This window comes from Rhinopithecus roxellana, chromosome 2, assembly GCF_007565055.1.
Source record: "Rhinopithecus roxellana isolate Shanxi Qingling chromosome 2, ASM756505v1, whole genome shotgun sequence".
NCBI lineage: Eukaryota > Metazoa > Chordata > Mammalia > Primates > Cercopithecidae > Rhinopithecus > Rhinopithecus roxellana.
The window spans coordinates 130770129-131051968 of NC_044550.1; the positions used below are offsets into that span (position 1 = coordinate 130770129).

At 53.4% G+C, this 281840-nt stretch overlaps 4 protein-coding genes and 1 pseudogene across 14 annotated transcripts; 4 read left to right on the plus strand and 1 right to left on the minus strand.

Annotated features, from left to right (window-relative positions):
• The first annotated feature begins 1396 nt into the window (after positions 1-1396).
• On the plus strand, positions 1397-149924 carry RGS12 (regulator of G protein signaling 12). 4 transcript variants are annotated; one of them, XM_030920117.1, is made up of 18 exons: positions 1397-1485; positions 23242-25223; positions 50480-50596; positions 93015-93036; positions 121809-121978; positions 122479-122571; positions 126482-126625; positions 127374-127553; positions 127851-128004; positions 131164-131240; positions 132934-133128; positions 133457-133530; positions 134036-134162; positions 136184-136280; positions 138419-138498; positions 138877-139030; positions 140700-141248; positions 149490-149924. In XM_030920117.1, exons 2-18 carry the CDS (start codon positions 23343-23345, stop codon positions 149717-149719), a joined length of 4344 nt encoding a protein of 1447 aa, XP_030775977.1. In that variant the 5' UTR covers positions 1397-1485; positions 23242-23342; the 3' UTR covers positions 149720-149924. The 4 variants fall into 4 exon arrangements, with proteins under 4 accessions (XP_030775977.1, XP_030775987.1, XP_010382704.2 ...); XM_030920127.1 differs by lacking the exon at positions 23242-25223 and having other exon boundaries at positions 1427-1485; XM_010384402.2 differs by lacking the exons at positions 1397-1485; positions 23242-25223 and adding an exon at positions 39548-39731.
• Positions 18329-21252, plus strand: LOC115893991 (annotated as a pseudogene).
• A 1943-nt stretch (positions 149925-151867) lies between the features above and the next one.
• On the plus strand, positions 151868-159385 carry HGFAC (HGF activator). The gene is made up of 14 exons (XM_010384403.2): positions 151868-152040; positions 152681-152852; positions 152990-153086; positions 153282-153361; positions 153979-154101; positions 154224-154355; positions 154523-154633; positions 154722-154896; positions 155167-155252; positions 155986-156238; positions 157408-157547; positions 157808-157948; positions 158040-158188; positions 159132-159385. The coding sequence occupies exons 1-14, from the start codon at positions 151930-151932 to the stop codon at positions 159312-159314; spliced, it is 1953 nt and encodes a 650-aa protein (XP_010382705.1). The 5' UTR covers positions 151868-151929; the 3' UTR covers positions 159315-159385.
• Positions 159386-173257: 13872 nt separating this feature from the next.
• Positions 173258-209978, plus strand: DOK7 (docking protein 7). Of its 8 annotated transcripts, none has more exons than XM_030920138.1 (10): positions 173262-173462; positions 173534-173579; positions 183434-183664; positions 186539-186739; positions 195380-195499; positions 199417-199536; positions 201207-201931; positions 205240-205282; positions 208742-208894; positions 209186-209978. In XM_030920138.1, the coding sequence occupies exons 1-10, from the start codon at positions 173409-173411 to the stop codon at positions 209317-209319; spliced, it is 1827 nt and encodes a 608-aa protein (XP_030775998.1). In that variant the 5' UTR covers positions 173262-173408; the 3' UTR covers positions 209320-209978. The 8 variants fall into 8 exon arrangements, with proteins under 8 accessions (XP_030776029.1, XP_030776022.1, XP_030776002.1 ...); XM_030920135.1 differs by having other exon boundaries at positions 173264-173462; positions 201180-201931; positions 209186-209971; XM_030920142.1 differs by lacking the exon at positions 195380-195499 and having other exon boundaries at positions 173261-173462; positions 201180-201931; positions 209186-209971.
• A 7714-nt stretch (positions 209979-217692) lies between these two features.
• On the minus strand, positions 217693-236969 carry LRPAP1 (LDL receptor related protein associated protein 1). The gene is made up of 8 exons (XM_010384408.1): positions 236624-236969; positions 229446-229590; positions 224846-224967; positions 223606-223726; positions 222779-222937; positions 221135-221217; positions 219840-220016; positions 217693-218160 (listed from the first exon to the last, which is right to left on the minus strand). Exons 1-8 carry the CDS (start codon positions 236828-236830, stop codon positions 218098-218100), a joined length of 1077 nt encoding a protein of 358 aa, XP_010382710.1. The 5' UTR covers positions 236831-236969; the 3' UTR covers positions 217693-218097.
• Positions 236970-281840: the final 44871 nt, after the last annotated feature.

Consider the following 281840-nt stretch of genomic DNA (forward strand, 5'->3'; position numbering starts at 1 on the left):
TCAAAGTGATGGGATTACTGGCGTGAGCCACTGCGCCTGGCCTCTTCCCTGGCTCTCTCTGCTGGGTCATCAAGGGCTGGCTGTGTCCCTTGGCCACAGGTCGCAGCTCCTGTTAAGTGGCTCTCTCTCCCTGTCTGGCTTCCTGTAACCGTTCTGGCCGAGTTCCTTTAGTCCTGCAGGTGACACCATCCCTCCTGTCACCTGTCCCAATTCAGCACCTCCCTGTGGCTTCCCCGCTCCCGGGCCGCGCCTCTGCCAGCGGGAGCCTTGCTGGATTCCAGTTGTCCCACTGAGAATGCCATTGATTTCCTCCGGATCCAAACTAGTCACACAAGAACAGATGATGAAGAGCTCCCAAGAAAGCCTGGGGCGGGGGCGGGGGCGGAGAGGAAGCGTTTTGAGCCCATCAAGGCAGGTGACAGGAGAGAAGCAAACCCGAGAGGGGCCGAATCCCTGGGAGGGCAGTAGGGCGAGAGCGTGAACAGCAGCGAGGGGTGCGTCTCGAGGGAAAAAGGCGGCGGGAGAGAATGAGGGGAGGGCAGGAAGGAAGGGGCAGGGAGACCCAGCGCCGCGGAAGGAAGACACGAAGAGGGTGAGGAAGGAACCCCGGCCTAAGGGGTGAAGGCGGCGGCTGGGACGGGGCCAGAGGCGCAGGCCGGGGCCGGGCAGCTCCCCCTCTCGGGCCGGCGGTGCCTCCAGTCCCGCCCCCGCTGCTGCCCGCGCTCCGGGAGGGGCAGACCCGATGGACGCCGCAGTCACCGCGCCGCCTTCGCGAGCGTCCCGGGGCCCGGAGGGAACGGCCTTTCATAGCTGTCCCCGTGGCTTCGCTGCGGGAACTCACGCCGCCCGCGAGGCTGCCGCCAGCTCCGGGCATCTGCCCGGCCGAAAACCCAGGGCGCCGGGGCATGACTCCTCACACCCAGGATTTCCGGGCACCGCGACCCAACTGGAGCGGGACTTCCTTGGACACTGACGGCGAAGGACGGAGACAGCTCAGGCAGGGTCGGCTCCTCCCGGCCACACCGATCTGCCCTTCGCAGGGTGTCCCGGGCCGGCGGAGGCAGGGAAAACCAGCTTGCGGGAATGCAGTCTCTCCCAGCTCCAGGGCCAGGCCAGTGCGAAGCCACACCAGGCGTACCAGGGCCGCCGCGCCCGCAACGGAAGTCCCGCCCCCAGCCGTGGAGCCCCGCCCCTCACTTCTTCCCATCCCCTTCCCTGGCAGTCCCATTCCCACGCTGTACCCACGCGCAGACCCTCGCCCCGCCCCATACCCCGCCCCCGACTCACCCCTCCCCAATCCCCCCCCTTGGCCCCGCCTCGCTTTCAGTTCGCCCCGCCCCTCCCGGCCCCGCCCCTCCTCTGGCCCCGGCTCCGGCCCCGCCCCCGCCTCGACCCCGGGGGGCGGTGGCTGCTGAGGCGACCGTTACGCGCGCGGGCGGTTGCTCGGGCCGGAGCGCCCGGAGCGGGAGCGAGCGGCGCGGCCCGGTAGGTGTGCGGGGCCGGGGCGGGGGCCGGGCGCGCCGCCTCCGCTCTTTCTTTCGCCTCCGGGGCGCGCACCCGCGCCCTCGGCCTCCCGGTCGACCCCGGCCAGCCCTGCTCGGCGCCCGTCCCCTCGGGGTCGCCGCCCGCCCGCCCTGCCTTTTGTTCGCCGGCCCGGCTCAGGCTCCAGGTCCCGGGCCCGGCGCGGCGCGGGGCGGGGCGGGGGCAGGGGCGCGGGGCGCGGGCCTGTGGGGCCTCCTGGCCGGGCGGGTGCGCAGCCTCCTGGGGCCCCGCGCGGTGAGACCCGCCCGGGTCCTTGGCGGGACCCGCGGGGGCGGCGCCGGGCAGAGGGTCCCGCGGGCGAGGAGCGCCTGGGAGCGCCGGGAACGCGGCCCTGATGGCGCTGAGGGGTCCAGGTTCCCTCGTCGGACTCCACGAGCGGCCGCTTTGTTAGGGCAGAGGCTGCCTCCAGAGACCCGAACTCCAGACCCACTGTAGCGACCTGGGCTCGGCTCCACCGCGGTGCCGCGATTGTGCAGTGTAGACAGAGGGTTCCCAAAGCTAGGAAGTGTAGGCAGAGAGGGGACCCAGAGCTGTGCATTGGGGACAGAGAAGGGGCCCAGAGTTGTGGAGTGTAGACAGAAAGGGGCCCAGAGCCATGGAGTATAAACAGTGGAGTGAAGACAGATAGAGGGTCCAGAGCTGTGGAGTGTAGACAGAGAGGGGGCCCAGAGCCGTGGAGTGTAGACAGAGAGCGGGCCCAGAGCCATCGAGTGTAGACAGAGAGGGGACCCATAGCTGTGGAGTGTAGACAGAGTGTCATAGCGGTGCAGACAGAGAAGGGGCCCAGAGCCATGGAATGTGGACTGTGGAGTGTAGACAGATAGGGGGTCCAGAGCCGTAGAGTGTAGACAGTGGAGTGTGGGCAGAGAAGGAGCCCATCGCCGTGGAGTGTGGACTGTGGAGTGTAGACAGAGCCATGGAGTGTGGACAGAGAGGGGGCCCAGAGCCGTGGAGTGTGGATAGAGAGGACCACCTGGCCTCTCACCTGCCTGGTCACTTGTTGGGAATGTGTCCCTGGGCAGGTGACCACCTTCTCTGTGCTTGAGTTTCGTCATTGGACCTGTCTTTGGGGCTGCCGCAAGGGCTAAGAGTGGCTTTGTCTGAAGCCTTCAGTGTGGTCCATGCTGTCCTGTCCAGGGCCCTTCTGAGGCCACAGGGACCTGCAGGATGGCGGGCAAGGCCTGCACAGAAGGATCCCTGGAGGCCTTCCCAGGCAAGGAAGCACCTCACCGTTCGCATAAGGAGACTACCAGGGAGGGCAGAGAGGCAGCTTCGGGCAGCGAGGGCCGCCGGGGTGCAGTCCCACGGGCCTTCCAAGGGGCTGAGGCCTGCCCCCAGAGAAGGTGATGTGGGGAGGGCAGAGTGATTATGAGTAATGGGGAACCAGTTTATGTTTCAGTTTAGAAAGTAATTGTCACCGTGTGAAGTTTCTTCCCCTGAAAAAGCAGTATAAAAAGGTCCATCGTGGCTACTGCTTTTGGGGACTTGAGATGATGGATATCGGGTGCCCGGGCCCTGCCTGGTACCACAGCTCCGCCGATGGGGAAGGCCATGTTGGCTGAGGGCAGGGGTTCAGCCAAGGGCAGTGGGGTGGCTGAGCCTGCAGGTGGGTGATGGGGCCACCTGCAGGGCCTTGGGCTGCACGAGTTGGTGCACACCTGTTTGGGTCTTTTTCTTAAAACTGCAAGTCCACCCTTGTCTCCGAGACCTCTTGAGGCTGGAATCTGCCCTCAGACAGGCTTACATTTCTAGCTCTGGAACTGCAGTGATGCAGATGCCTCTGTGACTGGCAGAACAGAGGGAGGAGCGACAGGGCAGTGGTGACCGGAGGTCTCAGGGAGGTTGACAAAGATAGGGTGGAGGAAAGGCCCCTGGATGTGGGTTGAAGGTGCAGTACTGACCTGTGGAGTGTTCAGGAGAGGGCAGGGGCAGTGTGACCTGAGGGCATGTCATGGGGAGGGTCAGGAGGTGGGAGGGAGGCACTGGATCTGGACTGCAAAGAGGAGGGAATCCAAGGTCAAGGGCTGGCTCCCTTTCTGCCCTGTTTAGGATGAGGGTCTCGGGGAAGAAGGGGTGGCCAGGCCGAGGAGACTTGTGGCACTGGGAGCTGGGACTCAGTGAGGTCCTGGAGGTGGTGAGGGCCCAGAGGTGACAGCTGGGGCCCCAGCCAGCCTGGCTGCTGCTGTGGGAAGGTCTGGGGGTAAAGGAGAGGGAGGATAGGCTGAGGCTGCCGGAAGTCAGCGCTCCAGGCTGATGGAAGGGGGCCGAGTGGGCTCTGCGGGCCTGGTTGGCAGTGTGCGGATCACATTGTCTTTGGACCTTTATTTTTGTCTGAGATGGGCCAAGCAAAACAATCAGGCTGGGCTGGGTGCGGTGACTTAACGCCTGTAATACCAGCACTTTGGGAGGCCGAGGCGGGTGGATCACCTGAGTTCAGGAGTGTGAGACCAGCCTGGCCAACATGGTGTAACCCCGTCTCTACTAAAAATACAAAATTATCGGGGTATGGTGGCACGTGCCTGTAATCCCAGCTACTCGGGAGGCTGAGACAGGAGAATCACTTGAACCTGGGAGGTGGAGGTTGCAGTGAGCCGAGATTACACCATTGCACTCCAGCCTGGATGACAAGAGCAAAACTCCGTCTCAAAAACAGAAAAACTCCATCTCAAAAACACAGACAAACCAACAACAATAACAAACAGGCTGAGGGAATAAACAACTCATTAGTTACGACTTAACACATGCAGGGCTTCAAGCACACAAAATCCTAAAGCCCAGAGCATTTTACATTTTATTTGAATTTGATGGAATTCCTGGAAACATTTTGCTTCCCAGCTGTATAAGTTTCCTATTGCTGTGTAACAAAGCACCACTCAGTGGCTGAAAAGGCAAAAGTTTATTCCCCCTGGTTGGGCTGAAACTGTGGTGTCATCGTCGGTTGACCAAGCTCCCTCCTGAGGCACTGGAGGAGAACGTTTGCCCCCCTGGTCAACTTCTGGGGGCTGGAGGAGAACCATTTGCCCCCACCCCGGTCAGCTTCTGGAGTCTGGAGGAGAACTGTTCGCCCCCCGGTCAGTGTCTGGGGATTGGAGGAGAACTGTTTGCCCCCTTGGTCAGCTTCTGGGAGCTGGAGGAGAACCGTTTGCCCCCCCGATCAGTTGCTGGGGGCTGACCTCATTCCTTGGCTCCCGGCTCCTGCCCTGCTTCCACTGTCCTCCTCTTTATTCTCTCTTTTTAGAGACAGGGTCTCACTTTGTTGCCCAGGTGGAGTGAGGTGGCACAATCATAGCTCACTACAGCCTCGAACTCCTGGATGAAGCCATCCTCCTGCCTCAGCCTCTTGAGTGCCTGGGACTCCAGGCATGTGCCACCATGTCCAGCTAATTTGTCTGTTTTTTTTTTTTTTTTTTTTGGTAGAGATGAGGGTCTCACTATGTTGCCCAGGCTGATCTTGAACTCTTAGCCTCAAGTGATCCTCCTGCCTTAGCTTCTCAAAGGGTTGGGATTGCAGGCCTGAGCCACCGCGCCTAGCCTCTGTCTTCCTCTGCTGTCTTCAAATGTCCAGGATAATCTCCTCCTCCTGGGAGCCTTAGTTTACTCACATCTGCAGATCCATATTGCTGTATAACTTTCACAGTCCCAGGGATTAGGGCCTGGATATCTTTGGGGATGGCTATTCGGCCTACAGCAGGCTCCTCACTTGTCTTAGAAATGACTTCACTTTTCCTGTTGTGTGAGAGGAGCAGCCATCTCGTGCATCCTCCCTGGGATGGGCAGGGTTTGTCTGAGGGAAGGTCCCTGTGGTTTCACATCCCTGTCCTTGGGGAGAGGCGGGAGCCGTCCTGGAAACAGGTGTCCTGGGAAGGAAGATAAGCCTTGCTCAGGATGCAACCCGTCATGAGAGGTTGTGGGAGGTCACTCGTGCTGTGCCTTTTTTAGGAGGTGGAGTCATTACCAGTTCCAAACTGGATACTCCACACAGTGCTCATGCAGTTTCACCTGTGGTTTTTGGGGGCCACCGTTGCAGAAGTTGCCTAGATTCTTCCATGAAGGAGCCTCTTGCCTCGGGCTCTAGACAAGGAACTCTTGGGTTAGAAGTTTCCTTCCCCCATTTTTTTAAGGTCTGGACTTCAGTGAAGGAGAAAAGAAACATCTGGTTTGTTCTTTCTGTTTTTCTTTTCTTTCTGCTTTTCTGTGGACTTGCTGTCCCCAACTCTGTAACCATGGTGATACCTGATATGCGCACACACACTCCACTCACATATCGTTTCCTGCATCTTTGTGTCCCTTAGCAGTGATCTCAGCTGTCCTTCCAGCATGCCTGAAGAAGGGCTGAGTCTGTGGATTGAAGCATCCAGTTGTAGGCGTTCTCCTGCCCTGCCTGGCCCCAGCCCCCGGAGGCAGGATCCTAAATGGCCTGTTTTCTCAGGCATTTCCTGCTGTTGAAGCTGCTCCTTTCGAGTTTGTTGTAGACATTATTTTTTTATTTCTCCTAAAGGCCGAGGGGAGGTTTAGCTCTCCTCTGTCCCATCAGCCTCCCTGTCCCTCTATGTGCCATCATCGTCACATCACCGCTTTTGGTGAGATCTGTAGTCCTCGCTCTTGTGTGACTGTAAGCATTGCTCCTTATTGAGCCAAGGAGTGCCCTGAGCACAGGTCCTCTCACACAGCCCTGTGGATTCACATCTTCTAATCACCCACCTATCAGGATGGTTTGTTTTTCATTGCATCCAGGACACTAGCCCCATCCCCACCCCTTTGTGGTTGGGAGCCTTCTCCTTGCTCCCGCTTGCCCTAGTCTCCAGGAGACCTGCTGCGCCACCGTCACCCACATTTTCCCGTGCTGTCCTCCATCTGTGGGGCTCCCAGTGCACTGGGTCCTGCTCTTCTCTGTCTGCTTGGCTCACTCCTCGTTTTGCTGAAGTCCTACTCTTGATACCTAAGAAACATCACATAGGTTTTTTCTTTTCTTTTTGTCCTTAATTTAGAAAACATCTTTATTTTACTCTTTGGTTACCTTTTAACTTAGCTGGGTATAAAATTTTAGACTGACAATGATTTTTTCAGAATTTTGAAAATGGTGCTTCGTTGCATTTGGTTTCTGTGCTGTTGAGAAGTCTGATGCCATTCTGATTTCAGTTCTTGTGTGTGTGATCTCTCCTGCCCCAAGCTCATAGAAGTGGCTCTTTTCCTTCAGTGTTCTAAGAAACCTGATGATGGCATCTGCTTCCATTTATTGTGCTGGGCACTCCGTGGGCCCCTTCAGGCTGAAGATAGAAGTTTTAAAATTTCAAATATAATTTTCTTTCAGTTTTGCTGTTTTCTCTTTCTGGAACTTTTATTTGGAGGTTGGACCTCCTAGGTTGATCCTCTAATTCTCTTTTTTCTCATCAATGTTGATCTCTTTAATGTTTGTTCAATTTTTTTTTTTTAATTGAGATGGAGTGTCACTCTTTTGCCCAGGCTGGAATGCAGTGGTGCAATCATAGCTCACTGCAGTCTCAAACTCCTGGGCTCAAGCAATCCCCCTGCCTCAACCTCCTGAGTAGCTGGGATTACAAGCATGTACCCCCACACCTGGCAATTTTTACTTTTCATTTTGTTTTTTCATAGTCTCCTCACGTTGCCCCTTTGCTGCTTCTAAGAAGTCAGTCATTTTGGTAGCTGTGTTCCTCCTTTGTGTTATATGGTGATGTGCTTTCAAGCTCCTCTCGGGAATTTTGGCTTCCAGCGGTTTGATTGTGATGTTCTTAGGAGGGTTTGCTTTGCATTTGTCCTGCCCAGGGTTTGTTGAACTTCTTGGATATGTAATTTTTCACCATCTTCAAACTGCTATTAGGTTTGTTTAGTGAATTTTAAAATTTCAGTTACAGTAGTTTTTATTTCTAGAATTTTCACTTATTTTCTAGTTTCCATTTCTCTGCTCTGTCATTTGTTTATTGTGATCATGTTGTCATTAAATCTTTGAACACATACCAGCTGCTTTAACGTTCTTCTCTGCTAATTTCAGCACCTGCTGAAATTATCTCAGGATCATTTCTGTTGGCTTCTTCTGACTGTGGGTCACATCTTCCCGTTTCTTTGAACATCTAGTCATGTTTGATGGTGTACTGGACATTGTAGATGATGACTGTAGTGACTTCTTTTTTCTGAAGAGTGTTGATTTTTGTTCTGGAAGTTAATTTGTCTGGACTCAAATGAAAATATCTGCTGCAGTCTCTGCTTGGTGCTGTTGACCTTCTGGCTGCCTCCTTCTGCTGGACTCTGGGGTCTCTGTGTGTGTGGATGACTCACCACTGGCCAGGACCTAGGCAGAATTTATTAACAGATTTTAGACTGCCTCTTCCCCAGTGACCTCCTTTCTGAGATATGCCCCTCACTGTTCAGCCACCGTGTCCTCCCCAAGCCCTATCTTGGACTCTTCAAGTTGGGAGGATCACAGCTTCTACTGCGCTCTAGCCATTTTTAGAAACACGTTTTGGCCGGGCACGGTGGCTCAAGCCTGTAATCCCAGCACTGTGGGAGGCCGAGACGGGCGAATCACGAGGTCAGGAGATCGAGACCATCCTGGCTAACACGGTGAAACCCCGTCTCTACTAAAAAAAATACAAAAAACTAGCCGGGCGAGGTGGCGGGCGCCTATAGTCCCAGCTACTCGGGAGGCTGAGGCAGGAGAATGGCGGGAACCCGGGAGGCGGAGCTTGCCGTGAGCTGAGATCCGGCCACTGCACTCCAGCCTGGGCGACAGAGCAAGACTCCGTCTCAAAAAAAAAAAAAAAAAAAGGAACACATGTTTTACTTGGTGCAGCTCTCTCCTTTCAGGGGACAACTCCCCTCCACTTTCTGCCTGCTTTTCATAGCTCTCCAGGACCTCCCAGAGTTGGTTTTTATATTTTGTGTCCGGTTGGAACTTGATTTAGCAGCATGGGAGAATGTAGGAGACTGTCAGTTTACGGATAGAGCTGCTGGCATGTTGATTAGTAGCCAGGCATCGGTCTTTGGCAGTTTGCTTGTTTTTCACTTAGAGAGTTCAGGTGATCTCACTTAGAGAGTTCAGGTGATCTCACTTAGAGAGTTCAGGTGATCTCACTTAGAGAGTTCAGGTGATCTCACTTAGAGAGTTCAGGTGATCTCACTTAGAGAGTTCAGGTGATCAGGGAGTGAGTACTCCAGCTAAAAGAAAGTTCCTCCCCTAACAACACCTGACTTCCGTATCTTAAGTGTTAACCTAGAACAGATGCATGCATTTCCTAGATAGGCCAACTAACCTGACTAACCTGGTGGCAGAGAGACTGTGCGTCCTTTATTGCTTTCCTCTGATGCGAGCACCGTAAGGATAGGGCCTACGGGCTCTTCTTTGACTTTCCAGAGGCCCGTGACCCCTGGACCCCTGGACCTGGTGCAGGTATGCTAGGCTGGGGCTCCTCCAAGCTCACTGAGGGTTGGGGGAAAAACGCAGCCTGGCCTGTGTCTGCTGTTCCGCGGTCTTCACCTCACCCCCACAGTCTTTTCTCTGTGCTGCAGTTTGTCTGCAAAATAGGATTAATCATAAGATTGTTGTGAGGTTTAAATAGCGTGATGTGTGGAAAATGGTTAGGAGCAGTGGCTGACACCTGGGAGTCCTGGTCAGCATTAGCGATGGTGCTGTTGGCATTGCTGCAGGCTTGCGTTCTGGCTGCTGGGAACACCTTGGAAGCGCCCAGGCCTTCACTGAGTGCATCTGGGTCTGGCCCCCACTGTGTGCTAGGTTGTGGGAGACGGCAGTGCCGTGGACTCTGCTGAGCTGGAGTGCAGTGAAGGCACTTTGGGCAGGGTGAGGGGCTGGCTTGCCCTGCCTGCCAGAGCCCTCTGCACCCCAGGGTCCTGGAGTCCAGCCTGGGAGTTAGTAGAGCATTGTGTGGAAGAGGGATAGCTCTGTGGATTCCAGCATTTAGCAGCCAGGTTCCTCCCTGTGAGGCTGGGGCAGTTGGCCCTGGGAGTAGGAGGACTGCCTGGGCCCACCCCTCCTAGGAGTTCCTGTGCCTGCTAGCACAAATTATCACCAGCAAGGGGCTAGCCCAGCAGCAGTTGGTCCTGTCACAGTTCTGGAGACCAGAAGCCTAAAGTCAAGGTGTGGCAGAGCTGTGACCCCTCCGAAGGCTCTAGGGGAAGACCCTTCCTGCCTCTCCCAGCTGCTAGGGCTCCCAGCCTTGCTTGGCTTGTGTTTGCATCACTCCAGTCCCTGCCTCTGTCACCATGTGGCATTCTCTCATGTGGCCTTCTCTGGGTCTGTGTCTCCCTTCTGCCTCCCTCTTTTGCGGACACCTGTGATTGCATTTAGGACCCACCTGAGAAATTGGGGATCACTGCCTCGTCTCAGAATCCTTAACATAATCCTTTTCCAAATAGGGTCACAATCACAACTTCTGGGGATTGGGCCCTCGTATCTTTGGGGCTGCCGTTTGCCCCACTGCACCCGCCTAGACCTGGGGGTGGTGAGGAGCCACATGAGGAGGTCACAAGGGTACCACGCTTCAGGCCCCAGGAGCCTCCCCAGCTGCCCTCCTGTTACGTGGGGTCTGTCCCGGCTGCCCTCCTCTGTTACACAGGGTCTGTCCCCGGCTGCCCTGTGGGCAGGACAGGTGCACAGCTTGTCCTTAACATGCTTGGTGCTGGAGAGGCTCACAGTACTGTGAATGTTGGCATCGATTTTATTGTTGTCTTTCTGAGAGCGGGTAAGATACTAAAAGCAAAAGGACCCCTTCAGGCCTAGTGAACACACAAAACAAACAGTGGTGGAACCCTCTGTGTCTTTTTCCCTTGAATCCTGTAGGGGAGTGACCAGGTGTCGGTGAATAGGAGAATCACATGTAGGAGGCTGGAAAAAAGACCCATTTGTTGATGAGAAAAATTGATTTCAGTCTTTCTGGGGTGTTTTGGGCTAAGGAGAGGCCCGCCAGGGACAGGGATGGAGAGTGAGGCTGGGGTCCGAGGCCCAGGGATGGACAGTGAGACTGGAATCTGGGGCTGTGCCTGTCCTTTCCTGTCCTTTACCTGCCACTGTGGGCTTTGTCCAAGGAAGCAGGTATGAGGGAATGAAGGGGTGGGGGGCACAGAGGTGACATGTCCAGGCGGGGTGATGGGGGACCTCCGAGGCGCCAGCAAGGCGGAGGAGGAGACCAACGTGGGCGTTGGAATGAGCCAGGTTAAAACGCAGCCTCTCCAGGGCTAGGCATGCCAGGTACAGTGTTGCCATGCAGCATTTGGGGCGCACTCATACTGAGAAGTTGTCATGTATCTAAGATTCACGTTTAACTGGGTATCCTGTGTTTTTTTATTTTTTTGTTAAATCTGGCAACTCCATTTATAGTCTCACTCCGTGCAGATTTAAAAACCACAAACAGAAGTAAATATCAAGTAGAGATAAAAAGGGAAAGTCAAATACAAATGGAAAGGAAGAATTGAGGAGGTTTGACCTTCAGTGTTCCAAAGATACTGAACTAGTGTTTGTTTCTGGAATCAGAAAATTTCATCAGCTGTGGGGCACCGGGATATTCTGGAGGGCTGTGGCCTTCGTGTGTCCTGTTCACTTTTCCCAAAGCCAGGTCATCACCAGGCCGGTGCCCAGAGTGAGCTAGCAGTGCAGGCTCTGCTGGACTGACCGCAGGGTCGAGTTGGCGCCTGTGACGTGGCTTGGGCCCTGTGGGCTTGGGCCCTGGCTGTTGTGGTCTGGGGTGGGTGGGGTTGGGGGCTTGGCTTCTGCTCTTGTCTGAGTGTCTTTGTGGTGTGGTGCTTCTGCAGGATTGGAGTTTCTGGAGTTCACGTTGTGTGGCCTTCAAAACCACAGAGACACAGGCAGGTGGGGCCCGTTGTGCTCAGCCCCTTCCAGTCTCTTGTGACTGGTGGGCTCTGCTCCCCCTGCTTACAAAAGTGGGTCCTCCTGCCCCTTGCAGGGGGCCTGTGTGTGCACCCACAGCACCACATCAGAAAGCCCCAGAAGGCTGTGGGGCGACGTCTCTGTACATGAGAAGGGAGGCGACCCAGGAGTGGACAGGCACAGCCGGCGTGTGGGGCCCCTGCTCTGTGGGTAGGTTCTCAGAGCCCGGGGGCTGGGGGTGTTGGAGGGGTCAGTGGGGGCTTCAGGTAGGAGGTGGGCTGTGAGCTGAACCTCAGAGTTGTGGACAGAGGAGAGAGGACCCGTTTCAGGAGAGAGTGATTTTTGCAAATGGTGTCCTACTGCATGGCCTGGCCCTGCTGTGCACTGTGGCATTGGGCTGTCTAACAGTCTGTGACCCCGCGGCAGCTGGCCCTGGGAGTTCGGGACCATCACCGGTTGCCTGTTCGTAGTTGCCCACCTGGAGCTGCTGCAGAAGGCGCGAGACAGTTCTTGAATGAATCAATGAATGAATGAGGGAGCAGGAAAATCATGGGGCCGTGAGGAAGTGGGTCTGACTGAGGAAGTGGGTCTGACTGAGGAAGTGGGTCTGACTGAGGAGGACGTTGAGGTTTGGGGGGGCACCTAGTGAGGGAGCCTCAAGAGGCTGGACCCAGTGGGACAGGTGCTTGGGCAGGGATTAGGAAGTGGGGAAGGACAAAGCACTGGCAGCTGTGGGCAGGAGGAGGGTGAGGACAGGGTGGGCCGGCAAGTGGGGTGCAGCAGGGAGTCCAGCAGGAGGTGTGGCCGCTATGCAAGGTGAGCCTTGGTATGGCGACCTAGGCAGGGAGGATGTGGGAGGGCCTCCGACTGGATGGGGACATGGGTGACAGCTGCAGAGCGCCTGCAGGCTCCCCCAGCCTCACCTCTGTGGCCGTTGCCGGAGGATACTGGAACCAGCAGTGCTATATTTCAGCATCTGTGCAGATACCCTGTCCCTGGAGGCTCTTTTGCGTCGTGGACTCTGGGTCCTTGGAGGATCCTGCAGAGTTTCCCTTCCTTGGGAGAAGCCCCCTCCTCTTCCTCAGCAGCTTGAGCTTGCCCTGGTAGTGGGGGGAACAAGAGGCAGGAGGAACAAAGGCAACTTGTCTCCCTGGTTGCCTGACTTCCTCCCGCCCCACAGACCTGCCCCTGCTGTGTTCTCTAGAAGTAAAACAGAGCTAAGAAGCTAAAGCCAGTGTTCACACTTTATGTTATTAGTATTAGTGTGATGTTAGCACAACTATTTCTTCAACTTTATATGACTTTCTGAATGCTACTTCCTTTTACTGTTGCTGGACTGTAATAGTGTATACCTTTTTCTCAAGTGTTCAAAGAAACAAAGCATTCTGAAAGTTGCCAGTCTTTAATTTCTTCTTTACCTCTCATTTCTTTCCCCTAATCATTCATATTTGCAGTACTTCCAAATTTTGAAAACTGCATTGTTTTTTGAGTGAATTCTTTTCTAAGCACCGAATCACTGTGTTGCTGCCTAGCAATGTGCGGGATCTTTCTGAGATTGACTCTGGAAGAGAAAGAAAGTGCATTTGCTCCACGAGCCCGGAATGGAGGCATTTAATGTGTGTGTCCCTGATGCTCAGCCTCTTGGTTTCTTTGGATTTGAAATGTTAAAACCTCAAGAACTGACATTTATAAAAGACCCACGCAAAACTATGCATGATGACAAAATGCTGACCTGGGACATTTTATGTATTGTACTCTTCAGTTCAGCCGAATATATTATTCAAAAACTATGCATATTTCTTCAAAAACTACTCATAATGTTGGTGGCTACTGACCTGCTGCCTAAACGTAGATGATTAATATTCAGATTCAGGAGACTAAAGCTACCCAGGAACTGAGACAGACTCTGTGAGAACCAGATACATAGTTTTTGTTAGCGGAAATGTGTGCTTCCAGGGAGGCTGCTTTCTCCCAGGCATGTGCTGGTGGAGAGGGAGGCAGCCGGGGCCACACTGTGGAGCCCGGACTGCAGTCAGCCAGCCTGGCTTTGAATCCTAACTGCCTCCAGTCGTGGTGCCGGAGCCTCGGTTTCCTCATTTATAAAATGGGATAATTAGACTTCGCTTGTGAGATTATGATCAGTTCGGCTTCTTTTTAGCCACTTTTCCCCATTCTGTAGTGTTTGTCTCTGGTGTATCTGGCGTAATTTCCTTAATCACCTCCTCACAGAGGAGATTTCAGGGACCATTTTTGAAACCACCTGCTGTACATTGCCACCTAGAAGTAAGTACAGCGGCATTTTGTGCTGATAGCAGGAACGGCAGCAAGTCGAACGACCCTGGAGGTATTTTGCATCATGTGGCACGTTGGTTTGCTGCTGCTGTGCAGCACGCTGTGTCTGTAGCTGCAAGGCTTCTGGGGTCAGGCGTCCTGGTGACGCTCACGCAGGGCTGTGATCAAGGCGTCGGCCAGGGCGATGAGGATTCGCTTCCATGCACTCTCGTGTGGCTGCCGGCAGCCTCAGAAAATCCGCTTCCAGGGTTGGTAATATCGCTGTTGGAAGACTTCACGTCCTCGCTGGCCGTTGGCCAGAGACACCCATTCCTTGTCATGTGGGTGGCTTCTTTGGGCAGCTCACAGCTGGGCAGTGAGTTCCCTGAGAGCGAGTGAGGGAGAGCATGAGCGAGACGAAAGCCATGGTTTTTTGGTAACCTCATCTTGGAAGTGACACCCATCTCTTTTGCACATTCTGTTTGTTAGAAGCGAGTTGCTAGGTCCAGCCCACACCCCAGGGGAGGGACTGCAGGGGCAGGATGACCAGGAGGTGGTGTCATGGGGGCCATCTCAGAGGCTACCTGTCACCTTGCACCTGCTGCTCCCAGAGATTCATGTCCCTCCTACACACAAGATACACTCCCCACAAGATCCTTTTGTGACAGCATCTGCTCAGAGCCCCGCATCATCCTCGAAACTGGCTCTAGGTGGGCTGAGGTGCAGCTCCTGGGGTGCACGGTGCCCCGGTCTGTTGACCTGAACTAGAGAGACACGCTGTCAGCTCATCCACCCACAGCCACGGTGCCATCATGGCAAGTACCGCAGGCCAGACCTGCCTGTTCAAAATGAGGGAAAATGGAGGCAGAAAGGAGCCTCAGGCGTGCCTCACTTCGGAGACTCAGCCTGGCAGATGGTGGCAGTTCCTTGTTCAGGTGTCACGATTTGGGATTGTTAACTGTCCCTCTGCCCTCAGAGGCTTTGAGTCCTCTCTCTGACTCATGCTTCCCTTTGTCTGAAACACAGCACCTGATTGCAGTTGAGTTGTTCCCTCAGCCTGCTTCCTGCCAGTAGGATTTTGGGGTTCAGCACCCACTTTTTATTTTGTACTAACTCTGACGCTTGTAGTTCAAGCTGGCAGTGATAGTTCTAAGTTTATGGGCCCCCTGGGAGTCTCACTGGTGTCCATTCCATCAGGCACGAGCCATACCTGGTATCCCTCCGAGATGAGCCCTGCTCTGCCTCGGGGTCCTGAAGGGTGAGGAGTCATGCCCATAAGCTTCTTGGGGCCTAGTTGTTCCATGAGAGTCTGGAAGGCCCACCCTTCATCTCTTTACAGGGGCTCCAGCCATCTTGCTGTACCTCAGCACACAGCACCTTTCCCTTGATATCACGTGCACAGCAGGCTTGCCTTGGACAGAAGCGGAAGGAGGAACTGGCTGGCTGGAGCATTGGGGGCCATGGGGCAGTGGGCTGCTCAGAGGAGAGTCAGTGGCAGGAGGTGCAATGACGATGACATGAGTTTAGGGGAGGGTGTGGAGACGAGGAGACGGATGCAGGTGTCACTCCACCATAGTGTGGGGACAAAGGCTGACTTGGGAAGTCCCACTCGCTAAGCGGCATGGCCTTTCCACCCCGTGTCATGTAGATTTCTTTAGCATAACTGGAGTTGAATGTTTGGGCTCCTGTCCTGCCTTGCTGTAGACACATGGCACCCTCTGTTCCTCAGTCAGGCACTGGACTTGATGACGTTTCCTTCCTTAAACACAAATAGCTGTCGGTCTGCTCCAGCACTGAAGCCTCCGGGTCACTGCACGGGTGCCTAGCGAGGCAGTAACTGGTGCAGGGGACTGAGCAGGCAGCAGGGAGTGGTCCCGGGCGTCTGAGCCCACCCTCTGTGGCACTCTGCTTCTGTTTGGGTGGGGAATGTCCTGGGGGACGCTGGTGGGTGGGAACAACACAGCTCTTGCCTTATGAACCCGGCAAGTAGCAACAGCCCTCGCTGGAGGAGCTGGGTTGGGCTGGGTAGGGGGTGATGGGGTGATGGGGTTTGGGGTCAGGGAGTGACGGTGGATTCCAGGTGCTTTTTTGGAGGCTTCTTTCTAGCCCCTCACTGTAGGCAACTAAGTGTGCCGGGATGAGTTTTCATCAGTTTCCGATGTTTGGTTTCTCTCATCACGTCACTCTCTTTTCTGAGTTGGTGCTGACCAAGCTCTTGTTGACGGATGTGGGGTTTGGGGTGAGCCCATCATTCACACCTCTTAACTGCCTCTCCCCACCAGCTTAGGAGCTTTATGGAACAGCACGCGCTGCTGCTTTTCTGTCCTGGGTATGGCCTTTGCCGATGCGTCTTGCTCTTAGGCAGACTGTCTTGGACGTGGGCCTGTGCACCGCTGGGGATAGGCCACACTGCGGAGCGTGTGCACACGGCGTGAGGTCCGTCTCCACCGAGCCAGCCTGGGGTGGGATTGCCGTGGGTCTGAAGAGAGAAGGCCAGGTGGATTTTTGTAAAACTAGCAATTAGGTATTTTATTCATGATTACAATGGCCTTCATGTAAAACCTCATCAACCCTCTTACTTTTACTTTTTTAGTACAAAAGTAATATTTGTTATTTTTAGAAAATGTAGAAAACATGCATAGAAATAATTACATTCAGATACTTAGAGAAAGTTAAGAATGTTTCAGCCAAATAGGTTCTTGGCACCCTTCCCTCCTTCCCTCACTCGGCAGGCGTGGATCGCGCACCTGCCCCAGGCCATGGGTGTGCCAACCCCAAGGCCTCGCGGCCCCTGCTTGTGCCTAGAACTGTGCCTAGCATGGAGAGGGCGCTCCCCACTGGGAAATGTGTGGACAGACGGCAGTCTGTTTCCTTATGTTCGCAGAACTCTTTTAAGTGCCCTGGTATTTGGGCAGGAGATGTGAAATTCTACACTCAGAAGGTCCTGCCTGACACACAGTCCTTTTAAAAAGGGTCCTTCCTTCTTCCCAAAGTTCCAAAAAGTCTTTTAGAGACAGCAGGGGGTATTTTCCTTACCTGGTGTATTTGGGCTCCAGCCAGACTCACCAGGATGTCTGGGGGCGCCCGGGCAGAGGAAACGTGCAGAGGCTTAGGAAGCATGGTTGGTGTTTGTGGGATTCTTGGGGTGATGCCTTGGTGAACTGCCCCAGGACCATGTGGTCAGGTGTGCAGGCAGCCCTGGGCCCAGGGGCTGTGTGCACGGAGCACCTGTCCATCTGGTGCTGCTAGGGCGCTGGCCCTGAGCTGGTTGCGGAATTGCAGGTCTGCATCTGCTGTGTTCCTCCCAATGCCTGCAGCACCCCAATTTTTGGCCAGACAGGGCCGGTGCACTTCTGGAGGTGAGCAGAAAGAAACACACGTGACAATCTCAACAGCTGGCATTAGTAAGAGGCTGTGTCCTCGATGAGAGAGATTCTGTTCCCTGTCACAGGACTTGGGGCAGATTCAGATGTGAAGCATGTTAGGTCAGCACTCCCCTTGCTGCAGGCGGGCCATGGCACTGTAATGGCGAGGCACCCTCCCCGTTTGCAGATTGTAAGTCTTGGAGCGAGGCTAGCGATTCGTACTTATTTCCACGGGCGGCCGGGGTGCAAGGTGCATGGGGAGAACAGCTGGTCCGTGGCGCTGTGTGCTCTGGGTGGCCTGTGCAGCCCTGTGATGGTCTCCCCAGGCCACCACCTGGCTGCCTAAGGCCCACGCACCTGCAGGCTCTGTGTTCTCAGGTGTCTGGCGGTAGATTCTCATGCCTTTGTGGGAGACTTGTCTTTTTCTTCTGAAAGTTCTGTGGGACTTTTTTCATCTCCTTGCTCAGGGCTTGGTGGGCCCTTTGCATTCGAAGATTCTTGTCTGCCTTTAGCTCTGGGAAGCGGCTGGCACTGTTCAGGGCTGGGAGCCACTCTCTCAGGATTGTGCTGTCATCTGTTGTGTCCTGGGTTACCTGTCCCCTCCCAGGCCCTTTGTTGAAGGCCGAGAGGTCTTCCTGGAAGGGACTATTTTCCTTATGTTACAGCCTGAGCCTGCGCAGAGTCTCGCACGTAGTCGGCACTCGCAACACTGCTGAATGGCAGGTGTCTGTTGAGGGGAACCGTGTGGGGCAGGATCTGGGACCTGGGAATGGCTGGTGTCCTCTGAGGGGGACCAAGTGGGAGAGGAGCTGGGGCCTGGGAGGCTAAGGCAAGGGCTGTCTCCAGTCCACGCTGCACCCCGAGAAGAGAAGTGTGGAAAGGTATTGACTGGTGGCTCAGTAAAATGGCCTGGAAGTGGCCTTCATGATTCCAGAATCTGCTCACTCCCTTTGGCACCGTGTCCTGCCGTGTCCAGGGTGGGCAGGTCCAGTCTGGTCTGGGTCCAGGGAAGGTCTGGGAAGAGTGACCACTCACCTCTTGGAGGGCCCCTCAGGTGAGTGGTGGAGGTGGATGGATGCAGGGATGGCCAGTGCGGGTCTGCATGGGTGTGTCTTGGAGGGCAGGCATCAGATCGTCTGGTGTGTGTGTCCCTGATGTGGTGGGAGAGGGGGTGCCGGGTGGGTGTTTGGCACCTGTGGGCACTGTGAGGTGGTGATGGGGGGAGGCTGCTGGGACATGATGACTGTGGAAGGGTGGGAGGTGGGCAGGCGCCTGTGGGGGCAGGTCCCAGCTGGAGAAGGTGGTGTGGTGTCTTGCTGTCTCAGGCCCTTCCTCTGTGAATCCATGTAAGTGTGGGTAAGCCAAGAATAGCCCGAGTTCAAATGCACCTTTGCTGTTAATTGGCTGTGTGCTGGTAGACAAGTTACGTAGCTTCTCTGTGCCCCCACTCCCTCATCTGCATGCGAGAATTGTAACAGAGCCTTCCTCAGAGCAGTGGTGTTTAGGATGACATGCGCTGCACGGCAAGTCCTGGTAGTGGGGGCTGCCATAGCAGCCTGTGGGGTCACCCGGGAGGCTGTGATAGTCAATGTAGTGCTGTTCTTGCCCCTCGCTGTCCTCTTCTCCTCAGTGCGCCCAGACTCTCTGCCCTCGGAGGACAGCTTCTCTCTCGCCTCGCACTGTGTACTTGGTCATTACGGCTAGGTACTGGCTTGGTCTTTCCGGCCCTGCCTCGCTTGGGGCCTGCTGCATCGTGGCTCAGGGCTAGGACCCCTCTCTGTACTTGCAGGTCTGGGGTGCTGCCCAGCATGAGTGGAGGAGTTGATCAGAACAGGACCTTTCATAGGAGGTTTAACTCTGGAAGGGAATAGAAAAGTGTCATGGCAACAATATTTATTTCTAGATCACCCTGAGTTTGTTTCCTTTGTTTTGTTTTATTGTCCTCTTTACACCCTGAGTTTTAAATGATGAGTGAGTGAAGGAGTGACAGTGCGGGTTGAGCATCTCTTTCCAGATGCTCCAGAATCGGAAACCTTTGACACGGATGTGACGCCCCAGGCATCGCTGAGCTGGTGACACCTTTGCTTTCTAATGGCTTGATGGACACCAGCCTTGTTTCATGGACAACATTATCAAAAATACTGCACAAAATTACCCTCAGGCTGTGTGTATAAGGTGTATATGAAACATACATGAATTTCCTGTTCAGATCTGGGTCCTATCGCAACATATCTCATTACGTATATATAGATATTCCAGAATCAGAAAAAATCCACAGCACTTCAGGTCCCAAAAATCTCTTCTAAGGGACACTCAGCCTGTGTGGTGTGGTCGGTGACTGCTGATGGGAGGTGGCAGTGTTGTGCGGCCAGTGGGGACCTTCGTATCACATCCCATCTTTGCCTCGGGGCTTGGCTGAATTGCTTCTGGCTGGACCTTGTTCCCTTTTCCACACAACGAAGAGGCTGGGTTAGATGATCTCCAGTCAGGGTGTTTCAGAGTTAGCTGGAAGGTGTGTGTGTGTGTGTGTGTGTGTGTGTGTGTGTGTGTGTGTGTGTGGAGTAGTTGGAGCTTCCTGGCCTTGCCCCAGACTTACTAAGTCAGAGTCTCTAGGAGGTGCAGGGACCTGGGAGTGGGCGTTCTTACTGGTAGCCCCGATGCTGTAATGCAAGTTCAGCTGGAATCCAGTGCCCTGTGGTCTTCTGAATTTCACTGTCTGTTCTGCTAGCTTTACTATTAATTGATACAGTTTAAGGAAAAATTAAACTATAAGCTGAACATATGTGATTATTTTGGGAGGCCAAAGTGGGAGGATTGCTTGAGGTCAGAAGTTTGAGACTACTCTGGGCAACAGAGTGAGACCTCGTCTACAGAAAAATTAAAACGTTAGCCAACGTTCACTGGGTGTCTTTCCCTCGGCCCCTTCACCCACGTGGTGAACACTGTGGACCTGCGAGGGTGTGAGGGTTGCGTTCCTGCGTTCTGGACTCTTTCCCCATTACTGAGAAGCAGCTGTGTGAAATATGAGTTGGCAAGGAAGATCAGCATGTAGGCTTAGACCCAGACGGTATCTGCAGCCTCCTGAGCTACCTGGGCCTGGGCTTGAGCCCAGCGGTGAATAGCCTCAGTAAGAGGGACCACCACCTGAAGGTCGGGGTCCTGCACCTGGCCAGGAGAGAGGAAGATCACGGTGCCACTGAAATTCTTGTGCTGGACCAGGAAGCTGATCTCCAGGAGCTGTCTCAAAGACTGGGATGAATGTGGAGATGGTCCTGATGTCCAGGGGAAGTTTCTGCCAAAATCAGAGCAATTTAAATTGCCAGAAGGAGGTGAAGGGCAACCACAGGTTTCAACAAAGACAAGCTGAAGCAATGCAAACTGGTTTTATATTAGATACATGACTTAAAATATCTCAATACAGTTTTACAGTTTTCTCCAAAAAAAAAAAAATTAGCTGAGTATGGGGGTGTGCTCGCTATGGCTAGAGCCCAGGAGTGGGTTTGAGGCTGCCCTGAGCAATGACTGTGCCACTGCTCTCCAGCCTGGGCAATGGAGTGAGACCCTGTCTCTAAAAAATAAAAACAAACGTGATTATAGATAATAAGATATTACTTATATGAATTACACACCATTTCTTTTTAATAAGCAGAGGCACATGACAGTAAGAGTCTAGTAGAAAAATTGAGTGGACTCCATAGAAGACTGTTATCCATCATTATGTCACACAGTGTGAGGCAGATGGTGTAAATAAACTGGGAAGTCATGTCTTTCATTGAGGCAGTATCTATTCTTGTTTGAAGAGAAAGCCAAGAGGTGCTCTGTTCCTGGAGGAAGCCATCAAGGCTTCATGACCTGCTGTCCTGGGGCCGTTCACAGTGATAGCTGGCATTTGCTGTAACGGGAACAACAGCACCTTTGTTGTGTGACATCTACCGTGAGCCAGATACTTTTCTGAGTGTGCTTTAGTGAGACTTTCACGCATGTCCTGCTTTCCCTCTCACCTCACCTGTGATAAAGTGATTCCCCCTTGTATTTGTTTCCTGGGGTTGCTGAAAGAAATTACCACAAACTGGGGGGCTTAAGACAACACGCATTAATTCTCCTGCGTTTTCAGGGGCCTCATGTCTGCAGTCACTGTGACCTGGCTGATGGCAGATGTGGCAGAGCTGGGTTCCTCTGGCGGCTTTAAGTCTGCTTCCTTCACCTTTGCAGCTTCTGGAGGCGATCGCCTGCCCGTCTGCCTGGGCTTGAGACCCGTCCTTGAATCCCTGTGATCTCTGCATCCTTCCCACATGGCCATCCCCTCTGGCTCTGACCCCAGGCTCACACGGGCGCACCTGACACTCTCCCCATCTCCAGAGCCTTCACGAGGTCACGTGGATGGGAGGAGCCATCCAGAAGCTTGGGAGTGAAGACGTGGGTGTATCGGGGCCAGCAGCCAGCCTGTCACACCTCTGAAGGAGATCCAATGAGAAGATCCCCAGGGATGTTTCTTGGCCAACTTTTACATTTACTTATTTATTTTTTAATGATGAACATTAAATAGTTAAATGCCCAGTCCTAATATTTAAATTATTAATATAGTACTACTTAGATATTGAGTAATGTAATTTATATTCATTTTTGACTCTTCTCTATCAAAACATAATTTTACTAAGTGCGCATGTTGTATGTCCGTGTTTGTCATCACAGAAGCCACTCTTGGAGTCACCCAGTGATAGCCTTTCCACTTTATCTAGTTCTGTAGCTTTTGTGTGTGTAAATTACTTCAAATCTGTTTATGATCCTGTTGCTGGAAACTGTATCCCAAGACACAAAAATCTCTTCTAATACCTTTAAAACAATTATTTCTTTAAAAAACATACCCTCTGTTCTATTTTGCGTCTTCACAACATCATCACTTACTGTATTGCTTTTTCAAGTGATCTTTAAAGAGTCTTGCAGGAGAGACTACACAGCAGGCCTGAGACCATCCGGAGAGGCTTGTGTGCCAGGCTGGCCCCTGAGTGGTGTCAGGACGGTGCCCACCGTCCTCACTGAGGAGGGGCTCCCTGTGCTCAGCTGCTTGTGTGGGCAACAGGGTTTGTGCTGAGAACCTGCCTTCCCTCTGGGAGTCCAGAGTCTGGGTGCGAGGCAGGCAGAGAGTGCCCTTGTGCCCAGCCCAAAGTCAGAACTCTGGCACTGAGTCTCCGGTGGTCTTCCCTGGTGACGACACTGCACACACTGTTACGGCTCACTCTGGGGGGAGCTCAGTGCGTCCTGCGCGACCCCACCGGGAGAGGATTCTGGAAGCTCGGGCCAAGTTTCCTCAGAACATCGCCCCATGGGCCTCTGCCCCTGCTGATTTTGTGTGGAATCCTTTCGCTCTGATGAATCTCAGCTGTGAGTGCACCTTTGTACTAAGTCCTGGGAATCACTGGCCTGGGGGTGGTCTGGGAACCCCTGACAAGTTTGTTCTTAATGACAGCCAATACTTTTAAAGTCATACCCCCTGGAAGAATTGAGTTAATGTGATGTTTCTTTGCTTTTCTTGGTGGTGGTTTTTATCTAGCCTGTGGGTGGCCTCTGCAGTATTGATTGAGGTTGTTTCAGGCTAATGCACTTTCCCCCACACAGTATATTCAAAATAAATTAATGTGGAAGGGTCATGGAATATTAGGTGACCCCTCTCCTGAGGGGAAACTCTATGTGAGGGAATTTGTAATCAACTAAGGAGTTAGACTCTGTTCTGCAGGTGTCTTTGAACCTGAAGCCTGTAGAAGGCCTTGCTTCTCACGCTTGGACGCTGCTGTCCTATGAAACGTGGGTTTGGGTGTGTTTGTTCTGAGTGGAGCCCGAGAGTCTGCCTTTCAGACAGGCTGCCAGTCCACGGACGACACTTTGAGTAGCAAGGGGCTCTTTCCATCCATCAGAGGGTGTGGAAGCAGCACGGGGAAGCAGTCTTGCATCCTCACGCCCACGGTGGGTCGGTGGGTCTGCCGGGCAGGAACAGGAACTCGTGCAGTAACAAGGTAGCAGTTGTGGGAGACATTTTCTACTCCGAAAGGAAGTTTCTTTGCCTGACTTGAAGATTTATTATCTATAGACACTTAGAGGTGCTTTCTGTGGTGGTTTTTATTATGAATTATGTTTTTGTGTTTAGGTAATACCAGTGAGCAGTGGAGAAAGATGGGCTTTAATAGTGAGCTGTTCATTTTTCTTTCTTAGGGCACTGTTTGAAGAAGCAAACATGGTAGCATCAAGCATTCCCTCAAATATGGCTCCACGGGAACAATGAGACGTGCTCTTTGTCTTGGAAGCTCATCAGAATGTTTAGAGTTGGGGAGGCGTCCAAGCGCCCATTGCCTGGGCCGGCGCCCCCAAGGGTGCGGAGTGTGGAGGTTGCCCGGGGGAGGGCCGGCTATGGATTCACACTTTCGGGACAGGCGCCCTGTGTGCTCAGCTGCGTCATGAGAGGGAGCCCTGCGGATTTCGTGGGCCTCCGAGCTGGAGACCAGATATTTGCTGTCAATGAAATCAACGTGAAAAAAGCATCTCATGAAGATGTAGTGAAATTAATTGGGAAGTGCTCTGGTGTCCTGCACATGGTGATCGCTGAAGGCATCGGCCGCCTGGAATCCTGTTCCAGTGACGAAGACGGGGGACTCTATGAAGGAAAAGGCTGGCCGAAACCCAAGCTGGATTCTAAAGCACTCGGTATAAACAGAGCAGAGCGAGTCGTGGAGGAAATGCAGTCTGGTGGAATTTTCAATATGATTTTTGAAAACCCGAGCCTTTGTGCGAGCAGTTCAGAGCCCTTGAAATTGAAACAAAGATCGCTTTCGGAGTCGGCCGCAGCTCGATTTGATGTTGGACATGAAAGTATAAATAATCCAAATCCCAGCATGCTTTCTAAGGAGGAAATATCAAAAGTTATTCATGATGATTCGGTTTTCAGCATTGGACTAGAAAGTCATGACGATTTCACATTGGATGCAAGTATTTTAAACGTGGCGATGATTGTGGGCTACTTAGGCTCCATTGAGCTTCCTTCCACGAGTTCCAACCTGGAGTCCGACAGCTTACAAGCCATCCGCGGCTGCATGCGGCGCCTGCGGGCAGAGCAGAAAATCCACTCGCTGGTGACCATGAAGATCATGCACGACTGTGTGCAGCTGAGCACTGACAAGGCTGGGGTCGTGGCCGAGTACCCGGCCGAGAAGCTGGCCTTCAGCGCCGTGTGCCCGGATGACCGGCGATTTTTTGGGTTGGTGACCATGCAGACGAATGATGACGGGAGCCTGGCCCAGGAGGAGGAGGGCGCCCTGCGGACTTCCTGCCACGTATTCATGGTGGACCCAGACTTGTTTAATCACAAGATCCACCAAGGCATTGCTCGGCGGTTTGGGTTTGAGTGCACGGCTGACCCGGACACCAATGGCTGTCTGGAATTCCCGGCGTCCTCCCTCCCTGTCCTACAGTTCATCTCTGTCCTGTACCGAGACATGGGTGAGCTGATTGAGGGCATGCGGGCCCGCGCCTTTCTGGATGGGGACGCCGATGCCCACCAGAACAACAGCACCAGCAGCAACAGTGACAGCGGCATCGGGAACTTCCACCAGGAGGAGAAGAGCAACCGAGTCCTTGTGGTGGACCTGGGTGGGAGCTCAAGCAGGCACGGCCCCGGAAGCAGCGTGTGGGACGGTGTGGGTGGGAGGGGTACCCAGCCCTGGGGTGCTCCCTGGACTGGGCCCTTCTGTCCGGACTCCGAAGGGAGCCCCCCATTTGAGGCCGCTCATCAGACTGACAGGTTCCGGGACCTAAATAAGCACCTAGGACCGGCCTCTCCTGTGGACGTGCCTTCAGCTTCTTTGAGGAGCTCAGTCCCCCCTTCCAAGAGGGGCACCGTGGGCGCCAGCTGTGGTTTCAACCAGCGCTGGCTCCCGGTTCACGTGCTCCGGGAGTGGCAGTGCGGACATGCCAGCGACCAGGAGTCTTACACAGATTCCACTGACGGCTGGTCCAGCGTCAACTGCGGCACACTGCCCCCTCCTATGAGCAAGATCCCCGCAGACCGCTACAGGGTGGAGGGCAGCTTCGCGCAGCCCCCACTGAGCGCTCCGAAGAGGGAGTGGTCCAGGAAGGCCTTTGGAATGCAAAACATTTTTGGTCCCCATCGAAGTGTTCGAAAGACTAAGGAAGATAAAAAGGTAAGCCTGCCAGAAGCCACTCAGCACAGAGGCCCAACCTCCTCACTTAGCAGCCATGGGGAGGCGACTCCCAGTCACCAGGTCGAACAGTCCTGGCTTCCTCTGGCTGGCCCTGTGGCCTCTGTGGCCATCACAGGGTGTCTGCATTGCCTCTGGGCTGCGGACTGTGTCTTGCTGGGACTCCTCGCCCCCTGCCCTGTTGGAGTCCCTGGTTCTGGTTCTGACTCTGATGGCTGGGTCTGGGCAGGACATCTGGGCAGGAGAGGTGGTGGCGAGAGGGAAGTTGTCATCTTAGAGCTCAGGGTAAGGCCCTTCCTCCCCTTCCTGCTCCTCCCTTGCTCTGTCCCTGTGGCCCCTTGAAGCCCATTTTAGGTCTGACCCCAGAATCTTCATCCCAGTGTCCCACATCCCTCTTGAGACAAGAATATTCTTGAAGTACCGGGAGCCTCCATGGGGGATATCCTGCTGTGGAAAACGCCGGCTGGACTCTGCAGTGGGCCCTGGGAGCCGCATGCTGCCTGCTCACCAAGGGGTACCTCATGGTGTGTAGTGCTGCCTCGAAGACCTGGACCCATCAGCATCCCTTTGGGGGCCCTGCCTTCCTTTAGGAGCTAAGTTTGGAGCAGGAAAGAGAGTAAATGAGTAAAGCTGGGAACCCTCTGGAAGGGACTTTGTCCAGCAGGAGGCAGTGCTGCCATGCGGGACTGTGCGGGGCTGTGCCTGTGCGGTTGGGTGCAGGGAACCCTCTGGAAGGACTTCCTCCAGCAGGAGGTGGTGCTGCTGTGTGGGGCTGTGCGGTGGGTGCTCTGTTTGGAGCCAGGGCCGTTCTGACAGGTGATGGGGGTGGGCACTTAGCTTCCTTTGTTTCAAAGAAACTACTCTGGCCTTTTACAATGTAAAGACACCTTGTTAGTGTTTGTTCACATCCTGAGACTATCCAAAGAACACCCTCTAAGGCTGCTGACTGGGTGGGCAGGGCCAGGGAGTAGGAAAGGCCGTGTTTGACGATTATTTCTACTTGATTCCCCCACCCAGGGCTAGTGTTTTCCATGATGAAATGTGGCACCTGAGAGAGCATTTAAAGGCAAGGAAGAAGCTGTGGCATATGCCTGTGACTCAGTGCTTTGCAGGCTGAGGCAGGAGGTTCGCTTGAGCCCAGGAGTTCAAGGCTGCCGTGAACTATGTTGCAGCCACTACACTCTAGCCTGGGTGACAGAGCGAGACTCTGACTCTAAAATAAAATAAAATTTAAAAAATGGAGGAAGAGATTTCTCGTTTTATCGCCTCAAAATGATCACTGATAATATTTTGATGTATGTAAGCCTATAATTGTGTTTTTTAAAAACACTTGTAATCATATGGATTTTTAGCTTCCTCTTTATTTTTGGGGACAGGGTCTGGCTCTGTTGTCCAGGCTTAATTGCAGTGGCTCGATCGTAGTTCACTGCAGCCCCTGCTCCCGAGCTCGAGTGATCCTCCCACCTCAGCCTCCTGAGTAGCTGGGACTACAGGCACTGGCTACCATGCCTGGCTAATTTTTATATTTTTTGTAAAGATGGGATTTTGCCATGTTGCCCAGGCTAGTCTTGAATTCCTGAGCTCAAGTGATCCTCCTGCCTCAGCCTCCCAGAGTGCTGGGATTACAGGCATGAGCCACACCACACCTGGCCTCAGACTCCTTTTTAGAGGAGTCATTCTGCAGCTGCACGTGCTGCTGCTGTCTTTTCCTGTCTCTTGATCTGAGCCCTGGGCTGGATTCTTAAGGAGGTGCCCTCCTGCCTGCCCTGGGCCTCCCCTCACTTCCCCATGGAGCCCGTAGGTGGTGGTGCAGGGCCACTGCCAGGGAGCCGGCCTCAGTGTGCGCTGCCTGTATTGGCCAGGGATGGGGAGGTGAAGAGCCCTGGAAAGTGGTGAAAATGTTCTTTGGCATCAGGAGATTCCTCATCTCTTTGAATACATATTTAAAACTATGTTTTCTCCACTGCTGTAGTGTAGTGAAGGTTGACACTGGTGTTTATGTGGTTCTTTGTGGATTACAGGGCACCTTCACCTGCTTTCTCCTGAAATTCAAAGTGACCTGGACAGTGGGGAGTATGATGCTATTTTAGTTGATTGACAGTGATGCTTATGGTCCTTAGGGGACCTGAGAGACAGATACCGCTGTCATCCCCATCCCAGCAGTGAATGGACTGCTCCTTGGGGCGGGCGACATGGGTGTGTAGGTGGGATTGCGATGCCAGTCTTGGGCTTCTTTGCAGTGAAGATGAGGGTCCTGGCTCTTGCCATCCACACTGGAGCAGAGCAGAAGGGGAGCCGGCATGTCCTCAGGGTTGGAAATAACGGTGCGGTTGTCACTGCTTTGCAGAGTGCATCCTTACCTTGATAGGAATCCTGAGGCCATCAGGCCAGGAGATTGAGGTTTGGCTGTCAGGTGACTTGCCTGCAGTCACAGGGCATGTAAGTGCTGGGACCAAGACAGCCCTGGCACTCCGTGTTGCTTCCCACAGAGACACTCCTGTGTGTGATTTGGAATGGCCTTCATAATGTGGCGTGATACTGTCTAAAATAAATAGTTAGTAACATGTTGTGTTTTATGGGTTCCTGCTATAATCTCTTGAAGTTTATCTATTGCTGTTTACTTTGCCAAGTGGGCCTTCCTGAGTAGTGAGGTCAGTCTGATCCCATAGCCTCCCCCGTTAGAGCAGCAGAAGCTTCCAGGGGTCATGATGTGGCCACAAGATGGGTCCGGACGTCCCTCTGGGCAGGTCTGCAGAGCTTTGAAGGTGGCCGTGACCATCCACAATAATCAGGGTCCAACCTGGACGGTGGCTTGTGCTGAGAGAAGGGGCCAGCAGGGATGCAGGAAGGGCCTGGAAATTAGAGGAAGAAGAAGAGTTGGCACAGGGAGGGAGAGAGCAGAGGAGGCCCCTGGAGGGTGCAGCGGTGTCAGGTAGCGAGCTTCACGTGACTCCGGGTTGTTAGTGGTGACGGGGACTTCAGGGCTTTACTTTGTACAAACTCAGGTGGAATCAGTCAGGATCCAGCCAGGAGATAGGAAACACAGCAGTCTTTGAACAGGAAAAATTCAGTATACAGAATTGTTAACAAGGAAAAGATGGTTAGCTGCTGAAAGACAGAAAAGACAAGGCTTAGGTCATCAGTGTGGAAAGGGGCTGAGTCTGGAAAAGTGGGTGTGGGAGGCTTAGATGCCCAGAGTAGGGGCCTTATCTGACAGGACCGTGAGTCCATCACAGCTGTGAGAGAGTGAAGCAGCTCCCGGGTGAGGATTGGTAGCTGTCCCCAGTCCCCAGGAAAAATGATGTGGGACCCTCACACGCCAGCCCATCCCACATCACCTGGGAAGCAGTGCCCGTGCCCAGTGCTGAACATCGAGCCCCTGGTCAGGATAGCCATGTGGTCTTCAAGGCCCAGTGCCAGGATCAGAAGCCGGGCATGGCAGGGTGGGCTTGGTGCTCAGAGGAAATGCCTTGATTCCTGGCACAGTGCCTTGTTTGGCTATCCAGCGTCTGTATGCACCCTTCTTCAATACCCCCCAAGGGCATCTAACCCCCAACTTCTTCTTTTGAACCCACTTTGGCTTGCCTGCACCCCAGTGCGGGGTTTTCTGTGGCTGTGGAGCAGCTCTGGCCTGGACAGACCCGTCAGCTCCTCTCTGCAGTGCGCTGCAGGCGCGTGGTGTCCAGCATGCTCTGAGGTCCAGGCCTGGGGAGGGGCCCCTGCCGATGGTGTCCTTGGCTTAGGCACTCACTCTTAGCCCTAGAAGAATCCTCAGCATTCTGTCTACACAGTTATTACTGGTTCTGTGAACGTTAAACGTTCCCTTTTAAATTACTGGCACCAGCCCTTCTTAATCTGTATGCAAAAAAAGCTGACTATTAGAAGAAATATAATGCTGCATCTAGTCACAAGTTTGTGTCTAAGGCCAACAGTTCTGTGTCCTAACTGCCACTAGATTCTCCATTGCTGTCCTTTCCCAAGGCTTTTGTCACTGCCACCTCCATCCTGCCGTCCGCAGGCTCAGCCCAGGTTTCCGCCCTCAGTGGCCACTTGCTCCTGTGGAGGCCTGGAAACCAGCGAGCCAGACTCTTTGTTGCTCAGCATTTCGACCTCTTCTTGGTGAGATGGAAAGCTTTAACCCCCTGCACACTGACCCAGGTGATGACCTTGTGCCAGCTCATCCTTGTCAGCTTCTCCCTCTGGGGAGGAGCAAGGAATGGGAGCTGAGTTACTTGTAGACTTGCTGAGGGTCTGAAATTCTTGAAGCGGATGATTTGATGTTTGGAAGTGGACTGCTTTCCCTTTTGTGTAGTTTGCTCCTTGTCTCTGCCTAATGTCTGTAGCCAGCACAAACTGGTTCTCATGGAGATAAACACTCAGGCCTGTGACTATAAAAGGGGTTGACGTGAAAGAGAACCCAGGATCTCGAAATGCTTCTGTCATCAAAAATGATGGCCTTGTGTTTCATTTAAGGCAAGTGTGTTTAATTCTGTGTCTTTGCAAACTGACTCAAAGTTATATTAATTTAATTATAGTAATTAAAATACCTGGTTAAGTAGCAGCACCCACGTTCTTAAAATTTCCATACAATGGATTTTGGAAATTTTAAAAATGAAAATATGTTATTTATGATATGTAAAGGATTGATTGGTGTAATTTTGAAATGAATGAATAAATACTTTTACATTCCTCAGTTTAATTTCTGGTATGAGAAACGTCAGTAGCTGAAACCCACAAAGATAAAGGCTCGCTGAGGTGCTCAGTAGTTTGTAGGTCCTCCCGGGAGTCCTGAGACCACAGCACTTGAGGACTGCTGCCCGCATAAGGGTGGATTTGTAGTGCCTTCCTTCCTTCTCAGCTGTTTCTTACTGAGATAAGACCATTAACAGGAGAATGGAGAAATACCTCATGGGTGTACTGGAATACCAAAGAGCTACATCTGAGCGTGATGGTGGTACCTGCATCACCTGAAGTACATCTGAAAACAGCGCTCATAAAAAAGGCAAAGTACAGAAGCCTTAAGCCCGTGAGCAGTGCAGTCTGCTGTCCAGGGTGGTGCCTGCCCCTAGGTGGGAGGACAAGCCAGGGGCGAGCGGGAGGGCGAGGAAGTGCGAGGCCAGGGGGGCCTCTCCTGGAGGGGTGCCGCGGCGCCTTGCTCGTGCTGGTGCAGTTTTATGTCTCGCGGTGCAGTGTGTTGGTGGGTGGGTGCTCATCATCTCATTCTCCACCATGTATTCATAATAACATACCCAAGCACTGTAAGAGTCGGAGCCTTAGATGCTGCTGCTGCCTCTGTCCCGCTCCACATGGAGAGCTGCAGTTCAGAGTCCGCTTCCTTTCGTGTACTTACTCTGTCTGCACAACCTCTTGGATATTCTTCTCCTTTTCCTTCCCTTTATTGAAAATACATGTGACATACTGCTGTGAGTTACTTTTTTCTAAAACACGTTTCTCATGTACTTAGTTGTATATCAATTTTAAAAACTCTTCTTCATTGTAGTGGCCACATGGTATTCCATCGTATGCCTGTGCCATTTTTTATTGAATCAGTTCCCAGTTGATGGCAACCTTAGACTGTTTCTAGATTTCATTATAAACTGGATTGCAGTAAAAATTCTTAGGGTTCTATCTTTGTATATATGTGAGTTTTCTTTTGGGTAGGTTCCTAGATGTGGAATTGCTATTTTTAAAAGTGTATGTGCATTTTAAAGTTTGCCAAATTGCCCACCAAAGAGGTCTTCCAGTTTATATTTTTGTCAGTAGTGTGTGTGTGTGTGTGTGTGTATGCCCCCTTTTTTATTGAAGGAGAATTTGTGTTATTTTGATGTACAGAAAACTCAACAGTGTTCATTTCAGCCAGTTTAGTGACAGGTTTTGTGGCCTTTGCCCTTTCCAGCTTGGCAACGTGAGCCACAGATTTTGGTCCCAGAGCGTAGCCTTCCCAGTGATGGCAGATCTTGTCATATCTGTTGTCGTGGGTCTTGATAGCTTCTGCCAGCTTAGAGCTCCCTTGTCTTCCAAGTTAACCTGTGTGAAGGTGACAGTGGAGCAGACTCGTCGGTCCTGCAGGCTTGACGCCCTCGTCAGGACTTCTCCTTGACAGTGCGGTAGGGAACCCACATCTCAGGACACAGGCAGGCAGGAAGACAACCAGCTCAGTGGGAGCCACGTCACGTGCAGTTACCACTAGCTGAGCCTTCTTGTTTTCCACGAATGTTGTGACAGCATCAACTCCTGTTGGAAGGACACATGGTCCGTCTCTTACTGGGGATGTCCCCTGGGCCAGTGCTGTCTTTCAGCACAGGCCAGCAGTCTCGGCTTCTTCTCTTGCTTGTCTCTGGTTAGTGCTGGGGGTCAGCATATGTGGTTGGCTAGCTGCCTGTGGTCTGAGCCCTGGGTGAACCAGTCAATCACAGGAGGTGCTTTCAGCCACTCAAGGAGGATGGCCCTTTGCCGCTGCAGCCTGATACAGCAGGCCCTTTGACAAAGTGGGCGAGGTCCCTGTAATGGCTGGACATCCTGTCCAGTGCAGAAATTCTTAGGCCTTTCCTCAGACGTCCATCTTCTTGGCCTCCTGCTGCTGCATGGTGGCAGGGGCCAGGGCCACCTCCTTCCGTTTGGCCTTCTTCCCTTTCAGCATCTTAGGTAGCTGGAGAAGAGGCCCTTTTCCTCCTACCCGTGTAGCTCTAGAGTTTTATCAGTCTTTTATTTATTTGCCAATCTGAGAGGAAAGAAATGGTATTATTTAATTTCTTAAATTGAGCAATTTTGTATGTTAATTGACCATAAATATTTCTTTTATTGTCTACTCCTGATTCATGTACCTTGGCCATTTTTCTACCTGATTGTAGGCCTTTTTCTTATTGATTAGTAAGAGCTCTTTGTATATAAAAGAAATTAGTGCCTTGGTCAAAATATTTTAAACTAGTTATAAAAAATCTGCCAAAGGGGAAAAATTGAAAATGAATGAATTTTTGGTAGCTGCAGTTCAGATAGAGAGTGGGAAGTTTCTTGAGAGGAGTTTTCTGAAAGGTGGTTTACGCATGCTTGGAGGGTAAAGGATAGGATTCGTTGGTTCAGAAATGCAGCTTAAGTTTCATTTTGATTTATTTGATATGAACCTTGTCATAAAATAAATGAGTAAATTTGATTATTTTTATAATTTTTTATATAGATTAAAAGCTCCGTAATAGGGATGTGCTATGGTCTGAATGTTTGTCCTCTCTGAAACTCATGATGAAACGTCATCCCCAATGTGACAGTATTAAGAAGTGAGGCCTTTAAGAGGTGATTGGGTCATGAGGACTCTGCCCTCATGAATGGCAGAATCCATAATCCATTCATCCTTGATAGGTTGTCACAGGAGTGGATTAGTTATCAAGAGGGTGGGTCTGAATAATGAGCAGTGAGATTGAATCAGTAACAAAACATCTCCTAACAGAGAAAAGCCCAGGGCCAAGTAGATTCACAGCCGAATTCTACCAAACCTACAAAGAACTAGTACTAACCCTCCTGAAACGGTTCCAGAAAATGGAGGGTGAGGGAGTTCTTCCTGACTCATTCTATGAGGCCAGTATCACCCCAGTACCCAAACCAGACAAGGACACAACACCAAAAGTACAGACCAATATTTCTGTTGAACATAGATGTACAAATTTCAACAAAATACTAGCAAACTGACTCCAGCAGCACACCAAAAAGATAATATGCTATGATGTGTTATGTGCCAGGGATGCAAGGATGGTTCAACATATGCAAATCAGTAAATGTGATACATCCCATTTAGGGATGTATAAACAGAATTAGGAACAAAACCATATGACCATCTTAGAAAAAGCAGTTGGTAAAATTCAGCATGATAAAAACCCTCAACAAACAAGGCGTAGAAGCTCAAAATGATAAAGGCCGTCTATGACAAACCCACAGCCAACATCATACTGAAAGGGGAAAAGTTTGAAAGCATTCCCTCTGAGAACTGGAACAAGACAAGGATGCCCACTCTCATCACTCCTATTCAACATAGTACTGGAAGTCCTAGCCAGAGCAGTCAGGCAAGAGGAATAAATAAAAGGCATACCAGTTAGAAAAGAGGAAGTCAAGTTATCCTGGTTTGCTGATGACATAATCTTTTTTTTTTGAGACAAAGTCTCGCTCTGTCACCCAGACTGGAGTGCAGTGCTGCTATTCGAGGTCACTGTAACCTCAAACTCCTGGACTCAAGGGTTCCTCCTGCCTCAGCCCCCCAAGTAGCTAGGACTACAGGTGCATACTACCATGCCTGACTAATTTTTAAATTTTTTTGTAGAGGTGGAGTGTTACAGTGTAGCCTAGGCTGGTCTCAAACCTCTGGTTCAAGCAATCTGCCTGCCTTGGCTATCCAAAGTGCTGGGAGGTATGAGCCACCGCCCCTGGCTAGATGTGACCTTATATCTAGAAAAACCTAAAGACTTGACTGAAAAACTCTTAGATTGGATAAATAAATTCAGCAGAGTTGCAGGATACAAAATCAATGTACAAAAATCAGTAGTGTTTCTTTACACCAATAATGATCTAGCTGAGAAAGAAATCAAGGAAGCAGTCCCATTTACAATAACTACAAAAATAAAATACCTAGGTATCAACTGAACCAAGGAAGTGAAAGATTTCCACAAGGAAAGCTACAAAATACTGATGAGATAAATTGTAGATGACACAAACCAATGGAAAAACATCCATGTTCATGGACTGGAATAATTAATATCATTAAAGTGACCACACTGTCTGAAGCAATCTACAAATTCAATGTAATCCCTACCAAAATACCAACGTAATTTTTCACAGAAGTAGAAAATGCAGTCCTAAAATTTATATGGAACCAAAAAAGAGCCTGAATAGCCAGAGCAATTCTAAGCAAACAGAACAAAGCTGGAGATATTGCATTACCTGACTTCAAATTATACAAGGCTGTAGTAACCAAAACAGCATGTTACTGGTATAAAGCTAGACAACAAAATAGAGAACCCAGAAATAAAGCCACATATTTACAGCTAAGTGATCTTTGACAAGGTTAACGAGAACAGACAATGGGGAAAAGACATCCTTTTCAATAAATGGTACTGGGAAAATTGGATTGCCCTGTGTAGAAGAATGAAACTGGACTCGTATCTCTCACCATACACAAAATCAACTCAAGCTGGATTAAAGACTTAAACCTGAAACTATAAAAATACTAGAAGAAAACCTAGGGAAACTCTTTTGGAGATTGGTCTCGGCAAATAATTTATTGTTGAATTCTCAGAAGTACAGGCAACAGAAACAAAATTGGACAAGTGGGAGTTAAAGAACTTCTGCACAGCAAAAGAAATAATCAACAGAGTGAACAGATAGCCTGCAGGATGGAAGAAAATATTTCCAAAATATGCACCTGACAAGGTTCTAATATCCAGAATATATGAGCACTTATACAACTCACAGCAACAAAATAACGCCATTAAAAAGTGGGCAAAGGATATGAATAGACATTTTTCAAAAGAAGATATACAGATATTCAACAGGCATATGAGAAAATGCCCAGTATCAGTTATCATCAGAGAAGTGCAAATTAAAACCACAGTGAGATATCATCTTACCTCACTCAGAACGACTGTTAATAAAAAGTCAAACAATAGCAGACGTTGTCAAGGGAACTCTTATACACTGTTGGTGGGAATGTAAATTAGTACAGCCTCTGTGGAAAACAGTATGTAGATTTTTCAAAGTCCTAAAAATAGAGCTACCATTTGAACCAGCAATCCTACTACTGGATATCCAGCTACCCATAGGAAAAGAAATCATTATATCAAAAAGATACCTGTACTCTTGTGTTTATTGCAGCACTATCCATAGTAGCAAAGATATGGAATCAACCTAAGTGTCTGTCGGTGGGTGAGTGGATAAAGGAAACGTGGCATCTATACCCAATGGAATACTCTGCAGCGTGGCATCTATACCCAATGGAATACTCTGCAGCGTGGCATCTATACCCAATGGAATACTCTTCAGCGTGGCATCTATACCCAATGGAATACTCTGCAGCGTGGCATCTATACCCAATGGAATACTCTTCAGCCATCAAAAGAATGGAATCTTGTGTTTTGCAGCCACATGGACGGAATTGGAGGCTACTATCCTGAGTGAAACAAGTCAGATACAGAAAGACAAATCCCACACATTCACACTTATAAGTGTGAGGTAAATAATATATACACGTGGATGTAGAGAGTGGAATGGTAGAGAATGGAGACTTGGAAAGGTGAGGGGGTGGGAGGAGTGTGGGTGATGAGAAATTTCTGAATGGGTGCAATGTATGTCATTTGGGTGATGGATACCCTCAAAGCCCAGACTTCAGCACTGTGCAGTCTGTGCATGTATAATGACAAAATTGTACTTGTACTCCATGCATTTAAACAAATACATTTGAATCATATCTAAGAAAAATAGACAGTGGGTTTGTTAAGAGCCAGTTTAGCTCCCTCAACATGTGATGCCCTGTGCTACCTCAGGACTCTGTACAGAGTCCCCACCAGCAAGCAGGCCCTCACCAGATGCAGTCCCTTGACCTCCAGGATGGTAATGAATACATTTCTTTTTTTAAAAAAATAAATTACCTAGTCTCAGGTATTCAGTTATAGCAACAGAAAATGGACTGTGACAATATATATACACACAGTAGGGACAGAGAGATACAGGTCTAGACATAGTAGTTTTGCAGTTAGGTGGTAATGCAGATGGTAGTGAGATTTCTCTTACTCTAGGATCTTACGCAAAGTCAGCAGGAGCTGTACTGGGAGTGTTTGTTTATAGTTTTCTCCTGTAAACTTAGAAAACTTTTGACCTGGCTGCCCCGGTTCTTCAAACTACATGTGACTGTGTCCTAAAGAAAGCAAGGTCATGGAGTGTGTGGTCAGCTCTGTGAGCAGAGTGGCCGTCTGAGATCTGTTACGTGGCCTGACTTTTCCTCCCCCTTGTCTACTAACCATGTCCAGTCTGGATGGGAGGTCACGGGGTCACCATTAACCCCAAAGGGAAGTTGTCAGGACAGGAGGCTCAGCTGTTGGATTCCAGGTTGAAGAGCTGAGGGTTCAGATGAAAGGCAGAAAGACCAAGCTGCACACCGCAAACATCAGTGCGTCCTTCCCCACCCTCCCTGTGAGAAACACCTGAGCTGTGGGGCGAGAAGAGGAGAATTGGAGAGCACCAGGGCGTCAGGTGGCTGGGAGGAGCCTTCACATTCCACTTTGAGTTCCATGGTGACCCCGATGGAAGCTGCCCTCATGTTTGGGACCCAGGAGTGCAAGACGTGTGTTTAGAACTTGGAGGGGGACTGCCCCATAGAAGGTGGGAGCAGGATCAGGGCAAGGGATGACTCTGAGTGGCACAAGAAGTTCCTCTGGGCTCCCAGGGGGTCACAGAGCTTGAGAGAGTGTGTTGCACACGACTGTGAATGTGCTCATGGGCCTGTACCCAGGCCAGCCATGGGGCTAGGGGCCTGCTGTGGCGGGTGCAGTGTGGACAGTCTTAGGCTGCTCACCTGCCATTATAAAGTTCCACTGACTGGCCAGCTGGAACACAGACATTGATTCTCTCATAGTCCAGGAAGGTGAAGTCTGAGATGAAGAGGTCAGCAGCATGTCTGAGGTCAGTTGTCAAGGGTTCATTTATTTTGAGGCCCATCTTCTTGGCTGGCCAGTGGCCATCTTCTCCCTGTGTCTTCACATCGTCTTCCCTCTGTGCATCTCTCTGTCTTAATCTCTTTTTCTTATAAGGACACCAGTCGTAATAGACTAAAGTCTACTTTACACCTCATTTTACCTTAATTATCCCTGTAAAGGCCCTGTCTCCAAATACAGTCACATTCCACGGTATTGGGGGTCAGGATCTCAACACAACTGGATTGTGGGAACACATTTCAGCCTATAACAGTATCTCCTTGGGATTGGTTGAGGCCATGTCTGTCCCTGAAGGAGCCAGTGCCAAAGTCATGAATAAGAGCTCAACATGTGTCCAGTGACAGACACATAAGTGGCAGCGGGAGAATGAGGTGAGCACAGGACCAAACCAAGTGACACCTGAGAGACTGGGGGCCTCACCCTGTGTTGTTGAAGCAACAGTTACACAAACGTCCCCTCATCCACTGAAACCGCAGGGTGGGGACCAGTGTGGCGCACCCGAGAGGGCTTGAATGTGATGCGACTGAAGCACGAAAGAGCAGAATTGACAGAAAAGTTAATTTGACTGTTTACTTAGAAATGACTGAATTAAATCTGCATCACGTGTAATTTTGGCTTAGAGTTAGAAAATCAGATTGAGTTATATAAAATAAAAGTATATTTTAAAGTGAAATTTCTTACAAACCCGAGTCCATGAAAGCAAAATTTCAGTCTCTTACGTTTAACTGAGGAAGGAGTAAGAGAAGGAATTCTTTTGCCTTTTTAAAACAAATTTTTCCTTTAAGAAAACACAATGATAAAACTGTTAGATTAAACTTTTGGGAGTCACTGATCTTATTACATATCAAGCTTCCTAATAATTTCTAGGACACATGTAATTGTGAGGCTTTATAGAAGCAGAGAGAAGTTGTCTGCCAATTACACTGCCTGGTTCTTTCCTCCTGTGTGAGGACGTGCTCTGTCCCACATTTCACATGGGAGGTCTCTAAGCAAATGCACCTGCTCACATCACTTACATGGGGGAAGCTGTTGACCATGAAGTATGTCCATTTTGTACTGTGAGAGCTGCATAGTTTATGTGACATTTTTCAGGGATCCATACTCCGTAACACCTAGGATTCCAAGTTTATTTACTATGAGCAATCCTAGACACACCAGGTACATCCTGCTGAAAACATTCCACAGATAAAGATTCTCCTGCTAGCAAATATCCTTGGGTTTGCCAGGAGGTCTTTCATTAGCAAGTTTACAAGGAGATTTGATTAGGTCACCTTTCTTTTCTGGGGTAACCCCAGTGAAAGTGAGATAATGGACTGCAGGCTCCTCCTCCTTGCCGTCTCCTTTCAATCAGGGAGAGAAGATACCTGTACTAGAAAGGCATGAAGAATTGTGCTCCAGGATCTTTATTGCAGCCTGGTTTGCAACAATAGCACTAGAACAGTGCCTGGCAGTTAGAAGGCACTTAATTTTTTTTGATTGAATGAAATTGTCTGTTGACAATGGAGTAAAAAAAATGTAGTATTTCCATACTATGGGATTCATACACTTATTTAAAAGTAATATGAGTTTCTATGCTGTAACAGCACAAAATAAAATAATAGTGGTTTAGATATAAGAAGTGTAGTTTGCGTAAATCCTCCAGAGCTGGTGTGGAGGCTCCACCTTCATCAGGAACCCAGGGTGCCTTCTGTTGTGTCGTTGCTGCTCTTCACATGTAGCTTTTGCCCTGAACTTTGAGATAGCTCCTTTAGCTTCACTTCCCCATTTCCGTCAGCAGTGAGAAAGAGGGAGGTGGAGGCACAGGCTGGACGTTACAGACATCTCATTGGACAGACTTAGTCATGTGGCTTTGCCTAGTGCAAAGGAGGCTGGGAAATGTAGTCCTTAGCTGGACAGCCGTGTGTCTAGCTAAGATTTCTATTCCTGTGAAAGAAGGAGAGACTGGTTATTTGCAGGAATGGCAAGCAGCCTCTGTCATGCAAAGCGGATCAATACATTACTGATAGGGAAGCTCCCGAGGGCATATTGAGTGGAAAAAGCAAGTCACAAAAACACATATATTTAATATCCTATTTTTGTGTAAAAAATTCCAACACCCCTCAAAGAAACCTATACATTTTAAAGTGCACATATGTTTATATGTAAATATATGGAAAAAATACAGAGGAAACACTCCAAATGGGTAATAGTAGTTATCTCAGAGGTAGTAAATGAAAACTGGGAAGAATCCAGGGAATTTTTATCTTGTGTTGTTTCAACTTCTTATGATGGAAATATGAACATATTTACTAAAAAAAAAACTTCGTTTGAAGGAAAAGTACAAATTATTTAAAAAATTATTTTAATAAGAACAAAGTCAATGAGAGATGGCCTTGGAAACAAATTGTACTTACATGGTGTAACCAATGACAGGCTCCATGGATTGCAAGCCAGGAGAGTTTCAGTTTCAGCACATAGATTTTACGCTGTTTTTCCAGTACAATGAGAGGAAGTTTCAAAATAGATTGTAAAAAAAAAAAAAAAAAAAAAAAGCCTGGATGGTACTTCTAAAAGGGTCACAGCTAAGGCCCCATGATGCAAGTATCTCTGGGAAGGGTGGTGTTGGCCATCACGCTGTGTAAACAGGGATCCCAGGGGCCAGCATCGCACTGCTCTCCGTCCCCAGCGGAAAGAGGGGAGGCAGACACTGGCCAGCGGCACTCTGAGTCCACCCGGTCCTGAGAAGGAACGGCGGCTCCAGGGAGAGGAGCCTCACGGGCTGCGGCAGAGCTGGGGGCCTAGGGCTTTGTGCAGCCCACGCCAGGTGACCTTTCCTAGTCCCGGCAGCGTTTGCCCATGGAGTTCGTCCTGACCACGGTCCCCAAGTGTGCTCTCTGGGGAATGGTGTCGCAGTGAGGACAGCTTCAGGCCTGTGGAGGGGCTGGGAAGCAGTGGGAAGAAGCCCCCGCCATCCTGGAATAGGGCAGGGGCCCCCTGAGAAGCTGGGATCAGTAGGACAGATGGCTCGGGGGCCATGGAGGTAGAGGATCCGTGAGCAAAGGGACAGATACCAGTGTGGCCCCCTCACTGTTGGCTTATGCTCTGTGGGGTTTCTAGGAAAGTAAGACTGTTCAGAGCAAGGTGGCCGCCATGTCCCGGCAGAACCAGAAGTGTCTGAAGAGTTGGAATCGGTGGCGGTGTATCGATTAGTTTTGCTGCTGCTTCAGTTTTATAGAAATGGCTTAATAACACAGTTGTCTGCAACTTGTTTTTAATCACTTCATGTTATTTCAATGGTTTATCCATGATATTATTGGTAGTCGCAGTCTGTTCATTTTAACTCTGTATAATCCATTGCGTGAATCTACTGCTACACATGCAGAACCACTAAAAAATTACTAATAATGCACTAGTGAACGTTCTCGTACCTGTCTCCAGGTATGCTTGCCAGACTTTTAAATTTTTTGCCAATCTGGGAGTTGTAAAGTGGTATCTCATCTGGCTTTGATTTGCATTCCTTTGGTTATAAGGCTCTGCGTTTCCTCTCTGTTGAGGCACCTACTCACACCTTTTCGTCCCTCTTTCCTCTCGGGCTGTCTTTTCCTCATGGACTGCGGGAATGATAGATGCCAGCTGCTAGTCCCTGGCTGATTGTGCGTGTCGCACGTGTCCCTGCCCTGGGCATGACTCCTGTTTTCACTCTGTAGCCAGATGTATAATCTTTTCTCCTATAGTTTACCCTTTGTGTCTTATATATATATTTTTGAGATGGAGTCTCACTTTGTCGCCCAGGCTGGAGTGCAGTGGTGTGATCTCATCTCACTGCAACCTCCACCTCCCCGGGTTCAAGCGATTCTCCTGCCTCAGCCTCCCAAGTAGCTGGGATTACAGACAGACCACCACACCTGGCTAATTTTTATATTTTTAGTAGAGACAGGGTTTCACCATGTTGGCCAGGCTGGTCTCAAACTCCTGACCTCAAGTGATCCACCCGTCTTGGCCTCCCAAAGTGCTGGGATTACAGGCATGAGCCACTGCACCTGGTCTGTGTCTTATTTAATACATTTATTACTACCTGAGGTCAAAAACGATTTTCTCCCTTTTTTCCCTTAAAGTTCCTTGGAGTTAATGTTTATGAAAAGAATCAGGTAAAACAAAAGTTAGTTTTTTTTCTCTGTGGGTAACCAGTGGTTCTAGCACTAATCTCATCCTTCCACGTGGATCAGTAATGCCCCCTCTGTCATGGATCATGTGTTCAAGTATGTGTGGGTCTGTTTCTCAGTTCTCTATTCCTTCCTAGTCAGTATCCCCAACTATACTTTCAAAAATTACTGTAGCTTTATAATAAGTCTTTAGGTCTTACAGGGCAGGTTTTCTTGTCTGTGCTTGGGCCTTGCTCTTTTATGTAGATTCTACAACCAGTTTACAAATTCCCCAAAATGCTATTGACATTTTGTGTTTTAATCTGTAGAAGAGCTTGAAGGAATTCGTATCTTTAGGGTATCAAGCCTTCCTATCCATGCAAATAGTATGTTTCTTCTCTCTCATTTTGGTTTATTTCAGTAAAACTTTGTAATTTCCTTCATAAACATCTTTAATTAGATTTATTCTCTAGCTAGATTATTTCTTGGTACCTTATGATTTTATTTGCCGTTATAAATGGTACCTTTTAAAAATTGTAAAGGCTTCAACCTGAGGAAGCTGATTGGAAAAGGAATAAAAATAGAATAAATTATACATGTTAGCTCGTGTGATATATCAGAGTGTAATTGACTAGTTGCTTTTTATATCTAGCTACCCTATTAAGTTTAAGAAAGTTCCCTTCATTCCTATTTGTTAATACTTGTTTTCATGCATGGGTGTTAAATTTTAGCTGTTTTCTTTGTTATTTTGCATTCATTGAGATCATGTTTCTGCCTTTTGATGCTAACATGGAAAATTACAATGATTGATTTTCAGATGATAGACCATACTTGCATTCCTGAGATAAACCTAACTTATGATCGTCTTTTTATACACTGATGTATTTGGTTTACTACTATTTTTGTATAATTTTAAAATCTGTGTTTGAGTGAGACTATCTCATACTTTCCCTTCTCGCTATCTTTGTTGAGTTTTGGTATCAAGATTACTGTAGTCTCACAAAACATAAAAAATTAATGGTAGAACTTTTCTGTCCCTCTTCCTTCTCTTCTCCCTCCCTTTCTTCTCCTTTTCCTTGCATATTGAATCTTTTATTTTTTCCTCCCTCCAGAGGATTTCAATGATTTTTTATTTAAAAAATTTAAAATTAGGGATAAAGCCTGTTTTGTCTATTATTAATCTAGTGAAACCAGCTTTTTCTGAGTCAACACTTCGCCTTTTTATTTAAGCTTCTCCATTTCTGTTTTCGAATTATTACTGTAAGTGGCAGATTGTTCTGACAACTCAAGAAGAAGATCAGGCTGAATTGGCAGATGTGGGTCACTGATGTGTTGGGTGACTGGCACATTGAGTCTTGGCTCTGGGATATTACTGCATTCTTCCTGTAAATCCACTTTTCCTAGGTTCTCCCTCCCTGCTTTCTTGCCTTATTTTTTGTCTTGTTTTGATTTCAAGCCTGTTTGGCTTATTTCCTTAGTCCACACCCACCTCCTTTACTGGTGAAGCAATTATGTGCTTTGTTTCTGTCTTTAAAGTTCTAGTCTTCGCCAATTGCTTGGGACATCATAGGCCCTAAGATATTTTGGAATAATTTAAATTAATATCTCTACCTAAATGTCTTTTCATGTATAATATTCATCTTTTTCTTTCTTGAGTAGGACACCCAGTCTTTGTGCACATTTTTCTCCTTCCTTTCACAAAAGGTGCTTTGCTATGACCTGGAAACCTTTCTTTGGTTCCTTACACGTTGCTCCGTAATCATTGCTGTAAGTTTGTCTAGTTTTATGTTTGAAATGGAATTTTGTTGATTCTAAAATAGTTTTGCTTTTGGGCTTAGAATTCTTTCTGCCGCATAGAGTTTTGTTGTAACAGATTTAACCAGGTGTGCTGGTTACTTAACTTACCACCCTCAGCCCTAAGCCCACCCTCTATGATACCGATAGGGTCTCAGCACCACCTTTCTGCTCACAGCTGCATCCTTGTCAGGCTCTGTCCCCAGGGGTGCTTCCTGGAGCTGGCAAGGCAGGAGTGTCACCATAGCAACGTTTCACCCCCACAGGGGCAGTTCCTTCCCCTCTCAGTTTGCAGTTTGCCCAGCTCACTGAGCCAACCTCCGGGCCCCTCAGAAACAATGGATGGGCTGGGCGCCATGGCTCACACCTGTAATCCGAGCACTTTGGGAGGCCAGGAATTGCCCTCCCCTGTGATCGTACCCCTGTGCTCCGGCCTGGGAGATAGGGTGAGACTCCCAACTCCAAAAATCCCAAAAAACTGGGCTGGGCATGGTGGCTCATGCCTGTAATCCCAGCGCTTTGGGAGGCCAAGGTGGGCGGATCATTTGAGGTCAGGAGTTCAAGACCAGCCTGGCCAACATAGTGAAACCCTATCTCTACAAAAAATACAAAAAAAAAAAAAATAGCTGGGCGTGGTGGTGTGTGCCTGTAGTTCCAGCTACTTGGGAGGCTGAGGCAGGAGAATTGCTTGAATCTGGGAGGTGGGAGGTTGCAGTGAGCCCAGATTGCACCACTGGAGTCCAGCCTGGGTGACAGAGTGAAACTCTTGTCTCAACAAACAAACAAAACCTGAGGGCTCGAGCCCAATGCCCCTCCGTGGTCTGGGCCCCAGCTCCACTGGCTCTTTTCCTCTGAGCTGCCGAGTTGGAGTAATTCCCTCTGCTTCCCCGCGTTTCCCCAGCCCTGGGGTGGCAGCTGCTTCCCAAGGTTGCTACTCCATGGCATCTCAGAGTCCCTCTGCCTTTCCATCCCTCAATACCAAGCTACCCCTTCTCTACACGGGACTCTCTGCTAGAACCACGGGTGGTTTCTGTCTACTGAGTGAACCCTGAAGAATATAGCAGGAGATGTGAAGGTGTGAGCTAGAAATCTGACTCCTCGTAAATCTCTATATTGCCTCTTTTTGGAAATACCTTCGGATTATCTGGTCTCTCTTTTAAGCTATATACTCTCTTGCCTACAGTCTATTTGTTCAGTAAGTATTCACTGAGTACTTAGTATGCACCAAGCACTGTGGGAGGGGTGAGGCTGTAGTCGTGACCAGGACACGGTCCTTGCCCCATTGGGGCTTATGGACTAGTGTTCATTTAGACTGAATTGGTTAGGAATTTTTAGTTCTAGCAGTGTGGGTAAAGAAAGAAAAAAATACATAAATTGCATTACATCAAAATGTAAAAACTGGCCGGGCGCGGTGGCTCAAGCCTATAATCCCAGCACTTTGGGAGGCCGAGACGGGCGGATCATGAGGTCAGGGGATCGAGACCATCCTGGCTAACACGGTGAAACCCCGTCTCTACTAAAAAATAAATTAAAAAAAAAAAAAAAAAAAAAAAAAAACTAGTCAGGTGAGGTGGCGGGCACCTGTAATCCTGGCTACTCGGGAGGCTGAGGCAGGAGAATGGCGTGAACCTGGGAGGCGGAGCTTGCAGTGAGCTGAGATCCGGCCACTGCACTCCAGCCTGGGCGACAGAGCGAGACTCCATCTCAAAAAAAAAAAAAAAAAAAAAGTGAAAACTCTATGCATTAAAAAACACAACCCACAGAATGGGAGAAAACATTTGTAAGCCATGTGTCTGATATGGAGCTAATATGCAGAGTATATGGAGAACTCCTATAACTCAGCAACAAGAACAAATAACCCAGTTAAAAAATGGGCAAAAGTCCAGTGTGAATTCTGTGAAGTAGAAAAGAAAATAAAGAGAAATTAAAATTAAAACAGGCAAAGGTCCAGTGTGAAACTGTGAAGTAGAAAAAAAATGAAGAAAAAGAAAAATTAAAAGATGAGCAAAGGACTTCAATAGACGTTTCTCTAAAGAAGATACACAAATAGTTAATGAGCATGTGAAAAGATGCCCAACATCATCAATTATTAGGCCAGTGCCAACTAAACACACAGTGAGGTAGCACCTCACACTCCTTGGGATGGCTACTATAAAACAACTGCCACCACCATCACAAGAGAGAACATGACCTGTATTGGGTAGGATGTGGAGGAGCCCTGGCACACTGCTGGAAATGCCAAGTGCTGCAGCCACCGTGGGAAACAGTGTGGTGGCTCCTCAAAGAACGAACAGTACAATGACCACATGGCCCACAATCCTGCTTCTACATATATACCCAAAGAATTGAAATCAAGGTCTTGAGGAGATGCTCTTTATACACACGTTCATAGCAGCATTATTTGCAATCGCTGAAAGGCGGAAGCCACCCAGATGTCCATCATCAGGTGATGGATAAACACAGTGTGGTCCATCCATACCGCGGAATATTATTCAGCCTTGAAGAGGAAGGACATTCTGACACAGACTGCAACACGGACAGCCCTTGAGGACATCAGCGAGATTAGCCAGTCACAGAAGGACAAATACTATCCGATTCCACTTATATGGGATTCCTAGAGCAGTCAAAATTATAAAGACAGAAAGCGAGAGAGGGGGTTTGGGGGAGGGGAATGGAGAGTGTGTGTTAAATGGGGGGCAGAGCTCCGTTCTGGGAAGATGAAAAGTTCTGGAGGACGGTGGTGATGCTTGCATCACAGCACGAACACACCTAATGCTACTGAGCCAGCTAATGTGGTCAATTTTATGTTATCTGGATTTTAAAATCAAATTGAATAACTATTTTGAAAGTGCGGTAGCACAGCCGGAGCTGGGTATCGTCCCAGGTCAGCCACCAGCTATGTGACCTTGAGCGGGTTTGCTTCCCTGACTCCCCAGTTCTCATCCGTGGATTGAGGCATTGGAACCGTTCTTGTGCCAAAATTCTTCTTCGCTCTGAACTGATGGTTGCATGGGTGATTTTTTGTTGTTTTTTCCTTTTTCTTTCTTTTGAGACAGAGTTTTGCTCTATTGCCCAGGCTGGAGCGCAGTGGTGCGATCTCAGCTCACTGCAACCTCTGCCTCCCGGGTTCAAGCAATTCTCCTGCCTCAGCCTCCCGAGTAGCTGGGATGACAGGTGTGCGCCACCATGCCTGGCTAATTTTGTATTTTTAGTAGAGACGGAGTTTCTCCATGTTGGTCAGGCTGGTCTTGAACTCCTGACCTCAGGTGGTCCACCCGCCTTGGCCTCCCAAAGTGCTGGGATTACAGGCGTGAGCCACTGTGCCCAGCAATTCACTGCTGGCACCAAGAGGGGCTGCGAAATTTGGTACCTGAGCAGGGGGTGAGGTTCTACTGTCCCCCTCCCCTCACTTCTAGCGGTTTTATTTTGGAGGGAACCTGACGCTTTTCTGGGCCTGTGATAGTAATGCCGGTTGACCGGCCGTCCCTTGGGACCCTGTAGCCAGGTAGGTTGATTGGCCTGAGGTCCTTGGCTCTCCCTGAAGCCAGCTGGTTCATGCCGGCTTACTGCATCCTGGATGCCTGGGAGCCAGGCTGACCGGGCTCTGTGGGCAGCAGGCAGTGTCTGCTCCACTCATTGTCCTTGAGTGCTAGGTGCGGTGGCCAAAGGCTGCACAGTGCAGATGGTCCTCTGGGGACCACCTGTCTTCTCAGACAGTTGTGAGGAGTCTTCTCAACTTAAAAGCTGGAGTTTGAAACAAGTGGCCTTTTAGGCGATTTTTATTATTGTCTTCCCTGTTTAGTACTCTTTGGGGAAGAGTCGAGATTATGTCCACCGGGGGCGGGGGGGGTGCTAAATCAGTGGTGATTATCTGAATTTATTAATTTACAAAACTTTGTCTATTTGAGAAACACGAATAAACGCTGGTCTCTCCCTGCTGTGGAAGTGTGACATCTGTTACTGGCCCTCGTTCTGAGAGTTGATTTAGTTTTTTGCAAGAATTGTTTTCTGTCTGCTTGTTAGACTTTTCCTTTCTCCTTTACATCTCCAAAGCACACAGCGCATCCACGTGTGGTCAGGCATCACAGGTCCTTTCTTTTGCCTGTGCTGGGAGCAAGTTTCAAGGCTCACTGTGGAAGAGCCGCTCACCCGGCGCGTGGTCAGGGCTGCCAGGTGTGGTGGCTTACACCTGTAATCTCAGCACTTTGGGATGCTGAGGTGAGCGAATTGCTTGAGCCCAGGAGTTTGAGATCAGCCTGGGCAACACAGCAAGACCCACTGTCTACAAAAAACACAAACATTAGCCGGGCGTGATGGCACATGCCTGTGGTCCCAGCTACTCAGGAGGCTGAGGTGGGAGGATCGCTTGAGCCTGGGAGGTCGCGGCTGTTGTGAGCCATGATCATACCTCTCCCTCCAGCCTGGGTGACAGAGTGAGATCCTGTCTCAAAAAAAAAAAAAAAAATTAAACTCTCTTATCACTGTCCACCTAAATAACAGTGAGAGGCTCTCTGAAAGGAATGATGTTTATCTGGGAGCAGGGCATTGGAGTGGGCAGATACTTGCCATGGTCTACAGTGCATAGCTGGGGAGGCCAAAGAAGACAAAGGCTTTTAAAGGAAAAAATGAGGATCACATGATTGTTTTGAGATAATTATCCTTGCGACAAGGATCAGCACCAAGGGTGGTATCAGGCAGAAGGTGGGCGGGTGGTTGCTGGGCAGATGTCCTCACAGTGTGTTCTGAGTGAGGCTGTGATGTCCTGTGTGCACGGCTGTGGTTTGTGCAGTCTTTGTGATGGATTTGTTATTCCCAGGCATACTAATGTGCGAGCTCTCCCTTCATGGCCCTCCCCAGCTCTGTTTGTTAGGGTTTTTAACACAAGTGACTCATTTTGATTCTGACAACCTTAAAGCCATGGGTTCATTCCCCACCCTTCCCGAGAGCAGAAAATACAGAATAGCAAATCTGTAATGAGAACAAAGTCACTCATTGCTTTAGCAGCGGACTGAACGTTTCCCGTTACTGCTGTTGCCGTAACACACGTCTGCATGCCATACTGGTGCCCTGCGCTCCCTGTTGTTGGGCAGTCAGTCCCCCGTGTTGTGGCCTCCGTGTCGTGTGTCTCACGAGCACTGCTGAGCACCTTCTCAGGCCTCCCCTCTGCTGGGGCCGCACACCTGCTAGGAGCCCGGCGCTGTGCTGGGCAGCAAGTTTTCAGACAGCATCAAACGAAGCGAAGGGCTTTGCTGCTGTCGTCCCATGGCAGTCCCCTAGGGGAGATGCCTCATGGTTGACAGCAGTGTCATTGGTGGGAGGGAAAAGACCAAAGGCTTGGAGAGAGGACGCTGGGGAGTCTAACTTAGATGGGGGCTTAAAGGTCTCTTACAAGAGGGGTTGTTTGGGTTGAGGGTCAGGGGAGGGAAGAACATGCACAAAGACCACGAGGTGGGTGCCCAGGGGAGCCCCCGCCAGCAGCACAGGGTGCCACATGGGAGCCTCTGAGGGCACCAAGCCTGGCTAGCATGGGGCGGGCATGGGAACAGGACTACCAGCGGGGAGGCCAGATGTGTACCAGGCTGGGTCGTGGGTCTGCAAGGGGATTGCTGGGTTCCAGGTACATGTTACAGCTTGGGTCAGCTGTGGGTACATTTTTTGAAAAAGAAATTTCTTAGCCAAATTTTTCTCAAGAATCTGTCAGATTCATTAACTTGCTAGTAAGGAATCCAAAAGGTGACCAAAGAAGTGCATGCTTCAGAGAGAATGTGAGCCGGAGGGGTGAGAGGAGGGTGTGAACCCAGAGCATGGACACGGATGCCGGCCTAAGCAGGAGAGAGCGGGGGTGGCAATTTATCAGTCACCACAGAAGAGCCCTCTGTGGCAGGACGCCCAAGGTGCCTGCCATTGGGAGCAGAGACACCAGGAAGCCACATCTGTGTCCGAATGGGACCACAGGTTCCCTCCAAGGAGTGTCTTACAGGCTGAGTTACAGAAGGCAGGAGCCTGCGGGAGCCTGAGCTGAGCCCCGTGGGAGCAGCAGGCAGGCAGGTGCAGGCCAGTGCAGTGCATTCTCCAGCCTCGGAGGTGCAGCGTGCATGGGGGCCTGCTCCTTAGTTTGAGAACAAGCAGTTGTGCCACTAGTGCCTTGGAGTGAGCTGGCAACTGTGGTAACTCAACTTGGTGTGTGCTTGATACCTGTGCTGACCGGTCCATCTGGCGCCTGGCCGCTGTGCTTCTAGGCCTATGCCTGCTGGCTGCCCTCTGCTGGGCATTGCCACTTTCAGGACGACAGCCTTAGAGCCTCCTCCCGGCCTGGCGGGGGCCCAGTGGTGGTGTCCGTCCTGAGCGTCCTCGCGTGTTCCCGGCAGCCACGGCCCCTGGGTGCTGCACCTCTCACCTGCCAAGAGGATAGTGCCGCCCCTCTGCCTGTCCTTAGGGGTGAGGGTGGAGGGGAGGGTGGAGAGATGGTGGTGTGGGCAGGGACAAGGGTGGAGAGATGGGGGTGTGGGCAGAGGGGAGGGTGGAGAGATGGGAGTGTGGACGGAAGGAAGGGTGGAGGATGGAGGTGTGGGGCTGGGCCATGACAGTGGGTAGGGAAGGAAGGACTTTTCAGTTGAGGAGGAGCGGCCCAGGGCAGGGAGACCCAGGCGGGAATGGGTCTGAGGACATGATGGGCTGTGTGGGGTGTGTCAGCGCGGTGGGCAGGGAGAGAGGGGAGAGCAGCGGGAGGGAGGCTTGCTCCATCTGCTTCCAGGCAGGTGCAGGCATGCTGCAGGTTTCCCCAGGGTCTTACAAGGAATTGCTGCAAGGTTTTCTACAAGACTCTTATGCAGGTGGAGAGCCAAAAGTGGCTGCAGAGCCTCGAAATCTTGACATAAACAGGTTCCCTTCCTTCAAGCGTGAAATTGGTCACTTAGGATTCCAACTCCTCAGGAAAGCAGAGCTCCCAGCTGTGATGCTTTTTGTTTTTAGGAGGTGGTGGTGACTGATTTGCTGGAGCCAGTTTCTCATTTGGGGAAGTGTCTAGCATAATGATAGGCACAACATAGATGTTTGTCGAATTGAATTAATTCTGGTCATTTCCTGGAGGAAGACAGACAGGATGTTTTAATAGCCGGTTATTTCCTGAGCCGGAGTTGGTTGGGTCTTTAGACACCAGCTGAATGCTTAGGGATTCTTTCATTTCCTAAAGTGCTTATAAAATTATGAAAAAGCACGAATTTGCTGAAAACCTGCCTTCATACTAATCATCTTTACTCTTAAAGTACTGTGTCCACTTTCTAAGCACCCTTGCACGTGATTTCATTTGATCTGGGTAACAGCCTTGTGGGGTGGGCTGCTGCCATCCTGTTCTGTGTTTACAGAGGTGGAGGCTTTGTCAGAGGCACACAGTTGGCAGAGCGAATACTTGATGATCCTGTGATGCCTCTTTTTTTTTTTTTTTTTCAATTTTGCATGTTTTTCTTATATAAAATATACCTAACATAAGATTTACCCTGGGATGACTTTTAAATCTCTCTTTTTTAAAAGTCTTTGTTCCACAGTATTCCTTGATTTTCTGCTGTGCCATGTGTTGGACAAGACTAAACATCTCTTTCCAAAAGAATAACCTGATGCCTTTTTTCTTTGTGTTTAGGGCTCAAAATTTGGGCGGGGAATTGGACTCACTCAGCCTTCTCAACGCACGTCTGCTCGGAGATCGTTTGGGAGATCCAAGAGATTCAGTATCACTCGCTCCCTTGATGATCTTGAGGTAATTTAATTTTCATTTTTCTTCTTTTCTCCTTCAAGTTTTAAAAAATGCAAATCCACCTTGCAGATACGTCTGGCTCTTTTTTGAGTCCCTGTGGTCTCCTCCCCTCCCCGTCTGTAGTGGTAACCCCTGTTTTCCGAGGGACAGCATCCCATGCATGTTTGGGGACCTTTCTACCCTGTGATGTGTCTGAGCTGTCACCGGGCTTTCTGGGGTGCTCTTCTGTGTGCCAGACTCCAGTGAACACTTCTAGAAATGAACTGGTTTAATCCCCACAAAAACTCTACCAGGTAGGGCCTGTCATTGCCCCCTTAAAGATGGGGCGTGATCCACAGACATGGGTAAGTGTCATTTTGTGTGGCTCTTCTCTCTGTGCTTCTTTTGTAAAGAACAATGAAAAGATTTTATTTTTTATAGCAGTTTTAGGTTTACAGAAAGTACAGAGAATTCTGTGCCCCCACCCACTTGTTAAAAATGTGCCGTCAGGATCATTATGTCCTGCATTGGTGTGGGTGTTTGTTACAGTTGACAGGCCAGGGTGGACATATGATTATTAGCTCAGGTCCATAGCTCACACGAGGGTTCCCGCCTGTGCTGTCCTCTCTGTGGCTTTGGGCAAATGTCCCATGCCGTGCACCCACCATTGTGTGTCACCGAAAAAGCCACCACCCTGGAGATCCTCTGTGCCTCACCTGTTTACCCTGCACCCTCCCCTTGAACACTGACAACCACTGATCCTTTGACTGTCTCATTTGACGTGTTTTAAAATGTCCTACAGGTGCATCTGTATTCTATGTCTTCTTATTAATGTCTTATTCTAGAACATTGTATCATATTTTCAAGATTTACTCTTGGAGTTTCAGTCCAGTCCTTTTACTTGCTGTATGGCATTCTGCTATGAGTATACGACGATGATTGATGCCTTCCACTATCAATAGACACTCAGTGGGAGTGGGAGAGAATCTACCCTTACGGCCTTCTTGTACATGTCTCCTTCAGCGCGTGTGGGATGGGCAAGAGTGTTCTTAGCTGGGAAGGATCTGCATGAGCAGTGTGGCCAGGCTCCATCCACACTGACTGCTCCAGCTCCTGCTCTTCCAGGAGAATAGGTGGCTTCAGGGATGGCAGGGGTCCTGAGGATTGGCACGTTGTGGCTGCAAATAGGAATCTGCCCTTGGATGGTCTGTTTAGCCTTGGTCTCTCTGGGGAACTCGAAGGGCAGGTCAGGGCTAGCATGGTGTATCTGGGCGGGCAGCAATCAGAATCAGCTGCAATGGGGTGCCCTTGCTGCTGATGAAGACACAAAAGGTGTGTGTACTACCTAAGGCAGGGCCTAGCTTGAGGCTGAGGACCCCAGGACCATTTTTGGCTCATACTGCCATGCTGAGCTGACCATCTGTGCACGAGTCCTGTTCATTTTCCTCCTTTTCTGTTGGTCATGAGGAACTCACAATGTGGCCCTAGATGTGGGCTGACAGAGCTGTGCTGGTACCCTGGTGAATGATATGTGGGTCTGGGCCACGTGCTCTGCGCAACCTGCCCCTTGCCTGCTGGATTCAAACTTCTATTTCATGGTGGATTGCTGTCGGGCGTGCCCCATGCCAGGGTCAGTGCCACGCTCCTGGTAGACAGCTCCACTGTCTAATCACTGGGTGTCCCCAGTGGATGTTCCCTTTCCACCAGGGCCCTGCTGCTTTCCACATGGCGTGTGGTCCCTGCTGTCTTTGCCCCACACCTTAAACTTCCTGGCTGTAACTCTCTTACTGGGGCCAAGGAGGACGGCCCAGGTGGCAGGGCTGCCTGCACATTTCTGTGTGGGCCCTGCTCGCTGCTGGCCACCTTCCATGACTCCTGGGAGAGGGATCTGAGCAGCCTTCCCAAGTGAGGGGTGGTCTGCCTCTTGAGCCCATCGTCCTGAATAACACGGAGGAAGGCTCTCCGTAAGAAAACGATATTTATTAATATTTGGGAGTAGGCATTGCAATGAGAATATGCATGTAGTAGTAAACTATGAATATTCAGGGAGGTCAAGGAAGGCAGCAGTTTCTAAAGGAAAAATGAGGAGGGTCACAGGATTGTTTTGAGATAGTTGCCTTACAAGGGTGGTACCAGTCCAAGGTTGGACAGGCAGTTGCGGGACAGATGTCTTCAGAGGAGTATTTTTGTATGTGAGGCTGAGATGGGCTGTGTGCAAGGTTGTGGTTTAGCAGTCTTTTGTGATGGATTTGTTATCAGGTCTATGAGCATGAGAACCCTCCCTTCGTGGCCTTCTCTGGCTCTATAACACTTTGTTAGGGTTTTTAATACAAGTGACTCCATTTTCATTCTGATAACTTTTGCATTTCCCCCTTTTAATTGAGATCTTCTCCAAAAGCGTAGCTGACCTGCAGTCAGGCTTTGATTGCCCCTTGGTGCTGGGATGGAGCTGTCCCAGTTTGGTGTGGTCTGGTTCCACATCAGCAGGAAGTGACTGGTGACCAGGAGTCAGTGTCAGAGTTCAGTTATCCACATTTGAGCAACCAGGGAGGTGTGGAGGGAGTGGCCCTCAGGTGCAGTCTACCTGAGTCCACTGTTAAGTACGGTTTTGTCTGTTCCATGGATGTTGGCATCATCTCAATACGCTGGGCCAACATTATTCTATTAGGAGTTGTACTTCTGCAGAGACTTAAGCAACAGATAAATAATTTAAGAAGGGAAGATGCAGAGTGAAATTAATAATAATATGACAATCCCAGGTTGCATAATATTTTGAGTCATGAACATAGGCTTAAAGACAACCAGTTGAATAAATCAAATGACCATGGAAAATTGGGTGAGACTTTATATAATATATGGCCTGTTTCCTTTTTTGGTGTGTATGTATTTTTTCCTTTTTGTGGAGAATGGGGTTTCTCATGTTGCCCAGGCAGATCTTGAACTCCTGGGCTCAAGCTATCTTCCCACCTCTGCTGAGATTACAGGCATGAGCCTTAATTTTCCCAGAAGAATTTATCCAGGTTTAGCATCTAATATCAGCAATAGCACAGACGTTTCCTTCATTACGCAACGGACAATGTAGACCAACTTTGTCATCTAGTGTCCCATGACTGAGTTGGATTAAAGTGCAGTGAGCACCAGTTGTATTAGAGATGTTGCCAAAGTCACCCACTAGGTGGACTCAAGGATCTCTTAGGGTTCTATCTAGTTCCCAGCAGAAGCTACTGATTGTGAAATTTTGATTAAACCATTATTGTGCTGAGTCAAAAAGGTAGGCATTAAGAGGGGTAAATGTCTCATTATAAAATGGAGTCTTATTCCAGTGCCTTGGGAGAAGCTGCCCACAGCATGAAGCTGTCAGCTTCTAGTCCTGTCTTGTGGTCTAAGTGTCTCTGGTTGTGGCATCAGTGGTTTGGTGAACTCTTGGTGTGTCCCATGCATCAGGAATGAGATTTGTCCCTTAAAATTCATTTAGTTTCAGCTTACAGGGCTTCAGGAATAGAGTAGTTCTCTGCTTTTAATAATTCTACGGAAGAAAGTTGGATGGGAGGAAGCTGGAAGAATTGGGGAGCTTGGAAACAGTGCACAGGGCTCCCATCTGATAACAGGAGTATTGCAGCTTTTCTTCAGAAACATGGCTTCTTCTCTCTACTTTGATCACACAAGAAAAAAATCACTCCGATTTTAACAACCTCCTGAGGCTGGGAAGACAAACCAAAGCAGACTATAGATTTTTCCTACAGTCTTAAGGTTTCTGACCTGACAGGAAGTGACAGTTTTTACTCACCCGCTGTAAGGCTGGAACCCTTGAAGCAGGGTGTTCTATGCACATTCTCAAATTTGAGATTCCAGACAAGGCGCTGGGAACAAAACCAGTGGTTTCTGTTGTATCTTGCTATAAAGAGGGAACAGATTTTTTGTTGTTGCCGTTGTTGTTGTTGTTGTAAATAACCATGTTGCCATAAGAATACTTGTGAACAGTTTCCAGATTTTGGAGGGATTGAGTAGGGAGAAAAAGCAAATGTTTCTAGTTTTCACAGAAGTATACTTTACCAGATTGCTGTAAGTTATAGACAGTTTAAGAAAGAAAACATCCTGGACGGGCGCGGTGGCTCACGCCTATAATCCCAGCACTTTGGGAGGCCAAGGCAGGCGGATCACGAGGTCCGGAGATCGAGACCATCCTGGCTAACACGGTGAAACCCCGTCTCTACTAAAAATACAAAAAATTAGCCGGGCATGGTGGCGGGCACTTGTAGTCCCAGCTACCTGGGAGGCTGAGGCAGGAGAATGGTGTGAACCCGGGAGGCAGAGCTTGTAGTGAGCTGAGATCGCACCACTGCACTCCAGCCTGGGTGACACAGCGAGACTCTATCTCCAACAAAAAAAGAGAAAACATCCTTAGATCTGGAAAACAAACATTTAAGTAAAGAACCAACAATGTTTCAAATAGAAGTCATAAAATCATCTCATCAGTTATTTAATCTCATGTAATTAATTTTTGTTCTGCTTGCTCTTGATAAGTAGTTTCACAAATTCGTCTGTTTCCTGATTAGAGTTCTGAAGAATTTTCATTTAGTCTGTCGATCTTAAAGTTATTAGAAACCTGTATTTAAGAGTACTTCTTAGAGTCTTTTCCATGAAATCTGATTGCAAATACTTTTAGAGAGAAAAATCAAAGCAATAACAATGGATAAGAAAAACAGAATAGCCATGGTTTAAAGTCTGGTATAAGTTCATTATAATTGGCAATTGACAAGGAAATCTGGCTGTTTCTGTAGCATACAACATGATAACCAGAGTTATGGCGTATTAGATTTCTAAGAGTTTTATACAATTTTGGAACATTCCTATAAAAACACACCCATAAATGTGACTGAAGGAAGGTCTAGCGTCACGTATCATTTTAGTGTTTTTTATACAATTTACCAGATAAGCCTAACAATTTACTGGCTTTATAAGATTAGAGATACGTCCTTTGAGGCTCTCCAGGGGCTTGACTGGAAAATACTAAAGCTAATTATGGGTCAAAAAGATTTAATTTAGAATTTGTATCTTGGGGAAGCCCATCAAAGATACCAAAAGATTTAAAACACGTGATCAAAACAGGAGCACAGGTCACTATTAGATAATAGTCATTCATTTAACCTGAATAAGAAGGACTTCAAAAGCAACACAGGGAGTTCCATGAATGTAAACAAACAACCCACTCAAAGCTCAGTTTTCCTAAAAAATAAAAAAACTTAGTAAAGACAGCACAGGAAATTATCTTGATAAAACATAAAATCTTTGTTTTGTAGGCCAGTTACAAAAAGGTAAAGGAAAACCTCCTGGGGTGTGATTGCCTCTCCTCATGGGAAGCCCATTTGGTTTGCCTGGAAGTAGAACCTGATGAAAAGTACTTGAATTTAATGAGACATAGAAAGAGTGTGTCCAAGGTTATGAGCACGCACCATATTATGGAGGAGTATAAATGTGACAGTTAGTACCTTGAGCAGGGCAGTACATGGCTCTAAGTCACAGCATGGGAAGTTTTCTGCTTCCATGGCACAGTTCATACACATCCAGAAAAGCCGAATGTACAGAATCGAGTTATACAGGTGGAAAACAGTACGTCAGACCATAGTAACAGAGTTAAAACTGGAGAAAAAAGTTACAGGAGCTGACAAAAAAGTTGAAGGAAAGAGTCCTTGCCCAGCCAAGCAAGCAGCTGCAGCTTCTCAAGGGGAGAGAGCGGAAGGCAGTGATATGTGGCCTGCAAGTCACGCGCAGCAAGGCCAAAGTCAAAGCTGAGCTTCTCAGATTCACATCGAGAGGAAGACTCTACCTGGAGAAATGAAATCGCCATTCTAAATGAAGACAGCATTTCTAACCTGAAACGAGGGAAATTAGATGGAGACTGAACTAGAAAAAAGCTGCAGTTCAGAAGCTTGTTTTATAAACATATTTCAGAATTGAAAATCAAAATGTCCTGCAGTTTTACTAATAGCTGATCAATACTTCAAGAAAATCCTGTTGTTCTAACATAAGCAAATATGTTTTTTGCTTTGTATTAGTGTATTTTTAATATTAAAACTTGGGCTTTAGAAAGAATTATAATTTTCTTCTAATTATAACCAACTTAATCATATAAAATTTATTTCATAAATTCACCCTTCACAGACCTTTTATGACCTGTATAGGCCTTCGATGACGTCCTTAAGCCTTTCTGCTTTGTTCTGTACTTCCTCTTTCTTAAAAAAAACAGACATTTTACTTTAGGACAAAAATTTACCACACAGGAGTCTTTCTCATACAAAATTATTCACTTTTGTTTTTAACCTTCCTTACTAAAATACATCTACATACCTATAACTTTCTTCACATCTCTCTTTCCTACTTAGTGATTTCTTTCTCTTTTCTTTCTAAACCCATATTTTGAAACATATTTTAAATAATCTCCAAACTAGACAAAATTACTCTTTTTTCTCAATAAAGAATACATTTTTATTCCTCTCTTATACTTTTTCTCTTCAGAAACGTATGTTACTTTTGGTATACTTTGTATACTGATATATATATACACACACACACATATTAGAATATACATATTAGAATGTATTATATATGCATATATATACACACACATATTAGAATATACATATTAGAATGTATTATATATACATATATATACACACACACACACACATATTAGAATTTTAACTCTTAGTAACTGTAATTTTTAGTGAAAACCTTGGAAGCAAGAAACTTTTAAACTGCTGGTCACATATCAGTATTTTATAGATGAGAACCATTTTATAATTTTTGGAAACATGTTTTCCCATAACATAATTACTTTGTGTATTAACAGGCAAAAATATTTAGTCCTTCTCTAAAATTTAATAAGCCAAGAACAAACATACATTTGTGTTCAGCAATTTATGTTTTAGTACTTTATCTTATATGGAAATGACTTAGACATTTTATGAGTATCTATCATTTAATTTAACAAAGCATAACTTTAAGATTTCAGATTACCTGGCAGTTTTTTTATAAGCACTTTCCCATCTACATTTACCTAATTTATTTATTTTTAATAATTATACCTAGGTTACTTATGAAAACTGAGATATTAGAAAAAACTAGTCTTCATTTCAAGTTATTTCCCTTTTCACCATTTGTATAGCCTATGAATATCAGGTTTTTACCCAAGAAACGTAAATAGAGGGGTATTTTGCTGGTAATACAGAAGATACAGCAATTTTTATTAAACTAACAATGTTAGTCTTAGTCATTAAAAAGTTATACAAATAAAGATAATTGTGTCTTTAGGCTGGATTCATACTTTTATAACCTTAAGACGTCTAGCAGAGATAAATATAATCCTGTCTGACCAGTAAAACCAGGCAAAAATGTATGCTGACAGTTTTGAAGACATTTCTATTTTTATTTTATCAACAAATTTAAAACCAACTTATTTATCCAAGATTTACTTAAATCAGCTGGGTGCAGTGGCACATGCCTATAATCCCAGCATTTTGGGAGGCTGAAGCAAGAGGATTGCTTGAGCCCAGGAGTTGGAGACCAGCCTGGGCAACATGGCAAGATCCCATCTGTACAAAAAATTAAAAAATTAGGCAGGTATAATGGTGCACGCCTGTAGTCCCAGCTAATCACGAGCCTGAGGTGGAAGGATCACTTGAGCCCAGGAGGTTGAAGCCACAGTGATCGATGTTTGTACCACTGCATGCACCCCAGCCTGGGTGAGAGAGAAAGAACCTATCTCATAAAAACAAAAAAGATTTATTTAAGTCACATGAACTAAAAAGCATTTGGGTTAATTACTATATATTTTATATGAGTTCTTGTTTAAGCCAATCCGAATAGAATTTCTTAAGGGATTTCTGGCTATGCCAGATTTTACCATGTAGATACAACATATAATATGTGTAAACATACATAAAAGCGTATACACACAAATGAAGATCTTATGGCTTTCATTTTAGAATTTTGGTCATGAAACAGCAAAAGATAGTAATACAAATTCACTGGTTTATAAAAGATAGTTGGATCAAATTATATTTTTGACAAAATGGGACTTTCATCCGTGGCTAAGTTCTGTTTACTCTGATAAGTAATTCATGAAGGCTATGGACCAGAATTTTAGATAAAGCAGTTTTCATAGCAGTTTGACTTTTAAAAACCTTTTAATCCTTTTTTCAGATTCAAATGAATTTAGGGTTGAATATTCAGATGTTTACATTTTAGGTAGGCCTGGCTAAATTGTATTAAAAAAAAACCCAGAATTTTCAAGTTGCCTTGAATTTGTAACAAATCTTTTTGTTTGTTTGCCTTTTCTGGCTCTAAAGTGTCAGACAAAATAATTTTTATGTCAGACAGAGATACCTTATAGTATTGCTCAGAGCTTAAGATTTTAACCTGTTTGATCTGACAGCCTAGCTTATATAAACATTTATAAAGTTTTTTTCCAGAATATCAATTTTTCTTTTTTCTTTTTTTTTTTTTTTTTTTTTTGAGACGGAGTCTCGCTCTGTCGCCCAGGCTGGAGTGCAGTGGCCGGATCTCAGCTCACTGCAAGCTCCGCCTCCCGGGTTCACGCCATTCTCCTGCCTCAGCCTCCCAAGTAGCTGGGACTACAGGCGCCCGCCACCTCGCCCGGCTAGTTTTTTTGTATTTTTTAGTAGAGACGGGGTTTCACCGTGTTAGCCAGGATGGTCTCGATCTCCTGACCTCGTGATCCGCCCGTCTCGGCCTCCCAAAGTGTTGGGATTACAGGCTTGAGCCACCGCGCCCGGCCATATCAATTTTTCAATTAACTTTTTCACCACCCTAAGCAATTGTTAGACAAACCTAAATTTACATTTCCAAAAGGTGTCTGCATTGTTGGTTGCCATTGCCATAGATTTGAAATAATTTATAAAGCCATTAGTTTGAAAGCCCTTTAACACTTAAAAGAAAATCTTAGTTTCCATAAGCAATGAGTTTATCTTAATGCTGGCAGAAAACTCATCAGATTCAAAGTTGGCAGAAAAAAGAGATGGAGAGTTAACCCTGTAGTTAGTTACAGTTTTTAACAAGCTTAGACAGTTAGAAAAATGGCCGTCCAGTGCTGCATGTTTCCTCATGTAGTTTGCCCATCACCACATAGGAATGGACCACCGTATAGCTGGCCAGAGTCCCAGAAGACCTGGTGTACCTCAATGTTTAAAAATCCCATTTCATTTCTTATTAATCTCTTGAGCAAAAAAAAAATCCTATAATTCCTGTCAGGGAGTTTGGACTGGTGCCTTATATGGTGCTGACTGCCCTTGTTAATTGGCCATCCCATACCCATTATTTAGAATCTTTAGTTTTGCTCTCAGATCATGGCCAGAAACAAGCAAGAGAAAAAAGAGCCAAATCATATACAGATGTGTGTAAGCAAATCAAAATGAAACAAAAAATAAGTGTGTTCACAGAAATTTTAAGCCAGGCATGCAGTCCGAACAGAACATTAAACCGGGTGTGCAGAACCAGACAGAATATAAATTCTGTAGTAACCAGAGGGACATGGTCCTTACACCAGAAGGGACTTGCCAGAAGAGACAAAAAGTCTTTTATCATCCCAGACAGATGCAAGGTCCTTTATTAAGGTCCTTTATTAACTCAGATCCCAAATAAAGTGAAAAAGAGCTTCTTACAAAAAATGGGAGGCTTGGTTTGAAAGAAGACTTTTAAAGGCAGAAGAGGTGAGCCATGGAAGCAGAAAGCTCAAAGGGCTTAATTGAGTACTGCATACCAGTTCTAAGGATTAATGATTCTTTCCACAGGTGATCCTTCTCTACGTCGCACTTCTGACACCGGTTATGTCATCCTAAATAACAAATAGGGAGGGAGACTCTCCAAAAGAAAATGGTATTTATTCAGGAATAGGCATTGCAATGGGATAAATGTTATGGTAAACTATGTGCATATTCAGGGAAGTAATGGAAGATAAAGGTTTCTTAAGGAAAAATGAATATGATTACAAAATTATTTTGAGATAATTTTTCTTAGCTACAAGGATCAATAACAAGGGTGGCATGATTCTAAGGCTGGACAGGCAGTTGCTAGGCAGATGTCCTCACAGAAGTAATTTGTGTGTGTGTATAAGGTTGTTTGGCCTTTGTGCAAGGTTATAGTTTTCCAGTCTGTTGTGATAAGTCTTGTTATCAGGCATTTGTCTGTGAGAACCCTCCCTTCCTAACCTTCCCTAGCTCTGTTTATCAGAGTTTTTAATATAGTGACTCCGTTTTGAATCTGACAACTTTCACAGACCCAAAGAGGCCTACCAGACATTAGCTTCTGTCTGAGAGACAAGAGTTGTGAGTTAAAGTAATTTGTCCCTTTCTTTGGAAGGGATGTTTGACTCCTAAAGCTTTGCCAATGGGGCAGGCCACTGAGTCTCTGTAGGTTCTGCCTCGCACCCTCCAGAGTGCATGTGGCATGCTAAGGCTTCCCGCATACTTGCCGCTTCTTGCTCATCTGTTCCAGTTAGCCTGATGTTAAAGGTATAATGAGCCACTGTGATGTTCTGAGTTGAACCAGATCATACAGGTCCTCTGGGACTACCTTGCTGGAGGGTGGGAGGGTTAATGAGGCCTGGGGTAGGACTACAAGCATACATTGCTGCCTATCCTATGTGAGAGTGAACTGAGTTTCATCTTTCTGATAGGAGTGGAAAAGAAAGCATTCCTAGATCAGTGTGTGCATGCTGCATCCTGGGGGGATGTTACTGTACTCTAGCAAAGGTAACACAACTGGCACAGCAGCTGTGATTGGCGCTTCTTCTTAGTTAAGTTTGTAGTAGCTCACTGTCATCACTGTGATCCATCTGAACTTTGTAGGACCAGACTGGTATGAGTTAACTTGGGTGTGACAGGGACTACCACTTTCACCGTTTTTGAAGTCTTTGAGGATGGTACCAGTCTGGGCTGTTCCTTCCCTGATGTGGCATTGTTTTTCACAACCGTCTTGGTTTGGGTTGGGGAAGGAGACTGTGCCACGGGCTTCTCCTGGACTTTTCCAGCTGAGTAGCTCTTACCTAGTGAGTGAAGGAACCAATGTGAGGGTTCTGCCGGTCATTTCATGTATACATTTGGGAACTAGGGAAATGACTGTGGGTGGGTCTGTGGATCTGTTGTGAGCTAGACTGGGGCCAGGACTCCCTTCATAACCTGGCTTCCATACGCCCCCTCTTTATAGGGAGAACATGGTAGTGCTTTGGGTCCCTAGATAGTGTCGATTCCTACCCTAAGTTCGACGAAACCAGAAAGCTCTGGGCATTCCCCTTTCCCTAACGCACCACTTCCCAAGCAAGTGGCCAACAGCCCCATGGAGAAAGATTGGGGAAATGACTATTGATGACACCTGCCTTGGTGTTACAAGGACCTGCCTAATTCTGTTCTGCGTTCCTTTAATCAGTGGCTTCCAGGTTTGAGAAATGGCTCACATTTTTCAAATTGGACAAAGGATCATGACTTTATTGGGGTTGCTGCCCTTGGCCTTGATTCTTTAAAACTGTGTAAATTAAGCAATACTCTTGCTGGCTGCCCAGCCAGCTTGCCCCAGGAACACCTGATTTTCCTCCTGCAACATGGGAAGCCTGGTGGAGCTGAGAATTCCACTTCTTGGAGGCTCTGCTCACCTTTACAAGTCCTGAATGGGGCTCTGCCATGTCTGCCTTCTGGTTGTAGGGGATTAGGGCTTTATTAGATTCTGCCAGGGACACCTGCTGTTCACATTTTGCCCTTAGTTGGTACTTAATGATACCGGGTTTGTTGATGACTCTCTCTCACAAATGGACTTTCATGTAATGCCACGCTCAGTAAGTGCATTCTTTCTAAGCCCTTGGAACATTACAAAAGCTGATGAGCCTGGGCATTACATGTGCTGGACGGTAAAACAAATCTCAAAAATATTCAAGCCTGTCCTGCAGAAACTGTTTCCTGCCACAGTGCAGGTACACTGTAAGCCAATAGCAAAATGTGTTTGCTAAGTAAGCAGTCCATTACGAAATAATCCAGAGTTCACAGACGCAATCACAATGGAAGCTAGAAAGCATTTTGAAACAAACATCAATGAGAATACTACATATCTAAACTTGGGGGATGTAGCTGAAACTGTGTGTAAAGGAGAGTTCACAGCTTTCAACGCATATACTAGAGATGAAGGAAAATAGAACGTCATCTCAAGAAGTTAGACAAAAAGTTGTAGAACAGAATTACAGGACGTCAAAGCTAGGCAATAATAGAAGGTAAAAGCATCAGCTAATGAAACAGAAAACCAACAAACTAACAAAAAATAAAGAAAGATTATTTCCCAGCTCATTTTATGAGGCTACCATAACCTTGGTATCAAAAATCTGACAAAGACATAAGAAAGGGAAATCATAGGCCAAGCTTGCCAATAAACATGTGTGAGAATCCTAAACAAAACATTAGCAATGTGATTCCAGCAATTTATAAAAAGGGTAACATACACATTTGTTTCAAGGACACAGTATTTTTTAACATTTGAAAATCAATCAATTTAACTTACTATATTAATAGAATAAATAAAAAAAAGTATTAACAGAAGCAGGAAAGGCATTTGGTAAAATTCAGTATCCATTTATGATAAAACAAAGTTAAAAGAATTAAAAGGAATTTCCTTAATCTGATAAGGATATCAAAAAACTCTATGGCATCATAATTAATTTTGGAATCATAATTAAGCTTTCCCTGTGCAATCAGGAGCAAGAGAAAGATTTCAATTTAAATTGTTACCGGAAGTCCTGGTTAGTGTACTAAGAAAGTAAAAACAACAAAAGTTTAAAAAGCTTGCAAAGAAGAAGTGAAAATGTTATTGTTCTCAGATGATGTGATTGTAACAGAAGATCCAAAAGTCCAGTAGTGGCTCACACCTGTAATCCGAGCACTTTGGGAGGCTGAAGCAAGCAGATCATTTGAGTTCAGGAGTTTGAGACCAGCCTGGGCAACGTGGCTAAGACCTGTCTCTACAAAAAATACAAAAGTTATCTGGGTGTGGTGGTATGTGCCCGTAGTCCCAGCTGCTTGTGGGGCTGAGGTGGGAGGATTGCCTGAGCCTGGGAGGTCGAGGCTGCAGTAAGCTGTGTTTGTGCCACTGCATTCTAGCCTGGGGGACAAAGTGAGACCTTGTCTCCAAGAAAAGGAAAAAGAAAAGAAAAGAAAATCCCAAAGTATCTATAGACCAGTTATTAAAATGAATTAATTCAACAAGGTTGCTAGATACATGGTCAATATACAAAAATCAATTGTATATACATTTAGAAAATGACCTATATATTCAGTGCAGTTTTAATCAAAATGCCAAGAGGTTTTTGATTAAAGAAGATGATTCTAAAATCTTCATGGGAATACAAAGGGCCAAGAGTAGCCAGGATTATCTTTTACAATTTTTTTATTATTATTATTTTTTAAGATAGCTTCTTGTTCTGTCACCCATACTGGAGTGCAGTGGTGCAATCTTGGCTCACTGCAACCTCTGCCTCCTGGGCTGAAGTGATCCTTTGGCTTCGGCCCCCCATGTAGCTGGGAGTACAGGAGTGAGCCATCATGCCCGGATAATTTTTGTATTTTTTGTAGAGACAGAGTTTCACCATGTTGTCCAGGATGGTCTCAAACTCCTGAGCTCAGGTGATCCACCTGCCTTGGCCTTCCAAAATGCTAGGATTACAGGCATGAGCCACCACGCCTGGCTTTTCAATTTATTTTAATTGTGGTAAAATACATACAACAAAATTTATTATTTTAACCATTTTTAAGTATGCAGTTCAGTGTTATTAAACTCACTCATAATGTGCAACCATCACCACCATCCATCTCTAGAAGTTTTTTTTGTCTTATTAGACTCTGTACCCATTAAACACTAATTCCCCATTCCCCCCACCCCCAGGCCTTGGCAGCCACCATTCTACTTTCTATCTCTATGATTTGGACTATTCTAGGTATCACTAGAATAGTGTTCACTATTCTAAGTGAAATCATACAGTATTTGTCTTTTTGTAAGTGGCTTATTTCACTTGGCATAATGTTCTCAGGGGTCATCCATGTTGTAGCATGTGTCAGAATGTCCTTCCTTTTCAAGGCTGAATAATATTCTACTGTGTGGATATACTCACATTTTGCTTATCTGTTCATCTGTTGATAGACACTTGTGTTGCTTCTATGTTTTAGCTATTGTGAATAATACTGCTATGAATATGGTTGTATAAATACCTGTTGAGTTCCTGCTTCCTATTCTTTTGGGCATATCCCAAAAGTGGAATTTCTGTATCATTTGGTAGTCCTATTTTTAATTTTTGAGAAACCACCATACTGTTTTCCATAGTGGCTGTACCACGGATATTCCTAATGACAGTGCACAAGGTTTCTAGCTTCTCCTTGACAACAACGCTTTCTGTTTTTTTGATAGTAGTCATGCTAATGAGTATGAAGTGGTATCTCATTTTTTTGATTTGTGTTTCCCTAATGTTTAGTGATGCTGAGCATCTTTTCATGTGCTTTTTGGCTATTTGCATATTTTCTTTGGAGAAATGTCTACTCAAGTCCTTTACCCATTTTTTAATCGGGTTGTTTGTTTTTGTTGTTGAGTTTTAGGAGTTCTATCTGTATTCCAGATATTAACCCCGTATCAGATACATGATTTGCAAATGTTTTCTCACTCTGTGGGTTGCCTTTTTACTCTGTTGATACTATCTTTGGTGTACAAAATTCTTAAATTTTCATGAAGTCCAATTTATCTGTTTTTTCATTTGTTGTGTGTGCCTTTGATATCCAAGAAATCATTGCCAAATCCAGTGTCTTGAAGCTTTTACCCTGTTTTCTTCTAAGTTTTATTGTTTCAGGTGTTATTTAGGTCTTTGACCCATTTTGAAGTAACTTTTGTATATGGTGTCAGGTAAAGGTCCGTTTTTATTCTTTTGCATGTGGATATCCTTTTCCCAGCACCATTTATTGAAGAGATTACCCTTTCTTTTCCCATTGAATGGTTTTGGTACCCTTGTCAAAAATGATTTGACTATTTATGTAAGGGTTTATTTCTGGGCTTTCTTTTCTATTCCATTGGTCTTATGTGTATGTCTTTATGCCAGTGCCACACTGTTTTGATTACTGTAGCTTTGAAATCAGGAAGTTCAAGTCCTCTAGCTTTGTTCTTCTTTTTCAAGATTGTTTGGGCTATTTAGGGTCTCTTGAAATCCCAAGTGAATTTTAGGATGGCTTTTTCTATTTCTGTAAAAAGTCATTGGGATTTCAGTAGGGATTACATTGAATCTGCAGATTGCTTTGGGGAGTATTGACATCTTAACTATATCAAGTCTGTCCATCCATCAACATGGGATATGTTATATTTACTTAAGTCTTTATTCCTTTCAGCAATGTTTTCTGGTTTTCATTGTACAAGTCTTTCACCTCTTTGGTTCAGTTAATTCCTCAGTATTCTTTTTATACTATTGTTAATGTAATTGTTTTTATAATTTACTTTTCAGATTTTTCACTGTCAGTGTAGAAATGCAACGGATTTTTGTGTGTTGACTTCGTGTCCTCCTGTTTGCAGAATTCATTTGTTAGCTCTAATAGGGGTTTTTTTTTTTTGGTGGAATCTTCTACATAAAATATCTTACCATCTGTGAACAGAGATAATTTTACTTGTTTGTTTCCAGTTTGGGGGTCTTTCATTTCTTTTTTTTTTGCCTAATTGCTCTGGCTAGAACTTACAGTACTACGTTGAAAGGAATTGTCAAAGTGGGTATTCATGCCTTGTTCATGATCTTAGATGAAAAGCTTTCAGTCATTCTCCAGTAGATATGATGTTTGTTGTTAATTTTTCACTAATGCCTTTTGTATGTTGAGGTAGTTTCCTTCTGTTTCTAGTTTATTGAGTGTTTTTTTTAAAGTCATGAAAGGGTATTGAATTTTGTGAAATTTTTTTGCATCAGTTAATTATGTGATTTTCCCTCTTAATTTTGTGAATGTGGTGTATTACAATGATTGAGTTTTCATATGTTGAATTACCCTTGTATTCTAGGAATAAATTCCACTTGGTGATGGTATATAATCCTTTTAATATGCTACTGAATTCAGTTTGCTAGTATTTGGTTGAGGATTTTTACATCAGTATTCATCATGAATATTGGTCTCTAGTTTTCTTGTATTGTCTTTGTCTGGCTTGATGTCAGGGTAATGCTGTCATAGAACAGGAAGTATTCCTCCTCCCCCTCCTCCTTGTCCCCCTCCTCCTCCACTTCCTCCTCCCCCTCCTCCTCCCCTTCCTCCTCCCCCCCTCCTCCCCTTCCTCCTCCCCCTCCTCCTCCCCCCTCCTCCCCTTCCTCCTCCCCCTCCTCCTCCGCTTCCTCCTCCCCCTCCTGCCCTCCCCTTCCCCCTCCCCTTCCCTCCCCCCCCTCCTCCTTCCACTTCTCCCCCTCCCCCTCCCCTCCCCCTCCTCCTTCCCCTTCTCCTCCTCCTCTTCCCTCCCCCTCCCCTCCTCTCCCTCCCCTCCTTCCCTCCCCCTCCCTCCCTCTCCCCCTCCCCTTCCCTCCCTCTCCCCTCCCCCTCCTCCTCCCCCTCCCCTTCCCTCCCTCTCCCCTCCCCCTCCTCCTCCCCCTCCTCCTCCCCTTCTCCTCCCCCTTCTCCTCCCCCTCCTCCTCCCCCTCGTCCCCCTCCTCCTCCCCTTCTTCTTTTAGAAAGAGTTTGAGAAGGATTGGTATTAGTTCTTTAAATGTTTGGTAGAATTAAGCCATCAGGTCCAGGGCTTTCCTTTGTCAGGAGATTTTTCTTTGTTACTGATTAATTTGCTTACTAGTTATAGGTCTATTCAGATTTTCTAGTTCTTTTTTTTTTTTTTTTTTCTTTTTTTTTTTTGAGGCAGTGTCTTACTCTTTTTCCCAGGCTGGAGTGCAGTGGCACAATCTCAGCTCACTGCAACCTCCAACTCCTGGGTTCAGGTGATCCTCCCACCTCAGTCCCCTGAGTAGCTGGGACCACAGGTATGTACCATCACACCCAGCTAGTTTTTATGTTTCGTTTTGTTTTGTTTGAGATGGAGTTTTGCTCTTGTTACCCAGGCTGGAGTGCAATGGTGCAGTCTCAGCTCACTGCAACCTCTGCCTCCTGGATTCAAGCGATTCTCCTGCCTCAGCCTCTAGAGTAGCTGGGATTACAGGCGTGTGCCACTATGCTTGGCCAATTTTTGTATTTTTAGTAGAGATAGGGTTTCGTCATGTTGACCAGGCTGGTCTCAAACTCCTGACCTCAGATGATCCGCCCACCTTGGCCTCCCAAAGTGCTGGGATTACAGTCAAGAGCCACCGCACCTAGTCTACTTTTTAAATTTTTTGTAGAGCTGGGGTTTCACCGTGTCGCCCATGCTGTCTTTAACTCCTAGGCTCAAGCAATCTGCCCGCCTTGGCCTCCCAAAGTGCTGGGATTACAGGCTTGAGCCCCTGCGCCTGGCGAGATTTTCTGTTTCTTTATGATTTGGTCTTGGTAGGTTTTGTGTTTCTAAGAATTTTTCCATTTCATCTAGTTTATCCAATGTATTGGTGTAGAGTTGTTCATAGTACTCCTCTATAATTCTTGTTATGTCTGTAGAATTGGTAGTAATGTCCCTTTTTTCATTTCTGATTTTAGTAATTTGAGTCTTCTCTTTTGTTCCTTAGTTCATTTAGCAAAAGATTTGTCCATTTTTTTGATCTTTTCAAAGAACCAACTAGGTTTCATTGTTTTTTTTTCTTGTTTTTCTCTTCTCTATTTCATTGATCTCTGCTCTAATCTTCATTATTTCCTTTCTTCTTCTAGCTTTGGGTTTAGTTTTTTTTTTTCCCCCTAGTTTCTTAAGTTGTAAAATTAAATTGTTGATTTGAGATCTTTTTTATTTTTTATGTAAGCATTTAAGGCTATAAATTTCCCCCTTAGTACTATTCTTGCTCTGTTCTATAAGCTTTGGTATGTTGTGTTTTCATTTTAATTTGTCTCAGATATTTTCTAATTTTCCTTATGAAGGGCAAAAGAAAGTTATAGATATATCTTTGTGAGGTAAAAGGTTTTAAAACAGGCACAAAAGGCACTCACTGTAAAGGCAAAGACTGGTGATTTTGATTAAATGAATATTAGGAACCTGCATTCATCAAAACATACCATTCCTAGAAGGAAGGGCAGGAGGACAGTGCGGCTAACCCACAAAGGCCCGCGGACCCTGAGAACGCAGCACGCCCGTGAAAATGACAATGGCTCAAATGCACAGTGGGCGAGGGGTTCGAGTAGACATTTTATTATGGGTGCTAGCCAAAGTCACCTATGAGAAAGTTTCCAGGCAAATTCCTAGAGTTCCATCGTGTGTACCGAGAGCATGTGCAAGAATTCAAAATAGCAGGATTCATAAGATGCCTACACGGAAGCAGCCTGACTGCCCACCAGCAGTGGAAAGGACAGATAGCCTGTGATTTATTCCTGCAGTGGAATGCTCGACGGCTGTAGAAGCTAATGGACTATGGCTGTCTTAATAACATGGATAAATATCACAGAAAGATGGCAGACGCAAGAGAATGCACCTGTGGGCCGGGCGCGGTGGCTCAAGCCTGTAATCCCAGCACTTTGGGAGGCCGAGACGGGCGGATCACGAGGTCAGGAGATCGAGACCATCCTGGCTAACACGATGAAACCCCGTCTCTACTAAAAAGACAAAAAAAAAAAAACTAGCCGGGCGAGGTGGCGGCGCCTGTAGTCCCAGCTACTCGGGAGGCTGAGGCAGGAGAATGGCGTGAACCCGGGAGGCGGAGCTTGCAGTGAGCTGAGATCTGGCCACTGCACTCCAGTCTGGGTGACAGAGCAAGACTCCGTCTCAAAAAAAAAAAAAAAAAAAAAAAAAAAAGAGAGAATGCACCTGTGTCATTCCAGTTATAGAAATCTGAACACAGACAAGACTGTTGAAAACCCTGGTTTTATGTTATGTGCTTCAGTGGTAGAACCATAAAGAAGAGCTAGAACATTGTTATGCTTTTCATTGTGAACTGGGTGGGGGCTATGTGGGCTTCACTTTATGATAAACCACCGAGCCATGCTTTTCTGTTTTGTACTCTTCTGAATTTGTGTTATAGTTGATAACAAAAATGGCAGCTTGATTATGTGCATTTTTTTCCAGCCCTTTTGGAAGGCTAGGGCATCAGCCCAGAGCAGGCAGGGTTAGTGTCTGGGATGAGGGTTTGCAAGTGGGCCTGAAAGCAAGATGGGGCCCGGGACCTGGGTGCATGAGCGGAAATGGCGAGGGGCAGGCTGGTCTCTGAGCCGGGTGGGATGGAAACTGAGGGCATGAACTGGCTCCAGGTAGCAGAAGCAAGGGAGGCAGAATCCAGGTGGTCACTGGATGGAGCCTCCTGTACCCAGGGTGGGAGCTGCACCTTTCCAGGGGAGCAGAAGGGGTGTCCCAGGCGACAGGAGGATGAGGTGATGGTGGTTTGCAGGTTCCCTGGGAGCTGTAGGAGCCAGGAGCCTGGGCTGGAGCCTGGGAGAGACCTGGACTCAGGGACTGGGCAGAGAGGGGGTGTTCAGGGCCAGGGATGGCAGACCGCGGTCCCTGGCCAGACCCGCTACCTGTTCTCATAAATAGAGTCTCCCTGGGCCGCAGGTGCCGTCTGCTGTTTTCATGCTACAGCGGCAGAGTGGGGTCGAGTGCGTGGTGTCACCTGCACAGCAGGCAGTGCCTATTCTTGGCCCTTTAGAGGGAGTCTGGAGGGAGGAAGGAGACAGGTGAGAAGAGGGAGGAAGGACAGGGCTTAAGGGAGGGAGGAGGGAGGATGGGGCTGGAGGGAGGAGGGAGACAGAGGAGGGAGGGAGGACAGAGCTTGAGGGAGGGAGGAGGAAGGAAGGATGGGGCTGGAGAGAGGAGGGAGACAGGTGAGAGGAGGGAGGGAGGATGGGGCTGGAGGGAGGAGGGAGACAGGTGGGAGGAGGGATGGAGGTGAGAGGAGGGGAGGGAGGACAGGGCTTGAGAGAGGAAGGAGGGAGGGAGGTGACAGGAGCTTTCGCATCTGTCGCCAGTGAGTTGCCTTGATCCCGTCTTGAGGCCTGTCCTGTGATCTTGCCCATCCAGAGCTGTAATTCCCAGCAAGAACCGACGGAGCCCCAAATCCGGCCTAAGCCTTCTTGGCTATTGGGTTGATAACGTTGGCTTCTTCCTGGCCTCTCACTCACCTCTGGGACAACGTGTCGCACGTCATATTATGTGGGAATGAGATCCTCACAGGCCTCTCAGAATAAGCTCCTTTTACCCTGTCTCTTAGGTTTGTGACTTTGCTATTTTCAGAATTTAACTTAGAAATTTTTGCTTATCTTGGTCTTTCACACACCAGTCTGCTTTTAAAACCCATTATAAGGGAAAATTTCTGAACTGTCCTTAAGATCCTGTGAACTCCGGGCATGTAATAGGATTCTTCATTGCTTCAGGGCCTTCTCATTGAGTGAATGTTTGTTGAACACCTACTATGTGCCCGACATTATTTTGGCTCTGGGGAGGCAGTGGGGAACATGCTCAGTGTTGACCCCTCCCTGCCTTGCTGAGCTGGTACTGGATGGGCTGCATGGGCCACCGTTGCATGGGGCGTGCTCGAGGTGGAAATGGCTGTGAGCAGCTGCAGGCCAGGTGGGGGTGGGACCTCCCCTGGGGGGTGCCTACCTGGGCAGCACCATGACGCATCCAAGAAGGGCGATGGGGAAGGAAGGGAGGCAGGCAGGACCGCCAGGCTGTGTGGTGGTTAGGCGCGGGCTGGGGCAGGTGCTGGGGCAGACTGTGAAGGGTCAGACTGGCGTATAGCAGCCAGCTGTCTAGTTGGTTACACAGGGTCGGGGTGGAGGGCAGGAGGATGGGAGAGCCCAGCTCGGGGAGATTTGAGGGCCCTGCCCGTAGAGGAGCCATACCCGGGCCTTTGGCTTGGCCCCCAGAGGCCTCTAGGGTTAAGAGCAGGGAGAGAATCCGGGCCTGTGATCACATCTGTGAGCTCTGCAGGTGTCTCCCAGGGACAGGCAGCAGAGGTGCTCCTCCAGTTCCTGCCTCCCACGCCCTCCTAGCTGAGAGTGAGGTGGTCCCGCCCCACGCAGGAGGCAGCAGGGCTTGCTGCCAGGGCCACCAGGGCCGTCCCGTTGCTTGGGTGTTCTGCACTCATCTCCTTTCTGCTGTCCAGAAACCTTCAGGAGAGAGTGCTTTTGTTCCCTCCAGGTCGAGCTGTGTCCCAGGAATGACTGGAAGGCTCAGGAGGCCCTGGTTAGGCTGGGGCATCACGGGATGTGTCCTTCAGCAGAGACTGGTGTGGGGTGGGGGCGGGAACTGGTGAGGGGCCTGGGGAAGCAGGTGAGCCTGCTAGGAGGCCCAGAGTTTAGGAGGAGCTCTTTGGCAGGTCCTGGAGACCCTGGGTCACCCACAGGCCCCTTTGCCTTCACTGGAACTTTCCAGCTAGCCAGGCATCTCCTGGCCCCAGGACATAGCCCACGTGGGTCCTCACCTCTGCCCAGCTCAGCTTCTCCCCACCCAGAATGCCCTCTGCCTCGCCACCCCCATCATCCCTACTGCCCTGGCTGGAACCAGAGCTCCTATCCGCGAACTCCTCCAACCTAGCCCTGCCCGCCTGCCCACCCTGGGTTTCCAGCTCAGGACAGACCCCTGGGGATGTGAGGGGCTCCCTCTGGGTACTCAGGAAGCACGTCCTGTTGTCCATCTGGGTAATGAGGTGCAGGCCTGAGTCCCCGCTGCACCACAGCTGCCTCCAGGCTCACATGCCCACTTGCCGAGCTCACCACACGGGGGCTTCACCTTCCCTGGGATCCGCGGCGGGCCTGCGTTGGAGGGCTGAGAACGAGAACGGCTCGCCCTTTCCCAGCTAGCACTCTGCCCACTTTCTCTTCACGCCGGCGCCTGTGCAGCACACGATCGGGTGCTCCCACCTTGCAGTGCTTTCTTCCTGTGCCCAGGCTGGCTGTGCATGTTTGTGAAGGGCTGTGCTGGGCTTCCCGGGCCCAGGGTCTGAACCCGACTCCCACCAGGCACTGAGTAAACACGTCCATCCAAACAAGGGAGGTGGAGCACAAAGCAGGGGAGCTGGGCTGGGGCCCGGAATCTTCTGGGGGCGTGGCTGTCAGCAGCTCTTGGACCTCTGACCATGTGGTGGGGGCTCATCCCTGTCTCCCCAGGGCACTTGCTGCTGGGGCCCTCAGGCAGTCACAGGGGGTCTCCCAGGCGTGTTCTGGCCCTGCCCCATCCCTTTCCTCACCCATTTGCAGAGAGGAGGCACTGGCTAGGCAGGGGAGGTCAGCAGCTGCAGAAAAGGACAGGCTCCCACAAAAGAGAAGATGGGGTAGCCTAGAGAGAGACAGGAGAATCCAGAGGACCCGTTGTTAGTGACTGGACAGCAGCACGCGGAACCCTAGCAGCCTGGGCTGCTTTGTGGGCTCTGTAGAATAAACCACGTAGACAACGTGAAATCGTGTTTCTTCCTTTCTGTCCTCGATGGAACACACTGGGATGAAGATGTTTCTGTCTGAAAGAATTGAGGTGAAATCAGTTTAGCACTTAGGTGATAACCTCTCAACAGAAGGCCCCACGCACGCCCAGGCTGCATCCAGTTCTCGGGCGCTGGTGGCTGCCCCCAGGGTCTGGGGGCCCTTGGGGGGCCAGGATGCTGTTGTCCTCTGCTCCCGCCTGGAGACCACTGTCTCCTCCAAAGCTCTGTAGTGCAGGCCCCTCAGAAGCCAATGAGGGTAATGAGCAGGTCAGCGTCAGGGGTTCACCCGGCCACCCCAGAACCCCTTGCTGTTGTTCCGGAAACTTCAGATTGCTTTCTCTGAAAGTGTGCCTGGGTGGGTATACATGGGTGGGTGCTCTGTGTGTGTGTGTATGTGCCTGTGTGTGGGGTGCCTATGGCTGTGTGTGGGGTGTGTGGAGTGCCTGTGTGTGTGGTGGGATACATGTGTGTGGGGTGAGTGTCTGTGTGTGGGGTGTGTGTGTGGGGCATGCGTGTGTTGGGGGGTGCCTGTGTGTGTGCGGGGGCTGCATGTGTGTGTGGGGGTGTGTGTGTGGGTGTGTGTGTGGGGGTGCGTGTGTGTGGGGGTGGTGGGGGGGTACGTGTGTGTGTGGGGTGCGTGTGTGTGGGGGGGTGCATGTGTGTGGGGTGTGTGTGGGGGGTATGTGTGTGGGTGTGTGTGTGGGTATGTGGGGTGGGTGTGGGGGTGCGTGTGTGGGGGTACGTGTGTGGGGTGCATGTGTGTGTGTGGGGTGCATGTGTGTGTGGGGTGTGTGTGGGGTGCATGTGTGGAGGGTGTGTGTGTGTGGGTTGTACATATATGTGGGGTGTGTGTATGTGTGTGGGGTGCATGTGTGTGGGGGGGTGCCTGTGTGTGTGTGGGGGGGGCTGGGTGTGGGTGTGTGGGGTGGGTGTGGGGGTGCGTGTGTGGGGGTACGTGTGTGTGGGGTGCATGTGTGTGTGTGGGGTGCATGTGTGTGTGGGGTGTGTGTGTGGGGTGCATGTGTGGAGGGTGTGTGTGTGTGGGTTGTACATATATGTGGGGTGTGTGTATGTGTGTGGGGTGCATGTGTGTGGGGGGGTGCCTGTGTGTGTGTGTGGGGGGCTGGGTGTGTGTGGGGTGCCTGTGTGTGTGTGGGGGGCGCTGGGTGCATGGTGCTGATGGGAGGGCAGGGGCGAGGATGCTGGTTTTGTCTGAGAGATGTGGCTTAGCCCAGGAATGGTGATGTGGTCTGGGGGCCTGGTCTATACGTGCTTCACCTTCTGTCACACTGCCTGCCATGCCTATTGTACCTAATGTAGACCCTCTGGCCCAGAGCCGGGGGAAGTGGGTGGGGCCATGGTAGGTAGAGGCGAGGCCCTGCCGTGGAACAAGGCTTATGAGTCCACTCCAGACCTACGGGGCTGACTGCGAGTCCCAGTAGCTTGGGTGGGAGCCCCTTCCTGGGCTGGTGACAGAAGCGGAGGTGGCGCCCCTTCCAGCGAGGAGCAGCTGTGCAGAGGGAGGTATGGCTGCCTTGGGGTGATTCCTCCACTTGCTGGGGGTGTGGCTGGGCGCCTGCCTGCCTGCTCCTGCAGACTCCCCCACACTTTTGTTACGTGCACAGCTCCTGAGAAAAGCCTTCTAAGGAAGCGTGAGCTGCCGTGCATTCTGCAAGCAGCCATTGTGCATTTGTGAAATGCAGCGTGTACCCAGTGCGGTGAGTTCTACTCACTGAACACTCTCGTGTTGGGAATGCTCATGTTCTTCCACAGAAAGGCAGAAGCAGAGCTGGCACAGCGCCTTCCCAGCTGGCAGCCTGACCCCAGACCCCAGAGCCATGGACCTAGCCTGGTGGCCCTGTGGGCACTGAGTTTGCAGTTTCTGGGCAAGAAGCTTCCCCAGCTCTAATGGTGAAGCGTCCCCTAATCTAATGGTTCAGGGTTAGGATTCCTAGAGCCTAGACCGAGACCCTAGATGGCCCATTCTGCATGATTTTGACAGCAGGGAAGCACTTTGGGGTGAGCGGTTTACCCTTAAATCTCTAGAAAATTAACAGATGATTTTGCAGTGATCTCTAGGCTTTATAAATAGTTTTCTTTTTCTTTCCTCCTTCCTTTTTAGAGCCAGGATCCATCATGGTTCCCTCGCTTTCTGGTTGTTTCATATATTTGGAGGGTGGGCAGAGCAGATCACGGAATACAGATAGCACTGAGAGGGCTTTAGGCATATGCCAGATCCCGCTGGCTGCCACCCAGTAAGCTGGTGCATGTGGAGGCTTAGAATAGAATCATTGGCAACTGTAATTAAGGTTGTGAACTGCACCACGATGCTAAAAAAAACAAATTCTCTGCAGCTGTTTTACTGACTGAGAAATTATCCCTGTCGGCCGAAGTTTTATTCTTCTGATTTGGTAGAGGAAATAGTTTAAAAATGATCTCACAGCGTGATTTATGTAAATGACGTTTCTTTCTTTGGATGAGACAATTGAGATCGAGTCTGAAACCCTGGCAAGCCACAGCTTCCTGCAGTGTCCTGTTGCCATGGGTTACGAAGGGAGCCAGAGGGAACTTCATCGGAAATGCCTCTAAACTTTTCTGACACGCACAAGCTGCGGTGTTGAATGGTGTGTCTTAGACCCGGGTGCCTAGTGTGGCTTGGTGCCTTACAATGAATTTGGGAAAAGAGTTGTCAAACGAAACGCACGTTTCCAATGACCAGCAGGTAAGATATTCCGGCTTTTTCTTTTCATTTAATCAGTGGTAAGAAAGCGTGGCACCCTGGTTATCCTGTTTTAGCGAGTGGCAGCCGTGGGACTTGCAAATGCTTGTAAGGATAAGCTTTGGAAATGCTTTTCATGTGTCTGCACCACAGCTCAAAGCGAGTGCTGCAGAGGCTCCGCCGAGGCCCTGGGACGGCAGCGTGTCCCGGGCCCCACACACCCGGCCACCAGCCTCAACCCTTCGGGAGCCCGAGCTGCCAGGTTTTAAGTTAGAACTTACGGAAGGCATCGGATGTTTTTCTTTCCTTTACCATAGTAATTCTCATAGATTTGGAAGATGTGAGTGAATTGATTTTGTTGAAATATTAATTTTAGGCTAGATAAATATATCAAAATCTTAGGCTCTTTAAATGATGGTAGCTTACATTTCTAAATGTAATGAGTTGATTTGGTTAATGTGCATATAGGTAGCTACTATAGATCATATTGGTGATTACTATATGAGCTTATGAAGTTGAAGTTACTCTAAAATGGCTTTTTAAAAGATTTGAGATGAAATAAAAATAATTTCTATTTTCCTCTTATGGCTGTGTTGATGTAAAGATAAAAATAAATTTAAATTATGTACAGAAGTCTTAGTAATTACTGGGCACTGATTTTGAATTCATTCTTTTCTGGGAATTGTATAATCTTAATGTTTTTCTAATATCTAATTAAAGTCTTCTGTAGAGAACCGAAGGAGAAACTACTCGTTTAGAGATGAGGGGCATGGAGGTTGGGAACAGGAAAATGAGCTGTGTCCTTCCTTTTAAGTGGGAAATAGACGTGGGTCTGCTGGGCAGGGCCAGCATGAGTCTGATGAAATCAACCAGCTTTCTGTGCATTTGGAAGGCCGCTTGGAAGGTGAAGCTGCGCGAGGCTGGAGGAGCAGCTTTGGTCTTCTTTGGGGTGTGCCTGCTGTGGGCCGCCTCTGGCTGTCTTGGTGCAGGAGGAATGTGTTCCTGTAACCTCTATTTCATATCCTGCATCGGAAAGTGAATTTTGGAGCTGTCATGGGTTTAATGGGCCAGTTAATCAGTTAGCCATTTGTACGTATGTGTAGGCAGCACTTTCATCTCAGTGTATATCCAGGCAAGTTGTAGAAAATTTTGTTTTTTATTCCGAGTAAAGTCATTAAAAACCTGCCTTTGTAAGTGCCCGTTTACATGATTTTGACTTCCTTTTGAAGCTCTTGCAAATGCTTATACTGGCAAATAAGTTGTTCACATGAGCGTATTGGAATCTGGCTGATGTGGTCGCCAGGCATCAGAAGTGAGCGACTCCCCCTCTCTCAGTCGGAGGCACAGCGGGTGGGTGGTCGTCTCTGCTGTAGCTCTGCGTGTCTGGGCTCTGGCCAGCAGATGAGGGGCTGGAAAGCCTCTGGGGTCGGCAGAATTGCTTCTCCCTCTGAGCGTCAGGTAGTTGTTCTAAAAAATGGGAGGGTCAGGGAATGCTGGGGTGCTGCCGTCTGTGTCTGCAGCAGCACTCTTTCGGAGGCCCGTGTGTCTCCAGGTCCCCTCATCCTGAGGGGAGGACGTCCCCGCCTTTCTAGGAGCTATTGCCCGACTCCATTCAAAGAGCACGCGGGGGAGCTGCCGGGATTTCCACTTGGAGAGAATGGAGGCTCTGGCTGGCCAGATCGATCGATGCCTAGCTCCCTGGCTTCAGCAGGCCAGGAAGATACCCGTGCCCGTCACCTAATCGGGGCATCTCATCCTGTTTCATAAACCACGTGGCATCAGGTGTTGCAGGCTCTGACACTAGTTAGATGCTGAGAGGAGGCACCGAGACCCCAGCCCCAAAGAAATAGGAATTGCCCGGAGGAAGAGAGCCCTTGCTGTCTGCCTGCACACCCCTCCCAGGGTGCCCTGCTGTGGGGTGGCTGCTCCGGGCTGGGCGGCTCCTGCAGCCCTGGGCAGCCCAGCGTGAGCCTCCCTGGCAGGCAGCAGCCGTTCAGTCAGCCTGTGGCTGTCACAGGGTCCTGGGTGGGACTTTCCGGGGCAGTTCCACCTCTCCTCTGAGTCGTGGGAACAAGTCCCCACTGCAAGTGAGTGCCCAGGTGCACGGCTGGACGAGCGTGACAGTTGTCGCCGAGCCGCCTGAGCGTTGGCTTCCCCGACGTTCCTCCTGTGTGTGAGCTAGGGGTTTGACTCCGGTCCTCAGCTGTCAGAGGCCGCCTTGGGCGCATCCACACTGGGTCCCCCAGGTGTGCCCTGTGTGACCGGCATGGAGGTGGCGGCAGCCGTCAGGGTGTGGTTTTGTGATGTCTCAGGGTTTCCTTTCCTTCCTTCACGGAAAGAAGTTCTGCAGTGTCGGCAACTTGGCAGAAACTTTGTTTCTCAAGGCAAAGACCTTTAGAGATTTGGGAGCACATGAGGTGCGGTGTAGATTTGTCTTCATTTCTCTCAGCACGGGCTTGTCTTCAGGCTGCCGGAGTGTGACAGAAAGAACTTTCCAGAGACCGCGGGGCTTCTTTCCCCTTCAGGCATTGATGTTCTGTTTAATATTTTAAAAATCTTAAAAAGGGTTGCACTGTTTAAAAACATGGAATGTTCTCTTGTAGGCAGTGTGGAGACCATGGTCACTGAGGAAGGGCAGGAGGGAGGAGGCATGGGAGCTGGTGCAGTCTGCGGCCCGGTGCGGCTGTGGTCATGCAGAGGATATGGTGAGACCTGACAGTGAGGCTTGAGGCAGACAGATGCTCACGCAGGGGAAGAGGGCAGGGCCTGTGTCGGAGCCTGGGGAAGTGAAAAGATAATGAGGAAGACGGAGTATGGTCAAGAGGAGGCGGTGGCCGCTGGCGACATGTGGCAGTGACTCTGGCTGCAGCCTTTGGGCCCCCATGCCATTTGACTGGAACCTTCACCCTTCCCTCACGAGTCTGCCATGGGCGGGCAGGCCGGGCCAGGTTCCAGGGTCCTCCAACAGAGAGTCCCAGCCCCCGTGGGACCAGGTTGTGTTAGGGGCTGAGGCTGGTGGCAGGGGGGCATGGCTGATGGCCGCTGCAGGACACAAGAGGGATTCGGGGGCATGCCTGGGCTGACGTGCCTGGGGCTGACATGTCTGCGGACACCTCTGCTGGGTGATTTGTGAGCCTCTGTAGGGTGGGCTTGGTGGGCCATCAAGGAAGGTTTTTGCATTTCACCGTGTCTCTTTTCTATTTTGGATTAACCTAGTCTCTCTCACCAGTGTCACTGACCATGTCTCCCAAATGGCCCACATGTGCCCACGCTCCTTCGGGACCCTGAAGTGCAGTGCTGACTGGCACTGGGATTGCAGGGCGCACCCTGTGTGCTGTGGCCGTGTGCCTGGCCTCTGCCTGCCTGTGTCCTACCGTATCGGTCAGCTTACCTTTTGCCCCAGACCTCTGTTGCCCTGAGCCTGGTGCAGGAGGGCCTGGAGTCTGTGCTGGCAAGCATCCATGCATCCCATTTCACATGCTGGTTGCAGATTCTTCCCTCATTTTATGATGCTCTGAGTCTTGTCATCTATATGAGGAAAGCTCCAAGTATATTTGAGAAAAACTATTTTAATAAATTTCTATTTTCACCTCTTTCCCCTTCTTTTCATTAAAAAATTGGACACCTTATGCTGTAAGCTGTCCGTCCATGTTATGTACTCAGAGGTGTATCCTTCTCAGGCAGAAACCCCCACCCCTTTCTCCTGGGTTCTGAGGAGAAAGGCGGCGAGCTCGTGTGGCGAGGCCCTTGAGCACTCAGCACCTTCTTCTATCGTGTCCCATGCAGCTCTGTGAACGCAGGCGTCCCGGTCTCTGTTGGGTGGATGTGGAGGCTGGTTGAGGTTCCTTGCAGCGCTTTTGCCATCCTGCACATGATGCAGAGACCCGGCCTCTCCAGACAGCGGGAGCTGCTGTGCTTCGAGTGCTGGACCAGCTTTCCTTGGGCTTCTGCAGCAGCGCCCTCCGGGTTCCCCTCTTCCCCTCTGACTCCACTGACTTCTCACCACTGTCAGGTCTTGAAGGGGAGGCCTGGGCTGGGCGGGGACTGGTCTCCTTCCTCCACCACCTTCCATGACAGGCTCGATTCATCCCTCACATGCTGCCCTCCCAACCTGCCCCTGCAGTGGGCACCTCCACCCTGGGCCCCAGCCTCAGTGACAGGTCCACATCTTCTCACCGTGTCTCCTCAGACATCCAGGAGGCCCCTCAGACTTAAGTCCCAAACGTGACTTGGATTCTCCCCTCGCCTCCAGTGTACCCCTCCCTCAGTCTCCTGCCTCTCAGGAAGGGCTGGCCCTGTCCCTTCTGCTTGAGCCCACACCCTCTAATACTCCACGTGAGCAAGCTCCTGGGCTCGGCCTTCAAAATCCCTGAGTTTACACTTTCTCACCCCCATTGCTGCAGCATGCCCTTGTCCCCATCTCTTGCCTGGAGCACCGTGGAGCCATGCACCTGTCAGAATGAGCAGTGCCATCCTAGCCGCCCCTGCTCTATGCCCCATGGCTTTCTGCCTTGGACTGGGCTCTGTGGGGCAGGGCTGCCAGTTCGGTTTGCATGCTTGTTTTGTCCATCCAGCATCTCAGGATGGCTCGCCGCGTCGTGGGAGCTCAGCAGATGCTTTGCCACGTGAGTGGGAGAGTTCTCAGCTTGCGTTTGCCATGCACCGCCTGTCCCTGTGGGCAGGGCAGTTCATAACCCTGTAACCAACCCTTGGGTATGCCAGGCACCGCCAAGGGGGCTGCCAGGAGGGGTCGGAGCTCAAGGGCCAGCCTGAGGGAGACAGGAGGCTCAGAGACCAGGGCTTAGCTGCACAGGAGGTCATTTTGAGACAGTTGCTGAGTCCTAGTTCATATGAAGAAACGTTTCCCTGGGTGTGGGCTCCAGCCTCATCTTCAGCCCTCATCTTCAACCCTTATCTCCAGCCTCATCTCCAGCTTCATCTCCGGCCCTCATCTCCAGCCTCATCTCCAGCTTCATCTCCAGCCTCATCTCCAGCCCTCATCTCCAGCCTCATCTCCAGCTTCATCTCCAGCCTCATCTCCAGCCCTCATCTCCAGCCTCATCTCCAGCCCTCATCTCCAGCCCTCATCTCCAGCCTTCATCTCCAGCCTCATCTCCAGCTTCATCTCCAGCCTCATCTCCACCCCTCATCTCCAGCCCTCATCTCCAGCCCTCATCTCCAGCCTCATCTCCAGCCTCATCTCCAGCCCTCATCTCCAGCCCTCATCTCCAGCCCTCATCTCCAGCCCTCATCTCCGGCCCTCATCTCCAGCCTCATCTCTAGCCTCATCTCCACCCCTCATCTCCAGCCCTCATCTTCAGCCTCATCTTCAGCCTAATCTCCAGCCTCATCTCCAACCCTCATCTCCAGCCTCATCTCCACCCCTCATCTCGTCTGATCTCCAGTCCTCATCTCCAGCCCTCCTCTCCACCCCTCATCTCCAGCCTCATCTCTACCCCTTATCTCTAGCCTCATCTCCAGCCTCATCTCCAACCCTCATCTCCAGCCTCATCTCCAGCCCTCCTCTCTACCCCTCATCTCCACCCCTCGCCTCCATCCCTCGTCTCCAGCCTTGTCTCCAGCCCTCATCTCCAGTCTGATCTCCAGTCCTCATCTCCACCCCTCCTCTCCACCCCTCATCTCCAGCCTCATCTCCAGCCCTTATCTCCAGCCTCATCTCCAACCTCATCTCCAACCTCATCTTCAGCCTCATCTCCACCCCTCATCTCCAGCCCTCGTCTCCATCCCTCATCTCCAGCCCTTATCTCCAGCCTCATCTCCAACCTCATCTTCAGCCTCATCTCCATCCCTCATCTCCAGTCTGATCTCCAGCCTCATCTCCAGCCCTCATCTCCAGCCTCATCTCCAACATGGGATGAGCTCCTGGTGGTCAGCTGTGTTAGTGCCAGTCCCTGCCCAGAGCCTCTCAGCACAGCTGACTTTTACACTCATCTTTCCTTGTGGGGAGTTGGCACTGCCACATGGGGAACCTAAATCACGAATGTCGGCCTGGATGCCTGGCAGCCTGTCACCTGTCTGCGTGTTGGAGGGCCCTTGGCTTCTGAGACTGGGTGAGCTGAGGAGGGCAAAGGCCTGTGTGGTGTTTGTTCCAACAGAGGGTTATGGTGTGACAAGGAGGAGCATCCCAAAGTCAGATGGCCCCTACTGCTGCCCCAGGAGGGCACTACTTTGGGGTCAGAAGTTGTCAGGATGTATTATCTTAGGCTCCACCAAGGATATGAAATGAATATTAGCTGCTGCTGCTTTGAAAGATGCTGTCATTGTGGTTTTTGCCCCGGTTCAGTTCCTTCTGATTTTATATATTCAAGGTTGAAAAGCTCCTTGGAACACACACACACACACACACACACACACACACACACACACACACACTTTAAAGGGAGAAGTGCAGGTCTGTGTCTCAGCACCAGGTGTACTGCCCTCCCTGCAGGCTGTGGCAGCCGCGCTGCCAGGCGAGGTTGCACGTGGGAGCTGGGCTGCAGTGAGGAGGGCACCATGCTGAGGAGTGGAGAGGCAGATGGAGCAGGAGGGGACTGGGTCCCTCTCTCCAGGGGTCATCGGAGTCCTTGTGCTGCCACCCTCAGGGGAGACACATGTCCCCCAGGATCCTGCACACAGGCATGCACTTGCACTGTGTCCACACACAGACTTGCAGCTCAGAAGTGGGGTCCACGGACAGCACGGGCCTGGAGACATGTCGCCTGCTTCCCTTCCATGTTGTTCTGTTTTATCCCATTTCATTTTTTAACATGCTGCTCACAGACTCTGAATTGATTTGCCGGCTCCTTGGAGGGTCATGGCTGGGTCTGAAGACCTCTGTGCTAGTGGAGCAGAGAGTGGCCCAGCATGTGGGAGTGCAGTGAGCCACCAAGCCAGGGCATCCTCTCCTGAATAGTCTCTCTGTGCTACACTCAGCCTCAGAGAACCTCCCAGACGCACCTTTCCAAGGCCTCAGCCTCTGGTGTGGATGCTATGCTCTTCTGCATTTAGTCCAGCAAGATATTGTCTTGAAATGTAAAGGATGAAATTTTAAAAGGTAAAGCATATATTAGGTGCAAATTGGATTGTTAAATTCTCTTTTTTTTTTGAGACCGGGTTTCACTCTCCCACCCAGGCTGGAGTGCAGTGGTGTGATCATGGCTCACTGCAGCTTTGACTTTCTTCCAGCTGGAAAGGACTGGGTCCCTCTGTGCAGGAGCCATCAGAGTCCCAGCCACTTAGGGGGCTCAAGCGATACTCCTGCCTCAGCCCCCCAGGTAGCTGGGGCTATAGGCACACACCACCACACCCAGCTAATTTTTGTATTTTTTGTAGAGGCAGTGTCTTGCCATGTTGCCCAGGCTGGTCTCGAACTCCTGAGCTCAAGTGATCCTCCTTTCTCGGCCTCCTAAAGTGCTGGGATTATAGGCATGAGTCACCATGCCCAGCTGATTATTAAATTCTTAATTCATTTATTTATATTTCTTCTCTTTGTACTGAAAACATTTAATGCATTTGAGCAACTTGCAGGCCTTTGTTGCCTTATTTTAGGAACATCATGTGGTGATTGAATAGTTTTTATGTTCAAGGTAGAAAATTTTATCAGTGGCTCAAAATGAAAAATTTATACTACAGTATATTACTGTAACTCAATAAAATTTGGAAATTATATGTTCTAATAATTCCTTTTGTCTAGTGTTACTGACAGAATAAACCTTAATAAAGGTTAGATTCCTCATGTGACACTATTCACATAAATATTTTAAAACTTTCAAAACATTAATTTCAAAATAAAATATCCATGATATCCATGGATGTGTGTGGCCCAGACAGACTTCCTGCAGAGGAGCAATTGAGTCCTTGTCAGCTGAGCTGACATATTCAAGAGACTTGCGGAGGAGCAGAGATTGTGCGGACTTAAGTTACATTTTAAAATACTTTGTCAGTTTCCTTAAAACAAATGTATTTACTTTAGTGTAAATTCCAATTCTGGAGGCGTGTTATAGAAATTTTTATAGCTGTTTAATTATGGTATATGTTTAAATTGTAAGCACCAAAAAATGCTGACTTACTGGGATCTTTTTCCATGGGTGACTTTGTTTTTGTGACTATACTTTTTTTGTAAGTATAATGTGTATATATGGAAATTTGGGAAGAATCCAAGAAGTGTAGGCCAATGGAAACAAGTTATTAATACAAATAGTACTGTGTATGAGAGTACACATTAAGAATGTTGTACTTTAATTCATAAACATGTTTACAGTGGTCCACATGTGCCAGGAGATGTGGGAATGGCTGCCCCTGAAGTCATGTAGAGAAATGGGGTCCTCATCACACACCATACACAAACATCAGCTCACAAATGGATTAAAGGCACTTAAGACCTGAAGCCAAAAAAAAACTCCTAGGAGAAAACACAGGGGAAAGCTCCATGACATCAGTCCTGGCAATGATTTTTTTTTTGGACATGACACTAAAAGAATAAGCAACAAACTAAAAGTAAACAATTGGGATTACATTGAAGTAAAAAGTTTCTGCACAACAAAGGAAACAACCCACAAAATGAAAAAGGAACCTGTGAATGGGAGAAAATATTTGCAAAATGCATATCCAGTAAGGGGTTAATATCCAAATACGTAAGGAACTCATACAACTCAGTGGCAAAAACCAAATAACCCAATTAAAAAATGGCAAAGGGCCATAGTAGACATTTTTCCAAATAAACTCTACAGATGGCCAGTAGGTATATGCAGAGGTCTCAGCATCACCCATCATCAGAGAAATGCAGTCACAACAGTGAGCTGTCACTGCATGCCTGTAGAATGGCTGTTATCAGAAAGGCAAAAGATAACAAGTGTGGGTAAGGATAGGAGAAGAGGGAACCCTTACACTATTGGTGGGAATGTAAATTGTACAGCCATTGTGGAAAACAGCGTGGAGGTTCCTTGAAAAATTAAATATGGAACTACCATATGATCCACTACTGGGTATATCTCCAGAGGAAATAAAATCAGTCTCTCATAGTTGTGCTCCCATGTTCATGGAAGCATTAATCACAATAGCTAAGATATGAAAACCTAAGGGATAAAGGAATGTGCAATATATGTGTGTGTGTGTGTGTGTGTGTGTGTGTGTGTGTGTGTGTGTGTAGAGAGAGAACAAGAATAGCATATTCTGCCTTAAAGGAACTCCTGCAACAACATGAATGAAGCCAAACGTGTGGCTTCACTTATATGTGGACTCTAAAAACATTGAATTTGGCTGGGAGTGGTGGCTCATGCCTGTAATCCCAATGCTTTAGGAGGCCGAGGCAGGTGGATCACGAGGTCAGGAGATCGAGACCATCCTGGCTAACACGGTGAAACCCCGTCTCTACTAAAAAATACAAAAAACTAGCCGGGCGAGGCGGCAGGCACCTGTAGTCCCAGCTACTTGGGAGGCTGAGGCAGGAGAATGATGTGAACCCGGGAGGTGGAGCTTGCAGTGAGCCGAGATCGCGCCACCACACTCCAGCCTGGGCGACAGAGTGAGACTCCATCTCAAAAAAAAAAAAAAAAAAAAAAAAAAAAAACCTTGAATTCATGGATACAGAGAGTAGATTGGTGCTTACCAATGCCTGGGGGTTGTGGTGGAGAGATGTTGGACACAGGGTACAAACTTCCATTTATAAGATGAATAAGTTCTAGAGATCTAATGTACAGCTTGGTGGTTGTAGTTAATAATGTTGCATTTATTGTATGCTTGAAATTTGCCACGAGAGTAAATCTTAATTTGCTGAGAGAATAGATTCTCACCACACACAAAAATGGTAACTAAGTGAGGTGATAGAGGTACATGTTAATTTGCTTGATTGTGATAATCGTATTACAGCGTATACATATATTAAAATACCACATTGCATACCTTAAATAAAAATTTAATATTACCTGTTAGTCTGTTCTCATGCTGCTATGAAGAAATACTTGAGACTGGGTAATTTTTAAAGGAAAGGGTTTAATTGACTCACAGTTTCACATGGCTGGGGAGGCCTCAGGGAACTTATAATCATGATGAAAGGGAAGCAAACATGTCCTTCTTCATATGGCAGTAGGAGAGAGAAGTGCCAAGCAAAAATGGGAAAGCCCCATATAAAACCATCAGCTCTCATGAGAACTCACTCACTATCACCAGGGGGTAACTGCCCCCATGATTCAATTACCTCCCGCTGAGTCCCTCCCATGACACATGGGGATTATGGGAACTCCGATTCAAGATGAGGTTTGGGTGGTGACATAGCCAAACCACATTGTTCCACCCCTGACCCCTCCAAAATCTCATATCCTCACATTTTGAAACACAATCATGCCCTTCCAACAGTCCCCCAACGTCTTAACTCATTCTAGCATTAACTCAAAAGTCCAAGTTCAAAGTCTCATCTGAGACAAGGCAAGTCCCTTCTGCCTATGAACCTGTAAAATCAAAAGCAAGTTAGTTACTTCCAAGATACAATGGGAGTACAGGCATTGGGTATATACCCCCACTCCAAGTGGGAGAAACTGGCCATAACAAAGTGGCTATAGGCCCTATGCAAGTCCAGAATCCAATAGGGCAGTCATTAAACCGAAATGATCTCCTTTGACTCTGTGTCCCACATCCAGGGCATGCTGATGCAAGAGGTGGGCTCCCACGGCCTTGGGCAGCTCTGCCTCTGTGGCTTTGCAGGATACACCTCCCCTCCCAGCTGCTTTCATGGGCTGGCATTGAGTGTCTGCAGCTTTTCCAGGTGCATGGTGCACGCTTTTGGTGGATCTACTATTCTGAGGTGTGGAGGAGGGTGGCCCTCTTCTCACAGCTCCACTAGGAAGTGTCCCAGTGGGGACTCTGTGTGGGGACTCTGACCCCACATTTCCCTTTCACACTGCCCTAGCAGAGGTTCTGCATGAGGGCCCCACCCCTGCAGCAAACTTCTGCATGGACATCCAGGCATTTCCATGCATCCTCTGAAATCTAGGCAGAGGTTCCCAAACCTCAATTCTTGACTTCTTTGCCCAGTACCACATGTAAGCTGCCAAGGCTTGAGGCTTTCACCCTCTGAAGCAATGGCCTGAGCTGTACATTAGCCTCTTTTATCCATGGCTGGAGCTGAAGCAGCTGGGATTCAGGGCACCATGTCCTGAGGCTGTTTAGAGCAGAGAGGACCTGGGTCCAACCCAGGAAACCATTTTTCCCTCCTAGGCCTCCAGGCCTGTGATGGGAGGTGCTGCCCCAAGGGTCTCTCATGTGCACTGGAGACATTTTCATCATTGTTTTGGTGATTAACATTTGGCTCCTTATTACTTAGGCAAATTTATGCAGCAGGCTTGAATTTCTCCCCAGAATTTTTTTTTCTTTTCTATCACATCATGAGGCTGCACATTTTTCAAACTTCTATGCTCTGCTTCCTCTTGAATGCTTTGCTACTTAGATATTTCTTCTGCCAGATACCCTGAATCATCTCTCTCAAGTTCAAAGTTCCACAGATCTCTAGGGCAGGGACAAAGTGCCATCAGTCTCTTTGCTAAAGCATAGCAAGAGTGACCATTACTCCAGTTCCCAACAAGTTCCTCATCTCTATCTGATACCACCTCAGCCTGGACTTCATTGTCCATATCACTGTCAGCATTTTGGTCAAAGCCATTCAACAGATCTCTAGGAAGTTCAAATTTTCACACATATTTCTGTCTTCTGAACCTTCCAAGTCTCTAGGAAGTTCCAAACTTTCCCACATTTTCCTATCTTCTTCTGAGCCCTCCAAACAGTTCCAACCTCTGCCTGTTACCCCGTTCCAAAGTCACTTGCACATTATCAGGCATCTTTATGGCAGCACCCTACTTCTGGTACAAATTTACTGTATTAGTCTGTTCTCATGCTCCTATGAAGAAACACCTGAGACTGGGTAATTCATAAAGGAAATGGGTTTAATTGACTCACAGCTCTGCATGGCTGGGGAGGCCTCAGGGAACTTACAATCATGGCAGAAGGGAAAGCAAACACGTCCTTCTTCACATGGTGGCAGGAGAGAGAAGTGCTGAGCAAAAGAGGGAATAACCCCTTATAAAACCATCCAATCTTGTGAGAACTCACTCTCACAAGAACAGCGTGAGGGTAACTGTTCCCATGATTCAGTTACCTCCCACCGGGTCCCTCCCACAACACGGGATTATGGGAACTACAAGATGAGATTTGGTTGGGGACACAGCCAAACCATATCACCTGGACATCAAACTGCTGTCCTCCTCCAAGTTTTCATACTTTCAGAGAAATTGATGACTTTCCCGACAAGATTACTTAATTTGCAAAGAGATCATTTATAATTACCATGAATCTTACTGCTTTTGTTTAATGAATATACCTGGGAGTGAGACAGCTGTACACTGTGTAAACTGATGTCCAGCCACCTGTATGTGAAGGCCAGAGGCTTCCCTGCCAGCACCTGGCGCCTTCACCCGTTGTACACCACAAAGTTTTATTTGCCAAAAAATAGTCATAACCTCACCATTCAAGGGCGACTGACTGCTGTTAGCTTTGGATATTGTTCCTGTGTGGCTAGTTATGTCTTTTCAGTATTTGAGAGTGTGTTTTCACAGATCTTACATTTTAAAGAAAATTTTACACATTTGTGATTATACTATGAAATCATTTTGCATTATTTTTTCCACTTGCATTGATGACATAAATTCTGAAAGTTCTTGTCAGATATATAATGTCCTTCTTTGAAATGAAGAAAGGAACTGCAAGGTGCCCTCTCCTTCCCTGCCCTTCCTCATGCTGAGACAAGCCCTCAGTCACTCTGCCTCCTCCTCAGCTCCGCTGCTGAGCACAGGCAAGCCCAGCTGTGGCCCAGAAGCGACACTGATGATTAGTAAATTAATTCTTTGCTGAGTGCCAACTGGATGCTGTGCTGAGCCACTGTGGTGGGTGTCTCAGCTCCTGTGACTACTTTGGGAGATGAACATCATGGGATTTGCTGAAAAGTCTTGCTGACTTGCATTAGTCCTGCTCACAGCACCACTTGTAGGTGATGGTCTTCGGGAGTTCTCTACAGTCATTTCTGAACCTCAGATCCTGAGGAGACTGCCTCAGTTCTCTGCTGCTCTCTCTCACTCCTCCTCATGTTCTCTGCCTATCCCTCTGTGCTGTGGTCAGTGTGGTTGTTTTCAGTTCCATCTTCCAGTTCCCAAATTCTCTCTTCAACTGCCTGCTCTCTGTTTAGCCTTCCTATTGAATCTTTAACTTCACCTATTGTGTTTTCACTGTCAGACATTCCTTCCATCTGGTTCTTTTTCCGATCTGCACTGTGCTCTTGTTCTACTGCAGCCTTTGTTTCTCTACAGCTTCACAGATAGTTATTCAACACTCTGCATTGGATTGTTCCAGTGTCTGAGGCTCTGCTCATTGTTGTCTCTGCTGACACCCACTCGTGTTGGGCCTGTCCTTGGGTTTTTCGTAGTGAACTCATATTCAAGTGGGCTCACTATTTGGAACTCCTGAGGGCCCCTGTTGGGCTGTTTTCTTTCTGGAAGGATTTGCATTAATGTATCTGGCTTCCAGGAGTGTTGCACCCAGGACAACACTGCTCCCCAAGGGCCATGGCCGAGCTGGATGGAGGGTGTCAGGTTGAGGGGACAGCCATGTTGTGGCCGAGGCTCATCATGGGGTACCCGGCCAGCCCTAGTGGCATTGGCATTTTCTAACTGCTTCCCCCTCTATTCCTTCCTTGTCTCATTTCAGGGATTTCCCTATTTCCCTTTACTCCTTTTGAAGTAGCAGTATATTAAAAAGCATGTTTGAGTGGGGCATGGAGGCTCACACCTGTAATCCTACCACTTGGGGAGGCCAAAGTAGGAGGATTGCTTGAGGCCAGGAATTCAAGACCAGCCTGGGCAACATAGTGAGGCCCCCGTCTCTACAAAAAATACACAAATTAGCTGAGCATGTTGGTGAACTCCTGGAGCCCAGCTACTTAGGAGGCTGACATGGGAGGATTGCTCAAACCCAGGAGGACTGAGGCTGCAGTGAGCCATGATTGTGCCACTGTACTCCATCCTGGGTGACAGAGCAAGACAGGCGGATCACGAGGTCAGGAGATTGAGACCATCCTGGCTAACATGGTGAAACCTCGTCTCTACTAAAAAAAATACAAAAAAACTAGCTGGGTGTGGTGGCGGGCACCTGTAGTCCCAGCTACTTGGGAGGCTGAGGCAGGAGAATGGCGTAAACCCGGGAGGCGGAGCTTGCAGTGAGCTGAGATCCGGCCACTGCACTCGAGCCTGGGCGACAGAGCGAGACTCCATCTCAAAAAAAAAAAAAAAAGTATGTTTATCTCTCTACTGTCTTTAAAATAAAATTTTCCATACATTTAAAACTGTTTGAAAAGGTAAAGTTTACTTTTAAAACAGCTATACGCTTTACCTTCATCCGTGGCACTGTCTTGGAGCCTCCCAGAGACTCTGGTCTAGCCCTACGGGCGCCCAGCCTGTGCCCATCACAGGAGCAGCGACAGCCCGTGCCCACCTTCCTTGGCCTCTCGGTGGGCATCACACGCTCCCTGGCCACCTTCTCCTTCAGTCTGTTTGGGCTCTGGGACACCCCTCTCTCCTGGTTCTCGAGTTTCAGCTAATTTGGGGGATGTGAATGCTGTGTGTAGAGAGATTTTCCAGAGCACTTTGTTCAGCCTGCCAGATTCTGAGAATTGAATTTTACTCATGAGCGTGACATGAAGTGAAATACCTCCTTCATATTTTTTTATGAAGTTTACATTTTATGATTTATCTTTCAGATATTATTGAGAGCATTTTTGATTTTGTGTATGGCCTTGTGGATTTTCTTCTCATAATCTCAAAGGTATAGTTTGCCTGTGATATTATTTATTCATTTTGAGACGAAGTCTCACTCTGACCCAGGCTGGAGTGCAGTGGCACGATCTCGGCTCACTGTAGCCTCCACCTCCCAGATTCAAGCGATTCTCCTTTCTCAGCCTCTCGAGTAGCTGGGATTATAGCCATCCACCACCACACCTGGCTAATTTTTGTATTTTAGTAGAGACGGGGTTTCATCATGTTGGCCAGGCTGGTGTCAAACTCCTGACCTCAGGTGATCCACTCACCTCAGCCTCCCAAAGTGCTAGAATTACAGGCGTGAGCCACTGTGCCCAGCCTGCTGTGATATTATTTAGATTGCAGCATGATCGTGGATGATTTATTGTGGGCATGGAAGGAAGGACAGCTTTCCAAAGTGTGTATGTCAGCACCTGTGATGTGGCTGCCCCACAGCCTCTGATAAAAACCAGTCCCTGTGGCTGAGGGCCGAGGGCCGCACGTTGGCTTGAGAGGTGTGTGCTCTTTCCTCTTCCTGGCCGACGAGAGGACAGTGAAGAGGTAGATGCAGACTGCCATTGTGTTTTCACTACTGGGAAGTGGGTCAGGGTGGCAGGACCCTCCGAAGCTGGCCCCAGGTGGTCTCACACAGTGCCTGTCGGGGTCTTACTTTGGGTGCCAGAGGACAGACTCTGAAGGGGAGAAAGATGCACATAGCTGGTGTAGGTTGCCGGGCCAGGGATGGCAGTGGGCCCCGGATGCCCAGGCTGCGTGGGGGCGTGGTTGCCCTTGCTGGCTGGCCGGGAGGCAGGGCTGGGGCCCTGCGCTAAGCATGGGGTTGTCAGACAGGAAGTGCAGAATTCCAGTGGGTACGCTGCTCATGTTAAAACTCTCACAGCGCGTGTGGAGGGCCACGGTAGGGGCAGCAGCTGGAAGCCCTGGCTCCGTTTCCCTGGTTCCCTCCCCCTTGGGAGGTTCCTCTGGGCCTCACTTGTTTGGATTTTGGCATGGGGGGTCTTGAAGCCCCAGTGTCCTCCACTTCCTGGGGGTGGCCAGGAGGTACCAGGTTGCCCATCACGGCGGCACCTTCTTGTTCGCTCCCCTGGCCCTGGCAGCCCTTACCTTGGCAGAGAGGAGGACAGAAGTGGGTCCTTGCCAGGCTGTCCGGGAGGTCCTCATGTGAGGGGGTTCCTGCCTAGATAGCAGCAGAGTGCCCGCCCAGGGATCGGATCAAACACGGGTTTGTTCAGCCTCTAGAGCTCCATTCTGCTCGGCCCCTCTCGCTTCCTGGCATCTGTGTCCCCTGGTGAGCCTGCCCCTTCTGATTCCTTTCCCTCCTGGGCTGAGTCCCGGGCTTGTCCCGCACCTGCCTGACGGCTCTGTGCCCTGGGCCCTTCCTGCCAGTGCAGCGCCAGGTTGTCCTGATCAGGGCTCCCATCGGGGCCGCTGTGGCTTCCTGTTCTTTGTGGCTTCCTCCTGGCTCAGCTGACTGCCTCAAGCTCTTGGCCTCTTCCTGGTCATGCTGGCCTTCCAGTACTGCCTGCCACCCCTTATGCATAACTTGACTTGTTTGTTCTTGTCCCTGGTGCCTTTAAGCCAACCACCCTGCTCTCCTCCAGTTCATTCCACTCTTCCAAGCCCCTTCCTCGGAAGCTTCTCCCCAACCCTCCTGCTGGTGGCCGCTCTTGCACTGCTTGGGTGGGCGGGCCCTGGGTCTGGGGCTCGACTCTGGGCTTGACTCCTCTCTTGCTGCCCCCAGTGGTCGTTGCACCTCTCTAGGCCCCGGTTCCACCCCTATGGGAGGGCAGTGATGCTGGAGAGCACCAGGGGCGGCGAACGTGGCCTTGGGTGGCATCATGGCACATGGGCACTGAGCGGGCTGTTGGTGGCCGTCCCTGAGTGTGGCCCTGGGTGGCATCACAGCACGTGGGCACTGAGTAGACTGTTGGTGGCTACCCCCGACTGTGGCCCTGGGTGGCGTCACGGCACATGGGCACTGAGCGGGCTGTTGGTGGCTGTCCCTGGTGCGTGTGTCACTTACAGGGCATGATACTACTGAAGTTTGTGAAGTTGGTTTCATTGACGCTGTTACTAAGACTGTAATGTCAGACATGCTGGGATCTGTTCTTTTCAAATGAAAAGGATGACTTCCTCTTGTTGGGTGTCACCCAGTCTGGGCGGGGTGGGAGCTGTGACTCTTGACTCATTGGGCCGTCTGGCTTTCCCGGGACACCTCCACCTGGAAAGTGCCTCTGAGAACCTCCCAGAGTCTGCCCGTTGTGTTCCTCAGATGGACATTGCATTTCCTGGAGTTTTGTCATGAGGCTTAATTAACTCATGTCTCTCTCTCTTTTCTTTCAGTCTGCAACTGTGTCTGATGGCGGTAAGTCACAATTTCTGATGTATATATTTTTTATTTTTCATAAAGTTTTCAAATTGTGAAAGTGTATTTGCCGTTTGATGCCCTCAGAAAAGATGAGTTGTTTTCCCTGTCTCCTTGTGGGAGGGTTCTAGGTGAGTTAATTTTGGGGGCGCTTTCTGTGGCACCCAGGTGGCCTCGGCGTGTATTGTGAAAGCTGTTTAAGAGAACTGCCGTGGCTCTGAACACCAGTGTGATAGAGTGCTGTGTGTCTGAGGAGCGCACCCACCCGCCTGCCTGTGTCTGACAAGTTAAAACGTGTTTTTGCTCTTCCCTTGTATAACCAGCTTTTAAACCAGAAAGTTAAGATTTCAAAGTGCTTTCTGGATTTGAGCAATTCAGGAAATTTGGGTGAGACCCAGAATTTTCTCAGGAAAAATATAATAGATGAATTGAGAGTGTGGGATGAAGAGGAATCAAAGACTTACTTTCTGTGTTTAAAGAATTTTGTGCACAGGGATTCTTTTCATGGACTGATTGAAAGGGAAGTAGGCAGGAATGTCTTATTTCACTGAAGATTTCTCTGATGTCATCCTTATCATTTTGGTTCAATGATTAAAAAAAAACCTCTCCCAAGTAAGGAGAGTTCCTCCCAAATATTCCTCTTTTTTTTTTTTTTTACAAGAAAGTAACACTCACGACAGTCCGCAGGCTCTCGAGTTTCATCGTCACCTCACGCTTTTGTCCCCACTTCTGTCCCTGAGAGCTGGATTAGGTGCGCCTGGCGTCGCTGTGGGCCAGGGATGGGCTGAGGCACAGGCTGTGCTGCACAAGCTGCCCAGGGGCCGGTGAGTTTGAGGTGCCACCGTATTTGTGCATTAAAGAGAAACCAAATGTTCTCTCAACTTTCTGTGGTCCTGCAGCTCCTGGCCCCAGTCCTCAGCCTCAGAAAGGGCTGCTGTCCCCAGGTAGGCAGACAGAGCTCAGAGCCCTCGCAGGCCCGCCGCTCTGTGGGAAGGCAAGGAGGACCCCAGGTGGGCGGACAGAGCTCAGAGCCCTCAAGGGCCAGCCACTCTGTGGGAGGAGGAGCATATCTTGGGTTACACACACACGGGCACCTGAAGCTGAGACCAGAGGGATCCCGACACTCGTGTGGTTGAGATGTATTTTGTAGAATAAAAGGAATTCTATTTCCTATTTTATGTGCAATGAAAATCATGTCATTTAATCAGTCTTAAGCTGGGGTGAGGATAAACTTCTTTAATGAAAAGAAACAGGACCCGGAACCAAATCCAGGATAAAGTGACCAATGTTTTGAATGTTCTGTTCACGCTTTCTCTTTCTGCTGTGTTCTCACTTCTCCTTTCTAGCAGAAGACATTCATTTCTGTAGGCAATTTATACATGAAAGATTTACCTGATATGTTTAGTTTCACCGTATATAATAAGTTTTATTTGCCTCCAAAAGATTGCTTCTGTCAGCAATAGATGCAGGAACCTCAGAGTTGTATTATGTGTCCGTTTTACAATTGTTTGAAAACCCGCACCTCCCAAGGGTGGGAAGTCACTGGCTTCTCGCCGTGCAGGCTCTGTGTGTCCCTCTGAGGAAGTATGTCCTGCCACTTGGAGATCCCCTGGCGCTAGGGCTTTCCATGCCTGCTCCTCCTTCTCTTCCCCATGTCAGACCCTGGGGCCACCGGGACAGGCCCATCTTTCCTTGGAAAGCCCCAGTCACAGAGGAGGAGATGGGAGGGAGGAGGAGACGGGAGGGAGGAGATAGTCATCAGCACACCCCGAATTTCAGGAACTGCAGTGGGCAGGCTGGATGTGTTTATTTGGTTCCTTTTTGTGTTTTTGTTATTTTTCCATCTTCAGTTTCTTTTCTGCTTATGAGAGTAAAGAGAACCAGTTATCTTGTTTAATGTGCACATGAACTCTAGGTTGGTGTCACATTCTGCTGTTGTTACATGTAGGGCACCGAGGCAGAGTGAGGAGATCCATCAGCTCACAGTAGACTGCAGGTGAGGTGGCCAGGCTCAGGCCCATGGGGGAAAGCCCCGGCCAAAAGGCCCCCTCCACCCTGGCTCCCACCCACCCCCCAGCCCTGGGCCTCCACACGTCCAGCCCCATGGTCCTGGAGAGTCCCTGCTCCAGCCTTGGACCCTCCAGCGCCTGCAGCCACTGCTGCCCCTTCTGGTGCCTCAGGCAGAAAGAGGCCCCGCAGCCCCCTACCCTCCACGGCAGTGACAGGAGCTGGGGGGTCCCAGGGAAACTCAGGTCATGGTCAGTGGGAGACTCAGTGCACTGAGGTGGGCCTGGGTTTCTATGGGAAAAATGCGCCCCGAGTTCCGAGGAGGGACTGAGGAGTTGGCTTGGGGAGAAACCTGCTCAGCTGGGCTCTCTCTGCCTCGTCGTCATGTCTGGTTTGGGTGATTAATAAATCACTCACTTAAAAATATTTTGTGTTCAATGAGCATGCCAGTTGGAGAGTTCGTGTCCGTGCCACGGTTTTATTCTGTGGCGTGTATCGTGCTTTTATAGCTTAGGCTCTCGCTGGAGAGTTTTAGTTTTGTGGCTTGGTTTTAAGGAAGTTGGATTATGCTGTTTTGGCAATCTTTGTCAAGTTGGAGCGTGGTTTTTTTACTTTTTCAGAAGAAAGGGGCCAGTAGTGGCCACCCATTCATAGCCAAAGAGTGCCCTCCGAGAAAAGGGTTAGGGCTGGTCTCTGTGCGGGGCATGGCTGGGCCGTGGTTGGGGGCAGGGAGCGGATTCCAGCTGGAGAGAAGGAACAACATTCTAGCGTTATAGAGAAACTTAGCAGGGGAATGGTCTGCCTTGTGGGAAGTTATTCAGACAGAAGTGTGAGGTCAAGCTGGAGGTATATGGGGCGTTATGAAGAAATGAGGAAAGGAAGATGCCTGGTTGCTCCTGGAAAAAGGAACCTCTCACCTCTCCTGGTCTGGCTCCGCACGGAGCCAGAACCACAGCCTCACAGAAGCCCATTCTTGTGCCTTCCTCCATCGGTCAAGCTCTGTGCCAAGAGGCTTGCCAGGATCTCCCCACTCACTGAGGCCTCCAGAGGCGGATGTTCCAGCCTCACCTTCTGAAGTCAGGCCTCCAGAGGCGGATGACCACCTCACCTTCTGAAGTCGGGGCGTGGAGACTATCGGGGAGCTTCCAGAGTGCCCGTCTCCTCCTGCACACAGCGTCTGTGCCAGCAGGAAAGCCAGGGAACCATGCAGCTCTGGCTTTGGGGGATGGTGGCAGGTCCACGTGACACCAGCACTCCAGTTGCTTCGCAAACATTCCGTTCTTGCCAGCCTCACCCTGGGGTCCCCCTACACATACCAGTCCCGGTCCTCCATCCCTGTGTCCTCCTCATGTCCCGTGCCTCAGCTCTGCCCTGACCCCACTCTGTCCACTTGGCTGCCACCTACTTGTCCTCCGTGCAGACCTCAGTCTTGGCCCTGTCTCTGCAGCCATCCTCCTGCTCCCTTCTCCTGAACGCTGGCGGTTGTCCCTACAGCAGCAGCAGCAGCAGCGATCTGCCCAGCCCCTGCACTGGACCCCTCCACCAGCTCAGAGCCCCTGTCCCCTCAACCATCCTGCGTCCCACCCTGGTCTGGAAGTCCAATGGCGCCTCAGGAACACATGGTTTTGGTCTTCCCATCTTGACCACCTGCCCCCATCCTGAGCGATGGCCACTGTCAATTTCCTGCCCGTGCTAGGAGCAGCTTCCATCATTTTAATTATTCATCTGTGTCGGTGCTTTTGTCCCCCCAGCTGGTGTGACCTCCACGTGGCAGGTCAAGGTTGTCCCGGTGCCCAGCACAGCGGCTGGCGTGAGAACTGTCTGTTGAGTGAATGATCCGGTGTTCAGCAGACATCAGCCAGAGCGTTGGGGCGAGGCTTGGGCGGGGACAGTGGCTTTCGGTGATTTTCCTTTTAGTCGTGAAACCTTCTCAAAAAGCACATACACAAACTGAGTAGAAACAGCACAGAAGCAGAAACTCCTGTGTGACTGGCGTGGGGGGTGGACCCACCGCCGCAGCCGCCTCCTGGGCTGCTCTGCGCGCCCGCCAGGCTCTTCCAGTGCCTTCATCCACCACGCGGGCCTTCGGAGCTCGGACCTGGCCATGGCCGAAGATTCCGGCTCCACCCGCAGCTTCACAGCCGAGAGGCCGACCTCTTGGGGCAAGTCACTTTCTGTCTCCTAGTCTTATGTCTTCATCTCGCCCGTCCTTGTTAGGGAACAGGCACTGAGGCCCGGGGAGCTGTCATAAACGGCTGCCTGATGGTGGAGGGTTATTGTAATTGCCAGATTAACTTGGGGGACTTTAAAGTGCATTCCTTTTTAAAATATAAAGTATAATTGTTGATATTTTTGGCAAATGCCAAAATTTGTATTCTATAAAATTTTGAAAGAGAAAGGGAAAAGCTTGAGAGTAGCACCATCAGTACTTATATAGAATTAGTTGATAAATTTACATTTTCCTCATCAGAAAAACAGTGCAACCTAATTGCACATTTTCCAAAAATGTTTGCTAAATAGCAGAAACAGAATGTTAATTTGTAATGCGCTATTGTGGGAGCGGTGGTTTTAACCAGAACCCTTTACTTGGTTTAATATGTCACATTCTTTTGGTTTGCTTTTGGACTTCAAAATGATGCTCAGAATAACACAGTGTATTTATAGGGTGTGGAATACTGTATTAGTATTTGTAAACAGGAGGCAGACTGGAGATTTTCAGTTTTGGAAGCGTGGAGACTTGATTTCTGCCAGGATGCCTTCCGATGTACTTGTTTCTTTCCAACTCTATGAGGTATTTGGAGAGAGTTTTTATTACTAATTTTTAATATTGTGAAATTGTTTTTTCAAGCAAACAAATTCAAAGGCAATAAAGCCACTAACCGCATGCCTGTCTTCCAGAGTTCATGTGTGCGAGCCTGGGGGCCTGTGCCTGAGAAGTGACTGGCTGGGGCGACCCCAGAAGCCCTTGGTGCCTCTGTGGCTGCATCACCTCCCCAGAGGCCGCACTTGGAAGCAGGCGCCACCCCTTCCCACTCCAAGGGAGTTTCTTAGTTAGATTCTTGGGGAAAAGACAAACCAAGAACTCCTCTCATGCAACCCTAGGCATGAGAAGCAGTGTCCGCACTGTTTGGTGGTCTGGAGGCCGCGTCAGAGAGGGCTGCCTGGGGTCACTGGGGGCCGCGTCAGAGAGGGCTGCCTGGGGTTGTTGGAGGCCGCGTCAGAGAGAGCTGCCTGGGGTCGCTGGGGGCCGTGTCAGAGAGGGCTGCCTGGGGTCGCTGGGGGCCGCGTCAGAGAGGGCTGCCTGGGGTCGCTGGGGGCCGCGTCAGAGAGGGCTACCTGGGGTCTTTGGGGGCCGCCTCAGAGAGGGCTGCCTGGGGTCGTTGGGGGCCGCGTCAGAGAGGGCTGCCTGGGTGCTCCAGGGGGCTGCTCCTACTCAGCTTCTCGGTCTTGGTCCACAAAACTCCACCAAGCCACTTGCTCACGATCTGTACAGTTTTCTGTATATCTTAATAGTTTACTAAAATGATTAATATTATTTTAAACTTCTGGAACTTTTAACCTAAGGACTTTCAAAATGGTCTGAAAATGTTAATAGATTTGCTCTCAGGAGAGTATGTATGAAGTTGCAGAAAGAAATTATTATGTAGATTGGGTTGAAAATCAGATTGGCCAAAATGATTTAAGGAAAAGGTCTAGAAGTAGATCCTGAGCGTGGGGAGGGCTCAAGGGCTTTTCTCAGGGACAGGACCTGTGCAGTTCTGTGCAGTTTAGGAAAAGCCTTCCCTACCCTCAGGCTGGATGAACTGCGGGAAACAATCCCCTCTGGGCACACACCCAACAGAAAGCTTTGAAGACTTTCTCCTTATTGTCAGTTTTCAGCAGTTTGACTACGATGAGTCTCAGGTTGGTTTTTCTGTGTCTGTTGTGTTTGGGATTTGTTTGTCAGGTATTTTTTCATTGCTTCCCGCTTTTGAGACTCTGTAATTATGCAAGCATGTTAGGCCACCTGGTTTTCCCTTCGAATCACAGAGGCCGTTTCGTGTTCAGGCTTCTGTGTCCCCTGCATGCTTGCCATTTCATTGTTTCTCTCCCTCTATCCTGCAGTTCACTCATCTGTCACTCTAGCATCAGATATGCAGCTCATTCCCTCCCATGATGGAACTCCTGCCAATGAGCCCGTCATCTCAGAGACTGTGTTTTCATCTTTAGCAGTTCCTTCTGTTTTTTTCATTTCTTTCTACTGATTCTCTTCACGCTTTCCTTTAAAACCCCAAAAATGTTGGCCGGGTGCAGTGACTCACACCTGTAATCCCAGCACTTGGGGAGGCTGAGGCGGACAGATCAGCTGAGGTCAGGAGTTCCAGACCACTCTGGTCAACATGGTGAAACCCCGTCTCTAATAAAAATACAAAAATTAGCTGGGCATGGTGGCAGGTGCCTGTTTTCCCAGCTACTTGGGAGGCTGAGGCAGGAGAATCACGTGAACTTAGGAGGCAGAGGTTGTAGTGAGCTGAGATCTTGCCATTGCACTCCAGCCTGGGGGACAGAGCGAGACTGTCTCAAAGCAAAACAAAACAAAACAAAAAAACCCCAAAAATGTTTGTATATTTATAAGACATGTAAAGCCCTTAGATGCCAATGTTGTCATCTCTGTCTTTCTGGGTCCCTTTACTGACTGATTTTTCTCCTGGTTATGGGTTTCATGTTTCTGAGTATTCATTTGTCTGGCAGTTCTTGATTGAGTGCTGAATTTTGTTGTCTTCCTTTAAAAAGTACAGAGGTTTGTTAAGCTACATGTTGGGACTCCTCTAACAGCTGGGGATTCACCCAGAACTGGCCAGAACTCGGCAACCCCCTGACCCTGTGTGAGTTCTGGCAGCTCTTCCGGCCATAGCCCCCAGCTGATCTTTGCCTGCCTCATGGGGTCTTGGCTGTGCATGTACAGCTTAGAACTCAGCCACAGCTGGAGGCTCCTGTGAGGTCCCTGGGCACTTTGCCTGCTCGCTGTCTCCTGCACCTGCAGTTCCAGCCACCCTGGCCTTCCCTGATTCTGGTCCCTGTCTTCTCAGCTCTGGACGGTGGTTCTACCTGGGCCCCTCCTTGTGCTGTGGTTCCTGGAGTGTCTCTGGGCAGACAGCTCTAGGTGGTCACAGGGCTCACCTCATTAATTTTTTCATCAGGAATTAGAGTCTTGTGACTGTGGTCCAATTTTTGGGAACGGTTGCTTCGCATATTTTTTCTTTACTTTTTATGGTCTTTTCCCGCATGTTCTGATGCTCTGCGTATTGTGTCTACTTTTCTAGTACTGTCTGGCAGGAGGGGAAGGCCAGTCCCAGGTGCTCTGCCATGGCAGGTAGAGCTTTGTGATATAATTTTTTCCACCTTACTTGTGGGATGTGGTCTATAAAGTTCAGAACAAAACTCAGGTCATGATGGCACCTTGCACAAAGAGCTTCAGTGATTTCCCAGAAGCTGCCTCACAACCCAGAAAAAGCAGGTTCTCCTCTCCCGAGGCCCGTCCCTGGAGCATCTGAGGCCAGCACCGTGCCGGGCACAGAAAGCAGCCAGTGAATGAACAAACACCTCAGCCTGGTTCCAGTACATATCGATCACCTCATTTCTGTAAGATTCTGGTGGACTTCATCAAGCCTTCAGCTCTAAAAAGTAAGAGCATCAGAATGAGGTCGTCAGATGAAATCATGGAGTGTTTCCCTGTATACAGCAGGCATCAATCTTCTGTGGCTGTCAAGGGTCACAGCCAAGCTCTGCCTTCTGGAGCTGGGGACGCTCAGTCTTGCCCCTCCTCAGTAGCACCACCCAGGAAACAAAGCAGGGCCCTGACAATGGCCCCTTGGTTGATGGGAGAAATTTTGGAGTAGCTTGCCTCCTTGAAAGGGACTCTTGGCTTATCCGGACCATGCAGGGGTATGACTGCATCTGATTCAGTGGCTGTCCCGGGACTGGTGGTGGCAGTGGCATTTCCTGAGCAGTGCGTGGCCAGGCACTCCACATCTTTAATTCATCTGATCCCTGCAGCAGCCCCGTCAGGCGGGTGCCATGCGGCTCCTGTCAACAGTGATAGCCAGGGTCCCAGGAGGGCAGGCCACCTGCAAGGCTTTGAGTTTGGTCCCTGAGCAGGGGCCAAGCTCTGACCCTTGTGGTGGGCACCAGCCATGCCCTTGCCCACCACATGGTGCAGGGGTGTTGCCACCGCTTTCTGCTCCTGGAAGCTCAGGGACCTGGACAGGGATGTGGCCAGGAGCGCAGGAGTTGGCTTGGGCCCATCTCACTGACATTGAGTGTGATTCAGGTTGGCCGCGTGTGCATGTTTGCTCCTTGTCTGCGGGGCTTGCCCCTCTGTGGCTTTGAGCAGCAAGGCTGGCCCTTACTCATTGTGTCAGGAAGGAATTGGGTCCTCAGGTGAATGAGTGTGCCATGAACAGAAATGACAGGGCTGCGCTCTGAGAGCTGGTCATAAGCCTCCTTGTAGTGTTCTTCCACTAACCGCGTATCTCTGGTCATTGTTTGTCACGGGTCTGTGATGATGAGAAGCGTTTATATAAATGTTTTAAAATGTCAAGAGTAGCCAGATCTGAGAGTCCTGACAAAATTTACTGTTTTCCCAGCTTTAAAATGACATCCATTTGAGTCACTTCATATTAATCAGGCTGAAGTCCCTGACGCCAGTGGTGATGTATCTTTAAGAATAAGGATGCACTGTGGGGAAATGGCTGGAATTTGGGGAGGCAGGTGCCCAGCCCAGGTTGGACTTGGCCTGGCCGCTCCCCATGTGAGGTACAGAGACCAAGCCTCTGCCCAGCCCGCAGAGCACCTAGGACGTACCCTTCCTGCCAGCATCGCTCTGAACGTGGTGCCCTTCCATGGCATTTCATCTGCCTGCTCCTTCACCATATCTTTTTTTTTTTTTTCCTTTTTTGAGACAGAGTCTCGCTCTGTCGCCCAGGCTGGAGTACAGTGGCACAACTTTGACTCACTGCAGCCTCTGCCTCTTGGGTTCAAGTGATTCTTATGCCTCAGTCTCTCAAGTAGCTGGGATTGCAGATGTGCACCACCACACCCAGCTAATTTTTGTATTTTTAGTAGAGATGGGATTTCACCATGTTGGCCACGCTGGTCTCGAACTCCTGATCTCAGGTGATAGACCCACCTTGGCCTCCCAAAGTGCTGGGATTATAGGCGTGAGCTACCATGCTCAGCTGAACATATGAAATGTAAATAACAAATCTGGAAAGGAATGTAGATAACAAATAGCTAATGAGAATACTCTGTGTCATTATAGAAAACTGCATTTTATATTCAACGATACTAATGTAGAAAGGTGGCTCTGTTCTGCTCACATTTCATGGCACTATTTAAACACTTCAGATGCATTTTTGTTGCAATTGTTTTTCAGGTAATGAAAACTTTTTATCGAAGAATAACTTACACACTGAAAAGTACATACACCATCAATGAGCAATTTGAGAGATTTTCACAGAATAACACACATCTGTGTTATCAGCACTCAGACCAAGAGACAGAACATTACCAGCAGCCCAGGCGCCCCTGCAGGCCCTCAGTCACCAACCCTGGAAGGGACCACTCACCTGACAGCTGTTGCCTGTTTTCAAACTTAAAAAAAAAAAAAGAAAGACTGAGCGCAGTGGTTCACATATGTAATCCCAGTACTTTGGGAGGCCGAGACAGGTGGATTCCCTGAGGCCAAGAGTTCAAGACCAGCCTGGCCAATATGACAAAACCCTGTCGCTACCAAAAATACAAAAAAAAAAAAAAAAAAAGCTGGATGTGGTGGCGCATGCCTATAATCCCAGCTACTAGGGTAGCTGAGGCAGAAGAATCTCTTGAACCCGGGAGATGAAGGTTATAGTAGGCGGAGGTTGCAGTGAGCAGAGTTTGTGCCACTGCGCTCCAGCCTGGGTAACAGAGTGAGAGTCCATCTCAGAAAAAAAAAAAAAAAAAAAAAAAAAAAAAAAAGACTCATGCAGTATATGCTGTTTAGTGTATAGCTTCCTTTATTTAACATAGGATGGGGCATTTTGCTCCTGTGTCTATCAGGAGCTGTTCACTCTCCTTGCTGTGGACTGTCCTGGTGCAAATATGGCGTAATTCCTCCATTATTCTCTTGATGACATCACATTGGTTCTGACTTTTGACCATTACAGATGGTGCCTTATAACATGCTTGTACAGGCCTTTTGGGTGGACATCTGCATACATTTCTGCTCTGATAGGCTGGGGGTTTGTATATATTCACCTGTAGTAAATACTGCCAATTTCCAAATGATTTTTACAGTGTCCACATTGACCAGCAGTATATGAGCATTCTAGGTGTTTGACATCCTCTCAACACTTTCCCTGTAGCCACATACACAGACTTTAATTGTGTTAATAGTTTTAGTTCTCAGTCCCCTGATGACTGTGAATTGATCACCTTTTCATATATTTTTGGCCATTTGAATATCTTATTTCGTGAAGTGCTTGTTCAAGACTTTTGCTTATTTTTCTGTTAGGTTATCTGCCTTTCCTTATTGATTTATAGAAAATTTTAAAAATATATTCTGGAAATGATTTTATGGTGGATTTATATATAGTTTTCCCTTAGTATCTGTAGGGAATCAGTTCTGAGACCCCTTGCGGATACCAAAATCTGCAGATGCTTGACTCCCTGATATAAAACAGTGTAGCGTTTGCATATAACCTACCCCCACCCTCCTGGATACTTTAAATCATTTCTAGATTACTGATAACAGCTAATACAATGTGAATGCTATGTAAACAGTTGTTATACTATATTGTTTTTATTTGTATTTTTTGTTGTATTGTTATTTTTTATTTTTTTCCATTAATTTTTTCCAAATATTTTCCCAAATATTTTCCATCCACAGTTAGTTGAATCTGTGGATGCAGAAATGCGGGTGCGGAGGGCTGGCTGTATTAGATATACCTTGTGTTTTGGATTTATGTGTTTATAGATTTATGTATGTAGTTAAGCCTTTCTATACCTTACCTGTTAATTCTCTTAGTGGTATCTTTTGAGGACTGAAAGTTCTTAATATAATCCAAAGTATCATTTTTCCCCTTAGGGTAATGCTTTTGTCCTTTTAGAGCAGAATTTGCCCTTCTCAAGACCATGAAAGTAAATCTATTTTGTTTTATCTTCAACATTTAAATCTCTGATTCATCTGGAATTGATGTTTTGTGTATGGTGTGAGGTAGGGGTAAGATTCATTTTTTCTATGTGGTATTCAGTTATCCCAGCTCCATGTAATGAAAAGACGATCCTTCCCACTAACTTGAAGCAAGACCTGTATCAGGTAATCATATATTTGTGGGTCTGTTTCTAGCCTTTGTATTCTGTTCCATTGATCTCTTTGTCTGTCATTGGATCAGGACTTCATGTCGTAATTCTTGTCACTGGCATTTGGATATCTAGTGCTATAGTCTTCATTTTGCTTGTCTTTAAGATTGCCTTGGTTATTCCTGGCCCTTGCATTTCCTTATATATTTTGGAGGCAATTTTCAAGTCACTGGCAGCTTTCCAGAGTCGTCTTCACTTTCGTCCAAGCCGTTTGAGACATAGCACTTCTGGAATCTGTGTTGATGCTTTTCCTGGAAATGTTATCACAAGCCACATGCAGCCATTGACATTTGGACAATTGGGTTTTTTTTTTAATTGCTGTAATTATACATATGTGATCTTCAATATGTAGTTACTCATTCTTGCTCTCAAAGTCTTGAGACCATTCCTCCCAAGAATAAATACTAAATCTGGCTTGGTTTGCCTTTTAAAAAACCATTTCTTCTGGATGAATGACCTCTATAAGTATCTAACACCAGCATCAATAGAGATTATTTCAGGCTAATGTGTCACCCTCAAATAGACTCCTGTTCAAAAGAAGGTGAGGGAGCAGCCTGGGACACACAAGACCTTGCAAGGACTTGAGAAAAAAGGGACTGGTTGCATCAGAGAAGCCAGTGGGAAGGCCCTGTGTGTCTCTGGGTACCCAGTTGGACTGCAGTGGGATGCCACACTGGCTGTGATGGAAGAAGGAGGAGCTGTGCAAGTGTGTGGCCGGCCAGAGCCCACCCTGTGGTCAGGATGGCCGAGCAGAGCTGAGACCTGAAAGATGGGTGAGGATTAACCCTCATCTGAGTTTGGGAAGATAGGAAGAACCAGGAAAAAGCTGAGATGGCAGCCAGGGGGTCGTGAGGAGCCCAAGAGAGAGTGGTCGTGTGTGCACATGCCCATGGGGGGAGCAGTGGAACGATGTGAGAGGGGTCCCAAGACTAACCTCAGGGTTTTGCCTCAGGCAGCCCGGAGGATGAGGGTGTTTGCAGAGATGGGGAAGACTAGGGTGGGAGGAGCAGATAGTGGGGCGATAACCAAGAATTCTGCTTTGGACATGGGATATTTGAGATGTTTATTCAAAATCAAATGGAGGTATTGTGTAGACAGTTGGATAAATGAGTACAGAATGCAGAAAAGTGGTTGGGCTTGAAAGTAGAAATTTGGGAGTCAGAAGCAATTCAATGAAACTCATTGCCTCGGTAAACTTGAGTAATTAGAGATCATGCAGAAAAGGCAAGTCTCAAACCTGTAAGACACATGGGAACCCAGAAGATGCTGGAGATGTGGTTTGAGAGGCAATAGGACATAGAACAAGTAAGAGTATGGTCTCTGGAGACAAATTATTTAGGTTTACATCCTAATTCTGCTACTTCCTAGCTGTGGGTCTCCTTTCTCTCATCTGTAAGATGGAATAATAGTAGGACCCATTAGTTAGAGAGTTCTTATGGGAAGTAAATGATTTTAATATATGCGAAGTACATAGGACAATACCTGGTACATAATAAGGAGTTATATAAATGATAGCTGCCATTATTTGTAGTATTACTAATGTTGTTTTAATTGCATTTTCAATATAATTTACTGAGTGAATAAAATTATTTAGAGGGACTGGGTAGAGAAAAGAACCCAGGAGGTCCTGAAGAAGGTTACAAGATCAACAGAAGAGAAAGAGCATCAGAGGAGAAAAACTCTCTACTTCGATTGTTAAAAACCCAATTTTAAAATAAGCAATGTTGAACCGAGCACGGTGGTGCACACCTATAATCCTAGCTGTGGATTATAGGGAATGCTCGGGAAGTTGAGGCAGGAGGCTCACTTGAGGCCAAAAGTTTGAGGCCAGCCTGGGCAATATAATTTGACCCCTTCTCAAAACAAACAAACAACAATAAATGACAAAAGTTTGAAAACAACTAAATGAGAAGATATAACAGGCAATATTAAGAAAAAAGAGAAGTGACATAACAATATTAATATCAGACAAAGTGAAAAAGCAATAAAAAGAACAAAGAAGACAGTATGCACCAAAAGTAGCATGAGATTTGCAGAGCAGAAGTAAACGGCATGGTATCAACATGGGTAAGTACTCCGAGGGGAGATTATAACACACCTTTTTCAGAAACAGAGAGATCAAGCTGATAAAAAAATAGTAAGATTACAAAGTATGTGAATGGAAAAACGAACAAATTAAATCTAACAGACACATAGAGAGCTTTGTACCCAGTAGAAAATACATTTTTTTTTTCTTCAAAAGTACATGGAACATTTACCAAAGTTGTGACATACAATATGCCACACATGCAGTTGCTACAAATTAAAAAAAATTATAGCATACAGAGAGTGGCTCCTGACAGCAGTGTAACTGAATAGAAGTCAATCATAAAATGATAATAAAAAAGAATTCATACATTTTAAAGTTTAAAACCATACTTCTAAATAATCCATGCTTCAAGGAAGAAATTAAAATGGAAACTCTCATGCAATTTAGAACCATTTATAATTCTATACTACACATCATCACCAGTAGAATATAGTCCAAGTGATTTTCAGTGAAAAAATTGTAGCATTAAATGTATATATTAGAAAAAATGTTTGAAAATATAGGAAATAAGTTTTCAACATAAGCAAGTAGGGAAAAAAAGAAATGCAAATTAAGATTAAGGAAATGAAGATAAAAGCAGAAATTATCAAAGTAGAAAAAACCCAAACAGTATATAACTAAAAGTATGATCAGAAATATAATCAAGAAAAAGAGGGAGGCCAGGCACAGTGGCTTATACCTATAATCTCAGCACTTTGGGAGACTGATGCAGGAGGATTGCTTGAGCCCAGGAATTTGAGACCAGCCTGGGCAAAACACCATCCATACAAAAAAAGAAAAAGAGGAAGAGGACAAAGACTAACATCAAGAATGAAAAACAGGTCCTAAGTACAGTTAGAGACTTAAGAAGTAATACTGTAGGACAATTCCATTAACAACATTATACTGTACATTTGGTTAACTGGACAATCTTTAGAAAATATAAATGATCACAGTTGACCTAAGAAGAAGTAGAAAGTGATTAGATAAATCAACATAGGCAAAAATGATTTGGAAGTCAAAGATCAAACTCCCCATAAGGCACCATGCCCAAACCAATATACAGATGAGTTTATCAGTGAGCTTAGGCTAAGTAACATTGCAATAACAAATAACACCAAAAATCCTGGTGGGTTTAGCAAAGCAGAAGTTCATTTCTTACACTACATTACATGCCTACTGCAGTTTGGCTTTGTTTTTCTTCGAAGTGTTTTCCTCCAGGAGCCAGGCTATTGGAGCAGTTCCTAAATGGGGCACTGCAGGCCTTGTGGCAGGGCAGAATCAGGTCATGGCTCCCAGCCGTACTGTTTCCCATTCATTGGCCAAAGTGTAACGCATGGTTCAGCCTGACATCAGTACACAGGGCTTGAATGATCTTCCACAAGGAGGGGCAACACACATGTCCAACTTAATAATATTGTCTTTACACAGGGCATGGAAGATGGGAAGCTTCTCACCTCAGTTTGCAAGACTGGCATATACCTGATACCAATACTGGAGAAAGATGGCACAGGAAAGTTGAATTATTCGCCAGGTTCACTTATGAGTAAATATAGAAGTTTCCAAATAAAATATTAGCAAATCGAATCCAGTAGCATTTTTTTAATGCATCCTTGAGAAGTTTGGTTTACACAAGAAATGCAAAGATAGTTCACCATTAGGGAATTTTCCATTCATCCCACCATTCATTCAACAGTTATTTTTGGGGGGCTCTCACTTTTCTTCAAAAAACTCTTCTAGGAACTAGGGATACATTGGTAAACAAAACAACGGATAGTGTTACATTAATAGATTAAAGGAGGAAGATCATATTATTACCACACTAGAGGCCAAAGGAGCGTCTAATAGAATTATTGATAAAAAGCACTCTTTCCTTTTTTAAAAAGTTATACTTAATAGAATACATAAATGTATTCTATTAATTATTATATATATTCTATTAGTAATAGTATTAGTATTAGTAATACTGAATACTCATTAGTATTACCAATTACTAATAGTATTAGTAATACTAATTACTAATTAGTATCAGTTATTAGTAATATATATAATAATGAATAGAAAAAGTACTCATTCCTTTTTTAAAAAGTTATACTTAATAGAATACATATAATAATAGTGTATACTATTAGTAATAGTATATATATTAGAAGAATTCCTGTTAGAGCCAGGAATAGGCAAGGATGTTCTCTATCTCAGCGACTGTTTAACATTGTATTGTAGATTCTGGCCAGCACTACATGGCAAGAAAAATAATATTAACCTTGGGAAGAAAAAAGATAGTCATTATTTGCAAATAATATTATTATCTAACTATTATACAAAACCAAAAGCATAGCCCATGGCCAGGCCCAACTTTTAAACCTGGCAGAGTTCAGTGAGATAAACCCTAGTGGCTTTCCTAAACAAAACACATGATTTCCATGGGAGCATATGTATGTTGGTAAAAATATTTTAAAAATTGAACGGACCAACACCAAATTAATAAGATGGATTATCTTTGGGGAGGGGGTATAGGACCAGAATTTTAGGTGATAAGCTCAATAAGGATTTTAGATTTATATTTACATTTTTTCAAGGAAGAAAATATTTTATGAATTGTGCATTATAATGTCAGTTGATATCCCGTTCAGCCTGTAGTCTCTCATTAGCTGTTATTTGGGACAGGCGGTCCACGTAGTCAGACAATGTTGTTGGATGCCTAGGATGTGCCTTGCACTGTTTGTCACAGTGTTCCTATCATGTCAGCATCTATTCATAGTTATTATCCCAGCTTTATAGGAAAGTTAGTAACTCGTAAGTTCCTTGGTAAGGAGGAGAGTTCTCACGCTATCCCTGTGAAGTCAGAGCACTGTTTTTAACTGCGGTTTTACAGAGGGGTGGAGTGTCTTGCCCAGCAAGGAAGGAGCAGAGCTCTGAGTCAGATCCAAACAGTGTAACTCTGGAACCACACTGTGAACCAGCACATTGTGTGCTAGGTAACACCAGGTTGGGGATCCATCTCCTAGAACACAGCTTGCCATAGAGCAGACATCCCGTCAGCACCTGTGAACTGTGAGTAGGAGGCAGTGGCCTCATTTACCGCATGCTCACCTTAAACTTGCCCACCTGGTTTTAGGAAGAGAATGGGCGGAATGGCTGGGTCCCCCATGGAGCAGAGCCCTGCCTCAGCCTAGTCTGCTGCTGTGTAAAAGTCCAGGGCTTTGCAGAGCCTCTCCACAGTCAGCAAGGAGGAACAGTCTCCAGAGGTGGCCCCCCTGAGCCCTAGCTCCACCCTTGGGAAGGGGCCAGAGCACAGGCAGCAGGCCCTGGAGCCTGTGAGCACCGCGCACCTCCCTGGACCAGTGGACATGGGACCAGCATGGTGACCAGATTTTTGGAACCCCGGTTGAGGACAAATGACTTTTTAAGTTTGTTTTATGTCAGAAGTCATATAAAAGGTACAAACATTGCATTATGCTTAGTTTTACATCTAACATATTACATTTATTATTAAAATTATGTGAAGTCATCACAGTCCCAGCAAATCCCATCTATATGGCCACCATGGCTGAAAGCATCCACCATCTGCCCCTGATGTGTAGAGTAGGCCTTTTTTCCTTATCTTGTGTTACCTCTTTTTGGCTTATGGGGGTGGCCTCTAAATGTCACAAATCCTTTAGGATTTTACACACTCAGACCCCTTCTCCTTCCCTGAAGCCTGGTCTTCTGGCCTCAGTCCTGCTGGGGAGGGTGCCCTTTTGTCATCTCCATCCCTGGACTCTTTAAGTTGAAGCACAGGGCCTCAGGACTGTGTCTTCAGTTTTCTGTGTGGGTGGCCCCACTTTGGCTTGAGGGAAGGGTTTGGGACCACTTTTGAGTCTTCCTCATGAGGTCAGCATTTGGGGCCCTTGGGCTTCTGCATTGGGTGGCGTCCTCTGGTGGGGCCAAGACACAGCCAGGATGTCTGAACTTCCTGTGTGGCCACTGGTACAAGAATGGAAGAAGAAAGTCTTTACAAAGTATAAATATTTTATTCATCAAAATGAAGTACATCAGTTTCACAAAAGAATTAACCACTAAATGAGTAATGTGAAGTTTTTTCAGCTCAAGTAAGCATAATAAATGAAGTCAGTTAGGACTGATTTTTGAAAAATGTTCTGTGTCTTTTCTTGGAGCGTCCTGAGGGCTCCCTGTGGTCAGATGTGACCTCTAGTCCACCAACTACTTATGGTCATAGTTGGTAGCTCTAAGCCTAGAATCCTAAAAATTCAGAGTGACAAGTGACAAAATTCACTTGTCTTTGCACATCGCCTAACACTTCCCACACTGACCTTCACAGGAGCCATTCTGCTCACTCGCATGGCCTCATGGGCTCTGGCAGCATTTCACCCCCGCCTGTTGGCATTTCACTCTCCAGAAGGACTTGGTGTCACTTCAGACGTAGAGATTTTGTTTGGCTGGGCTCTGCCAGAATAGTTATAAATCACAAGTTTCTAGTACTGACTCCAGGAAAGACCCAGAATTCAGATTTCTCCTGTTTGGGCGCACATTTCTTCTGGCCTTTGAGGTAATGGAAAGTACACCATACCTTGAGGGGTCCATGAGACCTGCCAGGCACGGCAGCTCCTCTGCAGGGCTGGCTGCAGACCTCTGAGGTCCGGCTGTGGGGGTCAGACTCCCTGTGAGCCCAGGAATTCCTGATGGGGACACTGGGACCTCACCATGGAGAATGTGGAGTCTGGGCCCAGCAGTCACTGATGTCAGCCCAGGCAGATCATAGAATGTTTTGGACCTCAGCAGCTTCATCTGTAAAATGGGCTGACTGACTGAGATTGATAGCATGTAAACTCTTTTCTGAGGAGGTGCTTTTCCAAATTCCTGTTTTCTAACTCTCAGCAGGCTCTGCAGTTGTGGCAGGCTTTTGCTGAGATGCAGAGCTGGGCTGGCCTCCACAGCCTGTGCTGCTTGAAGCAGAGAAGGGGCCTGAGCCTACCCTACCTGTTCTCACCCCAAATGTCCTCCTTCCTCCGCAAGCCAGCCTCTCACGGGGAGTCCCATAAGATTTCTCTGGGAAGAAGGGCCTCATTGCTTTAAATTTGAAAAGCATCTCCCAGTTCATAACGGGAATGAAATAGATACTCTGAGGCCCAAAGGGGGTTATTGATGTGGGTTGTGGGCTGTGGCAGCCCTCTCTGCTCTACCACGCTTCTGTGCAGAACTTAGGCAGGTTCCAGAATTCTAAATTAAGCCTGGCCTTCCAGGTTGTTGGAGGGAAGTGAGATGGAATATAGCTTATTTAACAATGTGTTAGCCTTTGTTATAATTTTCCAGCATTTAGATATGTGGTATGTAAGCTCCTTCATCTATCCTTGCCCCAAGCCTTGCAAAGATTAGTTCTCTTCCATGAGAAAACCAAGGCACAGACATACTCAAGCCATGTGATCAATCACAGCACAGCATGGCAGCCAGAGACAGAAGAATTGTCCTGGGGCATAAGTCTCCATGTGGGGATTTTCCCTGAAACTGAATTTTGCCACTGTAGTGACCACATGGTAGGTCTTCACAAGGCCTGGCTGTTCTGAAGGGGAAACAAATTCACTTTGGTGATCAAATGCAGGCTTTAAACAGTAGATGGGAGGATTTTAAGCTGGGCGAGTAAGTAGGTCTGTCTGTGCAGGGGTGTGGGTCAGTCATTCTTAAGCTACTTTTTGTGTGTGCCAGGCTTGAGCACAGGGACAAACACATCAGAGTTCATGGGAGCCAGTTCCCCAATGCCAGCAGGGAGTTATAGAGATGGAATAGGAGGTGCGGATGTGCTCAGGGTGTTGGGTTGCTGTCGGAGGCATCGGTCTGAACTGATGGCTTTCCATAGAGAGATGTGTGGATGGAAAAATAGACATAGTGGTGTGTGCATGTGCATCCACATTTTCCAGCTCTGTCCACTGGGGTGAGGCTGGAGGCAGGGAAACCCCAGCAGCAGTGAGCACCCACATGTCCAGATTTTGGTGTCTAATACCTCTTTTCTTTAGAGGGAGTCAGGCTCTGTGGAGCAAAGACTAATTCCAGGGCTGGAGTGGGGAAAACACAGGATGAAGCTGGAGCCTCGCTTTTGCTTCCTTTTTACACCAGAAAACAAGGCAGTGCTTAAGGCATGATGAGGACACATGAGCAGGATATAGGTGCCAGCCTGAAGGAGGGAGTGAGCTTCCAAAAAAGAAAGGTATTCATGGGGTATGAGCCATGGACTAAAAGAAAAACCCAGCTAGTCCACACTAACACAGATAAATGACTTTGTAGTAACAGGAGGGGGGCTCTTAGAGCAGAATACGGCTGAACGGTGTATCAGGAAATCACCAGAGGGTGCTGAAGTTGTGGACTCAGGCTTAATGCGAAGCAAGACTCTTACAGAGCCTCAGAGTAGTTCCACACGAAGCTTATTATCACCAGGGAACCCTAGAAACGACAGTGGACAAACCTGGTGCCCCAGCCACGTGGTGAGAGCCAACATCCACCCTGCAGTAAACTGACACCACGTGCTTCCTCAGAGGAGATCCCAGAAGGACACCGCATGGCTTCCGGGGCATTCCAGCCAGTCACAAAGAAACATCAGCTGAGCCCAAACCGAGGGGCAGTCTTAAAAATAACCGGCCTCCGTCAGGGTGGAAACCACAGAGAGGCTGGGGAATATTCCAGATGGAGGGAGACTGCAGACACATGGCAGCAGTCACCCTGAGTAGTTCCACCCTGCTCTGGGGAAAAGAGCTGTAAAGATCAGGATCAGTGAAACTGGAAGATGGCTTGTTAAATTTCCAGACTTCCATATTGGTACTTGGTTATGAAAGAGAATGTCCACGTTCTTAGGAAATCTACACTGACGTGTTTAGGGGCAAAGAGGCACGCTGTCTCCAACTGAATCTCAGTCTGGAGAAAGGTTGCGTGTGTGCGGGTGTGAACATGTTTAGAGGAAGGGAGAATGGGCAGAAAGGAGAGGGACGGGATGATACAGCAAGCCAGAAGAATGCAGACATTTGGTGAATCCGGGCAAATGGATATGGGAGTCTCTTTTATTATCCTTAAAATTTTTCTGCAAGTTTGAAATTATTTCAGAATAAAAAGTTGCCCCCCAAAAAGGATGGCACACATTGCCTAGGAAAGGGGTAGTTTGGGTGTGAACAAAGGGTTCCTGTGGCATCTCGGTGCTTATATATCCCGGCTGCCCTGTAAGCACATTTAGCTGCACTGACAGCACCTACATCTGGGCTTTGGCCACTCGCCCATCTTCATTCTCCTGGTCCTCACAACAGCCCTGCAAGCCCCTGCCAGCCGCAGATGGACACGCGGACTAAGGCCTGCAGGACTGTGGGGCCCCGCTGAGGTGACCAGCCAGAAAGGAGCTCAGAACTCAGGCCAGGCAGGCTCAGAGCCTGCACCCACGCCTCCCGCCTGGGCCGCCCTGTGAGCGGTGGAGAAGGGCTTCCTGTGCCTCAGAAACTGGAGGCCAAGAAGCACGTGATGGAAGGGTGGGCCGGATGAGGCCAAGCTCCACCTTCTACAGCCTTTTCGGAACGTTTTTCGCAGAAAATGCTGAGCTTGATTTGATGCCTTTTTAGTGGAGCTGCCATCAAGTTAGAGCTGCTTATGCGGCAGTGTCCATCCAGGAGTCAGTAGATGGGGTCAGCAAACGGTGCCTCCAGCCAAACCTTGCCCACCACCAGCTTTGTGTAATGAAGTATCAGTGAGATGGCCATGCCCGTTCCTGCAGTTGCTATCGGAGGCTGCTTCTGCCCTAACTGCAGAGACTGCAGTGTCCTAGAAAAATGGAGACAGTGTGTCACCCGCTCTCCCCAGGGAACATTGCTGGGCCTCACCTGTGGTGTTAGTGGACATTTCCTAACCCTTGATGACCCAGGAGATCCTCTCAGAGATCAGGCCCTGCTCGGCCTGTGGGCAGGAGGAACAGAGGTGGGCGTGGCACCCCACCCGGGAAAGGGACCACCCCATGCGCTGGGCAGGCTGCCTCCAGGATGCCCACAGGTTTTTCAGAAATATCTGCGAGTTGGCATATTTTGCTTGGATGTAAAAATGTTCCTTATGGTTCACAGGTAGTCCAGTTTGGTACAGTTGATTATTTCCTAACTAAATACATATTCCTGGTAACACTAAGTTTGAGTGTTTGAGTGATCACCTGCTTATTAAAAAGGTAGGTTTTATATTTATGGGACTAAAAAATGTTTAAGTACCCATGGAAATAAGACTTAAAAACTATACAAAAGGGCTACAAGTACTTTTTTTTCTTTGCCATTGCTGGTGTAATAAAACAGGAATTGCTGAAGTGGAGTAGCGTGTTGGGAGGCCGGGGTTCCGTCCGCAGTGTTTACGCCGCGTGCGCAGTTACCTGGCTCTGCTCTGCCTGCCTTCAATAATTCAGGCTCCGTGGCGGCGGCAGCTGAGGGGCTGCTGTGAATTATGCATGAGTCTTCGGCAAGGCTTCGTGCATGTCTCCTGTTGGCTTCCCATCCATGAGCCTCAGCGCAGGCAGGGCAGAGCTGTCTTTGTCAGCCGTGTGCTGGGATCGCGGGAGAAACTGCAATAATTTGCCCTCCTGGGAGTGTGAGCTCAGGAACAATGTACCTTTGTGGGGCCCAGGCCTTTGCTCAGGGCTGCCCGGGCTCTGCCGGCTGACCCTGGTATGGACTCAGAGGGGTGGTTTGCAGTGCATGGTTGGAAGTATTTGGTTAAGTGGCATCACAGTGGCTCTTATCAGCTCTACCCAGGTAAAGTCCCTTGCCCCGTCTGCGTACCTTGTCGCGCTGTCAGGGGCACACTGACTTGTGTGGTCTTCAGGTATGTTTGCCGCAGCGGGATTGTGTCGGGAGTGAGGGGCCCGTAGGGGTGCCTGTGCAGTGACGCGTTCCATGATCTGACTTGGAGTTGTGACTTAAACAGTCGGAGTGTTTGAGGTTATGGTTTGGATGAGATGATCATGGGCCCAGGCCGTGTGTTACAGAACTAACTGCAAACTTTTAATCTTACGGTATTAAAATGTGTAACGTAACCTACATGTTTGACCCACCAGTATAAAGGTGGTGGCTTTTCCAGTCAGCAGCAAATCTGAACAGACTTCAAACTCTCTTTCACCAGGAAAGCATTTCTTTGACTCAGATGGGTCAATTGAAAGAAGAAACCCCACAACAATACCATAAACTGGACCATGTTCCCTAAAGTGGTGTTGGGATGCAGGGTGTGTTTTGTGGATGTCTTTTCTTCTTTGACTTAGATCACAAGTGTGGGTTTGACTCACGTGCTTAGCACCGGAGAATCAGGCAGGCCACTGCAAGCAGGCCAGTGAGTTACAGACGTGGTGGTGTCCTGCGTTCTGGCCTTGGAGCTCGGGTCGGAATGGTGGCTTTTGCAAGGAATTTTATTTTAGGCGGATGCTGCTCAGGGTGCACGGTCAGGCCTGTGACTGTGCACTATTTTCCACGTGACAAGAACAACTCCAGAGCACGTGGAAGTGCTGTGAATTGTGAAATCCGTAGTTGAAAGTGGATGTCAGAGAGGAGGCGATTTTCCGTGTGTGTTGAGCCGCGTCGCAAAGAAAAGTGGTGCTCAGGGGGCTCTGCAGTCGCACCTGGCTCTGCTGTGTTCCTCTGCAAGTCACCTGCATGAATTTTGTCCAAATGGAATCATAAAAATTCACCAGGAGAGCTTATGATTACAAGAATTGTGGGTGGACATTTTCCGGTAGCCAGTTGTTAAAAACGTGTGTGTTGCTGGAGATACCACTGTCCTTCGCGAATGGCTGGACTCAGTGCCTGGACTCAGGAAGGTCCATGTGCCCAGCAGGTCCTGTCTGTGCCCTTGGGAGGCTGAAGAGCTGGGTCATGAATTTTCCGCCCTGATCCTTAGACGGGGTGGCGTGGGCAACCGGGGCTATGGCCCAGAAGGTTCTCTTTCTGGCTCCTCCAGGTAGTGTGTCTGCTTCCTCCACTCTCCAGGCTCCCGTGCTTGAGCTGAGGCCCTCCTCACACGGGAAGGAATTGCTGGAGCACAATTCCTATGTCAGCGCAAAGCTACAAAATGAGATTGTGTGAAGGGGGCGTGGCTCTCACCCCCAGCAGTACAGGGAGGAATTGGCAAGCTCATGCCTCCTGTCTTTGCAATACCAGAGGAGAGCAAGGACTGCAACCTCTCTCCCTTCCTTGGACATGGTTCATTTGCACTAAAGCAACTCTCACTTCAGCAGGCCCAGGAGAGGGTCTGGCGCCCACACCGCCCCCAAGCCATGCCTGCATCTACTTTCTGCCGTACTCCTCTGTACCCGAGGCTGTGCTCTCTCTGGAGGGTCTGCTATGTGGGTTCCTGTACACAGCATCTGCCTCTGCAGGACCCCAAGGGCAGGAGCAGGAGCACAGCAGGGAGGTCATCATTTGCTGTTTAAAATACATTCGTGTTTCTTTCTTGATTAGACTTTTATAGAGTCAATTATTGATTTGTGAGTCTTAGAAAATAATTAGTATCTGTCAAAGCTTTTGAACATGATGTTAGTCAATACACCAGTCATCTTTCACGCAGAATTTATATCAGTCACCATTCATTCACTCATTCCACAAATACACCAGCACAGGAACAGGGAGAGCAGCCCTGTGGGTAGCTGGCCCCATTGCTGAGGGAGGCAGCAAGGCCTAGGGAGCGGCCAGGGAACGGGAGGTGGGCCCAGGGGCTGGCATGGGACTTCCACGTGGTACCAGGGAGAGGCCCATCTCCCCTCCACCGGCGGCACAGGAGGCAGATGGTTCACGTCACTGTGCTTGTGTGTTGGAATCGAAACACCTTTTGTTCGAGGAGCAAAAACGTCAGCACCCGTTGGGGGTTGAGCTGTGCTGGCTGCAGCGTGCAATGGGGCAGCCTCCTTTCTGCCTCCCGTCTTCCCGTCCTGGTTCTTCCCAGGGCCCCTCAGCTGGGCCTCGCCTCGGAAGCCTCCAGGCCACCCTCCAAGCAGCCCGAGAGACCCTGCAGTCCCTTGCTCATCACTGTCCCCCAGGGTTAACTTCATGCTGCTCCATGCTGGCTCTCTGCTCTGCCCGGCTCAGCATGTCTTGTCCTGTCATGGAAGCTCTCCCTTACTCCCCGGAGGCCAGTTAACTTCTGTTTCTCCCTCAGTGTTCAGCCAGCCTTTATTGTCTCAGGAAAAAAAAGCTGGAGGAAAAATGTCTTGGTGCTCATAATGCAGAAACTTCATTCATGAGGATCGCCTCGTTTGTCAGCATAAAATATGGCAAGGTTAGCAACACTGCTGCCTCGAATTCTGGGCTCAAGCCATCCTCTGGAACAGCTGGGACCAGAGGTGCGTGCTATCCTGCCAGCTCATTTGTCATTTATTTTCATTTTCTGTGGAGATAGGGTCTCGCTATGTTGCCCAGGCTGGTCTCAAACTCTTGGCCTCAAGTGATCGTCCAGCCTGCATGATCTTATTTTTTAAATAGGTAGTATGTGCCCATGCACTGGAATGTACACAGAATAGGATCGGCACCCAAGGCTGTTTCTGACACAGGGCGTGCCATTGGGCCGTCCAGCCAGCTCTGGTCTTCCATCTCCTAGCACTGGGCAGGAGGTCCTACAACTTCACTGTGGCTGATGAACGAAGTGCACCCCAGTAGCAGTAGCTGGCTCTGGATATTTCTACTTTATGTTTAGATCAGTATCATCAGAGGGGTTGATCTGCGTTTGCTCCTCCCAGCAGTGCAGAAGGTGCCTCTTGGCTCAGACTTCGCTGCCATTGTGATCTTGGTCAGGAGGATGGCTACAAACAGCCTGAGGCTTAGGCTTCTGGCTGGCGTTCTGTGACGAGCCCGGTGCACCTACGAGTGTCCAGGGGCCTCCTCCTACTTGGTGGCCGCCTGTACCCTTCTGTTTTCCTTTTGGCTTGTTGATGGTTTTCTTGGCGTGGGGTGCTCTGATGTAGAAGGGGAGCCAGCCCGCCGCTGTGCGATGTGTGGCCCGTGCCCCACAGTTTCCTGTCTGGGGACTTGGCTTGTGGTGCTTTTCCCTATTGAGATTTGCGCCTCTGTGCCGTGCACCGTATCAGTGTTGCCTTCGTGGCCCTGGGCTTCGTGTCTTCCTTCCGGAGGCTTTCCTCACTTCTATGTTTTAAAACATTATCCCCCATTTTCTTCTGGTATTTCTGTGATTTACACTGAAATCTTGGATTCATTGGGATTTGTTTCAGTGTGTGCTGGAAGAGATCCAACGAGATAGTTTTTCGGAGGTCATCTTCCCTGTGCACCCCACCCACTACCCTTATCATGACTTAGACACTCAGGGTCTGTTTCTATACTCTGTTGTTTCCCGAGGGTGACACCGATGCTGTCCCTTGTGAATTCGGGACTGTGGTCTGTGCTCTCGTGTTAGGCCCGCCTGGCCCTGCGTGTTCGGGACTGTGGTCTGTGTGTGCTCCCGTGTTAGGCCCGCCTGGCCCTGCGTGTTCGGGACTGTGGTCTGTGTGTGCTCCCGTGTTAGGCCCGCCTGGCCCTGCGTGTTCGGGACTGTGGTCTGTGTGTGCTCCCGTGTTAGGCCCGCCTGGCCCTGCGTGTTCGGGACTGTGGTCTGTGTGTGCTCCCGTGTTAGGCCCGCCTGGCCCTGCGTGTTCGGGACTGTGGTCTGTGTGTGCTCCCGTGTTAGGCCCGCCTGGCCCTGCGTGTTCGGGACTGTGGTCTGTGTGTGCTCTCGTGTTAGGCCCGCCTGGCCCTGCGTGTTCGGGACTGTGGTCTGTGTGTGCTCCCGTGTTAGGCCCGCCTGGCCCTGCGTGTTCGGGACTGTGGTCTGTGTGTGCTCCCGTGTTAGGCCCGCCTGGCCTGGCGTCTTGCTCATCTCGTTTGTTCCCTTCATTTCCTGCATAACTTTCCCACAGGAGCTTTCACACTCCACTTGTGTGGTTCTAACAAGACACCCATAGGCAAGTGCCAGCATGGTATGTCCGTTTAGGGAGAGTTCCTGTCTGTGATGTGTTGCTCCTCCGTTCCCTGGTGACAGGATACTAGGCAAGCACAACGAGTTGGCCCCTCCCAGGACCCCTGCCCCAGAGAGAGTGAGTGTGCACGTGAGTGTGTGCCTGAGAGTTTCACGCCTGGCTTACATGCAGAACGGGGCACTTGCCACAGGGGGAAGTCTTGGATGTTGGGATTCTTGAAGCAGGGCATTTCCAGACAGTTCTGTCGACATGGTGGCAGAGGTGCTGGGTGCAGAGGGAGCCTCACATGGCCCCGTCCTTGTGTCCTTGGCCCCAGGGCTCCTAGCTTGGCCGCCCTGTTCTGAATGTGAGCGCCGATACGCGTCCTCTCGCAGCGCGTGCCGCCCCTTCCACCGCAGCTCGGAGTCAGGGCTTCCAGGTGAGCCCCAGTTGCCCCTCAGCTCAGAGTCAGGGCTTCTGGGTGAGCCCCAGCTGCAGGCCTGTCAGTCTTCAGTGCATGCTGGCGGCCACTGCGATCACACATGTAATCTCACAAATAGCAGATCAACAGCATGGTGGATTCAAGGAAAGATTAACACTGTGTGTTTCCGATCCTATCCGAGAACTTCCTTTCAGTCTTCTTTTAATTTTTCTCTATAGCAGTTTAAATTATTTGATTATTCTTTAACATTTTCTTTTTTAATCTAAATGCTCTTTGCACTTTGAATGACTCCTGCTGAGTGTAGCCTCTGGCTGCCATGCTGCCCATGAGGGACACTATTGGATCAAATCCCTGGTTTTGTCTCCTGGGCCCTAGGGCTCCACTTTTCTCTGGTTTAGCGGGGCCCACACTGTGGCCTCCTTGGAAGCCTCTGGCCAGGCCTCTGCCTGTCGCCTAGAGCACATCTGCAAACTGGGCTGAATCCATAAGGTTTAGTGTCACTTCTGCCCCTGAGAGGAGTTGATGCTGCATGACTGCCCCGGTCTCTTTCTACCTCTGGTCCCTTGCTGCTAATAAGATGTGTTCTAATTGCTGGCCTGGAGCTGGAGCCCATCAACTCGTCCAGTGGGATCAGTCCTGTGGCCTTGACTTTACGGCAATGCCAGCCTGGGCGGTTTATCCTGTGCACTGTGCCACAGGAGGCTGGTGAAGGAGCAGGAGGGGAGCATAGCATATTTTATTATGCTGCTGGCAACATTCTGTGAGGCTGCTCTGTCAGTCAGCTGCGTTCCTTAAAGCTGTGGCAGAAAACCAAGCCCAAAACCCAGGGCCTCCTAACAACACAGGTTTAGTGGCCACCTTGTCACACGTCATCTGTGGTCAGCAGGGCGTGGCTCAGCTGCAGGCTAAGGACAGCCCCGTGTGGGATACCCGATGCTCACAGAGGAAGCACTTGTGCTTCAGCAGAGTGGGCAGCGGCTCCTGAAGCTGGGCTCACACTGGCCGCATCCCTTCTTCTTGGGCTCAGGCCAGGTCGCCCACTCAGGGACGGGGTGCCCATCACACTGCTCGCGTCAGGAGGGACGGGGTGCCCCCACACTGCTCGCGTATGGTGGACGAGGATGATGAACGGGGATTTCCTGGGGACCTCCCTTCTCTTTATTCAAGAGCTCAGGAGATACTGGGAACCAAAGGCCACTGAGGTCCATTTTGCAGACAAGTCAGGCAGGATCTGGTGTCCTGGGATGCGTGCTGTGCCATATCCCACGTTGGGTTGCCTGTAATGAGCCACTGAGCTGACACGCGTGTCTGAGGGCTTAGCTCTGGACACTGTGCCTGAGCGTTTCGTGTTGAAAAGGAGCCACATGTGAAGCAGTGCGCAGTCACGGGTGTGTGGGCTCCACGTCCGGAAGGTGAGCCTCGTGCCCCCCTAGACTGCACACTCATCCCCAAGGGCACCGCAGGTCAGGACATAACACACGTGGCATACACGGCGCCCTGCGCCCAGTTGCTTTTGCTCTAGCAAGTCTGGGAAATGCCTCGTTGCCATGATGGTCTTAGTGCTGTGTGTGTGCATGTTTCTATGTAAGGTTAGTTGCTTTTCTTGTTCAACCCTGTGGCTGTAGTTTGTTATTGTTTGGGTGAGTGTGCACGTGTGAGCTTATGAGTGTCGTGCAAGGGTGTTGTGTGGGTGTGCACATGTGAATGTGTGTGTGCTCGTGCACACACGTGCAGCCGCTCAAGGTTGGGGTCTGTTTTCTTCCCTGTTCCATCCCTGTGTGTAGAATGCACTGGCAGGTGGTAGTTGTGCCGTACATGGTTGTTGACTGAATGGGTGTTGGGACAGAGCTTGCTGCGTGTCCCAGGGTCTCCCGTGGGCAGGCAGAGCGCTTGCTGGGCCCAGGCGAAGGGCAGGGGTGCAGGTGCTGTCTGTACTGGTCCCGCAGAGTTGACGGGCGCCGACCTGAAGGACTGCGTCAGCAACAACAGCCTGAGCAGCAATGCCAGCCTCCCCAGCGTGCAGAGCTGCCGGCGCCTGCGTGAGAGGAGGGTCGCCAGCTGGGCCGTGTCCTTCGAGCGCCTGCTGCAGGACCCCATCGGTGTCCGCTACTTCTCTGTGAGTAGGGAAGAGCCCAGGGCCAGCGGAGCAGTCTGTGCTCTGCAGAGACTGCTGAGCAGGATCCGTGGGCTGCCCTAGAGACAGCGGCACCCTGCGGGCTCTGAGCAGGCCTGTGGCAAGGGCCTCCCCTCCCTGGACCGCCACCCTCTCAAGAGCTCAGAGGAGGGTGGGTTGAATCCTACCCCGGTTCTGTCCCCAGGGAGAGTCCCTGGCCCTCCCGCTCTCTACCGGGGTCTCTGCAGCCCGCCGCACTGGAGCTTCCTACGTGCATTGAGAAGCCCGGTGCCTGCTGCCAGCTCTTCAAAGAGATGTTTTGCTTTTGGGGAAACAGCTGGAAGCGGCAGCGCAGTTCCCTCAAGTGCTGAGCAGCAATGAGGCTTCTCTCTCCAGGCCCTCGGGCAGCTTACTGAGCAGCCTATGACCCCATGGTTTCTGTAAAAGGGAAGTAAGAAAAAGGAGGACCGTGTGTCAATGTTAATAAATGGTATCTTTCTTAGGATTTTCTAAGGAAAGAATTCAGTGAAGAAAACATTTTATTCTGGCAGGCCTGTGAATATTTTAATCATGTTCCTGCACATGACAAAAAGGAGGTAAGTCTACACTTGGGAAGTGGGGGCTGTGAGAGGGCGTGTGAGAGGGCGGCGTGTGAGAGAGGGCGGCGTGTGAGAGGGCAGCGTGTGTGTGAGTGGGCGGCGCGTGTGAGAGAGGGCGGCGTGTGAGAGAGGGCGGCGTGTGAGAGGGCGCGGCGTGTGTGTGAGTGGGCGGCGCGTGTGAGAGAGCGGCGCGTGTGTGAGTGGGTGGCGCGTGTGTGAGAGCAGCGTGTGTGTGAGAGGGCGGCGCGTGTGTGAGAGCGGTGCGTGTGAGTGGGCGGTGCGTGTGAGAGAGGGCGGTGTGTGTGTGAGGGTGGTGTGTGTGAGGGCGGCGTGTGTGTGAGAGCGGCGTGTGTGTGAGAGAGCGGCGTGTGTGTGAGGGCGGCGTGTGAGAGGGCGGCGCGTGTGAGAGAGGGCGGCATGTGTGTGAGGGTGGTGTGTGTGAGGGCGGCGTGTGTGTGAGGGCGGCGTGTGTGTGAGGGCGGCGTGTGAGAGAGGGCGGCGCGTGTGAGAGGGCAGCATGTGTGTGAGGGTGGTGTGTGTGAGAGCGGCGTGTGTGTGAGGGCGGCGTGTGTGTGAGGGCGGCGCGTGTGAGAGAGGGCGGCGCGTGTGAGAGAGGGCGGCATGTGTGTGAGGGTGGTGTGTGTGAGGGCGGCGTGTGTGTGAGGGCAGTGTGTGTGTGAGAGCGGCGTGTGTGTGAGGGTGGTGTGTGTGAGGGCGGCGTGTGTGTGAGGGCGGCGTGTGTGTGAGGGCGGCGCGTGTGAGAGAGGGCGGCGCGTGTGAGAGAGGGCGGCATGTGTGTGAGGGTGGTGTGTGTGAGGGCGGCGTGTGTGTGAGGGCGGCGCGTGTGTGAGGGCGGCGCGTGTGAGAGGGCGGCATGTGTGTGAGGGTGGTGTGTGTGAGGGCGGCGTGTGTGTGAGGGCGGCGTGTGAGAGAGGGCGGCATGTGAGAGAGGGCGGCGTGTGTGTGAGGGCGGTGTGTGTGAGAGCGGCGTGTGTGTGAGGGCGGCGTGTGTGTGAGGGCGGCGTGTGTGTGAGGGCGGCGTGTGAGAGAGGGCGGCGCGTGTGAGAGAGGGCGGCATGTGTGTGAGGGTGGTGTGTGTGAGGGCGGCGTGTGTGTGAGGGCGGCGTGTGTGTGAGGGCGGCGTGTGAGAGAGGGCGGCATGTGTGTGAGGGTGGTGTGTGTGAGGGCGGCGTGTGTGTGAGGGCGGCGTGTGTGTGAGGGCGGCGTGTGTGTGAGGGCGGCGTGTGTGTGAGGGCGGCGTGTGAGAGAGGGCGGCGTGTGAGAGAGGGCGGCGCGTGTGAGAGAGGGCGGCATGTGTGTGAGGGTGGTGTGTGTGAGGGCGGCGTGTGTGTGAGGGCGGCGTGTGTGTGAGGGCGGCGTGTGAGAGAGGGTGGCGTGTGTGAGGGCGGCGTGTGTGTGAGGGCGGCATGTGTGTGAGGGCGGCGTGTGTGTGAGGGCGGCGCGTGTGAGAGAGGGCGGCGCGTGTGAGAGAGGGCGGCATGTGTGTGAGGGTGGTGTGTGTGAGGGCGGCGTGTGAGAGAGGGCGGCGCGTGTGAGAGAGGGCGGCATGTGTGTGAGGGTGGTGTGTGTGAGGGCGGCGTGTGTGTGAGGGCGGCGTGTGTGTGAGGGCGGCGTGTGAGAGAGGGCGGCATGTGTGTGAGGGTGGTGTGTGTGAGAGCGGCGTGTGTGTGAGGGTGGTGTGTGTGAGGGCGGCGTGTGTGTGAGGGCGGCGTGTGTGTGAGGGCGGCGTGTGTGTGAGGGCGGCGTGTGAGAGAGGGCGGCGCGTGTGAGAGAGGGCGGCATGTGTGTGAGGGTGGTGTGTGTGAGGGCGGCGTGTGTGTGAGGGCGGCGTGTGTGTGAGGGCGGCGTGTGTGTGAGGGCGGCGTGTGAGAGAGGGCGGCGTGTGTGTGAGGGTGGTGTGTGTGAGGGCGGCGTGTGTGTGAGGGCGGCGTGTGTGTGAGGGGCGGCGTGTGTGTGAGGGCGGCGTGTGTGTGAGGGCGGCGTGTGTGTGAGGGCGGCGTGTGAGAGAGGGCGGCGCGTGTGAGAGAGGGCGGCGTGTGTGAGGGCGGGGTGTGTGTGAGGGCGGCGTGTGTGTGAGGGCGGCGTGTGTGTGAGGGCGGCGTGTGTGTGAGGGCGGCGTGTGAGAGAGGGTGGCGTGTGTGAGGGCGGCGTGTGTGTGAGGGCGGCGTGTGTGTGAGGGCGGCGTGTGTGTGAGGGCGGCGCGTGTGAGAGAGGGCGGCGCGTGTGAGAGAGGGCGGCATGTGTGTGAGGGTGGTGTGTGTGAGGGCGGCGTGTGAGAGAGGGCGGCGCGTGTGAGAGAGGGCGGCATGTGTGTGAGGGTGGTGTGTGTGAGGGCGGCGTGTGTGTGAGGGCGGCGTGTGTGTGAGGGCGGCGTGTGAGAGAGGGCGGCATGTGTGTGAGGGTGGTGTGTGTGAGAGCGGCGTGTGTGTGAGGGTGGTGTGTGTGAGGGCGGCGTGTGTGTGAGGGCGGCGTGTGTGTGAGGGCGGCGTGTGAGAGAGGGCGGCGCGTGTGAGAGAGGGCGGCATGTGTGTGAGGGTGGTGTGTGTGAGGGCGGCGTGTGTGTGAGGGCGGCGTGTGTGTGAGGGCGGCGTGTGTGTGAGGGTGGTGTGTGTGAGGGCGGCGTGTGTGTGAGGGCGGCGTGTGTGTGAGGGCGGCGTGTGTGTGAGAGGGCGGCCCGTGTGTGAGAGGGCAGCGCGTGTGTGAAGGCCGCACGTGTGAGAGGGCGGTGTGTGTGAGGGCAGTGTGTGTGTGACAGGACGGCGTGTGTGTGAGAGGGTGGTGCGTGTGTGAGGTCGGTGTGTGTGTGAGATGGCGGCGTGTGAGATGGCGGCGTGTGTGTGAGAGGGCGGCCCGTGTGTGAGTGGGCGGCGCGTGTGTGAAGGCCGCAAGTGTGAGAGGGCGGCGCGCGAGAGGGTGGCGCGCGTGTGAGAGGGCGGCGCGTGTGTGAGAGGGCGGCGTGCGAGAGGGTGGCGCGCGTGTGAGATGGCGGCGTGTGTGTGAGAGGGTGGCGCGTGTGTGAGTGGGCGGCGCGTGTGTGAAGGCCGCAAGTGTGAGAGGGCGGCGCGCGAGTGGGCGGCGCGCGTGTGAGAGGGCGGCGTGCGTGTGAGAGCGGCGTGTGTGAAGGGGCGGCGTAGCCTCGTTCGAGGCTGGCTCGGTGCAGGGGAGCATCTAGAGCAGTTGGAAAGTGGATGTTAAAATATTTTCACATGGTTTGAAAAAATCATTTCTTTTTCAGAATAAATTTTTAAATATACATGATATTTAATTTTGCCTAAACGTGGTTTGTATAAACGCCCTCAGCCCCAGCTTTCACCAGCAGATGGGTCGTCTTTCAGTGTGCTGGAATTCTGAGGAGGGAATGTGTATTTAGGGGAATTTGAAAGCAAATCAGAGGCAGGAGTCATCCCAGGCCATGGGTTTCACCGTTTCTCCTCCTGCGCCTCGTGGGAGGTGCAGGAGAGGCCTGGGAGGGACGCTTTGGCTTGGCCTGGCTGCTGTGTTCTCAGTCGGCCTGTGGCCTCGCTTCCAGGCTCCGGGGCTGCTTTCATCTGCTCAAGATGCTCAGAGGGCGCTGCTCTCCTGCGCTCCCACCTTGCCAAGACCAGGTGTGTGTGGACACACGGCAGTACTGCCCGTGTGCAGCTGCTGCTGGGCTCGCATCGCCTGGGTCTTTGGGATACTTTAAGTATCCGTTTAAACAATCGTAGAGGAGCCCACCGGTGCTGCTGCATTCTGGCCACACTTGTATTTATTTATTCAACTAAGAGGTAATGACTGGGTCCCGTGAGGACACATCTGTAGTGCCCGGGGGTGCCAGGCCTTGGCAGGCAGCAGGAGTGTGGGGAAAGGAAGCCGTGCCAGGCTGCTCAGGTGCCTTTCCTGTCAGCTTTCCTACAGGGCCCGGGAGATTTTCAGTAAGTTTCTGTGCAGCAAAGCCACCACCCCGGTCAACATCGACAGCCAGGCCCAGCTAGCAGACGATGTCCTCCGTGCACCTCACCCGGATATGTTCAAGGAGCAGCAGCTCCAGGTAACCCCAGGCCATGGGAGCTTGTGGGGAGTCCAGGCTAGGGCTCGGGGTATAGGGTCCACCTTCAAAGAACATGTGCTATCAGGCAGGCCGGTGGATTGAGAGCATCACAGACACAGGTGGAGAAACACAGACAGAAAGTGGAGCTTTCAGTAGGGCCGTGAAATAAGTCCTGAACCACTGTGTGCCTGTCTGCAATGCGCTGACTGTTCATACTGGCTCATGTTTCAATGCATGTGCATCTGTGTGGAGTCACACCTGCATGAGTGATGGCACATCTGCATTTGAAGTTTTGCATTGTAGGACATTGCTGTGGTGGTGTGCGTTAGGCCCCATGCTATTCGAGACATGCCTTTGCATGTCACTGCAGCATGTGGGTCACATTCACAGACGCATAGGTTGACATTTTCAAAGCAGTCTGCTATTAGATTTCTAGTCACTTTTGGTTTTAATCTTATTTAACAAAAGTTATCTGGAGTCTGCTCGTGCTGATGGCTTCTGTAAGTTGTCAGAATTCACTAATTTTAAGAGTGATAAAGGCTGGTTTGTTATGAGAAAGAAGACTCAGATATAGAGGCACACTGGAAATAACTCTTAAGTACTCTTGGGGCTGGCGGGGGAAAATGGACTGAAATGATGTCCTTTCAGGATGGCCAGTGGTTGCCTACAGGTCGCCAAGCAGCCGTGCGCCTGAGGCCGCATGTCCAGGTCCCTCCTGTGACTGTCCCGCCTTACATCCCCTCCCCAGATCTTCAATCTCATGAAGTTTGATAGCTACACTCGCTTTCTGAAGTCCCCACTGTACCAGGAATGCATCTTGGCGGAAGTGGAGGGCCGTGCACTCCCGGACTCCCAGCAGGTCCCCAGCAGCCCGGCTTCCAAGCACAGCCTCGGTTCAGACCAGTCCAGTGTGTCCACGCCAAAAAAGGTGACCTCCCTGAGGCTGACCTCACGCCCCTGTGGGTTGTATGTCATCAGCTGAGAGCTGTTCTGTGGGAAGTAAAAAGAGGCCCTGTCGGCTTCTTCACCAGTGGTGGGTGATGCTCCATGCTGGAAAGTTCCAGCTGCTGTTTCTGGAGTCCTGTCAGGGCCACACTATGACCTATAGAAGTGATACCATCCCATAGAGTGCTTGTGTTTACAGCTCAGTATTGCCTCCTTTGCACTTAATGTAATAGTAAAATAACTTCACATGGTTTTAACCAAGGTTTCCATTTGATGACAGTTAAGTGGAAAATCAAAATCCGGCCGATCCCTGAACGAAGAAATGGGAGATGAGGATAGTGAGAAGAAGCGGAAAGGCGCGTTTTTCTCGTGGTCACGGACCAGGAGCACCGGGAGGTCCCAGAAGAAGAGGGAGCACGGGGACCATGCAGACGGTTTGTGGGGTGGCTCTTGGGCTGTGGTGTCCAGGCCAGGCAGCCGTGTCCCCGTTCTGGCACTGCTCTGGGGGTTGGTGATGACCTTGGGCCATGTGTGCAGTAAGAGACCCTGTGGGTGGGTCAAAGAAGCTTCTCTGAATGAATAAGGAATGCCACTGTGTCTGGGGGACACGACCTGTCAGCTAGCCAGAGGGCAGCAGGGCTGCTCCAGAATCTTCCAGAGAAAAGGGCTCAATATGTTCCAGCCCATGCCTACCTCAGGCCTCCCCCACACAGTGGCGGCTGAACATCTGTGTCCTCTCCTGCTTTTCACTACAAAAGTAATAGGTGCTTTTGGTAGAAAATTTAGAAAATACAATCAAGTAAAAGTAGGAACACACAAATGTGCTGTTGGGCATCTCGCCCAGTGGCAGCTTGGTTCTCTGCTGGGGCTTTTTCCTAGGTAGGTGTCAGTGTCCATGTGCCTTTTCCATGTGTGTGGTTTTTACAATGTGGTAGCGTCGTTGAAGTAGTGAGCATTTTCCATGTGTGTGGATTTTAGATTGTGGTAGCATAGTTGAAGTTGTGAGCATTTTCCAAGTTAAGATTGGTATTGGATATCGGGGGCTGCCCATTCTGGATGCTCTGTCCCTTTTTTCTCTTGTGCACGTCTGAGACTTCCTGTAGCAAAAGTTAGGCAGAGAGACGGCTCCCAGGGCGCCAGGGGGTGGGGCTGCAGGGTCTTTGGTGGCTCCTGGCTGAGCTCCAGATACCAGCTGGGTGGTGTTGGCAGGCGGCAGGGCAGAGGGCCTGGAGATGCCCATGCTGAATGCTGGCGAAGATGAGGCTGTTCTGTACCAGGTGCTGAAAAGCACAAAGGGGAGAGCTGGAAAGATTTTCTTCTCTAGAGATTTTTGGGAAAGGTATTAATTTTCAGGAATGAGTGTCCTGCCTGATAGAGGACTGGCACTAAGCCTGTGGTCTCCTAGTTTAAATCAGGCAGTGAGGTGATTGCGCTAGCACCAGCTGGCATGGCCCTGTTGGAGGCAGGTGAGCAGGGTGCTCTGTGCTCTGCCGTTGCGGCTCCTGTGTGTGCCCTGCAGTGCCAAGCATTTGTGCATGGCTGCCCCCGCCTACAGAGGGGAGCTTTGTTCCTGGGGCACGGAAGGAGGTGCTGGTGAGGGCTTGATGTGGGCAGCCCTGAACTCCTGGCCATGCTGTGAGGTGCTCTTCTCCAAGCAAAGGCAGCTGAGAGTTTTAGAGCTCACCTTTGTAGGAGGCCACCTGGGAGATGGACACTATGGCATTAGGTGGGGCCAGGTTTCCTGAGTACCTGGGAGATGGAAGTGTTTGCTTCAGACAGTCCATCCGCTCGTGCCCACCCCCACACCTGGCAGATCTGCAAAGGGCTTTTAAAACCTTGATAGAGCCGGGCGTGGGAGCTCACGCCTGTGATCCCAGCACTTTGGGAGGAGGACGAGGCAGGCGGATTGCCTGAGCTCAGGAGTTGGTGACCAGCCTGGGCAACATGGTAAGGCTCTACTAAAAATACAAAAAAAAAAAAAAAAAAAAAAAAAGGCGGGGGGGCCAGGCATGGTGGCTCATGCCTGTAATCCCAGCACTTTGGGAGGCTGAGGTGGGCAGATCAACTGAGGTCAGAAGTTTGAGACCAGCCTGGCCAACATGGTGAAACCCCGACTCTACTAAAAATACAAAAACTAGCCAGATGTGATGGTGCATGCCTGTAATCCCAGCTACTCAGGAGGCTGAGGCAGGAGAATTACTTGAACCCAGGAAGTGGAGGTTGCAGTGAACTGAGATTGTGCCATTGCACTTCAGCCTGGGCAACAGAGCGAGACTCCGTCTCAAAAGAAGGAAAAAAAATTAGCTGGGTGTGGTGGTGGGCACTTTTAGTCCCAGTTACTCAGGAGGCTGAGGCATGAGAATCACTTGAACCTGGGAGGCGGAGGTTGCAGTGAGCCGAGAACTACACTCCAGTTTGGGTGACAGAGCAAGACTGTCTCAAAAAACAAATAAAACCAAACCTTGATAGCAGTGGGGCACGGTGGCTCATGCCTTTAAATCCCAGTGCTTTGGCCAGGGGCAAGGTGTGAGGATCATTTGAGCCTAGGAATTCAACACCAGCCTGGGCAACATAGCAAGATACTCATCTCTACAAATAAAAATACACATTAGCCAAGTGTGGTGGCGCACCTGTAGTCCTAGCTGTTGGGGGGACTGAGGTGGGAAGAAAATTGCTTGGGTCCTGGAGTTGGAGGCTGCCGTGAGCTATGATGGTGCCACTGCACCCCAGCCTGGGGGACACAACGACACTCTGTCTCTGAAAAACACAAAGCAAACCAAAAAAATAAAACCCGAACTGCAGGCACTCCCAGAACTAACACATTCTGATCTTGGCCCAGGATATGGCCTGGGCATCTGTTCCTGTGGAAGGTGGCTGCAGTCTGGAGGCCAGTGGGTCTGGGAGCTGCCTTCCCCTCTCCCCTTAGGTCCCAGAGCCCATGCACAGCAGCGTGGTTTGGGAGCAGGTGCTGTTTGAAAAGTCCTTTCTGTGTCAGAATTTTCATGATTTGTAGATTAGCCTAAGAATATAGTTAGTTGAGGTGGGTGACAATTGACACTTCATTATGGTTCACGTCAGGATGTCAGAGAAAAAGGATGGGGACTGAGTGGGTCTGGAGGCCGCATCCACCTGAGAGCGCAGGCTGTTGCCACAGCAGGGGGGTTCCAGTTAGGCCCAGAAACTACATTTGGGGATGAAAGCTCCAGATGGAGTGGAGGAAAGGCCCTGGCCGGGACGTACACCTGGGTCCGTGCTGTGGAACTGCATGTACTGACGTGACTTATTGGGCACCTGCCATGAGCCAAGCATGTTTTGGAGCCAGGATGTGGCGGTGGACAGGGCAGAGAGTGGCGTCTCCGCTTCGTGGTGGGTAGAGCCGCACTGGTCCCTGACTGGCTTCCAGGGTTAGGAAGACACATGTGACTTGTCTCCACCGAGCGAGGCGAGGCGGTGCCTTGTGGGGAGGGCTTCCTGGCGTCTGCCCTACGTGCTGTGTGTCTGTCTGCTCAGCCTAAAGGGGACAGAGGGTTGGGAGATGGGACCAAATAAATAGGGTTTTGATTGACGTGAGTCACTGTGTTTCCCCCGTCAAGACCCCCTGCATGCCAATGGAGGCCTGTGTCGCCGAGAGTCCCAGGGCTCTGTGTCCTCTGCAGGGAGCCTGGACCTGGTGAGTCACTGTCTCCCCTTATCCCACAGGCCTCAGGCTCAGGGCTGTCCCCACCAGCTGACTGGTGACACCTCTGCCCCACAGAAACCTGCGTTTACAAAACCCAGCGTTCACTTTGCAAAGCTGGGGGACGAGGCTCGGGTGCCGGCCCAGGCACAGTGGCAAAGTGCAGGGTGGCCCAAGGCCCCAGCCTCATGGTCCCCCAGCCTAGGGCTCCTGAGAGGGCACGAAAAACTATTAGTTATACGAGGGAGGGAACTCATTAAAGTATCTTTGGATTTATTTCTTGAGTCGTTTTGTTGTAATTTAGTTTTTGTGAACTCCCACTAAGAATCAACAGAAGGCGTCGAGAGCAGGCGCTCCCTGTCTCACCGCGTGAGCGTCACATGCACTCCCGCACTGCAGGGTTTGCCCCTCTGCCTGCGGGCCGCCTGTCTCCCGCACCCTCTCACGCCTGCTCACTGTTTGGCTGGTGCTCTTCCTGGCCCCAGTTTCCAGCAGATGAGGGAGATGAGCGGGCGCAGGCAGGACTCGTGAGCTCATTAGATGTTGTTTGATAGGAATTTTGGAAAACCTCACTGGTTGCCAGCATCCTAGTCATTTGAAATTTTCAGGCAGGAATGAATATAGAATATGATTTCTTCTTCAGTTGTTCCAAATAACACTGAAAGCTGTAAGGATTTACCAGGTGTCAGTTAGCTCCTGCTGCCTAATACCTCCCCACCCCCAAACTCAGAGACTGAAAACAATTACTGTTGTGCTGGGTCTCTGGGTCAGTTTGGTGGTTCTGCCCATTCTGGCCAGCCTTGCCTGTGTGTTTCTGGTTACCTGGCACAGGAGCCTGCTGGCTGGTCCCAGAGGCCCTCAGTTACATGACTGGCCCTTGCTGGCCCTTGGCTGGAGCAGGAGCACTGACAGGACCCTTCGTTTGCCTCACCCAGCAGGCCAGTTCACCCCATCCCACAGCTGTCTCAGGGACCCCAACACTGAGCAGAGGAGGACGGCCTCTGGAGGCCCAGGCTTGGAGCCGCTCCTTCTGCCGACTGAGGTCTGGGCTGGGGCTGACTCCACCTCTTCATGAGAGGAGCCACAAAGCCATATTACGAGGGGCACGGAGACAGGGAAGGGGATGGTTGGGCCATTTTGTGCAGCCAGCCTACCACTGTACAAACTAGTTTCCTGAAATAATGCTCAGGGAAAAGAGACTTCAGACTACCAAAAGGCAGTGATGATGAAGTAACAGTCCAGGCGAGGTTTACATTGGAACGATGTGCTGGGGGAGCTGTGTATAGAGAGGATAGCGTGCTGGAACCCAGAGCCCCAGGAGGGAGGGGTCCTCACAGGGCAGCTTCAGTGGGCCCCACAGGACCACCCTGCTTCTGGGTGGAGAAGCCCAGATGTGCCTTCTGAGCAGAGCCGCATCAGGGCCCATGCTGTCCTGAGCACGATGGCCAGTGAGGCCCAGAGCTGAGAGAATGATGACTGCTCTCCCGTGTTAATTCACAAAACCCAACGCCTCAGGCAGTGTGGACTGAGCCTGAGATGTGTGCACCTGGGGAGCTGCAGTTAGGACAGTGGCAGGGCACCAGCCTCTCCAGCACGTGAGGCCTGGGCCAGCTGGGCTGCTCTGGGAGATGCCCCGCACCCCTGTGATGCTGGTGCCCGCTTGACTGCTTGTCTCCCCACTCCCCAGTCGGAGGCCTGCAGGACTTTGGCACCCGAGAAGGACAAGGCCACCAAGCACTGCTGCATTCACCTCCCGGATGGGACATCCTGCGTGGTGGCTGTCAAGGCGGGCTTCTCCATCAAAGACATCCTGTCTGGACTTTGTGAGCGGCATGGCATCAATGGGGCGGCCGCAGACCTCTTCCTGGTGGGCGGGGACAAGGTACTGGGCCCGCCTGACCCTCGTGCTGCCCTCAGGCCATGGCCTACCTGCTCCCTGGCCCCTAGCTTTGTCAGAGTCCTCAGGCTCTCCCCTCTTGCGCTCCTCATTTCAACAGTGCCTGGAGTGGAGGCCAGATTATCTGAACTACTTGGCTGGGAGCACTTTGCATGCGGGTGCTAGGTTGGTGTGGAAAGAGTGATCGCTTTCTTTGGATGGCTATTTCTGAAGCTGCTCTTTTGCTCTGCACAGCTGTGCACCTGGGGCACATTGTTCTGCCTTTCGGGGGTGCCTCTGTGCCCACGTTGATTCTGGTCTCTTTGTTCCTCAGCCTTTGGTGCTGCACCAAGACAGTAGCATCTTGGAGTCAAGGGACCTGCGCCTAGAAAAGCGCACCTTGTTTCGGTAAGAGGAAGATCACTGTCATTCGCCTGAGGCTCCCAGAGCCAACCCCATGTGCCCACCACCTGCTGGTCTCTGCACTTAGTGGGTAGCCTGTGGATGCTCCATGCTGGGCTACGATGGGGTGTCAGTGGGGTTGGTGGGGGATGGAGGCCCACATGAGGCAGCACCCCTGCAAGCCCAGGGGTGAGAGGGGCCCTCTCCTCCCTGCCCCGTGAACAAGGACTGCCCTGGCCTGGTGAGCACAGCCCCCTAAGATGCTGAGAGGGAGGGGCAGGAGTGCTTTCTGCAGGACACTGCTGTCTCCGGAGGAGGAGGCCACAGCCCTTGCTTGGCCTGACTTTTCCCATGTGGAGGAAAGCACTTTCTGATCAGCTGGGGCTGAACTGGTGCGGGGCACACCGAGGCCTTGAGGGCGGCCTGGGGCTGTGCTGTAGTTCTGCTCGTGAACTGATCTCCTAATGAGAGCTGACATGAGTTTGTAGTGAATTTTTCCATCCCCCACCAGGCTGGATCTTGTTCCGATTAACCGGTCAGTGGGACTCAAGGCCAAGCCCACCAAGCCCGTCACGGAGGTGCTGCGGCCCGTCGTGGCCAAGTATGGCCTGGACCTCGGTGGCCTGCTGGTGAGGCTGGTGAGTGTTGCATGGGGCCCGGGCGTCGTCACCACGGGAACTGTTCCCTTTGGCAGCCTCTGTGTTGTTCACTGAAGAGGGCACACCAAGAAGCAGTGTCTTCCCCCGATGTGGTTGTCCCCCTTGGAGGAAAGGAAACAGCCTCTGCCATCCCCAGTTCTCATTCTCTTCAGTGGGAGCCATCATGGTTTATTTGTACCTTGGTCATTCCAAAAAGAATTGATATTTGAGATGTGGTTTTGCTCCAGGGAGGCCAAAATGAGAAACAAACCAACCAGCCCCGGAATATCCCCGTATCCCCCGCTGTTGGCAAATGTGATCAGATAAGAGAGTGCGGATGGCCCTGCCCCCACAGCACCTGCTGGGCCTGGGCCAGGGCATTGTGCTGATGCCCCCAGGGCATGGTCACATGGAATGTCCTGATTCTCACCTGCACTTTGGAGATGGAAGAACTCAGCTGGCACTTACAGACTGCACCATTATGATGTGAATGGGATTAAGAAAGAAAACACTGCCTGGGGTGGTGACAGCAGGCACTGGGCAGGCCATGCGAGACAGGGAGAGCTGGGCCCCACTGAGTGTGCTCCAGAGCGTGGGGGTTTAGGGGCACAGCGTCCGCCTAGTCTTCTTTCCTTGTCAACTTTATTGGAGCAATGATTTCAAGTATTTTCAGGATTTAAATTTTCCCGGAAACTACACTCAAAATTATTCAAGGACTTTGAAGTGAACAAGAAGAACCTATTAAATTATTTACAGACACCACCTCTGAGGGTAACCAGAAACCTCTTTCCTGCACTGCAGGCTCCATCCTGGAGTCCAGAAATCTGCTGGTCGGAGGCAGACCTGGCCTGGCTCCCAGGTGTGCCCCTTTGGCCGACTCTGTGGAGATGCAAAGCAATTACTTAGCCCCTGTGTGTTGCAGTTTCCCTGACTGTAAAATGGAGTTGGTCGTGGCAGTGTGCTCTTGGCATGGTTTGGGGGCACCAGGGTGGAAGGGCTGGCTGCAGTCAGGCTGGTTCTCTGTGAGCTGCGGCCCTTGGCTGCCGAGGGCTCCAGGCCAGGCAGGGTTTGGGCTGTGTGGGCTATGGAGGATTTGTGTGGAATGGGTTGTTTGGGATGTGGCTTTTTCTCAGATGCTTTCTGCTGACCTCTCCAGTGAATTCTGTGGCCCCCCTGTGCCCACGAATGTGGTAGAGAAGGCGGGACCTGGGGCAGCTCCTCTGCTTCCCCCCGCAAGGCCCACCACGCCTGCCCAGCGGACTGGCCCCTTCAGGAGCTTAGAGCCTCTCCCGCCTGGCATTGGATGGCTGTCGTTCCCCTGACTGACAGATTGTGAATGCTAAACACGTTCAGATGTCTTTTCTTAACAGTGATTATGGCAGGTGAAGAGTCAGATTCTCTGCCAGAGGAGAACTCTGATGCAGACAAGAACTCCAGCCCTGTGGCTAGTGGCATTTCATTTCAACCTCAGACCTGGTCCTAAAGTTGTCTGTCTTTGCTTCCTTGTTTACAAAGGAGAACATCTGCTCTCAGTATTCCCCTCATAGCAGTTTCCAGGGTCAGTATTTCCCTATAGCAGCCTCCGAGGGTCAGTGTTCCCTTCGTAGCAGTGTCCGAGGGTCAGTGAGTGGGTTCTTAGGGAGGCCACCATTGAGGTTGTGAGCAATGTGGAGACTTACACGGGCTTCACTTCCTATTTCCAAGTATTTTACATGCATTTTATAGCATTAGATGTGTGGGTGAAGGTGCTTCCAGTGTTGACACGTTGCCCTGCCCCTGGGCCTTGGAGGGCCCGGTGTGGGAGGCACTGCCCACGCAGTTCCTCAGGGCACTCCTTACCCATGTCAGGAGCCCGGCTCAGCCCTAGCACGTGTGCCTCAGTCAGGCAGGCCTCACCTTAGGGCCATCTCCTGCATGATTCCATCAAGCCTAGGACAGTCGCGCAGTCGGGTGGGATCACACACATCTGTTCCCTGAAGTTCCAATCTGGGTAAATTATTCAGTGCCCATCTCTGCCCTAGAGTGGAGAGAAGGAGCCCCTGGACCTTGGCGCCCCTATATCGAGTCTGGACGGACAGCGGGTTGTCTTGGAGGAGAAGGATCCTTCCAGAGGAAAGGGTGAGTAGGGCCAGCGCAGCGGATGGGGAGAGGGTGAGTGGGTCCAGTGCATGGGAGGGTGCTATGGAGCCGCTGCAGGGGAGGGGGCAGGCGGGGCCGGTGCAAGGAAGAGGGTGAGTGAGGCCAGCACAGGGGAGAGGCAGATGGGGCTTGCACAGAAGTGGGGGGGTGGCCTGCGCAGGGTAGAGGGTGAGTGGGGCCAGCACAGGGGGGACTGTGGGGTTGGCATAGAGGAGACAGCGGGGCTGGTGCAGGGGAGGGGGCTGTGAGGTTGGCATAGGGGAGAGGGCGAGCAGGGCCAGTGCAGGGGGGGGGTGTGGGGTTGGCATAGGGGAGAGGGTGAGCGGGGCCAGTGCAGGGGAATGGGTAAGTGGGGATTGCGCAGGAGAGAGGGCAGGTGGGGCTGTCCCAGGGGAGGGGGAGGCTTTTGAGTCAGTACACAAAAGGGAAATGGTCTGGGTCGCTTGGTCCCTCCTTGGTACCCTGATCTGGCGCCCTTCCCTCCGGGCACAAAACAGGAAGCCAGGGCAGTAGACAGCTGTGCTCTGCCCAGCAAAGTGGAGGCTGCAGGCTCAGTCATTTGGGCTAGTTCTGCAGTTCCTTGTGTGCAGGGAATCAGGTGGTTGACAGAGCTCTTTTCCATGTGTTCCTTGGTCATGACAGTCCTGCCCTGGGGAAGCTGGGGTCCGGCCAGCAGCCTTCAGAGATGAGCTCATCTCCCGGCCCCCACCTCATCCTGATGCGCAGGAGCTGGCCCTCCTTAGAGCCCTGGTTGAGAACCGTGTGTGAGGACGGTTGCTCAGACCCAGGAGAGTGGGTCCTGTTTGTAGCTGTCCCCAAGGACAGGCAGAGGCGTGGCCTTAGCGCCTGCAGGTGCAGCTGCCATAAGGAGGTGTGTCTCTTGGGAAGAGCTTTCTGGAAACCCACCTGCAGACATTCTAGGTAGAGAGCTCACTTTGTGAGGAACCACTTCAGGTGACATTGGGCTGCCCCTCTGCTTTTCAGGTTGTTGGCCCTGATGATGTCATGCAGGGCATACGTGGCTCCCTTGTCCCCACCCAGGGAGACCTGGGCCATGGGTCCTAGTCAGAAGCAAGCACTGAGGTCATTAGCCCTGGAGCTCCAACCCTTCTCTCCCCAGCTCCTCACAGAGCAGAGACCCTTCCCCTAGCCCACCCTTTGCTCTAGGGAAAGCCTTGCCCCGGACCCTGACACCCAGGCAGGTGGGGCAGGCACAGCATGTGTAACCAGCAGGGCGGCCAGCAGCTTTGCCCCAGCTGACCCCCTGTGCCCAGGGCCTGTGGGGCCTCGGAGCCTGTTTATGTACAGGCAAGGCCTGTGGTGGAGCTTGGTGCTCAGCACTTTTGTAGGGTTGTGTGCGGGGCAGGAGCGCGACTCCTCCAGTCACATCTGGGTCAGAGAAATGGGCTTGAGACCGTTAGTGCTGGCAGAGGCCAGCCTGTGGCCCTGACATGGGGCAAAGGCTGTATTTGAAAATATGTCACAGATGGTGCAGTGGCTCACGCCTGTAATCCCAGCACTTTGGGAGGCTGAGTCAGGCAGATCACCTGAGGTCAGGAGTTCGAAACCAGCCTGGCCAGCATGGTGAAACCTCGTCTTTACTAAAAATGCAAAAATTAGCTGGGTGTGGTGGCGCATGCCTGTAGTCCCAGCTACATGGGAGGCTGAGGCAGGAGAATTGCTTGAACCCGGGAGGTGGAGGTTGCAGTGAGCCGAGATCACGCCACTGCACTCCAGCCTGGGTGACAGAGTGAGACTATCTCAAAAAAAGAAAAGAAAGAAAAATAAAATATGTCGTAAATATAAGACTCTGACTTTCTAAAGAATATTTATGCCAAGTAGTGTATGAAATGAGCTTTTCAATTTCAACATCACTCCTCCAGCAAGTCCTAGCAAGTCCCTAGTTAGATGTACAGAGCCCCGCTGTGCGCATGGAGGACAGGTCCCCTCTCCTGTCCCGTGGGGCCTCCCCTCCGGGCTGTCCATGGTGAATAAGGGCAGCAGATGCCTGTGGCTTCTCTACAGCTTTGCTATCGGAGACAGTAGGAGCAGGTTGTCTACGAAACATTCAGATGGATTTGCGAGTCCCTGAAATCATAAAGCTTTCTTATGTTTAGCATCCACAGATAAACAGAAAGGTGTGCCAGTCAAACAGAACATAGCTGTAAATTCCAGCTCCAGAAACCACTCGGCTACGGTAATTCCCCGCCCTGGCCCACCCTGTGCCCCGCTCCTCTCGCTGTGGCCCCACCTGCTCTGCGCAGTGCCCTGGCGCTTTCCTCACCGCCTGCTTATCACGTGTGTCTCCCCACGCTCCTTGGTGGGGTCTCTGGTCCCTGCCGATGCCCAGCTCCCTCTTACCTGCCAAGGACTGGCTTTCTTCTGAGGTGGGAGTGGTTGTGCCTTAAATGCTATTCTTGTTTGTAATCTTTATCATTGCAATGGTTTTTCTGCAATGCATGTAAATTCTGTATCAATGCAATCTATTTCATGAGCCTTCTAATCTCTAACTAATGAATGATAAATTGTCGTGTATTGAAATGAAAGTAGAACTTTGACTTTCCTTCTAATGCAGGGAGAGGAAAGAACACTAGGCAAGTCTAATTCTATTAAAATAAAAGGAGAAAATGGAAAAAATGCTAGGGATCCCCGGCTTTCAAAGAGAGAAGAATCTATTGCAAAGATTGGGAAAAAAAAATATCAGAAAATTAATTTGGACGAAGCAGAGGGTATGTGAACTTTTTAAAACTTCCACGTTTTTAGTAAATGCACAGTTAGTTTCCAGTATAGTCCGTAGATCTGCTCTGAGCTGTCAGCATCTGGGTGACTGCAGTCCGTCCCTGTGGCCTGGAAGACATGTTTCTCCTGGGGGCAGTCTGTGGGCTGTTGGGATCACTTCACCAAATCCCCAGTTTTGAGACTGAGTGCCAGGCCTCCTAGGGCGTCAGGGGCAGCCGATGTGAGCAGCACTGTCTGCCCTGAGATGCCTGAGGCCCCTGCAGGCTCTGCCTCCCTCTCACCCCGGCTCTTCCCTATGGCCCCACCACTGGCTTGTGCTGGGGTCCCCAGCGTGGCTGGAGGCACAGTTAGCATTAGAGAGTCCACCCCAGGTGGAGCTGGGCGCCCAGGTTAGGGGAGGTGGAGCACCCTGGCCTGGAAGGGCCGTGGGCTTGCTGAGCTCTGTTGGCCACGGGGATCAGTGAGGAAGGTCAGCCTGCACACCGCCGGCCTCCAGGAGAGGCGACAGGCACACTGGCAGACTGAGATGGAGAGATGAGTCCTTTCTTGAAGCTGCTTTTTCTCCAGAAGTTTATAACAAAGAGAAGCATTGAAAACAGAATCAAAACCAACAGCGGTCACTGTGACCTGAATTTTCATCCAGGGCAGACTTGCCAGTCCACTTGGCTTGTCACAGCTTTGTCACAGCTGGCTGTGGAGTCCAACCTCACAGTAAAACTGTAAAACACACCTCCAGCCTTTGTCGGCCACCAAACACAAATCACACACCCTCTTTGAAGCTTGTATGTTTCTGAGAACCAGTGAAATCAGAGATTTTAGATCCCTTGTAGTTGTTAAAAACTCAAGAGTGTAATTCCAGTGCTAGAGAAAGCCCAGTTTAGATACCATCTACCTCGGTGGCCTTGGGGCCTGCTATACTAGAAAACCCAGCCCAGGTAAGAGAAGGAGAGTTCTGGAGGAGCCAGTGAAGAAGCTGGAGGCACCTGCGGCCTCCGCAGTGGGTGGGCTGTGGGGCACCTGTCCTGGCCCCTCGCGGCTGTGGAGCTTCGGCGGGGAGCGGGAGAGCACATGTTGCCCCCTCTACCCTAGGCTTGGGAGGACCACCCTCTGCGCAGAGGCACTGACCCTGAGAGGCAGGCGTGGATTTGAGGGTGCCCCTTCCCAGACCACCCGTCTCAGAGCCTTCCTCTCCTCCCCCTCCTTGGGTTCACCCTGCTCCCAACTTTGAGGACTGCAGCTGCAGCTGGGACTCAGGGGGGTGCCTCAGATGCTGACCAACCAGAGAAGGGGCCAGTCCTCAGAGGGCCCCAAGGGTTAAATTGAAAGCCCAGGCCATAGAGTCCCACAGTATCCCACTCAGACGGCATCAGCGCATAACCGTGTTGAGTCCAGTGTCTCGTTTGTTCAACTCACACAGCGTGGTTTTCAGGGAGTACACAGCGTTTTCAGACTCCTGAAGACAGAGTGTGCTAGAAGCCCCAGGGCTCTCCCTTTTGCTGTCTGTGGGAAGATAGTGTGGACGGAAAAGGGCTCTTGTTGACCCACAGCCAATAGGGCGTAAGGACAGCCCAGGATGAGAGCTTTCTAGAATGTTCTGCTGTGACGGGCATTAATATGAAACTCTCTAAAACATGGTCACTCTGGGTTTTCTTCCAATAGAGTTTTTTGAGCTTATTTCCAAAGCTCAGAGCAACAGAGCAGATGACCAACGTGGGCTGCTAAGGAAGGAAGACCTGGTGTTGCCAGAGTTCCTCCGTTTACCTCCTGGTTCCACAGAACTCACCCTCCCCACTGCAGCTGCCGTGGTCAAGGGCTTTAGCAAGAGAAGCGCCACAGGCAACGGCCGGGAGAGTGCCTCCCCGCCCAGCGAGCAGTGGGAGCCAGCCCAGGAGAGCAGCGACAGCCCGTCCACCAGCCCGGGCTCAGTCCCCAGCCCCCCTGGGCCTCCCGGGACGACCCCCACCGGGCAGAAGTCTCCCAGCGGGTCCTTCTGCACTCCCCAGTCTCCCGTCTCCCTCGCGCAGGAGGGCACCACGCAGATCTGGAAGAGGCAGTCTCGGGAAGTGGAGGCCGGGGGCATCCAAACGGTGGAGGATGAGCACGTGGCCGAGCTGACCCTGATGGGGGAGGGGGACATCAGCAGCCCCAACAGCACCTTGCTGCCGCCGCCCTCCGCCCCCCAGGACGTGCCAGGACCTTCCAGACCAGGTACCTCCAGGTTCTGATCCCTCTACCTTGGCCCCGTCAGCATGGTCTGCTCAGCTTCCAGTCAGAAGGACAGCGGGACCCCGGCTACCACTGTTTGCTGGTGGTCTCTGTGGCCCTCCTCACCTGCTGATTGGGGGCTTCCTTGGCCCTCTTGGAAAGGGGGAGCTCGTGTGGCTGCAGGCCAGTGTCTGTCAGGATGGTCCCCCCGAGGTGCTCCAGGCAGGCATCCTGGTGTCCTGAGAGGCTCTTGCAGGAATGATGCGTGGCGGTGCCTGCAGCCGGGTCTGGGAACACCCTGGGCGAGGCCTGGGGGTTTCTGAAAATAGAGGCATTCCTTTCCAAATCTGGACAGCTACCATTTTTAGTGTTTCTGTCTCAAGACTGGAAAGCAGTAGCATTTGTCTTGAGTGAGGAAGTGAAGCCCTCTGTGTTCATAGCAGGAGAGGGCTCCGAGACACAGGCCCGTCCTCAGAAGAGCCTTCAGAGTGCAGCTCGGACCCACCGGCACCCCAGTAGCGGGTGGTGTGGGTGCTCCGGAGTGGAGGTGCCATCAGCAGGGCTCCCTGACTGCGGGTGTCACAGGCATTTCTCAGAGGAAGCAGGGGATTCAGTGGGTGTGAAGTGAACAGGATGGCCTGGCAGGCAGCAGGGATATTGCCATGAGCCACAAATACCAGAAACGGAGGCGAGGCTCCCAGCAGCCAGCAGGGAAAGCTGTTTCCAGGGGTGTGAGGGCCGTGGCCTCTGTGGCCTGTGTGGCCATTCCCTGGAGAGAGGAGCTGCTCAGGGCGTGTGTCATGGAGCGTGCTCGGGGGTGTGTGGACACCTCTGCTGTGGTTTGCTGTTGGGGGCGAACGGAGAGCCTCTCCGTCCTGCCCCCGGTCCGGGATGCTGATGGCAGTGAGAGGCACGCCACAGGGTTTGGTCTTGTCAGACCTGTAGCCTGGACCTCGCTGGGGGACCAGGGTGTCACGTCTGTAGATCTGTACATATCTGGCCCTTTGGAGGCCACATGTGGTGTGGGAGGGGCTCCCTGGCCCCTTTACCAGCCAGGACATGCCTGGATGAGAAAGCCTGAGGTGCCCAGTGTTCCCATCGGTGCCACTCTGCAGCCTCCGCCCCTGGCCTGAGTCCCCTCCACCCGTCTCAGTGGACACCCGTGTGGCTCTCACCTGCGTTTTGAGTCTGTTCTTCCAGGAGTAATAAATTCTGGACATCATCACTGGACTGGCTTACAACTTTTCTTTCTCATTTGAAACTTTGTTTTCACTTCAGAAAATAATAAAAGTATCTTAATCTAGGGGAAATATTACACATTTTTAGGAGATTAAGTGGATTTACCTTAATCTACTGGCTTTTAAAAATATACCATCCACTGAACAAAACTCTTGAGCGCCTGGTGTGCTCCCAACAGCACAGCCATGCAGCAGGATGGCAGAAGGGATGGTGGCCCTGTGGGTGGGTGCTGAGATGAGCTGGCCCGCTGGCCCTCGGGCTGCAGTCCTGCACCCACACCCCGGCCACGTGGCCCTGGGACTGTGGCTGGCTCTGCGCACATGTGTGGCGTGTGTAGGGCTGCCTGGGAGGGCCAGACAGACCCACGTTGGGGGTTAGTTCTTCTGCCTGCCAAGGGCCATTAGCATGGAGGTGGTTTACAGTGCAGGCCCAGCCGAGCACCCCAGCTGACGGTTTATAGTACAGGGCCCAGACTGGACGTCCCTGACACATTTGTGGCAGGAGGGTGGCTGGTACCGGCCTTGGGAGGAGCAGGTCCCCTGCACTCTGGTGGCTGCCCCTGACTGCCACTGGACAGAACTGGTTCCCTGCCCTGCTGGCTCCTCAGCCCCTGGGCAGGTGGGTACCCTGGACCCTTGGCTCTTGGGCTCTGTCCTAGGAGGAGACCCAGTGGGAGAAGGAGGTGGGAGTGACTTTGGCCATAGGTCCTAGGTCTGTGTCCTCCACATGCCTGTCCCTGGCGACACAGGACAACTGCTGAGGACCTGCCCAATCTTTCTGGCGGTGCTGGCTCTGGCCTGCTGGGGAGCCTTGGGACGGAAACTGCTCTGTGCAGCTTGCTTTCTGGAACCCCTGCTCTAATGGGATTCTCTGTATTGGAGAGTTCGCCCGCCCATGGCGGCAAAGGAAACAGGCTGTGAACACCATGGTGGCCTGATGGAACCTCTTTCACGTCTGTGGCCCGGGACGAGCCTGGACTGAGTGCTGAGCCGTCCATTGTCAGAGTTTAGGAGCTTGGGGGTCGTCGAGGGCCAAGCTCTCCGACGCTGGCAGTTGCTGTGGGATGCTTCCTCACAATGTGGTAGCCGCCTTGGACCCAGCGTCCGGGGTGAGAAACACAACAGGAGGTGCAGCCAAGCCCACAGGCTCCCGCCCTTCCCATTGCCACAGTGGGCAGCATGCCAGCTACGTGTGGAGGCTGCCAGCAATAGCCCTGAGGTATGGGGAGTCTCCACAGAGCTGTGCTGTGTCACCCCGCCCTTCCAGCTTCAGTGCCACGCACTGTGCCACCCTGTCCTAGTCCCAGTGCCACGTGCCACACCATCCCATCCTAGCCCCAGCGCCACGTGCCATGCCACCCTGTTCTAGCCTCAGCACCACGTGGTGCTCCACCCCGCCCTTCCAGCCTCAGTATCACGCACCGCACTGCCCCATCCTTCTAGCCCCAGCGCCACACGCCACGCGGCACTCCACCCCATCTGTCTAGTCCCAGCACCATGCACCGAGACCCGTCAGACCCTGCAGGCTGGCCACTACCCCCATGCATGTCTGGTCCCCATTGGCATGTGGGTGGGTCTCATTTCCCTTTGGCCACTTGCTGCCAGACCGCCCAGTCTAATGGCCCTAAGCGTTAGCTATCTGACACACACAACAGAGGCTGCAAGTGGGAGAAGTGCCAGGCCCCTCGCGAGGCTCCAGGGCATGCTGACGGGTGTGTGTGTCCACACAGTGCTCTGTGTATGAGTCCGTTCTCCTGCTGCTATGAAGAAATACCCGAGACTGGGTAATTTATAAAGAAAAGAGATTTAATTGACTCACAGTTCCGCATGGCTGGGGAGGCCTCAGGAAACTTACAGTCATGGCTGAAGGCACCTCTTCACAGGGCAGCAGGAGAGAGAATGAGAACCAGCAGGGGAAATGCCAGACGTTTATAAAACCATCAGCTCTTCTGAGATTCGCTCACTATCATGAGAACAGCATGGGGGGAGCCGCCCCCAGGATCCGATTTCCCTCTACCTGGTCCCACCCTTGACACCTGGGGATTATCACAATTCACGGTGAGATTTGGGTGGGGACACGGAGCCAAACCATGTCAGTGTGTCAGGCAGATATGCCCACATGCGTGCACGCCTGGTGTGTGCGCGTGTGGCATGTGTCGGGGTGTGTACCTGCCGTGTGTCTGCATGGCAGGTTTTGTGCGTATCTGTCTTGACACAGAAACCCTCCAAAATGCTCACCTTCCGTTCTCGTGGGGAGGGAGCAAATGTCCCTCCAGCACTGCTGCATCCCACCTTTAGCAGTCATCTTCTATCCCTGCACCGAAGCAGATGTCTGAGCTTTGTGCTTTCACAAAGGAGAGAGGCATTCCAAAGGTCACGTGCACCCACACCCGAGTTTCCAATGCACAGTGCTCCTTCCGTACGCGCAGTCTTAAAACGGGTTCTCACGGTCGTGTTGGTAATAATTCCCAATGGTCTTCTTAACCAGATCTGCTTGGTTTCCAACAACAAGCCTAGGAGCTGGGTGGTCTCACTGCTGCCCAGCTGGCTGCAAGGCCACAATCAGGGGTCCTGGCCAGGGGCTGGAGGCCAGTGGCTCCTCCCAGCCCCTTTGGTAAGGCTGAGTGCCCAGCCCCATGGCCGGCTGAGCTCCTAGTGCAGACGTCCCAAGAGGACGGACTCCACCTGCCGGCAGAGAGCTGCTAGGCACCGCCTCAGGAGGGGTCCTCACATAACTGTCCTGGGACTGGAGTCCCCTGGGGCAGCTTACTGGGTGGGGGCAGGGGTTACTCAACCTGGAGGCGCCAGTGTCCCCAAGGGACACATTCGGGCCCAGTGGCTGCTCTCAGGGCGCCTGGAGCTCAGCTACCCACCAGGTGTGCGATGCTTGCCTGCTGGGGCTTCTGCAGTGAGGTCATGCCCCTCACCCTGGGGGTGAAAGTATGCCCCGTGGCACGGCCACTGTGTTGTACCTGCTGAGGCCCCGGTGAGTATGCAGCCCCGCCTGGCTCCTGCTCTGTCCAGAGCCACTCCTGTGAGAGAGGCCTCCTCAGCAGCTCCTGTGCCCAGCCCTCCGCAGGAACAGATGCAGCTTAGACTCCCTCACTCTGATGTGGACTGAGAGTGCTGGCTTTCTTGGGGACACAGCCCCAGGAGCCTGCCATTGGTCTCAGGCCTGCAGAGCTGCTGAGGGCATCTGCTAGGTGCCTCTCCAGAGCCTCCTCTCCCCAGAGCACCTCCTGGCTCCTGCCCAGCTCCGTGGTTCCCCAGGGGCTTCCTGAACTGACCAGCGGGCCTGGGCCCTCCTCCACAGCCCCTAGCCCGGTTGTGACACGTGTTCCTCCTGGATCCCACCACAAGCCACCCTAGGTTGCTCCCTCTCCTTCCCTGAAGTGTCTGCCCCACCTGAAGTTCCAGCCAGGTCTTGCAGAGTGGAAGTCTCAGGCCTGCAAGTGACCATGACCTGGCCCACCCTCATGTTCCCTCCAGGACTGGCCACCTGTGCCCGTTTCAGCCGGTACTACTGGAGCTCTGGCCTGCAGCCCCTCCCTGGGGTCTGCCACATGCACTCCTGTGCCCTGAGTCATCCCTACTCCCCTATTCCCCACACACCATGCTATGCACCCTGCTGGGCGCTGTCCACTCCCTCGCCAATGCCCAGCAAATATTTGAGGAGCTCTATCCCAGCCCCAGCCCATCACAGACACAGTCATGATCCTGGCTGGGGACCCACATGAACGGGGGACCTTGGGGGGTCACACTCTGGAACTAGGGTTCTGGGGATACTCTTTCCCATGGCAGCCAATCAGCAGGAGTGCACGGGCCTCGGCAGGAGCCCGTGGGGGGCGCTGTGGTGGGAAAGCTGGGAAGGGAAGGGACCTTGGGAGCCAGAGTAGATTGTGGGGTCCCTGCCTCTGGCTCCCCCTCACTCCCCACTTCCTGCCATGTTCTCAGTGTGAGCCGGCTCAGCCATGCCTGGGTGTCCTTGTGCCCTGCAAGCTTCCAAGGGGCACTGGGGAGGCTTAACAGGAGGTGACTGTGCTTGGCAGCACAGATGATTTGGAGCATGGAGGCAGAGGCTGAGCAAAGTGCCTGGGGGACGGGGTCCCTCTGGGGGCAGGAAGGGCAGTGGGATAGATGCCAGGCCTGGGTCTCAAAGGAGAGCCTGGGAGGGCTCAGGCCATGCCCCTGCTCCCGCTGTGCCTGCTGGGGTTTCTGACTCAGCCTTGAGGACCAGGGTGGGGCAGAAGCCTGACCTCTATGGCCCCAGGCCTAGGCCAGAGCAGCTGGCAGTGGCTGGCACAGAGACATTCATGGACAAGTGTCTGGGAGGCCTGGGGGCAACCGGCAGCCAGTGAGGGGCCCGCCCATGTGGAAAGAGGGGCCTTCCTGCTGTGTCTTGTGGGGTCTCCAGCAGGACCCCCTCCCGGGAAGGCTGGACAGCACAGTCGGAACCCGCAGGACCAGCCAGCTGAGGGCAGGAAGCCGTGGGGCAACAGGGAGGGGAGAGGTTCACAGGTGGCCCAAGCAGCAGGAAACGAGATCCCAGTGTGGCCTCAGGTCTGGATGTTTGGAGATGTGGCACCAGGAGTGAGACCAGGAGGTCAGGCCCCTCTGGAGGCGGCGCAGGCTCTGCTGGGTCCTCTGTGTTGCCATCCCTGCCAGGGAAACGCTGGGCAAGAAGGTGCTCCCTGGGCAGGCCCTGGCAAGCAGGTGGTGAGGCTGTGCACTGCTCAGGGCTAGGCTAGGTGGCTGAGTCACAGGCCTGGGGCTGGCTGCCCTGCACAGGAGGGCAAGGCTGGGTCCCATAGGCAGGAAGGGCCTGGCTGTGGCCCCCTCCTTGTGATGTGGACGTCCTTGGTCCGTACAGAGCTGTCCTATCTCCAGAAACAAGTGTTTCTCCCATCCTGAGCACGCTATCTGCCTGGGGCCCACAGGGGCCTGTCCTCCCATCTGTTCATGTGGGACTGGTGGGTAAGAGCTGGGCTTCTGGACACGTGTGGGGTCGCAGGCCCCTTCGGAGCCCGATGAACACTCCAGGCAAATGCCCAAATGCTCATGGGATTGACCGGCGAAGGGGGGCGAACCCCTGCTTCTCCCCACACTTGTTACCTCCCAGCCCTGCAGCCCCGTATTCGGAGCCATGGGGACTTGGAGACAAGAAGGAGATGGGCAGAGCTGTTCCTTTGTCCCCTGGGGGCAAGGCTAGCTCCTAGCCCTGGCAGAACATAGCAGGATACTTGTTGAATGAGCAGAGGCCTGACTGGGAGAAGTTTCTAGTCTCAGCTGCTCCACATGGGCCCCTACGCCTCCAGACGGCATCTCCACCAGGCCTGGCTGAGTAAGACGCACAGGCCCCGCGCAGCTCCCACACGCTGGCTGGGCACCCTGGTGCTGCTGCGTCAAGGCCAGGATGAGGGCCTCTGGGGCCACCGCTGGAACCTGTTCAAGAGGACAGTCTGGGCACGCTCAAGAGGGGAGCCACACCTTCTGCCCGCAGCCAGGACTTGTTCACAGATGCCTCATGGAGGCTGAGTGAGGTGGGGCACACTGGGGTTGAGGACCTTGATGGCCACGGAGCTGCTGGGGCAGCAAGGACCCTGCGGCCTTCTCAGGAACCTCAGAACTGTAGATCGAGGAGGGTCTTCACCTTCCCAGGCCTTCGGTTCACCTGGGGAGGGCAGCAGTTGGTAGCAGGGACCCCCCGTCCCTGGTTCTCATTGGCCGAGGGCTGCCTCTTCCTGCAGCCTGTCTGCTGTGGGCCCAGGCCTGGTGCCCCTGCCACCCCATAGGCACCTCTGGGCCTCCACTCTGGCATACACGTGACTGTCCCAGGGCCTCAGCCCCAGGCTCACTGGGGAAGGAAGCTCCTGGACCCCTGCCCGGGAGGCACGCTGGGCACGCAGGAACCTGTCCCCGAAGCCCGCTCCTCCGGGTTGGTAATGTCACCCCCACGGTGCAGATGGGGAGGTGGAGTCACTGAGTGGGGAAGGGCTTCTGGGCTCTCCCAGCATGGGGCCTTCACTGCCCCTTCTCAGGCCCTGGGGTCCTGCCATGGAGCTCCGGGCGGCGCGTGAACCAACCTGTTCTGTGCGCACCGTTCACTTTCCTTGGCCCCACCCTTCGTTGGCCCCTGAGGACTCCACCCTGGCTTAGACATGACTCTGTCCTCCAGGGGTCCACGTGGAGGTCACCGGATGTGGCAGGGCAGTGAGGCCCTGGGTAGGGAGGCCTTCCGGGGTGCTGGCAAGGAGATGGCCTGCCCACATTGGGTCTAGAAGCTTCCAAGGCCGGTTCAAGAAGCCGGGATCTCCTGGGACTGGAGTGGGCATTGGAGCCAGAAGTGGAGGCAGAGGCACTGACTAGCCCGGAAGAGGGGTCTCAGCAGGGGGGCCAGGGATGAAGGGGGAGGGGACACGACAGGCAGGCCCAGAGCAGGGTGTGTGCGGTGAAGATGGTGCTGAAGCAGTGAGCCAGGTGGGCGAGCAAGTGGCTAGCCTGGTAGGGTGGGATGGGGCAGCAGACGCAGGGCTCAGGGCCCGTTCCACCAGGCCAAGAGGGTCCAGCCTGTCTGGGACTGCTTCCAACCTAGTGCTCGACCCCCTGGGGGTGGGCCCTGAGGATGGGCCCTGGGCCTGGCGGTGGGCCCTGAGGACAGCACCCAGGAGGAATTGGGGGGCAGTCGGGGTGGGGGCTCCGCCGGGGGCCCAGCTCTGTTCCTGAGCTGCAGTGGGGAAGCAGGATGGTGGGGTTTCTGAGTGGGTCGGCTGCCCCACTTGGTGGCAGGTGTTCTGCCGAGGACTCTGGGAACACCGCACCTGCCCTGGGTGCACCTGCCCCAGCCCGGAGGCCCACAGTGGGAGGCCAGCTGCCTCTGGGATGTTTGGGGTGTTTCAGGAATCCTCCCATGCCCAGTGTCTGTACAGGGGCCTTCGGGGTGGGGGGTGGGTTCCGGGGGCCCAGGGCCGGGTCAGGCAAGTGACAGCTTCTCTTCTCCCTGTGACAGGAAGCGGGACCCACGGCAGCCAAGGCCTCCCGGTCAACAGAATCATCGACGTGGATCTTGTAACTGGCCTGGCGCCCGGGTGGGATGGTGGCATCGCGGGGACACGGGCTGGCCCTGGGAGGTCGCAGGCCGGTGGTGGGCCTCCTACGTCAGACCTCCCTGGCCTGAGCCCTGTCCCAGGTGAGCCCGCAAAGCCCAGGGCCAGCACACACCATGCCACCTTCGTCTGAGCTGCCCTGGCCTGGCCAACTCTCCCGTGGACATGTCGGGGTGCGGCAGCCCCAGTGGATTCTGTGAGCCTCAGAGGGGCCACCGCAACCACCAACACCCTCAGGAGCCAGGAGGGCAGGGGGTGACCTCACTGGAGGCACTGGCCCCAGACATTCACCATGCTGGCCCTGGCCCCTGCTGCCCAATAAAGCATTTCTGAGGACCTAAGCGTCGGTCTGGTGCTGGGTGCTGGGGGCACAGACTCATTCTCCGAGCACATCCCCAGGAGGTCGTGCAGGAGACGGAGGGGCCTGAGGAAGAGAAATGCCCCAGGGTCAGGTCAAAGGGGCTTTGAGGAGAGGGACGCTTGACTCCTGGGGCCTGAGGGCCAGGACCAGATGGCAGAGACTGGCTCTCGCCGTCACGTGGGGACCCTAACCCGGCCTTGTTTAGCAGGGTGGTCTGAGGGCCTTTCTGGGGAGGGACCATGTAAACTGCAATTTGACGGCAGAGGAAGTCTAGAAAGAGCCCTGGGCCTGTGCCAAGGCCCTGGGGCTAAAAAGGGTCTGATTACAGAAAGGGAGCCAGGTGTGGCTGCTGGGGAGGCTGGGGCCATGGGGGCTGGGTTGAGCTAGAAGAGGTGGGGCCATCTCCCAGGTTGCCTTGATGGAACCCCTAAAGCCGAATACCCTCAGTACAGGGTTGTCGGTGAGCTCCTCAGAGCATCCTAGAGGCCTGAGAGCACAGCCAGTCCCCTGGGGCTGTTCTAGAAGCTTCCAGGGAGTGGATGCACCCCACTTAGTGGTGCTCTAGGAAGGGGGCTGGGGGAGGGGTCGGAATGGGAAGATGAAGCCCAGTACCAGCTGTGTGCACCACCCACCATGGTGCCCGCCGTGGCCCCAGGACCCACCATGGTGCCCACCGTGCCCCCAGGACCCACCATGCCTCCATATCCATTGTGCCCCCAGGACCCACCACGAGCCTGCATCCATCCTGCTCCCAGGGCCCACCACGTCCCCATCTTCACCGTGCCCCCGGGGCCCACCACACCTCCATGTCCACTGTGCCCCCTGGGGCCCACGGTGTCAAGCTGGGTGGTCAGTGGGTGTCCATTTTCTCCCCCTCTGCACAGATGGGCAAATGGAGGGCAGAGAGAGGGGGTTTGGGGTATACAGGGAGGCAGCTTCAGCCCTCGCTGGTCTCCAGGCCACAGTGGTTCACTCGCCCCTCCTCTCGCCTCAGCAGCTCTGGGATGCAGCTGTTGACTCGGGGAACCTGCGGGGCCTTGGCGGCTGCTCCAATATTGCAGAAGAGGTTCCTCAGGCAGCTCTGCCCACAGCCCCAAGTCACGAATTCCGTGACTCCAGCTCCATCTCCATCTGGGTGGCGGCGGCATCCCCATCCCGGGCCCCGGGGTGCCTGGCCCAGGGTTGAGCTGTGGCCCGGGTCCGGGCTCAGGCTGCAGGGTCCGAGGAGCCAGGTTTGGAAAGGCTTCTCGGAGGGGACTCCTGGGTCTGTCTGGGAGATGGGGAGGAAGGGACACTCTGAACATCACCAGGGGCTGCTGGGGGGCCCTGGCCACCCCCAGAGTCAGGATAGGCAGGTGGGGCAGGGTCTTGGGTCATCATTTGCTACACTCAGCCATTGCATGGCCCCTCTCCTCCCTGTGCCTGGCCTTTTGGCCAGCCCTGGGGTCACCGAGAGGAGGCAGCACCGAACCCTCCAGGAACCCCCAGTGCTGCCGTCTGTGGGACAGGGACAATGCCAGCCCCACCGCCACTGTCTGTGCTGTGCTGCGCACAGGGCTGGACACCTGCAAGGCTCAGCACCCGTAGCGGCTCTCATCATGGACAATTCACAGGCAGATGGTGGCCAGCTCAGTGGCCTGCAGGGACTGGGAGCTGTGCCAGACCATCTAGGCCCCAACCTATCTGCATTATCCTGGAAGACTTCCTGGAGGAGGCTTCTAAGCTGAGGCCCAAGGACCATGTCAGGTCCAGGACTAGGACCAGTGCAGGCCAAGACCAGAGTGGGACAGCTGGGCTTCCAGGTAGGGTCAAAGAGAGGTGGGCAGCAGGTGTGGGGCCAGGGGACTCAGGGAATTCCTCTCCGGCTGGGCCCGCCCAATGTGGGAGGCAGCCAGGGTTAATCATTTCCACGAAGCCTTGACCCCACCTGCCCTGGCCACTCTGCTCCCGCCTCCCGCTGCCTTCAGGCCAGCTCAGGAGCCATGGGGCGCTGGGCCTGGGTCTCCAGCCCCTGTCCCTCACTGGGGCTGGGCCCCTTCCTCCTCCTCCTCCTCCTGCTGCTGCCGCGGGGGTCCCAGCCCCAGCCTGGCGGGGTGAGCACTGACCTTGTCGCAGTGCGACCAGAGGTTCCCTGTGGCTACTCAGGGTCCTTGGGAGGAGGCCAGAGGGAGGGTCACTGCCGAGCATCGGGGTTTGAGGGGCGGGGGGCCAAGCATCGGGGTTTGAGGGGCGGGGGGCCGAGCAGGGCGCTCAGGTTGAAAGCTGGCCCTCACGGGGCAGGTGGGTGCTAGGCTGGCCTGGAAGCTGGGGTCTGGGCTCACGGAGCCCTGCCTAGGGACTGTCATCCCTGTGCGGCCTGGCCTGGGCCCCTATGGGTCTGGGGACTGCCCCCTCTCTCTGGGTCTCTGTCGGGTCTGGATGCATGAGGTTGAGGGAACCTCCGAGGGCGTCCTAGCTGCTCCCATCACCGAGAACTGACGTCAGGGTTTAAGCCTGGTGGGTAGCAGTGCCTGGGCCTGGGCAGTTACCCTGAGCAGGTGTTCAGTAGGGGCCCAGGGTGGGGAAGGTGTCAGGGCCTGACTGAGGCCTCAGGAATGTCGTGTGTCTTCCTGGAACCTGCTCCGAGATCTGGGAGCCCCAGTATGGAAAGAGGCTCAGGGCTGTGACCTCCTGCCCGGCAGGACCTGAGCGTAAGGGTCCGTCCCACACTGACACCCTTTCTCCTCCTCCTAGAACCGTACGGAGTCCCCAGAACCTAATGCCACAGCAACCCCTGCGATCCCCACTATCCTGGTGACCTCTGATACCCCAACAACAAGTGCTCCAGAGGCAGAGGGACCCCAACGTGGGGGGCTCCCGCCCCCGCTCAGGGCAGTTCCCTCGAGCAGCAGCCCCCAGGCCCAAGGTGGGTCAGGTGGGCCAGGGAGGAGGTGTCGTGCTTCACCTTAGGGCTGGGTGGGAGGAGCGTGACTTCGGCTGGAGGTCCTGAGAGGCTCGGGTGCCCCTCGAGGGAGCCCTGACCCTGCCACCTGCTCCCCACAGCACTCACCGAGGACGGGAGGCCCTGCAGGTTCCCCTTCCGCTATGGGGGCCGCATGCTGCACACCTGCACTTCGGAGGGCAGCGCCCACAGGAAGTGGTGGGTCCAGGCGGCCGGAGCACCCGAGCTGGGGTCACCAGCTGGCCCCACGCTGCCTACTTTTCTGGGAGCCGGGCACACAGTAGGCCCTCACCACGCAGCAGGCGGACCCAGTGAACCCAGACCCTCCAGGGTGGTGGGGTGGTGTGGGGGCCCTCTGCCTGGGACCTCCACGCACACAGGTGTCGCCCCCAGGTGTGCCACAACTCACAACTATGACCGGGACAGGGCCTGGGGCTACTGTGTGGAGGCCACCCCACCTCTGGGGGGCCCAGGTGGGTGCTGGGTCGGGGAGCCTGGGGTGGGCGGGGGGGCTGGGCCCGGCCAGGGAGGCCGAAGGGAGGACGGGGCAGATCCGGGCAGGGGCCCTGGCTGGAGGGGAGGAGAACAGGAGCTCCGGGGTTAACCCCGGTGGGTGCCACTTAGGGCCAGAGCCTCTCCCAGGCAGGACCTGCGTCTCGCGGTGGCTGCGCGGCCATCACTGGAGCCAAGGCACCGCCTGGTGGTGAGGCCAGGCCCTGCAGCCACACAGATATGCCCTGGGCAGAGGACAGGTGGGCAGGGTCTGTGTGGTGCAGCGCCAGCCACCCTGCTCACATGGGTCCTGGGACACATGGGAGGGGGCTGCTGCCTGACAGTGTGGGTGTCGGGCTTCCAAGACACCACATGCACAGCTGGGTCAGTTACCCAGGTGCTGAGTGGGGGACGCTGGGAGGAAGCGGAGGTCTGTGCCCCTCCCAGGGACCTTGCGCCCCGAGGGGCGTAGAGAGGGCCCCTTTGCTCTCAGAGCCCCTCACCGGGGCCTGATGGAGGCCTTGGCAAGCAGGGGATGTCACAGAGGGACCCTGAGGCTCCCAGCCCGCCCCTCACAGCCCCTCCCGCATGTCCTCAGCTGCCGTGGATCCCTGTGCCTCCGGCCCCTGCCTCAATGGAGGCTCCTGCTCCAATACCCAGGACTCCCAGTCCTACCACTGCAGCTGCCCCCGGGCCTTCACCGGCAAAGACTGCGGCACGGGTGAGCTGGGCCTCGGAGGTCCACAGGGGTCCAGGGGCCAGTGGCTGCCTGAGTGCAGGGCAGGGGCCCTGCATGGGGACAGCAGGTGGCCAGGGTGTGAGGGCTGACTGTGCACCCCTCAGAGAAATGCTTCGACGAGACGCGCTACGAGTACCTGGAGGGGGGCGACCGCTGGGCCCGTGTGCGCCAGGGCCACGTGGAACAGTGCGAGTGCTTGGGGGGCCGGGCCCGGTGCGAAGGCACCCGACATACAGGTGCGCCATGGGGTGTGAGCCATGCCACTGACCCCTGATGGGTGTCCCTGTCCCCACCCGAGTGGGAGGAATGGCCTGAGGTCACCCAGAAATGAGGGACAAGGGGTGGACCCCAGCCCCGACTCCACTGCGTGGCCCCTGGCCGAGCTCCTTGACCCTGCCCCCAGCTTGCCTGAGCAGCCCTTGCCTGAACGGGGGCACCTGCCACCTGATTGTGGCCACTGGGACCACCCTGTGTGCCTGCCCACCAGGCTTCACCGGGCGGCTCTGCAACATCGGTGAGTGCATCAGCCCCCCTGGGTGCCTTGGGGCAGTGCTGGGTGGACCCCCCCCAGTGGGCTGGCCTCACTGCCCCTCTGCCCGCAGTGCCTGATGAGCGCTGCTTCTTGGGGAATGGCACTGGGTACCGCGGCGCGGCCAGCACCTCAGCCTCGGGCCTCAGCTGCCTGGCCTGGAACTCCGATCTGCTCTACCAGGAGCTGCACGTGGACTCGGTGGATGCCGCAGCCCTGCTGGGCCTGGGCCCCCACGCCTACTGCCGGTCAGCACCACACCACGCCAGGCCGCCACACACAGGGCAGGCAGGGTTTGTCCTGGGGAGAGGCTCCCTGGCTGCCTAGGACCCAGGCGGGGCCAGCTCCATCCAGACAGGCCCCGGTACCTCTGCTTGGGAGGCTGCCCGAGGGAGGGCTGTGCTCTTCCCACTGCTCCAGGCATGGGAAGCCACCCTGCTGGGGGCTCTGATGCCCCCTCCCCATGCCCTCTTGGCGGGCAGTGTGACTCCCTGCCAGCCCCCGCTCGTGCACCACAGGAATCCGGACAATGATGAGAGGCCCTGGTGCTACGTGGTGAAGGACAGCGCGCTCTCCTGGGAGTACTGCCGCCTGGAGGCCTGTGGTGCGCGGCTGGCGGGGGATGCTGCCTCGGGCCCCACCGAGGTCACAGCAGTTTTCCCCGTGACCCTCCTAGCCCCTCCCCACTCCTGGCTACTGCACCTCTGACAGATGGGGAAACTGAAGCGCACAGGAAGGCTGGTCTGAGGTCACGCAGTGGGTCGGTACTGGGGTCACAGTGGGGAAGCAGAGCCCGCTGCAGGGGACTGGTCACCAGGCGACTGCCTCGGGGTGGCACCTGCCCAGCCTGCACCATGCCCAGGATGGCCCCAGAGGCCTCTCAGGGAGGTGCAGGAAGAACAGTGTGCAGGCTCCCCACAAGCACCCCTGGCATCAGACCCTGGGCGGGCAGCCCCCCGGAGGCCATCTCCTTCCTGCCCTGGGGAGAGGCCCCCCGGCTCCCTAGGACCCAGGCGGGGCCAGCCCGGGGCTCTCATATGGGGAGTCTCTGACCGTGCTGGGGCTGGCTGTGGGGTCCCAGGCTGCTGAGGCGATCACAAAGGCCTCTGTGTGTCCAGCCACTCTGGCCCTCACAGAGCCTCGGGATTGGGCATCGAACCCCATTCTACAGATTTGGAAACTGAGGGCAGAGGTGGGCGGGCGCCAGGGCCTGAGCAGCATGGACAGGGGGTCCAGCCATGGCCCTCTGCAGCGCCTCCTGCCAGGTAGGGCCGGTGTGTGGAAGGGGGCTGGCCCTGCAAACCCCAGGGGTGTGACCTGGTGCCCTTTGCTCCCAGAATCCCTCACCAGAGTCCAACTGGCACCGGATATCCTGGCAACCCTGCCTGAGCCAGCCTCCCTGGGACGCCAGTCCTGCGGCAGGCGGCATAAGAAGAGGACGTTCCTGCGGCCACGCATCATTGGCGGCTCCTCCTCGCTGCCCGGCTCACACCCCTGGCTGGCCGCCATCTACATCGGGGACAGCTTCTGCGCTGGGAGCCTGGTCCACACCTGCTGGGTGGTGTCGGCCGCCCACTGCTTCTCCCACAGGTGCACCTCATCTGGGCCCCCGTCACCTGCCCTGAGGCCCCACACACCATCCAGCATCACCACGCGCCTGTCCCCACCGCTTTCGGACCCCCTCCCAGCGCCTCCGCTGACTCCTTGCGGGGGTCCCCGGTCACCCCCTCTGACCCCTCTGGGACTGGGGGCTCAGCCCTGAGCTGGGCATGCACGGAGACTCCAGAAACCCTGTCCCTATCAAGGGAGCCCAGGGGTCGGGGCGTTTCCACAGAGGAGGGTGCGGTGGGCAAGGTCCTGTCCTCCCTGCAGGCACCGCCCCTCCCAGAGTCCTGGCTCTCAGAGGGGAGCCAGGGAAAGCAGTGACAATGCCTCAGAGCCCTAGGAGCCCAAGCACAGCCAGGGAAACCAAGGCGCAGCCCACTCAGCCAGCTTCCCTCAGTGGGGGCACACAGCCACCCAGGCCCACACTCTTGGAGGCCTCAAGTGGGGAGACCCTGAGATGGAGCAGCCTGGGTCAGACGCCCTTCCACCTTCGATGGGCACCCCGGTAATGAGGGGCAGGGGTCTGGCCAGCCGACGGTCTGGTGACCTTTCAAGGACCACAGCTCCCAGGGTGGGGCCCTGCGTGGCCCTGCAGGCGGCTCCTGGGCCTGCAAATGGGGCCAGAGCCCTCCTCAGTGTGGAGAAATGGGGTTCCCCACACGGAGCCCAGGGCAGGAGGCTGAGGCAGGGTGGAGCGACCTCCACACGGCAGATGGGAGCCCGGCTGACCCAGGGGCCTAGGCTCTGTGCCCAGCAGGAGTGAGGCCTGCATCTGGAGACCCCACAATGTGGATAGAAGCTGGGGCAGGGCCCTAGCAGGCCAGGTCTCCACCTACTCGGGTCCGGCCTTGCAGCCGACCCTGCCTTGGCCTGCCCTGAGACTCCCCCCAGGGCTTGTGACCAGTGTTGTCAGGAGGGATGGCACTGCGCTTCAGCTCCCATGCCCGGATCTGGGGGTGACTGGCCATAGCCCCTGCTTGGTGACCCCTGTCTCCCCAGTATCAACAGCCCACACCCAGGCACCTGCTCAGACCTCTTCCCGGGACCAAGACCCCACACCATTGGCCTCTGTGGGCCGGGTGGGGGGTGGGGAGAGGTGACCCTGGTGGCCAGGGGAGGGCTGGTCCATGCACCCGCCAGCCTCCCTTGCACAGTCCCCCCAGGGAAAGCGTCTCAGTGGTGCTGGGCCAGCACTTCTTCAACCGCACGACGGACGTGACGCAGACCTTCGGCATCGAGAAGTACATCCCATACACTCTGTACTCGGTATTCAACCCCAGCGACCACGACCTCGGTGAGCTCCAGGGCATCATGGCTGCACTCTGGGAAGGTGGGCCCTGTGCCCCCCAGGCCAGGCCCGGACAGGGGCAGGAGCTGGGCAGACATGTGGTGTGGGGAAGCTGGGGCAGGGCAGGGAGGACAGGGCACCTCTCCCTTCTGGATCTCCCAGGCTGCCCCATGGGACCCACTAGCTGCCCTCCTCCATCACGCGCCCCGAAAGTCTCCCGTTCAGCCCGCACACCACAGGCTGACCCTGGCCACTCTCCCGATCAGTCCTGATCCGGCTGAAGAAGAAAGGGGACCGCTGTGCCACACGCTCACAGTTCGTGCAGCCCATCTGCCTGCCCGAGCCCGGCAGCACCTTCCCTGCCGGACACAAGTGCCAGATTGCAGGCTGGGGCCACTTGGACGAGAGTGAGTTGGGAGGGGGCACCCAGCGCCCCGCCAGGGTGGACAGTGGCCAGCCACGGTGTGCATGTCATGCTGAGGGCATTATGTCCCACAGACGTGAGCGGCTACTCCAGCTCCCTGCGGGAGGCCCTGGTCCCCCTGGTCGCCGACCACAAGTGCAGCAACCCTGACGTCTATGGCGCCGACATCAGCCCCAACATGCTATGTGCCGGCTACTTCGACTGCAAGTCCGACGCCTGCCAGGTGAGCTGCTGCCCACCCCACCAGGACCTGACTGCTGGGGCTCAGCTGGTCCTGAGTCTCCGAGATGCTTGCCCCTGGGGAGCCCAGAGCCCGGCGGCACCCCAATCTGGCAGGGCCAGCCAGGGACCTCTGGGCAGGGAGCACACTCACGGTCGGTGGCCAGCACCCCAGGGTCACCCAGACCCCTGTCGGAAGGGCGTCCTCCTCACACAGAAGGGGAGACCCCGGCTCTGAGAGGGGCCTGGGGTCCCACAGAGCCCGGACAGATCCCGGCCGTGCAGCCCAAGGCAGTGCTGTCCGTGTGACACCAGGCACCAAAAGCCCCTTTGCTCCGAATTCTCTCAAGCCAGCTCTTTAACCTTCAATAACCCCAACAGCCCAACCACGTCCTGGGCTCTGCAGGGCTGTGCGCTCAGGCAGTACGGCAACCCTGGCATGCAACAGCTCTTTCATGCCCCATTTTATAGCTGGGAAGACTGAGCCCCAGGCAGTCAATTCACTCTTCCAAGGCCATAAAGCCCAGAAGCGGTAGAGTGGGTGGGGCTTGTCACTGGACCTGGCTAGGGGAAGTCAGGATGGCTTCCTGGAGGAGGGGGTATTTGCACTGGTCCTGAGGGATGCGTAGGAGTTTGCCAGGGAGTGAAGAAGTCATTTCAGGAGGTGCTGGGACACAGGGTGGCTGTGTGGTCCACACAGGGTACGTGCTGGTGGGGAGAGGGGGACTGTGGCTTCAGGAAGGGGAATAACGTGGTTGGAGGCCGTGGCCCAGCCAGTGCTGCCCCCGGGGAATGAGACGCCTTTTCACGAGGTTCAGGAGAGTGGGTCAGCTCCCTTGCTCAGAAACGCCTTTGTCCTCTGTCCCCGAGCTGCCACTCGGTGGAGCATGGGGGGGTCCTTGAACCAGGCCCCTGGGAGGGTGGCTCTGACCAGCATCTCTGCCTAGGGGGACTCAGGGGGACCCCTGGCCTGCGAGAAGAACGGCGTGGCCTACCTCTACGGCATCATCAGCTGGGGCGACGGCTGCGGGCGGCTCCACAAGCCGGGGGTCTACACCCGCGTGGCCAACTATGTGGACTGGATCAACGACCGGATACGGCCTCCCAGGCGGCTTGTGGCTCCCTCCTGACCCTCCAGCGGGACACCCTGGTTCCCACCGTTCCCTGCCTTACTGACAATAAAGATATTTCCAACAACCCAGCCCACGCTGCCTGGCCCCTGCCTGCGGCCCCACCTTCCCCTCCAGGCCATGACTGGGGCCCAGGTCTATGCGGCAGGCCTCAGGCTGCCGTCCTGGAGCCCACACAGTCCTCAGTGGAGATGGAGCCTGTGGCCCCACAGGGGGATCTGGCCCCACAGCCCAGAGAGTTGTCAGAGGATCAGGTCTGGGCTTCTCCAGGCCCCGGCAGAGTCCAGCCCCCTCCCAGGCCAGCCCCAGGCCGGGGCTCAGCACCTGGGTTGTCCCAGGGCAAGAAGCGGAAACCAAGTCCAGGTCCCCAGGCCGGGAACACCTGCAGGCCGCCACCTCCCTTCCAGATGGCAGCCCGCCTGGCAGAGCCTCTGCTGCACTTCCCGGGAGGGAGGAGGCTGCAGGCTGCCTCTGAGCGGGCTGAGGGAGGGAGGGGCCGACGTGCCAGATGGGCCCAGTTAGAGAATCACTGCTGGGCTGTCAGAGGCCGTGCCCTCCCTCCAGCCAGGGAGGACAGGAGACAGGAGGAGGTGAGGCCAGAGGGCAGAGAGGGCGGGAGTGTGGTGGGTCGGGGGCAGGCCTCCTCCCTGCTCCGAAGCCCCCAAGACCTTCCCTCCTGGACCCCACCTCCTTCCTGGAGTCCTGGTCTCAGGGAGGCCATAGTTTGCATTGCAGCTGCTCCTTTTGTCAGGAGCCCTTCCCTAGCAGATTGGCACCGCCCTGGGCTGCACAGGAGGCTGGGAGGGCAGGAAACGGGGCATCCGGGCTACACAGTTACTGCCCCAAGCAAAGCCAGGTTCTGAGCAAAGAGGGAAGAGAGACACAGCCAGGCCCTTCTCCCCACGGCCCCTGCTGCCATGCATGGGCCTCAGAGCCTTCGAGCTCACGGAGCAAACCCGCCACTAAAGACCCCTGACCCAGACACAGTGTTGGTGGCAGCCTGGACAGCGGCTGGGGGACTGAGGCTGGTGCCCGTGCCCCAGGATCCTGAGAGTGGAGCCGCTCCTCCTCCTGAGAGTGGGGGCCTCCAGCAGCCGGTTCTGGGGCTCTGAACCTCATGGCTTCAGCCCCACCTCACCTGCATCCGATGTGAGCCGTCCCTGATCCTTCATCTGTGAGCGGTGAGCGTTTTCCCATGATTCTTCGGCCTCTGTTGAGATAAAGGTCCACATTTTCCCTTTGGCTCCACTAACATGATGACTTCCATGATAGGTTTCCTTCCTTCCTTCCTTCCTTTCTCCCTCCCTCCCTCCCCCACTCCTTCCTTCCTTCCTCCCTCCCTCCTTCCCTCCCCCACTCCTTCCTTCCTTCCCTCCCGCCCTATATAAGGCATCTCTCCTCATTCTGGTTTGACGTTCGTTTCTTTTATTTTTTTTCCTTCTTCCTTCCTAGTCCTTCTTCCTTCCTTCCTTCCTTCCTTCCTTCCTTCCTTCCTTCCTTCCTTTCCTTTTCTCTCTCTCTCTCTCTTTCTTTCCTCTTTTTTTTTTTTTTTGACAGGGTCTCACCTGCTGCCAACTCCAGCCCTGGAGTGTAGTGGCGCGATCCTCGGCCACTGCAACCTCTAAACTCTGCCTCCTAGGCTCAAGCAATTCTTCTGCCTCATCCTTCCGAGTGGCTGGGATTACAGGCACCTGCCACCACGCCCAGCTAATTTTTGTATTTTTAGTAGAGATGGGGTTTCACCATGTTGCCCAGACTGGTCTTGAACTCCTGACTTCAAATGATCCACCCGACTCGGCCTCCCAAAGTGCTATGATTACAGGCGTGAGCCACTGCGCCCGGCACATGATAGATTTTCTAACTCAGGTTGGCCTTGCATTCCTGGAGTGAATGGTATTGAGCTGGAGTGCGAGCTGGGGTCTTCCCTTTGCCCCTCCCACTTGTGCCCTGCTTGTTCCCCTTGTGCTCTGCCTGGGGACGCTGACCTGTGTGGTCTGCAGTGGGCTGTGCATACTGTTGTTTCTTGTTGGGCTATGGGGAGCTTCAGCAGGAGATCGGGGCAGGAAAGAGAGACTAGGCATGTATTTTCCTGGCTCCCTTTCTTTGGGGTCACCTCTGTGTTTCAGGTGGAATTATGTCCTTCTAAAATTCATTTGATGGCTGGGCACAGTGGCTCACACCTGTCATCCCAGCACTTTGGGAGGCCCAGGTGGGAATTCAAGACCAGCCTGGGCAACATGACAAAACCCAGTCTCTACAAAAAAATTAGCCAGGCATGGTGGCACGCACCTGTAGTCTCAGCTACTCAGGAGGCTGAAGGGGAAGGATCACCTGAGCACAGGAGGTGGAGGTTGCTGTGAGCCGTGATCACGCCACTGTGCTCCAGCCTGGGTACAGAGCAGGATCCTGTTTTAATAAATTAATTAATTCAGATGTTGAAGTCCTAACCCCTAGTAGCCCAGCATGGGACTGTATTTGGAGATAGAATGTTTAAAAAGGAAGTCAAGTTCAAATTAGGTCATTAGGATGGGCACTAACTCAACATGACTGGTGTCCTAATAAGAGGAGGAAATTTGGACTGTCCACCCAAAATAGTCGAAAGGGTCAGAATCCAGTTTAAAAGAGCATATGCAGGCACGAAGCTGAAAATAGCCACTCGGGGCACACAGACTCCAGAGGATTAGGGCCAGTGCCCCAAAGCCAAAAAGTTAAGGTCTTGCTCATATAGGCAGAAAAGAAACAAATTTAACAGGGTTATAGTGTTTCCCATGCAAGGCTGGTTTATGAGTCACAGCAGTTTGAATAATCACAGCTTCTTTTCCTTTTCCACTTTGAAAGAGTATATCGAACGCTCTGTCTTAGACCAGGTGGTGGCCATGAGGTCTCTGTGTAAGAGAAGTCAGAGGGGAGCAAATCTACAGTGAACAGTGAAGACAACATGAAGAGGGAAGGGGTCTTCCCTGATGTCCTATAGTTGTTTATAACATTTTACAAAACAATGGCGGTAAAGAAAAGGCTAATCTATAAATCAGAGGAACAAAGGTTACAGCTACCTGTCGTATGCAACTCAGGCCCTATAATCATGTTCCTTGAAAACGCAAAATAATTTAAAGTTCCAACAGCTTTGGTTTTGAATGGCTTCTTTTTACAGGACACAGACGTGTACAGTAGGAAGGTGATGGGAGAGTCCCAGGGAAAAGATGGCCGTCCATAAACCAGGGCCAGAGGCTTGGAGCAGGTGCTCCCTTCCGGCCTCCAAGGGAGCCAAGCCTACTGCCACCTGGGTTTTGGACTTCTGGCTTCCAGAACTGCAAGGTGATAAGCTTCTCTTGTCGAAGGCCCCCAGTGTGTGGTAGTTTATTATGGTCCCCGGAGCAAACAAATACCCTCAGGTTGGCTGCATCCTGGGACTGAAGGTCAGCGCTACTCTGAAGATGTAAATGACCTTCTCCTTCTGAGGCTCCAGGGTCCACTCCCGCCATTGCCAGGATTCTAGAACTGGTGTGGCCCCTCCACCTTAACCAAGCCCAGGCTTCCAAGTTTCTGACTGTGATTGTCCACATTTTGACCACAGCTTTGTATATAAAAACACTCCTTGAACTGTTCCACCACCATGTGTACCCACCTATTGGTACCCTGACTGATACGTGCTATATTGGTTTTTAAAAACTTTTTAAAATTTATGTTTTATTTAGGATTTTGCATGTATGTTTATGAGATTGGCTTGTAATTTTCCTTTCCTATATTCTCCGAATGACTGTTATCAAGGTTATCCCAGCCTCATAAAATAAGTTCTTCTTTTATCAAAATTCACTGGAAAATTCTGTATATAGTTGGAAGGATCTATCCTTTGAAAGTTAAATGGAATTCACCCATAAAATTACGTGTCTTGGTTTTCTCTTTACAGGATTATATTTAACTACTGATTCGATGGCTTTAATAGTTATGAGACTAGTTTTATTTCTTTTTGAGCCAGTGACAGGAGGTTATACTTTTATAAATTTATCTGTCAGCCGGGTGTGGGGGCTCATGCCTGTAATCTCAGCACTTTGGGAGGCTGAGGCAGGTGGATCACAAGGTTAGGAGTTCGAGACCAGCCTGGCCAACATGGTGAAACCCCATCTCTACTAAAAATACAAAAATTAGCTGGGCATGGTGGCAGGTGTCTGTAATCCCAGCTACCTGGGAGGCTAAGGCAGGAGAATCACTCGAACCTGGGAGGTGAAGGTTGCAGTGAGCTGAGATCCTGCCACTGCACTCCAGCCTGGGCAACAGAGCGAGACTCTGTCTCATAGAAAAAGAAAAGAATTCATCTGTCTAATTTTTTTATATTCATTGACATAAAGTTGTTCCTAGTTGTGATGGTTAATAGTAAGTGTCAACTTGACTGGGTTGAAGGATGTAAATTATTGTTTCTGAGTGTCTCTGGGTATTTCTGGGTGTTGCCAGAAGAGATTAACAGTTGAATCAGTGGACTGGGAGAGGAAGACGCACTTTTAGGAAGGTCCACTGTGATGTTTAATACTGAGTGTCAACTCGATTGTATTGAAGGATGCAAAGTATTGATCCTGGGTGTGTCTGTGGGGGTGCTGCCAAAAGAGATTAACATTTGAGCCAGTGGGCTGGGGAAGGCAGACACACTCTTAATCTGGGTGGATACCATCTAATCAGCTGCCAGCGTGGCTAGAATAGAAGCAGGCACAAAAACATGAGAAGACTAGACTGGCCTAGCCTCCCAGCCTACATCTTTCTCCCGTGCTGGATGCTTCCTGCCCTTGAACATTGAACTCTAAGTTCTTCAGTTTTGGGACTCAGACTGGCTCTCCTTGCTCCTCAGCTTGCAGACAGCCTATTGTGAGACCTTGTAGTTGTGTGAGTTAATATTTAATAAATTCCCCTTTATATATGTATATCTATCCAATTAGTTCTGTCCTTCTAGAGAATGCTAAGGACTCTACTTCTAATGGTATGGAGAATGCTGACAGTCCTTGGCATGAACTGTTTAGAGAATTATGCAAAAAAAAAAAATGCGTTTGACACTCCTGATTCATCAGTCATGAGAGGCAAGGAGTTTAGTGACTCTATACATAATACCTTTGACCATATGTGGAGAACCAAGGAAGATAATGAAGCTGGTTGGTTGCTCCTAAAGTTCAGTGGACAAAGTGATGAAAGAAAATGATGAACTCAGGGATTCTAACTCCCAACTTCAGAAGCAGAGACTGAGCCTCAAATCTTCTAAGATTGCCCTCAGTGAGAGTCTTTTCTCCTGTAGAGAAAGAGCTGAAATCATGGAAAAACAGACACAAGCTCTTACCATGCGAGTGACTGACCTGCAATGAAAGGTATGTGCACAGCCTCACCAAGTGTCCACTGTTAGAGTGAGTGCATTGATTGGAGAAGAATGGGACCCTGCAACTTGGAATGGGGACGTATGGGAGGATCCTGATGAAGCTGGAGATGCTGAATTTGTAAACACTGATGAACCTTTATTTACTAAAAGAAAGAGCTTCCCCATCCCCAGTAGTGACAATATTCCCTCCCTGACCCATGCTGCCATCAGCCTTTCCACATGGGTCTGAGGAGATAAATCCTGCGCTACCTGAGGCAACAGTGATGGCCACTCCTGAGGCAGTTGCCAGGCAAGATAATGTTGATTCTCCTGAGGAATCACCCCCAACATTCCTATTTGCTTCTAGACCTATAACTAGACTAAAGTCCTGGCGGGCCTCTAGAGGTGAGGTTGAGAGTGTGACCCACGAGGAGGTGTGCTACACTTGAAAAGAACCATTTGAGTTCTCTAACTGATATAAACAGAAATCTGGAGAACCGGCATGGGAATGGATATTAAGGGTGTGGGATAATGTTGGAAGGAACATAGAGTTGGATCAGGCTGGGTTTATTGATTTGGGCCCACTAAGTAGGGACTGTGCATTTAATGTCACAGCTCAGGAGTTAAAAAAGGTTCTAATAGTTTATTTGCTTGGTTGGCTGAAATATGGATTAAAAGATGGCCCACTGTGAGTGAGCTGGAAATGCCTGATCTCCCTTGGCTTAATGTAGAGGAGGGGAATCCAAAGGCTTAGGGAGACTGGGATGGTGGAGTGGATTAGTCACTTTAGACCTACTCATCCCAGCTGGGAGCGTCCAGAAGATATACCCTTGACCAATGTTTTGTGAAATAGATTTTTGAGGGCAGCACCTGCATCTTTGAAGGGCCCTGTAATTGCTCTTCTCTGTATGTCAGATCTAAGGGTATGAACTGCAGTCACTCAACTACAAAATTTAAATATGATGGGAATAACTGCATCCTGAGGTGGCAGGGGCCAAGTGGCAGCACTCAACCATCAAAGGCAAGGTGGGCATAGCTACCATAATGGACAGTAGAGGCAAAGTGGCAATCAGAATAGTCTGACTTGTGTAGAGCTCTGGCATTGACTGATTAATCACAGTGTTCCTAAAAAGTGAAATTGATAGGAAACCTACTGCAATCCTACTTAATTTATAAAAGCAGAAAACTTCTATGTCGAATGGACAAAAGACTAATATGAATGATAAAAACAGAGAATCACAGCACCTCAATCAATTTCCAGACTTGAGACAGTTTACAAACCCAGAACCCCTTGAATGAAGGGGAGGCTGGGTCCCCTTGAGGAAGGACTCCACTACACTACCGGCAATTTATGTGGTTAATCTTGGGGTTCTGGGTATTACTAACTTAATCAATTCCTAAGGAACTTCTAAATTCCGACCTTCAATCCCTTCCTCCTCCCTCTCCTCCCTCACCACTCCTCCCTTTTTTCCTACTTTTTTTTCTTCTTTCTTTCTTTCTTTCTTCTTCTTTCTTTCTTTCTTTCTTTCTTTCTTTCTTTCCTCTCTCTCTCTCTCTTTCTCTCTCTCTCTCTCTCTCTCTTCCTTCCTTCCTTCCTTCCTTCCTTCCTTCCTTCCTTCCTTCCTTCCTTCCTTTCTTTCTTTCTTTCTTGAGACTGAGTCTTGCTCTGTCCCCCAGGCTGGAGTGCAATGGTGCAATCTGGGCTTACTGCAAGCTCTGCCTCCCAGGTTCATGCCATTCTCTTGTCTCAACCTCCCAAGTAGCTGGGACTACAGGCGCCCGCCACCACTCCTGGCTAATTTTTAATATTTTTAGTAGAGACGGGTTTTCACCGTGTTAGTCTGCATGGTCTTGATCTCCTGACCTCGTGATCTGCCCGCCTTGGCCTCCCAAAGTGCTGGGATTACAGGTGTGAGCCACCACGCCCACCTATGCAGTTAATCTTTCTCCCATCCTTCCCTATGGAGACCTCCAGCCTTATACCAGGGTAACTGTGTTGGGGAAAGGGAAATGATCAGACATTTTGGGGACTACTGGACACTGGCTCTAAGATGACATTGATTCCAGGGGACCCAAAATGTCATTGTGGTCTTCCAGTTAAGTAGGTCCTTAAGGAGGTCAGGTAATTAATGGAGTTTTAGCTCAGGTCTGACTTATGGTGGGTCCAGTGGGTCCCCAGACTCATCCTGTGGTCATTTCCCCAGTGCCAGAATGCATAATTGGCACAGACATACTTAGCAACTGGCAGAACCCCTACACTGGCTCTCTGACTGGTAGAGTGAGGGCTATTATAGTGAAGAAGGCCAAATGGAAGCCATTAGAACTGCGTCTACCTAGAAAAATAGTAAATCAAAAACAATATTGCATCCTTGGAGGGATTGTGGAGATTAGTGCCACCATCAAGGACTTGAAAGACTCAGGGGTGGTGATTCCCACCACATTCCTATTCAACTCTCCCATTTGGCCTGTGCAGAAGACAGATGGATCTTGTAAAATGACAGTGGATTATTGTAAGCTTAAGCAAGTGGTGACTCCAACTGCAGCTGCTGTACCAGATGTGGTTTCATTGCTTGAGCAAATTAACGCATCTCCTGGTACCTGGTTTGCAGCCAATGACTTGGCAAATGCCTTTTTCACCATTCCTGTCCATAAGGCCCACCAGGAGCAATTTGCCTTCAACTGGCAAGGCCAACAATATACCTTTACTGTCCTACCTCAGGGGTATATCAACTCTCTGGCCTTATGTCATAATCTTATTCAGAGAGACCTTGATCGCTTTTCGCTTCCACAAGATATCACACTGGTCCATTACATTGATGACATTATGGTGACTGGATTAAGTGAGCAAGAAGTAGCAAACACACTGGACTTACTGGTGAGACATTTGTGTGTCAGTGGATGGGAAATAAATCTGACTAAAATTCAGGGAGCTTCTACCTCAGTGAAATTTCTAGGGGTCCAGTGGTTTGGGGCCTGTCGAGATACTCCTAAGGTGAAGGATAAGTTGCTGCATTTGGACCCTCTTACAACCAAGAAAGAAGCACAATGCCTAGTGGGCCTATTTGGATTTTGGAGGCAACACATTCCTCATTTGGGTGTGTTACTATGGCACATTTATCGAGTGACCTGAAAGGCTGCCAGTTTTGGGTGGGGTCCAGAACAGAAGGCTCTGCAACAGGTCCAGGCTGCTGTGCAAGCTGCTCTGCCACTCGGGCCATATGACCCAGCAGATCCAATGATGCTTGAGGTGTCAGTGGCAGAGAGGGATGCTGTCTGGAGCCTCTGGCAGGCTCCCATAGGTGAATCACAGCAGAGGCCTCTAGGATTTGGGGGCAAAGTCCTACCGTCTTCTGCAGATATCTATTCTCCTTTTGAGAGACAGCTTTTGGCCTGTTACTGGGCTTTGGTGGAAACTGAACGTTTGACTATGGGTCATCAAGTCACCATGCCGCCTGAACTGCCCATCATGAACTGGGTGCTTTCTGACCCATCTAGCCATAAAGTGGGTCACGCACAGCGTCATTCCATCATCACATGGAAGTGGTGTATACATGATCGGGCTCCAGCAGGTCCTGAGGGCACAAGTAAGTTTTACATGAGGAAGTAGCTCAAATGCCCATGGTCTCCATTCCTGCCACCTGCCTCCTCTCCCCCAGCCTGCGCCAATGGCCTCATGAGGAGTTGCCTATGATCATTTGCCACGGTTTGCCACAGTTACTACGGGACTGAATGAAGGAGGATGAACATAGAAATGAACACAAGAAACAAAAGAAACTATCTAAAAGGAAGGGGCCGGGGAAGAAGAGGGCACCCAGCTTCTAGAGAGCAAGGGCAGCCATGGTGAACGTCTATAGCCCTTCATATTTATTAAGTAGAAAGAGCAGGGAGCAGGAGGTAACGATTGGTCAGCTGCTTCATTGGTCACAGGTTCACATGATTGCTAACAGGCTTCAGATTTGCCTAATCACAAGAAACACTTGTGCCTGGGTCGTGACTGCCCTCAGCATTCCTTCTGGGCAGCATATGCAGTTTGTCAGTTTGCCAACAACCTGCTTTTATGAGACCAGTTTGCTGTTTACTCATCTAGCCTCCAGTGGTATACTGAGATGATCATGACCCTCACTTTTTGGGCCTGCAACAACCATTTGACAGGAAGAGAAGACCAGGACCTGGGTCACACATGGTTCTGCACAATATGCAGGCACCACCCAAAAGTGGACAGCTGCCGCGCTACAGCCCCTTTCTAGGATGTCCCTGAAGGACAGCGGTGAAGGGAAATCTTCCCAGTGGGCAGAACTCCGAGCTGTGCACCTGGCTGTGCACTTGGCATGGAAGGAGAAATGGCCAGGTGTGTGATTATGTACTGATTCATGGGCTGTAGACAGTGGTTTGGCTGGATGGTCAGGGACTTGGAAGAAGCAGGATTGGAAAATTGGTGACAAAGAAATTGGGGAAGAGGTATGTGGATGGACCTCTCCGAGTGGTCAAAAATTGTGAAGATATTTGTATCCCATGTGAGTGCTTACCAATGGGTGACATCAGCAGAGGATTTTAATAATCAGGTGGACAGGATGACCTGTTCTGTGGACACCACTCAGCCTCTTTCCCCAGTCACCCCTGTCATCACCCAATGGGCCCATGAACAATGTGGCCGTGGTGGCCGGGATGGAGGTTACGTATGGAGATTCAGCAACATAGACTTCCGGTCACCAAGGCTGACCTGTCTACAGCCACTGCTGAGTGCCCAATTTGCCAGCAGCAGAGACTAACAGTGAGCCCTCAATACGGCACCATTCTTCAAGGTGATCAACCTGGTGGCAGGTTGATGATAATTGGACCTCTTCCATCATGGAAGGGGCAGAGGTTTGTCCTCACTGGAACAGACACTTATTCCTGATATGGGTTTGCCTGTCCTGCATGCAATGCTTCTGCCAAGACTACCATCTGTGGACTCACGGAATGCCTTATCCACCGTCATGGTATTCCACACAGCATTGCCTCTGACAAAGGCACTCACTTTACAGCTGAAGAAGTATGGCAGTGGGCTCATGCTCATGGAATTCACTGGTCTTACCATGTTCCCCATCGTCCTGAAGCAGCTGGATTGATGGAACGGTGGAATGGCCTTTCGAAGTCACAATTACAATGCCAACCAGGTGACAATACTTTGTAGGGCTGGGGCAAAGTTCTCCAGAAGGCCGTGTATGCTCTGCATCAGCGTCCAATATATGGTCCTGTTTCTCCCATAGCCAGGATTCACGGGTCCAGGAATCAAGGGAGTGGAAGTGGAAGTGGCACCACTCACCATCACCCCTAGTGATTAAGTAGCAACATTTTTGCTTCCTTTTCCCACGACATTACGTTCTGCTGGCCTAGAGGTCTTAGTTACAGAAGGAGGAACGCTGCCACCAGGAGACACAACAGTTCCATTAAGCTAGAAGTTAAGATTGCCACCTGGACACTTTGGGGTCCTCCTACCTTTAAGTCAGTGGGCTAAGAAGGAGTTACGGTGTTGGCTGGGGTGATTGACCCAGACTATCGAGATGGAATCAGTCCCCTACTCCACAACAGAGGTAAGGAAGAGTATGCATAGAATACAAAAGATCCATTAGGGCGTCTGTCAATATTATCATGCCCTATGATTAAGGTCAATGGCAAACTGCAACAGCCCAATCCAGGCAGGACTACAAAGCACCAGACCCTTCAGGAATGAAGGTTTGGGTCACTCCACCAGGAAAATAAAACATGAACTGCTGAGGTGCTTGCTGAAGGCAAAGGGAAATGGTGGAAGGTAAAGGACGAGCAAAGGCACGTCTTACATGGCGGCAGGCAAAGAGAGTGCATAGGGAAGTGCCCTTCATAAAAACATCAGATCTTGTGAGACTTACTGACTATTTTGAGAAGAGCACAGGAAAACCCCACCCCCATGATTCAATTACCTCCCACCAGGTCCCTTCCACAACACATGGGGATTGTGGGAGCTATTAATATTAATACAATTTGAGATGAGATTTGGGTGGGGACACGGCCAAACCATATCAGGCATCCTATGGGCAGGCCAGAAGTGTTGGTCACCCCTTCCACCCATGCCTTACTGGCCAGAACTCACTCGTATAGCCTTACCTGATCAGGGGGGTGGTACTGGGAAATAAGGATGCACGAACGGGTATGACCATAGTGCACAGTGTTTGCCACGCTCAGCTGACTTGTTTCTCTCCCACACACCAGGCCACTTAGAGATGCAAGACAAAGCAGCCCACCCCTGGTCCCCATCATCCCCTTGGAATCCCCTTGGAAAACCCTGGATCATTTTGAAAGATGCTCATGGACATCATCTCACTGGGGGCTCATCACAGTATCAAGGTAGAAGAGGAAGCTGAGATCAGTAAGATCACATGGTGGCTAAAGATGGTGTGGCTAGTGAGGGACAGGTCCCTTGGCTGCAGAGCCACTGGTGGGCAGCAATGCACCATGGCAACGGGGTCTGGCAGAGATGGCAGTTTCCCTGGCCACAGTGTCCAGCAGCAGCATGGCTCTGTCTGTGGTCAGCCAGGGGTGCAGCTGTGACCTGAGACTGTGGGCTCCTTTGAAGGTGGTGGCCCTGCCCCTCGTGTGGAGCCCAGCTGTGCTGTGGGGCTGGGCTACGGTGTCCTCCTGTCTCAGGATGTGGCTCTGCTTTCACTGCCCACCAGCTCTCCAGCCTTCCCCTTGGTTCTTGGAGACCTAATTTGCTTCCAATCAACCCCTTCCTGCTCAGCGGCCAGCCTATTTCTCCATCTGCAACTAGCAACCCTGACTATAACTTCTGGGGAAACTTCTGGCTATAACTTCTGAGGCACAGAGCAGGGCAGGAGCTTGCCCAGGGTCACAGAGCTCTCGTTCAGTCTGGGAGTGACAGCCAGGCCACCTCCTCCTCCTGCAGGAAGCTTTCCCCACCTTTCAGCAGCCCTGGAGCCGCATGGAGCAGAGAAGGGAGTTGTCTGCCCTCCGGCATCCTGTGTGTTCCAGGCTGTGTGGGAGCAGGTGCAACTGCCAGGCATGGCAGGAGCCTGGGCCCAGGCCAGCACTCAGGAATGCAGTGGGGCCCTGCCCCTCCCTGCAGGGATGAGCAAGTGCCAGGCGCCCAGGGCAGCGGATGTGTCAGTGGCTACAGCCCCAGTCGCCCCCGCCTCCGCACCGGCTGTCCTGGGCCAGCCCCTTGGGGGCCTGGGATGTGTGGGGAGCATGAATGGGGCTCTGTGGCCCAGCAACTGTTCTGCGGAAGGCGGCTGGTGGCTGCACAGGTGACTGCAGGGGTGGGTGGGGTTTGCAAAGATCTGCTTCCTGGGCTTGGTGTCCCCTGCCTTGCGTGAGGCCCTGCCCAGACATCACTCAAGCATCCAAACCAGCCCTTGTGGCCCACCTGAGACCTGCCTCTTGGATCACAGGGGCGGGGGGGGCGGGGGTGCCCAGGGCTCCCGATGCCTCTGAGCCTTGCTCTCAGATCAGTCCATGTGGCTCAGTACTGGCTGTAAGGCCTCACACTGCCCTGATTCCATTTCCTCTTCAGTACAAGGCAGACAGAGCCCAGCCTAAGGTCTGGACGGGATGAAATGAAGATGCCTCCTCCCTAACAGGACACTGTCGACCCCTTCCCTCTTCTCCCCCGAGAACCGTCAGCCCCGTGAGGATGGGGTCTGGGGTGGGGCAAGTGGATGGAGTTTCACTGCTTGTCCACGTGCTTATTTTCCGGGGCACCATCGCCCCTCCCCACTGCTGTTCCCGTATCTTCTGAGTGTCCCTGACCCCAGGGTGGTGGAGGCCGTCTCTTGGAAGGGGCTGACACCCAAGGGGCGGACCTGCCAGGGCCCCCAAAGCACATGACCTCTCTCCAGAAGAACCTGGATGTAACATCTAATGCCCAGGCCAGAGCTTGGGGACAGCTGGACTGGAGCCACAGGGTCAAGGAGGGGGAGTCCAGAAATGCAAACCACCCAGCTGGGAGGGCTGCTGGCAGGTCCTTTACAAAGCGGGCAGCTCCCCTACCTGTTAGACCAGGCTGGCCTAACCAGGGCCTGCTCTTCTCTGGGGATGGGGCAGAAGAGGTGGAGACTAGAGGCATTGAGGTGGCACTGTGGGTCCTGAACCCGCCCGCCCACCTGCACTGGGGTCCCTGCATCCTTTTAATGGGAACAGAAATGTAGGAAGAGATGGAGGCTGCCAGGGCTCCGGGACCCCTACTGTCTGCCTGGGGAGGGGTCACCTCAGTGTGGGGGAAGCCTGGGGACATGAGAGTGTCCTAGGCCTGGGCTGCCTGTGCCCAGTCTGTTGTGGGGGTGTGTGGTGACCCCTGGGGTGGTGGGAGGGGCAGATGCCAGTCTGGGAGGCCGGATTGGTTGAAGACCAACTTTAAAATCGGGAGCAGTGCCCAGAGCGGGGCCAATTTCTGCTGGGTGGTTATCTCTGCTTTTTGAAAAAGGAGCCCCCGCCCGACCCCCGCAGGCGCTGGTCTGGGCGTCTGAGCCCAGATGGTGCGCTTGCTCCGGAGGGCGGGGGGCTCCGGCGGCCGCCGCGGGACGGTGGGGCCAGAGGGGCCCGTGGGGGTGGGGGAGCCGCCCGCAGGAGAAGGGGCCCCGCCCGCGCCGGCCCTGGAGTCGCCGGTGTCGCCGCCCTGCCCGCGGGCCCGCCCTCCTGGCCCAGCCCAGGGCCCTGGGAGCTATTTTGAAAGTGACCCTGGGCTGGGGCGCCGGGGCGAGCGCGGCGGCGCGGAACCATGACAGAAGATGACCGAGGCGGCGCTGGTGGAGGGCCAGGTCAAGCTGCGCGACGGCAAGAAGGTCGGGGCGCGGCGGGGGCGCGGGGGGGCGCGGGCGCGGGCGGCGGCTCACGCTCCCCCCTGTCCCCGCAGTGGAAGAGTAGGTGGCTGGTGCTGCGCAAGCCGTCGCCCGTGGCAGGTGAGCGGGGCGGGCGGGGGACGGTGGGCGCGGGGGGCCTAGTGACCCGGGTTACCGAGGCCCCCCCGGCAGGAATGCTAGCTCGCCCGAAATCGCCGCCGCTGTCACCCCGCCGGGAAACCGGAGAGCCCCGCGCGGACCCCGGACCCCACGGCGCCCCTGGGAGCGCAGTGGGGGCCCGGACGGAAGAACCCTCTTTCCAGCAGGGCAGACTGAGGCCCGGGGGCTGCCTGGTGGCCCTGGAGGCGGAGGGGATGCAGGCCCTGAGCCCCCCAGCAGAGCAGCAAGGGGTACCCCAGAAGCAAAACCCCACGTGCCTGAGGGTTGAGCTGTGCTTGTGGAAACGCTCAGAGCAGGGTCCCGGAACCCAGCCTCCAGGGGTGCTGTGTGGGTGGGCGCTGACCCTGGGCCCCTCCCAGGCAGAGGAGAGGCTGGGCTGTGGTGGGGTAGGTGGGGTAGTGACTGCCATATGGCTGGGAGAACAGTCCTCTGGGAGGAGGCAGGGGTCCCCCGCAGTCTCTGCCCTGAGCCAGTACCCCAGCTTGGGGAGGGTCAACACGGAGCCCCCAGGTCTGGCAGCCCAGGCCGCCTGCAGCGCTGGGCCTGTGGGGAGGGCTGAGCTGGGTCTGCAGCTGCTCCAGAGGACAGGTGCGGTGGAGCCGGCCAGGCCCCGGTCTGGGTGGGATGCTCGGCCTGCGTGCACCGGGGGTCTGTACGCCATAGGCCTGCCAGAGCGTCATCCAGGAGGGGTGTCTGTGTCTCCCAGGGAGGGTGTGGAGCAGGGTTCCCTCCTGGGTCCCCTCTGCAGGACCTCAGGTGGTCCTGGAGGAAGGCACTTCCTGCCTGCCTTCACCTCCCCTTGTAGGGCCTGGGCTGCACACTAGTCACTTCACTCAGCCCTCCGTGCCCAGACCCCCTGCCTGGAGCTGTGGGGGCACCATCAGAGCCTGGAAGGGTGTCTTTGTCCTCTGGGGCTGCAGGGGACCTGGTATAGGAAGGGGTGGGGTCTGGGCAGAGAGGCCCTGCCAGGCTGCGGCGGACGACAGGCTTTGGTCAGCTGTGGCTGGGCCAGGGCTGTGGTGGGGCAGGTGGTGCTTGATGGGTGGATGGTGCTGGGCTGGAGCCGGTGCAGACCAGAGAGGCCACAGCCCAGGAAGGCACGCGGGACAGCAGCCCAAGAGGAGCATTGTGGGAGAGGTCTTTGTCCCGCTTGGGAGGCTTTTCTTTCTGGATCAGAGAGTCTCAGGGGGCAGAGCCTGCCAGCCTCAAGAGGGTGTGCTCCCCAGGCCTGGTGAGTGCCTGAGTGGAGTGATGGGAGCTGGCAATGGGTCCCCCAATCTGTGAGTCTGTAGGTGAACGTGGTGGCTCCCGAGCGTCTGCTAGGTCACCTTGTATCCCGCGCAGTTGAGATCTGCAGGCTCGTGGGACTGGCGTGGGAGGTGATGTGGGGTAGTGGAAGGTGCCCTGCCCCCTCTGTGCATTCTGAGCCTTACGGCCAGATGTCCCTAGCACCCACTGACTCCCTGGCCTGGGACCCATTGCTTTGGACACCTGCTTTCTGTGTTGGTCACTCCAGCAGCCTGGGACTGAAACGGAAACCCTGTGGGGTGGCCCAGAGGTCAGTCAGATGAGGCGATGGGACAGAGTGGAGTTCTCACGCCCACCTCCCCACCTTGACCAGGCCAGCCTGGCACCTCCTCTCTGCTCAGAGGCCCTGATGCCTCTTCCTCCTGGCCCCTCATGAGCCTCCCTGGATGCCGCCCCCTTTGCCTTCACCCAGCTGCCTTCCTGCTCAGCGTTGGAGACCACCTCCCTTGTGGATGGGCCTGGCCTGGCGGGAGCAGGCCCCAGCCCTGGAGGAGCAGACAGCACTCTTGGTGTGAGGGAGAGAGAAAGGGTCCTGTCTGCTTCCTTGTAAGACAGGTAGGGTTCTTTTTGTTACCAGCGGTGATTTCCTTCTGGGAAGGGCCCAGATGTGCACCTTTTCCACTGGCACCTTTCTCCTCCTTGTGTTTTTCTCAATCATAAGCACGTCTTTCTCTTATGGCAAAGTTTAGTTAGCAAACAAAAGGGAAACACCTTTTATCAAAGGGTAGCGCAGCCACAGTGCCCGGCATGGCCAGTGGATGTCGGGCCGTCTGCCACGGTGTGGGACTATAGGGTGCCCTGCAGTGGGACTGTGTTCCTCAAGGTCTCCACTGCGTCCTGACTGCAGGATGCGTTTGTGCATCCCCTTCTGGGCAGGGCCCCGGGGGAGGAGGGTGGTCTGTGTCCAGTCGTGGCCTAGGACTCTCTGCTGGTGACCCAGCACACCAGCACCTGGCCCAGCCCCTCTCTTCTTCCTCCCTGGCACAGCGGCTGGGGGTGGCAAGGCAATTGTTCTTGACATCCTGTGGAGGGTGTGGTCCCGGGCCAGACGCTTGGAGGGACCCGCTTCCCACAGGGGCTGTCCCTGGGGGCTTCATCCAGCTCAGAAAAGCTACCGGGAGGGCCCGAGTCGTGGAGCTGGCAGGGTCTTGCAGTCACCATGGAAGGGAAGCTGAGACGCAGAAACCCGAGGAATCTGGCCCAAGACACGGACTGCTGGGCAGAGCCCAGTTCCCCCCAAACAGCCCAAACCTTGCCCCCTGCAGCTGGCTGGAAGTTCCGCACCTGCCCCCAGGCTGACAACTGGGTGCTTGCTTAGTCTCCCCCATCCCTGCTCTTGGTTCTAATGCTGAGTTCTCGGAGGGCAGGGTCCCCTTTTCCGTGTCGCCCTCAAAGGCAGCCTGGTGGGACTGAGCCCGTCCTGTGGGAGGGACCCCACGGAGACAGCGCAGGAGCCAGGAGCCCCTTGGCAGGTGCCCCATAGGCCCCAGAGCTGCCCCACAGCTGGTGCTGTGCTGGGGCCCTGCCCCCCACAGTGGGCAGCGCTGCTAACAAGGGGCCGGGGGTGGAAACTGGGTCTGCCCTTCCTGAGCAGAGCCTCCTGGCGGTGGATTTCCTGTGCCTCTGCCTCCTTCCCCAAGGGACTGGAGCTGACATCCCAGCTCTGGGCTGAAGACTGGGAGTGGGTGGTGGCCAGTTATCCTCTCCCCATAGAAACATCAAGAACAGGGTGAGTTTCCCTCAGCCCCCGCCTCAGGACAGGGAATCAGAGAGCCGGGGTTCAGCTCTCAGCTCCACAGGTGGAAACGGTGACTTGGGAAGGCTGCTTCCCTGCCTGCATCCTCCGCCACTCACAGGGCTCTTGAGGGCAATGGAGAGGTGGGCGCGAGGGCCTGGGCCTGGCATCCGGAGCCTCGTCCTGGGCTGCCCCTGGTGATGTCTGGAGGGCCACCTGCACCACACCCCCAACACCTGTGCCAGGCAGGGCGCTCTCATGTTTCCTTCCTGAACCAGATTGTGAATGGGGCTGGGGCTAGGCACTGGATCTTGGTCCCGTGTGTCCTGGCTGTGGCCTGGTCTGAGGAGGCACCAGCAGGCCAGCCTGGTTGATGGCCACCCCCCTCGCCCCTGCCCAGCTTCTGGGCACGGCTCCAGGCTGCAGCACCCCCAGTAGGGTACCTCAGGCTGCTACCACCTGCATTGCTAAGGACATGGCCTCAAGGTCACTGTGACCTTTAAGGGCTGTCCCACAGCCACTTCTGCGGACTCCCATCGTGTTCAGTGTGGGCGGGGACTCCCCCACTATGTCCCTGGCCCGCACGTGCCCCTGCCTTCCCTGGGCCACCACGCCTGCTCGCTCCATCTTCCCTGTGGCTTCTCCCCCTCCTCCTTCTCCCCTCCCGCCCTCCCCGGCTCTCCGCCCTGGCTGTAAGGCCTTCCGTGTGCTCATGACTCCACGGTTATTTTTACATCTCCAGACGCCTGCGTCCAACTGCCTGTGTGCATCGCCGCCTGGCGTCTGGTGGGCTTCTCAGCCCCACGTGTCCAGGAAAGCCCCCCGACCCCAGCCCCCACTCCAGAAGGGTCCCCAGGCATCCCTCCCCCACCTAAGTCCCAGGGCTCATCCTGGATGCCTCATTCCCCTGTGGCTGTGGAGGTGAATACAGGGGGAGCGTGTGTGCACGTGTGTGTGTGTGTGTGAGGATGCACGTGTGCACCTGTACACACCGTGGGAGCGTGTGCACGTAGGAGCAAGTGTGAGCATTTGGGTGTGTAAGAGTGTGTGAGTGTGTGCTTGTGTGGCTGTCTTAGCTCAGGCGCCTCTTAGCGAATGCCACCGCCTGGGCGGCTTGGATAGCCAGTCATCGCTCACAGTTCTGGGGGTTGGAGGCCCAAGATCAAGGCAGCCTAGGTGTCTGGTGAGGACCGTGTCCTGGGTGTCTGGTGAGGACTATGTCCTGCTACATAGATTGTGCTTTCTCTGTCCTTACATGGTGTAGGGGGAGGAAGCGCCCTGGGGTCCTCTCATCAGGCACTGGTCCCATTCTTGAGGCTCCACCCTGAGTACCTCATCGCCTCCCAAAGGCCCCACCACCTAACCCATCGCCTTGGGGGTGAAGATTTCAACACCAGAATTTCAGATTCAGACCCCAGCAGTGAGTGCATGAGTGCACGTTTGTGTGTGTGCGCACAAGAATGAGTGCAAGTACATGTCTGTGCCCACGTGTGTGTGCACATGCATGTGAATACCTGTGTGTGGGAGTGTGTCTATGTGTGCACGTGTGTGCATGTGTGTGTGTGAATACCTGTGTGTATGTGCAAGTGTGTGTGAGCTCAAATGCCTGTGTGCATGTGTCTGTGTGTGCAAGTGTGTGCAAGTGTCTGCATGGGTGTGCATCAGTGTGTGCACCTGTGTGTGAATGGACGTGTATGAGTGTGTGCATGCATGTGAGCATGTATGAGTGTGCCTGTGTGTGCATGAGTGTGTGTGCCTGAGTGTTCGTGTATGAGTGTGAGTGTGCCTGTGTATGTGTGTGCTTGTCTGTATGTGTGTATGAGTGTGTGTGTGCCTGTGTGTATAAGTGTGCCTGTGTGCATGTATGTTTGCCTGTGTGTGTTCATGTATGAGTGTGCATTTGCCTGTGTGTGCATGTATGAGTGTGCGTTTGCCTGTGTGTATGAGTGCATGTTCGTGTATGAGTGTGTGCGCATGCCTGTGTGCGTGTGTGTGCATGTGAGTGTACATGTGCCTGTGTATGTGTGCATGTATGTGTGCATGTATGTGTGCCTGTGCATATGCGTGTATGAGTGTGTGCATGTCTGTGTGTGTGTGCGTGTATGAGTGTATGTGTGTGCGTGTCTGTGAGTGTGCATGTATGAGTGTATGTGTGTGCGTGTCTGTGTGAGTGTGCATGTATGAGTGTATGTGTGTGCGTGTCTGTGTGAGTGTGCATGTATGAGTGTATGTGTGTGCGTGTCTGTGTGAGTGTGCATGTATGAGTGTATGTGTGTGCGTGTCTGTGTGAGTGTGCATGTATGAGTGTATGTGTGTGCGTGTCTGTGAGTGTGCATGTATGAGTGTATGTGTGTGCGTGTCTGTGTGAGTGTGCATGTATGAGTGTATGTGTGTGCGTGTCTGTGTGAGTGTGCATGTATGAGTGTATGTGTGTGCGTGTCTGTGTATGAGTTTGCGTGCCTGTGCATGAGTGTATGTGTATGACTGCGCCTGCGTGTGTGCATGTATGTGCGTGCCTGTGTATGAGTATGCATTTATGAGTGTGTGTGCCTGTGGGTGCCTGTGTGTATGAGTGTGTGTGCGTGTCTGTGTGTATCAGTGTGTGTGTGAGTGTGCATGTGTGCCTGCTTGCTCCACGTTGGTCTCTGTGCCTTGGTTGGCCTCTCTTGGTGTCTCCTCTTTGTTTGTCTTCTTTCACCATCATGACCCGGTGCCCTCCACCCAGCCCAGTGCTGCCTGCCAGAGCCCCGGGAACCCTCCAAGTCCTGCAAAAGCCTTCCCTGGCCAGGTTGCAGCCAATGCCCAAGAGTGCGGAGCAGCCGGAGGGTGGGAGGGCGGGGCTGATGCTGGTTCCTCAGCCGCTGGATGAGAGACCCCCGGGTGCCCTGGCCTCCTGGGAGGGTGCGGCTGGGGCCCTCTGGGCCTAGCCCCTGGGGAGCTGGCCAGTGGCCATTTACTCCTGAGTCCCTTAGCCCTGCGTCTCCTCAGCACATGTGCTGTGTCCCAGGGAGAGCCGCTGCGTCCTGGGGCTCTGGTGTCCTGGACCTGACCTGGCTTGGTCTCAGCCCTGGGCCTGGAGCTTCCATCTCTCTGGTGCCAGTTCCTGCAGCGTTTTGCCCCCGGCACTCATCTCGAGATGTGCTTTAAAAACAGGATCAATTTATCGTCCGTGATGGGGAGGGGTGGCCTGAGCATGAGGGGGTGGGCGTCAGCTGCTGGAGAAGCTTCCGCCAGGCAGGAGGGGCGAGTCGGCCCCCAGCTCTGACCTCCCCGCTTCTGTTCGTGTTTGAAAATGAAATCAGTGACTTGGGTGGTCATCAGTTTCCTGTGGCCAACAGAATAAAGCACCACAGCTGGGCCTTCGAACAACGAGAATTCGCCCTCTCAGCACTGGGAGTCAGAGCTCTGCAGTTCAGGGGGCCGCAGGGCCACACTCCCTCTGAGCTTCCCAGAGGGGCTCCTTCCTGCCTCTCCCAGCTCCTGCTGGACACAGGCGTCCCTTGGCTGTGGCCTCAGTGCTCCAGTCCCTGCCTCCGTCCCCATTCAGGTGACCTTCCCTGTGTCTGTTCCTCCTGTTCTGCCTTTTACAAGGACACTTGCTGCTGCACTCAGATAATCTAGGATCCTGACCTTGATTACGTATGCAGAGACCCCATTCCCAAATAAGGACATACAGGTTCCGGGGTCGCGAGTGGCCACGCCTAGCCCCCCGCATGTAAGCGCTCCTAGATTCTCAGGCGTTGCCAAGGTACAGGGTGTGAGTCTGCTTTTGTAGACAGAGTCCAGAAAAATCAGACAGGCTGAGGGGTGGCGTCCGTGAATCGGAAAAAGGTCTGAGGGTCGAGCATGGGTTCAGCACGTTCCCCACCACCAACCTGGCAGGTGCAGACGTCTAGGGTGGGGCCGGCTGGCTCCTGGAAGGTGTGAAAAGCCATCGTGGCAAATTCAACTCTCGGCCAGGAGTCGGCTCACTGTGGTCTCTGGACCAATTCCCACCAGAACCTGTTTTTGTAAATAAAGTTTTATTGGCTCACAGCCATTCTCACACGCATCATCTGTGGCTGCTTTCCAGCTAAGTATCGTGATGGAGACTTTAAGCCCGGTAAAGCCAAAAGGATTATGTCGGGCTCTTTCCAGGCAAGCTCCTGACCCCAGTCCTGACTGGATTATTGGGAATGTAACTTGTTGAACAAAGGAGGCGCAGGTTGGGGGCAATGACACGAACTGGTTGTCAACAGGTGCCAGAGCTGTCTGCCAGGGTGTGGCCAAGGTGCCACCGTCACAGAGCAGAGCCACAGGGGAGGAAAGGTCTCTGCTTGGCTTCTGGGCGATCAGGCCACCAATGCTCCAAGGAGGCTGAGGCCCTCTAGGTGGAAGGTGGCGGATGGTTGGCCAGTGTGTGCCCCTTGCTGAGTACTGGGGGTGAGCCATGGGTCACCTGGTCCCTCTGTGCATGGGCAGCCAGATTGCAGGGAAGCCAGCCTGGCCTTACAGCTGGTAATGCAGACAGACGTGTACCTGAATATGCAAGCACGTATTGAGCACTTACTGCATGCAGGGCCTCCACACCTTCCTGTAGGTAGTCCTTATGGCATTGTTGCAGGTGGGGCTGCCACTGTTCCCAGGTCACAGATGAGAAAACTGGCCAAGAGCCCAGGGCCACGAGTCTGGAAGATCAGAGCAGGGATTTCCAGGGGCCTCGCCCCTTAGGGGAAGGGTGTGAAGGGGTGCTCTGTGTGGGCTGTGATTATCCTCAGTGGAAGTTTCTGCCACTCTCCACATGGATGTGGTTGAGCTTTTTAAGGTCCCCCGAGGCAGAGGTGGCCCAGGCCCCTGCAGCGATCTCACAACACACTTCAACTGTGGTGGAGGCTGTGGTGCACCACAGAGTCGGGGGCTGCGGGCCGTCCTCAGGCTCAGGCAGCCCTGGGGCCCCCGTCCCGCGCGGAGCCACCCCCATGTTCGTGCTGTTCCCACACGCCGTCATTTCTTGGGTGCTCTGGTGATGTATTTGGGGGACACTGCTGTTATGGCAAATTCCAATTATGCTGCCATGTTTGATTTCTCTCTCTGGGTCAGGCGTCCTGCTTCCTGCCTTGGAGTTTCCACAGCGGGGCAGGAGATTGTCTGGAAAGGGCAGGCGGAGTTCTGTGGGTGCAGGAATGAGGGGGCTTCTTTCTCAAATTGGGAATGCCTGGCTTTTTTCTAGCTGTAAATGTTTCAGACACTGCGGACGGATCCTCCAATGGGAAGTGAACGTCCTGTCGCTGCGCCCACACTGCGCCTTGCTTTTGTGAATCGAGTTTCCTGGCATGCAGCTGCGCCCGTGGGTCCACAGACGGTCTGAGGCTGCTTTCACCACCACGGGTGGCGCTGCTGAGTAGTGGCTGCAGAGCCCGTGTGGCCCTGAAAGCTGCATGCTTGCCCTCTGGCCCGTTGCAGAGGAAGCTTGCTGACCGCTGGCCCCCGTGGTCACACAGGCCCCCCTGGCTCTGTGGGCTGCGGCCATGTGGCCTGGGGAGGTGGGCACAGCTGGGGAGGGAAGCTGAGCACCATGTCTGCTCCGGATTCCATTGCAAAAATGAGGGTCTGAGTCGAATTCATCTGGGATTTTGGTTGTCTCGTGGCTTTGCGGGGCCTGTGTGAAGAGTGAGCACCCACTCCTCAGAGCTTCAGAGGACACATCATTCTGCAATCCTCTTCGGGGACATTCTCCCCCATCCCCTCCTGCATGCTCACAGGAATTTGGGGTGTTTGCATGAGGCCCCAAAACCTACACCCTCGCCGAAGCTGGGTATCCTGAGGCCCAGCCCCTGGGGCCTAGGTGGGAGGAGGCTGATGGTCAAGCCTGGAGCGGTGCCGGGAGGGCCAGGAGTCTGCCTGCGCCGTCCTCTGCTCTCTCGGGCAGACCTGCTGCCCCTGCCATTCACAGGAGTGTCCCCGGGCCAGGTGGTTCGCCCAAGGCCACACAGGGACTGTGCTGTGCTGGGTTCGAACTGCACCTGGCGGAGTGGACGGCACCTGCTAGTTGCTTGTGGTGACAGTGACGTTGGAAAATGGGAACGTGGAGGTGGGGACGGGGACCCGAGTTGCCCTGGAGGCTCCGGGAGGCAGAACGCAGGCAGGTCCCCAGCAGCCGAGGAAGAAACCAGGGCTTGCTGTGCTGGGCAGTGGCCGGGTGGATGGTGGGGGGACCCACGGCCCATTGACCTCCCCGACTCCCTGGGGCTGAAGCTCAGCCACACCCTGGGAACTAAAGGAACCAGGAGGGGCGGTGGGTCTTGAGGCAGCAGGGAGCGGGCACAGGTGTGGCTGGCAGGGCGGCAGGGCAGGGGCAGGCTGGCAGAACCAGGGCAGGAGGCCATAGCCACCGGGCAGGCCCCACGCTGGGCCCCCAAACCCCTGACCACAGACACTGCAGGCCTCAGTGTGGCCCGGGGGGCTCCAGGGCCTGGGACAGGGCGAATACACTGGTGAAGCTCCGGAACCCAGTCATGGTAGCCAGCGTTGGGGGCTGGGCACAGACATGAATATTCTGGGTTCGTTTCTGCTCTTGCGGCCTGTGGGTCCTGCAGTGGGAGGGGATCGCCCCATTTTGTATGCCAGGAGTCGAAGCCTTGGCATGGCTGAGTGGCTGGCTTGAAGTCATGCCCCCAGTCCGGGTCTCTGCACTGTCACGGCCTCCTTGGGGACACCAAGGGCGCGGGCAGGCGGTGCTGGCTGGTGTCCCTGACAGCCGCGCTCCCTGCAGACTGCCTGCTGATGCTGGTCTACAAGGACAAGTCGGAGCGCTCCAAGGGCCTGCGGGAGCGCAGCAGCCTGACGCTAGAGGACATCTGCGGGCTGGAGCCCGGCCTGCCCTACGAAGGCCTGGCCCACACGCTGGCCATTGTCTGCCTGTCCCAGGCCGTCATGCTGGGCTTCGACAGCCACGAGGCCATGTGTGCGTGGGACGCCCGGATCCGCTATGCGCTAGGCGAGGGTGAGTGACTGGGGCCTGGGCCAGGCAGAGGGCTCCCTGCTCAGGTGTGCCAGGGCCCGTCACCAACGTGGGCTGCAGAGGCGGGAGCAGCTCCAGGGAACCGTGCAGGAAGATGGGACATTCATGGGTGCCTTAGAGTGGACTGAGCTCCAGCCTGGGGGTGCCCAAGAGGGTTTGGGAGGTGGAGTCTGCTGGGCTATGGTGTCTTTGGAGCTCCCTAGCCTGACCGTTAGTTACAAGTGGAGCCTTTAACCCAAGCTGGTGGACTTTGGAGGGATGTGGTCTCCCAAAGCTCCGCCCTTTGCTTCCCAGACTGGACAGTGGAGCCCAGAGCCTGGGTAGGAAGGAGAGCCCCAGGCTGGGTGGTCCCACCCTATCTTCCCCCACACAGGATGGGAGGGAGGGGAGGGGTGGGAACAGAGGGAGGGAGAGAGAGGGGAAGGGAGTGCTCCCCTGCGGAGCTGGCCCTGGAAGAGGTGGAACCTCAGTCCCAGCCCTACAGGGGCTTCCAATGGGTGCCTGTGGGGGCTGAGCTGCCCTGGGGCTCTGAGCAGAGGTGGGTGGTGATGGGGCCTGGGCACTCAGTGGCAGAGCAAGCATAATCCTGCATCTCCTAAGAAACCAAATCAGTGCCACAAAACCCGTAATGAGCAAAACAGTAGAATGTCAGCCGAGTCAGTCCTGGTCCTACACTGGCACCCACCCAATAATCCCAGCAGCCCTAGCTGCCCTCACTTTAAAAACTTGCTATTTTAGGCCAGATGTGGTGGCTCACACCTGTAATTCCAGCACTTTGGGAGGCTGAGGTGGGCAGATCACCTGAGCCCAGGACATAGAGACCACCCTGGACAAAGTGGTGAAACTTTGTCTCTACTAATGATACAAAAATGATGGCCAGGCGCAGTGGCTCATGCCTGTAACCCTTGCGCTTTGGGAGGCTAAGGCGGGCAGATCACCTGAGGTCAGGAGTTCGAGACCAGCCTGGCCAACATAGTGAAACCCTGTCTCTACTAAAAATACAAAAATTAGCCTGGTGGCATGCACCTGTAATCCCAGCTACTCAGGAGGCTGAGACAGGAGAAGCACTTGAACCTGGGAGGTGGAGGTTGCAATGAACTGAGATTGTGCCATTGCACTCCAGCCTGGGCGACAGAGTGAGACTCCATCTCAAAAAAAAAAAAAAAAAAAAAAAAAAAAAGAGCCAGGAGGTGGAGGTTGCAGTGACCTGAGGTTGCACCACTGTCCTCCAGCCTGGGAGACAGAGTGAGACCCTGTCTTAGAAAAACAAACACGGCCGGGCGCGGTGGCTCACACCTGTGGTCCCAGCACTTTGGGAGGTCGAGGTGGGTGGATCACGAGGTCAGGAGATCAAGACCATCCTGGCTAACATAGTGAAACCCTGTCTCTACTAAAAAAAAATACAAAAAATTAGCCAGGTGTGGTGGTGTGCACCTGTAGTCCCAGCTACTCGGGAGGCTGAGGCAGAATGGCGTGAACCCGGGAGGCAGAGCTTGCAGTGAGCCGAGATAGCACCACTGCACTCCAGCCTGGGCAACAGAGCGAGACTCCACCTCAAAAAAAAAAAAATTAAAAATTAAAAAATAAAAACACGAAAAAACTTGCTATTTTGATTAGCATGGACTCTGCATAACTTTACTTTTTAAACTATTGATTAAAATACCCTGGCCCTTGATGGCTGAGTTCTTTGGCCTCGGAGGTGAGTGTCCCGCTCCCCCAGTTTTGGCACCAGGGCAGCAGCCCCTCCTGCTCCATTGAAGGGGAGAGAAGCTGGGGGCTTAGTGGGAGGAGGTGCAATCAGCTCTGCGGGAGGGCGCAGGGGAAGGAGACATTAGGAGAGAACTGCCAGAACTTTCCAGAAAGTTCTTCCGTTGGGGGTTCCCTCCAGCCTGGCTCAGCGGCATGGCTCTGCTTCCTTCATCTGCTGGGGCAGGGCCATCACACAGAGGCCACTGGGCACTGCCCAGGCAGCTTAATCTTGAAAGAACATGGCCTGACAAGGATGCACCCAAGGCCACAGCTTGGAGCAGGTGGAGGAGGCAGAGGAGTGGGAGGTGGGATGGAAACAGGGGTCCCTTTGGCTCTGGGGGTTGGAGATGGAGCAGGTGGGGCCCCTGGTGGGTAGGCTGCTGTCTGCCTGGGGTGCTGACCTGGGAAGAGAGGGGAGGTGGGGACAGCACTCAGGACCACTGTCCTCTCTGAGGCTTTCAGAGGCAGGGGCCTGGGCAGAGTCATGGGAGTGCTTAGGGTTTGGGTGAATGGCCACCTGGATGGAGAGAGGGCCTGTGGTGTCCTGAGGTTCCTGTGGCCAGGCTGGGGCTTCGATGCAGACCCCAGACTCTCCACACCCTAACTGGAGGCTGGGGGTCCCTGAGCCTCGGTTTCCCCTTCTGTGATGGGGCCACGCAGCTGTGGAGGGAGACTTTCTGGAGAGGAGGTGCTGGGGGCGGGAGCCCAGCCAGAGCACTCACCAGCCCTGTCCTCCCCAGCAGCTCTGTGGTGGGAGGGGAGGGAGGCGGAGGTCCGAGGTCAGGCCCCTCTGGGACTTGCTTGCACCTGAACAAAGGTAGTTCCTGGGAGGATGGGGAGGAGACAAGTGCGGCCCCCTGGAGCCCGGCCACCTCGGGGCTGTGGGGAGAGCCATTTGCTCATCCTGCCACCGCTGCCTCCCGGGCTGACACCTGGGTGGCTGCCCCAGCCTAGTCCCTGCCCCTGCTGCCTCCTCCTGTGATGCCCTCTTGCCCCACCTGCCCGCAGTGTCCCCTGCTGCCTCCTCTTGTGATGCCCTCTCGCCCCTCCTGCCTATGATGCCCTCTCGCCCCGCCCGTGATGCCCTCTCACACCACCCCCCCACAGTGCACAGGTTCCATGTGACAGTGGCTCCAGGCACCAAGTTGGAGAGCGGCCCGGCCACCCTGCATCTCTGCAATGACATCCTCGTCTTGGCCAGGGACATCCCCCCGGCTGTCATGGGGCAGTGGAAGCTGTCCGACCTCCGGCGCTATGGGGCCGTGCCGAGCGGATTCATCTTTGAAGGCGGGACCAGGTGTGGGTACTGTAAGTACGGATGCATGGGCTCACTGGGCAGTGGCAGCACCCCCACTTCCCCCGAGAACTGCTGGCTTCGGGCCGACCGACCCCGCGTGCAGGCCGGCCTGCTGGCATGTCCAGCAGGTGGATGGCGTCTCCCCACGCTCGATGTCCGCGGTCCTCTGCCCGCAGGACCCTCAGTGTGAAGTGCCAAGTATGGGGCCTCAGCTGCCTCTGCTCTTCCTCACTGCAGGGAGACAGTATGGGGATGGGAGGAGGGGCCCGAGACCACAGAGCCTCAGAGCCGCTCATATCCAGATTTCATGAAAAGGAAAAAACAAAGAACAAATGCATTTAGCAGCGGGGAGCGTGAGCGCCCGCATGAGCACCATGGAAACCCATTCCTGGACCAAGAATTCCTGGTGGACACGCCAGCCGCCCTGCCTGGGGTCACCCAGAGCTGCCCTAATGTCCCCAGTGAGGTGGCCAGGCCGTGGGTGGGGATGGCCTGAGTCCTTTGGGCGTGAGAAGGCCTGAGAGCCGCCCTCAGGCAGGGGAGTGCGGGAAATGGGAGCAGGAAGGCACCCAGCCCTCCCCAGAAAGTCTGAGGGCTGCTGCAGGAGCGGGCTGTCCCAGCGACCCCCTCCACTTTCTCCCATGTTGGGTGCAGATGTGCCAGGCTGCCCTGTGGACCTGCAGTCCCCGCAGAGGGCGTGACGCCTCCTCTCTTGCCTCTGGAGGGGCAGCTGCTCATTGGCTGGGCTGGTGGCGGGCAGAGGGGCCTCCTGTGGGCCTGGTGTGGGGCTGAGAGGACTGAGGGACAGCACTTGGCTCACACTGGCCGGGGCTCTGGCTCACACTGGCTCACACTGGCCGGGGCTCTGGTGGAGCCTGGATGTCTGGGTGGAGCAAATGCAGGCAACAACACAGGCCACGCTGGCCGCTTGGGACCTCATCCTGCAAAGGCCAGCTGGGGCACGGGCGCAAGCCCATCTGGGTGCCATGTTACACCACCTTCTGTGCTGGGTGCTGGGAGCAAACCCAGTGGGTCTTGCGGCAGGAGCCAGCCCTGTTGGGGCCTTTGAGGAGACAACATCTGACTCTTGAAAGGGGAACAGGGCGGCAAGGCTCAGGCTCCACGGAGGCAGGGGGCGTACACAGCCAGCTGCAGGGGCACACGGGGCAGAGCTGGCCCGGAGTCTCGGCCCCTGGGGCTGGCAGGGACCATAGCCAGAGTCTAAAGGGCCTTGGCCCCTCCAGAACTGGACAGCCAGTATGGATGGTCAGGGTCGCTGCCCACGCCAGCTGTGGGCTGGTGTGGGGGGTGGGGGTGGTTCCCAGGAAAGCTAGGACACCTGTCGGGGTCCCATCTGCTGGATGGGCCCCCAGGCCCCCCTGCGACAGGCCGGAGGTTCAGCACGGGGGCTTCAGGAGCCGCTGGGGAGTGGGTTGGCAGTGGCCGGAAACAGTGACTGGACCCAGCGTCCCTGTCCTCTGTCGCGTGGGAAGCCAGAGCTGCAGGCTTTAGTTGTCCTGGCACAGGCAGCCTGTCCCGTCTGTGGTGTGCTAGATTTGGGGGTGCCTGGAGTGGGGTACCCATGCCTTCCTTTCTGTCTGTGGAATTCCTTGGCACAGGCAGGCAGCTGCCCGGGTTGGCGCCGTGTGCTTACCCTCTAAGCTGGGGCACGGCAGGACCTGGGTCCTTGGAGACCTGCTTATTTTTTCTGGGCCATAATGGAATGGGGCCACTGGGTGTTTTTCCTCTGAGGCCGTGGAGTTTCACATCCCTGCCTAGGTGTGGGTGGCCCCTTTTCCGCTGGTAAACAGTCCCACACCTGGGCTGTGCTTCCCCCCAGGGCGAGGCTGCTGTGCTGTTTTCCTGGGCTGCTCAAAAGCCAGGGTGAACTCTTGTGGGGCCGTCTGTCCTGCTGCTGCCTCCCCGGGCAAGGTGTTACAGCAGCCCCACCTGCAAACCTGCACACCGGGCTGGCCACACAGAACCCACAAATGGGGATTGGCCCCACAGAACCCACCTCTGCAGCTCAGTGCTGAATGTTCCCGTCCCTGGTGGGACCCTGGCCTGAGAGAGGAAGGGCTCTGGGAATTCCGTCACCGACGGCTGCACACCCCGTAGGGCAGGTGGGTTCTGGAGGCCAGGCTGGAAGGCTTGGCCGAGTCGCCCATCCCTGTCCCCAGCAGGCCCTGCTAGGCTCTATCCTCCTGGATAGAGGATCCTCCTGGATAGGTGGCATGGCCGCCACCCTGGGTGGTTGAGGCTGGGTCTTAGACTCGGCCAAAGTGATGGTGTTCGCAGTGCAACACTGAGTGCAGGCCGTGTGGCTGGAGGGACAGGGCGTCTGCAGCACGCGTGGGCAACCCAGGGCCTCCTGTGGGAGGGAGCCGGCAACTCGGGTGGTCCAGGGGCCACGGCATCAGCTTCCTGGGGCTTCGGTAGCAGATGGCCCCCAAGAGAGGGCCAAGTGTCCAGAATGGGTTCCTTCTGCAACCTGGAGGCCAGAAGCCCCAAATCAAGGGGTCCTTAGGGTTGGCTTTTTCCAAAATCTCTTGGGGAGGACCCATGGGAAGGTCCTTCCTGCCCCTTCCAGTCGCTGGTGGCCCCAGCGGCCTCGGCTCGTGGCTGTGCTGCTCCGATCCCTGCGCCTGCTGGCTCCTGCGTGGGCCTCCTCTTCTGTCTCTTGCAGTCCCCGGACTTAGGGCCCCTCTGGATGACCCAGGATGACCTCATCCCGAGATCCTCAGTTCCATCCACCGAGACCCCTGTTCACAGGTTCTGGTATGTGAACACATTTTATGGGCCACCATTTGGTCCACAACCAGGGCCACTGGGACAGAGAAGGATCCAGAATCTGGATCCCAGTAAGTCTGTGGGTGTCGTCACATTCAGTCTGGAGGTCACAGCTGGGCTGGCGTCGTGGGAAGGCCCTGGAAGGTTTGGGTGTAGGAAATCCACATTCCCTCCTTCCCCAGGGACAGGTCCCAGCCTGGTCCCCGATGCCTCAGAACGGCCTCACTCGGCCCCGCCACAGCCAGCTCCGCAGACAGCAGAGAGGGTGACCCCGGCCCAAGGCGACGCCTCACTCATCCTGAGATGTTGGGCATGGCTGCACATCACGGGGGCCCTGCTGGGGGTCGGGTGGAGACAGGCCTGGCTGGGTTTGGTGCCTGGGGGCGGAGGTCTCTCTGTGGACAGTTGCCTGTTCAGAATGGGACAGGAGGTGGCTTGGTGACAGCAACTCTGGGTCCCCAGTGTGGCCCAATTTCCCGTCTCTGTTGGTCACGGGCCTGTAGTGTGGACTCCCGGAGCTTGGCCTGAGTGCACTTGAGACGTGGCAGGCGAGGGTCTATGGACAGTTCAGGGCTGTGGGCTCCAGCCTCACACACGGGCAAGTGACTGGGCCCCACCTGCAGGGACGGATGTGCGTGGTGGAGAGTGATGCAGAGAGGGCCACTCACCCCGGGACAGGCTCAGCTTGCAGCAGAGGGCAGTGGGCCCTGGAGAGGGTGAGCCCACCCAGAGTCCAGGAAGGGAGAGCTTTGGAGGGGCAGGGGGACATTTGAGCTGGGCCTTGAGGGCGAATGGAAGCTTTTGGAATGGAAGCTTCCCTTTTCCCCCCTTACCTGCTCTCTCCAGCTGGGTCCAGTCCAAGGACCACATCTGCCTCTTCACCCAGCCTCTGGGGGCCACCAGGAGCATTTGAAATTCATTTTGACTTTTAAAAATGAGTAAAGAATGTGGCCAGGCATGGCGGCTTATGCCTGTAATCCCAGCACTTTGGGAGGCTGAGGCGGGAGGATCACCTGAGGTTGGGAGTTTGAGATCAGCCTGGTCAACATGGTGAAACCCTGTCTCTACTGAAAATACAAAAATTGGGCAGGTGTGGTGGTACACACCTGTAATTCCAGCTACTCCAGGCACTGAAGTGGGAAAATCACTTGAACCCGGGAGTTGGAGGTTGCAGTGAGCCAAGATCCTGCCATTGCACTCCAGCCAGGGCAACACAGCCAGATTCTGTCTCAAAAAGGAAAAAAATAAAAATAAAAAAGAGTAAAAAATGAAAACCCCAACTAGGAGGCTCTTGCTATGTGAACGTTGCATCTGCCCAGCTCTGGAGAGCCCCCTGCCGGCCGTCTTTGGCCACTGCAGCCTGGCAGGCAGCCTGGACCGAGCTGGCTGGAGCCCTGGCCTCAGTCCCCGGCACTGGGGCAGCAGAGAATGCCTTCAGTGGCTTCTCCTGGTCGGGCGCTGGGTCTAGGGATCAGATGGTTGGGCCTCAGAGCCTGCATGAGACTGAATGCGGCATTTTCAGTCCTCAGAGGGTGGGAGGGGAGCTGGGAGGGGCACAGACCCCAGGCTGGGGCACTGGGGGAAGCTCTCTGGAGAAGTGAGCCTCAGGGGATGTCTGCAGGGTGAATAGGAGTTAGCTCAGCTGTCAGAGGGTAAGGGGTAGAGAGAGGTGAAAAGGCACTTCAGACATTTTTGAGCACGAATGGGTGTCCTGAAGAGCTGTGTAGGAGCCCTGTTAGGTGGGGATAGGAGTCGTAAGGGTAGAGGAGGAGGAGGAGACAGGGCTGGGTTGTAGACAGTTGGCTAACTGGACTCGCGAGCATGTTCATCACTGTCTCAGAGTAGCAGGGAGCCACTGAAGGTGCTTGAGCAGGGGGAAGTGTTTCGTATGCTAATGTTGACCCCAGGGTGCAGATGAGCATGGAGGAAGAGGCTGACAGGGGCCAGAGAAGGTTCTGGTTGTGGTCCAGATGATGGAGGGCGAGGCTGCCCCAGGCAGCAGCTGCCTGGTTGAGGGGTGGGAGCCCTGTGGGTTCCAGGAATGTTAAGAAGGTGGTGATGATGGACAAGGGGAGGAGGGGCGGCCCAGGAAGGGAGACCTTCTAGAGCTGTGCCCCTGGACTGGGGCTGCTTCAGGAGGGCAGAAGAGGGGTAGGAGCTGACACCCACTGCCAGGCTCCAGGCCTTCCTCCGTCCGAGACTCACCAGGTGGGGCCACTCTCAAGTGCACAAGAAGCTGCCACCTTGGGGGTGGGGAGGGCTGAGGTCATGTTATCAAGACTTCTCAGTCCTGCCTACGCCTACCTGGCATGAGCCACCCGGGACACCCTGGTCACCCTGATGTTTGTTCCCTGAGGAGCTGGGATTCTGAGCACTTAAGATTCTGACATCAAGGGGCAGCCACAAGGGCACTCGAGGTTATTCAAATAGAAACCGTCTTAGATCTAATTGGCTCACTGAAGGTCTGCGTGAAACAGCATTTTCTTTCTCAAGCCAGTGAGTCCTGGAGTCAGTGTAGCAGCTTTTTCGCTGGAGACATGTTTCTTAGGAAGCAGGTGCGACTGTAACGTGGGTGAGGTTTGCCTGCAGCTCAGCAACCCCAGTCTCTGTCCGGAGTGGGAGCTGCCCTGAGCCCCGCAGGCCATGGCCTTCTGCTTGCATCCTGCTGAGTCTGTCCTGCTTCTCTGTGTCTCCCACGCTGTTTCCTGTGGTGTGACAAACCCTCCCACACCAGCGGCTGGCAGCTGTTCCCTGGCTGGCGATTCTGTGGGCCAGGGATCTGGACGGGGCTTAGTGGGGACAGCTCATCTCTGCCCCATGGGGTGCTGCCTGGGGTCCCTCAGGCAGTGGCATTTGGCTATGGTGGGGCCCAAAGGCCCAGGAAAATGCTGTGTCGGCTGTTGGTTGGGTTGCCTCAGTTTCCCTCCAGGAACCTCCCCCTCTGATAGGACAGCCTGGGCTTCTCAATAGGTTCCAAGAGGGCAGAAGCAGAAGCTGCCAGGCCTCTGATGGTCTTGGGGCAGGGCTGGGAGAGCATCCCTCGTGCCACTTTATGCCAGAGCCATTACTGGCTGGCCCTGATTCCAGGGAGGGAGTGGACCAGCCTCTCGAGAAGGGGCAGCCTCCGAGGGCAGGGGTAGGGGAAGCGAGTGGCTGGCTTTGCTGCGGCCACACCTATGTGATACAGCAAAATGGGGCAGGCCCTGTGCTTCCCCCCTTTCCCCAAACACACAGGCAAACAGGGAACATGCACACGCTGTGTTGGGGAAGTGCGGGGCGGGGTCAGCAGCCTCTCACCTATTTCCTTCCACCCAAGGCTGAGCACTGGGGGTCTCCTGGTTATGGGTGCTTGGCTGGACACTGAGACCACAGACAGCTCAGGCTCCCTGCTAGCAAGGTGCTCAGCCTGGTGGCCGGGACAGCAGCAGACGGGGCTGTGCCCCAGAGGAGGCGGCCGTGAGAGCATCACAGAGGGGCTGTCGGGGTCAGGGGACTGAAGGGGGCCAGGGCCCAAGAAAAGCATCATGAAAGGTGTCATCATGTGACCTGAGTTTGGAAAGGTCAGGGGTGTTCTAGGTGGCCAGGGGTATGGAAGGTGGGGATAGCAGCCTCCTGGGTGGAGATGTAGGGGTGTGAAAGGTGGGGATGGCAGCCTCCTGGGTGGAGATGTAGGGGTGTGAAAGGGGACGGCAGCCTCCTGAGTGGAGATGTAGGGGTATGAAAGGTGGGGACGGCAGCCTCCTGGGTGGAGATGTAGGGGTGTGAAAGGTGGGGATGGCAGCCTCCTGAGTGGAGATGGCAGGCAGACCTGGTGTGCAGAGGGAGCTTTGAGCATTTCCAAGACTGTGGGGGGCTGGGTAAAGCAGGGAGCCTGTGGGTAGGGGTGGAGCATGAACCCAGGGAGGCCCAGCGAGAGCCCAGCCGTGCAGTGTCCTGGGAGGCCATGGCCCGACGACTCGGCAGACCAGCATTGGAGATGGGCGTCTTCCTCCAGGGCCACCGATGTCAGGGCCACCGATGCTGGCGTGGATGGGGGTGGCTGGCGAGGGTGCCATGCGGGCAGGTGGGGGCCCGAGGCTGGTGGTGGGCTGTGCTCCAGGCCTTGCCCGGCCAACTGCGTCTTCGGGGTGACTGATGCTCCAAGACGCCCCGTGGAATGTGGGGCCGGCTCCACTCCTTCCGTAATGCGGTTTTTTATAGTCGGGGCACTCACTGTCCCGCAGCCACTGCCAGCTGTCTGTAAGCTCAGGATTAGAGAGCCGGGCCTTTTGTGAGAGCTGGGGCCGGGCCGGCTGAGCCCTTCACGGGGAGGGCCAGACCACGGGGACAGGGAGCGACTGCCTGGCACTGTGAGCGAGCCGGCCAGCGGACAGCATGACGGCCTTCTCCTCGCCTGCCCCCAGGGCCTGGTGAGGGCTCTCTTCTGCCCACCCTATCTGGCTTGGGGGCCCCACCCCATCACTGCCCTCCTGAGCCGCTCGGGGCACCCTCCTGGATGGCATTGCAGTGGGCATTGGCCTCCCCTCCATGCCCCATCTCCGCTTTGGGTCAGGAGCACCCCTCACCCACAGCAGGACTGGAAGGCCCATGGGGCCAGGAGGTGCCCAGGGGGCCAGGGGACTTGGACTTGAGTCCACCTCGTGGCTGTGTGACGGTGGACGGGTGGCATGCCCTCTCTGGGACTCAGTGTCCTCATCGCTAATGCAGGAATGGCGCTGTCCCATGACCCGGTTTGGGGACACTACATGGAAGGAAGCATCCACAGCACCAGGTACTGCTCGCCCTCGTGTGCCCGGGGTGGCCGCCAAGGGGCCGGCAGCATTGCCACGTGTCGGGGCTGGCCCGAGTTCCGTGTCCCTGGAATCTACAGCCTGCGTTCCGTGATGGCGAAGTGTGACTGGGTGGCAGGCAGCGGGGCTTCTAATGCTGAGATTTCCCTTCCCCACCCCTCCTGCCCGCCCCGGCGCCTTCCCTCCTGCGTGCCTTTCTTTGGGCAATGGGCAGAGGCCCCGGAGCGGGCGGGATTCCTGTGAGGTGACGCCAGCCAGAGTGTCCAGCCGGGTGCGGCCAGCCCAGTCGTCCATTCACGTAGCCGCCAGGGCTTCATTCACCCTTGGCAGGGAGGGCAGCGCCCCCGTGACTCGCAGCTGGGACTTCTCCATGGGTGGGGGCCGCGTCGCTCTGCCAGTGACGCTGAGGTGGCCCCCGGGGGCCCTCCTGCTGCTGTGGGGGTGCGGGGGTGGGTGCTGGCCCCAGCATGCTGCACACGACCTCAGGGTGGCACCCACACACTGGGAGCTTCAGCTTCCCCATGAAAGATGACTGAGGAGGTGGGGAGGCCGCCTAAGGTGGGGAGGACACGGTGCTGGCTAGCAGTGACGGCCGCAGCATGTGTGGGCAGATGCCGTGCCACACCTTTTGCAAATATCTGAACACAGCCCCCACGACAGCCCCAGGGAAGGAAGTACGGTCACACCGCAGCCGTCCTGGGATGTCACCCCAGCTCCAGGTGGCACAGCTCCCTTCTCCTGTGGCCGTGGAGCCCTGAGGGGACCCTACTTGATGTCTCTGGGGTCTCCTGGCTGCTTCATTTGCCCTCAAGACGGCTGAGGGGGTGGGGTCCGTGGGGAGTGCAGAGGCTCTGGGGACCCGGCTTCGTGGGGCCAGGCGGGGTGTCGGCTCTGGGCACCTGGCTTTGTGGGGCTGGGCCGGGTGTGGACTCTGGGCACCCGGCTTCACGGGGCCAGGCGGGGTGTTGTCGGCTCTTGATGGAGTTTGCTCTGGTTTCCTGCGTTCCTCCTCTTCAGGGTCCCCAGCCCACACTTGGGCCAGGCTGACCTGTCTCTGTCCTTCCTCTGCAGGGGCTGGTGTCTTCTTCCTGTCCTCAGCCGAGGGGGAGCAGATCAGCTTCCTGTTCGACTGCATCGTCCGAGGCATCTCCCCCACCAAGGGCCCCTTTGGGCTGCGGCCCGTTCTCCCAGGTGTGTGAGCCTGGCCGACTGGGGAGGGTATGCTTGGCGGGCTGTGCGATGTCCTGGGGCGGCGGGCCACAGTGATTCGTCTGCCCGGTTAGGTGGCCGCCCTTCCCACCCCCAGCTAAGGAACCAGAGCTTTTCCAGGTCAGGACTAAAGCCTGGGCTTCGGCAAGCCCTGCTGAGGGCTTCAGAGCAGCCGGGGCTGGACTCGCACCTGCAGGTGCTCTGCCTTGGGGGTCTGAGCTATTGGGATGCTTGGGCCTAGAGCTTTCTGGCTGGGACAGTCAGCCACAGCTGCCCCTGTGCAGTAAGAGACCCTCTGACGCACTGCCACCATCTTCCATGGCTGGGAGCAGGGAGGGCCTTGCCCGAGCTTGGCGGCCCAGCAGCAGCTGATCTGACTCTGCAGCTGGGGTCGGGACTGGCTCTGCCTGAGCCCGGTGTTTAGGTCCAAGGCCACCTCGGGAGGTCACCTGGCTGTGGGGTCTCAGGGCACGTTGGGCTGAGGGGGTCTCGTCTTGTCTCACCTGCACTTCCTTGGCTGTGGCTGTGGCACTCTCTGCAGGAGTCCTTGGCCAGGGATGTTGCTGGACCCCACAGGGGCCCTGGTGTCTGGGCACAGTGGGGCTCCCCAGGTCGGGGCAGGTGCTGGGCCGGGTGCCTTCATGGGTTCTCTCAAATGCTCCTCTAGCTCCACGCGGGCAGCGCTTGACCGTACGTCCAAGTGAGGCCATGGCCCAGGCCACGTGGCGGGTGAGCAGCAAGCTCATATGTGGCGCCTCCTGGCACTGGCACCCCAGCCGAGGCGTGGCGGGGGAAGGGTGACTGGGAGGACAGAAGCGAGTGGCATATGGGGCGGGCACCCTGGCCTCCCTTCCCCTGGCCACAGCCCCAATGCCCACTGCCCACACCAGCACAGTCATGTAGGGGGTGGCCCTGGGAGGAGGGAGGTGGCACCTGTGGCCAGGGCCCTCCCCACTGCCCTGCCATGCTGGATGGCGTGGCCGCACCCCTGCAGGCGTCTTCCTGCCTAATGGTTGCCGGCAGGTATGGATGGTGTGGCTGGCATGGATGACGTGGTCGGTGTGTTCGACTGTGCAAGGCGAGGGTGTGCAGGGCCCAGGGCAGGGACAGGGACGGGCAGAAGCAGCAGGAGGTTGAGGAGGGCTCCCTGCTCTCTCCTGCTCCCCTCAGGCAGTTCCCAGGGAACACAGGCCGTGCCAGGGAAGCAGCACTAGGTAGAGGATGCTGGGGAGGGTCGGCCTGGGACAGCCGCTAGACAGGACAGGCTCCACCGCAGGCAGCAAGCGGGCCAGCCCCAGGCAGGGCCATTGCTGACGGCTGGAGGGGTTTGGGCTGACCAGAAGTCCCAGACCCCACTCCATAGGACGTCCTCGTCAGAGTCAGCTGGGAGCTCTCAGAAAGCTCTGCTGTCAGGGCCTCAGCCTGCAGCTGTGCCCCCAAGCTGTGCCTCTGTAGATGTGTGGAGGCCTCAGGCCACCTGGAGGTGCTGGTCGAGCTGGGACACTATGCTGGACAGCACCCCACCGGAGGAGCCGTGGGCCCAGCCCCTGCAGGCTGGACTCATGGGAGGGTCTGGGCTGATGGGGTCGTCTGCCCAGGCTGGCAAAACACTGAAGCCCGTGGTCACAGGGCTCCCACGATAAAGCCCTGCGGGCAGCGTCCTCATGCTCTGGGCTTCCTGCCATCCTCCTGTGCTGAAGACTCACCGGAGGGGCCAAGAGATGCAGAAAGTCCAGCCCCTTGGTCTTGGTGTCTGCATGTGGACACCAAGGCCCAGAGGCAGCCAGACCCTCCAGGAGCAGGAGGGAAGGGCCCAGAGGCCTGGCATCCGCCACGCTCTGAGCACGGTGTGCATGTTACCTTCTTGGCCTGGCCTCCACGGGGGTGCACCGTTGCTGCACCCTTTTGCAGACGAGGTTGAGAGGCTCAGGGGGTGCATGGTGGAGCTGGGAGTCGATCCATGTCTTGCCCACCAGCTACTGGATGGGAAATGGTGGGAGGTTGTGTCCTGCGTCCTGACACTGGTGTCACCAAGGGCTGCTCTTCATCCCAACTGCAGGGCACTGGCTTTGTGGGGGGCCCTGGTTGGAATGCCTGAGTGCTGAGGGACAGTGGTGCTGTCCTGTCACTGTGCTTGTCTTCAGCCTGGACCCTCAGCACACCAAGGAGCCAAGACTGGTGCCTGCTGTCCTGCCCACGCGGCAGAATGTGTCGGTGAAAGCGCCAGGAGCTGCCAAGCCGAGTGGCCTGTGGGCTCCATGGCCACCAGCAGGCTGTGTCACAAGGGACTGGGGCCTGAGCTGGCACAGCCTTGGCTGCCATTGCCTTCCACCCTCCCAGGCACAGGCGGGGAGGGCACAGGAGAGAGGCTTTTACTGGCCCCATCCCTGTCCCTGGCAATGCTACAGATGGGGCCACAGGGTCATGGGCTGGCAGGGCCCCAGGCTGACCCGGGCAGTGCCTTGGGGCGGCCATACCCGGAGGCTGGGGGAGGCTCCTCCAGGTCCTTCTTGCGTTCCTGGGCCGCGTGCTGTGAGCTCTTGCCTGTCTGTGGGGAGGGCCCTGTTCTGAGTCCTGATGGGGCCTCCTGTTGTGCTCAATGCCCCAGCTGGGCGCCTGAAGGTATCAGCAGAGGACAGTGTCCTATCAGGGATGGGGCCTCTTCAGCCTAGACCTGAACCCGGACAGGGACACCATTGCTTCCTATTTGTTTCTCCGGAACCCTGACTACGGGGTCAGGATGTCCGGCTCCAGCCTCCGCCAGGCTCGGTTCTGTCCACCGAGGCTCTGATCCAGGTGTCCCAGGCTGGGGACTGTACCTTCCAGTCCTCTGTGTGCTGCAGAATTTGGTGTAAACTTTCCATGCTGCCACTGCTCCTGGATTTTGGGGAGAGCAGGTCCTTGGACCTGTTTCGGCTGAGTCCTGCAGATGTCCCCAAGGTGGGTGGCAGGAGGTGTGTCCTGGAGGCCCAGAGGATGCCACTTGGAGCAGGACAGGGTCGGTTTGCTCTTGTGGGTGTAGCTGTGGCTTCCCTGCCAGGGAAACTCTTTGGGACGGCTGTGGCTGTGGGTCCCATGGATGTGGAAGGGGCGGGATCTTGAGCCCTGCTGTTTGGAGCACGGCAGCCACTCAGCCTAGTGCCCACATCACTTAGTGCCTGGGACATCCCAGCACGGGCGGGGGCTTGGGGACCAGGGCAGTGATGCTGAGGCTCGGGACAGCGGTGCCGAGGGGCCAGTGAGAGGTCCTGCGCTGCCTGGGCAGGAAGGGGAGGTTTCCTGCCACTCAGTCCCAGAGGACACATGGACGATGACCAGAGAGGGTGGGGCTGGTGCTCCCTGGATGCAGCCCTGAGGGGCGGGGCTGGGTGGGGCCGAGGGTCCGCAGACCACTGTGCTCTGAGCCTTGGGCACAGTATGAGGCTCCATCCAAGGCCCCAGGGAATGGTGGGATGGCCACAAGGTGGGCGGGCATTTCCCCAGGCAGAGGGGAGCCTGTGAGAAATGGGCACTGTGAATCAGCGGTGGGCAGCCCCTCTTGCAGCAAGACCGGCTCTGGGGATGGGGGAGGGGCTGGTCATTTTTGGAACAGAAAATTGAAAAACTCCGTGGTGAGGAAGAGGGGTCTGGCCGGCGTGGGGTCCTGGTGAGTGGACAGATGGCAGGGCCATCCATGGGTGCAGGGACCCAGCTGGGCAGATGGTGGCCTGGATAGGGGTGGTGTGGGTGCCTGCATTTGAGGCCCCGCATCTGGGCTGAGGCATGGGGAGAAGCGGGGACTCCCAGGGGACTGCCACTCCACGGAGGGGGCCACCACCACGTCAGGCTGGGCCTGGTGCCTGTGGGCAAGGGTGGGCAGTGGGGGCCACCTCCTCCACTGAGTCTTCTCTCTGCTGCAGACCCAAGTCCCCCGGGACCCTCGACTGTGGAGGAGCGCGTGGCCCAGGAAGCCCTGGAAACCCTGCAGCTGGAGAAGCGGCTGAGCCTCCTCTCGCATGCGGGCCAGCCGGGCAGTGGAGGTGGGGCCAGGGGCTGGCCTGGGCTGTGGGACTACAGCTAAGCCTCCAGTGGGAGAGCTCGGGAGGCATCCATGCATGTGTGGGGGCTGCTGGCTCCCTCTGCTCATTCATGCATTCCTTCTTTCTCCTGCTCATTCATTCCTTCCTTCCCCCCGACCCACTCATTCATCCTTCCTTCCCCCATTCATCCTTCCTTCCCCCATTCATTCCTTCCTTCTCCTCCTGCTCATTCCTTCCTTCTCCCTCCGCTCATTCATTCCTTCCTTCTCCCCCTGCTCATTCATTCCTTCCTTCCCCCCCCACTGCTCATTCATTCCTTCATTTCCCTCCTGCTCATTCATTCCTTCCTTCTCTGCCTACTCAATCATTCCTTCATTTCCCTCCTGCTCATTCATTCTTTCTTTCTCCTTCCTGCTCATTCCTTCTTTCCATCTCCCACCCATTCATTCCTTCCCCCCTTCTTCCCCTGCTCAGCTCATTCCTTCCTTCACTTACAATTCCACATTTACTACACTCTGGTCTGAGATGCTGATGGGAAGGGTGGCTCTGGCCTGAGAGCCTTTGACTCCTTTCCTGCCCACCAGCTTGTGGCCGGGGGAGACCAAGGCCCTGCATGTTGGTTTTACCTTCTGTGCCCAGACAAAAGGCTCTCAGGCAGGCGAGCTAGCTGCTCAGGGGCAGAGGTGCCTCCTCAGCTGCCAGTGGCTCTGGCTCTGTTGCCATCGTGGGGAGAGGAGGCGGTGGAAGGGGCTGGCAGGGCAGGAGAGGCCGCTGTGCTCCCAGAAGGGTGGCTGCATGGGCCACCTGTGTTCCCAGGGCCAAGTGCAGGAGCCATGCTGGTCCAGCCAGTGCTCTCGGATCACTGCCTGTTCCCCAGAGGGCACCGAGCAGACAGTGGCCATCTCCCCTCCTGCCCTGCCCCAGGAGGAGGGGACTCAGGTTTGCAGGGAGCTTTTGCCTTCCTGGGGGCGACTCACAACTGCTTTGCAATTGGGAGCCCTGGAAGGCAGAGCAGGCAGCTTAGAGAGGCAGCAGAGATGAAAGCGGCTTTCCCACGAGTGCGTGACGCCCGGCCTGGCAGGCGGGAGGCAGCCTGGGTGTGCTTCTCATCCCCCGTGGGGAGGGAGACAGGGAGTGAGGCAAGGATGCCAGCGTGGTGAGGGCAGGGGGTGAGTCAAGGTGTGTGGGCACAGCTGGGACCTCATGTCCAGGCTGGCAGGGCCTGGGAAGTTCTCGGGAAAGGATGTCCAGGCCAGCCTTGGGGCTGGGACGGTGCAGAGGGCGAGCCGCCCCAGGAGGCCCTGGAAGTTAGTGGGGATGGCTGGGTATGGAGCCCAGGTCTCTTAGGCAGGGAGGGTGGGGAGCTCTGGGGGAGAGGAGGAGGCTGGGACTAAGGTAGTGACAGGGATGCTGAGAGGGAGGGGCCCAGGCCCTAGTAGAGCCGGTGGCAGAAGGACAGGGGCAGACAAACAGGAGTGGACGAGGGGCAGAGGGGCTGTCGCTGGTGAAGCCAGGTTTCTGCTATAGCCCCCAGGGGTTGGGGGCTAGGAGGGGTGGGGCGAGACCAGAGAGTGCTGGCCCGTGGGGGTCCACCAGGTGTCAGCCCCACCCTGAGCCCTCCCCTGCCCCCTGCACTCCCCCAGCTGCCTTGGCTTCCTGCTCTGTCTCAGGGGACGACCGCAGCCTGTCCAGCTCATCCTCGGAGGCCAGCCACTTGGACGTCAGCGCCAGCAGCCGGCTCACCGCATGGCCAGAGCAGTCCTTGTCATCGGCGAGCACGTCGCAGGAGGGGCCTAGACCAGCAGCTGCCCAGGCCCCCGGGGAAGCCATGCTGGGTGCCTCAAGGCCACCCCCCAAGCCACTGCGGCCACGGCAGCTGCAGGAGGTCGGCCGCCAGAGCTCCTCAGACAGCGGCATCGCCACTGGGAGCCACTCCTCCTACTCCGGCAGCCTCTCATCCTATGCGGGCAGCAGCCTGGACGTGTGGCGGGCCACGGACGAACTGGGCTCACTGCTCAGCCTGCCAGCAGCCGGGGCGCCCGAGCCCAGCCTGTGCACCTGCCTGCCTGGGGCCGTCGAGTACCAGGTGCCCACCTCCCTGAGGCCCCACTATGACACGCCACGCAGCCTCCGCCTGGTTCCCAGGGACCACAGCCCCACCTCGCAGGGCAGCCCCAGCGACGGTGCGGCCGGGGACTCAGGCGGCCAGACGTCTGCCGGGTGTCCCTCTGGCTGGCTGGGCACGAGACGGCGGGGCCTGGTGATGGAGGCCCCCCAGGGCAGCGAGGCCACACTGCCCAGCCCGGCCCCCGGCGAGCCCTGGGAAGCAGGCAGCCCCCACGCGGGGCCATCCCCGGCTTTCTTTTCGGCATGTCCAGTCTGTGGAGGACTCAAGGTAAACCCCCCTCCTTGAGAGCCACAGATCTGGCCTCGAGGCTGCAAAGGGGCTGAATTTGCCCCCAGACGGGAGAGGAGGTGGCGCTGGCCTCCTTGCTCTGCGTTCTGTGGGAGGGACTGGGGGGTCTCCCAGAGAGGGGAGTTAGAGGGGGCGCCCTGTGGCTGCCAGTGGAGGAAGGGACTGACGGGGAGGTGAGTTCTGGGAGGCATGGGCTCTGGGTCCGGCAGGTCGGGGTCACCAGAGCCCCAAGGCCCAGCTGCTTCACTCTGTGTCCCCCAGCCCTGAGGATCAGGTGGGTGCTGCATCTCTGCTGGCTGGTGCCTCGCACTGGGGCGCCAAGGGCTAGAGGCTCCGCTGCTGGCCTTGTCCTCCTCGGGCCTCACTCCCACTTCGTGGGTGGCCAGTTCTCCCCGTCACCTCTCTGGTGCAGTCACACCACCTGCTAAGCACCAAGCCACCACAGAGGCTCCGGACACCCGGGCTCCACCAGCCCAGCCCCCGGGCTCCGTGCGCACTGGCCCTCATCCCCTTCTATGGGAGAAACTGAAGCTCAGGAGGCTGCATGACTTGCGGGGTCTCTGGGGTCTGGGCCCCACTGCTCCCCGATGAAGCCCTTGTGGGAAGGCTCCGGCAGCAGGCGGTGTCCTCAGAGCAGCCTCGCCTGCTGACCCCGCTGGGAGGGGCCGCGTGCCCCAGGTCCCTGGTGGGAGCCCCGCTGGCTCCCGTCTGCACCTCCTCGCGGGGCCAAAGGCTGCCTTGGCATCTGGAGGCTCTCTGGGCCCTGCCCCTATTTCCCCGGGCCCAGGGCTCAGCCCCGCTTGGTGCTCAGCAGCTCTGCGTCGGAGGCGGGGCTGCGTCGGAGGCGGGGCTGTGTCTGGCCCATTGTCCACGCCCTGGGTGGCTTCCTCTCGCACAGCCTGGAGCTGGCCCTGACCACGGTCCAGCAGCTCCCTGTGAACACCTCGCTTTGTCCCTTTGCTGTCGGCCGTTTCTCAACCTGGACACTGTTTGTAATACATTCTTAGACTGAAAATAAAATGTTCTTTTCTTACCACCTTGTCCTCGTCCATTGCCCAGCCACCTCACCCGCCCTCCACGCGGGGCCTCTTCCTGGATCCGAAGTCCCCGGGCCGGCCTTCTTGGCCTTTGTTTCAGAGAGTGCGAGAGGCCTCATCCGCCTTGTCAGCCTTGGGCCTGAATGCTGTGGTGTGCGGAGAGGCGGCTCCGGGCAGCCCTCCGGCTGGGATGTGCACGTGTGGTGTGTGGGGTGTGTGTGATGTGTATGTGCACGTGTGGTACATTCCTGGGTGTGTCCTGGAGACCACAGTGGGGTCTGCAGTACTCACTCAGGCTCAGGCATGGGGCTCCTCAGGTCTGGGTGAGGGTGGACCCTCCAACCCCAGGCCAGGAGGGGCTGGCTCTGAGCCCGGGGCCCCTGCCCTGCCTGTCTCCCCGATATGGGGCCGAGTTCCAGGCTTGTCTCAGTCACCCCTGCACATCCTGTGGGGTGCCTGCCTGCCCCTTGCCTCCCACCCTGTTGGGCACCGACTCTGACAGGGGAGTTCGGGAGGAGTTTCTGCAGCGGTGCCTGGTCTCTGAGCCTCAGTTTCCTCTTGCAAACGGGATGACAGACCTCGCCTCACTGGGCTGCACGGAGGGTCTGATGAGGTCACTCTTCAGGCACTCAATAGCTGCCCATCACCATCGCCCTTGCTGCTGTCACCTCTGGAGGTGGCCGCGCCAGTCTTGTTGCAGGATGAGTGAGGCTGTGGCTCCTCTGCTGGGGACCCGGACCCTCCCGCCAGAGTCCTCATCATCCACGCTCAGCCCTCTGTGCTCCCACTGATCGTCTGCCCAAGGCTAGGGGCGTCAAGGTCCCTCTGACGAGAGCAGACGGAGGCACCCCACGGTGGCCTGGGGGTGGTGTGGGGTCATGAAGCCTCTTGCCTGGTGGGGCTGGGCCCCTGGACAGCCTTTCCCTATGGGGATGCGGCCGGGCCGTCTGCCTCTCCCCACTATGCTTGTGAGTGGCCTCGCTCCGGGTGTCTGAAGGTTCCGGCCGCTGCCTGCTACGGCAGCCCAGGGTCTCCAGCCTCGGTACCCAGTTCCCAGGTGGGTGGTCAACAGTCTGGAGGCTTCTCCTCAGGCCAGGGGCAACCAGATGGGTCAGACATTGGTTCTGTTTTCTTGCTGCCCCCGGAGCACCTGGGCCTGGCCAGGCAGGGGACAGGGTGGACCTTCGCTGGTTTGGGCTCTGCACCATCCGCACCTGCCGGCCTGGCCCCCTGGGAGCAGCTGGGGACGGGCCCCCGCAGGGGCCTGTGTATGTGATGAGCTCAGGGGGTGTCGGCCTTTTGTCAAAGGTTCTCAAAGTCTAGACCAGCCCAGTTTGCTCAGGGGGCCTCATCTGAGGGTCCCAGCCCTGTGACTGTCTGCCCTTGAGTCTGGCCTGGACCAGAGCTAGGTTCTGAGCCCCAGTTTCCAGCCTCCCAGCACCCACCCACACGAGGCCCCTCAGAACAGGAGGGTGCTGCGCCCTCTTTCTGGCCACCAGCCGCCAGACCCCATGTGGGGCGTTCTCTTGGGCTGGCCCTGCTTCTGCTTGTCTGGGCTGGAGGAAGGCAGGAAGCCTCTGTGCTCGGCCGTGGGCCGCCGTCCCTCCCGCAAGTGGCCTTCAGACCCCACCCCAGGCTCCTTCAGGGACTCAGGGCACCTCCCGTTAGGCACAGCCCACTTCAGAGGCCCAGGAGGAGGTCACTTGCCGTGTCGGGGAACTCATCTCATCTGGGGCCTCCCAGTGGGGCATTTCCAGGGACACCCCCCTGCGGATCCCTCCCCACCAGCTTCTGAGAGCAGGGCCCCCACCCTGAAGGATGGGAAAGGAAATCACAGCCGCCCTTGGAGCAGCCTCTCAGCTCTGAGGTCGGAGCCCGGACACTACCTCGTACGGGCATGGTCCTCCTCCAATAATCCTCTAGTAGCAAAATAGTGGGGCCGGACTGGGCCTCGGGGCTCAGAACCGCCCCCTCCCCAGATGCCAAAGCCTCCACCTCTCCCATGGGTGGTTATGGGGGCTACCGCCAGGCTATGTGGTCAAGGTGGTGGGCGACCCAGAGATCTGGGGGCTGTGGGGCAAAGGGCCCTGGAGAGAAGGCGTCAGGGAAGGCGGGCTGGACTCCCTGCAGGTGGCCCAGGTCCCCCAGCCTGTGTCAATCTTGGGGGTAGTGTCCTTGTTATCAGGGGCCCTGGGCATAGGATGCGGGGAAGCCTGAAGGGTGCACTGACCCGGGTTCTCTTTGGTTTAGGGAGTGGCCGCCTCAGCCCCGGGACCCGTGACAGCACGTTCAGGTAGGCACCTGGAGCCGGTCCCCCAGAGCTCGGGGACAGGGAGGTGGGAGTCTGGGTGGGCGCAGATGGCAGACAGAGTTTGGCTAGATGGGGGTGGCAGGGGCCCACAGCCAGCGGGAATGTGGGCAATGGGGTGAAAGTGGGTGTTGCGTAACAGTGGATGTTGGGTGACAGGTGGCAGTGGTTGCTGGCTGGCAGTGGGTGTTGGGTGGCAGTGGGCAGTGGGGGTGAGTCCCAGCCCAGGTGTGGACAGCAGGGCAGTGGGTAGAGGGCAGGCTGCTGGCTCCGTATGGCCTGGACGAGTGTGGCCTGTCTCAGAAGCACCTGCTGAGAGCGGCCAGTGGGCGGCTGGATGAAGGACTGAAGGTTTGGAGACACAGACGGGCCCGTGGGTCCCCAGGCCCTGAGTGTGGACCTGTTCCTGGGAGGGGGCATGGCAGGAAGGCAGTCAGGGTTGGGGTCCAGGAGCCCCAGCTCAGGAGGAAGGGCTGTGTCCTCAGAGAGCGGAGGGGACCTGTGGAGGCTGGGCTGGTGGTAAGCGACTTAGTGAGGGGCAGGGCATTGGTGCCATGGCAGGTGCAGTTTTGGGGCCAGGTGGGGAGGGAGGGACAGGCAGGGAGGCAGTGGGAAGGTGCCAGTTCCCAGGGTCTCCCTAGAGAAGCCTGGCAGTCACTGGGGACAGAGCCCTCCTGAAGGTTGGGCTTAGAGAGGCTGGAGGCGAGGGTGGCTGGCCTGGGGTGGACAGGTGGCATCAGGGCCAGTTCTGTGCCTCAGTTTCCCTGTGGAGTAGGAGCCACTGCGGGCTGAACCTTGGATTCCTCAATCTCTTCTTCCCAGGCAGGTGGCACCTACAGCAGGGTCCAGGCAGACCTGGAGGGACACCCGAGATTGGGGGCGCCCAGGTGTCCCCTGGAGGGGACACCTGGGGATGGGGCAGGGCCACAGGCAGGCAGGGGCAGCTCGGGAAAGCACCTGTCAGCCGGCCTTGGCCCTGGGCTGGACACTGATCCCTGCAGTCCAGAGTGCTGAGGCCAGCCCTGCCCCAAGGTTCCTCCTGGGCAGCCTGCTATTGCCTCCCCAAAGCCACCCATACCCTTCAGATGTCTTTTACCCAGACACGGGTGCCCTGGGACAGAGGTGTGGGGGTCAAGGGGACAGGCTGAGTATCTGCTGGAGGATGTGAACCTTTTCCACAGAGGCCGAGGGCTCAGGAGGGGCGTCCGGGGTCTGTCATGGGACAGAGGTGAGCCAGGCCTGTGTGGTAGTGTCGGGTCGCCAGCCCAGGGCGGGGTCCGGGAGGAGGGCACAGAAGGGCCAGTCCGTTCCCGGTTGCTGCTTCACCGAGAGTGTCTGAGGCACTGGAAGCCATGCTCACAGAAGCCAAAGCAAAATCCAAGTCCCAAGGAGGGGACGGGAGGAGGAGCACTGAGGGCCCTGGAGCCAGTGGCCGTGGGGGAGATGCAGATATGGACACGCCCCTGGCCCAGCACTGCTTACAGCCCCCGCGCGACTCCAGGTGGTGTTGGGAACCTTCGCCCCCTTTCCCTGCAATCAGGCCTCACGCTCCTTCCTGCTTCCACCCTTGCCCCTCACTGCCCACCCTTGGGGGACAACCTTGGAGGAACGGATGCAATCTTAAAACTAGGTCCCAGGCTGCAGGGGGTGTCCAGCCCCACTGTGGGCAAACCCCGGCCCCGGCCCTTGACTTCGATGCCCCCTTTCCAGACTCCAGGTCCCAGCGCTCCCCTAGCTCTCCCCAGGCCCTCACCACACCTGCCTCTCCCACCGCCCCTTCTTGGCCTCGGCTCCTCAGCCATGTCCCCTCCTCCAAGCAGCTGGCCCTGATGCCCCTGTCCCTGCTGGCCCAGGTGCCTGTCTGGGCACCAGAACTTGGCCACTGCGCTCTGTGGCTCATCTCGGTGAAGGGGTCCTGGCATTCTGAGAGGAGCCCAGCCCTCTAGGACCACACATTTGCAGGAGGGAGGTCTCCCTAGGGCCTCGGGGCCTGACAGGGTTGGGGCAGAACTGTGTTGGCTGCTTTAGTTCATGGAATCAGGTGAGCGAACCCACATCGACCTGGGCTCTGTCTTGCTCTGTCCCGGCTGCTGCCTGCAGAATCAGCGAGTCAGGTCTCTCTGGCCTCAGTCTCCCCACTGGGAGCAAGCAAGTGAAAGTTCCCCAACCCCAGCCCTGCTGCAGGGAGTGGCGGGGACAAGCATGAGAGGAGCCAGGCAGAGTGGATGTCTGCTGCAGGTGCCGGGCTGCGGGTGGCCACAGGAGAACCTGGGTCTGCTGCGGATGCATCCCTGTGGCAGGGAGGCCTAGCCTTGAGCCAGGCCCCTCCCCTGGACAGGCAGGTGTTTCAGGGAGGCCGACCTGTAGGGCTGCCACCCCCCGGATCCCAGCCCCCAGCAGAATGCTGAGGGCTCGGTGTGTGCTGGGGGTAGGGAGGTCACCGCGCGTGGGGCATGGCTGTGTCTCCCAGTCACTGGCTCAGGAGTGTGCTGGGGGTAGGGAGGTCACCCAGGGTGGGGCTTGGCTGTGTCTCCCAGTCACTGGCTCAGGGAATGAGGGAGGGGGACTTGCTCTCACCTCCCCTGCTTCACGTGGCTGTGCGTTCCCCCACGAGGTCCTGATGACAGGAGTGGGAGGAGGCACTGGAGAACGGGGTCCTTCCTGTAGGACCTCGGTGCCCATAGATGCAGAGGAGGGGCCAGTGTGCATCCAGCCCCCTAAGGTGGGAGCCTGCCTCAGGTCCCACCCAGCCAGGCCTGTGGGGTCCCCTCCTATCCTGCTCCTGCTCTGCCCTCCCCAGCACCAGTGGGGTTTGCAGATGGCACCATCAGCTATTAGGAAGGGGGTGGGGGCACGGAGTAGCTCCTATGAGGGGAGAGAGGGTGTGGGGCACCTGGGTGTCCTGGAGGGGAGCAGAGGGAGCGTGGGCCTGTGCGCAGGAGAGGAGGGGGTCCCTGGAACCTGCAGCAGGTGGGGCGACCCAGGAGGACAGTGGGGGGCAGGTGCTGGGGGCCAGGACAAAGCAGGGCTGTGCTGGCCCGGGAGGGTCAGGCAGAGAAGGCGCTGGGACAGCCAAGGAGGGGTGGTTGGTGGGGAGAGAGTTGTGAAGGTGCGGGGCGAGTGGCGCAGGGACAGAAGAGTGGGCCTTGGGGGGCCCATGGGGGTTCGGCAATTCCTGCAGGAGAGGCGGCACAGTGGAGGGGGCAGTGCTTCCTTCTGCTCTGTGGGTACTTGGACCAGGAGTGAACAGTGTGGGGGTGGCCTCAGGATGGGGCAGCGCTGGGCCAAAGATGGACAGTCCAGGAAAATGGAGCTAGAACCTCCGCAGGAGAGGCGGAGCGGGGAGGAGGGGCTGGGAGGGATGGGCAGCTCTTTACTGCACCATCTTTGGGATCAGTGCCACTCTCCGCCCCCACTGGGGCCTCACAGCTGCTTCCCCCATAGGATCCCCAGGACCCGTGGCTGTGGACAGCCCAGGGCCAGAGAGGCCACGCGGCGAGTCACCTGCTTACGTGAACATCCCCGTCAGCCCCTCCTCCAGGAAGCAGCTGCACTACATGGGCCTGGAGCTCCAGGAGGCCAGCGAGGGGGTCCGAGGTGGGTCCCTGCCCTTCGTGGAGGCCCTGACAGTCAGGGACTGGGACCACAGCCTCAGGGCCCTACCCCCCACCAGCCCTGCCCAGCAGCCCTCAGTCAGGGAGCTCTTCCTACAGCCTCCCCCCAGGAGGCAAACGTCCCCAACTCCATCCCTGGCCAGGCCACATCCCCTGAGGGTGTCCCCACTCAGGCACTTCCGAGGGCCTGGCTGGGGGACTGGTGTGGAGGGCAGGGTCACAGGGCTGGGCAGCTTTGGGGCACAGGCTGCGGCTCACCACAGGCTTCTTTCAGGGGCCAGCGCCTCCCTCTACGCCCAGATCGACATCATGGCCACTGAGATGGCGCACAGAGTGGGAGCGCAGCACGCACGGGCCCGGGAGGAGCAGCTCTCAGAGCTGGAGCAGAGGAAGGCAGCCCCGCAGTGAGGCTGCAACGCCAGGAGCTGACCGCAAACCCGGCCCCCGGGCCGCCCTGCGGCCCCCAGCAGGCCGGCCCCTTCTGTTGGCCGTCGCCTGGTCCCCAGGGAGCCCCCAGTCACAGGAGAGGGCATGGCCGGTCTCCGGGCCACAGTGCGAACAGGAAGACGTCTCTAGGGCCCACAGCCAGGCCTCCCGCCTCACGGGTGCCGGGGGTTGACCCTTCCTTTGGCCTGAATGAGTCGCTCTGGACCCCAGGCCACTTGAAACCCCGCTTCCAGGCATCAGGCAGCTCTGGTTGCTGTCGCGTGTCTCAGGCAGAGGCCGCTGCCCAGGAGTGTTTGGGAGCATGGTTTGTGGTGCCTGGGATGCAAATCACCCTCTCACTGGGAGTGACTGCACGGATGACAGCCGTGTCCTGGCAAAATGCTCATCGCTTCACCTGGGTGTTGTGGCCCTGCAGCGCCAGGACCCAGTGCCCGCTCACACTGTCGGCACCACGCCCACTCCTGAGACTGGCGGCTCAGACACTTCCAGCGTCCCCTCCCTGCCTCCCGGCTGTCCTGCCTGGGCCACCGCAGCCCTGCGCCTGGGGACGGAGCCTGGACTCTCCCAGCCGCCTGACTGCTGCACTTCTTGGGACACATTAGTCAAGTCATGTAAAGAGCTTAACATTCTGACTGCTCTGTTCCTGACAATGCCTACTTTCCCTCTCCTGGTTTCTGCTCTTGGACATGGATCTGATGTCTTCACCTGGGGGTGCTTGGGGTTGAGGTGAGCAGAGCTGCCTTCCTTGGTGGCTTCCTCCTGCGTCAATGCAGTGCTGTGGCTTGGGGGTTGGTGAACTGATGGGGCTACGTGCGTAGGTGGTGGGCATCCTGCGTGCCCTCAACCCCTGTGGCAGGAGGAAGCACCGGGCAGCCCCCGCCCTGCTCCCGGAGATGGGCTTTCTGTTCTGCAAGGCTCCACCCATATCTGTCCCTTGCTTTCATCTTCCTGCCTGTCCTTCCCCCGCCCCTCCCCCAGGAGCGCACCAAGGACCTGAAGAGTCTGTGGTTGGTCTGCCCCAGGGGACGGCAGGCAGCTGCCACTGCTGCTCAGCGGGGCCCTCAGTGGGCAGGCTCAGAGCATTGGCCCTCCTGGAGCCCCCACTCCGCATGTGACTGCTGAGGACGCTTGGTGTTAAGGTGGCAGGAGGCAGGGTCAACCCGGAGCCAGCTGGAGCCAGGACAGAGATCCCCTGCTTAGATGCAAAGGCCCTGGGGAGCGTTCTGACAGACAGGGCAGGGCTGGGCTCTCAGCCTGGAGGATCCGTGGACAAGACTTTCAGCGGCAAGCTGGGGCAAGGCATTGCCTGCACCCTGGTCCAGGGTTGTAGCCGTGTTGGGCCCTTAGGGTGGCAGAGTTGAGATGTCCACCTCCAGGGCCAGCCACATGCACCAGCTCAGACACGCAACCTGGGTGGCACAGGCCCACCCTCCCCGTGACCCTGGCCTGCTGGAGCTCGGGCTTCCTGTTCACAAAGTGGGAGAAAGTGTCAGTCTCTCTGCTGCTGATGGGATCGTGGTGCTGCGGGGGAGGGTTTGGAGCCTAGACCCAGTGTGTCTGGGTGTGCCTTGGGCCACACCCTTTCGGCACAATGGAGTGGCCAGGCTATGTCCTGGGGAAACCGCCACATGAAGAGTGTGGATGTGGGGCTGGGGCTGGTCCCACGGCTGTGGGAAGCCAGGAAGCAGGGGTCAGAGTCAGACCTGGTCAAGGCACCACGGGTGGGAGGATGGGGCCCAGGTACACCCAGGCCTCTAGCAGAGTGCCCGGGAGGCTGTGATGGCCCACGCTGTACCCGGCACCCGTGGTGCCCTGGCCAGGGTCCCAGTTGTGTGGTGGAGGGGCCGTAGGAAGGGGTGATGCTGGCCAAGGCGGGGTCGCTCTGATCTCAGGGCAGCTGCCTTCAGCCCAGGACAGCCACTCAAGGCCAGAGCTGCGACTAGACAAACGCCTGACCTTCCCCTGGAGTTGTGACCAGCAGCCAAAGCCCGACAGGGTCATCTCTGCAAAGCTGTTGAAGACGTGAGGAGGTGGAGCACCTGGGCCATCGTGTCTCAGGCACCCTGGACTCCAACCTCATGTACTTCCAGCCTCAGAGGAGTTGAACCTAGAGATACCTCGAAACCCAGCTTAGGGAAGAAAAAAAATCACTGTCTCTCATAATTATTGAGATATTTTTAAATTTTCAAGCTTTTTTTTTTTTGAGACAGAGTCTTGCTCTGCCATCCATGTTGGAGAGCAGTGGCATGATTTTGGCTCACTGCAAACTCCGTCTCCCAGCTTCAAGTGATTCTCGTGTCTTAGCCTCCAGAGTAGCTGGGATTATAGGCAGATGCTGCCACCACTCCTGGTTAATTTTTGTATTTCTAGTAGAGATGGGATTTTGCGATGTTAGCCAGGCTGGTCTTGAACTCCTGGCCTCAAGTGATCCTCCTGCCTCAGCCTCCCAAAGTGCTGGGATTCTAGGCGGGAGCCACCCATGCTTGGCTCAAGCTGTTTTTTTTTTTTTTAAGGTGAAGTCTTGCTCTTGCCCCCCAGCTGGAGTGCAATGGCGCGATCTTGGCGCACTGCAACCTCTGCCTCCTGGGTTCAAGCGATTCTCCTGCCTCAGCCTCCTAAGTAGCTAGGATTATAGGCATCTGCCACCACGCCTGGCTAAATTTTGTATTTTTTTAGTAGAGACGGACCACGCCTGGCTAAGTTTTGTATTTTTTTAGTAGAGATGGAGTTTCACCATGTTGGCCAGGCTAGTCTCGAACTCCTGACCTCATGTGAGACCCATCTTGGCCTCCCACAGTGCTGGGATTCCAGGCATGAGCCACTGCGCCTGGCTGGCTTGAGCTGTTTTTTAAGAGGATATATCCTGGTTTGCTACTGTGTAGTTTCCCCAAAGTCTCAATTTGATGAGAAAACTAGAATGGAAAAATAAATAAAAATTAAATTTCATCAAATTAGAAACCTTTGCTTTCCAAAAGATAACCACTAACAAGTACAATAGCAAGCCAGAGAATCAGAAATTATTCACAACACATATTTGAGAAAGGACTCACACCTAGACCTAGAAAGAACTCCAAGACCAGGCTGGGTGTGGTGGCTTACGCCACCTGGAATCCTGGCACTCTGGGAGGTGGAGGCAGGTGAATCACTTAAGACCAGGACTTTGAGACCAGTCTGGGCAACACAGCAAGACCCAGTCTCTACAAAAAAAAAAAAAAAAAAAATGTAATTAGCAGAGCATAGTGATGCATGCCTATAGTCCCAGCTACTCAGGAGACTGAGGTGGGAGGCTCGCTTGAGCCGAGGAGTTTGAGGCTGCAGTGAGCTATGATTGTACCGCTGCACTCCAGCCTGTGCAAGAAAGATCCTGACTCAAAAAAACGACAAGACTTCTAAGACCCAGTTTTTTAAATAGGCAAAATAATTAAGTAGGCCCTTCCCAAAGAAGATACCCAAATGGCCAAGAGCACACAAAAAGGTGCTGGGCCTCAGGCATCAGGGAAGTGCAAGTTATTACAAAACAAAAACAAAACAATCAATCAACTGTGTTTAATTGCCTTTTTGTTACTGATTTCCTCCTCAATTGCACTCTGGCCAAAGAATGTGATTTGTAATATTTATCTACATGTCGTATATTTACACGTTATCTTCTGCAAGTTATTGACGTTTGCTTTGTGTCCAGTACATGGTCAATTTTTAAAAGATTCCATGTGTGCTTAAGAATGTTTTCTCCAACGGGCATAAGTAGACCAAGTTTTTAACTGTACTACCCCATTCTTTCATATTCTTCATCAATGATCTAAGCCTCTACCGTATGAACCTAAAACAAGGACAGCAAATTGAACACAAAATAGGTAGAAAAAAGGAAATTTATAAGAATAAAAAGAGGAAAAGTCAATGAAAAAGAAAACAGTAGGAAAAAATCAATGAATTCAAAAGTAGGTTTCTTTGGGGAAAATATCTGTAAAAATGATCAACTCTTAGCTAGTCTGATTGGGGGAAAAGAAAACACAAATGGCCCACAGCAGGAATGAAAATGAACATCACTGCACAGTATACAGAGGATACTGTGAACAATTTATGAAAATTGTTTTGATAACTTAGATGAAATTCTGCGACAAACCTATCTTTCAAAAAAAAATGACAAAGGAAGAAACAAAATCCAAAACCCTCATTTTTTTTTTTTTTTTTTTGAGACAGAGCCTCATTCTGTTGCAGTGGCGTGATCTCAGCTCGCTGCAACTTCCACCTCCTGAGTTCAAGTGATTCTCCTGCCTCAGCCTCCAGAGTAGCTGGGATTATAGGCACGTGACATCAAGCCCAGTTAATTTTTATATTTTTAATGGAGATGAGATTTCACCATTGTTGGCCAGGTTGGTCTTGAACTCCTGACCTCAGGTGATCCATCCACCTCGGCCTCCCAAAGTGCTGGGATTACAAGCGTGAGCCACCACGCCCGGCCTCATGTCTATTTTTAAAAATCAAGTTCTTAATGAAAAACCTAAGCAAAAGGAAAATGGCAGGCATGGATGGCTTCACCCATCAAATCTCTGTGAAACAAATAATGTCAATCCTATACAAACTATGGCAGAACTTGTTTCAGGAGGCCACCTTAATGCAGTACCAAACCATGACAGATACATCACATGACAAGGCAATGAACATCAGAGCCCAGTGTCCTTCATGAGCACTCACACACAGGAGGTCCTCAGCCCGGTATCAGCAAATCTCATCCGGCCATGCAGAGCAAAGGCCAATGCACCACGGCCACATGGACTTACCCGGAAATGCCAGGTCATCTTGGCATACAAAAGTCAGCGTAACTCACCACAGTAATGCGGTGAGGAAGCGACCTCATGAGTATCTCATTAGGTGCAGGAAAGGCAGCTGACCACATTCAACACGGATTCAGGAAAAGCCCTCAGCAAATGAGGAAGCTCTTTGCCTGTAAGTGCACCAGTGCACACACCACACTGAACTGGGAGAGACTGAGCCCATGTTTACCGAGATGGGGAGTAAGACAAGAACGTGCCAGCCCACCTCGCCAGTGCAGTGAGAAGCCGAGTCCCAGACTGCCAAGGGGAAGCAAAACCATGGTCAGACAGAGGACATGGAAACCCCGCGAGTCCACAGAAAGACGCCATGGCCAAGATGGGAGTTGAGGGCACAGGATTAAAGCACCACACACAAGTGAGAAATGAAATAAAAATACACAGTCCTCAATAGCATATCGAACACCTAGGACTAGATCTAAAGGAGCGTAGAGACTGGAGACGGTTAAGATGCGGATTGGAGTCATACGCGGCAGTCAACATGTGGACACCGGAGACTGTTAAAATGCCGATTGGAGTCATACATGGCAGTCAACGTGTGGAGACTGGAGACTGTTAAGATGCCGATTCTTCCCCACGTGTATTCAAGACATTCAGAAAAGCTTTTCAAAAACGCCTTCAACGGAATCGCTATTGAAATTCCAGAAGGTTGCCTTTTCTGGTAGAAATGGAAAGGCTGATTGTAAACGCATACGGAAACACCAAGGACATAAACAGCCATGAGAATCTTTAAAAGGAAGAGTTGGAAAATGCACATCACCTTGATTCAGGGTTTATTACAAACCCAACCGTAGCCAGGACAGTGTGGTGGCCGGGCACCGAGGCTCACACCCACAACCTGTAATCTCAGCAGTTTGGGAGGCTGAGACGGGAGGTTCACTTGAGCCCAGATCAAGATCTGCCTGGGGAACATAGTGCAACCCCGTCTCTGCCAAAAAAATAATTAAATAAATAAAATCAGCCGGGCGTGGTGGCGCATGCTTGTGGTCCCAGCTACTCAGGAGACTGAGGCGGGAGGATTTCTTGAGCGTGGGAGGTCGAGGGTACAGTGAGCTGAGATCGCACTCCTGCACTCCAGCCTGAATGCCAGAGCAAGACCTTGTCTAAAGTGTGGCAATGGCAATAGCGGAAAGACAAACAGAAACAGATCCAAACCGGTAGGTCAGTTATTTCTGACAAAGGCACCAAATTAGGGGAAAAAAGCCTATGCAGCAAATAATGCTGAAAGGTAAGGGAGAAATGGATCCTGACTGCAACCCACACTGGAAATGCAAACACTCCTGAGGAGGGACTGGCTACACACACTGCACACACCCACACAACAGGCCGCCACGCAGCAATCAGGAGTTAAGTCACTGATCCATGCAAAAGCCTGGGTGAATCTCAGATGCTGAGTGAACGTAAGCAGACGTATGCACAGACACACACTGCCCAGCGCCATGCACGTGGAACCGATGGCAGGCGGGAGGCAGGGTGCTGCGGCGGTGGGAGTCAGAACGGGCACCCCTGTGGGGACTGGTTCTGTGGAGTGGAGGGCGTCACCTACGTCCTTCGTGAGTGCGCACCATGACCAGCCACACCCATGGAACGAACACTGGGTATCTGGGCTTTTTGTGTGTGTAACTGCCTCCCTCCAACACCATGGTCTCCCACATACAAAAGAGCCCATCATACAATAAGACACGCTACTCCGCAATTAGACATCATGAAATGCCGGCCAGGCTGTCCATAATTAAAAAGACCGAGCACCAAGTCTCAGCAATCCACTAGTGTTCTGCTTCCACCCAGCCGGGAGAAGAAACAGTCCAACCACTTTGGAATCATCTCTATACTTGGACAGCACACATCGTTAAGATCCATTGGGTATGCCCAGAGCCGCTCCTCCCCCCGCCCACACACACGAGTGTTCACCACAGCTATTTCCAAGTGGGTGTTCTTACCCAGAAAGGAAGCAACTCAAATACCCTCACAATAAAGTGCATTAAAATCAGAGCACAGGACAGTCATGCAATGAAATACTATACAGCAATGAAAAGGAACACACTTCTGCTAGATGACAGGGCTGAGTCTCACCAACACACTGAATACAAGAACCAGACACCTTAAGGCTCTCAGCATAATGGGAAAAAAAGGAACCAGAATCCTCGCCCCCCACCAGCCACACACACACACACAAGTAAACAGTGTCATTTCATTTCTATGAAGTTCAAACAGCACAACCCAACTGTGTCCAAGTCAAGAAGTGCGTTCCGCTCCAGGGAAGAGAGGACGACAAGCCAGGTGCGCTGGGGCGGCCAGGGCCCTGGCAGTGTCTACTTCACTGGGCTGTGGGCCCCACACTGCTCAATTCACCAAGCTGTGTGTTTCACACACTTTTATGAACACGTGTTTTATTTTATACGATCATTTGGAAGTTAGAAGAAAATACAGTCACAGGTGCTGTCTCGGCGGGTGGCAGTAACAGAGCTCAGGACACATCTGTCTCTCCTGCAGAGGGAGTCCCTTCTGCTGCTGACTCCAAAGACGGCAAACTGAGCCAAGGGACCTCCACTACTCGCTGCGTCCTAGGCCCAGCCCTACCCCAGACCTCGCACCCCCACCCCCAAGACTGTGAAGGCCCCAGGGCTGTGCTCTGCACGTGGGTTCCTGCCCTGGAGCTCGGAGCTCTGATGGGACCAACGTCGAGATCCTGGCAGACAGTGCTTCTCTGGGCCTCAGAGGCCACATCTGAGTGGACGGTCACCCCAGCCCTGAGACGGACAGTGTGGTGGGCACCGTGGCGGGGCCTGTGCTAAGGGGAGACACAGGGCCACTGCTGGGGCCGGCGCCACCGGGCCAGGGAGAAGGCCACCTTCCCCAGAGTCCACGTAGGAGCAGGCACTCACATGCCGCACCCTGGTGCCCCTCCCACCCTGATGTGCCAACTCCTGACATGCTGCCTCTACCCTTGACCTTTCTTAGAAATGACCACTAAGTGGATGTTCGTGTTTGGCAGATCTCAACAGTCAAGCCAAGACACAGCTGCAGCCAAAACACAATACGCCGGATGGAGCCTCTTCCAGGCTCAAACATGGGAACCGTGCTCGGACCCAGACAGGAGCAATGGCCGGCCTCTCAGCTACGGTCAGGGGAAGGCCTCTGTGGCTGTCCCTACCCCCGTGAGATGGGGCATTTACACAGCACACTTAGGGACGTGGAGGCCCTGCAGGTTCGCTGGGGTCTCCCCAGGCCCCTGAGCTGCAGAGGTGAGAGTTGAAAGACGCTGCCCCCAGGCCCCAGTCTCTGACTGTCCACGGAACCACACGCTCCTCTCTCTGCCATCTTCCCCCAAACTCAACTCAAGCGCTCTTGGCTTTCAATCAGGCCGGGCCGTCTCATGGGAAAAGGAGTCTGGCTGCAAAGGCCCGTGGGGCCCAGAGGGGAAGCTGGCTATGATGCGATCCCTTCACAAGCACTGGCTCCGGCCCGAGCCACCAGGACACTTAGTGACCAGCTGACAAGCATGTGGTTTAAATACTGCACTATATTTTTTAAGGACTTTGTACACAGGATTTCCAGTGGCAGATGTGTAAGTTTTTTTATGTAAATCGTGTTGTTTAAGAAGAAGACTGTCAGACTCGAAAGCAGCTGGACCTCGAGGTCCTCAATGGGGTGGTGGCTGCCACGCTGATGCTGAGTGGAAGCCGACCCCTCAGTCAGAGCCGGCCCCATCTCAGACCCAGACGCGGCCACCACCAAGTCCTGTGTTGTGACAGCAGCAGCTACAGTCACCAGAAACAATCCTTCCTGCCGCGACACCTGTGCCAGCCCCAGCCGCCCTCACGGCAGGCTGTCCACGGAAATGCCATGGCCAAGAGCCCAGGTCCTTCACGCTGGCCTCTCCCCTGCCAGGCCGGGTTCCCCGACGCCTTCAGAGTTCATTGTGCCGAGCTCTGGAGATCCTGCTGGACAGGTCCTGGAGATGCTTCTTCACCTGTGCACAGAAATAACTCATCAGCTGGAGAGCGCACCTCGAGGCTGGCTCTGTGAGCTCAGCCTCATGTCAGGAGATGTGTGATCCAAAAGGAAAAGGCACAAGCCCTGTGCATCTCACTTTCCAATTCCACGCCCGTCCAGAAATGCTCAAATCACAAGAGCAGCTCAGCCCTAACTAGGAAATCCCACCAAAGAATGCTAAGAGCCGAAAGCTCAGGGTCTCTGTGATCAGCCCTTGGTGTTATTTAATATGGATAGGTCTCGCTCTGTCACCCAGGCTGGAGTACAGTGGCATGATCTCAGGTCACTGAAATCTCTGCCTCCCAGGCTCAAGTGATCCTCCCATCTCAGCCTCCCATGTAGTTAGGACGACAGGTGCCCACCACCATGCCCGGCTAATTTTGTGTGTTGTTGGTAAAGATGGGGGTCCACCATGTTGCCCAGGCTGGTCTTGAACTCCTAAGCTCAGATGATCACCCACCTCGGCCTCCCAAAGTGCTGGGATTACAGGTGTGAGCCACTGCCCAGCCCCACGGTGTTGTTTTTAAAAGCAATGACTGGAGAGACTGGGACAGGGCTGTGGGAAAGATGCCTTCCTCCTCAGGGCTATCTGGGAGGGAAGAAGAGAGACCTCCAGCTCCTCACATCACAATGGCCCAGAGCATCCCCACAGATACCACCCCAGTGGCAGCAGATGCTGTGTCAGCCCAGCCCGGGCCAGGGTCACTGTAGCTCTCCCGATTCTCACAAAACCCTGCTCATGGGTGCCACCTCCCTCTCCACATAGGAGCCCGTGGCTCAGGGTGAATAACTCGCCAAAAGTCCCTCCTCTCAGCCGCCCTCTGACCTCCGCCCCAACGGTGTGGGTGCCTCAGGCAGCGCCACACGGCTTTCCTAACCAACACCGAGCTTTGCCATGGTCAGGTGAAACTAGGCGCACACTAGCATTCCATCCCTGCATCTCGGGGGAGCGCTCTGCAAACCCCCACATGGTGGTGCTCACCCTGGACCTGAGCTCCTGTCCACAGGTGGGGGCCGCAGGCTGCTCTCCTGCACGTTCTGCCAGGCAAACCCACACCACCCTCTTCTATTAGAACTTCTGCCTTGGTTTATTTTTTAGGCCTTTCCTATTTTGGAATCGGTAACACATGCCTGCAGCTCAAAGTTTAAAAGGCACAGATGGGGCTCCTGAACCCCAGCTCCCTCCAGAAAGAACTGGCATGAGCTTCCAGGGTTTTCTGTGCCTCTGTGGCAAGGCCGTGCTGCTGGCTTCGGCTTCTCCTGGGATCTGCCCCTCCTCTCTTCACATCCCGGGGCTGTGGGGAAGAGGGCTGGCTTGTCTCGAGGGCTGGAAAGTGCCCTGACTTGTGGGCTGGCTGTGGGCATCCAGGTTATGCCCCATCCTGGTCACAGGAGAGGAGGAGGCAGTGGCCTGCCAGGGCCTGCGCTCACACCTGAGGGTTGGGGGACTGCACTAGAAGCCCACGGAGCTCTCCTAGCACGGCTGCTGTGGCCTGCAGTGCCCCACACACTGTGGCTCTGGGGTTCAACTCAGACAGGGAAGACAATGGCGTGGGGCCCACATCCTGCCTACGGGAGACCCTGAGCTGCACACGGGCGGCCCCATCTTTTCTGCAGGGGAACTGTGGCCTCCCTAGTCCCCGAACCCGCGCGCACCGTGTAGCCCAGCTCCTTGGTCCGCCCCTCCAGCAGGGCATGCTTCTCACGGCTGCGGCTCACACGCTCGCCGTCACCCACGCTCTCTGCGTGCCTCAGCTTCTCGTGTGCGATCTCCAGTTGTTTCTGGTAGTGGTTGTGCTTCTCGATTTTGGCTTCAAAGTGCTTGAGCTCCTCCTGGAACAAGGTTTCCACAGGTGACTGTTCCCTCCCTGTGCTCGCCATGCCATCTTGTGGTCCCGGGTGAACTGCAAGGACACCAAGGGACAGCGCCGTACCCGGGGTGGGACAGGCCTTGCGGTGACATGGACAATGAGGCGGCAGCTGGGAGGCCATCACACCAGCAGCAGGTCCCAGCCTGCGCCTCCTTGGCAGTCCTAAGCCGACCCCTTCCCTCTCTCTGCAAATGGCACCCCTCCCGAATCCGGGGGGCCTCCAGCTCGTTCCTGGTCAGACTCCATGTCCAGGGGTTGTGCTTCTGTGGTGGCTGCCTCTGCACCCTGTCCCCAGCCTGCCTGGGCTCCAGTTCTGCTGGGCTGTAGCTCTGTCCCTGCTCCTGTAGGCGCCCTGCCCTGCCTTGATCCCACACTCCAGACCCAGGGCCCTCCATGTGGCCCCACCTGCCAAGCCCCATGCATATGCCTGTGCCCAGCTAAGGTGCCCTAGCCCCGGAGGAAAGCTCCTGACCCCTTCCTGGGGGAGGTGCTAAGGGCCCTTCCTGGGGCCAGGAAAGTCCCAAGCCCTATGAGGGCAGGACCACGCCCACCTCACTCACGACAGACACCAGCTGGGGACCTTGGGTGAACTCATGGCCTGATACTGTGCCTGGGACTGCCCACCCAGGGACCCCCTGCTGGACTCCTCACTCCTCAGAGCCCTGCTGGGTGCTCACCGAGCTGATTTCTCCACCCTCAGGATGATCTGGCACGCCACACGCCCCAGGAGCCCCCTGCCACCTGAGGTGGTCTCCTTCCCTCCCTGGGCCTCCATCTCAGGAAGCGGGGACATCCCCAAATGATCCCAGTAGTCCTTGGTCCCCTCCCCCAAGACTGTGGCTGGGTCCTGACCAATTGCTGACCATCCACAGGACCCGCACCAAGGCCACCTCAGAGGCGAACACTGACAAAAGAACCAAAGCCCCTCCTTCCAAAGCCCAGCCTCGCCCCTGAAACACGAGGTCCCACGCAGATGAGGAGGAAAACGCAAGCAGGTTCGCTGAGCGGTTAGGGAAGAAACTGCAAGAGACTCTTCACCACATGAGAGAGCTCGAAAGGAGAGAGGCTGCGTTTCCTTACCCGGAGCGCCTCCAGCTCCTTGTCGGTGAGGTTGGCGGACTGCGCCAGGTCCCACAGGTCGATCACCCTGGGCTCCTCGAACTCTGCAGGGGAGGAGCGAGAGCGGCCTCAGTGGCGCCTGGGGTGCACAACCCAGCCAGCCCCGCGGGAACCGCGCTGAGTGTGCATGGAGCCTATGAGGGTGTGCAGGCGTGACCTGCATGTGTGTGAAACATGCGTGCGTGCACTGAAAATCTCACGGCGCAGGGAGGGCATCTGCTCGGTAGCTCACACAACCTCGCTGAAATGTGGCTTCCCTGTCCCCTCGGCCAAGCAACTGCTTCTCCTTTGTGTCCAGAAACACCTGCCTCCATCAGAGCCTGGGAAGCGCCTCTGAAGCAGGTGGCGGAGGGTGGACATGGCCTGTGTGCAGAGGCTGCTCAGGACCTTGGGTGGGGGGTGTGCAAGTTTAGCTAGGTCCAGAGGCAGGCACAGGCCGTTTCCCTTCAGGCTCCTAGGAAGAGCCAAACAAACTGAGTGGGCTCCCAGACCCTGGTGCTCACGAAGGGACGTAGTGAGAGATGCCGGGGCCGTCACCTCTCTCCATCCAGGAGCGAGCAGTCCAGAGCCGCCTGCCCAGGGAGCCCCACAACAGTGGCTCCTGCTCCCTCCTCTGCTGACCCCTTCCTGCTCAGGCGGTCCAGCCCTCACCACTATGGCCAAAAGCCTACGGCTGACAGAGTCACCAGCACCAGGTCAGGCTAAGGGAGCCTGGGTTTGGGGGTGGGTGGTGAGGGGTCTTGCCCAAGGGCACACAGGTGACAGCCGCAGAGCCAACCGAGGGGCCCTGGGCCCACGTGGACACATTCGACTACTGTGCTGGAGGCTGCTTCCGGCCAGACCTTGCAGGTCCCATCCTGGAGAGCAGGCGGTGGCTCCGCCTGGCACCGGGGACAGAGACCAGCCCTGCTGTCTTATCACCATGAGGGCACAGATGCCATCTCCTGGCGGCTGCTGCCTCCTCGAGCCTACAGCACGGCCTGGCACACAGCTGGCGCTCGGTGTGCACGTGGAGGATGAGGTACAGAATCGGAAGCTGTGTGAGGGAGGCCGGCAGGCTTCTGGTAAACCCTGCACAAGGCTCTGTCCTGGGTCCTGGGCAAGCAGCAGCAGTGCCGAGCCTGGCCACTAAATGCCTGCAGTGGAGTGAGACCAAGACCGAGCCACTGAGGTGGAGCCACAAGCTCTGTGGCCTCCGTGGGCGTCCTGCCCCTGCCGGGCTGAGAGGGACTGACAGACAGTGCGGGTGGAATGACATGGAGACAGAGCTGTGCCTGACAAGCGGTCTCTGTTCTTGACTAACAGCAACAGAGGGGCTGTGCTGCTGAGGCTGGGGAAACGCTGGGAGGGGTTGCTCCCAGGCCCGCCGCCGCCACTGCTCTCTGCCAGTCTCCAGGAACAAGGCTGAGGACGGCAAGTGACCTTCATGGAGCAGCTCCTGGGAGCGAGGCCTGTGACCACCGCTGGGTAGACAGCGTGCCAAGGGTCTTGGCTGCGTCCACAGGCCCAGGTGCCCATCGCTCTAAGCACCTGCCCGCTTGTCCCCAAAACACAACCAGAGACAGCCCCACCCTCAGGAACCGACAGTCCCAGGCAGGCACGCACCAGCCTCAGTGCTGTAGCCCTGGCGGCTGACCCTGCGCAGGCGCTCCAGGCCCTGGTTGATGCTGCGCAGCTTCTCCTTCAGCTCCGCATGTCTGCTGTGCAGGACGTTGCCCTTGATGTCGCTCAGGTCCAAGGGGCTGATGATGTTCTCGTGGATTTCTGTAAAACCGAAGGCAGGACACCATGAGGCTGGGAGTCCTCGCCCTGCCCGCCTGGAGCACTGTATAGAATGCCCACTGCTGGGGAGTTCAAACTCGCTCTCATTTCTGGCCAAAAATGTCCCCATTCCGCGGTCTTGCAGCGCCGCAGAAACGACCGTTGGCACAGCTTCCTTTCCAGGTGAGACAGGTGAGACGCCGGGACACATGCACCAAGCGGAGCCTGGCGGTGACGGCTGGGGCACCAGGTCCAGAGGGCTGACTGGTCAGCTGGGTCACCCTCCATTTTACTCCAACTTTGTAGGGTGGGAAAGGCACACATTTGGGGGGGCCACGAATCCAGAATGAAGGACCATCAGCGAAGCACACGTCTGGCAAAGGCGGCAGCTGTGCCCGTGGTGGGGGCAGGCGCCCGTGAGACTCGGTTCATCCAATGCAGGTGGGTGACTCTTAGAGCCAGCCCCGCCCGCACAGCAACCTCCCGACTCACAAGTCCGGTAGAACCCTGGGAGAGGGCGTCTGGTGCCGCCTCCCCACCCCTGCCGTGTCCCGGCGGGGGCCGAGGCTGCCCACTGAGCACAGCGAGCCCCAGGTGCAGGAGGGGCAGGGGGCAGGAGGGGGCGGGGGCAAGAGGGGCAGGGGGCAGGATGGGGTGGGGGCAGGGGGCACCTTCGGTCCTGCTCAGGGTCTCCAGCAGGACGTTGTACTCGTGAACTTTCTCTTTGTGATGCAGGAACTCCCGCCAGAGCTTGTCCAGTTCTTCGCTGGAGAATTTCCCAGAGGTCTTTGCCTAAGAGGGAAACAAGGCCTGGAGTGAAACCCGCCGTGGGCTCGTGTGGCTGGGGCCGCTCTTCAGCCGACTACTCCTCATGGCCGGGCAGGCCCTTGCCTACGTGAGTGCCGGGCCCGGTTCTTGGCCTCACGACCCTCCTGAGCCTCTATTAGGCTGGGTAGGGCAGGAAAACAAAAAACAAACCGGAGAAGAGCTGCCGGCAGGCAACCACCCTTCTCCTGGACATGTCCAGGCTCAATGGGGGACGGCTACTGAGCTGGCTGGGGTGGAGAGCGGAAGATCCCAAGGAGGGGAACAGGGCAGCATCCCAGTGGCCCCAGACTTGCCTGGCTGTCCCGGCTGTAGGTGGTAAGGACAGCAAGGCCATCTTCCTAGGGAGACCTCTGCCAGCCTGTTCATTGTCATCCTACCTGCCTCCCGGCTACGGGGTGACGTGGATCACACACATCCAGGGAGGCCGCATAGGACCCTCTCTCCCGCTCTGCCCCTTCTACCGACTCCATCTTTCCTGGCCAAGGACAATGAGCTGCGACTGGGCTGGTACAAGAAGTCCAGTTGTTGGCCCCAAATCAGTGTAATCCAGAGAAACTGTTCTGGAGCAGCAGCCGCTGGAAATGGGGTAGCTGAAGCAGGTGAACACCCCGCCACAGCCCACCAGCCCTGCTGGGTCCCAGTGCCTGGCCCCGCACCAACACCCCACACCCTTCCCAGGCACAGAGTGAGAGCCCAGCCCCACACACGAGCACACTCTTCTAATCACAGAGGCATGTTCAGAGCACCACTCACTAAATTAAAAATCGGACACAGAGCAAAGAACTCAGCCTGTGCTATGTCATGATCCCGTAACCACACATGACCAGAGCTGAAGCTCTGATAGCTGCAGGCCAAACAGTGCTCCTTTACTCAAAGAGCAAGGAATTTTCTAAACAGGAAAGCTGAAAATATTCACAGAAAGACAGTGGAATGGTTTCCTTAGGAAGCCACTGTCTTCCTGAGACTTCACCAAACCCCGGCTCCCACGCAGAGCAGAGACTACTCCCTCACAGGCCCCCACCTTAACACTCAACACAACGGCACCAATTCTGCACGGTACATATGGAAACAGTCGAGGAGTACCTTGTGCCACAGCTTTTCCAGCCTGGGATCATCCAGCCCGTCTTCCTGGGTGCCACTAAGGGAGTTGCTGGTCACCTGCCGAGCGTCCTTCTTCCCGTCCAGACCATACTTGGCCAAGATAACTAGGAGAGAGGGGAGGTTCTATTTGATATGGTTTCCTGTGAAAAACAGTCAACAGCTAACATATCTGGGTTGTCACAGTCGGTGAGACAGATTTACCTCTCATTTTCCAAGAGTTTCCTTTCACCAGTTCCCTGGATGACCACTGGAGATATGGCAAGAACAAGAATGTACACAAGCGTGGGGGCTGTGGTCTTCCAGCGCTTAGAAATGGGTCCGGCGACTCACGGGACGCCCCCAGGACCTCCCTCTTTCCTACCAGGGACACACTGGCTGGAGTCCTCCATCAAGCTGTGTCCCCTTGAGACGCAGCTGTCGGAAGTGGCTGGTGGGCTGGGCTGTAAGAGTGGTAACCGATTGGCCCATCTTTGTAAACCAGTTGCACAGATTTTCAAAAACAAAATTTGCAGCCTCACCTGTTGCCATACGGCAAAAACTCTAAGGCCCACAGGGCAGAGGCCACCTGCAGAGTGTGCAGGGTGATGGGGCTTCCTAACAGCCCACATCTTCTTTTTATTGGAAGGAAAAACAGTTTCTAAAGGAGAAACGTCAGTGTCAGCAGCTTCTAACAAAAAGTTATGGTAGCAGACAGGAGGAGTAATGAGTCTGCAGTGTGCTGTGGCCCAGTCACTCCGGGAGCCCTCTAGGATCTGCCCACACAGTGTTCCCCCAGCCCCACTTCCCCAAGGGGTACTCAGCATCTGTGGGCTGTGTCTGTCACCACACACTGCCACAAACACGATATGAACGCAGGCGCTCAAAGCAGGCCCTGGTGCTGACAGGACTCAACTGTGGACGAGTCTGGCACCTGGGACATAAGAGCAGAGCCCGGGGCTGGTCTTGGCCTCCACAGGCAGTGGCTCTCCCGAGGCCCCAGTGCCCACTTCCAAGCCCTGCGCTGTGGCGCTGTGCCACAGGCCCTCTACTAGGTCTCCTGGAATCTGGGGCCAATACAAACCCGCCTGCCTCCTTAGCTGGTGGTGGGCTTGCCTGCCGCCCTTTCCTGGGGACCGGGGAATTATCCCAGGGCCCCCACCTCCCACAGAATGGGGTCCTGCCTTCCCCTCCGGGCTGAGGGCCCCATGTGGGCCTCTCCCAAGACGCTGGGCATGGAGCCTCCCTTCGCCTCACACTTCCCCTCACTCCGAGGACCTCTTCACCCAGGTGGTGACTCCTGGACCCCAGCGCCTCCTCTGGGCCTTCACCCGTGACCCTACTGTACAGAATCACTCCCAGCGGGGCCTCTACACGCCCCGGGCTCAGCAGGTCCCACCCCCACACCTCTCCCAAAGGTCCGTCCTCTGTCACTGCCAGTCCTGGGGAGTGTCCCTGCCCCAGGGACATGCCAGAAGCCTCAGGCCTCCTTTCTCATCACCACCACCCTGGCCTCGGATCCCTCCTGTCTCATTCCGTCCAGAAGCCTGGGTCATGGGGGTCTCAAGGCCACGCACAGCATGTGCTCCTTGTGTTCTATCCTCTAAGCATGAAAAACCGGCCTGTGGTCTTGTCCCTGAGGAAAGCCATCTCCCCTGGCAGCAGTCAAGAGCTGCTAGTGCTGGGCACGGTCCTGCAGATGCACGCGTCAAAGCCCAACATGCTGGGCCTGTCTTCCATGGCAGGGAATTTATACGTGAAGTAACTATTTTAGGCTGGGTGTGGTGGCTCATGCCTGTAATCCCAGCACTTTGGGGGGCCAAGGCAGGAGGGCCATCTGAACCCAGGAGTTCAAGACCGGCCGGGGCAGCAAAGTGAGACCCCGTCTTTTAAAATAAACAAACAATTCAATAAATAATACTGGCTGTGGGGGAAGAAAAAATAAATGAAATAAATACATACATAAATACACAACATTTTTAAAAAAGTGGCCTGGATGTCTCCTGGCCTTAGAAGCTGGTGCTGGGCCTGCCTGTGAAGGCCGTACTGCCCAGCCCCCCGAGTCCAGCCACCGCTCAGTAGCGCTGAGGTCACACCCCCGGGCTATGTACCCCGAGCCCGAGAGGAAGACAGCGAGAGTGGGCCACGTCCTGGGGCTCTGAGGCTAGCCTGGCCCACGCCTTCCTAGTTGGAGCCAAAAGCTCTCAGCCAGAGCCCAAAGTGGCTGGTCAGACCCCACCAAAAGGCAGAGTGCCCAAGGCTGTGATCAGCAGCAGGGACTATGGAAAGTTCTGGATTCTGGAGGTGCTGGGTTCTGCATGGAATGGAGTCACAGAACACTGAAGCTGGAGGGGCCTCAGGAGCATCCAGCCCTTGGAGCTCCTGGGGAGGACAAACATGGCCCCACACTCCCGGTGTGTGGAGGACAGACGCCGCCCCACACTCCCTGCCTGGGGAGTGAAGTGGCCCTGGGGGCACGGTGCGGGTGAGGACAGCCGTGAACCTCAGAGCAGAGCAGAGCAGAGCAGAGCGTGGCCTGTCTCAGGGCGGACCTCAGCATGGGCAATGCCAAGGGCAAGCCTACAAGGTGTGCTGCCCAGGCACACCTGGTGGCTATGGCTGGTCCCCCAGGTGTGGTATCAGCCTTGATAATGGCACGGGGGACCTTGGGGATTCAGGGGCCACACCCAGAAGATGGCGGGCAGCTGGCCAGGACGAGCCTCTCTCCTGAGTGTGGGCACGGTCTGCTTCTGGGACACCGGCTCCTAGAGTCCCACTAAGTCTTCTGCCAGGTCACTCGGCAATGGCAGAAAACAAGACAGCTCCACTTGGGCCACAGACCTGGACACCCTGCAAGGACACTGGCTGGCCCGCAGGAGGGAGCAGGTCCTTAGCCCACTTCTGTGCCCCCTGCAAGCTCCTCCGTCTCCTCCAGGCCCTGAATGCTGCCCTGCTGCATAGCCAGTCCTTTCTCCCTGCGAGGCACCTCCAGGACAGGCTCTTTTCCGGCCCTTGGGAATGGCCCTCTAGACACACTGGTGGGGATGCAACCATCCTGAATTGTTTCAGCCATGTCTCTGTTCCCCAGGCAGTCCCTGCCGCCATGTCTGGGATTATATCCCACCTAGACTCTCAAACATGGTGGCATAAACCAGCAAAAATGAAGCCAGCCCTCTGCCTTTAACCCAGGCGCAGTCACATGACACGTCTGCTGATGTCTGCTGATGGGAGAAGAGGGGTGGCTGGGAACAGACCATCTGCTCAGGAGTCAGAAAACCCTGGCTCCAAATCTTTGCTGCACTACTTGGCTCTGCAACTCCAGACAAATTACCCTCTCTGAGCCTGTCAAACGGGATGACAGAGTTTTGAGGAGTAGGTGTTAGAGCATCAGGCCTAACGAAGGAACTCCATAGACACCTCCCCTCCTTACCAGAGACAACCCGGGCGCTGCAATGCCTGGGGCCACCAGTGCGTGGGAAAGCAGGGCTACAGCAGGCTCCAGACACGGCCAGGGCTCTGGGGCTACCCTCAGTGTGATGGCAGCCACCCACCCTCAGTGGAGTGTCCCACTTGGTTCACAACCACTGTCCCGTGAGACAGGAGGAGGAAATGGAGGTGGGGGGGTCCAGGTCACACAGGGAGCAGCCAGGGAGGGGACTGGGAAAAGGGTGTCTTGGGGTCAGGCCCAGGGGCAGCAGTTGGGTTGAGGCGCAATAGCTCCTGTGGCTGCTGTACGTAGCTGACAGCAGGCGGCTGAGCACGCGACTCCCTGGAGCAGCCCCAAGCCCAGTCCCACAGGCCCACCTGGTGTGCGTCCTGTCTGCCAGTGCCCTGCCGACGGGCCTGTGGTGAAGGAGAATGGCGGAGGAGAGGGGTCCAAAAGGAACAGTCGCAACTCTGTCATTTAAAACCCTCCTGGCTCCGAGGACATACCTGCCTTCTGTATGCTGGTACCAAGCAGGCGACTGTCCTGCTTCTTCTTGAACACTACAGGGACAAGGGGCTCACTAACTGCATCACAACTAAGTGTCCGTTCTGACTCTTAGAAAGCTATTCTGACAACATCTGGAATATGTCCCCAAACTTCAAGATGCCAGGGCAGACCTCCTTCCTCCTCTGGGAGACAGAGCCTCCTGCTGTCCTCTGGCCCCTTCCTGCGCCCAGTGCCCCTGCCCTGGTCTTCCCTCCGGTGTGCCAATGGCACTTGTGACAGCAAAGGAGCAGAGACCATGGCCAAGGGCACATCTACGCTCAGAGGAGCTCCCCGTAGGCTGCACCCAATGGGACGTTTGGCCAAGAGCCAAGGAGTCAAGAGGCGTAGCCCACAGCACTGAGGCGAGCGACCACCATCCTCATGAGGGTGAGCCTCCCCGCAACCACTGAGGCCAGTGGCCACCTCCCTCACGAGGGTGAGCCCCCCAACCCAAATCCTAAGCTTTCTGGGCACTCGGGATGCTCAGGGGAAAGGCTCATTTTGGATATCCAGATTAAGCATAATGCAAATATTCCCAAATCCAAAAACAAAAACCGACATCCAAAACACTGCCACTCTCAAGCATTTAGGAAGACGGATACTCGACCTGCATTAGGAAACAAACAAACGGACCATTGAGGTTGCGTATGAGTCTCGCTTCCTTCTCCCCATCTTTGTCCAAACCATCAAGCTTTAGTTTCTTCCAGGCAAGTTCGTCCCTCTCCTGTATCTTCAGATCAGCGTGGAGCTCGGCCAGCCTCACGGGAGGAAGATGTAGCTGCGAATGAAGGGGAGGGGACTGTGAGCCACAAGCAGGATGGACCAGGACACAGCTGGAAACTGACCTTGGAGGAGGCTAGCCACCGGGAGGTTCTGGGAGAACAGGAGGAGGTGGAGTCAGGGTCACCGTCAGCAGGATTCAAACCCCACAGGTTTTGACAAGAACACGGCATGGACATCAGTCTCTAGGCCCGTCTGTATACGTGATCTGGAAACCCCAAGTCCATCGGGGGCTGCCCACCAGCGGCAGCTGCCCATTCCTGGCCGGCTGTAAGAAGACACCCCACCCTTCCCACCCTAGCACCTGGGGACAGTCAACAGGCACCTGGATAAACAGGGCAGGAAGAACATACCACTGCATTACAGTTCCACTGCAGACACCACTGCAAGGACACAGACACCCAGAAGTTCTTTTTAAAAAATCACTGTAATCTCAGATTTGCCCCATCTTCATTTCCCAAAGACCCTTCGTCACCACCTCTCAAGTGTTCCATGATCGGAACTGTCTTGCTGTGATGGTTCTTACACAGCCCCAGATCCTTCTGGAGCAGGAATCTGTCACCCTCTCACTTACCTGCTGGCATAGACCACACAGGCAGGGCCCTGGAACGAGCTGCTGCACTGGGGCTGAGGATCTTCCCCACCCCACCCTCACACCCCTCCGCAGGGCAGGCCACGCTTCCTCCATCCCACCCCTCCCTCCCAGCTCTGGGACCCTGGGTGAGGGAAGGAAGGAAGTGAGGTGACCGCTGGGCACACTGCTTTTTGGTTGTAAAGACAGGATTTAGGCCAAGAGTGTCCCCATGTCAGAATGACTGGGCCAGAATACCAGGCGGCCAAGGCAAGCAGTAGAACGAAACCCACCGGCCAGCTCTCATCAACGCTGGCCTCAGGGCTGGCCCGGCGAGCCCTTCAGGGAAGAAAAGCCTCTTCTGTGCAGAGCAGAGTAGCCCAGCTGTGTGAACCAGAACGTGTCATGAGGTGGCATCAGGGTTCACGGAGACAGGGTGCTGTCTGGGGAGGCTAGGCCACATGCCTGTCATGACACCAGCACATTAAAGGCTCTGTGGAGTCCCGCAGCAAAGGAAGTGCTCGGCACTGTGCAGTGCAGATCCCCAAACCTCTCAGCTCTCAGGAGGGTTCCCTTCCCTGGGCACCTGCATTCTCACATTCCCCTGGGGCTGGTCCCCACGAGCTGCCCGTGGTTCTAGGAGGGAACCCCAGCTCCGGCTTCTGAGCTCCAGAGGCCCATCACCCAATGCCTGTCTCTGATCATGCGTGTTTCAACACGGTCTGTTTTCCCTCAGGGGTTTGAAATATTAACCTTTAATCTATACCTCATTAGCTATTTTCTAACATAAATATAACACAAGCTAGTATCCAAAGTATGTGTGTTCAACAAAGTTTACACAAAACAGTGAACATCCCCAGGAAGTGTCATGAGCCGGCTGCCTTCCCAGTGTCCTGCAGCCCACACCACCTTGCAGCCTGAAGCCTCAGGAGGCCCGGCCCTCAGGCCTGCACTGCACAGGGGCACACGTTTCTTTCAAGACTCGCATGAAGCCAATTATGGGTGTTTGGCACACCCCACACTCTGGAACCTCCTCGCCTCGCTCTGCCCGTATCTAGACTGAGCCCATCCTGCTCCCTGCAGCTCAGTCTGTGTTGGGCCTAGGAGGAAGGAGACCCCTAACCACAGGCCCTGTTGCCAGCTGGGTGCTGGGACTGTCAGCTCCACCCTCTCTCCTCTCAGAAGCCCAGCCTGACTCCGCGGCTGCCCTAGCCACACAGGCCCCACCCTCCAGGAGTTTAAAATTTACTTAGAGACAAATCCAGACCACTGAGCCAAGTCCCCCAGTGGTAAAAAGAGAGCAAACAGTAGGCACAAAATGAATGGCAGGGCCTAGGGCAGAGAAAAGCTTCTAATTCTCTAGAAGGTTCTCTAACCCTTGGTCGGTGGTCCCAGGCAGTCTTTTGTCTGGGCCCTCCTGGTAGATGCTCTGCGCCCCCATCTCTACAGGGGCTGCTTTCCAGGATTGTCCCGACCTGAAAACCCTTTCCCTGGCGGCCTCCGACACACCCCTACCTGCGTGCCTCTTCCCCAGCCAGCCCCATTCACCCAGCCCCTTCTCCCCAGAGCTCCACCCCATGCCCCTCTGTGCCCCGGACATTCGTCTGCAGTGTCCACTGCAAGGCCCTAGGAGGCCTGAAGTCTGATCTGAGCGTCCCCAGCAGGAGGACCCGGGACAAAGAGGCACCTGAGTGATGCTGAACTCTGAGAAGGGGCAGTCTGCGCCTCAGGAGGAGGGGGAGCCCACACCTGCCTATCTTGTTTGTGACCCAAACTTCTGGAGAAACGGGTCTGCTTTTATCTCTGCTTACCCGTGGCTGCTGCTACCCCGTAGGCATCTTACCTACCGCGCTGCACTGCCCGGGAGGGCCCGAGATGCGAGGCCCACAGCGATGCTCCAAGCCAGAAGCAGCACCCTGGGGTGGGCAATCCTGGCCCATGCTCTCGAGTGTGTGCTGGCCCTGACGGGCCCCGGGTCTGCCCTCTTTGGTTGCAGGGGAGAGGACGCAGGTATCCCATGACTGCCCGTGGGCTGCCCACTGGAAAGCGGAGCTGAAGACCCCGGGCTGCTGAAGCCCTGGGCCCATCCTGGCAGGCTCACAGCCAGGCGCCAATCCCGGTAACCTGCGGTCCTCATTGGACTCCTGTCTGCCTCCCCAGGATGCTAGAGAATCAAGGGCAGGTGCTCTGTGCGCTGTAAAATCTGCAACCCACAGGGGAAAGTCATTTTCTCCTTCTGATTCCCCAACTCTCAGGCAACAGGGGGTCTAAATTTCACACCGCATGTCTCCCAAAAGCCAGCTCCCTTTCCCTTAATATGCGGCTGCCAGTGCTCAGCGCAGAAGGGGCCAGCCTGGTGACCGCCACAGAAAGCAGCCCCGGCTCTGTGCAGAGGAAGACCAGCAGGTCATGTGCAGAGCCCCAGACCCCACGTCTGGATTCCTTCACCTCTCTCAAGTTAAATGTTAATGCATCAAGTTAGAACTACCTTGTGGAAACCAAATGCAGAAAAGAACCTGTCAAACACGAAGCAGTGAGGCAAATCATCAACAACCAGGGAACGCATGCAGGGAAGAAAGCCAGCTCAGCTGAACAAATGACACTGGTCCTGTGTCCTCAGACACAAGCAGAGCCGACCAGGTCCTCCTGACCAGACCCAAGGGCCCAGCACTGCTCGGGACCTCAGCAGCGGCCCTCCCCCACACAGCACAACCTGCGTGCCAGCAGAGCATTCCGGAACTTTCCAGCAACCTGCTACTGCTATTTGATGCCCCAGGAAACCCAGGCCAGGGTTCACAACTAAGCCACTGGTGTCAATCTGCACATATAGCACAGTTCAGGCTGGGCAGGTTCCAATGCAACCAGGACCATCAATGGACCACCTCTTCAGAAGGCATGTGCCATCCTCCCAGCGTTCACCTGAGTGCCCACACCAGACTGAAAGGCACCCACCCTGAGGAGCAGGCGACCAAGGCTTCCTGGCATGCTGCACCTGTCTCACCACGGCAGGTGGCAGGGCACTGTCCAGGCCTAGCCATCGTGTCCCAGCTCCTTCACCTGAGCTCCGTGGACAACCGTACCCGCCTTGAGCTGCTGTGAGGTCATGCATTGGTCTGGTGAGTCCTAGGTGCCCGTGGAGGCCGCCAGCTGGCCCATCCTCAGAGGCCCTTCTCAAGCCAGGGAGGACGCTTGAGAGATGGGGTGGGGCTCTGAGGACTCCTCTCTGCAGACCTGTTTCCACTCATCAGACCTCTGTGAACAAGATTCTTCACACACTCTCATCGCAGTCACCATTCACGCCAGAACTAAGGACTGCCCGGGTGCGGTGACTCCTGGGATCACGCCTGTAATCCCAGCACCTTAGGAGGCAGAAGCGGGAGGATCACTTGAGCCCAGGAGTTCGAGACCAGCCTGGCCAACATGGTGAAACCCCATCTCTACTAAAAATATAAAAATCAGCCAGGCATGGTGGCACATGCCTGTAATCCCAGCTACTCAGGAGGCGGAGGCACGAGAATGGCTTGAACCTGGGAGGTGGAGGTTGCAGTGAGCTGAGATTGCGCCACTGCACCCCAGCCTGGGCGACAGAGCAAGACTCTGTCAAAAAAAAAAAACAAAACAACTAAGGACCTACGTACGGCCAAAGACTCCAAGCTCACAGCACCATGCAGCCCAGGCCAAGAGGTACACGAGTGTGTCCCTGAGCGCACCGCAGCTGGACCATGCGGACCCTGGAGTTTACTCCTCAGCATCAACACAACACACAGAGCTCCGAAGAGGCAGAATCCCCCAAAGGCATCTGCAAGCACAAGGGCTCTGCACGCCCTCCGACTCCGACCGCCAAAGCTCCAGGGACAGCCTCTGCTTAGGAGTCTTGCAACACAGCGGAGCCCGCCTGTGAAAGAGGAACCGGGAGAGTTCACAGGCGCTGGAGAGGATGAAGCAGCAACCTCCTGGCCGGGTCTCACCGGATGAAAGCGGGTCTCGGCGTCTTCTTGGAGGCACCCACCCCTATCTGTGCCTCAGGGCAGGTCTCACAGCCCAAGCCCATCAAAGGCAAAGGTTTCCTGAGACGCTCCCTTTACCCTACGCCTACTGACACATTAAGCAATCCTATATGCCAGGACACAGCTTTACATGCAGAAAACAGGGATGCGATGTTTTCATGAAGCAAATCAAAGAAAGGACAAGACCGTCCTGGCTGCTGAGCGCAGGTCACAGGAGGCTGAGAGCAGCGGCTGCAGAGCCAGGCGGGACGTGCTTCTCTGAAAAAGCAGCCCTCGCCTCAGTTATCTTCCAGGTGGCGACTCAAGACCCCGTCTCTGTCTGATACCCACCTAGAGTGGCAAGTCAGGTGGGGTAAGAAGCCAACTGGAGTGACTGTTTGCACAAACAATTCTCTGCCCCTACGTTCAAACTGACTGTGGCTCCTCCTGCCTCCTGACCACCCTAGGCCCTAGCACGCTCAGCAGCAAGAGCCACAGCATGAAGACCACCCGCCATGCGTCACCGCCACTGATAACCTCAAAAAGACCAGGACGGGTCTGACGCCTGCACGCTTGGCTCCGGGATACAATACCCTCGCAGCACCGCCGCCCTCCAAGCTTCCATTACCTGGAAGGAAAATCAAGATGAACGGGCTCTGCAGGCCTGCCTGCCAGAGGACCAGGCTCTCTGCAAGGGGGGAAGACACACAAAATCCCCCCAAAACACCCTCACCCTCAAAGAACTTCACATTGTGTTCAGCAAAAAAGACTTGTTCACGCAACTAGAACTTCAGGACTTAAAGGGACCAGAAAGACCATCTAGTCCAAGGCTCAGTCCAAAGTGGAGGTGAGCAGCTTGCCCTACCACGGTGCCCAGTGAACCTCAGGGGAGGTTCAGGAGACAAGACCAGACCCAAAACTGAAACCAGTCAGGCGAGCACCCAGCACCGGGGGGCTAGGGGCACAGGGACGGTGCATGGGCAGCCCGAGGGCAGGCGTATCACTGCAGGCGCCCTGGGCTGACAAACACCGAGGACCAGCTGGAGGTGGCTGCAGGTAAGGTGGGGTGCACCAGGGCGGCCCTACAGGGCAGGTGGAAGACTTGGGCCAGCACCCAAAAGCAAAGGGAGCCGCTGGGGTTCCTGGGCCCCAGTACACTTCCTTTGCGCCACCTCCAATCGGTCAGGGGGTCAGGGATTCTCTTTCGGGCTCCCCATTCCTCATGGGGAGGGGGGACTCCACCCACTCAACAGATGCCCAGTGCAGCGGGCACGGGGAGGCAGCGCTGCACCCCAGCTGCTCCTGGTCACACCTGTTCCCTGCTGCTGGGAGGCCATCATCACATCCAAACCCAGCCCCATCCCCAGCTCCTCCAGAATCCCTTCCTCCAAGAAGCCGCCCTGCCGCTCCAGCCCAGAGCATTCTCCCACCTCCGCAGGCTGAACATTACGCGTGGGGCTTGACTGCTGGTCCCAGGAGCAGCTCAGAAAGGGCCTGTGGAGCTGATGCCCAGGCGTCAATCCCCATCCCCAAGCAGTCTTATAACCGTCTGTCCCTCCCCCATCTGTTTCTTTCCTCCCTTTTCATTCCAAAAGTTCTTTCTTATTCTACAAATCATTTACTTTTCCTCTCAAAGACTCAGGAATGCTTAGAACTGGAATACTGAGACAGAGATCTAATCTGACTCCTGCATTTGAGGTGAGATACTGACGCCCAGATGGTGGGCATGGTTCGAAAACACCCATTTCAGGAACACCTAACAAATGAAGCAACCGTATCTTCACGAAGAGAGCAGCTGGCCTAGGGTCACGCGCCAATTAGGAAGCTGTTGTCCCAGGGGGCCCCACTGGCCGAGCCACCTTGGGGGTGCCCTTTCCCCTCGGGCCTCCGTACCTTCATCTCTCAAATGAAGGTGGTCAGGTAAGCGCCCTGTTAAGACTGACTTTCAGCATTCCTAAGGTCGCGTTTTATGTGCTCTAAACCGATCCCATCTCCTCACTTCCTCATTTCTCGCTCAAATGAACAAGCACGGGCTTGCTCCTGGGATTCCTTCTCTCCCTGGACACGTCTGTCTACCCAACATTATCTCCCTATGTGGGGAAACAAGATTTTTCTTGTTTCCCCACATAGGGAGATAAGGTTGAGGGAAGCGGCAAAGGGCTCGGGAGGCAGGAGACCTGTGATCTAGCCTGGTTCTGCCCCTACGCTCCGGTCAGCAGGCCGCCCAGGGTGGGGAGGGCGACACTGACCCTCGGGGTGCCGGCCGCAACCTGCTCCACATGGCGTCGCCGCCGGCACGGGTACCTTTCCTGCTGCAGAAGGGGTCGGGGCGCCCCACTTGACACTTGGGGGAGGCTGTGCCAAGTACAGGGCGCGTGGGGCACAGGTGCCCCGGCTGTGACCCCCTCGCCTCCGACCCCCGGGCCCCGCTCCACTGCCCCCAACCACGGCCGCCGCCCCCGGGTCGCGCTCACCCGCTGAGCCTTCTCCCACAGCTGGTTCAGCTTCTCCATGCGGAACTCCTCCCCGGACTCGCGTTTCGGGGGCGGCTCGGGCTGGTTCTTCTCCCGCGAGTACTTGCCTCCGTGGCTCGCCGCGGGCCAGGGCCCAACCAAGACCAGCAGCAGCAGTACCAGCGCCGCGAGCCCGCGCAGAAACGACCCTAGCCTCCGCGACGCCATCTTTCTCTGCGACTGGCGCTGCGCGGAGAGACCCAGCCAGTCGATGCCCCGCCCACTACCCCCTCCCCGCCCACCGCGCAGTCTCCTGGGAATTGTAGTTGCTCCGTGCGCGGTCGGCCGCGGCGAGGCCGCCGGCGGACTCCAGAGCCCAGGAAGCCCTGCGCAGGCGCATGCGTTTCCCAGGCAACCACGCCGCGGACAGAGGCTGCTGACCAGGGCTGGGGATACCATTGGAGAATGAGGGTGGCCGGGCTGGAGCAGAGACCAGGCCTCACTCAGAGCCCGGAGCCGGGAGTCCGAACTACTCGAGGCCTCTTTCCCCCTCTGCCCCGCAAAAAGAGCGGAAAGCCCAGGAACCAGGCTGTCTGGCTGAGCCTGATAATGCTCCGGCTTCACGCGCACTGACGCCGACTCTTGCGTGCCAGGTGCCGTAGCTGGGTTAGGACTGCGGGCCCGGCCTGGCGCTGAGGAGCCTGGCCCAGCCCGCTTCTGCCCTCCGCGGAGCGCCTGGCCGCGGGTGAGCGCAGGCCAGGTTGTCCTGGGAACGCAGGGCCGCGCAGGCGTCCCCCCACGTCCCGGAGCCCCGCCCCAGCGCGCGTCCAGAGAGCCTGCTCTCGCGCCTGCTGCAAGGCAGGGCTTCGCGCGCTTTTCTCCAACTCACTACACTCTAGGAAATCCATAACCAAAGTTAGCGTAGTCCGCTCGTTGGGGGCTTTTGGCCAGCGAGTTGGGAAGTGCCCTGGAGGTAGCGCGGGAAACAAGAGGAAGGAGGGAGACAGACGGCAGCTGGGCCCCTTTGGGCTCAGAGAAGGGACAAGGGGAGCTCATCTGGCAAGAACGATCTGAAGAGGCCTCCAAGGGTGGGCGGAATTTTGCCTGGGGAGGGAGAAATTTCCGACTGGAGGAACAATGACGAAGAGGGTGAAGAGAGCCTGGGCATCTTGGGAGAAATTAATGTTAATTCATTTCCTTTTTTTTTTTTTTGCGTGGGGTCGGGGGGATAGGGTCTCTGTCATCCAGGCTGGAGTAGAGTGGCACGATTATGGCTCACTGCAGCCTCGACCTCCTGGGCTAAAGCGATCCTCCCGCCTCCGCCTCCCATGTAACTGGGACTACAGATGCGTGCCACCACGCCCAGCTAATTTTTGAAATTTGTTGCAGAAGTTAGGTCTCCCTATGTTTTCCAGGCTGTTCTCCAACTCCTGGGCTCAAGCAACCCTCCTGTCTTGGTCCCCCAAAGTGCTGGGATTACAGGCATGGGCCCCTGGGCCTACCCTAATTTACATTTAAATTGTATCTTGTGTTGGTCCAGGGAAGATTTCAGGTGCCTGGAATCAAGGTTATCTGCTGCTGTCCTTTGCTGCTTCTCCAGTATTTTCAGAGCCATCGTTTCATTTATTTTTTTCCAGCTGTTGAGTTGTTTCAGGCAAAAGGGTAAAGTCAGTCTGTTACTGCATCTCAGCTGGAAGCACAAGTTCCCACTATGGGATGTATGGGGGAGAGGAGGTAAAGGAATCCCCCAGGAGGGTGGTGGAGGGAGAATGACCTCATGCAAAGGGACTCCAGAGACAGATCAAATGCTGTCATTGCCATCATTGCATGTTTTTAAGCCTCAGGACAGAATGGCCAGGTGAGCCTGGCCTAGATTCTCACCGGTGCCTGCCTTCCCCATGTGTTCCCGCGTTCCTGCTCTTCTCTCCATCTCCTGGTGCCTAGAATCAGAGGTCACCCGTTTTACCCCACATACATGTTTTGCCCTGATCCCACTCCTGAGAGCTACAGGTAGCTCTTGATGGGCTTAGAAGGGGACAGTCCAAATTGGCCCATCCCCCCATAAGCATGTCCCTGTTGGTCATCTGGAATGTGGTCCTCACTGCAAATGTTCCAGCTCTGTGAATCCTGTCGCAGTGTCTTCAGAAAGGCCCTTTATAAACCCACAGGAAATGGAAGCCGGACTGGGAGCAGAGTATTTGGGGATCCTGCATCTTACAGTGGTGTGGGGTCCTAGGAGCCATTTTCTATACAGCCCGGTTTCCCAGATAACTAAGCAATATTGTATGCGAGGTTACACACCCAGACAGTAAAACTAAAAAGAAGCAGGGGACAGCTAAAGGTTGGGATGAATGATACCTGGGCTGGGGAAAGAGGGAGGATGCAATGGGTGGACACAGACAGGCTTCCAAAGTGGTGTCCAGGTTGTATTTCTTCACTAGGTGGTGGGCACACAGGCGTGCATTTTTCCTTACTTTTAAATTGTAGATATTTCATACACTCCCCTGTATGCATTATACATTTCAAATTAGTACATCTTTTAAAAAATCACAGTGGTTGATGTAATCAGCATGGGTGCCAGGCGCATAGCAGGGACTCCAGGTCAGGGCATTGCTCTTCTCTTGGGCTCTTCCTCTAGGGCTGAAAGTTTATTTCTCACCCCTGCTCCCCCCCCCATGCCAGCCCATGTCTCTAAGCGGTGAGGGGAAGGTGTGTGAACAGAGACAGATGTGGCCCTGCAGGAGCCCAGAGGGAGGGCCATCGGCCTTGGTGAGAATGGATTGTGAGGCTGGCCAGCGCTGAAGCGGAGTAGCTTGCTTACTAGAGCAAAGGGGAACTGTGCTATAGGACCATCTCTCAGAGCAAAACAAATTGAGTGTCTTGAGAAGCCTGGCATGGAGGACTGTCCGGCTTTCAGAAGCGAGAGTGTTCAGCCTGACTTCAGGGGCACAAGGTTCTTGCTGCCTGGTCCTGTTCTGTAGTACGCGGCTGTCCCTGACTGGCTGGGTTTTGGAAGCATGCAGCATTGTCACTGACTGATTGGGGCTTTCCTGCCATGACAGCCAAAGAGCAGTTTGTTTTTGTCTTTGAGTTTGGACTATAGATAATTATTTTCTCCAGGCAAAGGCAGGAAGCACACGGGAACAGGTAGCACCAGGTGGCTGCAGGCAGGCGGTCTGGCTGGAGCTCAGTGCAGAAGCACAAGGCGGTGGTGAGGAGAGAGGCAGCCCCAGGGGACTGAAACGCCGCTGGAAAGAGGATTCCACCCAGAGCAGTGGAAATCACAGAGTGATCCTGAGGGGAGATTTACACAGAGATGCATTCGAGGAAAAGCAGAGACCAGTGGGAATACTGGTGCTCTCCGCCAGAGGAGAGGCGACAGTGATGGGGACGAGATAGAGACACCGAGGTAGTGAAGATGGAGAGGCCATGTGAAGGTGGAAGGGACAGAATTTGGTGACAAGAGTCCAGACTGACACCCAGGTTTCCACTCGGGGAGACCAGAAGGTGGCAGGGCCAATTCCAATGCCAGCTCTCCGGGGAGAGCACGCTCAGAAGGAAGATGCGAGTCCAGGTCCCCATGGGATAGATGTGGAGCCCTCCTGGGGCATTGAACTCCATAGATCTGGCAGTCGGGGGCAGAGGGGTCCAGGGAAGAGGAGACAGAGATCTGGGGACCACCCACAAAGGCAGAGTGGGAAGGGGATGGAGTGCTCTGGAGGGAGCCAGCATGAGGGTGCGAGAAGGAGCTTGTAAAGGAAGCAGAGCAGCAGCCAGGACAAGGGAAGACACCCGCAAGGAATTGGCCTGCAGACCCCAGGGTCGAGGAGGCTTTAAGGAGGAGTGCATGGGGAGCGTTGGGCCCTCAGAGACTGAACGCACAGAGGTTGGTGTGGATGCCTGTGGCCTCTGCCCTTGCAACAACCTCTGTCTTGGGTCAGGTTTCCTGGAAGCAGAGCTGAAATGGAATTCCTATGGAGGTGATTATGGAGGGGGTGCTCCTAGGAAAGGAGAGTGGGGGTAGAGAGCCGGTACAGAGAGCTGAGCAGGGCTGTGACTGCTTCAGCCTGGTTGGATGAAGGGGAGCTCAGGAACACTGCACCTCATGGCTGTCCCTGCCTTGAGGCCAGGACCATTTTGTGCCTCCTCTCCCTCCCCGAATCAATCAGGCACTGGGTTGTGGGGGAGGGTGTGACCTCCTGGGTGAGGCAGTTTTCCCACTTGGCCTAGGGCAATGAGCCTCCGCTGTCCTCAGCTAGCCACTATCGCCTGGAGACAAGTGAGACCCCACGTGCTTGGGCAAAACCAACCGTTTCCCAGCTCCCAGCACTAGGGAGGGTCTGAGTAAGACCATCCTCAGCTGCCTCCTCTGCTGGCATACTTCCTGACTGTCACTCCTTCCCCCACCGTCTGCCACTGTAGACTCCAGGATGAAGCTCATTATGCTGCTTCTCCCTCTGTATGGAGAGTTCGAGTCCCCCAGGCCACCCCTTGCCCCAGACAGCTCTGTATTTCAGCTTCTCAGACACCTTCCCCCATCCCCAGTTCCTCCAAACCCTCCCACTCTCGAACTCATGACCAGCCATGAGCAACGTCCCGTATCCTAAACTTTTTGTAAACCAAAAATAAAATGCTGAGGCCCCCCCAACCATCTGAATGGACTTCCTCCTCTGCCAGGGCACTCTTAAAATGTAACCTGAAAGACTGGTTCGGGCCATGGTGGGAAGTGGGTGTCAGATTTGCATCATTATCGCTCAGACTTTAGTCTGATAAGAAATTAACATCAACACAGACTTTAGTCTGGTAAGAAATATTTTACAATCTATTCTCTCTGAAGCCTGCCACCTGAAGGCTTCCTCTGCAAATAAGAACTTTGGTTTCCACAATCCTTTATCTTAACCCAAACATTTTCTTTCTATTGATCCCAGGTTTTTAAATCAACTCAACCAATTGTCACCCAGAAAATTTTTACCTATAACCTGGAACCCCCACCCACCCACCCCTCCGCCTTCTAGTTCTCTTGCTCTTCTGAACCAATTTATTTCTTAAATGTGTTAGATTGAAGTCTCATGTCTCCCTAAAATGGATAAAATGAAGCTGTACCCTGTGACCACCTTGGACACATGTTTTCTCTCAGCACCTCCCAAGGGCTGCGTCCTGGGCCATGATCACTCAGGTTTGGTTCAGAGTAACTCTCTTCAAATATTTTACAGAGTTTGACTCTTTTCTCAACACTTTGAGCATCCCCTTGACTTTGCTGTAACTGGAAATGGACACCCCCTCGCCCCTCAAGGACTGCATAGCTCTCCAGTACCCCTCCTCCTCCTCTTATGACTCTTGGTGATTTCCATTTCCCGGTGGGTGATCCCTCCAAAACCGTGGCCTGCTCTCCTTTAATGGTCTTGACCTCAAACCTACCCCCGCCTTCCTCTCCCATGGCCACACGCTAGATATTGTGACCCAGAACCCTAAAGTCTTCTGTCTCCACGAACACAATTCCAAATGGCCAACCAGCAGCTGTGGCCTCCTTGACAGAGCAGGAGTATTGGCATCTTGGACAAGCACTGTCATTTTAAGTTCACCTTGATCAAAAACTGTCTATATCCAAAGGTCATCAGCCTAATGGCTAAGGTCAGCATGACCATAAACCGCAGATAACATCTCTGACCAGAAACATTCCAAACCCCTCCCCAACCAGAGGCATGCTAGCCCTGAGACAGGTGCCTCCCCTCTGGCCAGATATGTCAGCCCCAAGGCTGCTTTTTGTGTTTCCTCTTTCTTTAACCCTGACACTCCTGATTGTGTCCAGCTGACTTCTCTAGTGCCTCACCTAAACATTTCTTCAATGGCTGGGCTTACACTCCACTTCACTGATCCCTCCACATTTTCATTGTGTTCACCCCTTGTCCTCCCTCCTTCCTCCCAGGTATTATGGCGGGCACCAAACACTCTCAGCAGCATATGCCAGTTCCTCCCAGTCTTCTCTTCGTTAGACCAATGTCCCCAGGCCCTCAGTTTTCCCCACCAGGATGTGGACCACAGATCAGCCATGTCCTGGCGTCTTCACCTGGTGCTTATGTCCATGTCTTCTCGTACCTGGAAAGAATGTTCTCTGAGAGCAGAGATTGTGTTTCCTGCATCTCTGTCTGCTGTTGCCCACCACAGAATTGGTGCTCAATGAAGATTTGTCCATCCAGATGAAGAATGGATGGGTGGCTGGATGGGTAGGCAGATGGATGATGAGTGGGTAGATGAGTAGGTGGATGGGTGGACGGGTGGAGACGGATGGATGGAGATGGATGATGATGAATGCATGGATGGATGAGTGGGTGGATAGATGGATGGGGATGGATGGATGAATTGGTAGGTGGATGGGTGGATGGATGGATGGGTGGGTGGATGCATGGATGGGGATAGATGGATGCTGAATGGGTGGGTAGGTTGATGGATGGATGGGGATAGATGGATGATGAATGGATGGGTGGGTGGGTGGGTGGATAGATGGATAATGAATGCATTGGTAGGTGGATGGGTGGATGGATGGATGGGTAGGTGGATGGATGGATGGGGATGGATGATGAATTGATGGGTGGGTGGATGGGTAGATGGATGGGGATGGATTGATAATGAATGTATTGATAGGTGGATGGGTGGGTGGATGGATGGATGGGTGGATGAATGGGTAGATGGGAATAGATGGATGATGAATGGATGAGTGGGTGGGTGGATAGATGGATGGGGAGGGATTGATGATGAATGAATTGATAGGTGGATGAGTGGGTGGATGGATGTATGGGGATGGATGGATAATGTAAGAATTGGTAGGTGAATGGATGGATGGGGTGGATGGATAATGAATAAGTTGGTAGGTGGATGGATGGATGAGTGGATTGATAGGTGGATACAGGGATGGATGGACAGGGTTGAATGGATAATCAATGGACTGGTAGGTGGATGGATGGCTGGGTGAATAGATGGATTGATAATGATTGATGGATGGATGGATGGGGATGGATGGATAGATAAATGGATTGATAGGTGAATGGACAAATGGATGGATGGGGAATGAGTGGGTAGGTGGGAGAATGGATGATGGATGGATGGATGGATGGATAAATGGAGGGATGCATGATGAATTTCTCCCTTGTTCCCAGCCCAGTCCTAGAATGTGTTGCCTCTTCTCAAAAATAAGGTACCACAAAGCCTCTGGTGATGGTGGGGCATAGGAATAGATGGTGAATGTCTCATACCCACTTCAGATTCAGAACAGGCCTAGGAGAAACTCAGGTGGGATCTGCTGCTGTGGGAGGGGGTTAGGGCTGAGGTTGGAGGAGAAGGGCAGCTCTAAACCACCTCTTCCAAGCTCTAGGCCTCTCAGGCCAGACAGCCCCCACCTGTTTCTGCAGATGCCAACATCGTGGTCCTGAGGGGATGGGGGCTGGCCCGGAGGCTTTCCCCTGTGGTGTGTGGCTATAGTGGGGACATGCAGGGGGTGTGTTGGGGACATAGTGACCACTCCCTTCTACCATCAGAGATCCTGCTTCCCTCTGCCCTCTGCCCCTCCTCGGGTGCCCTTCATAACCCCCCACCCACTCCCCACCTCCCATCTCCCGTGCTTGCAGAGCCAGGAAGCACCTACCTGGGTACAGAGATCATCGCTCAGTGCCTCGCCCCTACACAAGGGCGATTAACTTGTCTGTTACGAACTCCTACTTAGTAATTCCGACATGAAACTCCCACTAGGCTAAAACTTGGCGCAGAACAGCAATTACTGAAAACACATTTTTTAAAAGGTTGAGGTTTTGTAAGAGTTCATCCTCCTCCACTCCTCAGCCTCCCTCAAGGAGACACATATTTAGGTCTTCTCTGTGTGAGTCTAACTTGGAGACTGTGAGTTGCAGTTTAAAAGGGGCTCTGGGGCCAGGTGTGGTGGCACACACTTGTGGTCTCAGCTACTCAGGAGGCTGAGGTGTGAGGAACGCTTGAGCCCAGGAGTTCAAGACCAGCCTGAGCAACACAGGGAAATGGCATCTACCCAAAACATTTAAAAATAAGGCTGGCATGGTGGCATATGCCTGTGGTCCCAGCTACTTGGAGGCTGAGGCAGGAGAATCATTTGAGCCTGGGAGGTCGAAGCTCCAGTGAGGTATGGTTTCACTGCTGTGCTCCAGCCTGGGAGACAGGGCAATAGCCTGTCTCTAAATAATAAAAAAATAAAGGGCTCTGAGTCCAGTCCCCTGGCCAGGGCCTGGTGCAGTGGCAGAGACTTGGGTCCCCGCCAGGTCTCCTGAAACGTCTCCAGGGCCTGCTGGGGCTGCCACCTGGGTGCTCAGTTGCTCTGTTAAGCAGCAAAATTCCCAAGTCCTCATCTCAATGAGCCACTGAAGCTGGGGAAAAGGGCCTTTCTCATTTAGGATGTGAGTGGCCAGGTGGGTGCCACAGGCCCTTTTCCTGGTGACAACAGTGCCATTACATGGCTCCAGGAAGGCCACATCATTTCCCGGGCTTCGTAGGCACCTGCGGGATGGAGACAGTTCAGCAGGGCCCTCCTGATCACAAGGACGAGGTCATACTGGCTGCTGCACGGCAGGGATGTGGCTTGTGTCTGCACTCTGCCAGGGAACGTCCTGTGAGGGAGGGGCTGCCCTGCTGCTTTACTGATGAGGAAATGAAGGTTCACGAGATGAGGTCATTTGTTCGAGGCCAGACAGCCTCCTCAGCCCATTTCTAAGGTTGTCTCTGTGGTATTTGCCATAAAGCCATAGGTTCATTGATTTGTTCTTAGGTAGTTCTGAGCCCTTACTGCGTATGGGGCAGGGACAAACAGGAAAGTCCCTGCCCTTGGCAAGTGCAGGGGAACTGAAATGATTCTGCTCAGCCTCATCCATTAATCTGAACAATCACGTCTCATGACCCCAGGGATGCGGCTTCCCCCGAACGCGGATCCTAGGCCAGGCAGAAGCAGCGTGGATTTCCACTCACATGGTAGGCAGCTGTGCGATTTCGTCTGGAGTCCCCAGACCCCTCCTTATCCTTCCCAGGGTTGCTCTGAGGCCATCCCTGGTCATCTAGGAGCGGTCCACGTAAAAGCATTTATAAACAGCTCCAAATGAGAGCCTGGCGTGCCCACCTTTGGAGCACTTTTCTCTACTGTAGGTTTATCTACTGCTAGTTAAATCTCTGGATTTAACTCTAATGAAAGACCTGAGGCTGAAGGAGAACTTCAATATTGTATCCTTTAAAGGTTGACTCAGAGTTTGGAGCAAGAATTAAAGAACCACGAACTTCAAGGTAAAACGGGCGACAGTGTAGGGGCAAGCCTGTCTGCAGCCAGCGCATCCAGCCTCTCCTGCATGCCAGAAGTCCCCAGGTGGGAATGTGGTAGGACATCCAGCTGGGGGACAGACAGGCGCCCTCCCACTGAGTCAGGGCCCAGAGAGTGGGTGGAGAAGCTCTGCAAGAGACCTGTGCAAGGGCATCTTGTAGGAGTCTGCAGTCCCTACAGGGGTGTTTGTGGATAACACTTGGGAGCCCTGGCCTTTTGGGGTCATGGAGGGCTTGGCCTCTCACCTCAGAGCTACAGAGAGGCTGCTTCTACATCATGACCTCAGAAGCTAGAACGGGATGGCCGGCGAGGGGCCTCTTGTTGGGGTCACAGAGATGGCCTGTGTGGAAAGTTGGATTCTCACCCCACCTCTGCCCCAGACGTCCTGGTGACCCTCCCCTCTGCAATCTTGATTTTTTTGCCAAACAATTATGACCTCCTGCCATACTGGGTAATTTGCTTGTATATTATGTTTACTTTTTATTGTGTGCCTGTCCCGCTAAGGTCTACAAAGAAGGGTCTTTGTGGGTGGGGTTCTCAAAGGCATCCCAAGTACCAGAAGCAGTCCCTGGACTAAGGCTCAATAAATATTTTTTATTTATTATTTTTTCTTCTTGAGACGGAGTCTCACTCTGTTGCCCAGACTGGAGTACAGTGGCACAATCTCGGCTCGCTACAATCTTTGCCTCCTTGGTTCAGGTGATTTCCGGCTAATTTTTGTATTTTTTGGTAGAGACGACGTTTCACCATGTTGGCCAGGCTGGTCACGAACTCCTGACCTCAAGTGATCTGCCCACCTCAGCCTCCCAAAGTGCTGGGATTATAGACATGAGCCACCATGACCAGCCAAATATTTGTCAAATTCAATTTGTATTTTGATACAAATTTTAGGCTGGATGAAGTGGCTCATGCCTGTAATCCAAGCACTTTGAGAGGCTGAGGCCGGCAGATGGCTTGAGCCCAGGAGTTTGAGACCAACCTGGGAAACGGGGAGACTCCGTCTCAATATAAGAAGAATAAGACAAATAAAATAAACAACACAAATTTTACAGTAAGTATTTTACGTTCCACAAAAACCTGGTTAGGATTTGGATAACAATTTCTTTAGTTCTATAAATCAATTTGGAAAAAATTAATTAATTTGGGAAGAATTCATTTTGAGTTTTCTAATCCATGAACATGGTATCTCCATTTATTTAGACCATCTTTAATGCCTACTAATAACATTTCTGTATAGTGATCTTGTACATTATTCTTAGATTCTTCTAATATTATTAGTACATTATTCTGATATTTTATGCTATTATGTCTTTTTATAAATTTTATTTTTCCAACATTGCTGTTAATATATAGTAAGAAAATGGAATCTTGCCTATGGATTTTGAACCCAACAACTTTGCTAAACTTCTCTGAATCCTCAGAATTTCCCTGTGGACTATGTAGACTCTTCTGCATACACAACCATATCATCTGTGAATAAAGACAGTTTTGTTTTCTTCGCAAACTTTACCCAACTCACTGTGCAGTCCACCACATCCAGGCTGATATTGAATAGCAGTGGCACTAATAGGTGTCTTTGTCCCCTTACCGATCTCGTAAAGAAAGCTTTCAACATTTTCCTATTAGCTCTGTTGGCTGCTCTGACTTTTTCCATAGATGGCCTTCATCAGCTTAACAATGGGCCTTTTCTTCCCAGAGGGCTGAGCTTTTCCTTAGTAACAGACAGTGAGTGTCGTTGAATACTCGGCCGGCCGCATCTGTTGAGATGGTCATAGGACTTGTATCTTTTCCTGTGTTTGTGTGTGAACTCTCTCTGGCTCTCTGGGTGTCTGAGAGTTCTTGTGGCTTTGGCAGAAGAACACAATTTATCCTCGGGTGAGGGGAGGGGAAGGAGACAGAGGAAGAAAGACCGCAAGTCCCGCTCATCCCCACTGACCTTCCTGCTGGCTTCATTCTTGATCTGTGCCTCCTTAGAGCCTGCGTTTGACTACTTGCGGTCATGATGACAGGGCCAACCTCCTGGCCAGGGCTGTTGGCACCTCCCCTGCTGTCCAGAGCCCCTGCTCCAAACCACTTCCTTCATCTTCTCTCCCTCCAGCCAACATTTCCCTGCCCGGTATCAACCCAGGCCCGGAACCAGACCACAAGGGTCAGCCCCGGAGCCCAGAATCAGACAAATCAGCCCATCCCAAGCTGTCTCCCCTGCTCTGCCCGGCTTTCCCAGGGAAGCCCACAGAGGCTGTGGCTTGGCCTTTCCCTCACTCCTTTCTGCCTCCTGGTCCGTCTGGGGCTTCCCCCAGCCACCCTGAGGGGCCTGCCACGTCTCTCATTTCTAGCGAATGTTTCAAGAGCGATGTTAGACTTTCCTTTCAATAGCATTGACCTCTCTTAGGTACCTTTATGGATTAAGACCTGGGCGTAGATACTTTCTTTGGCCTCACGACCTGAAGGTGCTTGGGAGAGATGGTGGGGAGGAGAATGCACCCTGCAATGATCTGCACTGCACATGGATGCGGATTTCACCATGTTGGCCAGGCTGGTCTGAAACACAGAGAGCCCAAGCGCCCGGTGGACCCTCTGGCGGTCCTTAGGCGTGTGCCATTGTACACAGAGCATTCAGCTCTCATCGTATAGCATTATACATGTGCACCCGGTGTTGCTGCTTCCTCTTTTTTTTTTTGGTGTAGGATCTTGCTTTGTCACCTAGGCTGCAGTGCAGTAGGGCAGTCACAGCTCACTGCAGCCCCAACCTCCCAGGCCCAAGCAATCCTTCCGCCTCAGCCTCCTGAGTAGCTGGGACTACACACCCAGCTAATTTTTGTTGTTGTTGTTGTTTTGTAGAGACAGGATCTCACCATGTTGGCCAGTCTGGTCTCGAACTCCTGGGCTCAAGTGATCTGCCCACCTTGGGCTCCCAAAGTACTGGCATTACAGGTGGGAGCCACTATGCCTGGCCTGCTTCTTTTTTCAAACAGGAATCTTGTAAATAGAATTAATCAGAACTTGTTGTTTAACGTGCACAGACCTTTAGCTGTACGGCAAAGCTGTGTGCACATGTGTCATGTCATCTGTTCTATGCGTTCTAATTATAAATAAGAAAAAACAAATTTCAATCAGTCATGCTGGAGGAAGAGCAATTATGTTTCTATTCCTTCTATCATAATGTGACGTAAAATTCTCAAACAATGAGATGGCTAAAACGTATGCAGCCAAAAAATGCAGGAAGAAGTGTATGGAGATGGAGCAGGCCTTTCATAAAAACACAATGTTGGTTTTCTGGATTTTGTATGTTTGCTTTTTTTTGTCCCCCTCATCCTAAAGAAATATTCACTGTCATACCTAATTTTGTTTCTGTAAGTTTGTATTCTTTTCTTTATAAGGCGGCCCCACAAGACTCGTCCACTGCCCTGTGTCTGCCCGCCTGACCCCCTCTCCTGCCTAGCAGGGACATGGGTGGCAGTGGTGCTGTGTGGACGGTGGCGGGAGGACTGGGAAGACTGTGAGCCAGGAGGCCTTGGGACGGCCTCTCTCTGAATCATCCTGTGCACTGCTGGGTGTGACAGAGGCTCCTAGAATCCTACCTCAAGTGGCCGCCTTCACAGAGGGAGTCACTCACGTCCCTGCTCAGCACAGCCCTGGCATGAGGAGGCCCCTCTACTCATGAGAAACCCCCACCCAATCACAATGAGGTGTGACCCATGCTCTCATCCAGGGGCCACTCATTTAGTCAGGAAACATTGGCTGAGCCCTCAGCAGGGCTGGTGCCCGATGCCCGGATGTAGAGAGTGGGGCGGGACGAGGACTTGGTTGTGAGATGTCACAGTCTGGGGAAGGACTAAGAGAAGATGACACGGACAGTCTAGACTACCCGTCATTGGTTCTCCACTGGGGACACTTTTGACAATGTTTGGGTATAAATTGGTTGTCACGAGTGGTACCAACGTCTAGTGGGTGGAGGCCGGGGGTGCCGCTTAACATCCTACCAGGCATGGGACACCCCCACCACCCAGAGTGCCAGCCCTAAGGGCAGCCCAGGGTACCCCAGTGGTGAGGAGCCCTGTTAGGGAGCGCAGGGTTCATTTGGACCAGGGCCGTGGAGGCCTAGAGGAGCTCCTGCCATCAGGATGGCTGGGGATCAGGGCTCTGTGAGGGGGAAGGGGGTGTCAGTGCAGCGGCAGGCAGGGGTTCGACGGGCTGAGTCCTGCGACATGTTGCATCCACACCAGTGACTGGGGCCAGCCCCGCAGCTCAGGCTCTGAACCCACTTATTTTGCCCAATATTGCACGTGTGGGAAGTTCCACCTTCGCCAGTCGGCTGCTTATCTTGTCGTTCCAATGCAGTTAGGAAGGGAAAATATTTTCTCCCCATTTTCTAGATTAAGAAATGGGGCCTGCGGAGGAGCAAAGCCTAGAACTGCTGCCCACCAACCCCGCCCCCCAACCCCCCCGCCTGGTGCTTTCCTGGGAACAGGCGGGAGTGACCGCCTGGATCTTGGGACCTCCCATCTGTAATTGCAGACCCTGGTCTGCCTGCATGGATGTGGAATCTGTCACTGGGAATCCTGGAGTCCTCCTGAGCTTGTCCAGCAGGGCTCCATTCACTGATGTGCTGACAGAGGCCTGGGCTCAGACCTCTAGGAATATCCAAGGCATCTCATTATGCAGAAAATCAACCTCATGAGGTCTTGGGGGCCTCTCTTCATCTTCCTAGGAGTGATGCAATTGAGTGTAACTTCCAGGCTGCCAAGGCAGGCCATGAGGGGCTGCCCCTGTTGGAGGGGCAGAGTGGTATTTGTGGGGAGGGAGGAATCATTCAATGCCCACCTGCACCCCCCGGGCTCACAGCACACTCTAAGGCAGTGCTACCAGCTCCCTTGGGTGGATAGAGGAGCTACAGCTCAGAAACATGCCCACAGCTCCCCCAGAACCCTGAGGCCAGCCCGTGGCCGGGCCTGTGATTTGAACCCCTCCACAAGGCTTCAAATCAGTGCCCTGGGTCCTGGCCTCATAAAACCTGGCTGCCCAGTTGGGATTGGTGTCACCTGCCTTGCTGAACTGGACACTCACTGGGCAGAGGGTGGGTGCTGTTATATCCTGGCTGTGCAACCTTTGCAGGTGGCTGAACCTCTCTGTGCCTCAGTTTGCTCATCTGCAAAGGGGGCTGGGATTCCTGCCTGCATGCATGTGCTCAAGAGGGAAAGCCGGCCAGGCATGGTGGCTCATGCCCTGTAATCCCAGCACTTTGGGAGGCTGAGGTGGGCAGATCACTTGAGGTCAGGAGTTCAAGACCAGCCTGGCCTAAATGGGGAAACCCCATCTCTACTTAAAAAAAAAAAATTAGGTGAACATGGTGGCAGGTGCCTGTAATCCCAGCTACTGGGGAGGCTGAGGCAGGAGAATCACTTGAATATGGGAGGCAGAGGTTGCAGTGAGCTGAGATAGCGCCATTGCACTCCAGCCTGGGTGACAAGAGTGAAACTCTGCCTCAAAATAAATAAATAAGTAAGTAAGTAAGTAAGTAAGTAAATAAATAAAATAAAGTAAAAGAGGGAAGGCTGAGAGCCGGGCGTGGTGACCTCTGGCTCTGTAGCTACTCAGGAGGCTGAGTCAGGAGGATCGCTTTAGGCCGGAAATTCCAGGCTGCAGTGAGCTATGATCATGCCTGGGAACAGCTGCTATATTCCAGTCTGGGAAACACAATGAGACCCCATCTTTGAAAAATCAAATATTTAAAAAAGAGTGAATGGTGGATCAGGGTCTTGTGTGGTGGGGTAAGTCTGGGCAGGGGTGGAGGCCCAGCCAGAGTCACTGGAGGTCAGGGAGGGACTGGTGACAAGAAGGCAGACCCCTGGTCAGGGCAGCACCCAGGGAGCCTTCCCTGTGAGGGGGGACCTGGCCTCACCCCAGCTGTGAGTTGGAACCAGCAGGGAGGGAAGGCAGGCCCGGTGCACTCTGCCCAGTGGGATGTAGTTTGGCCAGCAGGAGCTGCCATCAGAGGCTGTCCTTACTGTGGGGTCACTGTGGGTGGTTTTCCTTCCCAAGCCTGGAACCTTGGGTCCCCATGCCCTCCAGCCCTGTGTCTCCTTCGTGGGCACCAGGAAGACAAATTCCCTGGCCTCCTTTGCAGTGGCTGGCTATGGAAGGAGGCGCCTGGGGTCAGGGCAGGTGGGTGTAGGTGGGTACGTGGCATCAAGAGGACATATTTCCGTAGAGGAAATTACATTCTTTCTTCCAATTTTGTATTATAAAAGTTTTCCAATCGAAACCACGCCCCACCCCAAGCCCGGGGCCGGCCTCCCATCACTGCCTTCTCAGTCCCAGATGAGGCCTCCTTTCTGCATGGCCTCTGGGCCCATCTGAGCATTCCTCTTCCCTGATGGGAGAAATGCCTGGTGAGGGAGAAGTGGATGTGGGTGTCCAGGCGAGTCTCAAATCCCAATGGCTGACCCAGAATCCCCCCTGCACCCCTCTCCTCCTGGTGCCCAGAGGGGGTGCCCACTCTCCTGCCAGGGATTTCCTGAGCAGCTGCTTTGACCATAGCCAGGGAAGAGTCCTTGCGGGAACTCTGCGGGCTGGGCCTGCTCTCCCCAGCCTTGGCATCTTCTTGTTGGTGTCTGAGTTTGAGTCCGTTCTGTGGGCTCTGCAGGAGGTGGGCCCAGCTTCTCACCATGTGGGACCCCTCACCCAGAGCCTGAAACCCACTTTGAATAACATGCCTCTGGGTTCCTTCACTGGCCCTGCCCAATCACATCCCATGGGAAGGAGAACTGGCTGTTTGGGGGCTATCAGACCTTGGCCTGGGAAAACCTGTCTGAGGCCAGGGATAACCCTTGGCCCTGCCTCTGATTGGGCCCTGAGTTTGGTGGGGTTCTTCCCTGCTGGGGGTTCCTGGAGGCATGGGAGAGTTTTGGGGTTTTATGTGAGAGAGGCCACAACCCCTACAGTTTTCATATGTCCCCCAAGGCTGTGTCTGAGCCGTTGCTTTACATAAGAGAGGAATTGGAGCCAGGCAAAGCCCAGGATTAAAATGGGTGGGGTGGAGGGGGGAATGTGTGATTTGAATGTGTCCCTCTAAAAATACGTGTTGGAAACTCAGTCCTCAATGCAACAGTGTTGGGAGGTAGGGCCTAAAGGGAGGTGTTTAGGACAATCCATGGATGATCCATACAGGTGACAAAAGGCCTCGAGCCTGGGCATGTGTTCTCACACTCTCTTGCCTTGTGATGCCTGCTGTCATGTGATGACACAGCAGGAAGGCCCTCACCAGGTGCAGTCCCTTGAACTTGGACTTCCCAACCTCCAGAATCATGGGCCAAATCATCTTCTATTTTTTTTTGTTTTTGTTTTTGAGGCGGAGTCTCGCTCTGTCGCCCAGGCTGGAGTGCAGTGGCGCAATCTTGGCTCACTGCAAGCTCCACCTCCTGGGTTCATGCCATTCTCCTGCCTCAGCCTCCCAAAGTGCTGGGATTACAGGCATGAGCCACCGCACCTGGCCTATATCTTCTGTGTTAAAATGATCTGGCCTGTGATATTCTATTATAGCTACAGAAAAAAGTGGGCTAACACAGGGAGGGGGGTCTCTCGGCTGGAGCTGGAATCTCACACTGGATTTGAATGGGCTGTTGCAGGTTAAATGCCCACAGCCGTGCTGGGTCAGCTAATTCTCTGGATGGTCATCTCTTTCCCTAAGGAGCATTGTTGGGGAGGGCCTGAAGTTCACCTGCTCTGTGCTTGGGGCAGGTGTGTGTGTGTGTGTGTGTGTGTGTGTGTCGGGGGTAAGGTCTAGCTTGTATCTTCTGAGTCCCTCCCACCTCCTCAGCCACTGTGGTCAGCACATTCTCTTTCTTAGTATTTCCCTCCGTGTTGCTAAACAGGCCCATCCTCTGCTCCTTGATTTGTCGGTTTTGTTATCCTTTGATTTCTGGCTATTACAAAGGAGACAGCCAGGAGCAAACTGTGCTTTCCTCCTGATCTCCCCCAACTCCTGTTTTCTTCCATATTTTTATGATTGATTGCTACATTGTTGGACCATGTTATATTTGCATTCAATTTCTATTATGTTTTCATTCCTATTCTGATAATTTCTTTTGTTTGCAGTTAATTACGTTTAATGCTGTCTGTCAATCCTTTGCCAAACTTCTCTCCAACATGCTTTTGATTTGAGGGTTCGGGACAGGGGTTGCTCTGTTGCCCAGGCTGCAGTACAGTGGCACAATCATGGCTCACTGCAGCCTCCACCTCCTGGGCTCAATCAATCCTCCTACCTCCTGAGTAGCTGGGACCACAGGTGCGCACCACCACGCCTGCTATTTTTTTTATTAAATTATTTGTAGAGACTGGGTTTCCCTATGTTGCTAGGGCTGGTCTCAAATTCCTGGACTCAAGCCATCCTCCTGCCTCAGCCTCCCAAATTGTTGGGATTATAGATGTGAGCCACTGTGCCGCGCCCAGCCTCTGTCTTACCCTGGAGGGGAAGACTCACTCCCAGTAAGCACTGCATGCAACACTCATGTGATCACACTTCCTGAATCCTTGCAGGTTTAGAACTGTCATGTGGCCTTTGCACTTGAGGATGGCGAAGCTGGCTGTGCAAATAACATCCCTAGCTTGCACTTTCTTCCCTTGAGTATTTTACTAATTTTACTTACTAATAAAGTACCACAAACCAGGGGGTAAAACATGAGAAATTTTCTTCCTGGTTCTGGAGACTAGAAGGCTGGAATCAAGGCACTGGAGGGCCATCTCTCTTGCTGACAGATCCAGTGAGAATCCATTTCTTGCTTTTCTGTCAGCTTCTGGTGATTGCCGGTGAGCCTTGGTGCTCCTTGGTTGTGGCTGCCTTGCTCCAGTCTCTGCATCTGTTGTCACGCGGCCTTCCTCCTGTTTCTGTGTCTTTTTTCTTCTTATTTATTTATTTTTTTGCAAGACAGAGTCTTGCTCTGTCACCCAGGCTGGAGTGCAGTGGCATGATCTTGGTTCACTGCAGCCTCTGCCTCCCGGGTTCAAGTGATTCTCCTGCCTCAGCCTCCCAAAGAGCTGGGATTACAAGCACCTGCCACCACGACTGGCTAAGTTTTGTATTTTTAGTAGAGACAGGATTTCACCATGTTGGCCAGGCTGGTCTCGAACTCCTGGCCTCAAGTGATGGGCCTGCCTTGGCCTCCCAAAGTGCTGCGATTACAGGCATGAGCCACCATGCCCAGACTTTTTTGTCTTCTTACAAGGAGGTCAGTTATATTGAATTAGGGCCCACTCTAATCAGGTGTGACTGCATCTTCATGTGATTATATCTACAAAGGCCCTATTTCCAAAAAGGTTGCATTCATAGGTACTAGGGGTTGAGGCTTTAACTTATCTTTTAAAATTTTTATTATTTTTTTTGAGACAGAGTCTTGCTGTGTCATGCAAGCTGGAGTGCAGTGGCACGATCTTAGCTTACTGCAACCTTCACCTCCTGGGGTCAAGAAATTCTCTTACTTCAGCCTCCTGAGTAGCTAGAATTACATGCACCCCCCTATCCCACCATGCCCGGCTAATTTTTGTATTTTTATTAGAGCAGGGATTTCACCATGTTGGCCAGGCTGGTCTCGAACTCCTGACCTCACTTGCCTGAATTTCCTAAAGTGTAACATATCTTTTTAGGGGACACAATTATACCCACAAAAAGTATTTTCTAGATAAGGAAGCACTACTTCTTTTTCTTCTGGCATCGACTGTCACTGTGGAGAAGTCTGATGCCAAGTTGGTTTTCTTCGCTTCGTAAGATACTTGATTTTTCTGTCTGGCTGCCTAAAGGATTATTTCTTTATCTTTAAAGTTCAGTGATTTTACGAAGGCATGTTTTGTGTTGACTGTTCTGGGCCAACACACCCAAGTATACTGCATGCACTTTTACAAGCAGGCACAAGTCTTCCTGCATTTCAATAAAGAGGTCTTGAATAATAGGTAGTTTCAATCCTTATTTGGCAGGGTGCTCTGGCGCACGCCTGTGGTCCCAGCTACTCGAGAGGCCAGAAGTTCAAGACCAGCCTGGGCAACGCTAGCTTATATGAGATCCCCTCTCATATAAATCAAGCAGTCAATACTTGTTCTGATCTGTTAGAGTTTTGCCTATCGTATGTGTATGCTGGGGCCCCTTTACTATGTTTTTCTTGGAGACAGAGCCTCGCTCTAAGGAAGGAGACCACTACTACTCCTGCTGCCCTCCTCCCCCCGCACCTTGTCTAGTTCACAAGACAGGAGGAGAGATAAAGCAAAAAGTTAGAAAGAAGCAAAAGTAAGATAAATAGCCAGACAACCTTGGCACCACCACCCGGCCCTAGAAGTTAAAAAAAAAGTAATAATAATAACATCAACCCCTGGCCTAAACTGCTTGTGTTATCTGTAAATTCCAGACATTGTATGAAAAAGCATTGTAAAACTCTCTGTTCTGTTAGCTGATGCATGTAGCCCCCAGTCACGTTTCCCACGCTTGCTTGATTTATCACAACCCTTTCGACCCTTTCATGTGGACCCCTTAAAGTTGTAAGCCTTTAAAAAGGCCAAGAATTTCTTTCTCAGGGAGCTCGGCTCTTAAGATGCGAGTCTGCCGACGCTCCCGGCCGAATAAAAAACCTCTTCCTTCTTTAATCCCGTATCTGAGGAGTTTTGTCTGCGGCTCGTCCTGCTACAACTCTGTCGCCAGGCTGGAGTGTAATGGTGCAATCTCTGCTCACTGCAACCTCTGCCTCCTGGGTTCAAGTGATTCTCCTGCTTCAGCCTCCCGAGTAGCTGGGATTACAGGCACGCATCACCATGCCTGGCTAATTTTTGTATTTTTAGTAGAGATGAGGTTTCACCATCTTGGCAAGGCTGGTCTTGAACTCCTGACCTCGTGATCCGCCTGTCTCGGCCTCCCAAAGAGCTGGGATTACAGGCTGCAGCCGCTGCACCTGGCCCCTTACTGGTCTTTTATAGTCACTCTCTAATCCTTTTTAATCTCTTTCCTCTTTCTTTTCATTTGCTCACTTTTCCCTTTCTTATGTGATTTTCGTGGTGTCTGTGCTCTTGCATCACCTGTAACTTCATTTCTGAAATGGTTCTGTCTTTTTCTTCAGTTGCCTTCGTCAATTCTGTCATTTCCAACCCCAGACTCCGCAGCTGTTTGGCCACTTCTTCCCTGCATTCTTATTCTGTGCTTATTCTCCTCTGTGCTTATCCTGTGCTGTGGTCTCCCTTCAGAGCTGAAGTTCTTGTTGGAATATTAGATCACGATTTTCATCTGGTTTGTGGCAGTATTTGTCTGATGAGATTTCTTCATTTGTAGGAAAACAGCACTGCTTTTATTTATTATTTATTTTTATTTTTTGAGACTGCGTCTTGCCCTGTGACCCAGGCTGGAGTGCAGTGGTGCGATCATAACTCACTGCAGCCTTGACCTGCAGCCTGTACTCGAGCAGTTCTGCTGCCTCTGCCTCCAGAGTAGCTGGGGACTACAGGGGCATGCCACTGTGCCTGCCCGTGTTTCTTTTCTTTATTTTTTTGAGAGGGTCTCCCTCTGTCACCCAGGCTGGAGTACAGTGGTGCGATCTCAGCTCACTGCAACCTCTACTTCCTGGGTTCGAGCAATGCTCCCACTTTAGCCTCCTGAATAGCTGGGACTACAGGTGCACACTATCGTGCCCGGCAATTTTTTGGTATTTTTTTTTTGTACAGACAAGGTTTCACGATGTTGTCTAGGCTGGTCTCGAACTGCTGGGCTCAAGTGATCTGCCCACCTTGGTCTCCCAAAGTATCGGGACTATAAGCGTGAGCCACCACGCCTGGTCTTTTATTTATTTATTTTTTAAGTTAGAGACTTAGGTCTCCTTATGTTGGCCAGGCTGATCTTTAACTCCTGGCCTCACACAATCCTCCTGCCTCTGTCCCACAAAGTGCTGGTATTACTGGAAAAGGGGCCTCTGATCCAGAGCCCAAGAGAGGTCTCTTGGATTTCATGCAAGAAAGAATTCGGAGAGAGTTTTAGAGTAAAGTGAGAGCAAGATTATCAGGAAAGTAAAGGGATGAAGGGGAACTCAGGGCTCCTCCCCTCCCTTTTGAGACCATATAATGTAACTTCCAGACATTGCCATGGCATCTGTAAACTGTCACGGAGCTGGTGGGAATGTCTTTTAGTAGCTACTGCATTCTAATTAGCATACAATGAGCCGTGAGGACAATCAGAGGTCACTCTAGTGGCCACCTTGGTTTTGGTGGGTTTTGGCCGGCTGCTTTACAACAGCCTGCTTTATCAGCAAGGTCTTTATGGCCCGTATCTTGTGCTGACCTCCTATCTCATCCTGTGACTAAGAATGCCTCACCTCCTGGGAATGCGGCCCAGCATGTCTCAGCCTCATTTTACCCAGCTCCTGTTCAAGATGGAGTTCCTCTGGTTCCAACGCCTCTGGCATTGGGATTTCAGGCGTGAGCCACTGCGCCTGGCCAGCATTGCTTTTAGAAGTGGAGAATGTGCCCATTTTTATTACTCGCTTATTTGAATAGGATGGCTGTTCCGGCCAGGAGGTGCTGGACCACGGCTCCTGTGAGGACCATGTGCTGCCCTGCTGGATACCTCAGCACCACTTGCTCCTGTTGGCAGCTGAGGCGACCCCCTTCGAGGTCCTGTGCCAGGGTTATAGCTGGTAGTATGTGGGTGCATGGTGACGGCAGGCCCCTGAGAGCTGGGGTGGGCCAGTGAGCCTGACTCTGCCTGTAGGAAGTTCTAGAACAGGCCACACTGATCTGCAATGAAAAGTCGCCTCTGGAGGGGTGCAGTGGGGACTGGCAAGCACATGTCTCGGGGGGTCAGGTTCTTATCTTGGTGGATTCTGCCTTTGTCAACTCCCTGAGTGATGCCCTTGAGATCTGTAAAGCATGCTGGGTTGAACTGTGAGCCCCACATTCATATGTTGAAGTCCTGACCCCAGTATCTCAGAATATGAGAGGGCAGAGTCAACAAAAAGAGGAAAATCTCCAGCTGATTCCCCAGCTCTGAGCCTGCACCTGCCTCGGGGCCAGGAGAGGCTGAGGTGTGGGAGAAATGGTGTTTGGGTTCCTCTGCCAGAGCATGGTCCTCTGTGGAGTCAGCCTCCTGCAGCGGGGAGCAGCGGGTGCTGTCGCAGGCTACCGCCTCCCCTAAGCCTTTCAAAGTCTCCTTAGGAAGGGGGTGCGTGTTCCCTCCCAGATGCAGCTCACCCCTACCTCTGTCCCCCCGCACCTCCCTCCCCCGGCCCCAGGCAGCCCCCAAGACTTTCCTTGCCCTGAACTCTCATCTGCCTCCTGGGTCTGTCCTCCTTCCCTGGCTGCTTGGGTCAGCCTGGCCTCCGGTTCTCTCCCTTTCTGTCTCTTTTGCACCCTGGCTCCCTCTCCAGGCTGCGGTGCAGTGAGGACACTGCCCAGGCTGGAGGCTGGCGGGAGGTTGGGTGTGACGCGAGGCTGTGTTGTTCCGGGCTGTTCCGGGGATGCTGACATTAGCATGGCTCGCGTTTACTGTGGGTCTAGATCCTCTTGTACAGACACGGTGCTCTTCCCTTCCTCCACGGAAGCAGAACCCTGATGTGTGGTGGAGCATGTAGCTGCCTAGAATGAAAGCCTGCATCTCCCAGCTTCCTCCCTGACGCTAAGTGGAGCCGAGCTGCTAAGTCGTGGCCAGTGGGTTAAAGGCAGAAGTGCTGTAGGAGACTTCCAGGAAGACGGCAAAAAAAGAGCTGACTCAGCTGGGACTTCTGGGAGGGTCCCTTTTCTGCCCTGTACTTTCCCAGCTTTCTTCCATCTGTCCTGTGGTCTTGATGGCTGGAACTCCAGCAGCCACCTTGGACCATGGAGTGGCTTTGAGGCTAGATACCATGTGTGGAGGATGAGGAGCCGGACAGCCGGGATCTGGGTCCCTGAGGACATCGTGGAGCTGCCACCTCACCCCCAACCAGTCATCCCCAGATTCTTACTTCAGAAAGAAATAAGCTTCTTTCTTGTTTGTGCTTCTTTTGTTGGAATTGCTCTGTTATATGCAGTGAAACCAAAATGTGGAGCTCCGATTAGCTGATAGAAATGAGGAAAGGGTTCCCTCCTCTGCACCACTCCATGGCACCACAGGCCCTAGCTGGCAAGAACAGGAACTAGGGTGGGGGAGAGCCATTGTTCTAAGAAATGGCTAACCACAAGCAGCCCACTTGCACAACCTCCTGTTACCAAATACCTCGCTCTGCATGTAGCTCCAGCAGCATGACCCTGTCTGCAAGCAGCCTCTCCAGTGTGACCCTGTCTGCATGCAGCCTCTCCAGCGTGACCCTGTCTGCATGTAGCCTCTCCAGCGTGACCCTGTCTGCAAGCAGCCTCTCCAGCGTGACCCTGTCTGCATGCAGCCTCTCCAGCGTGACCCTGTCTGCATGTAGCCTCTCCAGCGTGACCCTGTCTGCATGTAGCCTCTCCAGCGTGACCCTGTCTGCATGTAGCCTCTCCAGCGTGATCCTGTCTGCAAGCAGCCTCTCCAGTGTGACCCTGTCTGCATGCAGCCTCTCCAGCGTGACCCTGTCTGCATGTAGCCTCTCCAGCGTGACCCTGTCTGCAAGCAGCCTCTCCAGCGTGACCCTGTCTGCATGCAGCCTCTCCAGCGTGATCCTGTCTGCATGTAGCCTCTCCAGCGTGATCCTGTCTGCATGCAGCCTCTCCAGCATGACCCCATGTGCATACAGTCTCTCCAGTGTGACCCTATCTGGATACGGCCTCTCCAGCATGACCCTGTCTGCATGTCGCCTCTCCAGCGTGACCCTGTCTGCATGTCGCCTCTCCAGCGTGACCCTGTCTGCATGCGGCCTCTCCAGCGTGACCATATCCGCATGCCGCCTCTCTAGCGTGACCATATCTGCACGCGGCCTCTCCAGCATGACCCTGTCTGCATGTCGCTTCTCCAGGGTGACCCTGTCTGCATGCGGCCTCTCCAGCGTGACCCTGTCTGCATGCCGCCTCTCCAGCGTGACCATATCTGCACATAGTCTCTCCAGCGTGACCCTGTCTGCATGTCGCCTCTCCAGCGTGACCCTGTCTGCATGTTGCCTCTCCAGCGTGACCATATCTGCACATAGTCTCTCCAGCGTGACCCTGTCTGCATGTGGCTTCTCCACTGTGACCCTGTCTGCATGTCTTCTCTCCAGTGTGACCCTTCCCCGGGCTCCTGCCCCTGGGGAGGTGGCCTTCTGTCTGCTGCCCGCTGTTCTCTTGCAAGGTGTCTTCCAACTTTCTTTACCCACGACTGTCTCGGTAAATTCTTTTACCACCCGTGACACCAGCCCCAGCCAGTTGCACCTGCACCGCTGACTGCAGTGGATTCCTTGTTGCTGATATTCCGCATAACATTGCTGTGTGTCATATATGACCGTTCTTTAAGAGAGGGGCAAGCTGAGGCTCAGAGAGGTTAAGGCACTTGCTCAAGGTCACACAGCAGAGAGGTTGTGGGTAAGCCAGGCTGCTGGCTTAGAACAACGCCATGGCATTTCTTAGATCACCTTGCTTGGGGACTCCTGGTGGATCCCCCTGCGTCATAGCAGCAAGTCTGTCCAGGACGAGCCACTCCAGGCCACTGAGGGCCAGCTGGAGGGCCTGTAGACGCCCGCTGTGGAGTCAGGGTCCACACCATCGGCTGGCAGAGAGGTCTCAGGAGGGGCATTAGTGTCTGTCCTCTCTGTGATCGCACCGACTGAGAAATCAGCTGTGGAAAAACAATGGAAAACACAGCGGCAGCTTGTTACTGAGAAGGGAGGACTCAGGGTGGACCTGACCCCTCTGCAGATGGCTTGGTGAGAACATGGCCTGCTCCGTTGGCTCTTCCCTCTGGGTATTGGAATTGCTGGGCAGCCAGAGGCTTACCTGGGCTTACCGGCACCCAGGGAAGAGCAGCCCTGAGCCGTGCAGCTGCTGAGGAAGGCTGTCTGCAGAGCAGAGCCCCAGGGCTGAACGGGGCCAGTGGGCTCAGCTTGAGGGCTCCATTCTCCTTCCTACAGCAGCCAGGGTGCTTTGGAAATGGTTAATTGCCCTTCTTACCAGGTGGGGATGCCAGGAGGGAGAGCGAGCCATTCCTCTAACATCAGTGACCACGTCTTGGTTCCAAAACCCCTTAAGCCTTGAGCTCTCTATCAGCAAAAAGAGAAGGGAGGTGCCCAGGGGGCCTGTGTGGAGATCCTCTGCTCCCCTCACCTTGAATATGGAGAGGGCCCGAGACTCCCTAGGGAAGGCAGGGATATAGACTCCAGATGTGCCCTGCTCCCTCCTCTGCACCATTCTGCAGCACCACAGGCAGCCTGGAGTGCAAATAACATCTCCCTGGGTACAGCTTCGCACCAGGGCATGCTGGGGTTAGAGTCACACTTGCACACTTTGTGGATCCCTGCAGCCTGGGGTTTGGGCTGCTCTTCCCACTGCAAGGGGGGAGGTGGTCGGAGGTAGGGGCTGCTGCTCCTACCTAGGCACTTCTGGCCTCACTGGAAGAAGATGGAGGGTTTGCACGTTTAGTGGCACCTGCTCCATCTTTGTCCCTGTATTTACATCATTATTCTGAAGGCCAAGAGATTGGACCTACCTGGGGTCCGTGCACAGCCCCTGGGCAGGTGCATGTGGGTTTCTGGCTTCCCGGGGTGCTCCGCTCCTTCTCTCCCTTCTGGACTGTGGCAGTGTACTAGGGACATTGTAGCCACTGTGTAAAGTCTCCAGCTTTCTGGGACAATTTTATTCACTCATCTGTGTTGAGCGTTCGTTTTGTGCTGGGGTCCCTGGGGAGAACTCTGGGTTCGCTCATAGTTCCACAACAACGTACCTGTGGACAGGGGCCAAGAGCATGTAGAGAAGGCGCTGAATGCTCCTTGGCTTCCAGGGGGAAGATCAGGACTGGAAGGATGTGGAAACTGCCCAAAGCTACAGAATCTGCTGTCTCAATGGCTGAGCAGGGTACAGAGCGCATGCGGTTTTTTGTTCTGTGGCATTGGTAACCTTGGCACCTCTCCAGGTGTGAAGGATAGCACGGGAGTGAGCCTGTGAAGTTGTAGGCGGAGTCCAGGCAGCCCCAAGCCTGGGTGGGTTGTAGCTGTCAGAGTGGCAGCAGGTGGACAGAGGGGATGGGCTCATGGGTGGGGGGGGTACTCACTTGAGTGGGAGTCAGCCTGGGGGCATTTCAATCCCTCTGATGCCTGGTTTGGGTCTCCAGCACTACTTAGCCCACCCCACTGAGCCTGTCTGTGCCTGGCCTGGCACTGGTGATGCAGGGACTGAGTCAGGTAGGGCCTGACCCAGAGACCCCATGGGGAGACAGTGTTGGTGCTGCATGCCCAGGCTTAAACCAGCAAGCCTGATTCTGAATGTCCACAAGCTCTTGGCTGGTGGGGCCACAGAACTGGGACCCAAGCCTCCTAGCGACATGGGTGAGCCCATCCGTCATCGGTCCTTCTCTCTGTTCTCACCTGGTTCTCTGTGACTCACTCAGTGTTGGCCAGGTGCTTGGATGCAGAGCTGAGCAGACAGTCCCTGTGTCCCTAGTCTTCTTGGGGGTACAGGGGTCTGGAGCCCGTGTGAGCCTGGTGAAAGCCTGGGAAGGAACCACTTTTTCCATGGCAGAGGTGAGTGCAAAGCACGGTGTTGCACTGCTCTGGTGGTGGCACTTTATTGTGTAACCTATTCATCCACCCACTCATGTATTTCTCCACCCACCCACTCATCCACTCGCCACCAACCCACCCATTCATCTACTTATTCACCCACTAGCCCATCCATCCACTTATCCATCCACCCATCTACACATGCATCCATCCATCCATCCACCCATCCACCCATCCATCTATCCACCCACCCATCCACCCATCCATCCACCCATCCATCCACATACACACCCATCCATCAATTATTTATTCATCCATCCATCCATTCTCCATCTGTCCGTCCACTTACTCATCCACCCATCCACCATCCATCCATCCATTCATGCATCCATCCACCCATCCACCCATCCATCCATCCATCCACCCATCCATCCACATACCCACCCATCCATCCACCTACCCATCCACCTATTAATCCATCCATCCATCCATCCATCCATCCATCCATCCATCCATACATCCATCTACCAATACTTCCATCTATCCACATACCCGCCCAACCACCCATCCATCCACTCACCCACCCACTCATCCATCCATCCATTCACCCATCTGCCTGCCCACCCATCTACCCACTCATGAACCCATCCACCCATCTACCCACTCATCCATCCACCCACCCACTCACCTATTCACCCATCCACCCATCCATGCATGCGTGCATGCAACCATCCATCCATCCATCCATCCACCCATCCATCCACTCAGAGTGAAGGCCAAGGGGGGCTTCCCTGAACCCCAGAGTGGAGAGGCTGCCAGCCCAAAGGTGCAGCCCATGCTGGCCTCCAGGGAGCTCCCCCGCCTTTCAGCAGAGCAGGCCGCCCTCCAGGTGGCAGCAGAGAGTGAGCTCAGCCTCCCCTGCAGACCCCGCCTGGATTTGCCAACCCCTCCCTGTGTGGGGGTGGGTGACAAATGGTGGGAAAGAGGCAGGGGTTGGAGAAGTCGGTTTTCTCCACGTGGAAGGAGGCTCAGGAGGGAGGACGCCCCCGCCTTCCCCGGCCTTTTGTTGCCCTACCCAAGGGCCTCGTGGTCACACTTGTGGTCAGCTGAGGAACCTCCCCTAGGGAGAGGAGAACCGTCGGGCTCCCCTTCATGAAGCCACTCCCAGGACTGTAGGGACCCGTTTGGGTTTACCCTCGTGAAACCGCCTTTGCAAAAATTATAACTGAGGAAATGATAACAGTGAAAGAGATCAGACCTAACTGACTCCACCTTGCTTCTAACTTTTAAGCTGTCCTTGTTCATTCCTGGGCATAGGCCGTACTAACTTTGGGAAGGAATTCAGTTCATGGTTTGACTCTGAAACAAAATTGACAACAGCCCTTTCCTGAATAGACCCCCTTCTTGCCTGAGGACCAGTCTGCCTTTGTAGGACTAACAAATTAGCTACAAGGTTAGAAATTATGGTTTAGGGGTCTTGCAGCCTCTGGCTGCGAGAGTCTGAACCTACCCAAATTGCTTCTGGGGAAAGCATCACTACTGTAAAACCTAAGATCAATGCTGGAGATATTCTGCAGACCCCGCACTCATGGATCCGCTGACACCAGCCAGACCAGTCATCTGGCTCAACCAGTTCCACCATCCCGCCCGGAAACAGAAGACAGCAAGAAAAACTCACTTCGACTCCCTATGAGTCCATCTCCAAACTGACCAACCAGCATTCCCCACTTCCTCAGCCCCTACCTGCCAAATTATCTTTAAAAACTCCGATCCCTGAATGCTCAGGGAGACTGATTCGAGCAATAATAAAACTCTGGTCTCCCGCACAGCTGGCTCTGCGTGAGTTCCTCTTTCTCCTTTGCAATCCCCCTGTCTTGACAAATCGGCGGTGTCTAGGCAGCCGGTGAGGTGAACACACTGGGCAGTTACACCAGGATTCATGAAACCGACCCAAAGCTCCTTTGTGCCAAAGCTGGAACTCACGCCTCCCACCCGCCGTCCACACGGTGACCAGCTGCCCGGTCACGTGACATTGTAGCTCTGCTGTGGCCACGGCAAGACTGTGACACACAGCGGCCCAAACGTGGGGGGCTCTTCCACGCCTGCATTACTGGACAGAAGAAGTCTGTAGGTTAAATGCCCTTGCAAATTACAGTTCCTGGACTTTAGAGTGAAAGTGCATTTTCTTGCCCTCACCACTTAAAAGCCAAAGCTCAAAACTTTGAGTTTTAAGTGAAAGTCTCAAATGATGGGATTCAATTTCTTTCCCCCTGGGTCACAGCCAAAGGGGCTGTCGTGCAGGGAGATGAGGGGCTGCCCAGGCACTCTGGGGACCTGGGGCTTTCTCTCCTCAGGACGCCCAGGGGCGCGGGCGAGGCATCAGCCGCTCTGCACCCAGGCCATTCTCCTTCCAGGGCCCTTGTGGCTGGCCGAGTGGTCCTGACATTTCCCAGACGCCGTTGCAGGGTGTTCCTGTGGTGGGGAGGGCAGCTTTTCTCCTGCGTGTGCGTGGCTTGTGAGGTGGCAAGGCTGTGTTCCCCGGACCCCTGTCTGGGAGGATCCTTTGAGGTCCAGGTTTCCAGTGACTTTCTCTGGAAAGGTTTCGCCTTAGCTTCTGCCAGAAGCCTGGGTTGCCAGGACTCCCTCAAACTAAATTTTTGGCCTGGGGCTTTTTCTGGCGTCCAGTGAGCGTGAGTTCTGGCCACACTGCTCCTGATGGGGTGGGCTTATGACTGGAATTTCCTGGGGTGACCTTTTGGGCTTTTCCCACTGCTTCCAGAGCCAAGGCGACATGCCCACTGTCTACCTCCTGGGTGGGCTTCCCCAGGTCGTCTGTGGAGCAGTTGCCTCCTTGGTCCTCCTGTGGGCAGCTCTCACGTCCCCTTGGCCTCTGGCTCCCTGTGTGCGTGGCTCACTTAAGCCAATGGAAGAAACTCAGAAACTCCACAGAGAAGTGGGTAAAATCCATGAAGACACTGTGTAGAACAAGATAACAAATGGCTCTGAAATATAGGGAAAGAGGCTCGTAGTAAAGAAATGCAAATACAAGCTAACGCGGAGATGCAATTTCTCACGTATCAGACTGGCAGCAATTCAAAAGCATGACTGCGCCCGGGGGAGGAGGCCATGGGAAACTGGCTCCCTCAGACACTGGGAGGGAAACTGTCCTTCCCCAGAGGGAGCGGAAGGTGGCGGTAGCTAACAAAATTACACGGGCTTTGCCCCTTGACCCAGCGATTCCATTTCTAGGAATTTTCCCCGAGGCGACACCTCTGCAAATAGGGAACAGTGCATGCTTGAGGGATGCAGCATGGCCTCATTTGTCGCAGTGAAACCCTGGGAACAACCTGAGCGCTCATTGCTCATTCACCGGGCGCGGCTGTGCAAACGGGAACAGCCACAGCACGGGGCATTATGTGGCTTTGGGGAGCCTGGGGAGCCTGGGGAGCCTCGGGAGCTGGGGGAGACCTCAGGGAGCCGGAGCACGGGACTACAGACAGGCTGCTCAGTTGGGCGGGAGCAGTGCCAAGGGCATCTGCAGGTGGGTGAAAACACGCACACATGCACATGCAAAACACACCACACATGCACATGCAAACCACACACAAATCACACACACACACAGGTAAACCACACACACAAATCACACACATCAGACACACTACACACGCACATGTAAACACCACACACATCACACACACATACACCATACGCACACATAAACCACACCCAAATCACACACCACACACACACATGTAAACCACACACAAATCACATACATCAGAGACACCCACATGCATGTGTAAACCACACACAATCACACACACCACATACACCATACACACACATAACCACACCCAAATCACACACCACACACACATGTAAACCACACACACAAATCACATACATCAGAGACACCACACATGCACGTGTAAACCACACACAATCACACACACCACATACACCATACACACCATAAACCACACCCAAATCACACACACCACACACACATGTAAACCACACACAAATCACATACATCAGAGACACCACACATGCACGTGTAAACCACACACAATCACACACACCACATACACCATACACACACATAAACCACACCCAAATCACACACACCACACACACATGTAAACCACACACAAATCACATACATCAGAGACACCACACATGCACGTGTAAACCACACACAATCACACACACCACACACCATACACACATAAACCACACCCAAATCACACACACCACACACACATGTAAACCACACACACAAATCACATACATCAGAGACACCACACATGCACGTGTAAACCACACACAATCACACACACCACATACACCATACACACACGTAAACCACACCCAAATCACACACACCACACACACATGTAAACCACACACACAAATCACACACATCAGAAACACCACACATGCACATGTAAACCACACACAATCACACACCACATGCACCACACATGCACATGTAGACCACACACACAAATCACACACACCACACACACATAAACCACACTCACACAAATCACATATGTCATACATACACATAAACCACACACACAAATCACGGCACACCCCACACACGCACATGTAAACCACACACACACCCACACACCACACACATCAACTATGCACACATAAATCACATATTCCCTCACTACACATGAACATATAAACTACACACAGAAATCACATAGGCAGATACACTACACATGCAAATGTAAATTACACACACAAACTACACACACAACCTATACACACAAATCGCACACACACTATACATGTACACATAAACTACACACTAAACACACACATAACACACACACAAATCACCCACATGCGCACACACTGCATATACTACACATGCACATGTGAACTACACACACACATAAACTACACACATGTAAAAACCACACACACAAAGTACACACACATAAACTACCCACACAAACTATACACACATATAAAAAACACACAAAGTACACACACATAAAAACCACATACATAAACTACACACACATAATCTATACACACAAACTATACACACACATATAAACCACACACAAACCACACACATAATCTGTACACACAAACTATACACACACATATAAACCACACACAAACCACACACATAATCTGTACACACAAACTATACACACATATATAAACCACACACACAAGCTACACGCACATAATCTATACACACAAACTATATACATACATATAAACCACACACAAACTACACACACATAATCTATACACACAAACTATAAACACACATATAAACCACACATACAAACTACACGCACAAAATCTATACAAACTATACACACACATATAAACCACACACAAACTACACGCACATAATCTATACACACAAATTATACACACACATAAACCACACACACAAACCACACGCACATAATCTATAAACACAAACTATACGCACACATATAAACCACACACACAAACTACACACACATAAACTTCACACACAAACTACATATTCATATAAATGATACACACACAAACTACACACACAGATAAACCATGCACACAAAGTATACACACATAAACTACACATACAAACTACACACATATAAACTACACATGTAAACTATGCACACACACAAACTACACACACAAAGTACACACATATAAATGACACATGCAAACTATACACAGGCACATAAACCACACACACAAACTGTACACACAATATAAACCACACACACGAGCTACCCACACATACAAACTACATACAGAAACTACACACAGAAACTACACACACACATAAATGACGCACACAAGCTACACACACATAAACTGTACACACAGACGTAAGTATGAGGGGGAGAGGGAGAGAGAAAGGGAGAGAAGAGATTGATTTTGCATAGAGAAACCCTGGAAGGAAAACCCAGAACCAGTGAACGTGTTTACCACCAGCTGGGGGGACTGGGTGCAGTGAGAAGTCGGAGAATCCTTTACATATTTTTTGACTTTTGAAACATGTAAATGTTTTCCTGTTCAGAAATGGAATTAAATCAACAAGCACAAAAAAAAATCGAACATTGAATTCAAACAGAAATCAGTGAGCCTAAAACAATGGACAGCAACAGCAGACAGAGAAAAGAATGGAAGCAGCTTTCGAAGGGGCCTCTGGCTGTGGGGACCTGCAGCTCTGAGTCGCAGGTGGGCTTTGTCGGGATGGCGGCGCTGCTGTGGTCGTCTGAAACCGCTGTCTGTGGGTGGAGGGTTGGCCACCTCCGGCAGCATGGTGATCTTCCTTGGAACCAGGACTCTTTTTCTCGCTGGGAGGCGGGAGATACAGATGTGGAACAGGAGACAGAGAAGGTTCCTGGGTGCTTGTGCTTGGATTGGAAGCGGCAGCAATAATTCATAATTCAAAAAAATCCATTTTCTGTCTCTAACCACTGAAAGGAGCTAACATCAGTGTTAACCCAGCACGTGGGGTCACACGGGTGGTTTCCGAAGCTGTGCGGCGTGATGGGTCCAGGGATCCCGAGAAGGCCTGAGTCCAGATCTGGGTTGAGGTGGGCACAGGATGAGCGGGAGTGTGGAGCATGTTGCACTAGACGGGCGGATGCACTTGAGGACAGATGGGGACACTTCAAGAGGACACAAAGGCCGGGCAGAGGGGGCTCTGGTAGCCAAATTTGGGACATAGGATGAAGAACATTGGATGAATGGTATCGGTGAGTCCACGGCGGCTCTAGAAGGAGGGAGCACTTCCTCCTAGAACAATCCAGCCAATGTGGGAGAGGCAATGGATTTGAAAGTCCCCGTTTGTGCAGTCCCCCTGGAATCAACACATTCAGGTGGAGATTAGCAGCGGACGTGGAAGTCGGCTGAGTAGCATCCCAAGGCGGGTGCCCTGTAAGCCCCAGAACCTGTAATCACAGGTCACCTTGTACGGCAAGCGGGGCTTTGCAAACGTGGCTAAGTGAGGGACCTGGAGATGGGGAGGCCACCCAGGATTATCCAAGTGGGTACTGGTGATCTTCAGGGTCCTTTTAAGAGGGAGGCAGGAGGGTCAGAGCCTGAGGAGGGGATGCAGTGATGGACGTGGAGCTTGGAGGGACGGGCTTTGGAAACGGAGGAAAGGACCACACACATGCCCAGGCACGCAGGCAGAAGGAATGCAGCCCTGCCGACACCGACCTTGGCCCGGTGTGACCCATTTTAGACTTCCGGTCTACAGAGCTGGGAGAGGACACACTTGTGTTGTTTGTGGTAATCTGTTACAGAAGCCACCGGCAACTAACTCGGGTGCCAAAGTCATTGAGTTAAGGGCTGTTGGGGAACAGGACACTCACGCTCCCAGGACCACCAGTTACAAAGGGGAGGGGGCTTACGCAGGAGCAGCTGGTGACAGTCCTTCCCCCACGACTGGATGTAGCATCACCTGGGAGGGACAGTTGACATGTACCCTGCTGTGACGGGCAGAGGACAGCATCTCCTGTGAGTGCTGCAGCCCAGAGAGCCACACCCAAATTTCATGCTGGGCCAGTCCAAGTTGTGCTGCATCCTACCGGACAGCTGGCCGGACCCTGGAGGCCAGTGGTGTCACTAAAGGAAAAGAGCTCATCTGCAGACATTCTTCCAGTGCCCTGTACTTGAGAAAACACGGAGAAAAGCCAGAATTAGGGAGGGCGGCCTCCTGGGCATGAGGGTGCTGGGCAGGTGGAGGGAGACGTATGGAATCTTCTGGTCTCCAGGCAGCTGCGCAGGGCACCGGTCAGCAGGATCAATCAAGGAGGTTCACAGCAGGATGAAGGAACCACTCCAGGGATTTCCAGCAGAGAGGGTTTGATGCAGGGAAGGAGATGGACCCCGGGACCCTGGAGCTCGCGCCCCTGCTGTGTGTCTGCTGCAAGTGCTCTGGGGGGACATAGCCCGACTCAGCATCGCCCCGGCCATGTGCCCCCAGCACCAGCCCCCAGGCCTTTTATATGCTTCTGGAATGCTGCCTCTCTCCCAGTGCCATCAGGAAAGGTTCGGGGAGCTGGGCCTCACTGGACGGCATACCCCTCCCGCTGGAACAGTGCATATGTGTTCCAACCTCCAGGGCAGCCTGACTGCAGGACGAACGCCCCCGCCCCGCAGGTGCCGGCACTTCACAGCTCACGGAACCCTTCGACCTCCCTGGCCTAGGCTGACCCACTCGGCGCCCCCAGGAGGAGATGCCGGTGCCGCCTTCAGGAGGGAAACCTGGACTCGGAGGGTGCAGTGGCTTCTCCAAGGTGGCCAAGCTGGCTGGCCCTTGCTCGTGAATCCCGAGTAGCCCCTCCTGTCACTGCCACCCTCTGCTCTCCCCGGAGGCCTGTGTGTCCTTTGTTCTCTCCTGAGGATGGCTGTGGCCTCCTTCTGTTCCTGACAGGGCCTGGTGCCCAGTGGCCCATATCAGACAGAGTTCAGGCCTGAGGGGAGGGGGCGTTTGTGCTAACAGAGGAGGCAGAGGGCAGCCTGCTAGAGTCTGGCCCTGCGGCCACCTGAGCTGTCCCCTGGGACCCGTGGCTTCATGACTCTGACCTAGTGGATGGTATCTTCATGGTCTGAGTGGGAACCAGGTTTGACCTCGGAGTGCCCGGGGCACAGAGTCCCTGTCTTCTGGAGGAAGAGACAGTCATCCCTTTTCGTGCTGACTGGCCCCAGGGCAGTTCCTGCTGTTTTGGATCCAAAGAGGGACAAGCCTGGTTGCAGAGAAGGGCTGGGCTCAGGAGAGGGAGATGGGTGGGAGGGAGGGAGGAAGGGGAAGACAAGGAGGAAAGGGAGAGAAGAGGAAAGGGGAGGCGAAGTAGGAGGAGGAGGAGGAGGGGGAGACTTAGGCACCCCTGGCATTGCTGTGGCAGACTGCCCTCAGTTTCCCCATCAGTAAATGAAGAGATGGGGTCAGGTAGCCCAGGCCCCCTCCCAGGTCTGAGACCTGTGCATCAGGCTGTCTGTGTTTGGAGGAAGCTGGGGATGGCAGCTCCCAGCCATGGGCTCGGCCTTCATTCGCTGTGCTTATTCATTCACCCAGTGAACCTCCCGAGTCCCTTCATGAGGGCAGCCTTGTGGGGACGCCATCAGGACCCAGATTCGGGCAGCACGGTGGGGACTGGGCTTGAGGCTCTGACTTCGGTCTCCGTCTCTGCCCTGTCCTGGCCCTGGGACCATGGGTGAGCTGAGGCAACTCAGTTTCCTGGTCTGTGACCCCAGGCTCTGTCCTCGCCCCGTCACCCCCCATCACAGCACAAGTTCGAGGGTGTCAGCTTGAGTGGCCTCCTGAGGGCCTTCTGGGGTTAAAGTCTTCTATCCTGAGACTGAGACTAGGGCCGGGGAGGAGGCTCAGCCCTTGTGGACTTTCTCCTCCCTCTCCATGGCTGAGTCTTGATTTATAGCTGGAAGGGCAGACAAAGGTATCCTGGTGTATACACAACCCTGCTTGGCCACATCCCAGGTCTCCTCCCTCTGCGACGCCACAGCAGGGTCGCCTTCCGAAAGCCCTCTGGATTGAGGCAGCAGGATCTGTGGTGGAACGTGCCTTGGAGTTGCCAAAGCCCCTAGGACCCCAGCACATTGACCCGGGAGCATCCCAGGGTCGTTTCTGTCTGGAGAGGAGCAGAGGCCAGGCTGCTGCGCTGGGAGGCATGTGTCACGCCTGGGAACACAGCAGGGACCCCAGGGAGGGACAGCGGCTGTTTGCTCCCTGGGCTCTGCCTGCTGGTCCTGGCAGCAGTCCTGACTGTTGCAAAGGCTGTTTTTTGGTGGCTTCCTCAGGGTCCTCGCTGTGCTCTCGGTCCCAGCACCGTCTGCTCTCTTTCCTGGTTATTCGAATGACCCGGCTCCTATTGCTGTGTCACGGGTCCCCGCCTCCCCTGAGACGGACTCTGTTCAGGCTAGACCGCCTCGAGGGACCCACTTCAGTCTATTTGTGGCAGAAAAGGTTAGCTGGCTCCTGGGAAATGTCAGGGGATAAGTCAAAGCTGGCCAGCGGCAAGGCCCAGTGACGCCCTGTCATTTTATGACTCCCTTTCCTTAATCAGTCAAAGAGAAAAACAAGCAGTGAAGGATTTTTCATGGCAACCACCAGCAGGGCAGTGTTCTCTCCCTGCCTGAGCTTGTTTTAAGAGGAGGGGTCTGGCCAGAGGGTGCTGACCCTGGCCCCAGAGGGCAGGGGTCGAGTGTCCTGGAGTGTGACTCCCAGGCACCTGGGCTTGGGTTGGGCCACTGGAGCAGGCGCAGCTAATCTGGCCAATCTACTCCTTCACACTCATGGAGCAAATGGGGTAACAACCCAGAGAGGGGCAGACCAGGAAGCGAATTTGTAGAGCCTGACCCTCTGAGAGAGCTCTCAGAAGGATACTAGTCTTCTAAACTGGAAACTTATTTATATAATAATAATAATGTTTATAATAATAACTTATTATTAATTCCTTCACTATCCACCCACCCACTTACTCACCCACTTACCCATCTGTCCATTCAACTCATCCGCGCCCGCATCCAGCCAGCTTCCATCCTTTCATACATCCATCCACTCACCCGTCCACCCGTTCAGCCGGCCGGCGGCAGCACCCACCCAGCCGCGCACGCAGGCAGGCAGCCAGGCACCCAGCCAGCCAGCGACCCAGGCAGCGACCCAGCCAGCCAGCGACCCAGGCAGCACCCCAGCCAGCCACGCAGGCAGCCAGCGACCCAGGCAGCCACCCACCCAGCAGCAGCGACCCAGGCAGCGACCCAAGCCAGCGACCCAGGCAGCCACCCAGCCAGCCACGCAGGCAGCCATCTACCCATTCATCCACCCATCCATCCATCTACCCATTCATCTACCCATCCATCCATCTACCCATTCATCCACCCATCCATCCATCTACCCATTCATCCCCCCATTCATCCATCTACCCATTATCTATCCATTCATTTATTTACTCACTCACCCATCCACTCATCCATTCATCCTCTCTTTCTTTCATCATCCATCCATCCACCCATCCATCCATTCATCCACATATTCATCCACCCATTCATTTATTCACTTATCTATCCATCCATCCACCCATCCATCCATCCATCCCCCTGTTCATCCACCCATTCATTTATTCATCCATCCATCCACCTATTCTATTCACCCACCTATCCATTCATCCTTTCTTTCTTTCATCATCCATCCATCCATCCATCCATCCACCCACCTGTTGTATTCACCCACCTATTCATTCATTCACTCACCCATCCATCCACCCATCCATCCTCCCTTTCTTTCATCACCCACCCACCCATTCATTCACTCACCCATCATCCATCCACCCAGCCAGCCAGCTTCCATGTCTACATCCAACTACTCATTCAGCCATTCACCCACCAACCTAACTAAACTTGTTTCCTCCCATGTAACCCAATACTTATCCACCCATCCATCTGTCAACCTACCCAATCACCCCATAACACACCCACATCCATCCCTTTACCCAAATTTCTGTACACATACTTATCTACCTCTCCTGTACCCATATACCCATGACATCCACTCACCCATTCATGCATGATCCTCCTGCACATTCACTCACTTACCCATTGACTTCTTCACCTACTTATCCACTACTCCCCATTCACCCATACACGCATAAAACTTCTATCCATCCATTCTTTCCACCTACTCAAACAACCACCTATCAACCCATCTACCCATCAGACTGTGGTCCACCCACCCATCCATCCACACATCTACCCATCTACCCACCCACCCATCCATCCTCTATGGGTGGGTATCTATCTATCCATCTATCTATCTATCCATCCATCCATCCATCCATCCATCCATCCATCCATCCATTCATCCAAACACCACACATCACTGGTATGACCTTAGAAGCTTTGTCCACAGATTCCCACTCAGCTTTGAGATTTGGATCATCCAAATTTGCTTCCTGTGCTGCCCCTCTGGGCTGTTTTCCCATGTGCTTCATGAGTGTGAAGGAGTATATCAACCAGATTAGCTGTGCCTGCTTCAGGGCTCCAGCCAAGTTTGGGTACCTGGGAGCCACCCTCCAGGTCTCACCAGGAACACTATGCCAATCATGGAGAAGTTTGATAAATGTAAACCCATTTGAACCCCCTGGGTGGGGTTTATAGATGTGCATGAAAGGAATGGGATCAAATTCTATATGGGGTCAAGGGCTCAAAACCAAATTCTAAGATCTGGAGTCCCTGTAACAAAACATAAATAGGTTTCTGCAAGTCCCGTCTGTGTGGTAGATGAAAATACCATTAGCACACTGACTGATAATGCTAGTATTTTCTAACCTCCAATTACCTAGATAATGCTTCCCAAATCTCTTGGTTGGTTCCTTAGTGAAAAAACATGTTTAAACCCAAGGGAATATTTAGAATTAGGTGCAGAAATGTTTTATGGTATCAACTTTCGGTATTCATAGTTTTGTGTGAAGGAATCTGGGTATGTTTGGTATTATAAGCATTTGTGATGTTTAAGAGATTTGGGGTTATTAGAAGGACAGGCCAGCCTTTTAATTAAAGTTTGAAATGTATACTTAATTACTCGAATTAGACTTATGACTATCAGTTGAAATCATAAAGTTTATGTAGGATGTTGGGACATTTAAGAGAATCTAAGTTTCATCATATTAAGAAGTTATGTTTTTAAATTTGAAGGAACTACTTAATTTGGGAAGATTTGTCAGGCAAGATCTAATATATTAAGTTTGTTAATGTAATTAAGTTTTTGATGGTGTTTTATTAAGTAGTAAGACCTGCTGCTAATGATAGAACTTTTAGAAAGAGTTTTGAGATTTCTTAAACTTATGATGATAATATTTGTAGATTCAGCTCAATAGTTTAAGGGAGAAAAACATACGTTTCTGATTTTGTATCATTAGTACATGCAGATTTTAATTTTTTAAAACCCAAAGTAATTTCTGAATAATCTATCATATGCGCAAAAAAATGCCTTTGGGGACATAAGATAAATATCACATTAGCACCATGCCAACTTATTCTTCCATCCATCCATCCATCCATCCATCCATCCATCCATCCATCCATCCACTCACTTATTTACCCTTTACTCTCCCTTCTCTCTATCCTGCTATCCACCTGTCCTTTAACATTCCCACCTACCCACCCATTTATTCATCCATCCATCCATCCATCCATCCATCCATCCATCCATCCATCTGTCCATCCGTCAGTCCGTCCATCCATCCATCACCCACCCACCCACCCATCCACTCATCATTCACCTACCCATTTCCATCCTCCAATCATCCATCCATCCATCCATCCATCCATCCATCCATCCATCCATCCATCCATCCATTTATCTACTTGTCCGTTCATCCATCAACCTATCTACCTAGGAAATATTTATTAGAGGACCTAGTAGGCAGCAGACACTAGAAAAAAACTACCTACACCTAAAGGGGAGCTGCTTCTGGACCCACAGACTTTCCTGACTTCTCGTTGTTGGGAGAGACTGGCCCTGTCCCTATGCTCTGTCATTTTTCTGTGACTTTGCCATCTTGTCCCCTACAGTGATCTGGTGATCATGAGCACAGTGGTTAGTGTGTGGGCTATGGTACCAATGGCTTGGGTTCAAATCCCACCCCCACCACTTTCTCACTGGATGACATTGGTCCATGGAGACAAAGGAGCACTGACCTCTTAGGCTCCTGGTAAGGGCCATGGGTCAGTGAGTGTGGGTGTGTGTGGGAGCAGAGCCTGGACTGTGGCCTGCCCCTGCCAACACTGCCTGTGATGAGCTGCAGCCAGGCATCCTGCTAGATGCTGTCTCATCCCGACATGTGTGTGCATTAAGGCGGGGTAGCCTCTCGGGGTTCTGGACACAGACCAATGTCCTACTGCAGCTGTGAAGAGAGCTAAGTGGAGCTGAATGTGTTGCTCTGGGAAATGAAGAGAAGGGAGTAGCTTTCCATGGTGAACAGCCTCTGCCTCACCAAAGGGAATCCAGTCTCCCCAGGGGCTTTCCTCTAAGCTCTCCCTGCACTGCCCTCAGGGCCTGACAGGGCCAGGTCTGGGCTGCAGGGACTGACCAGGAATAAATGAGCTGGCCTTGGAAGGCACAGTAGACAGCCCATCCCCATAGCTCCTCCCTGGGAGCACAGGGTGCAGGCCTGGGGAGAGGCTGTTTGTGTCCCCAACGTGGGTCCCTGAGGTAGGGCCCAGCCCTGGCTCCAGATGGGGCTTGAGAATCAGCCATCTTCCCTGTGTTCTGTGGGGCTGCCCTGGTCCTGCGGCCCCACAGCCCCTGTGGTCACGTTAAATGCTTTCAGCTCCAGGTTTACCTGAGACCCTCTGCCTGCCTGTCTGAAGTCTGCTGCCCTGTGGCATGGGGAGCTCCCACTGTCCCCATCCACTGCCACCTGCCAAGCCCATGGCCCCTCTGGTGCCAGGAGCCTGCTGGTCACTCTGCCTGCCCTCTGGGCAGCCTGGTGGGGATGGTCCCCTGGATGATCCCTGGATCCTCAGAGCCTGCCCCTGCCCCATCCAGCTGCCTCCTCCAGGCTCTCACAGTGGGCAAGGCTGGTCCCACATTACATTCTAGAATAGGACCAGGCACAGGCCGCTGGTGGTAGGGGTGGAGAAGGGGGAGCGTGGTGCAGGTACCAGGCAAAGCCTGTTTCCTGCCGTGGGGCTTGGGCAGGTGCAGAGCCAGCCAGTCTGAGATTCTTCTGTAAAGGAAGGGGACCAATATGTCCCCAAAGGGGGCTGGGGTGGGGGGAGCTGGAGTCTGAGTCAGTGGGGACAGGGGCACACTGGAGGGTGATCAAAGCAGTTTCTCCCATTTCTGTGACCAGGGCTGTGCCACGCCTTGGAGGAGAAGGGGTTCCTGCCTGGGCTCCTTCCTGGGCTCCTGTAAGAGGAGGTGCAGTGGGGGGACTGGTCAGAGACGGTGGGGGCCCTTCTGGTGCAGGGAGGTGTCTGCCAGGCACAGCCGCAGGGCCTCTGTGGCCATCACAGGTGCAGCCCCGTGTGTGACTCAGCCAATAGATGGCTTCAGGGAGGGCTCTGGCCCCTGCGTTTCTGGTCTCCCGGCAGCCTGGTCCCAGAACTGGGCTCACCCCTGGTCCCTCTGCACTTCTGCACCCGGACTCTCTCTGCACAGGGCCAGACAGACCCTCCCCGACCACTGGGCAGAGCAGGGCATCCTTGTAAACAATATGATTTTATTGCCATAATGCGAATGGCACACACGAATGGTAATGTGAGCTCCTGGAGCGACACGCTATTGCCACCGCCCCAGAAACTTCCTGGGTTCCTTCCCTCTCCCCTTGGGAACCACTCACCTGACTTTTGGGTTAATCATTTTCTGCCATTTTGTTCCAATTTTCCCACCCATGTAGGCACTCCTAAACAGGTGTTTAGTTTTTGTCTGTGTTTTAATGCTACCTGATGGGATCGCATCCTGGGAATGCTTCCATGGCTTGCTTCTATTGCTCAGCCTAGGCTTGACGATTCCTCTTTGCAGTTGTGTGTAGCTGTCGCTGTTCATTTTCCTGGCTGTGTAGTATTCCATGGTACACCTGCACTACTGAAGAAATGCTGCTGTGACCACTGTAAACATTGGAACCATCTTTTCCAAGCAGGTATTTACTGAAAATAGCCAGAAATAGAGCTACTTTGCCAGCAGTCTGGACAGCTTCAACTTTACTAGATACTGCTGAATGATTTTCCAAAGTGCACACCCAGCAGCGACCTATAAAAGGTACTGCTGCTCCACATCCTTGTCAACACTGGGTTTTGTCTGAATTTAACATTTTTAAACTTTTTTTTTTTTCCTTATTAGAGATGGAGTCTTGCTATGTCACCCAGGCTGGCCGGGAACTTGTGGGCTCAAGCAATTCTCCAAGCTTCCTGAGATTTTACCATTTTGATGATTTGCATTTCCTTGGGAGGGAATGAGGTTCTGCATCTTTGCTTGTGTGTATTTGCCATCTGGATTTCCTTTTATGTGAAGCACCTGTTCAAGTCTTTTGTCCGTTAAATATTTTTTGTTTTTTGGTGAATAGTTACAGAGTTCTTCATATATTTCCTAAGTGACTCTTTGCCAATTATCCGTCCTGCAGGCATCTTCTCCCAGTGTGTCTTATCTTTCCATTTCGATGTGGTGTCTGATGAACAGAAAGTAGTACTTTTCAATGAAGTCCAATTAATTCCTCTTTTGCTTTATGGCTTGTGTCCTTTGTGTCTTGCTTAAGGAATGTCTCCTTACTCTGAAGTCAGAAGATTTTCTCCTTTATGCCTTTCCAAAAGATCTGTGGGTTCGTCTTTCCTATTTAATCCACCTGGTATTGATTTTTGATTTATAATTATTTTTTCTTGGCATTGACTTTTGTGGACAGTGCAGAGCAGGAGTGTAAGTAATATTGTTCCCTCTATGGATAATCAGTTCTCCAAACTGATTTTAAATGGGACTGTCTTGTCCCCATCGATCTGCCTCTCTCCTCCAGCAGCCAGGCCTGCCCTGTGTCCATCTGGTATGCTTTACCTGTGCACCGAAACCTAACTGTCTGCTTTGCTGAGGCTTTAAGGGAAATCTTAGGGAACAGAAAGACCAACCTTCCCACTTTTTGTTCTTCATTAAGAATATTTTGGCTATTCCTGGCTCTTTTTTAAAAAGTTAAAAAAGATCTTTATTGGACACCAGAATCAGAATAGGTTCATAGCGATGCCTGCTCTAATTCCATGTACATTTTAGAATCATCTTGTTAAAGTCTAACACACACATACATGCACACATATGCACACACGTGCACACATGCATGCACATGCATGCACACACATGCACACACATGCACGTGCACACACATGCACACACATGCACATATATGCATGCACATACATGCATGCACACGCATGCACTGCACGCACACATGTACACACATGCATGCACACACATGCACATATGCGCACACACATGCACATGCACGCACACACATGCACACGCATATGCACATGCACACACCACTTGAGATTGTGATTGGCATTGTAGTGGCTCTACAAATCATTTTGGGGAAAAATTGGTATCTCTGTAATATTATTGAGTTTTCCAATCCATGTATGTGTTTATTTTTTGAAAACAAATATGTTTTATTTCTCCACTTATTTAGATCTTCGTTAATGACATGCAGTAAAATTTCATATTTTTTCTCTGTGTATCTTGCACGTATTTTGTTAGGTTTATTCCTCGATGCTTCTTGCCATCTGTCCTGCTGTAATAGTCTCTGTGATGGTTAATTTTATGCCAACTTGGCTGGGCCACAGTGCCCAAGTACTTGGTCAGGATGTTGCTGTGAGGCTGCTTTTCAGATAAGATTCACAGTGAAATCAGCTGACCTTCGGGGGGCAGAAGGCTCGCCATAATGTGGGTGGGTCTCGTCCAATCAGGTGAAGGCCTGACTAGAACACAGGCCGACCTCCCCAAGGGAAGAGGGAATTCTGCCAGCAAGTGGCTTTTGGACTCAAACTCCAACTGCTCCCTGAGTCTCCAGACTGTCGGCCTGCCCTGCAGACTTTGGACCCACTACGCCTCCACAATTGTGTGGGCCAATTCCTTAAAAAAAATCAATAATCAAGGCCAGGTGTGGTGGCTCGCACCTGTAATCCCAGCACTTTGGGAGGCCAAGGCGGGTGGATCACGAGGTCAGGAGTTCGAGACCAGCCTGGCCAACATGGTGAAACCCCATCTCTATTAAAAATACAAAAATTAGCTGGGCATGGTGGCGGGCGCCTGTAATCCCAGCTACTTGGGAGGTTGAGGCAGGAGAATTGCTTGAAACTGGGAGGTGGAGGTTGCAGTGAGCTGAGGTTGCACCACTGCACTCCTGCCTGGGTGACAGAGCAAAACTCCATCTCAAAAAAAAAAAAAAAGTCAATAATCTCTCTGTGTACACAAACACATGCACACACACACACACGTGCACATGCGTACACACACAGGCACATGCAGGCATGCACACACACACACGTGCACATGCGTACACACACAGGCACATGCAGGCATGCACACACACACATGTGCACATGCGTACACACACAGGTACATGCAGGCATGCACACACACACACGTGCACATGCGTACACACACAGGCACATGCAGGCATGCACACACACACGTGCACATGCATACACACACAGGCACATGCAGGCATGCACACACACACACACGTGCACATGCGTACACACACAGGCACATGCAGGCATGCACACACACACACATCTTGTTGGTTCTGTTTCTCTGGAGAATCCT

What these genes read in the sequence shown, in the direction of transcription:
- RGS12 (XM_030920117.1), top strand. Translation starts at nt 23,343, where the DNA reads ATGTTTAGAGTTGGGGAGGCGTCCAAGCGCCCATTGCCTGGGCCGGCG. An exon ending in GGATCCTTCCAGAGGAAAGG is followed by an intron (nt 136,281 to 138,418) that starts GTGAGTAGGGCC and finishes TCTTATGTTTAG; the next exon opens with CATCCACAGATAAACAGAAA. An exon ending in GCCAGGACCTTCCAGACCAG is followed by an intron (nt 141,249 to 149,489) that starts GTACCTCCAGGT and finishes TCCCTGTGACAG; the next exon opens with GAAGCGGGACCCACGGCAGC.
- HGFAC (XM_010384403.2), top strand. Translation starts at nt 151,930, where the DNA reads ATGGGGCGCTGGGCCTGGGTCTCCAGCCCCTGTCCCTCACTGGGGCTG. An exon ending in CGGCAAAGACTGCGGCACGG is followed by an intron (nt 154,102 to 154,223) that starts GTGAGCTGGGCC and finishes TGCACCCCTCAG; the next exon opens with AGAAATGCTTCGACGAGACG. An exon ending in CTGCCGCCTGGAGGCCTGTG is followed by an intron (nt 155,253 to 155,985) that starts GTGCGCGGCTGG and finishes CTTTGCTCCCAG; the next exon opens with AATCCCTCACCAGAGTCCAA.
- DOK7 (XM_030920135.1), top strand. Translation starts at nt 173,409, where the DNA reads ATGACCGAGGCGGCGCTGGTGGAGGGCCAGGTCAAGCTGCGCGACGGC. An exon ending in CAAGCCGTCGCCCGTGGCAG is followed by an intron (nt 173,580 to 183,433) that starts GTGAGCGGGGCG and finishes CGCTCCCTGCAG; the next exon opens with ACTGCCTGCTGATGCTGGTC. An exon ending in GGGCCAGCCGGGCAGTGGAG is followed by an intron (nt 199,537 to 201,179) that starts GTGGGGCCAGGG and finishes GCACTCCCCCAG; the next exon opens with CTGCCTTGGCTTCCTGCTCT.
- LRPAP1 (XM_010384408.1), bottom strand. Translation starts at nt 236,830, where the DNA reads ATGGCGTCGCGGAGGCTAGGGTCGTTTCTGCGCGGGCTCGCGGCGCTG. An exon ending in ACTCATACGCAACCTCAATG is followed by an intron (nt 224,968 to 229,445) that starts GTCCGTTTGTTT and finishes CCTCTCTCCTAG; the next exon opens with TTATCTTGGCCAAGTATGGT. An exon ending in TGGAAAAGCTGTGGCACAAG is followed by an intron (nt 223,727 to 224,845) that starts GTACTCCTCGAC and finishes TTTCCCTCTTAG; the next exon opens with GCAAAGACCTCTGGGAAATT.